This window comes from Ciconia boyciana, chromosome 3 (genome assembly GCF_034638445.1).
Source record: "Ciconia boyciana chromosome 3, ASM3463844v1, whole genome shotgun sequence".
In the NCBI taxonomy this organism is placed as follows: Eukaryota; Metazoa; Chordata; class Aves; order Ciconiiformes; family Ciconiidae; genus Ciconia; species Ciconia boyciana.
Genome location: NC_132936.1, coordinates 85,320,186 through 85,568,160, shown reverse-complemented (window position 1 = coordinate 85,568,160; position 247,975 = coordinate 85,320,186). Strand labels below are relative to the sequence as shown.

Below are 247,975 nucleotides of genomic sequence, written 5' to 3'. Positions count from 1 at the left end.
ATACATGAGCCCCATCTTTTTGACCAGAGTATGACTCACACAAATTACATACTCCTGAAAAAGGCCTCTCTCACTACGTTTAGTGGAATACATCCAAAGTAGGTTTCTCGGGGAGACTGTGCTCCCATCTGTGGTGACGTTAGCAGTAAAAAAATACCTCCTCATATGCTTGCTGCCCATTTTCTAAAATGAAACAAAACTCATTGCGTGACCAGGAAAAGAAAAGCAAGGCAACTAGCAAAAAGGCAATGCAACAGCTACATGCAGGTATGGAGCAGCAGGTTACATCCATGGGGTGAAGCAATGTGCTCTGTGGGGAAATGAAGCAATGGGGCCCACTCTGAGCCACTTGGGAACCACAACGGCCAGCAGCACCACGTCTGCCAGGTCTGCGTCTCCTGGGGCGTGCAGCGTGGCAGCAAGAAGTTCCTGCAACAGTGCTTTCACAGAGGTCCTTCTCACAAAGAAATGTACGGTGACAAGGAAAGTGATACTGGCCCTGGATACCCAGTATGCCTGGGATTTGTTTTTGCATACCATCTCAAACATACAGTGTTCAGACTGCAAAATTACATTGCAGGTAATTTAATAACACATTGAGTGTAAGTTGGAAGTATATAGTTACACAGGACTGTAACAGAGCCATTGTCACTGAAGACAGCCAATGCCATAAGGGGAAGTTAGTACAGCAGCATCCATGACGACACTGTTGCATAAATATATTTAAGCCCATTATAACAAACAAGACTTTCAGTACAAGATGAGAATTTCAGACATTGCACTGTGACAGGGGGAAGACCAAGAGACCCAAGAGGATATCAGCAATGCATTACTCCCTTAAAAAAGCAGGGAGTTTATTAATGAAAATGCTCACAGCACTGAAGAAAGTGAGATGCACTTCAGACTTTCAAGAACAGTGAAAAAGTAAAAATCCCCATCTCCTTGCCAATCAGGCCCTGGGAAGGTGAGAGGAGGTAAAGATTTTCCTTCTGATCCAGACTCTGGGTTTTTTTCAGTTTGATCCTGAATAGTCATAGAAAACTCACTGTCCAAACATCTGATGTTTCTTGATATCACCATGGGTAGTAATTCAACCTTGTCCAGCTACACATCTCTCATTTATCTAACAATGCTTTAGAGGAAGGAAATTATAGAATTAAAGTAGGGGTGTGAGAGGGAAATGTTTTCCTCATTATAGGAAAGAGACATCCACGCAACATCCAGGAACATGTATCAGGAAAGTACCAGTCCCTAGGTTTGTGCATATCCACTGCAGAGCAACAGCTCTGAGCAAGATCAGGCACATCCCTGTTATATCATTACAGCATAATTCTGATATAAGAAATGTTTCCTGAGATGCCCCAGTGAGATATGTGCTCCCTATAATAAGACAGCAACACCTTCCACTATGATTATTATTTCATCTGGAGCAAACTGCTCATCTTGGCCAATGAATAGTCATCTTACCCCCGTTTGCTGTTCATTCTATCTTTGATTTTCCTTAGAGCGCAGAAAAAATATCACACTTTCTATTATACTGTTTTGCAGAAAGACAAACAAAAACTTAAGAAAACCACACAAAAAATAGGTTTGTATTCCATGGGTTTGCACCACGGTTTTCATTGTGAGTTATGATTTGCTGTTCAACTTAGAGTTTCTAGTGTATATCCATGGGCTGGAATATAAACAGTAAATCTTCTTGGTGTCAGCCATCATGTTCTCGCATTCCTTGATTTGCCAGAGAGGAAAAACTGTCTTGTAACAAGAAAATCATTGTAAGAAACCACATATAAGAAAACATTGTAAGAAATCACTTCATGTTTGTGCCTTGTGCTTACGTTCTTATGCATGAGTGCCAATTGAAAGCAATGTATCAGTATCGTCATGTGGTCGTATTTAATAACAGTAGGCAGAGGAGTAAATGCCTTAGCTTTGTGTGTTATAGAATCTAATGCACTGAGGCCTGATCCTAGGAAAACGCTGTTCTCTGGAAGAGTTAATTCAGATACTTCAGTGCTGCCTTGCAAGTTGTGAGTAACCTCTCCTTACATAGTATTTCCCCTCAACACTGTAGTATCCAAGCATCTCTGAGATAAGCAATAAGCTCCTGACTAATATTTGTCATATTCAGTTCATTTGAGAGAATTAACTCTCCTCCTCTCTCTGTAGGACGAATAGCACATGCAATTGCTCTGAATGGGTTTGACATATTTTAAATACAAGCATTGATTTAAGGGAGTGAGTGTGCCATGCACTTGGTGTGAGAAATTATTCCTTTTATATCAGCCCCTGCCTCCTGGAAAATTCATTTCAGAGGATCAGATGTGAGCCCAGAACATCAAAGCATTTGAAAATAACACCAGTCTCTTAAGGTGCTATCCCAGGGAAAACCACTGCAAAGAACAAAATATTGGTATGAGTTAGGTAAGATTTTCAGATTTGAAAAAACAGTTTATATAGGCAATGAAATTATGTATTGCTTAACAGCCAAGCCAGGAGGAAGTTCCTTCCCCAACAAACTTTCATGCTATTAGAGTTTGCATCGTAAGAAGCAATGGTAGAGCTTGATGCTTAAGTAGTCCTTGAAGCAAAAGGTATTTGACAATGGGAAAGCATGATACTGTGTCTTGTTTGACCATTGAGTCCTACACCACATACCAAAACAGTGAGGAACAGCAGGGCTAGAGAGACACCAAAATGGTAGGAGAAATAGACATGCATAAAAGAAGGTTAGGTAATATCAACGGACAAGGAAGTCACAGAAGCTTAGATCTGAACACACATTTTGCTTGCAGAATGAGTTTCATTGTACAGATGGTTACTACTTTTTTGTCTCAAAATACAGACTTTACACTGTACATGCTGGCTTCTGCTCAACAAATACGTTCTGTTTCTTTCCTACCCCCATGAATATCTCACTTTTCTTTAATATGAATTTTAAGATGTTTGAGCTTACATAGCCCAGTCACAGATCCAAAAACTACAGCTGAAATGTAGCTCTGAGCTGTGCTCAGACCTTCCCTCAGAGAGAGCTCTGGCTAGGTAAAGAGCTATAAAATTTCCTTTAGGTGACCAGATGGCTTGTATATTTGTGTGCCTCCTGACTGCTAATATTCTCCAGACACTCATGCACGTATTTAGGGGTGGCAGTAAACATAAAACTCAAGAGCTGAAATCTAAAAATCTGCTACCCTAACTGACGGAAAGTCTCCTTCTTGGTCTGGGTCTGGTGGCTTTTCTTTCCCTTTCAGTGTTACATTAAAAAAAAAAAATCTCGTAGGTTTGATTCCATTTAGTCGTCAGCTGTAGTGGATATTTTTAGTCCAAAAATTTCAACACTATCTTGAAACAGTGTTAAGCTAAGGACAGACAGCGATGTGAAGAAGTGTAACTTGACCCTATTTTTCTAAACAATATAGATACTGAAACTACCAATCTCTCATGCTGTATCTATGTTTTCAAACCTAAAACTTTCAAGAGGAAATAAATTCTGTAAACATCTTCAAGTATACAAATACTGTCCCTGGATAATTAGAGAACAGAATCCACTGTAGAGAAGATGACAGATGACAGTTTCTTAAACATTATAAAGAAATCCAGACTTGGAAACGGATACACTGAATTATGTTCTTGTCCATGACTGCTTCTGTGTTTGTTTCAAGTAGCATTCTTCTTTTTCTCATATTCACATGCAATTTGCTAACTTTTGTTAAAAGAAAATATATTATTTCACATCGACCCTATAACAATGGAAGGACACATTTAAAAGAATCACAATAAATATGCTAATGCTATTTAGACTTTTGGCAATCTTTGTGAAGATGCCGGAATGCAGATAGCTACATCCTGTGTAACAGCGATGCCTACACAAACACTTGAATTTGTGATACAGTGATGCCTACACAAACACTTGAATTTGTGATAAAATTTAAGCCATGTAAAAAACCCACCTTAATTCTACGTCGCCCCTCCCAGTGCTGGCTGTGCCTGCCACCCCACCAGCGTGGGGCTCGGAAGGAGCTCTGCAGCCACCCAGGGCAGAGCAGCACCCTGAGAACAAGCTGCTGGAGATAAAAAGATCCTTTCTTTGTAAGAGCTCCCCAGAATCAGGTGAATGACATTTTTTCATCTTTTGTTTCTAGCCTGAGAAAGGATGAATACTGACAAAGAGCAAATTTTCATCTATTGGATATGTACTCTTTTCTTTCACTTTAATGGAAGAAAATTTAATCCGGTTAAAAGAAACCTTTGGATGCAAAGCAGCCCTAGTTCCTTCAGTAATATTATTGAGTATTTAAATAACCAGTTTATCAAGAACACAAAGGCCTAATTTCAGAACTGGATATCAGGTGGATACGCAATTAACAGCCTAAAGGAAATTAAAGTCTGAGCCTATTTAAATGACTGTTGTGATTAAGATGTTTGACTGTCCTGTTTCTTTCCTTCTTGGGCTTTTTAATAGCCCCATAATATCTCAGTGATTCTATCTAGGTAATAGGACTTTCAAAGTGTACCTTTCCACTTTCAAAATGTACCTGCTAGGGATGTCACTCTGAAATTTCATATACCTGCATAAAATTTTTACTTACATATCTTTAGTATTTTTATACCAATTACTGTTTCAGATTGCCCGTTTTGTTCTCCCACTCAATATAAATACTTATTCATTATTCCAGTTTAAATTTGGTAGAATTTTAAAGCCTATTGATTTTTAGCTTTTACCATCTTTAATTTTGTTTCTGAATGGTCAGCTGTACACATACATATTACTTCATGCTGAAAAATCCATTATTATACTTTGCTTATAGTAAGAATCGCTTCTACTTGAACAGGCATTTTTGGTGACTGGTTTCAAAATCATACTAGATGTCATCTTGATTAGAAATAGTAACTTGTCACATACTGAATCAACAACCAAGTTTCTCTAAAACTGAGAAGGTAGCTGGCTGTACATACAGCTTTGATATTAAATCCCCTCTAGTTAGCCTTCAGAGTAATTTTCCTAAACCACAGGAATACCACAGAAAGTGAAGTTTGATCAATTGCAAAATTGTACTCCACAAGCTTTCCAAAGGGGTATATGAGAAGAGGGATGCCAAGGTTCCCAGGCAGAATATTCAGCACTTTTAGCTGAATTTTCACCTCTCATTTTCTGCATTAAAAAAACAAACAAATAAACAAGCAAACACTAAAATCAGAAACATCATAGGAAGCCAGAAGACCTACTGTACTATAGATAAGTAAATAAAACAGATTAATAATATATTTTTAAGATAATAAAGCTGCAGACAGAATATTACAACTTTATTCTGTTCTGACAGTACAGGTGTAGAAAGAAACTAGTGATTTTTACAAGATTATTTTTTCGTGAATAACTGGCCAAAGTGAGGGCTCTGTGTTTGACTTACTGTTAGCCAGTTTAAATATATAGTGCTATAGGAGCAGGCTTGAACACTAAAGATGCCTAGCCTTCAAAATTTGCTAAAGACAACACAATTACGGCAATGCACTCACCAAGACAGAACTTTAGATGTGCTCAGATTTTATACCATATCTTTGCCTTTCCAACTACTGATGAATAATTGCATAGTGGAAAGCCCCTGCAAATCTAAATTCTTAAAGAAAAATCTGATTACTTTAGTTTTTAGTTCTCAAAAGTTAACTTAAGCATGTTAAGTTTTCCCTCCCAGTAAACTTATTTAAGTGAAGTCTACTTATTACTGCTTTTTCTCCTCTTATATCTTTATAAATATTATTCAGAGGTCTCAGAGTGACCCTGAACAGATTCTGATGACTGAGAAAGCTAGCAAGAAATGCCCCTAGTGTTTTTCCCTGGTCCTGCCTTCCTACCAGAGCACAACTCACAAAGAATAAGTTGCAGAACTGAATTGCAAGATTCAGGGAGGGGAAAAGTTTAGCCAGAGCTGTTCAGCTGCGTTGTTGTCTGCAAGCACATAAGAGAAATCATATTATCTATAGCTCTCTGTATTTCTGAAACAAAACCAAGCACCAACTAAAGACAGGGATTTTAATCCTACAGCCTACATGGCTTTCTAAGAAAGATGTTGTAATTTAAATAGGAGGTAAAGGTATTATGCAGAATTAACTGATAAGGTTCTACAGCCTGTAGAAGAAGTTAGAGTAGGTGGTGACTTTAATAGTCTCTTCTGAGTTTAAAAACCATGAAAGTCTTGCTCTGCTTTTCTTCCAAATTTGATCATCAAGACTGTAGTGCCTTTTGGCATTTTTGGACAAGTCCCAAGCTAATATAGATACTGCACAGATTCTCAAAACTTAGAACATTTGCTAAAACTTTTGAAAAAATAAACTCTTGAAAAGCTGGCCCCACACAAAGTTTAGGGAAAGGAATGTGTGTATTACCAAGATTTTTCATGCACACGGGTTTGTCTGTTCTTAGTGCACTTGCTATTTTGCTAACTCCTAGTGTGTCCATCACACTGGCAATGCTCATGTAAACTTGTTTTGCAGCAGCTCAGTTTTTATCTGGTCTTTGCAGCTTGGAGGACTGGGTGTGCTTCTCTATTTACTTCTCTGCTACAAAACCACAGAGTCTCTTCCAGCACACAGAAACTATTAGAATGATGAATTATCTATTCCCTCAGCTCCCAGATATAACCATCTCAGTTACATGTACGACTAAATATTTGTTGTCATCTTGCATTCGTAAGTATTCTACTGTGGCCAAAAGTGGCAAAGCAGCAACACATAAATCAAAAGTTTTAATTTTCCACTCCATACGCCACAGTCTGCTAGAAGATTCAAAACAGACTGAAGAAGCTGTAAAGGAACATAGACCCTACAGCTGCGTGTATGAGAGCAAATATAGGCATTTACCAGATCAGTTAATGTTGTGTAGACCTTTTATAACAATTATTTGCTTAGAGGTTTTAGTGTGTCATTTTTATTATGCTGAATGGAAGAGCAGTTCAGCTGCTGCCCTGAATCTCTCTCTGAGGAAAGGTTTTTCTTTCCACAGCCCATACAGGGAACCTAGCACAGCTACAATCCTAAATTAGGTGCCTGAACTTACACAACACGACTACTCTGGTGCATAGAATAGCACGCACTTACACCCACAACCAAAGCAGCCTTTTTGCCATTTGAAGCAAACAGCAGAGTGCACTCTCCCAGGCAGGCTTGTTTCATGCAGTGGCAGTGTTTTGCATTCCGTTGAAACCCGTGTGAACAACATGGATCTGCCAGAAAGTGCTCTATGGCTGTTGCCTTACATGGCCAGCTGGGAGGCCAAAAAAAATCACGCTCTCTCTCATGCTAATACAATGTCCAGGTGCTGCAGTAGGGTCGGGGAGCATCAAAGGAAGGTGCCTGCACTTACCCATTTATGCTAATGCAGACAGCTCCAGAAGAATAAAGTATGTCTGGGGTAACGTTGCTGTGCTGTAAAACCACTCTTCTCCCAGAAGAGCTGCCCAAGCTCTCAGCTCTGCCAGCAGCATGTGACGACATGCCAGGGGAAGAAAGAGCTCAGACCCAACAGCGGTATGAAAAAGGTGAAAATACAGTAAAGGGGATAGTAGGATTCAGGGCCGAGGACTGATGTTTTACAAGGGGTGTAAGAGGCTCCAGGGATCTGTTGTGCGGTACTGTATTTTAGGCAGTAGACCTGGGAGCAATTGTAAAGCTTCACTCTAGGCTCTGTTTATATTCTAACTTCAGCCCCACAGTTCTCCTTTGGTGCCTTTCTGTGGCAAGGAAACTGCTGAAAGGGAGATACCCCATGCTCCAGCCAGCCCCATGAAGCTAGGAGGAGAGCGGGATGATGGGGTGCAGAGCATGGTGATCAATCTGGGTCCAGCCCCTCTGTCACCTCCCTCTTCCCCTGAGCCTGCCTTCAGTCTCACCTCCTCAGTATCCCCTGTGCAGCCCTCTGTGCGAGGAGGAGGAGGAAGCCTTGCTCCTCGCAGGACCCAGGTAGTAAGGACACAAACCCACTGAGAACCATCCTTCTAGCCCTCAACAGCATCAGCAAGGGCAGCAAATGCTGGCTTGGGGAAGGAGGCCCCTTGCAACACCCTACATTTCCTCCACTGTCCAGGTGCAAACTAGAGCTGGCCCTCCCTGTCCTTTTAACCTCTGTCCCCTCCCTCTGAGAATTCCCATCCTTCCTACACGGTAGGTAACATTGATGGACCCCTTCTGACATATGCTGATAGGACCCTGATAGAGTAACATTTAGGCATGAACAAATTCAAATGGCCGTGGCCTGAACTCATATGAGGTTTAGTTATTTTGACTTTTTTTGTTTTGGTTTGGTTTTTTTAACCATTTGTGCCTGTCTCCCTTTCCTGCTGCTGGGGAAGAGGGTGGGGGGAAGCTGTGTGAAATTACTGGCTTTGCACTATGCTCCAAAGTACGCTATTTAGGGCTCATTCCCATTGCTTCTAGCAAGTTATTCTGCAGCTTAAACTCGTGAGATTTGTCTCCACCATAGGGAGCTTTTAGTTCACTTATGGTAAGTGAGCAGAGAGATATTTTGGGGCAGTAGTCCTTTAGCCTGGACAAAGATAAGTACTATTAAGATAAAATAAGCAAAAAAGGGAACAAGTTCTTGCCTAAAATTAGGCAAAGTGTTGACGGAGCCACCACAATGTACCATCCCAGTTACAAGTTTCAGATTTTGACATATTATCTGATTTCTCTGTAACACAACAGAGATTTCACTACGTGATTCTTGTACAGTAATTGCAGATGAAAAGATTGATATCTTTCAGCAAATTAGTTATATGTTAGAAAATCCTTGCTATTTTAGCACTTGGTGATGTGTTCATCAGGTAGTTGCCCTGACTGTGAAAAAATAAAGGTATGTCTTTCATTTCTCATTTGATCTACAGGCTCCTGCAGGCCTCGTTCTGCAAGACAGGCAGGAGGAGGTGGGTTCCTCCTTGACACAGCCTCAAGACCAACCCGAGTGCAGCCACAGTTGCACCAGGAAAGCAGCACTGGCCTTGGCATAGCTCCTCTGTGCTGTACAGAGCAATTTTATTATACTGTGGTGTAAAGCAGAGCCCCTCCGCAGCTGAGCAGGGTGGCAGGTGTTTGATTGCTCACAAAAACATGATGCAGCTATTTAAGACAAGGGCTGTGGAGTAGCGTGCTGAACATGGGAAGGATGTAGCTGTCCTCACTGAAATATGGCTGCTGTTAACATTTCTGCTCTTGTGAAAATCACTATGCTCATGCTTCCATGTGCTTCCATGACCACATTTGGGCAGGACTTCATTTTAGATCTTAGCAAGAAGTCATTTTTCCCCACAAGAAAAGATTTTGCAAAACTGTTAAGACTTCTTTCTGCATTTACTCCTTCAAATACTTCAGCAATTCTGAAGCTTTGGATTTTCAGTGCTTAGAATAAGCAGAATGCGACAAAGCTTTGAGAGCCTAAAATATTTGTTTACACAGTACTTCTTGCTGTTATACTTTATATCTCCCACAGGTGTTTTTACTATGCTTTCTAATTTACTGCAATGCTATAACTTGAAACTCAGTCCTTAGATGTCAGTGGTTCAATACTGAATAAACAAACTCAAGCAATAAGAATCAGTTTAAGTCAATTACCCTTTTAGTCAAAGAAAAGTGTATGACGGAACTGTGGACTTTTCAGCCAGATCTCATTACCACACCTTTCAGGCAAGCATTTCTGACTAGTTTAAACATCACCAGCAAACCAGGAATATGGACATGTGCAGGGTAAGTTAGGTGTCCTATCAGTAGCATTATACCTTCCAGCGTAAAAGGTGTCTGCTTCTTTTGCCCCATCTCCCTCATTCATAACCTTAACTACTTGGAGTCTGGACTGCCAGCAAACTACTTGAGCTACGCTTTAACATGTATTTAAGCTGACACTCACTCCTACCAAACGAAAGTAGTCCTCACACCCTGCCCACCTTTCTCTCCGCAGGTCTCTTGGACATTCTTAATTCACAGCAAGCAGCTGGATAGTAAAACAAACCGAGGTTACTTTTCAGCTGCTTTGGCTTCCCAGGCAGGGTGGGGAGAGGGTTAGTGCTGCAGCCACGTTAGTTCGCTGAGGCACCTCCCCGCAGCCACAAGCACTGGTGCCAGCAGGGCTGAGCGCTGAGGCTGGGGACAAGGCCAGGCAACGACAGCACCAGCTTCCAGGCACGAACACCACCAGTAGGTCACTGGCAGGCTTCCACTTCGTACAACCTGCTGTGCATTAGTGCAGTCTAAATAGGCATTTGGCAAGCCTCGCATCACCTCATACAACACCATCTCCCTCCTTAATGTCATCATTAATTCTGCACTGAACGCATCTCATTTCAAGTAGGAAACAATAATGAAAGGCAAAGTGCTGGAGGCAATGGTGCAGAGACGCCTCAAGAGTTGTGCTGCCAGTGGGTAGACCTTACCGACAACATTCCAGTGCTTTCAATAAGATTACCACAATGCGGTGAAAATCAGAAAATTGGAATTAGAAGTAGTCAAAAAAGAATATAAATCTGAACATGATCTGAGCCAACTCAATACCATGTTAGGTAGTAGAAGTAAACCAATTAATCTTGAAATTCCTAGGAGTTTGTCTTCATTACTGAACAATAAAACTGCAGGGCAATCTTTCACAGAATTCCCTTATAAGCCATGGTTGTTGCAGTAGACATGTATATGCCCAATTTTAAGAAACACAGCAAACACAAGCGATTTTAAACTGTATGCAAAGAACCTACTAAACTATTATCATAATGACACACATGGAAATTAAAATATGCAATCTCAAAAAGAGAAGGTTTGGAAACAAAGGAACTCAAATTGCATTTTCCTGAAATAACTACTAAAACAATCTAAAGGTAAAGGGGTGCAGGTAACACCGTTCAGAGGATATCTCTGGAAGTGTGTTAAAAAGATGCCTCTTTTCACAGTTTGTCTATGGATATCTCAAAACCTTTATTTCTAGTCAGCTAGAAAAAGATTCAAACTGTTTATCCAACTTCCACATGCATGGCACGTGCATTTATTTGTCTGCTTACCCTCTGATGCTGATGCTAAGCAGTTTCTCAAATGTGTACCTGACAACGTAGTGCATCCTATAAATTTGCAGTATTTATTACAACATCAAGGATGATGAAGGAAACAAAATAGAGTTGCTGTCAGTGGAAACCAAATCTTTTTGGTTGATGGATGATAAGAATTCCTCAGTAAGGATCTTGATAATTAAAGTGCCAACAAAGTTATGTTGTTCTTCCCATATGAATGACATCTCTTGTTAATTATCTATTCCTTATATAGCACTTGGATCCTTTACATAATCAAATGTGGTAAGACTAAGTTCACACTCCAGTAGAAAAGTAAATCATCCTAATTAACATTTCTGTTGCAGGAGAGGCTGGTATTCTCTATTTCACAAGCAACAAAGAATACAATCCCCCACAAAGCATGTGAAGACTTACAAACTCTGCTTCACTATACTCTAAAGGCATAGAGTGTAAGAGCTGTAAACTCTCAAGCTGAATATAGAATTCTCACTCTTTCTAAAGGATATTCATGCTGATCCACAGAAGCATTGGTGATTAACTATGCTGTGCTCCTCTAGCCCTCCTTTATGGAGCATAAGGCTGTGCTTGTAGAACGGCACACCTGCTAAATACATATTTATGGAACAAAATCCAATCTGTGCATACACAGTTCTTACCTCATCTGCTCACATAAATACTGTCCAGTTATCTTTCTGAAAGCAGGAAATATTTTATGCTTGTACACCATTTTTTTCCATCAAGAAGTTACTTCTTAAAATTAATGTGCCTTTGGAAATTTAACACGCTTGGCTATGCTTTGTGTCTAGTAATCTAACATCCACTGTTCATGCATTCAAGAATTAAAAAAAGTATGTAGCAGATTTCAACTTTTGGGATCAGCAGGAATATCTCTGGCTAATAAAACACAACCTACGGTACAGTATATCTGGCTTCTGCAGAGTAACTGTGTACCTGTGTTAAGCAATGTTTCATTTTACTGTGAAAAGGCAGTGTGGTTACTCTCTACCAACAGAGTATATTTAAAAGCCAGGCCAACCGCATTCTAAGATGGATTAGGTTTATATGACAAACTGGAGTTCAGCCAGTGTTCGACTTTTGATTAAAGGATCAAAAGATTAGAGACTACATTAGCTATGAGTATTTCATTAATGAGTCACATTCATTGGTTTTAAAAGGCCCTTTTCGGGACTTAAATTGGAACACAAATTGCAGGCTGGTAAGACATATTTCAAGTGCTCTGTCGCATGGTTATCCCGCTGCCGATTCCCCAGTCCTTTAAGTAGTGGTGTCTCTTCACACTGTGCTACACTAGTTGCTTCTGCAGGCAAAACTTTCATGATTGTTGCAGCTACTCTGCGGCAGCAGCTGGTCAGGAATCCCAAGAATCAAGAATAAAATTCACACAAGCTATTAGAAGAAAGCAATCTGCTTTTTGTGCTGACAATCTTGCATGGTAGCTTCACAGTAAATCAAAAGAGGGGTCATATGGGAACTGGATTTCACTGATCTCTAGCCATCGGACAGGATAAGTCTACATCGTACTCCAAGCGCAAACTTGGCTCTCCTCCCCATGCTTGGGCATACAGCCACGCTGAAGCTGAGTGGACCAGAAACTCTATGCATCCTGCAGTCAACATTCAGCCCGTTTCCCGTTGCAGCAGTATGACATGGCAAACACTCACCAATTCAGTCACGACAGCCCGGGCTTCAGCTGGCTCTGCAGCATGGCCGCCCGGGCATCACACATGCTGCGGCCAGCAGCACAGCCCTTGCTCAGCAGGTACCACAGGCTTTTACCTACCTCTTGATCTGCCCCTAACACTGCACTACTGAAACAGCCAAGCTCTGCAGCTGGGGTGTGGGTGTGCTTTAAACACCGTTACCGTGACTGGTAACGGGTCTGAGCCTTCATGTCCCACTGCCCTTCTGCGACACTGGCACTGTTCTGCAGCACAGCGGGGAGAAGTCACAGTGCAAACTGTTGCCATTCACAATAGGTCTCCCTCCAACCCTGATGGAGTAGCTGTATTAAACACTAGCCAGGCAGGCTGGCAGCAAAGTCTTGTGGCTTTTTTTTTTTTTCTTTTTCTTTTTTTAAATTGGTTGGAAACAGAAGTGCTGAGGTACTACCTGGCTGACTCCTGTTCTTACCTCTGCCATTGGAGTGGTTCCAAAGAATGTTTATCAATATGGTGATAGGTGCTTTATATATACAAATACTGACTCATCGTTACCAGTAGCAGACTAGGAATAATTTCTTTAAAATATTCCCATGCAAAGACAACTGTTACAGTTGCCTGTGTATTACATAGCTGCAGGTGAAGAGTGCAACAGTTCATGGAAATACTAACTGGACTCAACCATCGCAGACTAGCCTGGAAATTAGCATTTAAAGTTAGGGTTGTTTGCTGTTGGTTTTTTGTGTTGTTTTTTTTGTTTCTTTGTTTGTTTTAAATCCAAGACTCATGGCCATTTAAATATGTAGAGGTAGAGGCCCTAATGACTGCAGCCTTCCAAAACAAAACAAAACCAAACCTCTCCATCACGTTGTGCCAGAACTGGACCCAGAAAGTGGCCATTGTGGCTATGAGAATTCAGTCTTTGAAAGATGGAAATGTATCTGCCAGTCATGAATCCAGTGGCAGATTACCATTCTTAATCTGAAACATTTCCCTACTTACATGGCTGTTTCCAGGGGCTGACAAAGCAGATTATGACTGGAGGACCAGTCGGCTGTACTGGGGAGAACTAGCAGATGAGCAAAATGAGCATACTTGAATGAAGTGCCTAGAAAAATCTCACTTTTGATACTTTTGGATCAAATCTCACTTTTGATAATGTGGGACTTTCAGCCCTTGAACAGCAATCTGTGGGCAGGTACCTACTATCCTTCAGTCATAGCTGAGAAAGAATCCTGAAAAGCCACACGCCTCTTCCCAAACCACAGGAGTTAATGTCAGTGCTGCCAGGGGCCACTGCAAGGCACGTGCCTTTGAATTTTGCTTATACCAAAGGTCGGGAAGCAGGGTAGTGAAAATTCTCTCTCCTCAGCTCATACCCAGCTCCAAGCAAACCTCCAGCAAAGGCGTGCTGCTTGCCACCAAGGGGAGGGAGTGAGGCCAAACACAGTGAGTAGGCAGCATTCCCCTAACAGCTGTCATTGTAGTATTTACATAGAAATATCAAACATTAAATAATGGCTTTTGCCCAATACCCGTCAATGCAATAGGCATACACTTTACAGCAAGGAAAAAATCCTCCATCACAAATATTAAAAAGCTTGTGATGGTTGTGACATAGACATATGAAGTGCTTCAGTTTCTGCTTCAGAGGAAACAGCCATGCTGCTGCACCCACAAACCATCCTATGGAAAACTTATTTCAGAGACAAAAACACAAACACATGTTTCTTCTTAAGCTAACTGTTCTGGCTTTTCAGACTTCTTAATGTGAAGAGTTACATTTGAATTTAGCAGCAGTCCCATGTTCGATTTCCTCCAATCCTGTAATTGTTATTAGTTTTGTAGTAAATAAATAATTCTGACCTGGGAAAGGGAAAGAAAAACAGTCCATGCATTTTTAGCAATTGGCAAATGCACTGTTACAAGCTTTGGAGTATTAAGACTCCTTTCGGAAGAAGAGACCCCTATAACCCAGCCAAATAGAGATAAACATTTACATCCTTCACACATTTGCTTGGTCTCCTTCATCTTCCAGCGCCCTCAACTCCTCAGCCAGGGGAGGGGAGGATACCAGCTCTGTGCAAGAGGCCACTTTTCCAGCTGCTCCAGCAAAAGCTCCATGGGCACTGCTGCTTTTCATACCACCGCTCCAAAGGCTACAGAGGTGAAGTGTTAAGTGCCATGGCTGCCTTACAATTGCTGGCGGGGGGTAATGCATTGCTGTTTCTCATTATTTGTAGATTCCCAAATCTACAAATTTGAACTGCGAAACCAACCTGTAGCCCAGAGACAGGAATTCATTTTACTATCCTTTACCTTCACACTTCATCAAGAAAAGCAGCTGCCAATAAAGGCCAAGACATGCTGTGGGCAGATGGCTTAGAAGGATTCCCACCAACAATAAAGCCAAGTGCAAAGCATGGCCTCTTCACAACTGGAGACATTTCCAACAGAATATATCAAAATAGTAAGTCTGACTTCCAAGCCACCTGGCAAATAAGCATGAGTGGAAGAGAACTGTAACAGTCTGGAAGCTAAGTAAAAACTCCAGTGGCAAGAATGGAAGCAGCAGCAGCAAAAAATGAGTGAACCTGCCAGTTCCAAAGAATTAAGTATACAGCCATTAAAAGTAACATGAGAAAATGAAAAAACTATCAGTTTACTTACAATCAATGCATATTCTACTGACAGATCAAGAGATCACATGACAAGGTGCTTTATATAACATCAAGAATTTCACATCATTACAGACCTCATCTGAGCTACAAAAGCAAGAGATATTTGTATACTTCATGATGACATTTCTGGAGAGAAACCATAACACAATTATCAGATTTATTCAGATTGATTAGCAGTAGCCATACTGCAGCAGCTGCCTTGCCATCGCTCAGCACTTTGTGCGCAGAAACAGCATGAAAGATGTGACAGGACTGCGATTTTGCTGATATTTGTAGAATTGCATAACATGAAACATATATTTAAGGAGGAAATTTAACTAAAAGGCAGCTCTTGAAAAACGGCCAAATGAAACTCCAACAGTATATAGAAAGTTAGCACAATGTATATTCACATGACTGGCAAGGACTATAAAGCTCAAAATCTCATTAAACAGTATTTGTTTTAAAATCACAAGAGGCTTGAAATCATGAAAATGTTTTCAGAGCATTTGCCAATCCTCGTCTGCTGAATCAAGGCACCTTTACACCTTCCATCATTCAGACTGCAAAACAGAATCAATACCCATGCTGCTGGTTCTGTTTGGCAATCTCCCCCAAACGTCCCCGAGATGGACGGTTACAATCGATCACACTGACCCACAGCTGGAGAGTTCATCTGTTCCTGGCTTGATAGGGTATCACTTTCTGTCAGGTAAGTGTTTCAGAATGAGAGTAAAAATCACTTTCATAGTCCCAGCCATCTATTTCAATGAAGCTGAACCACTGAAGGAGGTTTAACAGCACATCCTGTTAGTCCTCAAGTGTTTTTGACAGGGCTTTAATACTGAATTTTCTTTCCAGATTATTGCTTAGGACTGATCAAAATTGTGTTTCGGGTAAGCAGTAATTTTTCCATAGACTTTAATAGCAGCCACATCAGACACTAGAACACCTGCTAAGAGGTGTTCTAGCTCGCTTCAGCTCCCAAGCAATAAATATGACAGCAGACAGATGTGCTAATCAAGAACGGAGAATAAAACAGTACCATAAAAACTCCTTTCACTCTTCACTCCCTCCTCCAACATACCTGGAGCTGTGAGGAAACGCAGGCTATTTGATTCAGTACACTGAGTGGTACAAAATGCATCAGTACCTGGAGACTTTTTGAGGGAAAACAAGTATTTTACAGTTCAAGAATTTGAAATGTGCATCTACAGTGTGGTGCTTTAAACTCTTTTGGAAAAATAGTTCTGGAAATGCACATCAAAATCTTCAACAAAATCCATGTCAAACGCTTCTTGTGGAATAACCAGGAATTTGGATGCAGCAGCAGGATTCAGTTGTGGGAGAAACTGACACGAAAGGAGGAGGCAAAGCATGCAGTGCAATGCCTAAAATGACATGAAATGCTGCTGATCCAACAGCTGAAAGTCTAAACTCTTCACTTAGCCTTAGCTGACTGCTGACTCCTGTCTTACAGCATCTTTACCTGATGTTTATCTGCAGAGACAAGATGATATTCAGTAAGTACCTTGTATACCTTTACATCATATTAGGTTTTGAATCTCTTGCTTTAGTGTTTCTCACCATACGTGTACAGATGGTATTATAACAATTGAATCAAAACTTTTATTCCGTTAGCTGCCCTGAGATGTGAGGAACAATATTTGGAAGAGAGTAAAAATATTAAGTGCTTACATTTATTTCCTAAATAAAGCACATAAACATGGTCATGTTTTTGTAAGTAGCAAACTTCTTAGCTAACGAGATTGGTCTACAAACCCTTGACCACATGAGTGAACTTGTTAGATCAGGTGTTGATAATAAAATCTGATTTTACAGGCCTTAGAGAAACAATGTATTTATTTGTTCTGTAATAGTATTCTGAAGAAAGCCATCTGTTTGATTACAGAAAGGTTTATGAAAGCCAAAAATACAACAGCAGATAGTTACTGCAAAGTATTCATTATAAATGCCCAACTAAGCAAAGAGGACCTTGTACAGTATTTAGCAAAGCATGAGATCTCATGAGTAGCGGTTTCCCAAAATAAGAGCAGCTGAGTACAGACGAGATTGAGACAGCAGTTGAAAATGCATCCTGACCAATGACAGTAGCTAGGGTACGCGTTGTACCAATGCATCTCTAAAGAACAGTTTGCTAAATAAGTCTTTTGGCCGTGGAGTGCAGCTTTGTAACTCTCTTACTTCCTGCACCACTGCTGCCCTAATCTACAGAAAGATACGTACATATTTGTTCTCACCAGGTCGTAACAGGAACAGAAGTGCGGAAGGAGTCCACCAACCACAGAGAACTGACACCTTTTTAGACCTCATATTTGCACTCTGCTTCTGAGCCTCAACCTAGATTTCCAACTGATGGCCAGATTAAAAGGAATAAAGTTGTCCACTTCCTGGGAAGAGGACATTTGGCAAGAACCTTGCTGAAATTCAACAAAAACCAAAATAATATGTATTTTTTTAATTAAAAAAAACCCCAAACAACATGCAGCACTCACAGGCCATTAGAGAACTCCAAGTTACATCGCCACACCTGTATTGTGGAGCAGGAAGAGGGGAAGAGAGTGCAGACCAAGTATATGAAAGAGTAAAGTAAGAACAAAACATCCAATGGAAGTTGCACTCCCACATACAGAAAAAATTGATCTTTTAAACACCTTGAGTAAGGAAAAAAAAAAATCCATTACATCTACACACCCAGTGCTATTTTATCTACTACACTGAAGTAATCCTCAGGTCAAAATTGCACTAACGTCTATGTGCAGATACAGAGCAGAATTTTAACATCTGTGGAAGTCCTGGAAAAAGCAGGATGTTTTATTTTCATGTATCACAATATTCTGCCAGAGTCAGGGAACGCCAGTGTCAACTGAAAATTCTGTCAAAAACTTTAATCAAAGTAATGATTCCAACACCTCCCAAAAGGTGGGGATTTTTTTCCACCTTTTTTCAACAGCTTGTTACTTAACCGTAGAACAAGTTCACAACCTAATTATTATTTCCTCCTCTTTCTCGCTCATAAACATGCAAATATAACTCACTAATCCCAAGCATGCATTAGATTAATGAAAGCTCTTTAAAAATTGTTCTCAAATTGCATTTCTTATACTCTGATGGTATATGTAAGGCAGAGGCTACAGCCTTTATTTTCATTTACTGCAAGACTAATATTGAGAATACCTATTTTTTTAAGAGACATATGTTTCCCATAAGTCTGTCTTAATCTTCCAGCTTCTCTCTAAAGAACTGCCTGTTTTTCTGAAATTAAGTTACCCTCCGTGAATCCCATGCCATTCCAGCTTCTTTTGTTATATGTAGGTGTCGTGGTTTAGCCCCAGCCAGCAGCTAAGGCCCACGCAGCCGCTCGCTCACTCCCCCCCGGTGGGATGGGGGAGAGAATCAGAAGAGCAAAAGTAAGAAAACTCGTGGGTTGAGATAAGAACAGTTTAATAATTGGAACAAAATAACAGTAATAATAATAATGAATTGTAATGAGAAGGAAAACAACAAGAGAGAGAGAGAGGAACAAAACCCAAGGGAGGGAAAAAGAAAAAAAGAAAATTTAAAAAAAAAATTATACAACCGCTCACCACCCGCCGACCGACAACCAGCCAGTCCCTGAGCAGCGATCGCTACCCCCCGGCCAACTCCCCCAGTTTATATACTGGGCATGACATCATATGGTATGGAATAGCCCTTTGGTCAGTTTGGATCAGCTGTCCTGGCTGTGCCCCCTCCCAGCTTCTTCTGCACCTGGCAGAGCATGGGGAGCTGAAAAGGCCTTGACCAGTGTAAACACCGCTTAGCAACAGCGAAAACATCAGTGTGTTATCAGTATTATTCTCATACTAAAATCCAAAACACAGCACTAGACCAGCTACCAGGAAGAAAATTAACTCTATCCCAGCCGAAAACAGGACAGTAGGTAATCCTACATGCATAGAAATTTCTCCAAGTAGTGCAGCAAACTTTCCAGACTCCTAACGAAATAAATTATCAGCTATTTCTAGACAGCAGTGGTAAAGCCTTTTAAAATCACATGATTAGCGTTTTGTAACCTGAGTTTGTACTCAAGATAAATTTTTCATCATAAAATAATCACCATCAACTACCTGAAGAATTTTAAAAGCATTTGTTATAACAGCAAGGCACAGATAAATTCTCTACTTCATGTTAACAATTCATACCACTAAAATACTTCAGTTGAAAATGACGTTAGTTTTATACAGTTTTATTGTTATTAGCTTTTTATTAATTGTGGGCTTAAAACAGTACACTGACAAAGGATGCAATTAATACACATTTTGGTTTTGCTATCTAGATGAAAACAACTACATAACTAAAGACGCAGTTAAGACATAAGGAATTGTTTAACAGACCTCATGGCCTTCTCCTTACTAACATACATAGTATAAGGCTCCTATAGGCAGAGCTATCAGCACCATTTGTTATTAAAGTCGTCCAACACTCGCCAGGCAAAACCTCCTCTTCCTGTAACAGCTAACTGGCTCACACTTTAGGAGAGTCTTATTGAAAACCTTCTACAATTCCATTTTGGCAGCACCTACAGAGGACCCTGACATGCAGCTAAGGGGGAGTGCTGGAGGGAAAAGGAGGAAGAGGAGGCTGATTCGACAGGGAGATGGGGTAGAAAAGACCACGAGCTAAGAACTAAGATGGGGTAAGCCTGACTTTCCACACTCCCTCCACTTATTTCATGCTCTTTCTGTAGGAAGGAATGGCAGAGACCACCCTGGCGCCACGGCAGCGAGGCAGAAGACAGATCCTTTCCTCTCTCAGTCGTCATGGCAGCTTCAGGCCAGCAAGGACAGTTACCAGCTCGCTTTTGCCATCCTGGTTCAAGCTGAATCACAAATCCAAAATGCCAAGTTTGGTAATCTCAGCTGAGTTCTACTTTGCACAGCTATTTATATCAAGCACGTGGCATGGCCAAAAATCTCAGGATATTCAGCCGTGGTGGTATTAATAGAACAAACATGGAGGCTTACCGCATTGGTTTTTCGGTTCTGCCTTTAGCTGGACAGTATACAAATGATGTGTGAAAGCAGGATAAACGTGTTTCTACTCTGTTCACAGTGTATCTTCATGTGAAAACTGGCACCTACAGAAGCCTGACAAGCAAACGAAATGACTTTGTAGAGGGGCTGAACAGGCTTTGCCATGACAAGGCTATGATAATTGAGGGCACAGGAATTATTTCTCCAGTGACTGAGAAGACGTGCTGCTGTTTCTGTATGGAACCACCCTCCTGAACTAATTAATGAAGTTATTTCTTTTCTTGCTCTTCAAACTCTTTTAAGACACTGAATCCACTTTTTCATGGCATGCTCAGGTAAATTGGCCAAAGATTTCAAAGAGCATTTCACGAAACCCAGTCACAGTTACTAGTAAACTAGCCCCTTTCTAAAAAGCAGGGCCCTCAAAGGCCTCTCACTATTCCTCTCAGTTTCTGGACATCACTTGTGTTTTAAGAAGCAGAAATTAACTGAAAGGGTGTACTGAGGTTCATGTTGTTGAACAAGGAAGCAGAGGATTCTCAAAAAAATACTCAAATCCTCGCACAAAAAAGAAATGTGAGTTTTGGGGGGGTTTTTTTGAGAAATGGCCTGACTTACGGTAGCACCCTCACCCCAAAATAAACTGCACTACAATCTTCCCAGGAGTAACAGCAGCACTGAAACAGACCTCATAAAGAAGGGGCAGGTTTAGGGCTAGTATTCCCTCCTGACGCTCAAATTAAGATACATGCCTCAAAACTTAATCTCCAGGCTGCTGGCCTGACTTATGGGGCAGGGGAAATCAGTATCTAAAGTAAATTATTCACAAGAATTAAAACAGAATTGTTTACAAAGCATTCTTAGTTTTTCATAATCTCTTACATCTTGTACCTTTGTTAGTAGTACTTAGAAAAGCACCACTAAAACTCTTTTATGCATTCTAAAATTGTCAGTCTTTCCTGGGCAGTATCCACTCCATTTCATTACTTCAAAGAGGTATATTCTTACTACGGCTTTTCAATATAGTTTCATGGAATTAAAACAGTCTTACCTGGTAGAACTATGAGACCCTTTTCCTTCAAAATTTACCTTTGTTCTGGAGAGAGGAATGAAGATTTGTCTTATTCAAAGTGTCATCTGACAATTTAAAGTAACAAACTTTTAAAGAAATTGTTCTTGGTAAAAACATTTGCATAGTAACAATGAGTAATTCTTCCAAACAGGTTCTCACAATAAGAAGTTCTGGAGGCAAAGATGAAGATTTTTCTCAGTGTATGATGCCATGTGTGAAGGGATAAAGTAATTGCACACCATTCGAAACCCTTTGCTTGTACACAAGGTAACCCCACCACCACTGTTACCCAGCAGCGCACCTACTGCTCTGTCAGTCTGATTCTGCTAAACCTGTACTCGCTGAACTATGGGCTACTGATTTCAGGAAAATAAATAAACCAAGCTGTACAAGTCAAACTTTGACCTCATTCACATGATCGAAATTTCAGACTAGTAAGGCACTCTGCTTCCAAAGGTAAGAATATGGAAGAGTGGTGGAGAGGAGATATTCCAAGCATTAAATTGATTTGCAAGAGTGCAAGTACCAAAAAGAAAGCAAAGAGGATTTCAATTTTTTACAGGCTACGTGTTTCAGGAACAAATTTTCCTTTATATTAAGAAATTTTTTTACTGTATTTTTGGCAGTCTAAAAGAGTGTTCTACTGAGGAACCGTTCCAGCAACAAGAATCAGCTGATCAACAAGGACATGTCACAAAGCCCTTAATATGGATGCGGGGAAAGGGGGGAGAGATCCATTTAGGAATTATTTTTGTAAGTCATTAAAGGATGCAACATTAAACATTAAAACATTCGGTTAAGAACACACTTACTCAACTACTTTAAAAACCCCATAGCAGCCTTTATAGTTTCAGATTCATGGTACAATGTGCATATTAATTTTGACATTATCCGTTCAGACTACTGCATACATTTTATTGTTGCCATTTAAAGGATTCTAACAGGATAACACCATTGACAGCTTAACCTTTATTAAACTGTTGATACAAGATGATTCTTTTAGCATAGTCAGATGAAGACATTACAAAAATTATATAGCTATTAATAGGTTACAGATAAACTATTTACAAGAACATTCTCTTTATAATATTGATCTTTTCTTTACAATTAGAAACCATAAAAATGAGGGGTTTCTGTCATAATATTTTACTAAATTAGCATTTAAATAATACCTGAGGCACTTTTCAGAGATTAAAAGCTATGAACAATTAGCTCACTCAGAGTTAAATCTGAAGAATAAGCCTACGGTATTAACTGTTACTTATGATAGTATTGCTACTATTTGCTTTTAAAATCCAGGTACCCGGAAGCTTAAAGAGCTGAAGTCAGCTCCAAGCTTCCTGTCTGTTTATAGTAACAATTATACTTCTCTCATATTTTTCACATACAAAAGACTGTTTAAATATGAATGAAGCATCACAACATAACTGTAAGGCAGGAAGTGCCATTACGCTTTATATAAAGCAGAAACAGATTGTGGCTTGCTGAAAGGAAGAGGAAGCATGAGGTGGACAACTCCATCGGCTCAGTCATCCCATTTCATGTTCTGTTGTAACACAGTATCTTTATTGCTCCAGCACACTGCATTATTTTGATAGTTCTAACTACAATCATAATCACAAAGTAATTTAAAATCCTGGTGTTATTCAGACAGAACAACATGCGTTCCCAATCACAAGACCTACACACGGAGCAGACAGACTTTAAAAAAAGAGATCTATTGTACTGTAGTTGTTCTTCATCACTCAGTATAAAACCTTTGCTGACTTTACAGAAAAAAATCACATCGCATTTCTGTACCTGGACTTGCCAAAACAAATTAAAATAACAGCAGTCAAATTCTGTTCTATGTATATCCACAGCCAATGGGACAGAAATTCTTGCCCCTGATTTCAAAGCCTTCCTGAGGACAGGAGAGCTTTGCAGCTTCCACATCGCACCCTACATCTAGCTGCTCAGCTAGAGTATTTGTGCAAGAAATAAAAATAAATAAAAGTATATTGCTATGACTAAGAGACCTGCAATGCATTCATGGTCCCAAGCCAAGAGCACAGAGCAGATTTGAAATATTAAGTTCCTTGATCAAAAGTTAAAAACAATCAGACAAGCTATTGGGATGGATGGAAGAAAGCTGTTCTCAGTGGGAAGGATTTTCTTGTTCCTTCTGGCAAACAGACCATCAAAAGAAAATGTTCGCTTGCAAGTGTCACAGTTATTCAGTATCATATCCCAAAATGGGTCCCAGCCATTTCTCCACCTCTGCCACAGACAAATTTTTCCTCAGTGCATAATCTTCAACCTGCAAAGGGACCATAAAACATGATGAAGACTTGGAAACTCCATCTTTTACTCTTTACAAAATTCTTTGGAACATCTGCTCACAAGGTGTTTTTGAATGCTGTGACACTACCACAATGGACAGTGCAAGTTACCTGATCTTTACATATCTTGCCAACAGCAAAATACTTGGATTTGGGACTGGAAAAGTAGAGGCCAGAAACTGCAGAAGCAGGTATCATTGCTAGTGATTCAGTTAAACCAATTCCTGGAAAAGAGAATGAGAACATTCTTATTCTCTGAATTGATAAGCATAAATTCAGAACCTTTTTTTGTTGGGCAGCTTCAAGCAAACTCAAAACCCAAGAAGCTTTCAGATGAAGTAAAACCAAAACCATTTTCCACTTGTTAACTATTAAAAAAACCCACATAGCTTTAAATATATTGCAGACTTTCATTGCAGTGTTACTGTAGAGTTTGTACTGTACAGTTTGAAGGAAAAAAAAAACTTAGACATTTTGGCAAATGAAATGGGTAACTAGAGGTTTTGAAACACAATAAGGTATTTTTGGAATTGTGGAAGTAGCAGTGAAAAGTCTGACACGTAAAATATCAGAGGAAAACAAATGGAATTCATTCCTTTAAGAGTTACCATCTCAAGGTTTCTGTGGACCAGGAAATACACTGCTGAATTGGCTTCTTTCCTGGAATGTCTTCTTGCAACCATAAGGATGCTAGAATTTTTCTCTGTGCAGCAGAACCCTGTTTGCATGCAATCTGCTAATTAGGGACATAAATCCTTCACCAAAAGCACTGGCAGTATTTTGCAAATTCTTCCTTGAATGAGGCAAAATAAAAGTGGCAATGAAAAGGGGAAGACAGCAACTCCCAGAACTGCTTCAGTTCGTGTTTTTTTATGTAGCTCTGCATCATCCAATTCACTGTTTTGTTGGCATTTCAGTCTTTCATTCACATAAAAATAGTTTAAGAATCTTAGTAAAGCAGACAGAGGTACCTGTTGTTTCCTCAATGTTTGCAAGTTTCCACATGGTGAGTTTTTCTGTATGGTCAGGCTGGCTTGGATATCCAGGGGCAGGGCGAATTCCTTCATATTTAATTCTGCGTAGGTCAGAGAGATCTAGCTGCTCAGTACTACAGTAAGCCCAGAATTCCCTTCGAACCCTTTCATGGAGCTCCTCAGCAAATGCCTTGGAATAGAATGCAAAGATTTTTTTTTTTTTTTTTTTTATTTTGTGCAGACTGATGCAATAGCTATTTGATGAAGACAAACAATGATAGAGACTTTCTCCCCATTCCCATTTTAATTTTTAAGGGAGCTCTTACCATAGGTGAGAAATCCGATAGCGTTAAAATTCACATACAATACTTATTTTGCTAATTCAAGTATTTTAGTTTTTTCTCTTATTAGTAGACAGTGGTTTTTTGGTTGACCTGCTTTAAAATCCTACATACTCGAAGAGGTAAAGATGTGGACAATTAACTGGAAAAGATGAAGTCCAGTGGTAGCGATACATCATTATAGCACTAAAGTCATTACGTCTTGACAATCTGGATATCTTGTCCAGGTCTAGCTATGGAAGGCTGCATCATTCTTGCATCCATGCTAGTATCAGAGGTAAGTAAGTGCCGCTGCTCTTTTTAGCAGAGGACCTTTCCTCTAGCTGAAAGTGGGCAACAGCTTTTCTTAACTGCTTTTACAGCTTACACTATTTTGCCAGCAATGGTTGCCTTCAGGAGAAATTTCCACTTCAGTAAATATCTTTAGATGGTATCTAATAATAATTTCTGAAACTCTGTTATAGCTTGAAATACACAACTAGAGCTAATCCTATTTGCATTACACCAAAGTTGCTGTAAGTTTTAACATGGTTACTTAGGTGTAAGCATGGGGGCAGGCAGATGGGGATAAAGGGGTAGGAGGGAAGTGGAAGCATTTTCTAAACCACTTCAGTTAGAGCTTTAAGAGCATGTCTGTCTAAGCCTAAGACGTGTTAAGTTGAAAGACTTGTACCCTGGATACTTCTGCATGGTCACCATTAAAAGCAGAAGGCATGTCTGCAATTCAAGAATATAATTGGTGGGTCACACCTGGGTCCAAACACATTCTCACGTAGATAAAACAGGATTTAAAGACAGCTCTTTTTAAACAGTCTTGTTTTAAAATCTACTAAATTCTATGAATCATCAAAACCCTCATAAAGAACTCAGAGATGCTTCTGCAGCTGGAAGATATGGACAGCAGAGTCCCCTCTGGCTCAGAAGAGGACTCTCCTCTCAAGACAATTTCAGTAGAACCAGTTCACTTTCAGATTTAATGCAGGGCATACATTACAGGCAACAGTCTAAGTATGTGCTAAAACTTGAAACAGCAACCTGTCAAGCAAATCTAGTACACAGTCAGAAAATTTGCAAGGCAACACATGATAAAACCTCATACCTCTGCCAACCGATCGCCAAGAGCCTTTACCATTATGACGTTGTATTCATCATCCTGTTTCCTAAATTCATTGCATAACTCATCTACACCAAAGCAGGCCACAGCAAACAGGCCTAAGTAGTCACAAATGCCAGAATCCAGTGGTGCTATGAAGTCAGAGAGGCAGTAATATGGATCTGTGCAGGCAGAGTCCTTTTCAGCCTAAAGTAACAAAAACAATGCACTAAGTCAGAACATTTTAAGTATTAGTGCACTACTAATCTAAAGACCAGTATTTTTAAGACTAAAGGGCTTAAGGCATTTCAGACAAATACCTATCTAGTCTTTGAGCCATGATGGCTTTCTTGTACTTGAATTAGAAGAAAAACACTTCTCTTACTCTGAGGGTGTTTAGATCACTGAAGAACAAAATGTCAAAGAAGAGAGATGCTGTGCTGAACACACATATAGAGATGTTTTGCCTCTACAGATAGTAAGATTTAACAGCTTCTTCTGCAGACAAATTATTACAAAATAAGGAAGACTCTTGTGTCAACCACTGGGTAAGAGGAGGAATCTTCCTTCTCTAGCACTCACAGATTCCACATTTGTGTGCAGAACTGATGGTTGATAGTTCGCATCCCAGTTATGCGAACTGCAGAGTTCTTCAGCAACTCCCATTTTAGAACGGCTGTGAGAGTTTATAAACACTCCTAGTTTCTTATGCTACAAACCATGTGCTCAGTAATCCAGACAAAACAGTGCCCCAGGATGTAGGTTTACACTAGCCATGTGCACATACAAACAAAATGCATCTATCACTACTGAAAAGTTGAATCCCAAGCAAAGTTCAAGTGGGTTTATGCAAGTAGGAAATATCCTGCTCACTGGATCCTTTTCCAAAATGGGAAAAAGGGAATAGAAAGAGGTGACAATGCTGGCCATAGTACCTAACAAGAAGTTTTACAGTTGAGGATCATATTAGCGTATTCATTGTGGGAACATGACTGCTATTTAAAAAAAGGCACAGCTCTTGTAAATCTACCCCACTTACAGAAAGATAAAAGTTATTTCATGGCTATCACTTCACTGAAGATTCCTCTCCAAGTTTTCTTATTCTATGACAGTATTTTAACAATGCTTTCCACCTACTCCCAACTGCAGTTTAAAAAAAAAAAATATGAATAAAACACCCCCAGCCCCAAAAAATGAAGAAAAATGGTCAGCTGTTTCCATAGTTTCTGTAACCTGCTAGGTTACAGGAAGTACCATAAAACTGTAGAAATATCCTTTTTCCACACAGGTGAAATCTATGTTAATTTTAAGGTTCTTTTGTAATGATTACAGTTAAGGAAAATACTAAATGCATCTCCAACTTTTAGATTTACGTCACATCCTTAATAGCGTCAATGTCATGGAGAGAACTCTGTACTGAAAGGAACATTTTATATAAGAAACAGGAGACAATTATTCTCTTCTACTTTGCTCTGGTGAAGCCTCTGCTGAATTACTATGTACAGCAGATTGAAAGAGATGCAGCTAAAATATGCAGAGTCCAGAAGAACAGTACCCACAATAGCACAGGGTTTCACGGCCTTAACCTTTGAGAAAAGCCTGAATAAACTGGGAATATACAAGATAAAAAGACTAAGGAGAAGAACAGTATTCCAATAGTAAAAACTGTTACAAGAACAACATCAAACCAGATATTCTCCTTGGGAGAACTCTGGAAAAAGGCAAGGAAAAGAAACTGTAGTAAACTTGGTTTACATGGGATATCAAAATGTTTAACTAGGTAGTAAGGCCCTGGAACAGCCCTCCCTGAATGCTTGTGAGAACAGTTTATATAAACATCTGCCATGGACTGTCAAGATACGCTAGATCCATCTCCATGCAACAGATAACTTAAAGTCATGTATTTCCTAGCACAGTTCTGCAATATTGGCATAGCACTGTCCTCGTAGAATACTGTACTCCAGAACTGTAGGTAGTTGTTAAATCTGCCAGGTTTGATGACTCTGAATACGTGAACTAAGAAGAAGCCAAGTCAGAAGGTAGAGAAGAAGGAGAGGCAGAATATCTGGAAAATGTTCAATCTATCAAAATAAATGCAAATCTAGGTAAGTATGATTCAAGCATGAATACTTAAAATAATGATTCTCTCAATCAGAATTAGCAGCCAACTAACTAATTCTAAACTGCCTCTTCATATGGGGAATTTTACATAAAAATTAAGACTATCAAAACCACTTATCTCCATTGAGCTTTATTTTCCAGGTATTTTAATTGTAAGTGTTTTTAACCTTTAACACATTCAGGCAGAATTTCTCATCTAAGGCAGAATCCAGGCATATTAGAGAATTAAGGTTCATTAGGTTCTAATTTAGCACACAGGATCCATGTGATGAATTTATACAGCACAGTGCTTTAGGACATCTTACATACTAAAATGAAGACAGAAAATGCACGTCATATCTGAAGATGTACGAAACGCTTTATAGATTTGACAACTACTACAATGCAAAATACTGCAAATACTACAATACAAATACCTGGGTCATCACTAACAAGATCCTGTTATTACTGAAAGAAATGGCAAGGCGACAGCTGCAGACAGATTACAACAACCATTTTCTGCACAGATTTTAATAGGGCACTTCTGTTAAATACTTGCAATTCGGGGGGGGGGGGGGGGAATCACTTTATTTAACAAATGTTCTGTCATTGTACCTGTTGCCTCAAGCCATAAAATTTTGCTATTGGTTCCGAAGATCCCAGTGCCTCTTCTACAGCATATAAATGGATATCATCTTGAACACTTTGAGCTGGCCAGAACCCAACCACACCTCTGGCTTGTAATTTCTTTTGATTAATCAACGTTTTCAGTAGATTTTGAGCATCATTGTAAACTCTCTTTGCTTCTTCACCTATCAAAAAGAAAAAAGAGAACCCTTTAGAAAAGGCATGTTTTCACAACTGGCTAAATAGGTTTAAGAATTGCTGAAGATTGGTTCCTTTTCCACATAATTCTCTGATGACTCCAACAATCTGTCAGCTACAGCAAACAGAGATAGCAGTGTGATTATGTCTATACAGTTGTAACAAGATATATCATGGAAAAAAAAAACATTTCAGCCAGCACCATTCTAGAGAGGCAGAGGATGCAGAATAAAATGAGGAACAGAGAACATATGTGCGCACCTACATTACCACAATGCAGCAGATCCAGAACATTGATTACAGTGTCACCCTTGCAGTTTCATCATGTATTTCAAGGCCTACTGAATAGTTTCAAAAGGAGATAGAGCCTTCTTGCCATTTTCACCCACAACAGGGACACAGATATATTAAGTGTTCTGCTGCCATTTTCTGTCATTAAAATACCTCCCTGTGTTTTGGCAGGTGAATTCTAAGTAAGATGATTGAGCATTTTTCCCCATTTATTTTTCAGCCTCACATGTCAACACTTGGTTCACTAAGCGTTGCTTTAAACAAATTATTTCAGTGACACTAGTTCAGTTCAGTTCACTATTTCAAAACATTCAGAACCTTAATGCAGCATGGCAGGTCTGTTAGGATTATTTACATGAAGTAAATGCAATTTCAATACTTACCTACAGTTTTATCATTAAAGACTTTAGGGAAACCCCGGTTGGGATACTTTCCCCTAAGTTGCCAGACATCAAAGAAAGCCTTCCAGTCAATGTATTCTACCAGCCTCTTCAGGTCATAATCTTCAAAGACTTTTGTGCCAATGAATTTCGGTTTAACTGTAAGAATCAGAAGTACAATCTGACATTATGAAAATAATTTAATATTGCTCTTACATGTGCAGCATAACTGATGCTCACCAGCCTCCACCACTGCAAATCACCTCTTCCAAAGTAATTGTCTTAGAATTCTCACTGTCATATCATTCCCAAGTCATGTGATTCCCCAGTTACAATGTGATTAAATAAAAAAAAAAAGCATAAAAGGCATATAAAGTTGAAATAGAAAATTTAAGGCCTTTTGTTCTTTCGTATAAATGAACACTTACTAGCTGTTGGGACTTCTGAACTTATTTCATTGGCCAAAATATTGGCCAAAACAGAAGACCAAAAAAACCCTACACAACTTACCAATACCTAACATATTTTTGGGGCATATACCTTTTCATATTTACAAATCCCGCTTTCTATAGACAGATATATCACGTGCTATGGTACTGCATAATAGTCCTGTAAATTAATATGTAATTTATAAGAACTTTTGCAACCACCACACACATGTTCAGATGCATGTGCACAAAAGAAAAAGCAAGATGGATCTATGTTATGATGTAGCCACAAGTTTTGCACTTGTTTTGTCTGTGCTGTTCAATACTTTATAATACAGCCTTTATTAAGATGAGCTATTGAAAATTAGCATCTTTTTGAGTCTTGTAAATTAAATGACAGAAAGCAGTGAAGTGTTACTGTCACTGTGGGATGCAACTTCCTGGAATGCTGTTTATACTTCTAGTATATAATTAAAAAAAAAAATCAAAACAAACTGGTACAGAAACTGACGGGGAAAGGTAGGAAAAAGTGTAAGGAGGAATGTGATATAAATGCCATGTCACAACGTGTGTTCCCTAAATATGGTATAGTAAGCTTTGCAATATAATGAGCCAGTCCAACATTATTTTGCAAAGCAGGCATTAGACTTATCTTTGATTATATGGTATTATGGGCAACTCATTGTTTTAGGATTTTTTTTTCCAATTTTTTAATTAACTATTGATTTATTTTTTAAATATACTGTGAAAATATAAAGCAGAAACAGGACACTCAAATTTATGCAAAAAAAAAATCTCTGCTCAGACAGACACCAATTTACTCAAGTTGTTACACTACTATATTCTGAAGTTTAATGAAGCATAATCTAATTTAAAAAATAGATAAAATACATAAAGGAAAGGCACAGCAACAACAACCAACAACATTTAAACTGACCTGGTTTATGGCCTGATAACCAGTCATTATGGAAACCTTTTCTTCTAGCCTGCTGTAGAGACAAGTATCTTCTTTCCTGTATGGACATAAAGGTTAATTTCACAAAGCCAGACATCTTTCAGACAGATAAAACTGTAACTGTTGACTTGGTGGTAGAGTTTTACTCAAAATGGTCTTCGGGACAAATCTGACAACAGACAATTTCAATTCCAGCAACTCCCAGTTCACAAGTGTAAGGTAAGTTTACATCACAACCATACCATTCTTTTTTCCTGGATACTTCTAATGAAACTGGCCTACAAGATTTCTAGTTCCTCTGAACTACACCAAAAGTTCATTTATTACTTCGAATTACATGAAAATACAGGTACAGCAAGATATTCTCCCACTGCCTGCAAAAAGTTTAGGATTGCAGTGACACCACCACCAGTGACTGCAGCATGCCTCTGGGCAAACTACTGGCTCTTCTGAAAGGCACAGGAAATTTATAGCAACTCCAGTAAGGCCCATGACTTCACTGCTGACCTCAGCTTAAAGGAGAGTGCTGCACTCACTGATCTCAGCGTAGTGGACTGGTTCCTTGTGCAAAGACAGTCAAATTTAGTCAAGCCAAATGTCCTCAGCAGGAGGCCTCAAGCTCTATCTTTCTTTATAGACCTGTATTTCCTGTAGACCTATATAGGTCTATATTCCTATATATAGACCAGGTAAGAGCCAGACAACTTTCAGTTTGCTTCTGTGGTTATTTACAAAGACAGCCTCAGAGGAGTCGTATGTTATTTGTTTCCTATTGTTAATTTGCACAGTCTATCTCCACATTTCATTGCTTCCTTCTCTTCACTTTCCTAAAATGGCAACCTCAGCTCTCTACTTTGAGACTGTTCAGATTCCTAACCTAAACAATATGAACACATCAGGAAAGCATGGTGTTTTAAAATACTCAGAGTGTGGCTTAGTACCAGCAAAAGCAACAAGTGCCATTTTAGTTACCCCAGTGTAGCTCTCCATTTCCAGCTACTGCTCCAGGAGAGCATCGGTCTCCTGTAGGTTGGTTAAGTTGACATGACTGCCAGCTCCATGGAGATGTCCTAGACACCACTGATTGCCCACTGAGGACAATCAAGAATTTGCTAAGCATGTGTTAGACTCATGCAGAATTTTCCCTTACAGGTTAGAAAATTTGATTTCATAAGCACTTCTGGAAGTTTTCCGTCAATCCTACTGCATATTTTAAATCAGCACAAATATACCTGAAGGTCTTCATAAGGAGCTGGAACTGAGAGTTAGTAATGAGGCAAGCACTAACCACTTCAAACAAGAAAAGAAGCTAAAGCAATTATATTTGTACCTTCAGAGACTCATAGTGTTCTTGTCTAATTTCTTCATATTCCTCTAATATTTCTTCAAAGAAATCATCCTTTACACTTTCATCTAAGAGCTGGGAGCACTGTAAAAAGTAAAGAGAAAGCACTAAGTACATACTGTAACATACTATAGTAAGGACAGAGTATGAACTTGAGACTAAGCTACCTGTCTTTCAAACTCTTGTTTCCAATTACACTTGACAACACTAAACTAAGCCTTGCAACTGATTTGCAAGCTACGTTCAAAACATATTTAAGAATATTATTATTACTGAGAGTACTGCCCTACTACACAGGTAATATTAGCAGAGCCAAGTCTGGCTCTGGAAAGACCTGAGAGAAGAACACTCCAAGACTTTAGAGACTGAATAGTCATAGAAACACCACACAGCTTGGCCTACTTCTTTCCAGCAGGTATTTGCCAGCTAAGACTTCCCATTTGTCTGATAGAGAGCATCCATCCCAGAAAACTTCAGCCAGATGTTTCATAGTACTAATGTTGCCATATCACTAACTTCAGAAATATATCCAAAATAGAGAGAATAGCAGATCACATTGAACCCCATCGCTCTTCACTATAAAACACCTCAAACCTACAGTCAAAGACTCAGAATGAATCATGTCACCCTCACTAGAGAAATGGGCATTTAAATAAAGGTATCCAGTGACAATAATTGACACAAGTCAGATGAGATAACCACGTGGCAGTAAAAAAAAAAAACCTGAAGCAATAGTAGTTTAGAAACTGGTCTCTGTCGTGGCTCTTCAATTTTCTGCCATAATGTTAAGCCTTAGAGGCACAACATGAGAGGCACAACAGAAAAACAGGGCATATATTTTTGCATGGATGAGAAACTATAATTTAGAACTTACAACCACAACACTCTTGGATGCATCCAGGACATGAATTACAGGTGCGCTATATCGTGGGGCAATTTTAACAGCTGTGTGTGTTCTTAAATGAAAAAGAAGAAGAGTGAGCATTTCACAACTGAACCAAAAAAAAAAAAGAAACCAAAAAAACCCAAAACCACCAAACAAAAAACCCCCCAAAACCAGACAAAACCCTCAGCAAAATAAATCCTGACTTAATGCATAGACCAGAACTTCAAAAGAAGAAAGCAATTCATCCATCTGCTATACATGGATGATTAACCACAGATTTTAATAATAGGTACATAAACACTTTTCTTCAAAGAGTATCAGAATGCTTCATAAATAATGTGCCAACTCACATTCCCTCACTGTCTTACCAGCTGACTGAAAATCAGCAGCTCATTAGTTTGAGTCTCAGAAAATTTTCAGTGAGAATGTTCCAAACTAAGCCCACCAAAAACTAACAGTTTTTTCTTAATCTTTTTTGCCCATCTTATATTTTTCCCTCCCACAGGCTAGTTTCCGGGTCTATGGATTAGCATTAACATATTTCAGTGACGATTATTCCATTTCTATGATGTTCTACTTCAAAACTGGAGGCACAAGCTCTCTACTTACCTGAAGAAGGAATTCTGCCAGTGATCAATAAATATTACAAACTTGCACCTGCTTGGTCAGTCAAGTCATTCACATAAAAACCTCCCAATTCATCCAATTATTTAGCATTCACTCATATTCCAGTCCTCATGGAAATACTTCAGCATATAACGAAGAATCACTTCTATATTATAGTACTTTATCGACCAAATTAAAGTTTGGATTCCTAAACTGAGGCCTAAGCTACCATGTGAAATGCAGCTGGCTACCCCTGTTGCTCCGAGTCTTGGCAAACTGTGCAAGCAAGTGCAGGAACAAAGACCTTGCAGGCCAAAGCTCAGTTTGCTTTCTTGAATGCTAAGGTCAAACACCATTTTTTAAATTAATTTAAATCAGAACCCAGGAAGCGATCTTCCACAGCAAAGATAAGATCTCCTTTTTCTTCAGGTTCTGTCAAATATTCAAAGCACTTGGCCATGGAGGTTACTGATGACTGCGCAACACAGCTGTGTAACCAACTGTCCAGGATCTTCTTAATTTGCTTCTAGGCGATGCGCTTTTGATCTTGGAAGGTCTATTTTTTAGAAAAATATAATGTATCTTCTATAGGAACAAAGTAAACAAACAGGGCATGGTCCTACAATGGCACTGTATCAACTAGTACATACTAATCTTTATATTTTAAAAAAATAAACATTACTACAACAAAACTGTCACCGTTATTCATCGGCATCTGAATTTACCAAAGCAGTATAGTAAGAATGCAAACTTCATCATTATTTTAAGTTATGAAGAAACTCTATTATGTAGATTCTGTAGACAAAATCCAGCCTCTCTCTCTTTCAAACTAACCTCACTTTCCACCCTTCCAAATGCTTATGGTCTCCTTATTCCAGTTAACGATGTCTACTTATTACAGAGAAAAAGTGCAGATGATTCTTCATTAGTAACCTCTGACATGTACACAACCTTCCAGAATGCACACATGAGGCTAAACTTAAGACTGTGGAGGTAAAATTAAATATGTATTACCAATCCAGTCTTCCATAAAGAATATGTTTACTTAACATATATTTTATAGAAATTGTATGTCTCTGGGCATATGCATAAGGATATATTTATATACAGTTCACATGAATAAAACTATTATTTATGTATACAAAATTATATATATATATTCTTCAATAATTTCCATATTCAAGGATGAAACTAGTGCTGCCTTGCTGTTGGTTACATTCATCTCTGTGAATAAATTCTACAAAATTGTTTGATGCTGGTTATTTGACATCATTTACTATGCCACAACGCCACGTGTACAAACACTAAAAAGATCTGAAGAAAGGGCTCTCCTAAGACCTTCACTTAGAATAAAGCCTTCCCCCCCCCAGCCTTTCTTTTTTTAAGAAAAAACCCTCCATGTTTGTTCTCAGTATCAAAGCCATAGGAAAAGAGATTCATATGGAGAAGGAGGAAAAGGATACATTTAACCTTGCATTATAACTACAAGACCAATAAAGACAGGTAGTGATCCTACTCTTCACTGTCTGTCAAATTATGGGACAATTTGCTAAGGCCAAAAATACAGAATACATTGAGCTAATGGTTCTGCTAGAATATGTGCTGCTCTGACAAAGAAAGCAACACTGCTAACAGCTTCTGTTTATGCAAGAAATGACCTCTGCAGTCTTCTGAGCTGTCACCTACTCAAGCATATTGTACATAAACCAGTTAGCAAAGCATGACCCAAGGCCGTCACACATGCCTAAAACACATTTGTGGTAATGTTAATACTAGGTGTCAGTGAGCTGTCAACACTGGTCTTCAGGACATCATAGCAGCTGTGTTATTTCATTTGAATGGATCTGAGAGAACAAGATCTCAACAGAAAAGCTCAGTCTATCAAAAGCAAAATGGTAACTACTTCAAGGCAAGCAGCTAGAATTTATCCCCTATCAGCCTGCTTCAACAGGACTGGGGTCTCAACCCAATCAGCACAGTGCTGAACAGTGATTCATGAAAATACATTAACTTTCTTAAAGATAACAGCTCTCTGATGTCGACATGATCATTTCTAGTCTCAAAATCCTGTATTTTCAGAATGCTTTGGTGAATCAGAACAGATCATTCAACCCCTTAGAAGAACAGAACTGTATTCATATGCATATGTGCGTGAACTTTTAGAAGGAAAGATAATACCTCCACATAAAATATACACTTGCAAAATACCTAACACTCGCAAAAATGAAGTGTTTAAGATGTCCATTATTTGTCGTGTCCCAGTTACATTTTACCTCTATATTCTAGGACTTCTGATACAAGAAATAACATTTAGTCTTAAGTACATACATACCAGTATGTGTGTTGGGGGAAAATGAGGGAAAGGGAGAGAGAAATGGCTATAAATTTTCTTTTTCCCTGATTAACACTATTTTCATACACATTCCCCATCTTCCCAACTGAGATATCTTACTTAGAAGTAGTTGCTCCTCCAATCAGCAAAGGAATCTTTATTGCCAATCTCTCCATTTCCTTGGCGACAAAAATCATTTCATCCAAAGAAGGGGTGATGAGACCAGATAGGCCAATTATATCTATTGCAAATTTACAAACACATATACACAAAAGGTTTAGCAAATCCACTCTAGAAAGACACAGAAATTATTACAGAAAGCATTTCTTTCATACATCAGATAGCTTCATGCGTCAGATAGAAAATAGTGAGCTAAAAAGCAGGGTAGTTGCTAGTCTAGAAGCGAAGTTTGACCTAATTAGAAAGTGAAAGCTTTCCAAGAATGTATGTGATTCCAAATCCCCAGTTTAGGATATTTCTCAAACAGTCTTCACAGCTGCTGAACACCTACTGCTCTAGTTTCAGCAATAAATGTACAGTACTTCTGATTAGCAAGCTTCAAACCTCAGAAGTTCAGCACTGAGGAGGGAAATAAGACAAAATAATTATAAGCTCTGCTCTTAGAAACAGCAAGTGCTTTCGAACTTCACCACCTATGTTCCAGACAATTAATCTTTTCCAAGATGCAATAGACTGTTTCACAACAACTGTAACTTGTTTTGGAAAGTTTATTATTTATTAGAACAATTCATTCCTGATTTCACACTCACTGATCTGGCAGGCTGAATGCCAAGTTCTTTTACTGATTTAAGACCCAACACGAAGTTATTTAACCTTTCCAAGTCTCCATTTATCCATCTGTAAAACAAATACTAAAACACCTCTCTTGGAGTTGTCCTTTTTATACAGGTTTTCAGTTCCTTGGGCTAAGTTTCACGGAAGTGCCAAATACTAAATAATTACTATTGTTAATGCAAAAGTTCTGATTTATCTGAAGGTAGTCTGACCAAATCATAGACAGCGTAGGAATGCAATGAGTAGCAATAAAAAAATGCGAGCGGGGTTTAAAATCAAACAATTCAGGAGTACTAACAAAATCTCTCTATACCTGCTTTGTTCTCAACAGCAGCTCTCAATATCTTATCACATGGAGTCATGACTCCTAAATCAATAACTCTGTGAAAAGAAGTGAGATGACACAAGATTCTTTAAAAAACAGGTCAAATTTCTGCTAAAGGGCAAATACATTGCTCTTACTGTAAATGACTGACCTAAAACTGAAGTTAAAATTGAGATTTTTATTTGTTTGTTTCTCTCAAGACCTCTGTTGGGAATTTTAATATAGGAAATAGCTCTGGGTGTGGCAAAATCTTCAATACATCAGAGTTCCAGATGATATAGTAGTTAAGAAAATTCAAGTGTTAGAGGCTTTTCTTTAAAAAAAAATAATAATAATTTTTTGTGGTTGTACTGAGTCTGGCTGAGATGGAGTTAATTTTCTTCATAGCAGCTGGTATGGTGCTGTGTTTTAGATCTGTGATCAAAACAATGCTGAAAACACACTAATGTTTTAACTATTGATGAACAGTGTTTGTCCAGCATCAAGACCTTCTCTGTTTCTCACTCTAACTCCCCAGGGAATAGATTGGGGGGTGCACAAGAGTTTGGGAGTAGACATAACCAGGCAAATGACCCAGACTAACCAAAGAAATATTCCATGGCATATGATGTCATGCTCAGCAATAAAAAGGGAGAGGAAGGGGTTTAGCGGGGGTTAGCCATCTTTTGCTCAGGAACTGCCTAGGCATCAGTCACACCATGGGAAGTGGTGAGTGATTGCCTTAGCATCACTTGTTTTGTTTCTTCTTTCTCTTTTCTTCCACTTCTCCTTCACTTATTAAACATTTTCTATCTCCACCCACAATTTTTCTTGCTTTTATTCTTCCTTTCCTCTTTCCCCATCCCACTGAGGTTGGCTGGGTGGAAATGAGTGAATGGCCTACCAGGCTTAACTGCCTATCACGGTTAAGCAACAGCAGTGGCATTTCTGAAGTTATTTGGACAATACAAAAAGGTTTTGTGGACATTGTATCTTATGTCGGCAACATAAAATGATTCACATCAAGGGGGTTTTTTGTCTTATTAAAGTATACATTTTATGAAATGAGACACTGCACTTCCCTTGCTAGCATTTTATTCCTATTAACCCTAGCCATTGCCAAGGTTTTTATTTTTTTCAAGTATGCCACCCCAGCCTGCTAGGTTCATTCAGCCTCACTCATACTCATGGTGACAGAAAACACTATGGCTTCAGTTCAGTAAGTCTAAATAAAGCTCAAGAAAGCCTGAAACCAATCAACAGAATTTCAAGAGATAATGAAATGGAATATACTGCATATACACAGCACTGGTACTGGCTTCAACACTCTGTGTTTTAAAATAAAGAGATAATTTTGGCTCTTTTTAGAGCAAATTACAGCCCCAAGTCAAAAACAAAACTAAAGGAATGAACAGTAAGACAGAGTTCCAAAGCAGGTTCAGCTTTGCGCAACATTTGACAGACACTTGACAAAGGGCTCTGATGGAAACGTGACCATTCATTCCAACACTGTTGCCAACCCTGCTGCATGTACACAGGCCTTGAAAGAGCTGACTTTTCTTGAAGTTCTGTCTTTTGAAGCTCAGAAACAGGATGAGAATCTCATCTCTTATTTAACAAAAACATACCCCCATGAGCTTTTAACACATCATAGTTAACAAACAGCTTGAAAAACATATTAAAAGGTTCATTTGAATCTTACAAGACTTCCTTTTTCCCAACACAGCACACAACCCACGCGTAGTCTTGCCTACTACAATTGTATCTGATTTCTTCAGACATTATACTTTTATGTTTAAGACATTATACTTAATATATTTAACTAATATAAAACAAATACAAAAACTGATGCTCTCATCTACATTTCAGTTGATGTTAAACCGTATTCACCTCAGATGTCAATTTATTAGGAAAAAAGTATTAGAGGAGGCTATACTCCCCCTTGCCTCCCCATTAGTAATAGGTGGTATGATCTGTGTTCCCAGTCACAGCTTGGGGAACAGAGGACAGTTCCCAAGAAATGCCCACCTTTTATCACCACAGCTGCAGCTAGCCCAATATTATTAGCTAGCCTTATACAGTTGTGTTCCTATATTAGTCTCTATACATGTGTTCCAATATATGTGTTCCAATATTATATGGAACCCTATATATGTGTTCCAATATTAGTCTCTTTACCTGAAGTTGTTGCAGCCCAGCACAACTCCCACAATGTTCTTGCCGATATCATGTACGTCTCCTTTCACAGTTGCTAGTACTATTGTACCATGATAGGGATCCTGAAAGTTGAACAAATAACACGAGTTAAATTACTCGGAAGCCTCAGTATGTTTGCACAGATCCTTCAACAGTGCAATCCTAATTCATGACCGAGACTCCTATTGTAGTACAAGCAATTGCAAAGCATAGTAGAGGTAACATAGTCAATATTAAAAACTATGTTAAAAGATCCAAGTAACAAAAACTTGCACACAAAATATTCTTGCAAATTGCACACAAGTTATTCAAAAATCTGTGTTTAAAAAAAACAATGCAGCAGATAAAAAATTTCAGATCTGGATAGCATTTTGTACAGTGCAATAACTGAACTCCTAAGATACCTCTGCTCCAAATATAAACCTCACCAATAAAGAGTTAGAACAAAAGCATATGAACACTCATAATTACACACCTGTTTATGCATCAAGAACAATCTTTCAATGCAATGCTGAGAAGAATGAGAGGAATTAGCAAAAGCAGAAGAGACTAATTTTTTATGCAACATGAATAGCAAGGGAGACATTTCAGTGCAGTGATCAGGCTACTTCAGACTACCAAGCTGAACAAACAGGCTGGATAAAGGATCTCCCTGAAGAAGGGAAGCCATACTGTCAGAAACTGGTCCTAGGCTAGACAGCACTCAGCCCTGACAAAGGGGTCCTACCAGCAGGGCAGCAGTGGAACTTCCTATAGCAATTCTCCACCAGGACACAGGCCTTTGCGATACATTTTTTAGTTGTATAATCAGTGTTGTCATTTGGAGCAGCTCCAGGCTATCACAGTGCCATGTTTGAGTTGGTGCAGGATCAGATGCCAGTAACAGACTACTTAAATTGCACAGAATTTAAATAAAGTGGAAACCTGAGCATATTCTATGTGAAACTACAAAATATTTTTGCAGCCAGTGTCTCATCTCCTTTGCAGATGGCAGAACTGGAGGATTAGATCCTTCTATGAAGCATGTTATATTTCTGGACGGTATCAAGTAGCTCTCTACTTCATGAACCTAAATTGCCTTCTGTAGTTGCAATTTTCTGGGGGAAAGAACTTTATATATTACCAAGAGTGATACTAGCATTTCCCATGGTCCTAATACATTTGTTGAATAAAATCCCTGGATTCCCACAATGCTGCTGTTTACTAAAATCTATTATCTCCCCAGTGCTCCTGTTTTGCAGAAGACTGGGGAACAAAGAAGGCAAAACGGAGGTCTGTAAGTCAGCCATCTCAGTACATCAATAAAAAAAACTTGCAGCTGAAAATATACTGCTGGAACATGAGAGAAAACTGGGAAAGAGTTTAATCAAGGACTGGGGGAGGAACAAGAAGTGCTGCCCACATGCATCATACCCAATAACTACTGATGATTTAACTAGTGATTGATATCCAAGAAAAAAAAAACCAAAACCTGGATTTGCACATAAGAAGGAAAATCTGTGCTGGGCAGCAAACAACATGGGCCAGAACACACGCTATTTTAAATAAACCCTATTTAGGGCACACTGTGATTTCAATTGTCTCGAGCAAGGAGGTCCTCAAGTTCTGGGCACACATCCAAAGGGCTTCTTTTTTTTTAATCTTGATAGAGATCCACAGCCACAGCTATTTATCCTCAAATGTAACTATCAACGCTTTGCATTTCCTGGCAGTCTGTGACTAAAACTGTCCTGGATGTTACAGTAGCCTGGGTAACATCAGACGGATCAGCTACCAGAGTCTGCAAATCATTTTCCTTCAAGTCAACATCTAACCTTGGAGACAGATGCAGCTGTTTTTTCCTCTGTCACCAATTCTCTATACAGTGACAACATTTTTTTGAAGAGGAAGGCACTACATCCCTTGCCCAGCAGAAGGCAGAGGAAGCAGGAGGACAGAAGCCCTACTTTTTCCATCCTGCTCTCCTCAGCCACACAGAATCTCTCACGATCTCTTCAGAGTGCTTGCTGTATTTTTATTAACCTCTCAAATTCCACTTCACTTCTTTTTAGCCAGAGAATTAAGTGCCAGAGGGTTCACAGTAGATCCTAATCCAGTGCTCATGGAAGCAATGGAGTAATGATTTTCACTGACTTCAAATAGCATCAGAACAAACCAGAAGGTGCCAAATACTGGCATTGTCAGCTGAATTAAAATAAAAAAGAACAGCATGAGCAGGACAGAGATGACACATAGAAAGGTGACTCATGACAGCCAGAGAACAGATCCACTTGAGATACTGGAGAGAAGACACCTTCTTCACATCCAGAAAGAGCATGGGAAAAGAGAGTACGCATTCTCCTTCTTCCGTTAAGATTAGTCAGGTTTGATTATCAGGTCATTTTTCTTTCTAAATTATTTGCCGTATTCATTACATTTATGCCGGACAATCACACAACAGATTCACAGCAAATGGAAAGATACAGTGTAAGAAGATTTCAAGGGAAGAATTAGGAACCATTCAAAAATCCACAGAAGGGAAACAAAAGGAAATACACAAATATCACAGTTTAGAGAAATTCTGCTATTCTTCCTTTTTATGTGTGTGTTAAATACCAGATTCTGATAATAGCCCTTGTCTCTGAGAATTCATGAAAACAAGGTAAGGTTCCACAGGGCTAAAGAAAAGTAAACGTACATCAAACCTAAATTTGATAGTCAGACTAAGACAAGAGAAAAAGAAAAATATTTAACAACCAAAACTGTAAGCACCTATCACATTATAAATATAGTAGGAAACAGCAGACATGAGTATTTAAAAGGGGATTTTGTCCAATTCATCTGAACTCTCTTTTTCTACGGAATAGAATCTTGTCAGTAAGGAGATATGAGGGACATCCTATATCTTCATCCTCCAATGCTCCTATCACATATTCCGTTAACCAAATTTGGAAGAAATTACTTCAAATATATGCATAGGTAGCTGATAAAACTATTCTCAGACATCACCAACTGTTGGCTGTGAAACAGGAAATGCCATAAAGGAAAGGCCCACAAGGATCTGAAAATCACTGGATATTTTCAATTATACATATTTTATATATTACGTAAAAAGTAGTCTCCAGAAACTGGTGGAAAAACACACATATGAAAAGACAACTACATTCAGACCCTGTTTTCATAAACACTTGTCCCCTGCAACTTGGTCATGGCTACACATGCAATGAGCATATTATTCTATCATAACAAGAGGTCTTGAAGTCACAATCTACGAAGAAAAAGGATGGAAGAATCGGGTTTGTTTAGCTGGGAGAATGGTCAGGGCTAGGGGGAAGGGAAGAGTTGAATAAAGAGAAACATGGTGACAGGCTTTGAACATGCAAAAGGGAGTTCCATAGTTCACAGAGGGCAGAAGTAGTAGAAGCAAATGGCAACATTTGCCATAAAGTTAGAAGTACCACAAATAAATAATACTAGAATTAAATGCCTACAAAAATACAAGAAATAAGTAACACCGGTGTAAAGGGCCTACAAAGGCTTATGGTATTCTTCAGGAAACTTGTGACAACAGCTTAGGCACACACCAAGCAGAGTTCCACAAAATCTGCACTTTATGAATTTCAGACCTACTTCAAATTACGCCAAGACTGTCAGTTTCCATATGACTGCATCAACCCTCCAGCATGAAAGCTGAATAAATGTCATTAGCAAAAAATAATTTCAATTTTTGTCATGGCATGCTATGAAAGAGTTACAGCACAGAGGACTGCGTCTTGCCTCTTCCTCTATGCTGCCTCGTTCGGCTCGCCTTTCCTCTCTTTCTTTTTCCATATAGGGAATAAGGTGGCCAACTGCTTTCTTCATAACTCGAGCAGACTTTATCACCTGCATAGAAACGGGGGGGGGGGGGGGGGGAAACAATAAAGATCACATATAGGAATAGCCTCAGATTTCTCATAGCTTTCTTTTATACCCATTCAAAAAATAAACAAAACTTGATTTGCAAACCCAGATTCCAGCTTTGCAGAGCATTCTGTGGTAGCAGGCTGCTGGCCCTACCGGCCTAAGGGTCTACACATGACACTTGCTTTCACAGTGCAACCTTTTGGACCACCCACAACAGAATTGGAAGGTACAAACAGGCCTAGACTTGGAAAGTGCTAAACACAGCAATATTTATTTGGATCTTTTTTCTCTCTTGCCCTTTTTCACAGGCTCAGACTTAAAACTGCATTTCAAATAAAGCAAAAACACTCAGAAAGAAAGGAAACAAACATGTAAAACTACATAAAGAAAGTCAAGTTCCAAAGTAAAGAAAAAATAGGGCTGCTTCTTAGCAGCACCTGAATTTTCACAATTCATGTGCTATATCTGAAAAAACAGCCAGCACAGAATGTTTTGGCTATAGTTTACAAAGTTAGTTTTTGCAAAATAGGAAAATATATGAAATCACTTTCCGTTACCTGAGGCAGAAACATCTTTCCAGCACCAAAAAGATCACCAACGATTTTCATGCCATTCATCAAAGGCCCTTCAATTATATTTAGAGGTCTAGGGTATTTTTCCTGATTTAATCTTGCTTCTTCTGTATCTGCAGTGACATACTTCTCAATGCCCTGGGAAAAAAAACTGAGAAGCTTTTATCTTGCTAGAAATACAGCTTTTATTTAGTTGCCTTCTCCACCCAAAAAAATCACAATGAAAGTACAAACAGATACTTTAGATACTGCTAGTCTTTAACAATACCTCGAATGTGTATTTAAAATAGGTTTTCTTAAGAAACAAAACACTGTAGTTCTTCGGCATATAAAGTTATTCAAAGCAACAGTCCCCAGTATTAACAGGTTAGTTTGGTTTTCTTAACGGTGTCATAAGAAAAACCAAACATTCAAAGACTGCTTCCTCAGCACAACTGCCACTCAGTGCAGTACTGTTAAAGGACCAAAAAAACCCCTAGAAAGTAAAAGCAGTATGTTAGAAAGTAAAAGCAGTTACGTTACTACCAATACTAGTGGAACAAAATATTAAGGGTCAAAGACTTCATCTTGTGAAGTTTAGAGACAAATCACCACAATTTTCTCTGTTATTATAGTTAATTAAATATATTTTAAATTAATAGCTTTTAAAAGAATAGCAGTTGAAGAATTTTTAAAGCCAAAGATGTCCCTTAAAGTCTGCATTGAGATCTTGTCTCTGAGACCTGGCAGGTAGGACAATTTTCTGCACAGATTCACCTTTGTGAGAGCATATTCCAGCCTTTCCTCCACAGACCTTTTCCGCCACTCATCGGTCTGTACAACTTTTCTTCCTCCTTGGGCATGATTCTGAAGAGGAAAGACATCCATAAAAGCTTGCAAGCACAGAAAGTACAACTACAGACTTTACTTGTAGAAAAGTGAGGATGATTTCAAGTACTGACCCATAAAATAATTTTAGATTATCCAAAAGGTTTTTTATATACATGCAAATCATATTGCAAACACCTGTGATGTACTGCAGACACTTAGGGGGTCTACATCCCAAAGAGTATATACCTCAATGAAGATGTAAACAAAACAAACAGAGAATAAGTTTAAAAAAAAAAAGAGGGAGAAGTTTAATAATTTTCACGCTCTTAAAAATGATGAAATGACTAATCCTAAGGGTTTTACTTCTGGGAACATAATTTAAATTGATTCCTGGCCCACACACTACACTTCATTTTAAAATGCTAATTAATTTGGCACTAATTCAGTTTCTGCTGGAATAGGTTATGTTATTCCATATCACAGATGTGTTTTCAATCAGGCGGCCTACAGAACTACTGTTTCTCATGCACATAGACCGTCCCAAACCCTCGCCTGCTCTCTTTGCCTCACACTCCCCTTTGCTATGAAGGCAAAGACCGAAAGGCCTTCACAATGCAAGAAAGCTCGTAAGCACCCACACCAGGAAGGCTCGTGGAAGAGCATGCTATCCATTACTTCAACCAGCACACTTCAGGCAAGTAATTTCTTTTCCTCTGTCAGTTATTGCACGTAATCCGACATCTTTCTGTCCTTACGAACCTCCTATACTTCTGAGTGCTCATCAGCAAGTTCTTAAAGATAGAGCCATGGGAAAAGTCATGGAAACAACATCTCACTCATGAGAACAGAAACCAGAACAAGTTTTCATTCATGTTTATATGAATGTTAGCTAACTTCACAGCTTCTTGTTGCCAAACCTTATTCCACTCATAGGTCTAGTTTGTACAAAGGGAATGAAAGGAGGAGGAAAATGTTGCCCAGAGAGGTTGTAGTCTCCATCCTTAGTTATATTAAAAACCCAACTGGACATGGCCCTGAACAACCTGCTCTTGCTGACCCTGCTCTGAGCAGGGGAGTTGTACTAGATGATCTCCAGAGGTCCCTTCCCACCTCAGCCCTTCCATGATTCAATGAAAATGTACAAAGTGCTCCTCAACCTCTGGCCAGACACTTTAGCAAGGGAACCATTCCAACCTAAAAATAAGCCATGAAGCTGTAGGGTGGGCAAGCAGGGACCACAGTGGCAAGCACTACATGCAGATCTTTAAAAACGGGATTATTATACTGCATGCTGAGGATGAAAAAAACTGTCTTTGGAAGCACAACTCCCATTGCCATAAATGGGACAAAGTTTCAGTTTGAGAACGTTGGCAGCTATACACTTTATGGAAAATGTTGCTTTAATCTCAAACTTCAAATAAAGACTGATCTCCTAAATCTGCATGGATTAAGTTCCTCATTTTTCCCCACAGGTCTAGCATTCAAACAACTGGCAAGGTACATTACTACTATTACCTGAAGGAACTAGGAGGAAACTTCACTGGCACTCTATTAGAGGTGCGATACTTGAAATGGAACTGCACATTCTATGTTCTTTGTGCAGAATAAACTGCAGTAATTGGAAATAAAAATAATATATGCACTTACTGACTGATGAGTACACTTTTGTGTTAAAAAAAACCATTAGACAAAAGAACTTAGAGCCATTCAATTCGACTATATCAGAGGAAGGTCTGAGTAAATATTTTGAAATATGCCTCAAACTCCAAAACCTCATGTAATAATCCTTCTCACTGGCTGTAAGTGACTATCTGTTTGGACTCTCACATTTGTCCAGAGCCAAGATGAAATCCAAATCAGGATGCTTACCTCCAGTGAAAACCTGAAAGTTGTAATATTGTGTTAAATTTCAATAGAGCTTTTAAAGATGTTTTGAATCAAGAGTGTCTCTCTTTTTTGCAGTTGGGGGCTGTTTTACCCCCACAATAAAACTACCACCATGACTAAGAGCAGAGATTACAACCGTGGCTTCTCAAACTTCTAGACCTAGAAGGAGTCGTCATCTGCTTCCAGTTCTACTTTTCATGCTCCATTTAAATTCACATTCTGCTTTCTGCAGAAACACTGTTTAAGCAATCCCTTTCTAATTCCCCTTCTTTTTTTTCTTCCTCTTTCTGCAACCCCAAATACCCTAATGGTAAAACTCTACTTATACAGACAAGATCAATTGCAGGTGAATTGCTTAGACACTAAGAGCACCATCTAAAATAGCCTAAGCACAAGGGATAGGGAGAGTCTTCCTGTACTGGTTTTCAACATGTTGCCATTGTTCCTAAAAAGCACACACCACCATAGGGAAAACTACAAACCAAATGAAGCTGTGCACAGAAATAATACCCCCAGGAGCATGCAAACCTTCTTGTGCACTTAAATCTAAGAGCCACCTAACCCAGAGAGATTTTTCCTCTATGTTCTGTTCAAAACAAGATTTCACCAGTCATTTTAATGGCTGATAATCTGGAAACCTTCAGGTATGTAATCTTTGTCTAATCACCACTGTCATTACAGCATCTCAAACACTAAATAGCTGATCCTCACTCTTGACATGAGTTACATGAACTGGAAGTCTATGGCACAGCCAGGAACCACAAGCAACTCCTCCACCTTTTACGTATACTCCAAGCAAACCATTACCACCAGAGAGGCAGGTTTACTCTTTTGTCTCCCACAGTGCACTTGTCAATTAAGCTGCAGCACCAAGATCTGCTTCGGTTGTGGGTTGGCCTTTTCTGTTTTTTTGTTTGTTTGTGAGGGGTTTTTTTGGTTTGGGGGGATTGGGGGGGGGAGTTTGGTTGGGAGTTTTTGTTATTGGTTTGGGGTTTGTTTTTTTTAAAAAGAATGCCTATGCAGCTTGGTCTTCTGAAGCATATGAAGAACTCTGGTGCAGGATCTTTCAAGGCGCCTATGAAACTGGAGAGGCTCAATCTATCACAGAGTTCACATTTTATTCTGTATTAATAACTGAATCACTTGTAGTATCATTAGTAACTTCTAACACCCAGTGCTAGCTTGACACATGCAGTTTATAGGCTGTTCTACCTACCATCATCAGGGAGGTGTTAAAGCCCAGGTAGTAAGCTGGCTACTATTCAAAGCTTAAAATTGGAAGTTACCTGAGCATAATGTAAAAGTTTCTCTGTTGCATCAGGATCTTTGTTCCAGATTAGATTCTCACACAGCTGTAGCAATTCCTTGTGGATATCATCATACACTGGCAGATTCCCAGCATTCACAATTCCCATGTCCATGCCATACTGAAAAAAACCCATACAGAATCCCCCAACCAGGGTTGTCAGACATAGCACTGCACATCTGCCAAGTGCAAACATATGGAAGCCAAAAGCACACGATACCTTAATTGCATGGTAAAGGAACACCCCATGCATTGCTTCTCGAATGGCATCCATTCCTCGAAAGGAGAAAGACAGATTGGAAAGACCTCCACTTATCCTGGCTCCTGGCAGTGTTTCCTATAGGAATTGCACATAGATTTTTAGAAAAGTGCTTTCCAAAAAGGAAACCCAAGCAAAGCATTCAGTCCATAAAACAGTTGGCCCCTAAGCTGCAGTGCATTGGCTATGCACCCTTTCTCTCTTCCCTGTTCCAGATCCTTCTAGTTACTCAAAATTCATAAAAAGCAATTCAAATATCTGTAGAAAAAGATACAAGTAAAAGGAAAGATCCAGCCTAGTTATGTGTAAGCAACTACCATGGTTTCCATAGTCATAGGTGCTATTCTAAACATATCAGTCCTCCCACAGCAGCATTCCAGATTTTCCCCATGCAGACCTACTTATGGCTCTTCCATCCCCCACTCCCCTGGAAACAGGAGCAGCCAACCTGCCTGCTTGCATGTCTCAGGAGCAGGCTGTAGCTGAGCACCTAACCTCTAGGGTGCACCCTCCCTTCCAGAAGCCCTGTGGTGACAAAATAGCCTGTGGGGTGTTCAAGCCCCAGACTGCTACTGACAGAGCATCTCCAGACCAATCAAGTTGCCTTGTGAAACACAACAGTGCAGCTACCTTGGCTGTATTCAGGTGATGCTCTTCACTGCTGTACTTCCTTATACACATTTTGGCTAAATAAAAAGTCAGGTTACTGCACAAATCCCTTTCACAGTTACAGAAATTTATTAATTTAAAAAGGCAGCTTTCACATACCTTCAAAGAGGTCCTTTTAGCTAGAACATGAATGTGATTGTTAACTTAATTAATATAGTATATTTACAGTAGAGATAATGGACAGAAATATATTTATAGAATTATTTGAAGTTGTTCTACTGGAAATACAACAATATTGGGGAATGGCTGCACTTCAGAGGAACAGTCCCCTTGCTAATTTAAAATGCATATCATTTTGCAGCACTGTTTTGTTGGTTTTGTTTGGGGGTGTTCTTCTGTTTTGTGGTGGTTTGGGGTTTTAAGCAACCTCAGCAAAATACTTCAAGTTAAAATAAGCTTACAACTTACTTTTATGGTTTTAGTAGCATTGATAAAATTCATGGCATACAGGTTATGTTCTTCCATTCCAGTTCCTATGGTCAAAATATTAGGGTCAAATATTATATCATTTGGATTGAAGTGCACTTTTTCCACAAGGAGGTGATAAGCTCTGGAACAGATTGCAATCTTGGTTTCTGTTTCTGTTGCCTAGTGGAGAAAAAGAATTCTGACATGAAACTTACAGACAACACAAAAAATAAACCCCCAAGAAATCATTTACAGTTCCAGTGACTCAAGACTGAGAATCTGAACATCACAAATATTAGAAAAGGATTATATAAAAGGATTTTGTATTAAAAATATCACCACACTTGTACCTGGAGTTTTGACTCAACTCATTAAAAACTAGTTTTATTCCCCAACATTTCATCATCCTATGCAAAGTTTAATATGTGGGTTTTGACATAACTAAATTAATTCACAAAGATTCCACTCTCATGCAAAACTCAGTTTCGGAACTAAAAAAAATCTTCTATGAAGGAAGGAAGAGTTCAGCGTGGCTGAATAGCAAGAGACACGCTCTTGTGCTAGCAGAGCTACACTTAGAGTAGTACTTGGATTCCTCAAATGTGAGCACCACAAGAAATGCTTACATATCAGGGTCAAAACTATTGCTAAGACTATATAAACCTCTTTGAATCACCCGTGTCAATTAAACAAAACAACTTTGTCTTGCACAAGAGTAAGAAAGCCTTGCACTCCAGAAGAAAAATATGTCTCCTTTAAAGCGACACTCACCTGCCCCATTTCATCAAAAGCCATGACAACCACAGCTGCTCCATACAGCTTAATTTTCCTTGCCTTCTCCAAAAAGTCTTCTTCGCCTTCCTTCAGACTGATGCTGTTTACAATGCATTTCCCTTGGCAACATTTCAAACCTGCTTCAATCACTGAAAAATTTGAGGAGTCAATGCATAACGGCACCTGTAAATAACAGAGAAGTAAGCCAGGGGAATACATACAAGTTATAAATTAGAGTTCCACATGCTGTTTGCCCATTTGGACATAAAAATGCACACAATATTAATCAGCATTTATGAATAAAAAGTTTCCAGATGGTATTTGTAGATTCACTTTGCTTTAAATGCAAACCTCATCAGGAATTTAACTGAAGAGCTTCTATGGCAACTACATCACATATCATACAGAAACCTCTACTTCTCCCTGTATTGTCTTGTGTTTCTAATTAGATACTCATTTTTAGAGAATGCACTTTGCAAAAGTATCTTTTAAAACCACCCTATATCCATAGCAATTTTAAGTTTTGTGAAAAGCAATACCGTTATGCACTGCCAATATATAGATTATGGCTCGTAACTGCTGCAAAAGGAACCTGCATTCGGCTTTTCTAACCAATGAAAAGGACTAGCATATATTTAGCTGAAATCAGACAGAAATTGTTAAAGCCTCTGTCTCCCCCAAAGGCCTTCCCTATAACAGTACCTTTTCGTCCTGGGGGACACCTACATCTGCTTATTAAGCACCTAAACTGGTTACTAAATAAATCAATATCAAAATTTTCTGAAAGGCAATTTCCAACTCAATAAAATGTTCCTTATTGTGCTTTGGAGTGACTCAGTTACAACCTTTGCAATATCAGGTTCTGAAGAAATCAAATTACAAAATCTGGTCATTGCAGCAGGGCCATCCAGCATCCCATCATCCATATTGATGTCAAGAACCTGGGCCCCCATCTCAACTTGCAATTTGGCTACACTCAGGGCTTCCTAAAGAAGAAAGTCAAAAACCAAAACAACAGTCAGTAGAAAAAAGCCTAGTCATTCTCAAGATAACATTTCACTTCTCCAAAATAAGCATGCAGCCAAAAATTTTAAAATTTGTAAGACATTCCATAAGAGAATAAGGAAATGGTCTGTGATGTACAACAACATACAAAAGTTGTTAGTATGGCACAACTGGTAACTAACTTGTTCACAAAAACATGACACCAGAGACCTAATGTTCTGGTAGTACCACTGATTTTAGACCGCTGGTCATATGCTTAATTGAATGATTTAAGATTTGCATAGTAACAAGGACTTCTGACTGCACAAGATTACAGGAAAACAGTCTCTGTGATGGTATGAAATAAGGGTCTTGCATCACAAGCTCTCCTGTTTTATAACACAAAGTACTTAATTTTTGGAGGTTTTTCGACATTTTTTCCAGATGCAGAATAATCACCAAGTGCTAAGAAGGAAATACTAAAGTTTTCCCTCTGGCCCACATAATTATCTGAACACCCATGTCTGTTTGCTTTCTCTTTTTTGTAACCCTGCAGACTGAGGAGACAAAAAAGAAAAAGGTTTTTAGTTGTTCACAGTCCCCAACAACCTGTGTTTAAAGCTCTCTTTATTTAATAGGTCTAACCAGCTTCACGACTTCTAGGAGCTTAAGAGTCAAACTTCCTAAAAAACAAACTAAGGCTTTAATTTTGATTGCATCAACTACAGCAGCAGAGCACACTGTGGGGCAGAGTCTCAGCTCTCCAGAAATGTCACTTGTAAATGGTTACTGTAACATTCAAACAAATAGTCACCAGTAAAGAATGAGTCCTCCAGCCTTTTCATTTCTGCCCTGCAGCTGTTTCAAGAAAGCAATTACCTTCTAAGTAACTTTTTTCTGTAGCAACTCTCATTCTGTAACAACTCTGTAGCAGGCTGAAGCCAGTGATCAAAGTATATAAAGATTAGATGCAACTGTAATGCTGACCAGGACTGGAGAAGGGAGGGAAGGACAGTGAGGGCTGCACAGTGGCACAATCTATCCCAAGTCAGATGTACCCCACATGTTGGAAGGAGGGATTACACCCCCTCTCCTTCCTCCCTCCTCCCTCCTCTATAAATCCAACCCTAGATACAGCACAACCAGGACATTTTCTAAACCATCATCAGCTGTGTAACAATTTAAAATGAAAAGTCATGTTTCCTGTAACAGTTATCAAAAAAACAAAACAAAACAAAACAAAACCCTTGTAAAACCCTTCCCACAAATTTATTAGGAGCTGGTAAGCACAGAAACAAAGGACAGTGAGAAAGTAAATTCTCCTTGTTTCCTTCTTCTTGTAACTGGTGTAGAATTGTGCTTTGTGCCAGCAAAACAAACAACCAATAACACAGTGCAATGGAGCAATGAAAAATCAGAGCATTAGCTGTAAAGATTATTGTTAAAGTATATACTTCATAGTTGCCTGCCATGATGAGTTTAGCAAACTTCCGTGATCCTGCAACATTGCAGCGTTCGCCAATGTTAACGAAGTTGGTGTATGGCCCAATCCTGAATGGCTCCAGACCTTTAAAAGATATTTTTAAACATATTTGTAAAAACAGAAAAGAAAAAACTGTGTAAAAAAGACAAAAGCCCTTTTCTAAACTGTGAAATAAGGATGTCTCTCTCTTTAAGAATAGTGATTTCTCAGCACAGCAGGATGTGCACAAATCTAATGAGTAACTAGCAAAGAAATGCAATGAAACAACTTCCAACACATATGCCAAAGGTTTCTATCCTTCCTCAATGACAGTCAATAATTTACCCAACTGACACAAAATAACAGCCAATTTGTTCAATATAAAATGACGAGAAGCTACAATTCTTTGGGCATCTCTGTGTACGCACATACACACCTCCTCTCAACTTCCAACTATGTTATCTCATGACTCTATCACCACCAGAGAAGGAGCCTACTGAATTGACTGACAAACAAGGTCAACTTTTAACCATGCACACAAGTTCAGAGAAACAAGCCAAGTGGGACCCTTGGGTAGCAGGCAACTCAGAGGCAAACAAACCTTACAGCAGAACAGAATAAGCTAATGCATGAAACCACAGGCCAACCATGATTTATTTAATTTATGCTAAACTGATTTGACTTCGAGATTAAAATACCAGCCCAAAAAGAAGGTACTGTTTTACTTGGATACATGTCCCAAAGGCTTAAAAGAAGGCCTTGGCTGAGGAACATACAGATCTAGACTTTACTAAAACAAAAGACATTCTAGACCTGGATGTATTGTTGAAACACTGTCCCAGTATGACTGGATCAACATCTGAGGCAACATAGGGCAGCTGTCTCACAGCAGGTGAACAAGGATCTCGTCCCAGCTCTGCCACCAACTGCAGTCAAATTACCTAATGTCTCTGTGCTTAACCCTCTCCTGTTGCAAAGTGAGGATAAAGATCCTCACTCACCATTACAAAGTGTCTGAGACTTGCAGAGTAAAATATGCTGGCTTGCTTATATTATACAAGATTGTAATAAAATGTTCCATTAATCCTTTGGCCAAAGCAGTAACATTTAGATCTAGTTAGACATCCACAAGCTTCCTGGATTCAGGCAGAACCAGAAACTCATACTGCCATTCTGGTCAGCAGAAAACAGCAAATAAATGTATAAAGGAAGGTAGCATGAGTTATAAAGCTCAAACTGTTACACTCCATTTTACCTGACAGCAGCATGTATCCTTGAGAGAGAGAAGGTGGAACACGAGGCTTACAGAATTTCACAGCTTCGGCAATTTTCCTGAGTTACAGGAAGAGAAAAGTAAAGAGTAAAGTTTTTGATTAAAATTAAACCACTCCAGACAAGATTCAAACAGAAAATACTAGACTTATAGGTACATCTCCAATTAAGCCCTGTAGCAGACAAGACTAATTAGCTTGTTTCACTTTGTGTGGCCAAAGGCAAAAACATACTCCCAGATGATCCATCTTTTCAGGAAACTCTAAGACAAGCCATGGAATATTGCTCCACAGAAGCAGCACTTAATTTACTTCCCAGTGCACCTAAAGTTGTAGCTCATGAGGTACCTGATATGTGCTGGTGTAGTACCACAGCAACCTCCAACTATGTTGACCAAACCATCCAAAGCAAAATTCTGTAAAAGGGAGGGAAAGATAATTTTGTTTCAAGTTAATAAATGCATCTTATATATATTGCTTTTTAGCTATATATTTACATCTATTTTTTCTCCATATGTTAAGCAATTCAGGGGAATCAGAAGAAAAAAATTAAATTAAAAAACATCAGTACTATTCCGTCTCTTTAGGATTTGTTTTGAGATGTGGATTCCCAAGGCTAACCAGCAATTTCAACACCTAATTTTAGGAAACTACATTTGAAACTGACCTATTTTATACTGAAGCCCCAGATGAAAACCTGGATGAGGACAAAAGACTAGTCATACTCTGTTATAAAAGGGAATTAACATCCAGCAGCTACTGTGTTCTTGCTGACACACTGCAGCTCCAGCCACACAGTTCTGTCTTGCACAGATCAAGTGGCACATGGAAGGACACTGTGCACTGCAACACCACCACCCATCAGCGGTTTCTATATACACAACTCTATAAAATTCTGCCAGTTCATAAAACCACTCAGCTTTTTCAACAATTCCCAAATGTAAAAGTAAGAACATAGGAATGCAAATGAGTAACATCCACAGATCAAGCTGCAGAAAAGCTACTTAGTGTAGGACACGAAAGTAATTAAGGTTTTCAGAGTTTCCTAAGTAGTTTTTCCTAACCTTGTATCTCAAAAGTACTATCATTCAGCAAATTGTCTATAAACAATCCAAGTGACATATAGAGCCATCTGAGGGGGGAGGGGGGGGAACCAAACAAAAAACCCCACCACACCACAGTACTGTAACAAATACACATAAAATACAAGCAAAGAATTCTTGGCTACTAGTATGCCAGATATGACACATTCATGAGAAGTATTTCATACCTTTATATGCTTGGCAGTCACTTCTGGAGTTTCATCATAACCACCAAAAGTATTGGGAAGACCTTGAAACATAATTTTTCTAATATTACAATTTGTTTGAAGCCTACAAGAACAGAATTAAATTCCATAAAAGACATATTTAAAGTAGCTACACTTGTATGAGGACTAAAATGCCTCATCACCCTTGCAATCATTACTCAATAGATTATTAATCATGCAAGAGAGTATTCTGGGTTCACTGTCACAGAACTAACAACAGTTACTTTCAGCATTTTAAAATATTCTTAATCTCTTTTTAATAGTAAAATCTTTTCATCTTTTCAAGCTAATTCAACTCTATTATTGCTAATGAGATGGAATGGTTTAGTTACATTTCATCTGCCTGCAAGCATAGGAACATGTGCACCAACACACCTGCGTTGGGGTAACAGATGATATAGGCTGTTGTACATTTTCCAATTGTTTCAATGAATGGTCGCATTTCAACTGCCCCTAAAGCACAATTTAAGCCGATACTGGAAAATAAATTTTCAAAAGTTATTTTGAGGTAAAAACACCTTTTGCACACAAAACAGACAAATGTTAGTGCTGGCAACTGCTAGCTCCCACAATCATCTACAACAAAACCAACCTGATCTCCAATTTCTTTAATCATCATCATCAATACAGCAAGACTGTGCAAAAGGAGAACCCTCAGGTGGAAGAAAAGCGCAAGGGAGAGGGGGACTGGACTGAATTGAACTGGGAACAGTAAATGAAGATTTCATTTCAAAATCCAGGAGGAAAGTAGCAGCATTTTGACAGCAACTGCAGCAATAGGACGACTCTGTATTGTCTAGGTGAGAGAGAGAACAAGTGGAATGAGAATGACAGACTGGAAAGGAGCCTTGTGCTACAGGAAGAAGTATGAAAAAGGTTGAAAGAGTAAGACCTGCTTCAAGCTGCTAATTCATCATTTTCTTTTAAAATTATACATAAATTATGTTGACCTTGGAAGAAATCAAGTGCCTCCCCCAAGATGCCTCGTGGCAGCACTAAGCTTGGACAACTGAATCTGCTACATCTTAGTAACCTAGACAGCACTACAGCAGAACTATTTCAGTTCTGCTTCTCAGACAATTTTACCAGTATATGAGGTACAATCATGTTTTCCTTCATTCAGTGACAGATACATAAATATGACTTGCACTCAAAATGTCTAAATCGATATTAAAAATGGAAATTTCTCTTGCAGAAAGTATATAAGAGATCTTTTACATATGTTTCCTGATCTCTCTGCACCATTCCAGGAATCACCTTATAAGCATTGCAAAACTCAAAAGGTACTCACAGTGCTGCTCTAAGAGGAAGATGTAAAAAAAAGCTTTCTCCTTTCCTGGAATAACGGTCCCAGAGAGGATGCAAGCTAACCCACTGAAACAGGAATGGCTAACAGCCACATCTCTCAGCTAACTGAGCCACAGAGGCTGCCTCAGAGGTAGCTAAGTTAACAAAGTGCACATATGCTCACTTAGTTTCCCAGAGGTCAAAAGCAACAAAGCCCTGCACAGGACCGGGAGCACAAAACAGTTTTTGACTCTTATCCTGTTTCCAAGGAGTAGGCAGGGGCTTGGTAACTGCACAGGTAGTAGCAGTAAATGCTTGCAGCCCAATTCACTTGTTGGACAGAATCACAAATCCTTGAGATCCAAGGGGCGGGGGGGCATATACGTTTGTTTTTTCAAACAGCCAGCTCTACCTTTGAAATGCTTTTTCTAATGCACCTCATATGGGCCATTCTATTTAAACAGGAAAACTTTAAAAGAACCCTTTTATTCTCATTTCTCTATTCAGTGTTTACACACATTTAAATCCTTCATACAGATCGCCTGGATACAAATGCATAATTACAGCAATGAGATTCTGGAATTTATTTCCAAGTGGTGGCTTATCTCTCAGGATTTTTGAAGCAAAGCAAGGTAAGAGTTTTGTTAACAAAACTGTCCTTATCAGATGCAGATGAATGAAGGTATTTACTACTGTTAAGTCATTCAATTTACAAGCTTCCAGCTCACACTCCCCACCCCCTGTTTTTAAGCTCTCTCCTGTATTAGGCAGCTTCATCTCTCCCTTCCACATTTAATAGCCATCTGTCTCTGGTTCTGAGTACAAACTCGCCTGTCACCCTCTTTACCTCACCTTACCAGAGAGATACTGTAAAAGCATCCACTGTACTCACCAAACAAGCACTTCTTGATGTTCTTACTTGACTTACTGGCTACTGGCCCTCCAGACCACCTGAATGATTACCCACTACAGGGGTTGCTGACAAATATATCTATAAGCATGACACCATCCAAGCATTACCCATTTCAAAACTGCCAAGTCAGACTAAGCACAGACATGAACATTCATTAGGAAACAAAAAGTAGCTTCCACGGCCAGTATCATCTCCCCACAGCACTCAACAGCATCATGAAAGAAAAGGTATAAGAAAAGCAAACCGTTAACCACGTCTTAAAAGCCAGCAGCCTTGAATCAGATTGCTGGTATGCTATCACTGCTAACCATCACACCCTCATCTTAAACATCACCTCCCTCCCTTTCTCATTTCTTCACAGCAGTCACGTATCAGCTCCTGTGAAAGCTAAGGCTGCAGAGTGCCCTTGGGACCAGAACTAACACCACGTGAGGGCCCTAAATTCAGCGTACATCTTCTTAACGCTACCACAGTAGAAACAATCACAAGAGCTGAAATAACATGACAGGAACTCATGCCACATATCTTTCAGCACTTACTAAGCACAGTTCACGCATTTCTCAGCTACTATCTATATCAACCGGACACAAAGCGCACACTTTTTAGGGAGGCTCCAAACCAAACTGACTTAAGGACAACATATCACCCTAAATAGGACATACAAAACCCAAATGGAAACATGTGAACACGTATAACATGATCACTAGGATACTACTACTAATCAGCTTTTTCACAACCCTAAAGCCACTCTGTACCAATCTGGCAACAGAAACAACATTAAATGCAATCTGCTCCCACAACTAAAACCGTTCTGCCACAGTGCTGTATAGTAGCCTTCGCATAAATAGGAAACAGACCCTAAGTATTCAGACCCATAAGATAGCTTTTATGAAATATGGTTTAATAAATCTCTGATTTCTGCTCCAGTGCCCTTCTCTTTAGAGGCAAGAGAGTTATGAGCAAGATTATGTGAGACAGACTCATGCCAAATATGGATCACTAGGCTGTGATGTTGAGAGAAGGAGTCAACTACCACCCTGTTCCAAGAGGCTCCATATGTTACTTCTGGAGCACCGTCTGGTCTGGGAAAGTGGAGCCTCAAGGGCAGTCAGGAAAGCTGTGAATGCAGTCTTCTGCTTTTGTATCACTGTGATGACAGATTGTGCGTTTTAGCTGGAATTTTGTTGTAAAAACAAACAATGGCTCATCACAATGTGCATGGCATGCACTGCTAACAGTGAATTACGTGTTCTAAGTTAGAGTATTCTAGGAAAAAACCATCTATTTCCGGTGTAAGTTTTGGTGTGAAGAACCAACCTGAGAGAAGAAATGGTAAAGAGGGAAGAGGAGGCAAGGGGGAGGTAGAATAGGGCACAGAAACACAAAAGAATAGAGAAACAGGGAATGGTATTCAAATTAACATGCAAAACCTTGCACAATTACCAAAATCTGCTATATCATGCATTTTCACAGATCTTAATCTCATTCTTATGTCAACTTTTCTGCCTGAACAGAAAAGAATGCAAGTAAATGGAGGCATCAGGAGCTCTCAAAGCAACAATGCACATCCTTGAGAAAAACACTCAGGGAATATATACATTTTTGTAAGAGTTCAGTAAAAAGAACACTGGCATGAAATCTTAAGATTTGCTCTTTCAAGCCACCCTGAAACATTCTGAGCTGGCACTGCTTCCCTCTAAGAAAGCGATGTAAGCCCTGCCCATACCAGGAATTAGCTCCTTGCACAATCTGAGACTGCAGGAGATGGCAAACTACAGTTTCAGAATTATTTTTTTTTTAATGCTTTGACCTAATTGTGATTTCAGCAGCTGTTGCAAACACAAAACCCCAGATTATTTAAAACAATGTTTTAAAAATTCCGCATTCTTTGGAAACATAATTTCTGCTGAGGGAACGATAGCAGAACATGTTAGCAATATATGTGATTAAATATGATCACAGTTAGTATAGCTTCCATTTCGCTGCAAGCAAGGGGTTAAAACAGAAAAGAATCACAATCTACAGATAACTTACTAAGACAAAGATACACTTCCTTACCAAAGTGGCTTACTGTGGGAAACACTAATGACAAATGCCTCTCCTGTCTGGCCTGAGAGGGTACGCCCACTCTTATCCACAATGGTCCCAGAAACCTAAATATCAGTTGAACACAGAGAAAGGAGAATAATTAAAATTAACAATAAAAACAAGAATTTAAATGGCTGAACTGCTAAAAGTCAAAGCAGAGGGACCTGTGCTCCACTCAAAGTGATGAGGCACAACCCAAACAGAAAAATTAAACCCTTTCCTCCCTATAAACATTTAAATATTTTAGCTAGGGGAAAGGCAAACTTTTGACCAGTCTTCTTTCTCTCTCTCTCCTTGCCTTGGGGGGAGAAAAAGAAAAAAAAGGGAGAGAAAACTACCATGAACCATTGATCAGCAAGGTAGCGTTAGTACCACAGTATCCTTCTGATGATGGCCTCTGAACCAATCTGCAGTGGTTACCTGTTTAGGCAGCTAGTCTTTACCACTAGTCTTTATCAACAGTCACAGCTCCTCTCCTATCCTCCTCACCCTCCCTACCTCCCCCTTTATTTCAGGTCTCAGGACTGCTATTAGGTTGTTTGGTGGCAGGGCTGGCCTTAAAAACAAGTTACTCCTTTTGCCACAAGGGAACATCAGATGTTGCAACTTCACAGTGGAGACAGAAGTCTTAACCTGTATAACCATACCTCTTAAGTACTGTACAGAGAGAGATGTGCAAATAATAAATAATGTCTTGACCCCAACTAACAACTACAAAGTTGAGAATTCAGGAGACATTTGAATGAGCCAGGAAAGCCTTCCCAAGCCTACAAATCTTTTTTCCAGAAGACGGAATGAGTTGGATGGATGGAGAAGACTCCATGCAAAGGTAAATCCATTATTTAATCCAAAACATGCCTTAATATTGATGCTACTGGGGGTGACCAGTGGAATTCTAGAGAGCGCCATGCTAAGGGCCGTACTTCAACATAACTGAACTGGAAAGGGAGAAGAGAATGAGGCTCACTGACCGCTCTGTTCAGGACAATGAAGACAAAAAGTCAACTCTACATAATCAGAGAACTCTCAATGCTAACTGACTTGTATGATAAAAAAGTGGAAATTCACTGCTGATGAAGTACAAAGTTGTGAACAGAGGAAACATTCTACATGACAACACCTCCAAACTAGCCTTTGCTGCTCGAGAAATTAATCTGAGTAACAAAAGAAAGTTTTATGAATGTTTCAAAGCTCACTAGCAGTAAAGTAAAACATCAGGAACTACAAAGAAAGAAATGGACAAGGCAGAGAACATCACTAGGCTATCATGCACATCCCCGATGTCTGCACTTTGACTGCTGTACGCTATTTTAATTCCTCTCTACCTCAAGGAAGTGGAAAACAAAAAGGTGACAAGAATAATGAATGAATGGTATGGAGCAGCTAAATAGACAAGGACTCTTCCAGATGAAAAAAGATGACTAAAGGATGCTCTCTCAGAGGACTATAAATGCCATGACTACGCAGCAAAGGGAATGTGGAACAGCTGCTCACTGTCACTTTCAAGAGACAAATGGCAAGACACAAAAGAAGTTATCAGGTGGAATGTCCAAGAGTAAGCAAACTTTCAAACCAGTGCATTCATAAGCTGCGAAAGTTGCTGACAGATTATTTTGTGGATGCCTGGGTCCCACACAGGTTTGAACACAGGTTCAAGGAAAAAGTAAACACATTCAACAAAAGGGTACAGATACAAACTGCAGATCAGAAAGCCTGGGCTGCAAACTGCAGAAACCAGAAGAATAAATCATAGCTTTCAAAACAAGCTTATTATTTTTCTATATTAGTTCCTATGCATTCATGACTGCCCACTGTCAGAAAAAGACAGGTCAGAGAAAGAATGTGGAGTTAGACAGACCTTTTCTCATTTCAAATGGCCACTCATATTGTACTTGAAAATACAGCAGAATTTGCTTAATTTCATCCTTGAAGCACTGGTTCTTAATACCCTTAAGACAGCAAGCCTGAAAAAAAATCATGATCAGACCTTTTCCTGTGGAAATACACAGAACACATACACACTGGAATGAAGTCATTCCTTAGTCTTCAGGTTGATAAGCTGAAGCTATCAAGAGCTACCAAGAGCTACCCAAGGCTGATGTCATAAAGCTCTTTGCACAAGTTTTTCCTTTCACAATCATGTGAAAAACGTACATTTCCAAGACACTTATTTCCTTCATTTCAAAACGCTTTAATCAACTACCATCTCAGCTAGTTCATAAATCAAGCTTAACTATATGTAAAATATTAAATAATATATACTTACAAATATGGGTCGGGGAGCATATTCTTCCTCAAACAATGTCTGGAGTGCAAAAATAGCTGCCTATAGAAAAATAAGTTGCAAAATATTAATGGACATTTCGAAAGTTCTTCAGTTTGTTGTTTTTTGTTTGGGGGGGTTGCTTTTTTTTTTTTTAAATATGTTTTTTTTATGGCTGTTTATGCAACTTGCTACCTCATATTGCCTCCGAGAACTTACTACACTCAAGAGGTTTTACCCTTAACTCCTAACATCTTCCAGATGTTCCAAAACACATTTTGGTAACAAGTAGAAAGGAAGTACCATGGGGTAACCAAATAAGACCAAGACCATTCTGAAACCCAAATCACATCAGCATCTACCTCTCCCTCATGTCCGCAGCACAATCCCCACCCCCAACATGGTTGTATGCAGTATTCTCAGTACACATTCACTGCCCTTAAATCTGTTTAGACATGCAGTTTGCAAAGGATTCTAACCACCACAAATTTTAACAGTAAAGACTGCAGTGACCCCTTGGAAGGTCCTGAAAATTTCCTGCCTCCTTAGGGTAAGAAAGTCACATGTGAACATGAGCTCAGCACAATGTTAAGCCTATAGGATCCTAGCCAAACCTCCACGATGACTGGTCAAATCTGCAAAGGGCAAGTCATGCCACTGCACGCATTAATCAGCCTGGGGCAAAAGCCTAAAGAAATGCTGTGTGCATATCCAGCCAGACTTTTCCACGTAAGATTGCAAGACAGTTTTAAGCAGCCTAACAACTCTACCACCTGCACTGAGCAGTTATTAGATAAAGAAGGAGGTGTCAAAATCACATACATTGTAGCATATATCAACATTTTATTCCTCCTATTTTACCCTTCTAATCCTCTACTCCCAGTTTTTCTTTTTTAAAGCTGGTGGCAGAGTGTCAGATTTCCCAAAAACCCCACATTTTAACAGGACTGTGTCACAAGCTTTTCCATGCCTGCAATCAGATATACTGGACATTCCCTCTCCAGTGTGCATCACAAGCATCCTTTGGACAGACATGCTTATGCTGAAAAATACAAACACCAGATGCATTTGGAGATGTTTTGCAATACAGCAGAGCTTCTGGGAATAAAAGGACAGCTGGCACAGACAGCCAGAAAGATACTAACAGCACATACTAAAAGGCAAAGGAAAAACTCTGGAAAAGGCTGTTTTATCATTAAAAACCATCTCCTTACATTCTACCTGTTTGCTAACGACTGAAGAGTCTTTTCATGTATTTACTAAGCAGTAGCTGATAGCTCTTACAAGTACCATGTTGAATTTCCTTAGGTAGTACACCAAATACTTATATTACTGAGTATTTTTTTTCCAGGAGTCTCACCTTGGCATTGGCTGTATCAAATATGGTTTCCACTAACAAGATATCAACTCCTCCGTCCAAAAGTCCTTTGGCTTGTTCCTTATAGGCTTCAACCAGTTCATCAAAAGCTGTAAAACAGGCATTATGTTAATTTCGTCTGGAGGTATCTCTTTCAAAACCATCACCTAGGTTAAATAACTTGACGGTTATAAATACTTACTTATGTTCCTGTAATCTGGTCTCTCCACAGATGGTGACACAGAGAGTGTCCTGTTTGTTGGACCCATGGCTCCAGCAACATATCTCCTAATTCCTAAACCAAGACACAGAAAAACAAACAAAAAACCCCACAAAACAATTTACTTCTGGTTTTACAATGACAGCCGTGTCAATGTAAAAAACCACCAAGACACGCATATCATTCAGGGATGAAGAACTATAAAACGGGAAACTCTTGTCTCAAATAAAGAGTTTGATCAGCATGAGATTACCCAGCACAGCTGACTTTTTTGTTTTAATCCTATCCAACAAGATGTTCAGTGTATACACACAAGACAGAAGAACATCTACGAAAAAGGCAATTGGCTCAATTAATTTTTCGTCTAAGTACCATTTGTCTCTGACACAGGAAGCTTCATTCAATTACTTTAAATACACAGAACAGAACTGTCCTAGCATTTTTCACTAGATAACCTGATTTGAATATTCTGGCATGTGTTCATAAAAAAACCCCACCTTCTTTTAAAGCATATTGCAAATCTTACATTTTTATTGCATGCTATGAATCACATCAGTAAGGTGTTATTTGGACAGCAGCAGCAGCACTGTTAGCTTGAAACACAGTTTGATGCCAGAATACAAGAGGAAATTACTGGTCTTTGAAAGACAGCATTGTCTACAGCAGTGGAAATGAGCTCACATAAAGCCCTGAAGGTAAAAGACTGCACTTTCACAGATGACGGTCACATACTAAGCACATTCCAGTAGTTGCTCAGTAAAGTCAAACCAGGAGACTCACCAGGAGTAACTGGTAATCCACATTTACCTACAATCAGCTATCCTAATTCTGCAGTACAAAGACTTGAGCTGTACAAATCTAAGTAACTTGTAACAGTCCCTGCTGAATTTGTTTTCCCCAAAATACATCTGGAAGATGTGTATTGCCTGTAGTCTAAAACAGGCAGACACAGGACAGCCATCCTGCAGAACACACTAAGGACTGGATCCTGCAAACATGCTGAAATTAGTGTGATACAAATAGAGATGTGAAATTGCTACTGTGCCTAAAATGAAGAGTGTGCATGTCTGTAAGTTATGTCCCTGTGATGTTAACCATCAAGCTATCCTCTAGTTAGCAACATTTCAAAGATTGTAGCAAGACAGTCAAAACCACAAATGAGTAAGAAATTAAAATGAATATTGCTTGCCTGTCTGAGCAGTTATATCATCTGCTGCTTTTCTGGCCACCTGTGCAGAGACTCTGTTTAACCGATATGCCTAGAACAATTACAGAAAATTACCAAGTAACCTTTAGTTCAGTACAGCATAACTCATCTTCAAAGAAGCACACTTCCATTCAGTAGCTTGCAGTACACTCTGAAGGCTCCCTAAGCCATACAAATACACATAAGCACTATTACAAAACTTCAGAAGGAATGGCTCTATGCGTCTCAGCAACAGAGTTACATGGCAGGTCTCATCCTACATATGCCCCAGCGTACAGCTGCTAATCATAAAATTTCATTCTGTAAGGTACTAATTAAATCCTACTGAAGTCAACAAGCTGAAGAACAGGACTTTGAGGACAAAATTAACCTACTTTTAAATTCACTTTTTACTCCGGTAGCATATTTCCGAGTATTTTCTTTCACATATTTCTCAAATTCTCAAAACAACACATAACACAGAAGAGGTATGACAAATGCAAGCTTGAAAGGACTTCTACATACACCAGCACAAACAACACACAAACAACACCCAGGAAAAAAGCAGTTCCATTGTGACATTTTGTAAGTTGGAAGGACAGAAGCAAAACATCCCTGTTCACAGAACTGAGACATTCTGGGAATGCTCAAACAAAATCTAGGGCAAATTATTATTGCCTGTGCCTTCATCTACAAGAGGCACACTATGACTGTCACACACAGCAAGCACAATTGTCTACAGCAGTGGAAATAAGCTACGCCATTACATGACTCTAGAGACAGCATGCAGTCAATAAACACAATACCAGTGGACTCTAGGACTAAGCTAATCTTGGCTGCTAAGACAAAAATCTTGATTAACATTTTAATGTGTAAATAGTTCAGCATTCTTACCAAATGCTCAAGGCCATAGTCAGCTTGTGCAACTCGGGTACTGCTGAAAGTGTTAGTTTCAATGATGTCAGCACCTGACAGCAAGTATTCCTGCAAGACATGAAAGAAAACAAAATGTCCAAGACCTCCAGAACTGAGACCTGGAATGAAAGCAACCCAACTATTTTGTCTCATTCAGTTGACAAAAAGTCACAAATCATCTCCTAATTCAAAGCAGATCAAACTCTGAAAGCCTTACTCAAAGGCACAGGGCCAAAACAATAGAAGTGTTCCATGTAACCAATTTTCAGACTTCTAGTGTCAGCCACACTTTCTGTTAACAGGTGACATTTATAGTCACCTCCACCATGGAGTCCAGCACCTGGAGCGCATTCTAGATTTTTGCACAGGGACATGGTGGGACGTAGTCCAATTGCCCTCAGCAAGCAAAGGCTGCTGTGGGCAGCTGCAGAAAAGGCACCAGTTAAACAACAACAGAGGATTAGAAAATTTAAACATTCTGAAGGGAGCTGTACAGCACAAGAGCATACTGAGACAGAATACAAGCTTAGGAGAATTATGTTTTGTGCAGATCACATTTACAGTTTAACTAATGTCCCAGATTCACAAAACAATTAAGCCTTCTGCTCCAGTTTGGTTGTCTAATTACCACTGAAGTAAACTGAAATCAGTGCAAACTGAAATATTTTTGCAGATTCTAGTCTGTGTTTTGATAAACTCTATCAGTTGCCCTCCTCCCTCTCTAACTCCTCTTTTTGATCAGGTTAACCCTTAGGTGACCCCTGCATATTCAAGGAAATTAAGACATTTCAAGTGCTAGTAAGTCAAAAATACTGATGTGGCCATTAAACATAAACCACTCAGATCTTCCCATAAGAAGCAACTGAGTTCAGTGGGTTCAACAGGGCAAACAAAGTCTGGATCCAAACGACAGCAGAAAAGAATTAAATTTGCTTTAAAACATGCTTTGCCACAAACTAATATGCTTTCTCTCAACTCCTCCTGGATACATATGGAAATACCTACAAATAGCTATATGAAAATATACAAGTTCTTATGTGTACAGTAATAACCAAGAAATGAAGTTTCTGAAAATCACCTAGACTAAAGAAAGATGTTAAATGTGTACAGCTTTGTACTAGCTTTTGTTTAGTGCAGATCTGTCATTTTAGCAAAAGCCCTTGAACTGTACTGTCTACCACCATAGCAGGAAATAATATGCTCAAAGCAGGAAGCTCGTTTTTGCCTTTGAAAAATACATCCCCTCTCTTACCACCGAATCTCACTTTGCCAGACAAGGTACAGCTAACATTTACTTTTCAAGTTACTGATATCTGTGAGATCTGACTCACTGGGCCATTAAAAAAAAACCAACAACCATACCTATACTGGGATTATAGTCACTTTGTAGAAATATTTTCATCTATTATTTCAGATTCTGTACAATTCTCAGAAGAAATAACCACTGGCACCTATAAAATATGAAGTCACCCATGGCTCAGAAAGCATCTGACCCAAAAGTTCCTGCAGGCATGCGGACCACCACAGACTTGTTCTTTTCTTACACTCTTCCTAAAGCAGCTACAACTGGCCGTTGGAGGAATGATAGCAGGCTACCGTTGGTTTGACTCAATACATTAATTCTCAAGCCACATCACTATTGCTCTGCTAAACCGGCAAAATTCAACTGTTAAACCAGCTTACCCTATTAAAACCACAAGCTATTATAAATTCCAAGGTTCACTTAGATTCCAATTCCAAATTCCCATGACCACTACAGCTCAGTTGATAGTCTAGGGAATGAATTCAATCTACAAATATTTCCTCCTGAAATTTTTATAGGTCTAAGACTCTGATTCTTTTTAACTTGTCATTCTTAAAATCCAAAGAATGACCGCTAGAATGTAAATATAAAAATACAGATTACATACCAAATTTAGCAAACATAAGCCCATTATGATTCTAATCAATGAAATACAGATCTTTTTAATAAATAATTGGAAAAACCCAGAAGAGATGTGAGGCTTCAACTGAATATCAGCTAGTTGCAATGCTATTCAAATGTTCCAACTATTACAGTAAGACCTACAAATACCTGCAACTCAAGAAATACAAGACTTAGGAAGTCATTTTTTAAAGTCTAACTGAAGATAAGAAAATAATAAAATCTGTTTGCAAATTCCTAATGATCAACCCTAGACTCTTTTATTCTCTGGGCCACACATTAACGTTCTAGAGAAAAACCGAGAATATGGAAGCACATATACTCATTAGGAAGCCTATATACTCATTAACTATGGAGAGGCCTGCTTCAGGCTGCCACATTTAACAGCTCTTTAATACACAATTTTAGAAACACACATCTAGACTTCAGATGTGTCCTACTTAGATGCATTTCAAGTGCTTGTTGAGGAGGAGAAAAGGAAAGAAAAATGAAATAAATCAAAATCTACAATTAATAGAAATGCATCAGGGACATAAGTCAAAAAGAGATTTAAAAACTACACTGCCTGAGTGACATCAGGAACCAAGACACGAATGCTGTGCTCACACAACCAGAACAGTCAAATCTGCTTGTTCTTTTTCGCATGGTTACCTAGCACTCTATTCCTTAGCCCCAAAAGACACAGGAGAGCCAGTAACCTGTGGCATAGAAAAGGGGAGCGCAGAGGCCAAATTCTCCTTCCTTCTCTTGTCAAAAGACAGAAATCAGAACCACCTACCTTGTGTATGTCACAGATTATATCAGGTTGAGTTATACTGAGAAGGTCATTATTGCCTTTCAAAGGCCTAGAATGATCTTTAAATTCATGCCCTCGGAAATCCTCTTCTGACAGGGCATGTTGCTGGATCATGGTACCCATGCCTCCATCCAACACCATTATCCGCTCCTGCAGAACTGATTCAATTTCATCTTCCACGCTTTTCTGGGGATCTGCTGCAAGAAAATAAATCCAGTATTTAAGCAGCTTTGAAATTCTCTATCTATACACTTGTGCAACCTGAGCTCTTCCCATTTAAGAAACAGAATAAAATAACTAATCCTCTACTGAAATCAAACAGTAATTGGTTTACTTCACCTACAGCTCCAATCACATGATGTCAGGTAACAGCTGCATCTATCTAAATAGAATTAGTCTCAATTGGTCCTTCACCTAAGTACAGTCACCTGCATACAGTCAGCTGCAGAAACAAGAGTATCAAAAGTTCACAAGGGCATACACCAAACTCTCTGCATAAACTAGTCTCCAACACTGAAAAGTGTGATAATTTCCCCTACAGCAACATTTGAACAGCAATGCAGACCCGCCTTTTGGTACCAGACACCGTACTGTGAGTAGCACACAAGTGCAAACCAGAAACCAGTAAACTTTATTTTTAAAAAAAAAATTCTACTTTAATCACCTATACCATAATGATAGAGAAAGAGAAATAAAGCAAGCAAGGAAAAACAATTCTTCGACTGAGTCCCAAATTCACCGCTTTCTAAGATTAGAATAGGAAATAACAATTTTGCATTTCTGTTAGTGAGCAAATGCCAAGATACATCTACAGATAAGAGCCAGGTTTTATTTTCTTTTGCACAAACACAAGATCTTCTCCTGCTCCACAACAATGCCAGAAGAAAACAAATCAGGCAAATCACATGCTAATTATAAGATATTGGACAGGGTAAGTCTAACAATGAATCAGAAAACTGTAGAAATTTCAAAGCCCTCGTTAGGAATGAAGATGCAGTATTGTAATGCTTTGAGATCCCAAACAAAGCCCATCCCAAATATTAAACAAAAAGACAAAACTATAATCTGAAACTTTGGAAAAAAAAACAAAACAAACTGCCAAAACCCCAACAAAAGTAATCCTGCTTTTCCTCTTTACAACATACGCAGAATCATTTCAGAACAAAGACATACTTACACGCATATAGCAAAATAATCAAACAGCCTCTACCAAAAGCCCAATTTACAAGAGTGGGACCCCACTTATCTTTCACAACCACGTAGATGAATGATGTGTTATTCTTCATCTCTCTCCTTCATTCAGCTTGGGCTTGCTCACTTTGAGTAAACACCTGTTTTGCATTTTAGTTATGCACTATCATCAAAACACTTGTAAAAAATAATTATTTCTGAAACACAAAAACATCCTTACGTCTCATTATAACTTACACACAGTAGTACTGTGCTGGTTTCGGCTAGGGTAGAGTTAATTTTCTTCACAGTAGCTAGTATGGGGCTGTGTTTTGGATTTGTGCTGAAAACAGTGTTGATATTACAGAGATGTTTTAGCTACTGCTGAGCAGTGCTTACACAGAGTCAAGGCCTTTTCTGCTTCTCACCCCACCCCACCAGCGAGGAGGCTGGGAGGGGACACAGCTGGGACAGCTGACCCCAACTGACCAAAGGGATATTCCACACCATATGACATTGTGCCCAGCATATAAGGTAGGGGAAGAAGGGGGGGGGGGGGAATGTTTGGAGTAATGATGTTTCTCTTCCCAAGTAATCATTAGGTGTGATGGAGCCCTGCTTTCCTAGAGATGGCTGCCTGCCCATGGGAAGGAGTGAATGAATTCCTTGCTTTGCTTTGCTGGCACGCATGGCTTCTGCTTTACCAATTAAACTGTCTTTACCTCAACCCACAAGTGATTTCACTTTTACTCTTCTGATTCTCTCCCCCATCCCACCAGAGGGGAGTGAGTGAGTGGCTGTGTGGTGCTTAGTTGCCAGCTGGGGTTAAATCATGACAGTCCTTTTTGGCATCCAACGAGGGGCTTGAAGGGTTTGAGATAATGAAAGGTTTGATTGGAATGTGCTAGATCAAATTTAAAGCTGTTATTGCTGTTGAGCTATTAATTGGCAGGCTCCTGTGCTTGCCATGAGGCTTGCTTGCCTTCCTGTATATTAGAGTCTAGGGCTTGTTAGTGGCTGTTTTTCGCTTTCGCTGCTTGCTGTGCTGCTAATCATCTTACTCTGCTGTGCCTGGGAACATGTTGATAACAGCAATGGCGATGTGCCTGGGCTGGCAGATGGCCAGGGCATCACTGCTGTTTCTGTGCTACTGCACTGGACAGGCTGGAACTCCAGTGTGAACTTGAGTCAAAGGGACTGTGACCTGTGGGTGAGTCCGCATGGGAGCAGGACACCCCAAAGCATCTGTGGCCATGGATAAGCCCATGCCAGAGCAGGCACATCTTGAAGCATCCATGGTTGTGTCTGTACTGCAGCAGGTACACCTCTGAAGGGATTGTGGCCCAAGGATTAAGTCCACGCTGGAGAAGGTACACCTCGAAGCATCTGTGGCTGTGCATGAGGTTATACTGGAGCACCTCAAAGCATGTGGCCATGGATAAGCCCACGACAGAGCAGGTACACCCCTGGAGGGACTGCAGCCATGGGTAAGGCCACGTTGGAACAGGTTTGCTCCTGAAGGGACTGTGGCCCATGGGTTAGGCCACGCTGGAACAGGCGCACCTCAAAGTGACTGTGGCTGTGGGTAAGTCTATGCCACAGCAGGTATACCCCTGGAGAGACTGTGGCTCATAGATAAGCCTCCACTTGGAGCAGGTATAACCTTAAGGGACTGCAGTCTGAGGATAAGTCCAAGCTGGAGCAGGGGCAAGGGGAGGAGTTCACTGTAATGTTAAACACGATGGTCTGGTCCAAAGGAGCCGGGGTGGAGATTGTCATGGAAATACCTTTAAATTGTTGTAACCCGGGATTCGAGTTGCATGTTATGGGAATTACTATAGCAGGAACCCGTTGTTGCTAGCCAGGCTAGGAGCAAGGGGAGGAGTTCATTGCAATGTTAAACCCTATAACCTGGCCCAAAGGGACCAGGGGTGGAGATCGTAATGGATATACCTTTAAATTGTTGTAACCCATGATTTAAGTGGCATGTTATGGGAATTACTACAGCAGGAACCACCTGGACCAATGGAGGACAAGCCTTACAAGAAGCAGTGCAAGTACAGCAGAGACCCGACCTGAGCTGGCTTTGGTGCCCGGTAACTCCACGCAACACATCACCTCTCCTGTCCTGAGTGACCACCATAACAGATGGAGCCCAAACTCCTGGACTAAATTAACTCAGTGGACATTTTATGGACATTTTATGGGGGTGGTCCATAGGCTAAGGGAATGATATCTGTGTATTGTATCAAAAAATGGGAAGCAGGTGGTGGTTAATGATGATGTACTGGATAGTGTGGGATCTGAGCATGACGTAAATGGTATGGATATTCCACAGGGAATGTGGAGAATGTGCTGGTTTTGGCTGGGATAGAGTTAATCTTCTTCACAGTAGCTAATATGGGGCTGTGTTTTGGATTTGTGCTGAAAACAGTGAAAACAGTGTTGATATTACAGGGATGTTTTAGCTATTGCTGAGCAGTGCTTATACAGCATCAAGGCCTTTTCTGCTTCTCACCCAACCCCACCAGCAAGTAGGCTGGGGGTGCACAAGAAATTGGGAGGGGACACAGCTGGGACAGCTGACCCCAACTGACCAAAGGGCTATTCCATACAGTATGTCATCATGCTCAGTATATAAAGCTGGGGGAAGAAGAAGGAAGGGGGGGATGTTCGGAGTAATGACGTTTCTCTTCCCAAGTAACCATTAGGTGTGATGGAGCCCTGCTTTCCTGGAGATGGCGGAACGCCTGCCTGCCCATGGGAGGTAGTGAATGAATTCCTTGCTTTGCTTTGCTTTGCTTGCGTGTGCAGCTTTTGCTTTCCCTATTAAACTGTCTTTATCTCAACCCACGAGTCTTCTCAATTTTACTCTTCTGATTCTCTCCCCCCTCCCACTGGGGGGGAGTGAGTGAGCGGCTGTGTGGGGCTTAGTTGCTGGCTGGGGTTAAACCATGACAAATACTTAAAAATCACTGGCAACTGCTAACTGATTTGAGTTTTCCTTTTGCATTCTTGCAATGCAACTTCTGTTTTGACATCAGTACTGTTAAAAAAGAATATGCTGGAGAGAAGATGAGGCCAAGAGTAAAGTATTACAAGGTTACATTTATATCAACACACTGGAAAAACAGCTCTAAATCAGATGTAGTCTCAGCAAGAAGAGAAGTCAAATAAAATTTGCTCTACAACAAGTATGAAGCATTTGAAAGGAGATTAAAACACAAAAAAGAAAGCCACCCTCATTTCAAGTTGAAAGTTTTAACACCACACAGGCAGGCTCAGCAGGTTCTTATACAAGAGCTTAAACCTACTCATGTTAAACCATCAAATTATTCATGACAATAACATCAGTCCTTGAGCTAAAGGCTTTCAGAGGCAAGACTCAAAAAATTATATCTGAAAGTACGACTGCAACGCAGACTCCCATGGAGCTTAACTCCTGTGCTTTGCAAGAGCTACAATCCAATGAGATATACACATTAGAGCTTGCTTTTGCTTTAATGTAGCGTCTAAGTCAACTCCTTGATGCAGAGAGCATGCAGCCCAGACAGCTGAGCCAGGCCATCGGAGCCCTTCCAGAACCAGTCCTCTTTTCTGTAGGCTTCTGTCCCTTTTACCTGTGTGCTTCCCAACTACCTTCTCACACACACTGGGAAGCAAAGAAACATTTACAGTCATCTATTTGGTTTTAAATCCATCTATGAGGTTTAAAAACGTCATGTAGTCTGTTATGCTTTCTCTACTGCTTGCCTTGCTGAACAGATGCCATTTCAGTGTATGCTTTTCTGCTCATAGGAGCAGAGATTTCTGCCTAATCTCTGCTCCCAGCTCTGCAGAGAGCCTTATTGTAAATAAGCTTTCAAAATCTGATGTTCTTCAGCAGCATCTCAAAAAGCTGCAGGAAATACAGTGGGAATCATGAAGGTGGCCGTCAGTGTCAGAGGTATGCAGACTCTACGTTTTACAAATGGATGGCATAGCTCCAAGCCCACCAAAACCCAATTTACCTGTCCTTGCTATTGATAACATGTGACTCTTTTTCCATTAGGAGCCTGCACTACTTGAAGCCGTGCTCTGGCACACTGACAATACAATTTTCAAGTTGGAAACAAAGTCTGCAGACAGGTCCAAAAAGACCCCAGAAATAAGTGAGGATTGATTCATAAAGGCATGCTAGAAAGTGCTGAACTCTGCCCTTGGGAGAAAAGCAGGGAGGAGGCTGGGAGTCAGCTCTGCTAAACGAGTACCATCATCTTAATTCAGCATTCAACTCACATAATTCCCCTCTCCAGCATAGACAGAGCGCAAGAGTTTGTTACAGAATAAATGAAAAAATGTTTGGAGGAATTCCTAAGCAGGGAAAAATCAGGTCAGCTTTTTTTTTTTTTTTCCCTTCTTTTTAGTTTACAAATGCTGCTCCTACTTCTGCTCAGCCAGAATTCAATAAAAATTTTTTCTTATAAAGATCACTGGTGAGCTTTGGGAAACACATTCCCTCTTCCATTCAGAAGTGTCCAGGAGAAAAACTGCCTCTATAGCTGTAACAGAAATAGTAGCAAACCAGCAGTGGTAACAGGACCCAGGACTAATTACCTTGATTTTACACTCTACTGAAACTTAAAATATAAAGCACATTACCACAGAGTGTTCTAGGGCTGTAACTAATTTAGCAGACCATACTAAGACAGAACAAAAGTGACCCAACCACACTGGCTTAAAAGCCAAAGGGATATGGAATGCAGAATAAAAAATCCTAATATCCTACTTCACTTCCCCAAGGTAAACACTCTGGCTTGAGATCACTTGAACAAGGGAATTGCTAGTCAGAAAAGGAGAAATGAAATCAGCTACAGCAACTTTTACTCCTTGTAGATGTTTCCAAGTAAGTTTGCATGGCACACAAGGTATCCCTCTGGTACAGCTGTTCACCTCTACAGTCATTCTGCCACTAACAATTATAGACTTTGCCCAACTGTAACCTAACTTTTTCACAGTGCAGCAATTAAACAGCTCAGGGGATAAGGCAAGATGATATTCCTTCATCTCCTTATCCCAACCCAACCCACACACAGGCCATATATGCAGAATTGAAGGGATAAACACATGTTCTCCAGAAGAAACAGGACTTCAAAGCTTGCAATTTGCTTAAAAACACATTTTTCTGATGCCTGCAATAATTCTCAAAAGGTGTTTTTTTATTATTTATGCACTTCTATTAAAAATTTATTCTTAGTATAAAATAGTCTGGCATACAAGTACTTGGAAAGGCATAAAAGATTACAAGTTGCTTCCAAAGCTTTTAATAAAGGATCAACCCTTTACTGTGACAGTTATTATAGTATTTTCATCATGTTTATGTGAAAGAACACAAATTGAAGAACTACAAGGAGCTATAGGCACTTACAGTACCCTCTATTTCCTAGATTGACTAGGTCCTGTCCTAACAGGCAACAGGGCCACTCTAAGTTTGCACATCCTAATTCAGCAAACCAGCATTGCCCTGCACCAGCTCCAAACACAAGTTTCTCCATCATTCAAAAAATTATTGTGCAGTACACAGAAATTACAACAATAGTAGTTAGACAGGATGCTCCTGTTATCAGCCTGCCACAGACATCTCATGACAACCTTAGCGTTACTTGCTGTTTAATTAATTAAATCTTTTTCAACTGGATGCCCTCTGGCAACATTAAGAGTTTCACGAACTGTAGCAACAGAAGGCTGATAGGTCCTCTACAAAAGTGGGCAGCAGCACCCTATTGCTAAGTTATTTGTTACCCTGCCTACCCAAAGAGAGAAGCACTGGATCTTACCACTTTGCCTTGGGTACCTATGTGCACCTTGCTGACATTTTCCATGTCGGCACTTGTCTTAAGAACCATTCAGGTCTTCCATAATAGACAGACAACACTTGTGTAACCGATGCATTTACAAAGTTAGCTTCAAAGACAAACGACAACCACAGAAGTCACTGAAGTACCAGAATAACAGAGGAGGCCTGTTAGTTGTGTCCACTGTCTAGCTAAACACAATAATCCCAGGCTCAGAAAGCTGCCTGTGTTATAACAACTGTCCACCTCCCGACATTAAACTGTTCACAACAGATTATTAGATATTCATTACAGGCAGGAACCATGGGGAAACAAACCAGCCTCCAGACCAGCACGGTCTCGCTTTGTGGCATACCCTGCCGCTGAAAGGCTAGGGAGAAGCACTTCGCTCAGCTTCCCAACAGCCTGCTCCCAAATGCAGGTCCTTCACATCACTGCCAGATGTACACACCATCATCTACTGCTTTCTGTCTGTTCAGCGGGGCTCCACAACCACCTCCAGCACGCAAATTTTGCTTTTACCTAAGGAGAACTTTTATCCAACTGCCACCACTTCTCAAACTGCTGCTGAAACACCCTCCCATGTTTCCCATTTCAGCCAAACCCATCCAGTTCTGCAGCAGCAGTACAGTCACTAGCCATGGGTTGACCTCAGGTGGCACGGGAGAAAGGGCAGGGCAGGTCAATGTCATCTTTGCCAGAGGAACCAGACCACAAAATCTGATTATGGAGTCGGTGCCGCACACAGCTCTGCAGCGAGGAGGGCTGCAGGCCTGTTTAACAAGCTGAGGGACACAAGCCCGGGCTGAAGTGCAGGCTCAGCAGCAGGCATTCCCTCAGAAATATTAAAAAGGAAAGTGCTTGGGATCTCGGCAGGTAGCAGCACCACTGAAAGCAGCCGCTGACAGAACTGTCCATTTTAAAATACCGACAATGCCAACTAGCAGCTGATTTTACTTCTCCTCCCCTTCCAACGACTTCTGTTTAACCCGCGAAATGGCACTTCTGGCTCAGAGTCCCGGAGCAGCTGGAGCACACCCAGTCCCCACCATCAAGCTGCAGCCTCTCACGCAATGGCTTTTTATTTTTCCGGCTTAACTGTGTCCGACGGGGCGGTGCGGGTGTCCCAGCGCGCTCCGCGCCCCTTCCAGCTAGAGCGAAGCCCACTGCAAGGGACCCGCTCTGCACCGGAGCGGCCGGGGGCTCTTGCCACAAGCGCCCGTATTCACTACCGCCACCAACACCGCACTCCTCGGCTCGAATAACTGACAGCCGCCCGCCAGCACCGCCCCAGGGCGCGGCCGCACCGGCGTCGAGCCGCGGGCAAACACCAGAAGCTGAAGGGAGGGCGCGCCCCCCGCCTGCTGCGCCAGGACCGCAGCGCCCGCCGCCCCCTCACACGCCGCCCGCCAGCCCCCGCCGCGCCCGGGAGAGGGGATGAGGGGATGCGGGGAAGCGGCTCCCCACCTCCCCCGCCCGTAGGCGGGAACGCCCCGGCCCGGCCCGGCCCGGCCCGCCGCTGCCGCCTGGGGAGGACGGGGGGCAGGGGGGAGGCCGCCATCTCCCCCCCCGACCCGGTGCGCGCGCGCACACCCCACCACCCCCGCCCTCGCGCCCGTTACCCGGCGGGTGGGCGCCCGCCGGCCCCGTGGGCGCCATGCTGCCGGGACGTCAGCGCCGCCGCGCCAGCCGTGAGGCGAGGACGAGCGGCAGGGCTGCCGCGTCACCCCCTGACGCGCCGGCTCCGCCCAGAGCGGGAGGAAGCGCGGGGGACCCCCGCGTGGCGCGGCCGTCGCGCGCCCTGGCCCGAGGGGGCGCGGGTGGGGAGCGGCAGCGCCCGCCGAGGCTGCCGGCCGTGGGCCGCCGCGGAGGCGGTTGGCCTTCCGTCCGCCGCCTGAGGACGGCAGCGCTCGACTGGGGGCCGGCGGGGGAAGCGGCGCCTGGTCTTCTGGCTGAGTGGCTCCTAACGTAAACGCCGGTAGCTTCAGGTGCCCTTGTAGTTGCTGTGCGGTGCTTTTGCTGCCAGGCAGGGCTAAGCAAAACGAGTTGTCCCCTCGCTGGGGGCAGGTGCGGGGGAAGGCAGGTCTTTCGAATGCCAGAAACGCTGGTATTGCAATTAAAGACTAACTTGGTGTTGAGAGGAAACGTGCCTTACATAAGTAAGCATTACTTACGTATGCCTTACATAAACTGGAAATCGGACTTGCCAGCCGTGTGTGGATGCGTGTTCCTGGCGTGTAAACCTGGAAACAAGTCTATGCTAAAGGAGTCGAGCAAATTAAGGCAGTTTGCTTGACAAGTCGGACAAAACAAATAAAATGTATCTTGTTCTGACCCAAGAGTGTCACCTCTTTTCCACAGTCCGTGATGATACGTCCTTTCACCTTACCTAAGGACTCACATTTTAAAAGAAAGAAATACCTGCCTGCTACAGCTGCAGAGCAGCCTCGCAAAGATTTCACTGTGTGCAGCGAATGCTTGCCTGCCAAGAGTCAGAATAGCTCAAGGGAGTAACGTCTGCCGCCAAAGTGTTAGTAATTCAAATGCCAGTAATAAACACGGACAGCATTGTCATTTAAACTAGTTCAGCGTTCCAAATATGAAACGAAGAAGGAAGTCTGTAAAATGGATTACTGACCAGCCTTTCCTGTTTTCCTTAGCTGGTTCAATAACTTAAGCAAGCAAAGCAAATACTGCAGGTGAAGATGCAGAGGCCGCTGGCTCTGTTACAGGAACGATCCAAGTTTGCTTCCCTCCTTCAGGCACCTGGGCCTCAGCTCTGCGCAGCAACAGTGAAGCCTTTTATCAGCTAAGAGTATCTGTTGCTACATGTACCGTACTTAATAACGGCTTCTGCATTTTCCCTGGAAAATTTTTAGGAGACTCAAAATGAGTTAAAAGCCATTAGTGTAGACGATTCCTGGAGGCTAAATGCTTACTCTTGAATTTTCTTTTGAGACACAAAACCAGTTGGTTACAAACCCTTTGAGTCTAATGTGGTCTAAGAATATAATCAACTTTTATAATCAACTGTCGCTTCCGTCTATGGTGATGCAAATACATATTAAAAATGTAGCTTTATGTTCAAATAATATAGATGTCTAATTCAGCTTCAGAAGAAATACAGGCAGCTTACTAATCAACTAGATAGTAGTCCAACTTCAGTTGTAGAGGCCGTGCTCCAGTTTTGAATGCCAGGAGCATGGCTGGAGAGCAGACCTTGCCTCTCAGCAAACCGTACCAGTGGTCAGCCCAAGCTCCCACTGCAAAAATGTGTCCCAAAATTCCAGTGTAAGATGCAATGGTTTGGAAACCCATACACTTTAAAGGCCTAACAACAGAAGTGGAATACACTAAACAGAAGCAAAAGTCAGTTACTCCTAGAGACTGCTTACCACTTTTACACATAATTTGCATATATTATAGAGATGGGCAATGTTTTGAGAACCGTTCATTAAGAGATTCTAGGGTGTGTGTTTCCTTGCTTGACTTTTGGACAACTTCCAACCTTTTTGTCATGCCACATAACACTATGAAAATTTTGTCTGGCAGCAATTCAGGTTAAAAAGCTCACTGTCTCCACAGTTGCTTTGTGGCGACAGATCTTTGTACCACAGCTCAGCACGTCCTTGCGTGTGCCGATGCAGTTGTTTGTGTAACTGCTGCAAAGTAGGTCAGTGGAAAAAAAAAAAAAAAAGCTGAAAATTTGAAGGTGCTTTTGAAAAGGATCATTTCACATATCCCATTTACTCTGCAGTTTCACAACCAGTTTGAGCCAGTTTGACTGTGCGGTACTGTGAAAAGGCGGTCCCAAATTCCACCCTGCCCCATCCTTGTATATCCACGCCGTTCCTCGTGTGGGTGCTAGCCCTCGAACACAATTCTTCCTTAAAGGTCAATTTTCGGTGAGAACAGGTCTCTGATCCAATTCAACTGCAGCTGAACAGGCTTCAGAGCTGACGTAGGAGCAGCAGCAAGAAAAGAGGGCAGCAGCCGCCCAGCCTTCTCACACTGTGCTTAATCTGCTTGCGAGACTGGAGTTGTACAGAGCGCAGCTGAGGCAAGATACACTCCAGAGGGTGAAGGGAAGAGGAAGGAGTGCTTAAGGGGAGCGATTATCAAACCAGATCGTCCAGCGAAGGAGTACCAACACAGAACTTCAGCCCTAATATGTTTTGCAATGTTAGAGGATCTCAGGTCCCTTTTCTTGGTTTAGTTTCAATGATGACAGTACTGCGCAGTGCTAAGAGTCCTGGTGCGTGTCCCTATCCTGAGGCTGCCACACCCCTGCAGTTACCAAGATTTGTGAACTATTTCTTTGAGAAGCTCTAAATACATGGTGTGTTTGCAGGAAACCTTCAAGGATTTGCAGTGAGCGTGCCCTTATGTTTGAAAAGTGCTTTTTCTTTGTCTTATGGAGCATTGTTCTTATTTTACTAAATTAGGCTGTCAAAATACTGTTCCCTGTCATACATTTAGAGTAACACCAGGAGCAGCTTAGAGTTGCTGGAGCAATGGAGTAAAGGAAAGGAGAACGCAAAGGTGCCATCATTCCCACGTCTGAGAAACCTGACCTTAACACTGGTGGGAATTAGTCCTATTTAAACATCAGTTGCAGACATAGTATCATTCCTGCAAACATTTATCATCATGCTGAGAATCCTGGTTTCTGAAGGTGGTTATAAGTGGTGCTTCAGTGAAGCTAACATCTTCATAACTGCAACAGGATTAAACTATAAATCCAAATTAATATCCTTCTGGTATTTCAGGTATATTGGAAGGTATTTTCAAACTACTGCTTTCCCCAGCTCCACCCACACCCAGCTAAACTCTCATAGATCTTTTAAAACCAGGTAGTGTTTGAAGCAAACAACGCCATCTTCATATTTGGACTTTTTTTTTTCCAGTGCCAAGGATCTGGTTCACCAGTTCGTTACTCTACTTGCACACCCGTGTATTCAAATGACATACTCACCTTATGCGTGTGTAAGATCAAACACAGGGGTTTAGCACACTCTTTTAGCTTTTGGGTATGTGTTTAGATACCTCCATAATATTCATTGCAAAAATATGCCTTTCATTCGCATATTATCTGCCTTCATTCCTGAGGATGCAGTTCCCAATGGGCTATCACATAAGTAATCCTTATTTAAACAAGAACAGTGGGATTATTCATATTATTAAAGAACAGTCGTATTTCAGAGGATTATATCCGAGTGAAGCATTCACAGCGCCATGCAAAAATCTGAAAGAGGAAACAGACTAATCTGATGTCAGAGCACAGCTCTTGGCACTCTGTTCTGTAAGGTTGCTTACCACTTGTGCTATTTCGCTGCAGCTGGATTCTTGCCCTATTTCGGATGACTAAGTTACACTACTTGTTTTTTATTTTCAGAATTTCATCTGTGCTTAAGAATTACAATTTCTATTTAATAATTCATTTTCTAGCCCCACAACTTAGAGGGTGATTTTTTGTGATCCAAATACAAATTATTTGTTCCATTTAAGTCAAATTATGATGCTAACTTTTCTATTCCAGGATCAAAATATTACCAGAAACCCAAAGAAAGCTGATTGTTTCAAGATCAATTCTAAGCACACTCCAAATGTCAAAATAGCCTATTAAATGTACGCAGCTTAGAGGAATATCAACAATTTTTTTCTACTTACCATAGAACAGATTTTGGACTTCAGTACTTGAAAAAAAGCCCAAAGTCTCCATCACAGTGAAAACAAACACACTAAAGTGAACTGAATATAACCTTTTGCATCTCTTTAGAGAATCTGTGTTGATCAAAAAGTGTATAAATGCCTAGGTGGGCTGAAACGCAGGCATGAAGAGGAGTGGGAAGTCAATAGGGGGTGTGTAGTCTTACAGCTTATCTGTACTGCTGCGCAAGGCAAACTGTGTCAACTGCTTTCAATTTATTACAGGCTTCATATGATTATGAAATTTTGCAGCATTTTTAAAACCTTCAGTATGCACCTTTCAGGCATCCACGCCAAATTCATAGAAGAGAGAGGAAGAACCACTGCAGGCTTGCCAGCTGCCCTGTGACAGCATGGGAAATGGGAAAAAAGGGCCGAGTCACATGCAGCTAAATGTGTGCACCAAGGGAAACCTGCTCAACATGGAGCTCAGAGAGTTAGAAAACATTTGGCCAGGGATGTGCATGAGATTCTCAGCTTCTTTCTCCCTGTTAGCACAGCCGAGTGAAGTCTGAGCTGCACTGCCCCTGCCCAGGGCAGGATGACATCTGCCCTGGACCAGTCCGGACTGGTTATGGAAACAGGTTTCTGAAGGTACCTTCTGGTCTCTTACTTGCTGGCAGAGCTGCTTGCCCGTGTTGCCAGATATCCACAAGCTGAGGGTGGATAGAGCAAGCCATTTATGAAGTTCTCCATTCAACAGACAGTGCCTCAAAAATCAGCCGAGGCTGCAGGGCTCACCCTGTGAAGGAGAACTGGAAGGGCTTGGTGATGGGGTAGGCGTGAGGGTGATGGCAAGGCAGGCAGGGGCAGTAACCTCAGAGGCAAGGAGGCAGTCCCACAGCACCCAAACAAGAAGAGCAGGTCCAGCAATGCTACCAGGTTCAGCCCACAGTCCAGTGATCACTAGACAATCCATAGCACGAGACAGGGCCAAGGTCAAGCCAGAAAGTCTCGTAGACAAGGCAAGACATAGTATCATACAACATAGGTCAAGCAAGGAGCAAGGATGAGGGCCTGAGTTAAATGCATCTCTGTGGCTAACGGGTGGGAGGCGCAGGGGCGGAAGTCTGATATGTAGCTGTTCAGGGCAGTTGGAGCCTGCTGGTGTTCTTAGGGCCTTACCAGTAGGTAGACTAGCTCGGAGCCACAGACACAAGAAGTTAAGGGGGACTATCGGAGCACAAGCCCTAGGCATACTTTTGCTTCCTTTGCAGTACAAATGGGATCACACTCCACCTGGCAAGCACATCAGTTTGTGTTCAACACAGCTTGAGATCTATGAAAATGTGTCTAATAAGGAGGATTGTAGAAAGGTTTGGCCAACTTGGATAGGTGGACAACACAAGAAGTACAGACATAGCCAAGTAGTGCAGCCATCTGCATCCTGGTAGTGCAGACGTAGCACAACGGGGCAGAGAAAAGGGACATGCGCAGGTCATACGTGTGAGTGGCTTCGGAGAGCTTCAAGCAGTGCTCCCAGCTGTCAGTCATGACTCCATTCCAGGGAGCGAACAGCCTCTATTAATATAGCTTTCTTTCATTGAACATCAAACCTTTTAAGATTTTCTGCAAGGGCAGAGGAAATCCTTCTGTGTAAAGTGCCTTGAAAGACCAGCACCCTACTTGGCTCTCTCTGACTTACACATACAAACAATCCTGTATGTTATCAACTGTCTGTTAGAAAAGCATGTTTTATAGGCAATTCTCTTTCCTTTAAAGGACTTTGAAACTGCACGGTTCATTCACTTTGTTTTAAAGTCTAACCCGCTAGGTTTCAACCCTTTGTGAAAACTGCTTATGATCACAGACATAGCAGTGACATTTTCTCTACCCTTTCTACAGGCAGTCACAATCTCCTGTTTCTTCAAAGTGGTTTGAGCAATGCTATCCCCTCTCATGTGTTCAAGTCATTCAAGGTAGAAGAGCAGAAACAGAGAGGGGAGCAGGAAGCTGATGAGGTCAGGAGCAAGGAGACAGGGGGCAAGGATTTGAGTCCCAGACATGAGCTAGAAAACAAGTTTAAGGAACCAGTTCCAGAAATATGAACTCTTCTAGAGAACTGCTTTTGCTGAAAATATTAACTGTGAATAAAGAAAATTGTTTTCAAATAAAAGTATTAAATGAAAGAAATATGCAAGTGGTATAATGGTATAAACTTACCAGACAGAAAAGAAACTTAATGCTGAAAGTCTTGTATATCTTAAGATATGAAGAAATACTCACAGGTGGTGTTGGTTCTAAATCTTGCCCGAGCTTCAGAAATTAAACTGTGAGGAAGAAGCAGCCTCTTGCATCTGCGGGCAGTAACCACAGCATGAACGAGAGGCACTGACAGGGAACACTGCTCTAGGGCAGAGCCCTTCTTTTGTTATCAGTAATATAAATTTACATTAAAACAAACATGCCTACAGTGTCCTCTGTCACATTAAAGGCCTAATATTTCCACCCTGTGGTTACTTTACACCAGTCAGGTGTTATTCTCTGGCTAGTTTTCAACAGGGAAGTGAAAAGTTTCTTCTGTAGCCCATAGCCTACAAGAATTCCCTTTGATTTGTTTTTTTCTTGACATCTCTTTTTGTCTTGTCAAACTAAAAGACTTACTTTTGGGCCTTAACACTTGTAAAGCCTAAAATGTATTGAGCAGTCTAAGATCTGCTGACAAGCCCTCAGAAGTCTCTATTAGCATTACTCTATTACATCCCATCTGGCATTTTCCGAGTGCATTTCCCAACTCTTCCTTAGATTAGGAGCAGTCTTATACAGTGTACAGCCCCTTGTCTAATAGAGTCTCTGTCAATGACTTGAGCGCCTCGATACCATCAGAGGGCTGCAAGAGAAAGTATATCTGAGAGTGCCCACAGTCTCCCTGTATATTCTGGCACATGAAAATACTCTGTATTATCCTCCACTTTCCTTCTCCTATTTGCACTTCTATGCCCATGCAGGGCAGGTACGTTGGGAGCTGGCAAAGCTACCAGGAGGGTATGAAGAGGGTACGAGCTGGCGGTTAGGTTAATCAGGCTTAACTTTCCCCTCTTTGCTGTGTAGAGCTAAACTCACTGCAGGAACCTGGATTTTGATGACAGAAAGTGCTGGTGGAATAATCTGTGGTTTATATCTTCATTTTCCATGTGGTACACAAATGTCTTTCCATGTACAGCTGGTGGCTGGAGAGGCATACTATCATTCCTGTCTATTGAAGAGTCTAACAAGTACTCCAGGAGTAGCAGGTAAAGCTAAAGATACTAAATAAAAACAAAGGGAATAATACTTTATTTATTGCCTTGGTACAAACCAAGAATAACTGCATTCTGATCAAGTAGAAATAAAGTGTCTCCCTTCAAAATCCAATTCAAGGGAGGCTTCATTAAACTAGATTTAACTTAACATCTCCAGTCAGGAACATTTAAGCTCTAAAGGACAGCTGTTAGAAGTGGGAAAAGGGCAGTCGCAGAAAGAGGTTGGTGACTGTGTTAGAAGGGAAAGTAGTCTGAGAAGAGACAGTAATGCTCACAGGAAGGGAGATGCCTCCTCAGAAAAGGCAAATGAGTGGCCACTGCTGACAATCCTGTCTGCAGAGTAACACTTCAATTAAATGCCACCATTATAAAAAGGGGAATGACTCTGGTCATGGCAAGGTGTTGCCATAAGGAGCTATTCCAAAAGGACTTTGGCAGAATATTTATTCCCCTATAGGTATTCCGGCCAATTGTCCCCTGCAAATAAGGCCAACTGGGCCATCTGGGTTCTTGGTCTGGCTTGAAGAAGCAATGAGTCTTAGAAAAAGTCTGTCCAAGCTCCCAGAAGAGGAAGAGTGGCAGGGCGGTCAGCTGGGGTCCATTGTAAATGAATGTTTTCAGGTTTCCTTGCTGAAATAAAATGAAAAAGCAAGTTATTCATTTTTGATGGAAGGAAGGGTTTTGCACACACATAATCGAAATATTTAATTTGGAGTGTATTGGGGCCAGTCTTCTTAAGTTTAGGTGGCTGATAGAAATGTATTGATTGTTAAGGAGAAAAATGAAAAGTATTAAAAAATGTGGGGTTTTTTTTATAAAGGTTACATTTGTGTTTTTGCCACAAGCATCGTATCAGCTTCTTACATGTGCATATGCAACTATATTCAAATGAAAAATGGGAAAAAATGAAATATAATACAATAGCTGAAGAGTGTAATGATACTTGCACATTTTTATTTACATATCAAAATATTAACATTTCAGCCCTTTTTTCCACAAGTCACTTCAGATAATGACAGTTATTATTTCTGAGTGGCAGAAGTGTTTGCTGGACAGTACAGTTGCTTGCCTGCTTGCTGTGGCAAATCAGGCTTTGTCACCTTCACTTAGCAAATAACAAAGCTAAAAGTTAGAACGGCCATGGAGTGTTGTCTGTAGACGATGCACAGGTAGCAGCAAGACTGTTATTGAACATGCTGCACAATATTAAATTCTGTGTCTTTGGTTTAACCACAACGTCAGTAGATAGGACCTCAGGGATGTAGTGTCCGACAGCATTGTATCTGCCATACATATTCATCATGCTCACCCGGGCATCCACCAAACGTTACTGGGTGTCTGAATTTCATTTAAATAATCAGATTTGCTAAAGAGTTTGTTAAAACTGTGACTGTTTTTTTATCTCCCAGGAGGCAGGATTTCCTCTGTCTTGGATTGCCTGCGTTTTGCAAGCATCCTTCAGAAAGCTGGCATCATGTCCACATGAGGAAAATAGGATTATAAATTCTGGCAGGTTAAGTGTAAACAGATAATACGGGAATCCAAAAAGACTTTGAGGAACAGTTTGCAAAAGATAAAAGAACAAACAGCAGACCTTTTTTTCAAGCATATCCAATAGCCTGCTGGAGAATTTATAGGAACAGTAGGTCCCACTGAGAGGAATACAAAAAGAGCTTTCAGAGAAGATACTGCTTTAGCAGAAAAACAGACTAAAATTTTTGGCATTGGTGCGCAGTGTTCCACAAGTTCCTGACCCACAAATTACTGGTGGCTCAGACACTCTTCTGGGCACACGTGGCCACATGCTGCTTCGCTTTTACACTTTCCCATTGTGCCTGCTATTGGTAACTGTCAGAACCAAGATACAAGTCCGAAAAAGATGTTTGATACAGCCATTTTATGTTTTTCTGTGGTGTTTTGTTTTAAATTATTTTAATTTGGTGTGCCTATATTGACAGTTCAGTCCCAATCAAGGCACGACTTCCTGGCAATTTACGCGAACATTTCTTTTCCTTCACTCTTGACAGCAGACTAGCTAAGCCTGAAACAGGACGCTCTGTGCTTGTGGTCAGGCACTAGACCTCTTCTATACCTGAGCTTCTCACACAAGTAGCCACTATGCAGTGGGAAGGCTCCAGCTCAGGAGAGCACATATGATAACCACTCCTCAGGACAGCGCTTGAAGGCATTTTTCACTTAAAGCATTAACAGGGATCTCGAAGGGAAGAAAGTTTCCATGAACTGCGGCCAAATAAACCAGCCAGGTTTTGAAACAGAACAGTGAGGAGCAAGTAGATGAGGGATGGATGGGTGTTAAAATAGCATCAGGACATTTATCCCCTCAGGACATTCATCCAATATATTATATGCTGATAATCAAATTTGTGCAAAGCGGTATTACAAATGCTAATGAAATTTCCCAAAACATAGCAGATTGGCAGAGGAATTTCTTTTGAAGCTTAGAACTTGAAATCCTAGTCAAGCTCACATACGGAAAAGACTGGGCTTGTCGCCTAATGTAGCGCTCTTACATTATGAGGGAAATGAGTCGAATTCCTAGCACTGGCTCAAGGTTTGTTGTCCACACTTAAATGTTCTTTTGTTGTAAATAATAAAGGACTTCTAGTGAAAGTGCGTGGTTGGGTCCCTAATTCCACAGTTATACAATCATTTTAAGATGATGTTGGAAGGGATAATCTACCCTTCTTAGCATCCTGGATACGTATTCCCAGCCAGCATGGTAACCAGACCAGGGAACTGTTCTATTTATAAATAAATGCGATAATGGAAAAAGTGGAGATAGACTTGTCCTTTGTGGTGGCAGTCCACACCTTGGCTTAAAATTAGAAAGGAGTCGCAGATTTTAAAATAGATTAATATAAAATACAATCCAGTTTAGAACAGTCAGTTTTCCTATATAAAAATATTTGGTCTGAAACAAGTAGAATCTTGTGAAACAAGTGAAGCAGCTCCTTAGATAAAATGCCCTCTGAACACAACCAGAAGGTAAACTGATGGACAAGCAAATAAGCGCACAGGTTGTTAACCATAAAACTTGGGAAAGAGGGACATGGGGAATGAGCAGGTATTTAAGTTATTCTGAAACCTTGTTGATACTTACCAAGAGAGAAAAACCTTAGTGACCAGTGAGATTGAAGCCACACTAGCAATGGTCATCTGTATAATTGAAGTAGGTATCGCATATTTGAGCATTTTTGGCATCTCAGGGGATGTTTGGATGTTTTTCTGATTCTGAAAAGAGCCTTTGGGGTGCTTTTCGTGTAATGCACTGAAATGTTCCCACCACAAGAGCACCACCTCCTCTAGTGCTCGGTCTCCAGAAGTACGGAAGATTTTTCAGACATAAATCCTGACATAATACAATAATTCAAAGACTGCTGAGCAGTTTTCCCTGGTAAGAAATAAGTTAGTCAGGAATCCAAAGCATGGGCATATTGTGCTAAACTTTCACTGTGGTAAACTTACAGCTGCTTTAATGTAATTTTCTAGTGTAACACAAGTGGAGAGCCAGATCTAATAGTTTCACTTTGTGCTCAAGATACGGAAATGATGCGCATGCTTTCTTGTTTGACTGATCTGATCCTTCTTTATAAGTAATTTTCATACAGATTATTCCCTGATTTCTTTGTTTATGTCAGACTTTCACTGACTTCGTTCCTTATTTCTTTTGAAGAATGACCTTAGGCTTGTTCCTCTTATAAGTCTAGAACTCCATATGACACCAAGAGGCACAGTCCCACTGAAGAAGATGAGGACCAAGGACTTGGAGTTGGCAAAATTAAGTGATGAATGTTCTTCAGAGAAGTGTCACCTCTTATCTAAGTATTATTTTCTCATCTAAATATTACTGGAACTGTTTGTAGAAGCACAGCAAAAAATACTGACACCATTACCAATGCTGGAGGCATGCTCCAAAGGGCCTGCTCATATACTAGCAACGATCAAACAATTACTTCCTTACAGAATTACTTTCAACCATAAGCCATTTAAATCAAAAAAGGAAACTGCTAAGGACAGAAAGGACTGTCCAAATCCAGCTGCTAACAGGAACTATTTTCCTCCGTCATTGAGACCACTTGTGTCTGGGATAACCTCTACAGACACCAGGAACTACCTGATGTCTGAGAGACAGACATCTGAGACTGAGAGACAGACCTGCAAAAGAGCATGGTCTCCTCCAACAAGTGGGCAAACTGAACAATAGGATGTTCTAATGAAAATACAAGCCACTAGGAGCGGCTCTGATCCAAGCCTTTTGTGGCTAGTAGGTAAGAAAAGAAGTGCTGGAAACTCTATATATGAAGAAAGGAGGTATGAAGGTAGCACAGAACTGACAACACCATTTTCTACCTGCATCAGCGCCTTTCTGAAGATCAGTGACTGAAAATGATTACTACAAAATCAAGATTATCTTGGCAGGAAGTTTTTCAAAGAATTGGTGTATCCATGTAAAGTCACAGAAGACATCTGTACTACAGTCATTAAAGCAGCTTAAGACCTGAATTTGAATTTATTCTATAACCTTCATTCACATGATCATCAAAATAAGGCTGTACCTTCACCTGTTGAATCTTGATTTGGCCCCTGTGATTGGTACATTCATTACCTTGGGCTCACTTACTGTGCCTTTTTTATAGTAAAACTAGTTTGCTGCCAGAATTGTGTAGACAAAATGCCACTGAAGCCATTGATTCCCAGTGTGAACAAAGTGATTCTACAGAAAAATACAAATGCCACCTACTAAAAATGGAGTCTTAGAGGAAAAGGAAATCTCTCTGTTAAACCCATTGCCCTGGAACTTGACCACAGAATATTTTAAAAAACCCTGAATTTTACCCACTTCAGGGTAAAATAACACAGCTTACTTATTTAATCTAGTTACCCTAAAAATTATTGATGTTGGGAGAAATAACTTTATGATACTTTTTTTTTTACATGGAAGACATATTAAAGTAATAAATATGACACAACATTTTTAGGCCAGTACGGATGGGTAATTAATCCTTGCAGCTCTCTGCCACTGGTTCTGTTCACTCTACTTTAGAAATTAGAAACCTGATATGGGAATGAAAGAATTACTTTGCAAAAGTCTTTTTCTCTTGCTGCTGATAACGTTATCTCTCACATGTTTTGATCAATAGAACATTTAGCTAAAGGAGGAGTCTCTTCCATACTATTAAAAATAGGAAGAATATCACAATATAAAAATTAGCAGGTAGAGAACATGAATGACACCCAATAGAAGTGTCAGATACAAACTGTCTCTGTGCCAATTTTTAGCATAATCCTGCCTGTAGCACTGAGATTTTGCTTTTGTGCCATGTTTGGAAGCTCAATGTTTTATTCTTCCAGTTGCATTAAACTGTGACAATGAGAGATATACAGATTTATTTTTTAATAGGATTCAGCCTGCCCAGCAGTCATTTAGCTGGAAATGCCATTGCATGAAGGCAGAGCTTCCCAACTTAGTTTGTACGAGCACTGTCCTCACAAAAAGAGATGGCACTGCACCATGTCTGTATCAGCAGTGGCAGTAGCAGCTTCTGGCTGTGTGCAAGGCCGCACATGCACTGTAGGAGATGTGATTCTAGCCCTAGTATTTCTCTAAGTCCTCTACTGGCCTTTGTACAGAAGATGGGGGAGGAAGAGGTATTTGGTCATCGCCTTTCTCCTCTGGGATTGTTTTGAAATTGCTCCCACCACATGCACCTTACCTGCAGGGTGCCTGCTTTAGGGTTGAATTTGAATCATTCATAGATTTCAAAGCAAAGGCCAATGAAAGCATCATTATATACTTAACATCTGCACATGAGGAAAAAGAGAGATAGAGAAAAGTTAAGGCCAACATCTTCAAAAGCATTAGTGCCTAAGTCTCACTGAAATCAATCTAAGCTAAGAGTCTAACAAGCTATGAACATCTGTGCTCAGGTGACTTAAATGGAAAGTCTGTCCCACTCATTCTGAGCTCCATCTCACTTCCTGAGGCCATACCTGTCCCTCCAGCATGTAGCAGCGACTGTTGTTGTTGCACAGTGTATAGAAATGCATGACATACTTTTTGAACTTTTACTTTTAGCAGACTGAAACCTCCTTTAATGTTCAGAAATATTTTCAGTTTTTAGAGAGAACCACTAGATGATTGCCAATGACAGAGTCTCATAAGGTTTTGAAAAGCAGACTTTATTTAATAGGCACATCATTGCTTTAATAGCACTGGGCTGCACAGCTCACTTCACCATTTGTAAATGGTTTTGTTTGATTACATTGCATTTCCTCAGTGTCGGTAGGATTCAAGTAAAAAAGTTACTGCTTTTACTTCTCTATCATTTCTCAAGATGGAAAAAAAAACAGTACAACAACTAGTGCACAGGAGCATAATACAGATAGAACTGCCTGCGATCCAGTAGAAGTCAAGACAAACTCTAATATGAGCACTGAACAGTTAAAGCTGCAAGACAACCACGCTACAGTTGCTCAGATGGGATTTTGCATTATGCAGGATAGAGACAAATGTTGCCCACTAATACAACAAGGGACTGGCTTGCTTATACTGAGAAACAAAGACTGTCCAACAAAGACAAGAATGAGGGTTTCAAAACAAAACAGCTCACATGAAATCAGATTCCTTTTTATTTCTGATTATAAAAGTTGTACTCCCTCAGCTGTAAAAGTTAAAGGCTTAAAAGAAAATTACTGCTTACAGAACTCTAAACCTGCAATTTAATCAGCTTTTCCCCCCTATATTACAACTCTTTGTGATATGAGAAAACCATCTTTAAGAGACAAAAACATAGTATTCTGGATTATTTTCATAATTAAGTAGTTTACTTGGTTGATATTTTTTTTCCCTGAAAAACTGCATTTTAATATTTAATTAAATTCCACCAGTAGAAGCATACAAAATCAGAAATCATTAGAGGAAAATAATATTGCTCTATGAAAGAAAAAAGCATGACTTCTAACATAGTTTTATGAACATCGTAGAAGAAGCACATATGGCATTGAAACATTTTGAAAATGGAGAAATATTTTGTGAGTTTCAATGTTCTTAGGTTTTACATTCTATTTTCTGAATGAATATTTCCAAAGTTAATATCTTGCAGGGTTTTTTATATATTTTCTAGCATTGTATAGGACAGACAACCTAAAACCAACAATGCAGAAATCTAGCGTGCTGCACACTTTAATATACACTAGTTACTTTAGTTGCTAGCACTTTACACTGACGGTACCTACTGTATTTGTAAAACTCATTTTTAAATCAGCTTGTCAAAGCTTTTGAGAAGCAATCTGGGCAATAAGGTGGGTATTTTTAATGTCTACCATGAATACGGCCAATTACAGAATCAGAGGTCGCTCTCTCCATACAGTGCTGACGAAAAAGAGGTGTAATCCAGAGCCCCAGGAACAGAACCTGGGCCGGTGTACGGAGGCATTCTCTTGATGCAGTACTGAGCCTGCTCAGGAGGCAGCTCTCGACGTAACTCATCTGCCAGGATATAAGGCTGGGAGGGGGGAAAGGATTGACAAATTCAGTATGTATTCTTCAAAGACACAAAATATATTTATTGTCTGTAGCTGTGATTAAAAAACTTGGACATCCTGCCTATTTTCCTGAGACCAAATATTTTCTTTGGTAAATTCCATCCCTAATGATGAGTTGAAGGGGACAATCCTACCAACAAACTGATTAGGTCAAAATCCAGTCTCAGGACATGTGACTCTGTATGTTAGCTACCAAGCACTGTGCAGCCATGCGTAGACTGCTACTGATACAGCTCATCCATGGATAGGTAGTCAGTCTCTCTAAAGTGCACTGCTGCCCCTTCCGCAGTGACAGAACAGACACACTTTCAGTTAGAGCCTGTTAGTTTCAAGGTCCTAATATATTTGTAATGAAAGATGCATTATTGCTCTTAATGGTTTGCATTTATGCTATGAAGGATACCCTCTGTTAACAGACTTGACATTATTTAAAATAGCAACATAATGAAAACCATTTTTTCCTGAGACCTTGGCTTTCATCTTCCACATGAATTCCTACTGAGAACATGTCTGGAATTCAAAATGTGGTCCACAGTAACTGAGATCACAAAATCAATACAAACAGCCAGAATGAGAAAATCAATAGAGCGAGCTTGGGCAAATAGACCTGTACTGCTGTGATCTCATCTTTCTCCATAGCACAGGATTGGTTCCTGGCAGCACTGTTTATGGCCCTGACTCCTCCAGAAGCTCTTGTGTTGCCATTATCCTCCCTTTCATCTTCATAGACCACTCACTTGCCAGTGGATCTGGCTGCGGGGAGGAAAGTATGCCAAATTCAGGAGCTTCCTCCACGTACCCAGTAACTAGAGGAGGCCTCCTCCTCCTGCTCCTCCTAGGATAGGGATACACCACATTGCATCGCCCTGTTGAATGAGCTGTCAGGTCACAACTTGGCTCACAATTAGGTATAGTCTTGTGCAACTGACCCAGGCTATGTTCCAGAGGGCCAAACTCTGCATTGAAACATCCAGACAACAGCATGAAAGGCAGAATGAGTTCCGTTCTAATCAAGGCTGTTGTGTGGAAATAACCTGATGTACAATATATCCATTATACAGACGAACTGTCTAAGTCTTGTCTAAGATGTCTAATTTTATGTTGGCTCTTTGTGATACGAGGGTATACAGACCAAGCCTTGAATTCTGCACCCATTTCAGCTAAGAGTCTTCGTTCCAAACAAGAAGAAAAGGCAAATGCCTTCTCTGAAGTCTTAAAAACTGAAAACAAAGCTTCACTATTACTAAAAGGTTTGTATAAGACTTTCAGCAAAGAAGGGCTAAATAGGAGAGCTACTGAATCCTTACAGGCAGCAGCATGATGACTGACCTTATCTGAAGCCAGGATTCTGAAGGAAGCTATCACTTGCTCAGCTGTGTCTGTGTCTGCCGTTTCTCTGGTCATGAAGTCAATGAAGGACTGGAAAGTGACGGTTCCTTGCCCATTGGGGTCAACCAGAGACATGATTCGGGCAAACTCAGCTTCACCCTTTCACAGAATCCAAAACAAAAAAATGGTCACCGTAATATCAGTCGCCAACAGCCTGTGTCTCTCGTGAACCAGTAGGGACCAGTGGTTACAAAGTCTTTAAAGCATCTTCCTGACTTAGGAACATAAACACCAGAGTTGATAAAATCTGGGATCTTAAATGCCCACCCCTCTTTTGAAAAAAGGGCTCGGTGCTTTTGAAAAATGTATTCTTTGTCCTAAACACATAGTAAGTACCTTTTAGTTATCTTTCTGCAACTTCTCCCCCCTCCCACCCTCCCTCAATGCTTGTTTAACTTGTTTTAACTTAATACTTCATTTTCCATCCCATCCTAAAACTACTGCAATTTAGGTACTGCACAGGGAGGTGACACAATAGCCCAAGAAGCAGTGTACTGGCAGACCCACTGAACTAAGAAGTAAGGAAACAATTCTGAAAATTTCATGCCAAATATAGAACAGTTCAACTAAGGCTAATCCTTTTTTCCACTAAAAAGGGTGAATCTGGGGGGAAATTTTTAGAACAAATAAGTGAAGGAAAGCAAATGCAACCCTCAAAGCTAGTTTATGAGAATTAAACAGCATCAAACTCATTCATCCTCATGCAGATAAAAAAGGAGAAAGAAAAAAAAAATTAATAACTGTTAATTTCAACTTTTTAAAGTTTCCTTAATTCAAAGAGCAATGCAGTGGACCATAGAATATGGTTTTCAAGTGTCTAGTTTTACTTGTAACTTCCTTTTTAACCATTTGAAAATAGAGAAAAAGTAAAGAAACAAGAAACTAGTATCTCTACTGTAAATTATATTATTAGTATTCTGTCAGTTTAGATAAGCTTTAGTGTTGCTGTGGTTAATGTTATAAGCTGTAAGCAGAATCAGTTGCCATTGTTTCTTAAAAGTCATACCAAATCATAACCCATTGAAATTAAGCAAGCTCTGAAATCGTCGTGGTCCATCAATCCATTCTTCCTCTATTGACCAAAACAATGTAAGGAATATAGAAGGGAAGATTTGAAGAATCCAAGGTAATTTCCAGAGAGATGATGAGTTTAGACCATTGGCATATTGGATCCAGTGTATGAACAGTATTCATTGATATTGCCCAAGCAGGTCACCAGAATCATCATCAGTTTTAAAGGAGGAAGAAGTAACTAACATATTACACACAGGAAACAGACATTTTCACCACAAGAAGTAACATCAGGAAAGGTCAGGGGAGAAATAAGGGAGAAGAGGAGGTGAATGAGACAAGAATACAGAGAACACAACCAGAGAAAACAAAGAGAAGGGCAAGGAGAAAAGTTTGTTACTAAACCAGTCAAACTCAGGAGATGCTCAAGCTGCCTCCCTGATATGAAATGTCTGAAAGGTTCTGCATGGCATGCTGTAGTGACTAAAAGTATAGTTGAAAACAGTCTGAAAATAGTGTATCACTGACTATTTCAAATACTCCACTCTAAGGCTAAGGTAGGTACACTATGAGAGCTGTCTGCTGACATAAGGGAAATAAGCGCAGGGATTTTCCTTCTGACTGCAGGCTGTTGAGACCTGGACTACAGCAGAGAGATGTGCATACTGACTTAAAGGATGAGCCTTGCAAGACTTAGAAGGAGGTCAGTTGAAGACCTTGTATAAAAGGAGGTTGCTCATTTTCCAGGCAATAACATATATGTGTCATTCCTGGCTCAGAGCTGAGTAAACATTAAATGGCACGATAGCAAGAAGGTAAATAAACATTTCCTCTGTGCTGTGATACAGTGTAGCGGTTTGGAGAGAACTGTCTCATCCTAAATCAGGAGAGAGCAGTAGAGAGCTTGTGTTGAGTCCAAGGAAAGGAAAATTAGCAAAACTCTGAGTGCAAAAAGCATAGGAGCTCCCCACAGTTACCTAGTAGAGTCCAAATAAAACATCTCGAACCAAGTAAAAGAAACAACTTGAAAAATCTTTGGAAAATGCACAGGAAAATAGGGCTCCAAGCGATGCTGACGGTCGATCTAACCCAGTTGTCTCCCCAGAGGCAGGTTCTTTTCAAAGCATTTTGACCAGTACATTGGATTTTAAACCCACAATCTCTTTGGCTATTATTATATTGACCTATCTGAAAACAGAACAATATCAGTTTCTTCTACCTGCAGGTCATTTCCAACCTGTCCTAGACTGATGAGGCAGGCTTTAAATTCATCAGAATGTAGATTGTCAGATTCATCCTAGTATCCCATCACAGGTCATGCATTTGTGAAGGTGAAAGGAAAGAAAGAAAAATCACAGATCAGGTTAGTTGGTTAGTAAAGAACATTCTACTCTTGTATTAATAACCAAGTTTTTACAGAACTTCATAGAAATGTAACATCAGCATATTGCAATGAATTACCTAAAAAGTGTACAACTTTTGCAGTTTCATGCTTTAGGTTTTTTCTTAGTGGAAGAGGGTCCTTACTTCAACTACAGAGTTAAAACTGTGCTTCCTTTACAGGTGCTTTTTTAACATTTTTGCTGATAAGGCAGGTTTTATTCTATTGAACTGCCATTTGCTTCCTTCATTTTCTATTGTCATACAGTGTATGTGAGATGCAGTTAAAAGATCACTGAACTTGGGCGAAACATTTTTCCCCACTCAATTACTGTTACTTCACTCTTGATCTGATAATATTACTTAGCAACTGAATACGCATATCTTAAAAGAGAGTAGAAGTACAAAACAGTTGATTTCTTGTCTAGATCCAAAATAAATTTATAACTGACATAATTTATTTTCAGTTATCTGTCTTCTTTAATAATCTATACAGTAAGGTTTTGCTTTGAAAACTGACTTTAAAAGAGCCCCATTGAATTCCAGGTTAAATGGCTCCTAGTAACACCAGATCAAACTGGATCATTGTTTTGAACCAACATTTTTATCCATTTTGCAGGTCAAGAAATTCACACTAACTTCTTAAAAACAGACTGGCTCATCTTTTTCTTCCTGTTCATACAAAATGTGTCCTATTGGAGGTGTACTTCAGATTGAGTTAACATGTATACAACTAAAGAGATGTTCTAAGATGAAAAATGATTATGCTTATTGATTTTACACACTGACAGTTTGGAGAAGATCCAAGGTTTTCTTTCTGCTACATATTTGCCTGCTGGATCAATAATTTATTTTTGAAAATTTCTATGTAGTTATGCATAACTAAAATTATAGGAGTTTTAACAAATGCACTGGATTTATTTAATATACTAATAGGATAAAGTGGTGCTTTATTAAGTTCATAACACCATGCATTTTTCACATACCATGCTGTTATTATATTGACTCCCTCTGCATCAACCTCCACCAGCTCCATAAAGGGAAGATGAAAAATAACAGTGGGAAGTCAATGACGAGAGATAAAGCAAAGCTGCAAATCTGGAGCAGCATTTAGTTAGAAGCCATAATCACAATGAAGTTTTTTTCCTTTAACATTTCTATTTTGTAGGATAATTTCTGCTATAAAGCATTCAAAATGGTTTATTTTATCATTCTGAAAATGTTAATCTGGGCTGGCTTGAAACTCTCCAAAACCATCCTGGAGACAGGCTACGGCAGGTCACAGCAGGAGTGAAGTCAGCTCATTTTCCCTTATTGCTAAAGCCGAAGATATTACTGTGTGACTGCAAACAAAATGACATAAAAATGGGAGCTAATAGCCAAATCCTGTCCCTCCACCTCCTCTACCAGGTGTTGGTAGAGGACTATTACCTACTTGACTACACCGGGGGGGTGGGTGGTCAGCATGTGCATGAGCTCCCTAACCAGGCACATATGGCAGCGGTAGTTGTGCAACAGGTAGTGAAGGGCACACGGGAGTGAGAAAGGCCAGCACATCTACCAAGAAACCATTTTCTTTAGGAGAGGAGCGCAATGGTTGTGCTGGAGCTCACAACTGTCATCTGGTTAAGTGGGACTCCCCAGTGAGGGTCCAAGTAGTTGTGTCATGTGCTATAGCAGGTTCTCACATTCTCATAGTAAATTTTTTTAATCTGCATCATATATGGCCTAAAAAGGCATCTTTGCCTTGCAGTATATCAGAGTTTCATGGGATACAGTGGTATTTTGCAATTAATGCATAGATCAAGCCCATGCAAGGGCTTTCTCAATGGGAAATGGTTCTTTGTATTTATTTTTATTGTTTGCAGATCAACATTAAGCACTGAAATTAGGTTTTTAAAGCATATAAAAATCTTTGCCTTGTTCATCTTTTCCTGCCAATATGAAGTAAAACACTGAAATCGTCCTCCATGTTACATTATTAGTCCCCAGAAATCTTTTCCTTCCCCTTTGTGATTTATATGTGGCCTTATAAAACAAGTGAGCTTCTGAGTCAAAGTAATCCATTCTTAAATGTGTCCTTCAGTTTCCTGAATGCTAATTGACCTGCATAAGCCTGATCATGTGGTTCCTTTAATAGGAAGCTGTTGTTTTTCTGTTAGTAAAATATAGGGTGGCATGATGCTATTGTTCTACGTGCAGAGCTCCTACTTAAAATCTGTAGTTTGCACAAAAATCAATAGTAGAGTATGTTAATAGCCATTAGAATGTTACATGCAGAGCAGCTGCAGATATTTTATCACATACTTTGCAATCTCTTTTAGAATTTACTAAATATACTGAATCTGAAAAAGGAATCCCTGCATAAAAAGACTTCAAAACCAGTGACTGACAACATATCTGTGTTGGTGTCCCAATTTGTCTGCATACCATAATTCAGCTATGCACCATTTTGAACACTTCTAAACTGCTTCTGTGATTCAGACATTGTGTCCCACTTTCTCTTTTTTTCTCTATGCAGTCACATTAGGGAAGGAAATATACCAGCGTTTCTAAAGATTTATATTTATACCTACAGCTAGACTGTGCCTTCAGGCACAGCCTCCAGCAAGGAGTAGTGGGTAAGCAGCAGCATCCTCAAGAATAAACTTTGGGGTACCAGCGTGCGTACTACATGCCTATTGGAAACACAAGAGTCTAGAGGGCTGCCCCCTTGCCCCAAGGAAGGTAGTATATTTACCACTTGCCTTTAACAAGGATGATTTGTAACGCTTTCTGGGCTAGCACATCTCTGCTGGTGGATGCACTGAAAGAAGCACAACTCTTCCTGCCCTTCTAATTCTTATATGCATGGTGCCCACTTACTCCCTGCAGTTTGAGAATCAGGGGCATGTAGCCCCCCAAAAAAATCCTTGTAAAATACCAAATAGTTTTCTTTCAAATATTCAAGATATAGAAGCTATTTAAAACAATTCACCCAATTATTTAGCTCTCTTTCAAAGGATTAACAACTGCAGAATTAAGCTCCATAATGGATTATGAACTGTAAGATTTTCATTTTTTTATATATTCTTGCTGGGGAGGAAGATAGGGGTTCCTTCCTCAGACTTATAAGCAAAGGAAGTTGTTTCTAGAAGCACTCTATAAAAAGTTGTTAGGTTTATGTGTACCAAAATACATTCTTTAAAATGGAGAAGGGAGCTACTCTGCATATTAGTAATTTGCTGACATCCTCAACACACACTGAGAGTCAAACATTAAGATATGTCTTACATTGAAAAATGCCACAGAAATAAAAGCTATAGCATGCATAAATGATTCTGTTGTGCTTAGGTATTTAAAGCCTACTCGTCAGGGACAATATTCATTTTGGGGATCTTTTCTGGCTATTCATCATTGTGAATAGCAGTCCAATTCTTTCAGTGTATTTTTGAAACTATGTCAGGCACTCAGAAATGCTGCTAAGCGCAACAAAATTATTACATATACTGCTAATTCCATCTGACATGGAGAAGCCAGTATTCTTCATGTTAGTGCTTACGTTCAGATGATCCAGTTTCATCTTCATTTCTATTTGAGGTAATCAAGACCATAGAAGAATCCGTTACTGCCTTCTCTACCTAAATTCCAGGTTTAGAGTCTTCATTATTTTATGTACCCTGAAGTAACTCTGAAGCACCCTGGGTTTCCTTTATTCACCAACACTAAATATTCAAGTATGCAAGGACACAGGAAGGATAAAAAAAAGAAAAACAAGCCTGTCTCTCTCAAACACATTTGTTCAATGTCTCCTTCTGGCCTGGATAGATTGAGTCGCATCTGCCCATTAAATTACAGTGTAATTTAATCAGTATAAGCTTCTCTTTTATCAGTGTTTCTACTATCTGTCCTCTGCAGAAAGCCTGGCTTGATGGCTGAGTGGTTTTAGATCTTACCTTCTTCCTTTCTTTAACTTGCATTATGCTACTAAGAACATAATTGTTGCACTGTGTCAGTGCAAAAGTCCTGCTAGACCAATTTCCCATGTCTGATGCTAAGGGAAGGAGTATACTAAAGGGGGCGTATGCAAAATGGTCCTTCTCTTAACGTGATCCTTCCAAGCCTCTTTTTTAAGGCCTTTGGATTATATATGTCATGGGGGAAGGTAAGGTCTGCAGCTCAACTTGCAGTCCAGGCCCAGGTTGTTGAGGCCATAGAAACTGATGAAGCATCTATCTCCTTCTGCTTCTGACCCGGCCACTCAGGCTTCTTGCAACAGAAGCAAGGGCAGAAGGGACACTGCCTGAAACCATGACTCATTATAGCCTGAAGAAAGGAGACAGCCAGGGATAGGCAATGATCTAGGAGCTGGGAAGCACATCTGTGTTGCACATTATTGTCGTAGCCCACCTCCAGCCTGCCTGCAGCTATGTGACATGAGCACCCTCTTCCAGGCCATACAGCCTTTCCTAAGGCCTTGCTCTATTGTATCCTTTGGGATCTCAAAGTCTTACTACATCTGCAAAGCCTAAAGATCCATAACAATCTGGATCTGGCTGGTTGGTGTAGGATTTAGCTTCTCCCTTCAAGACCTTCTAAGGCACCAAGAAATGCCTGTAATATCGCCTCAGCCACTGAACCAGCCTTGCTGCGAGGGTGGCAGAGAACTCATCTATGAACTACAAAGACACAGGGATGCTAGAAATGGCCATCTGGTGTAAGATATACTAGGATTCAGCCACCTTGCGTCCTTTTCTTCAGGGAGCTGTCAAATCTTTGCACAAAGTCTCTGGTTTCCCTTAATAGGGTCTCTCAAATACTGGCATGTAATTTATCCAGGCCTGGTACTCTGTCTGCTTTTAATAGCTCTAATTGCTCAGTTATCTGCTCCAGTGCATTGGGAAAGCCATTTAGTACGCTACTTCCTTCCACCCCAGGAAATTTATCTCTGCTTCTGTGATGTTATCTTCTTCTTCCTTAGAAAACACAAAAAGGAATTATGCTGCACTAGAATCACATTAAGATTTTCCATAAAATCTGTTCCTGGTTCCTGTGTAGCTAACCTTTCCTATGCTTGTGTGTTTCTTCAGAAAGCAGAGATTTGGCAATTCTGCTTTTCTTTCTAAACAAGTAAGGATATTCTAAAGAATATTTAGCAAACTATGACTGTCAGCATCCAATGCACATCAAGTATAGGTCCAGGTATGGGTAACCATTTTGAGTAGAGCTGGACAAACAGGATGTCAGTGAAAAGAAAGTGGCATTTTGCTATAGCCTGAAATGATTTGAAGGAGCCAACTCATGTGATAACAGAATATAAGTCAGAGGTTAAGCACAGTCTGCTAACTACAGGAATCTGTACTGGGAAAAAGACAACACACTGGTGCTGCATTATGGTAATCTTTTTTTCAGTATTTGAAATGTGAACTTGGTCTTGAAGGTGGGTTCATGTAAGCACAGAGCCAGCAGAGCTAACTCATGTACAGATTGCTCTCCAACTGGGAATGTCAGATCCCTGTCTGTATGTATTTTGCTATTGCGTCTATTAATAGCTATCTTTTTAAGCCTCTATCCATGAATACTGCATAACTCACAGAAGGAGTGAGTTAAGTTTCTTCACAATAGTGTTTTCATTCCTACTTTTTTATTCATCCATGATTAGATAACTGAAAAAAACAGCTTCGTATTTCCCACATACAGCCAGAAAAATAAATTATTTTCCTTGACAGCTATCAGTGCCCTAGCTATATTCCCTACAAATCTATTTCTAGGGGGACAAGTTGTGATTAAAAGAAAAAAAACCCTGTAATCCAGATTACAGCTAAATTTAATGAGATGGAAGCCGCTGGCAAGTATGCAGAACATGCTGCACTGCCTTAAAATAAGGGGCATGTTATTTTCCAAAACACACAGATTTATCCAGTTCTGCCTGTTATTTGAACAAATACTCAACCATATTAGCAGATCTATAAGTTTGAATTACATTTAAAGAGTAAAAATTAATCTTTAATGTATCTGTACAATGCTATGATTTCATAAGGCTGTAAATTCTTTGTTAATTGATCTTTTTTGCTTTTTTAAAAAGAGCCCATTGCTACTGCATTTGTAGTTTTTTAAAAGGCTTACATTTGGAATGAAAAGTAACTTGCTTTTTGGAACAATAAATATTGCTAGTTGAGAAAAAGCAGTACTGTACCCTGTCAAAATGATTGAATGATGCTCTGAAGTCATTCATTTGTTCCTGGGTGATACCCTTGGCATCTCTTGTGAGGATCTGAGTCTCAACCTCATTGATAGTTCGAGCAATGGTGGTAAGTAGGAGCTCCCACCCAACACGGATGTGCTATGAGAGAGAAAATACTGATTTATTAAAGAATCAAATATATTCTTCTTAGAGTATAAAAGGTACAGTAAGCAAAAAATCAGCTCTAAATATTTACATGATATATTTTCCATACCACTAACTCTATATTATGACCATTAAAAATAAAAATGGCCTTCAGAAAAATATGGAACTAGTTTCTGAATGGGTACTTCTTCACTAAAAGTAAAAATAAATGAAAATAAAACAAGTCTTATGAGATTGTCAGAAAGTCTGCCAAATTCCATCCTCTGTTGCAGTCTCTTCATATCAGGGAAGGTAGTTCTATGGCAGAAGAGGGCAGAATAAACTAACAAGTACAAAAGGGAGTAAATGGCTACCTCCATAGTATAGTTGGTGTGCTTGTTGTCAAACACCAGGGCTTCTTGTATAAGCTGATGATCTCCTTCCAGTTTGTCAATGTTGTGTTTATAATTAATGATATTGTGCTCATATTGCTTCAGCTGATTCATCTGGTCCTCCAAAGGCCCTGTCATTTCAATAGAGCTGCGGGCAATTTCCTGTCAAAAGAAACAAAGGCACCCCCCGCAAAATTTAAGCTTCAGATTCGCTAATCTGACCAACGTTCACATAAATATGTAATATTTGCATACTAAGAAGCAATAGTAATAAAACCTTCATACAGTGGAGAAGATAAATTTTACTGTAGAAAACACATTTCAAAAGAAATGTAGCACATTTCTTTCTGGAATTAGTATTGAGACCCCAGTCATCCTCATATCTTTCCTTTACAGAAAGCAAAAACTAAATAGTAATTGTTTAGTGATTGATTTTTCAAAGCTACATCTCCTGCTCACCATCACGGTACCACTTGTACAAGCTTCTACAGTTTTAAAAATCATCTTAACAGGTGCTAAATACTTCAGGATCAAACAGCTGGTGAACTATCATGGAGATTGCTGTTGTCCTGTATATAAAGCAGAGATAAAAAATTATAAACCACTTTGTTCGTCAGCTTCTGCATGAGGGTCTGACACTCACCTCCATCTTGGTCTGGATCCATGGCCCAATGACATTGGCCTGAGCAGCAAACTGGCGACGCAGGCGCTCGTTGGCGTGCTGGCGGGCTAGTTCCTCCTGCAAGGATTGATCCCTCTGAGGCACCAGCTGCTTCACCTGTTACAGTGGGAAAGCACTAAGTGTGAGTAGGCACAACTGAATAGTTTAAAAACAAATGGAACAAATAAGTCTGCAGTTACTAATTTTTCTTGTTGGTCTGAAGGCTGATATCAGAAGGACAAGCCAGAAACATGATCACTATTTTATTTACTAACTCTGTGCTAACATAAGAAACTGCTAACATTGTCTTGGGCAGCCTGGCCAGAGACACTGACATGGAAAAAGAAATTCGCACCTCTGGCTGGATTCAAGTTCAAGACGATTATTTAACTTGAACTTCTATTAGAGAAGTTACTTTGTTTTTCTTTTGAAACACAGGTGAGTTTTCAATCTCTAAGTAATTGTTCTAAGAACAGTCGGTGCAAAACATTTTATTCGAGCACAACCATTACGATAGGATAACATGAGACACATTCTGTCCATCATGTATATCTGAAGGTCTCTAATACATTGCAAATGCTTTTTTTGGCTTACCCTTCTCGATTGCCCTGGGAGATTGTGAATTTAGTCCTTATTTGTTGGTTTTTATAACCCATTGAGGGTGTGTTCTCATCTGTAAGTTTATGTATTTGGTAAATTCATACATTCTACACAATCATTTACTTTCAGCATATTATCTGTCTTGGTTCCTAATGAAATAAAGTTTGTGTGATTGCTCTAGGAGCCTCTCTTTAATCCCTCCCCAGTAATTTTTTAAGGTAATTGCCAATTTCAATCTAATTGGACAGAAAATCAATGGTCCCAAAGATGCTAATTTTTTACAACATTTGTGAAAAGCAGCAACTGGGTAGAAGAGACACACGAACTACTGTTTATACTGAGAGAAAGAATACAATCATTTTCTGTTCTTTTGACAGCACTCCCTGGCCCATCTGCTGTCCAGCCACCAGCTCTGCACTAGCCCCAACACATCCTTCTCTTGCCCTGCCAGAAAGGACATAGGTAATATTGAGTGATGGGAGCAAGGGATATTGCGAAGTCATCCTAGCAAACATAAGGGAGAGCATAAGATACTGTAGAAAGTTCATTCTGGCATCTGATGATCTAGAATAATTTACAGATTTATTGTAAAGTTCTCTGAATATTCTCAGTATTCCTAAACTAGAATACTATGTTACAATGTCCTTTATATATTTAGCATACATTACCTTTTCCCACTTGCTACGAATCTCTTCCACAGTAACAGTGCTGTAAGGATTGCTTGCGCTTATTCTCATGCTGTAACTCTGAATAACTTTTTCAACTTCATTCTGGATTGACAGTATGGCCTGCCTTTCACCATCTGCCTCTGGCAAAGTAGCTTTAAATTGATCATGTGCAGAGATTAAACTCTAAAATCAGAAACAGAGAGGGAAAGCATGAAAACTTTAATATTTCTTCCAACATCTGGAAGATCTGCTGTAAATAAGCACAGCTCCTGTCTCAGCCTCTCAAACACCCTGTCTACATGTATCTGTAGATACAGGAAATAAAACATGTAGATACATTCATGAAGCAGCCCTCATTGAGTTTACCAGGACCATTGCTTCTTCCACGATCTCTGGAATGTGCTTTCACACCAATGAAGAACCCTATTTATAACAGAGCAGACATTGCCTATCACAAAGAAAATGTCAAGACAGGTATGGTTTTTTTTTTCTTACACATGTTCTACTCTCCAAGAATGAAAAGCTTCCTTTCTTGTTTTCCCTATGACTGTAAGTCAAAAAATAGACAACCATTTACCTGAATTTCCTCTATGCTATGAACAATAAACATGTCCTGTAGGTCTTCCATAGCACCTTCCATCCAGTTGTTGAAAGGCGCAGCTCTTTTGGCAAACTCCAGGTGAAGCTGATCAATTGTTTCAAGCAATTTCTCCGTCCTCTGTACAGGTTGGGAAAGGTACATTCCTTTGTTACTAGGGCAAGACCTAGCTCCACACACACACCCACCCATGCACAAAGTCATGCCTTATCTTTTCAAAAGCAGTTGATTGTATTGTTGAGTGATTTCACCACCTGCTTTAAGGATTCTCACTCAAGGCAATAGGACTAATAGTAAAGATACTCTCATATCCAACATGTTAAAAGGGGTGAATGCCTTTGAAAGATAACAGGTGAAACTACTGTTTCATTACTGATATTTTAAGTATTTTTGTTATTGTGATCTATCTGCAAATAGATCAGGAAGAGTTACACGTATGTTTTCCACCTTGGCATACATGTGTGTGACTTCCTCTTTTCTTAAGGAACATGGTTTTGGAAAGTATCTCAGTGCTTTGGAATACTCACTACCAAAAAATTAACTCAGTGCTGGCCATTATCCTGTACCTCACCTGGTTAAGCACAAAGTATGAAAAGGTAAGCACCTAATGGCTTTTGTTATCCTTGCTGGACATCAAATTCCCAGAGTGGTGCTATAAACCGCATGCCATTTGTTGCTGCTTTAGAACTGTCCTTGGCAGCTGAGCACTGTCAAGTCTGCTGTGAGCAATTCAATCTGTTTGCAGATGAAACCGTAGCAAAATGAAATAGAGACCTGAGGAAAGGGTTTATTGCTGTTTGGATTCCAAAGTGGATGCTCAATGGCACTGTTTCCAGATCTGAAACAACTGGTTTATTCCCCCCTCCCTGCCTCAGCTGAGCTGCTGATCATTGTTATATGGCTTACCTCCAGTGCCTCTCTCCTTTTCTGAGTAAGTGTTCCCAGGCTGTCCCATTGGTCACATATCTTTTGGCATCTGTCATTCACACTTGCAGCATCATGGTAGTCCAGTTCACTAAGAAAGAGTGAAGACAAAAATCTGTCTGACTTTCTGAAAGACAGGAGCGGCTGCATTGTCCACACTTTTCCACTGTCTCACACTCTTCCACTGGCCCTCAGTAATTCTTCCCCTCCTTTTTGCAATATTTCTTCTCCAGGTAAGCAAGTGTTGCAGTATAGACATGTGTGATCTAGACATTCAGCATTTCAAGAAGCGCAGCACAGGAACAGGATCAACCTCCTCTGCTGTGAGAAGAATCAAGTATCCATTCATCCAATCCAGGTAAGTAAGGCGTAATCCAAGACAAGTAAGGCATCTAACCATCTTTGTCTCAGCTATTCCTGTGGCACAAGCAATTTGATCTCTTTTGAAGACCAGAATGCTTCAGTCTGGGACTTTATCAAGTTTCTGAAGATTGGTACACTTTTAAATTAATTGGCCTGAAATATATGTTTTGTTTTAAATAATCCAATGATCCTTTCCAGCCTCATATGCTCTGAAATTATTTAACTGAGAAACAGACCTCAGGCTGCATTCAAAGCATAATCTCTCTCTCACAGGCCTGGCAATACTAATAGGGCTGTCTAGATCTGGGGCACAGAGAACAATTTTCATCTTCCTCTCCAGGAACTCCTCACAGAGCTACACCCTAGAACTGGCTGGTTCAGAGAACAGGAATCTCTAGACCCACGTATGCTACCAGCATGAACAGTGCACCCACAAAGGATGTAGCAGTTAGCACTGCTTTTTCACCTGCTTAATAGGCTTATATTACCCTGACAGAAAGCAACTTGCTATTCTGCCTAAACTTTTTAAGGCTCTGTCCTGAGATTCTGCACTGAGTCTGTCTCAAATTGAATTTCTGAATTTTTGCAGGTAATCCCCTTGGTTCTGCTGCAGCCATCATGACCATAATAAAATACATGTGTTTGGCACTTTGGAAGCTCACTTTTATTGGTGTATCATCATCCACTGAATTTAGCTCTTGGCTGCTCCTTGAGGACGCTTTGCCCAGTACTAAATGTTGCAGAGATTGTGATTATGTGACAGCATGGCAATATGAAGCTAAGATTTACTTTAAGGCTTGAACAAGACATTAAATGCAGACAGAATTTGTTCCCTTCTTTTGAACATTCTTCTCTAGGCAATTGGCAAGAGGGATGTACAGATCACTTCCACCAGTAACTCAGAGAATCACAGAGGACAAAATGAGAATAGAGGTAGCTTTTGACCGTGAAGCTACACTGTAGGCAGTGTTCATGCTTCCTCCTCTAAGCTCAGTCAGAGCAATCTGGTTTGGGGTAAAGTTCAGAAGTATGTGAACCATTCTGTTTAACAGAAGCTTCAGGTGTGCTGCAATCAATCAACTGTCGAAAGTGAAAAATGGTAAAACAAGTAAAAATAAAATGCCATAACAATTTTAAAAAATAATAAAACCAACCCAAAATTGTGAAGGTAGACTTGTTACACGTAAGGAGAAAGCTGCCAGCAAGTCATACTATACCAGGGCTCCTTAACTCGAAAACTTGTTTCCTCCTACAGAGCAAGCCTTTTTGTTAGCCTTCAAGGAATGCCACAAAAGCCATCTATCTGTTAAGAAATTTTAAGTCAGAAGCATGGAGTTTTGGATGACACAGGCTAAGATATATTTTGCTGCTATGAGTTTTTGGCTAAAAGTTGTTTTTTCTCATTATAGCATATTGAGATTATTAGATGATGTTCCTGTGTGAGCTGCGAGCTCACTAAGTGGATAGGATGTGGAGATTTGTATTCTGGTCTCTTTTTGCATACCACATCTAATATACCAGAATATGGACAAGGTATTTTTCCAGATACTCCAGGTCACATCCTTGAAAGTACGGCAAATTTTATTTTTGCTTCAATGGATCACTTATCTCCTTTTGTCGATTAGGATAAGGGCAGGTGTCCTTCCATGAAAGTGAGGGACTGATTGTACCAGCTCTGGTCAAAGTCCTGGAAGATAATGTGCAATGTTCCTCCACCAGCTCTGCCAGGGAGGTTCAGTCATTCCCCATAAGATCTCTGCTATCCTATTTCTTCCAGGGATATGTGCTCTTGGACAAATAGGTAGGAGAATAATATTATCAAAACAACTTTTAAAAAGGGCATCCGTAGGTCAAAAGTCATAAGTTAGATCACCAAGTGGCATTAAACAGTGTACCTCCACTGCCTTTCTGGGCCAGCTGTAGTTTAATTCAAATAAGTGTATTATATGTGTGAAAGAACATTTTTCTGCTCAAAGCAGGAGAAGAAGAAGAAATAACAACTCATAGGAGATTATTTACTTGGAAATAAAGCACAGGTTTACATTCCTTGTCCTATTGTATCTCTCTCAACATTGAAGCTGTGAAGAGACTAGACTTCACATTTTGTAAAGAAGTTTTGCTTATCATGCATACACAAAGTACTGCTGCACATGCGTTACAGAGCTTCCAAGAGAACAGTCATTTCTATTTGTTTGGTTATTTGAAATCTACAGCCTTTGGAATTTAAAAATCATTAAGCTATTCTTCTTGGTCTTAGAATCATAGAATCATAGAATCGTTTAGGTTGGAAAAGACCTTTAAGATCATCAAGTCCAACTGTTAACCTAGCACTGCCAAGTCTACCACTAAACCATGTCCCTAAGCACACAGAAGTAACTCAATCTTATCTGTAAAGAATTAAAAATTTAGTCAAATTTTGTCCTGATCCAGAGAAGCACTTAAGTATGAGATCACTTCAGGAACAGTGATAGTGTCACGAAAATAACCTGCTGAGCAACATGCTTTAGCACTGCTTCAGAACCAGGCTCATGTTAATCATGCACGTAAGCACAATTTGAGCCCAGGTTTCCAGAAGTAAAAAGACTCTCCAAATCAGTGCTACAGATAGTGGTCTTTGGCTGAAAATAAGTTGCTATACTAGAAGTGACAGATATGCAAGAAACTACATTCCAAAAATTTTATCTATCTCCATGATCGAAAACATTGAAATGAGCACACAAGACCATAAATTAATATGGCGCTTCATAGTACAGCCCACTCAATTTCTATTTAGCATTTGCTATGTCATAAATGGCAATTCCCATTTTATAAATCCCTGAGTTTTTCCAGCTTTGTGCATAGCCCTATCCAAGCCTTGTCATGCCTCATTGCCGAGGATTTCTAAATCTATACAGGCTGCAACACAACAGTCTTATAGCAGCATCCTGGCTGGAATCACCTGCTTGCACACACACACGAATTCTTTATCTAAACAGCACCAGTCAACAAGCTTTTAGCAACTTTAACCTTAAGCACACAGTGGACTGAGCTGCTGCAGCAGAAAATATCAGAACAGACAGGAAACTGTAACTGATAGAGTTCAAGGTCACACAACAATTGTTCTCCTTTGAATAGCAACATTAGGCAGGCAAGAGATTGACTAAAACAAAACATGGAGGTGTACTGACTTGGAATTTAGACACAGATGATGACGATTTCTGTAACGGCCTGATCCAGCGGCAAAAAAAACCAAGAAAAAAAATACCCACATTGACTTCAATAGGCTTTGGATCAGGTGCCAATGCACATTTCTTAGCATTCAGACGTTAGTCAATCCTTCTTTAAAAAATATGAATGGAGAAAGAAATTAGCATTTTCATTGTGTGAGGAATTATGTATAAATTATTAAAATCAATATTTAAATAGAAGCTGCCCATTTGCTTGCAGCTAATAATAAAACTTGATCTTTATGACCTTTCATTCAGTGTTCTCCAAGGGCATCAAGCCTAACTGAGCTACTGAGTCCCAGTGAAAGATGAGGCACTGATAGCCCCATTGTATGGAGAAACAGAGAAGTCAAAGTACAGCATCTCTAAAAGCAGTGGGTTTTCAGCACCTTTGCAGCGCATGCCACAAATAACTTGTTTAACTTCACACAGCAAATTACTGAAACAACTGAGAAGAGACAATCCTAAAATAGACAGGATACAGTGTTCACTGGCCTCACCAGAGGTAAAGGACACAGGGTTCAAAACGCTGGTAAGCAGATGCTGTGCTATGTATACTACATTCCCAAAGTTTCTCATCACTTGTAAAGCTGAAGCTGAATTAACAATGATCAGGCATTTCAGAAACTTTCTTTAGTATAAAGAGGAACAAATAACTCCACAACAGAGATCAAGGCGTGACAGAAGGTGTTTCATAAGCTTACATACTCAGTGAAATCTCCATCCTCTGTGTTTTTCATACTTCTTTCACACTAAGAACCAATACTTACTCTGCCTACTGTGCTTTACTTTTCCTCCTTTAAATAATCTTGAAAAATAGGATTTTTCTTCTAAATCCATTTGAATTACACAATTACTGTAAGTGCTGCTGCTATCAGGTTTGAACTACATCTTTAGAGAATTCTCTGATTTTTAAATTGTTAATGAATGCGGAGCTGTTTATGAGTCATGGTCCTTCACAAAGTGAAAGGAGGGCATATTTTTAACACTTGATTTTTGAGCAGTAACTGTTTTGCCTATTCAAGAAGGTGAGAAACTGAAACTTGGAGAGTTGAAGCCAAGGGCAGGAATCTGAGAATTTTGATGTTGGCTCCTGTTTCGACCACTACCGCACATTTGTTCCTGTTGGCTTTACATATTTATACTGAGGGTGAGCAATGAATTTAAGTATGTGCCAAATTGCTAAGATCAGGAGTAGCACCACTGATTTACAGTACAAAACCACTGCAATTAACTGCATAAGATTATAAAATCAAATGTGCTTAGCTTGGTGTACAGACCAAGATGACTTTACCAGAATAGGGACCATCAGTATGTAACAGTACAGTTCTGTCAGTATGGACAGAGCTTTGCTGACAAAACTGTGCTTCACACAGGTGAATTAACAGAATTCCCACAAACAAAAGCAAGCTCCACTGATAAAGACAGAGTTTAGCCAGAGTAACTGCATCAACACGCAGGACTTCTGCTGCCATAAGGGTGTCTGTGAGTCACAGGCCTTGACTTTTCACGTCCCTGACTTATGTAGCTAATCTCAACAATACAGATGTAGCCTAAATGTGTTGTAGAATTGTTCTCAGCTTTGGCTGTGTTTTCTCTGGGCATAGTATGCTGAGTGAGCAAGTGTTGGTCCTGTGGCTAAGTTGATGGAACTGTGGGTGAAAAGTCCTGCTCTCCTATAGGAGAGCTTGTGTGCTTGATTGCTTGTGTGACCCTGAGCAAGTGATTTAGTTTCCATATGCCCCACTGCCCTTTCTGTAAAAGAGAGACAACGGCGCTTCCAAATATAATAAAAAGAAAATAAGTATACTAGAGACAATTAAATCTTCAGAAAAGTCAGTGCGTGACCCACTACTATAGAGATAATTTAAGGATGTGAAGCCTTTGAAAGGAAGAATATACTTGTGGGAAAATACTTGATTTTAAAGTGAAGATGCTCAATCTGTAATTTGTGTAAGTGACATTATTTTCCAAGTTAAACAACTTATAGCCAGTACCTCTCAGCAGACCATATGAACTGAGAAATAAACACCTCCAGCATTCTCCTCAACACACAACGGACTCATCAGTAGAGCTAATGCTAAAAGCTTACTGTTAAGTCAATTTTAAATTTTTCTTTTCAAATAATTTTGGTCAGTTGAATATCTATATTTGGTTGGGGGTAAGGGGGAGATGAGGGAAAGGTCTCAGTGACCAGCTCAGATAATATACTTATGAAGCTATCTCTGGAATTCTTACGTTGGTACCTATGACACTATCAAATTCATTGGAAAGAGTTTATCGCAAAGTTAAATGTCAGCAGCTGCAAGCCTTTAAATGGAACATACTTCAGCTCCTGGGCAATGGCAGCGATCTGTTCCACCCTGTCCTGGTGAGCAGCCAAATCGCTCTCAAAAGCTTCATGTTTCCTTAACATGGCGCGGACTTCTGTCAGAGAAGCAGATTCATAATCCTTCTGAAGTAAGATCTGCTCTTTGCCTGAAAGAGGAAATTAAAATATTAGTAATTTTTTACTAATTTTTTTGTTAGAACAATTCCAAATTTAGTCAACTTTTTAAACTGAGGCACAGTGAAAATTACATGTATGAGATGAAGTCCCACCCCCACTGAAATCAGTGGCAAATTGTCAGCACAATTTTTAATTGTTAATTAGAATATATTTTTAAAGATCTCTCAGTAATTCCTTGTTTCTTGCATAGGCTGTTTATACTGGTCTAAAAGAGCAAGTATTACATTCCTTGAGAAATTGGCATAAAAATGGTATATTGGCAAAAACCGGGGCTCGAAACTATTGTGGTAAGTCTTTTGTAGTGTAGACTTACGAAACCAGAAATCACACTGCTAAGCTCAGTTTCACTCTTACTAATGATCTGTTATTCTTTTTCATGTTCTGCCTTCAATTCATTATTCATTTCAGCACTTCCAAAAAAAAAAAAAAAAGATTGATACGTGTGGCTGCCTGTTGTATCAAACACTGAATTTTAAGTGGAAAATGCCAACCTATTTACAAAAAGCTAGAGAAGCAAAAAGCAAATCAGAAACTGAAAGATTACTCCTCAGTAGCTCCTGTGTTGGACAACTGCATCTATACAGACAGCCCCTACAACTGCAGCTCACCACATGGCATTACACAGCTCTGTGAATTATAGAGCCAGAAGGGACTATTGTTTCACTTGCTATGTACCAGCTTATGTGAAGTTTTCCCTACATAACAGCCGTAACATGTCACCATGAGTAATTTATGCTCAGAAAATAGGCTCTCAGGGCTGAAAAACACTGTAGTTTCCCTTCTAGTATCTGCTTGGCAGCCATTTACAGCCTCATATGCTTCCAGCAATTGTGTTATGGGATGGACTCTGGTTTACTTTCACAGTGTGAAAAGATTCTAGCTGGAAACAGCCAGAAGCATGGCAGAAGCAGGAAGACTGTTGTCAGGACAAACAATAGGATGATAGAGCAGATCTATGTTTAATGGTCCCCAACAAAACTGTATGCCAGTGTATGGTCCTATAGCTGTTACAACTACACGTAAGGTTAGGTTACCCTTAAAAAACAGAACTATAAATGGGGTGTAATCCAGGGTATGGAGCAAAGCAGAAATGAGTCTGTTATCATGTAGTTTATGTGGACTATTCAAAACATCATGATGACCAAATGATAATCAACTCAGAATAACGCTGTTAATAATTTCACACTTAACCACTGGTGTCACTGCGTTCCTGTTTGGATTGCCGGTGTACAAATACATAGGAATCCATTAGCAGTAATGGCCTCTATTCAAATCCTGAATATTCCTATTAAGTTTCACTCACTACCTCAAGAGTATGATTTTTACAGTTACATTTCATTAGCAACATGCCTACGAGTTAGGATCATGACTACAGTCAAGAAAACCTGCAATTTTATCTGTTATTATTTTACGTTTCTAAAACTGCCCAAGCTACTTATGAGTGAGTTTCTGGCTGGCAAATATTCAGCGCTGACAGTTCAACTTTGAACATTAAAACATTAAAAATGTTAAAAGCCATCTCTGCTCACCATATGCCCACTGTTCATGAGTGGAAGCCTTCTGCCTAAATTTCTCAGCCAAGTGTTCAAGTCTTTCCAGTCTTCGTATTTCATTCAGCAGCCACTCTTCATAGCCTTTCTCAGCTTGTTCAAGTCTCTGCCAAGCGCCGGCAATATCCTGTGAAGAGAATACATGGGAGACAGGGGATGAAACGATAATCTCTTTTTATCCAAATTTGCAGATTTCCCATTCATTCACAATTTTGCTCCAAAAAGGGAAGTTTTTATGTCCAGATTTTGTAAAATCACAGAATCATAGAAAGTGTTGTCAGCCAGCTCAGGAAGTCTTGTAGTCCAGACATCTAATAGTGTGTCCTATTCAGGTGGGTTCATGAAAGGAACCCCTATACAAATGGCTTCCAAGCATAGCTGCTTCAGTGTCTTCATGACATATTGCTTTTACCTCCCATTCTACCATGTGCATGTTCTTTTGTGACATACCTATCTGTTATCAGAATAAAAGTGCTTTGCTCGCAGAAGTTGACAATAGCAAAATACTTAGTATCAAGAGGATTTGGTGCGTATTTTATCTGGAATACAAATTCATTTCACTTTCTGTGGTGCATAAAGTTTTGTGAGCTTCCTTGGAAACTCAAAGGCATGAGTAGGAAACTGAAGTAAGAGGGCCCTTATTTGCTGCATATGGGGAGTGGACAATGGCCCTTTTCAGATAGTGCAATCGTCTGTTTATCAAATCTGAACAAACAAAACACAATGACAGAACAGAGTACAGAAACAGGTTTGCTATATTCCACAGGAAATGTTTTCACCCACAGTCAACTTACAATACTTATCAGCAGGTGAGAATTCTTGGTACTGACTATTCTTACCTTCACAGACATAAGAAAAAAACAAAATTTAATTTTAAAAAGTAGAAAATCAGAAACATATATTGAGCAATGTCTGTTTCTGTAAGTCTGATGACCAAAATGTCAGTGAAACCACTGTGAGTTTTGCTTTAATAAACAATATTTGGCCTCACTGATAGAGAAGTATTGATAACACTCCCAGAGGAAGCCCTGTATTGTATCACGTCTCAAGACAATTTGCTCTTGGGGAAAGCATTCAAAGAGGTGGGAACATGCTTAAGAGAAAGCAAGTGGTTTGATATCAATAAAGTGCAGCAAACTGAAGTTTCTGAGGATGACTTAAAATGGCAATTCAATCCTTCATGTTGAAATTTTTGTGAGAACATTGATAAAAAGGAGAACGGACCATTGATGCTTCCTTTACTTACTGAAACCATTTTTCCCTCTGATGGCATGAAAGCTGGCCGATTGCTGATTCTCAGTTTTGTCTGCAGGGTGTTGAAATTGATCTCCAGTTGACATTTCTCTTGGACTTTGGGAGGTTTGTGTTTGCGGCGGTAGTCCCGGAAATCCTCTAATTTCTTCTGCATAGCCTGCATTGTTTTTTCTGGGGTCCTGTTTTCCAGCCAAGGAATTGTCCGGCGAATCCATTCTAAAAGCTTTCAAACCAACACAAACAATTGAAATAAATGCAATGGAAAAGCAACCAAAAATTATCATATTGAATGCACAAATCCTAATCAAGTTTGCTCCATTTTTATATTATTGACTTCAGTTGGTATCAGTACCATAATGGCAAGTAAGCACAAGATTTTCAAAGCTGAAGTATACTTTTTTAAACTATTTTTCCCAGATATGCTAGGTATTTCCAGAAATACCCTGATTTTCAGAAAGATGAACACACATGTAAGGTGTCTCTAGCTAATTACTCAAGACCTGATTTACCCAAAATCGCTTGCCACTTTCAAAAGTATTGGTCTTGATGTCTCAAGTAGTCATAGTTATGAGATCAGGACAGACACCAGCCAAGTAACTCAGGTCATATGAAAATCTTCACTCAGAAGTCCATTACTACCAATGTAGCACTACTGTCTTTGTGTCTATGATCTCAGTATGTTTTTGCAGGTTATGCTTTAAAGACAAGGGAGCTCTCACTTGTGCACTACACATCTGTAGTCCTGGCTCCACAAATTTGCCATTTACCAAGAAAGGACAGGAGGAGCACAATGTGCCCCCTTCTTCATTTACTTGCTGCCTATGTTCACAGCTGCATTGTGAACACCCTAAAAGACCCTGTCCAGGTGTGCTTTGCAGTACACAGAGCCAATGGGCTTGCTTAGAGTAACAGGATCCTGTATGTTGCACATGTGGTCAAGGATGGCTGTCTTTGGAGATTACAGAGACAGCAAGCTTGGTCTTGGGGCAGACCGATGACAGTGCTCAAAACACCCTTTTTGGCACGTTAATGAGACTGAGCGACTTGCTGGAGGTCACACAGGAAGTCTGTGGCAAAGGAGTCACCTGAACCTTGACATCTTGGTCAACAGAGCTTTGTACCCTACCACTGTGAGATTTACCCTCATAGTGTCTTCACTTTGCTGTCTTGCAGAAAGTGCATGAATCTTTCAGCTTTCAGTATTTTATGAACATAATTATCACCACATTAAAGATACAGCTGTCTTTACCTCACTTGCTAGTCTCTCATACTCTTCCATCAACCTCTCATTTTCCTGATTCACAGCAAGCACCTTACAGATCCGGTTAGCTGCAGTCTCAGCCTGTAAAACACAGCAAATAAACAGGACATATTCATAAACACATTCTGAGAAAGGTACAGGCTTGGAGAAAGAGAGAGAATGTGGCTGCTGCAAATAAAAATCACATTGTTTTATAGTTGTTGATTTGTGCTCCTAGGTTACTTAGATATATATTTACAGTCTGTAAATATGTAGTCACAGATCCCAATGGCCTGAAAAAGGCACAGATCAGCACAGAAGTCACCTTGTTGTACAATGAAGACTTATTATACAAGGCGGAATTTCACACTGCCATTATAGTTGTCTAATAAATCTTTTATTTTCAAAGAGGACTTAGGCCATTCTTAAAGTTATCCTATTAGGTTATTTTTTTTAAATCACACCAAGAAAGTATCAGATTTGTTAGCCACACTGGAAAGACACCGGATGTGATTCAGGAGTCCCAGACCACTCTATACCTGCACATCATATGTACATATACCCTTGACCTGCCCATATGGGCAGCTCAACCACTGACAGCAAATCTTTCCATGCCCCCTGCCAAATTTATTTGTGAAGGCACTGTGTAGCTCTGCCATATTTAAAATTTACATTTGTAGTTTGACATCACAGATCTATACTTTCACACAACTGTGAGTCTGGAGTATATCTAATCAAATATCTGTGTAGACTCCTGTGTTACAGAGTATTTGGAATCCCCCTTTTGCATGAATAGCAAACCCTTCATACCCAGAAGCAAGAGGGCGCAACAGCATAGCTGTGCTAAGGTGTAGGGGGCCTACCAGACAGGAAGGGAAATTAAATCCTGAGGATGAAGGAAAAATATCAACTACTTTAAGGGTTCTTTATTATTTTTTGTCACATAAGTTGGGTTATGTCCATTTGTAGGCTAGAAATGCATGAAGCAGAACAGTGGGAAATGCCATATTTGTAAGTGAGAATCCCATCCTGTATGACAGATCTGCTGCTGATGTTCTTGCCTTTTATACTAGTACTTTGATCCACAAATAATTCAGTTGGCTTCAGTGGGAACCAGACACAAATACTGTGTTGGATGTCTTCTGTGCCTTTCTGCATCTTTAGGCTTCTTTGAAAATCCAGCCCTAAATTACTACTCAACATGAGTAAGTCTAGAATAGTCTCAATCTCCAAAAGTCAAACATTCTTTTACACAGCAAACACATATGTTGATGTAGCAACAAACAACAACTCAATTTCACAGTATCTGCAAATACAATTTTTCTGAAATAGTCTTTATAATCACCAAATAAAGACCCAATATTAGAAACAGAAATGTCCATTGGAATTAAAGAAGTTCAACTTGCTACACAACATTTAACTAAAACAGGTTCAAGTGTTGGTTAAAAACAAGTATTAGTGCTCAAGTAATACTTGCAATTGTTAATTAAAACCACAAAGTACTAAATTATTTTTTTTAATAAACTAGTGGAAATGTGAAACAACCAATCAAAAACACAGCAACCTGAAGGGACAGTTGATTAATACCTGCTCTGCTCCAGCAAAAGCATGGTAGAAGCAGGACACATATGTCATGATAGCTCTCTCATCGGGTTTGGGAGTGTTCACAATATCTACAAGAGGGGGGGAGAAATTAAAACAAAACAAAAAAAAAGACTAGAGGAGTAGAAAACAGGATGAATAAATAAAAGCATAACATAGTGTCATTCTGATTGTTTTCTTGTCCATAGCTCTGTACTCTAGAAACTCTACAAAACTGTAATAAGTTTAGTGTTAGATTGACGGGTGCTGACAGAATAAAACGTACACTAGAAATTCAACATAAGCTCTTACAAAGAGGTGGAATTTTTTTTAATAAGCTTGATTCTGCAGTATTGTCACAGGGGGAGTGACCTTAATTTTACCAGGACTATCTCCTTAAGAACTGGCACGCATGTCTGGTGACTTAGAATGACTAAGACACAGGAAAGACAGACTACATTTTGATCGGAGGAGATGTGCTCTGGAAGTTGCATGTGGATTAGTTATAATCTTAGCATTATATATCATTATCGTATCTTTTCTTTATATTACTAATACCTGAAGTATGTCCCACTTGGAACTGTCTTGCTTTTAAAAATTTTCCTTCTTTTCATTAGGACATGATTCCAGAGGTCTTCTGAGATGTCTGTGTATGTTTCTGTGTCTATTTTGCATAGTAGCAACATTTTATGCTGCCGTTTGTACTTACCGTTAAGCATTTAACATTTTAAAAACAATCCTGAAAGCATAAGAGAAGGGTTTATTTTCTGAGCATCTGTTATGATGATTTTGACATCTGTAGCAGGAATAATATCCAGCAGGAAGAAAAAAGATGTCATTCTACTACTGAAATTGTTTTTTCACAATGAGCTTATTTTCATCTTGCATTTTTAAAGGTGCTTCAAATGAATGCACACAATTCAATTAAAGAGAATGATGTCCCCTATCCCATTCAGTAATCAGCTGTCAAAAACCTACTGGATATTATTAGTAAATATACAGAAAGCTAAGACAGGAAGGTTTGTTTCTATGGAACAAATGGATAGACTACTACTGGCTCTACCAAGACAGTGGCTCACAGAGAAAAATCAGGCAACAGGAAATGAGCTCAGCTCTAAGATGCTGTCCTAGTAACTGCTGAGGAAAAGATCAGAAGAGGAAAAATTGCTGAAAGAAACAAGACAGAAGGTGAAGGATGAGATCTGATCCATCTTCTACAATCTCACCTTCTGAGCACCAGCAAATGCATGGTAGTAACAGGAAACATAAGTCATAATGGCTCTTTCATCAGGTCTGGCAGTGTTTACTACATCTGTGTAGAGAGAAGAGGGTTAACTGCTCAGAAATTCTCACAAGGTACTTCCATCAGATTATGCTGATGATGCCCACCTCAGTGCTGTAAGGATTCAAAATAAATACACAATTATTCAGGTTGCATCTGTTTACTGATATCAATGCAAAGCTACCTGAGCTTTAGGAATCAGTAAATGGAAAAGATATAAGTCTCCCTGAAATGGCAAAACATCTGAAGGCTGAGACTGTGCAGAAAGGTATTGCTACCTTCTGGTTTGTGGAAACTTCCAAGCAGATGGCATGGCTGGCAGATCTACTGGGTTCAGCTTCACTGTCGCTCCAAAGCAACTTCATCTAAATCACTAGGATTATTCCAGAGTTAAACACAGCCACTGACAGTCACAAAATAGGAGTGAGTACAGTGTATATTAGGTCCCCATGACTGACAGGGTATTGACATACATTGGAAACCTGTAGAACTCCTGCAGTCCAGAAATACATTTTGTGCTAAGAAAAGGTTGGAGAGTAACAGTTTTGCAATCCCTGCACCAGTCTGTCTTTTAAGTTAATAGCATAAATCACAGAAGAGTTTGGTTTGGCTGGCTGATAGCTTTGTCCCTATTATGTCAGGAAAGAGTAAAAGTATAGAGAGGGTGCAATCAAGGTGTGGGTACATTGGTAAAAATGGACCTTTTCAACACTTAACAAAGGCAGAAAATGGTGGGTTTACACCAGTTACGGCTGAGTGATGAATGATGGTAGTGCAAGGATTCCTGCCAATGTAAGGAGCGGGAAGATACTGGTGTGAAAAGACCAAGGAATTAGGTGACAATTTCTAATATTAACAGTGAGATTTCTAAGTTCAGGACCAACATGTTTACTGATTTTGCATCCACTTCACATAGTTGTGAACAAAACTTTGCAAAGTTTCCACTGAGAACACAGTGGTAGTAAAGAGAGTAAAAAGTGATGGTGAATACTTAGAGGGTGTTAGAAGAAGCATGATTTCATTTCCCCCTCCCCTGCCAAGAAAGAGAATAGTAAAATAAGGGCTAGAACGTGCAGAAAATCTGGTGAGGAAAGAAAAAGGTTTCTTACATTGTATGTGAAGAGAAAAAATGAGGAAAGGAGAATGATAGTGGGAGGTGTTCAGTCATAAGGAGTTAGCACTTCTGTTTATTCCTTGCACAGTATTTCAGAGTAAAATAATTAAGTGGTGCTTGAAAGGGGAATTGCAATTCAAAAAATGAAAACAATTAGTTTTTAAGCATGAAGGTGAAACCAAGAAACCTCTTCAATGAAGAGGTTACAACCTGGATTTTCCAAATCATCCTGTATTGGCCTAACTTTCCTACCAAAGACTTCAAGGGGAGCAGACACAGGGAGTTTGAGTGCTTTGGATAATTCCCATGTTATCACTGCTCTACTGACAAGCCACCAGAGCAGAGTCTGCATACTTGGAAAAGAATGCTTTGAACTAGTGTAGGCAAATTCCAGTATTTTGGCACCATTTTTTGCCTGGCATACAAAAGTTTGGTTATCTTGAAGAAATTCAGGAAACTTTAATAAATATTTCCTTGTTACTTGTCAACAAACTCTAAAGATTATAGGAGAAACCAAACATTAAACTATTTGTTAAAACTATCACTGCAAAAGGTTTACAATTAAAATAAACCCCCAAAATGCTTCCCTCAACCTAGCTCCCTTTCATAGGAGGCATGTTGTTAGTATATTTTGAAAATTCTGTACTTCTATTTCTATTTCTGGCCCCTTCACTTAAACATTTTAAAAAGTGAATATGCTTTAAGCTGCTAACAGTTGTATTTCCCTTTATTAGACTCAGATTTTCATTTCTTAAAGGCAAGGATTATCTTTTGATCCTGCATTTTACCTCATTTATCACACTGGGGCCACGTGCTGAGGTTAGGGCCCAACGTACTATAATAAATACAAACAGTAACAAACAATAAGGAATGAAGCAAAAACTGAGTGAAATTATCCAATACATGGGGAACAAGAAGGAAAACATTGTTTGAAAAAAACAGCAGGTCGCTCCATTATGATTCACATGGAAGGAATGTTGAAAATTTGCTAGATAGAAAACAAAAGAAGTTCTACTGTCTCCTGCTTGTGAGTAACACAAACTTCAGTAAGATATAACTCTCACCTTCTGCATCCAACATCTTAGGGATATCCAAATGCTTTTCAGCAATTTCCATGGCAAGGTTGATATTTCCTATGGGGTCATCCTGCATTAAAGAAGAAAATACAACTAGTCAAAGACAGAAGTTTTTCCTTGAAGCAAGACTACAGTAGGTACACTGAAACGTACTCTGTTTTTCCAAACTGTAAACTGGAATCACAACTATTGTTCTTCAAAAAGCAGACTATAGGTATATGAACTTTTGGACTGTCTACTGCTGTACTTTCAAAAGAAAACAGTAATAAGCTGTTATGTACCACTAGGACTCTGCTGCAAATATATTCTGGAGGGGAACATAGATAACGTATGCAGTCTACACTCATAATTCTGAACTAATTCTGAACAAAGCACAGCAGTAATACATACAGTCAAGGCCATTGGGCCAGTAGGCTATACTACACCGTTCATCACAAAGTTAGTCCTGCATGTTTTTATACCTACTACACGTTATATTACAGTGATACGAATTCTACTCAGTTCTCTGTTGGTCAGGTGCATGCATGAGAAGCAGCAAGCACAGACAGAACAGTTCTCCAGAAGGAGCAAAACTTCCCAGTTTTGGCTTGGACAGACAAATCTGTAATGCCTCTATAAATTGAATTTTAGAGCTATGGAAATTCGAGAACTTCCTCTGGTTTTGAGATGTTGATTTTGGTTTTTGAAGGAAAGAGAAAGGAAGCAGTGAGCACAGTTCAGATAAACAGCACACATTTCATGCCTTACACTACAGACAGCTATTGCTGACAATGGAGGAGCGTGTCAGATTAGGGCTGCTCTTAAAGCAGCCTGCCTGTATCAGCTTGGAGAGAAAACACCCTATGTGAAATGGCAGTTCATGCCATTAATGCTATTATTATTTTCACATATTCACAAACTGCTAAATGATCATAGCCACTCTGAACAATGCCGATGTCTACAGGGAGAGGTTGGGAAAACAGGACACAGAAGAGCAAAGTTAGAGATGCTGCAGAGCACTGAAAAAATGTTAACAGTTTTCTGTCAGGAATTGCCAGGGCTTCCATTTGAATATAAACACATTCTGTAAAGGGATCTAGTCTCAAGCATGCTTCTTTTGTTACTTTGAAATGAACTTAGTAAGATTATTTACTATGGAATCACAGCAATTTAAGTTTCACAGAAGTCTGTTCCTCATGCACATACATATGCCAGGCATCTTAAGTAGTAATGGCCATGTCATGTCTTTCTGTAAACATATACTAGATAGCCTTTGCTTTAAAAGCTGCATGTTCAATAAAATGTGTTGTGAAGAAGAGTTTACATTCTGAAACCTAACAATTTGGGTATAATAGAATACAAAGCCTCTAATAGTAAGTTCTCATTCTATCATCATTTAGCAGTTTTGTACATCATTAACATTAAGAGGAACTTAAAATGTGGACAATATTTTAAAACCATGAACTTATTTTTGCTATTACACAGGACACCATGTGCAATACAACATTTACTAAATGTGTATACAAAAACTCTTACTGAAATTAAATGGGACAAAAATACACTAAATCTAAGTGAGACCTATTGACTAGGTTAAAACACTTTGCTTATGGATGAGTGATGAGCACCTCCTATTTGTGCGCTTGGTACTAAGTCCATGAGTAAATAGTGTTCCACTGGTAAAGGATTTGTTTAAAATCACAACAACTTCTGAATAATTGGAAGAGATCTCCATCAGCCATCCTTTTAAACAAAACTACAAGCCAAAGTAACTAAAAATCTCTGCTACAGCTAAAGAAATACCTCCTCTAACTTGTCATAGTCAAGAAGATCAGGCCTGTGTCTATGGATAAGGGCGTTGAAAGCAAGGCCATCTTTCCAGCTACAAGTTCACACAAAACACATTGGTGAGAAAAGGAAAGGACAGCATGCAGGAGATAAGAAACCAAGAAACAAGACACCAAGACAGCTGTTAATGTAACCAAAATGAGCAGTCAATCAAACACAGCCAGGTCAGAAAAGCAAGATCTATTTTAGGATTTTTCTGCATGTGCTTTACGTGCCATAGCTCGGCCTCAGTTTGAAACCTGACCTGTTCCTATTTTGGAAACCTCTAAGAGGGAAATAGTAATGCTGAAGCAGGTCTGCTTATGTTCTATTCCCTTTTCTCAGCACTTATATATAGGATGGTTATACTGTGAAGTTTTTTAGTACTGTATACCACTTTTCAAAGCACAAACTCAACCAAACTAACTTCTGTTTGTACCATGCTTAAGCACATGTACACAGAGACAGGTAGCTTAGTCATTCCATGAATCTGTTTATCGGTAGGGAAGGTTGTACATAGAATTAATCGGTAGGAAAGTTTGTACGTAGAATTAGAGAACAAGCTGGTGTTGATGTCTAATATTTTGCCCTTTGGTTCAGAGCTGCAGTTGCCTTAACAACTGCCTAAATTAAAACCTTATGTGTTTAGGAATACGTTAATTTAATTTTCATCACTGCTCACCTTGGGGACCTCAGCATGAATTTAACATATATATAAAGCAGACTAAGTTTTCAAATAATTTCATTTCATTCATTTATCTTTCCCCTCATCAAAGGCTTTCTGGTAACAATTGAGTCCACTAGTAAAATCAATTTGTAATTGAAGGGCATGGAATGGAAAATATAGTCTACAATTTACCAGTCTCTCTCATCAATGAAAAGTTGCACTCAACAAATTAAAACCATGATTAAGTTTTCTGTTTATTGGTGTTTACGTCAGACCTCAAGATGAATTCATTCCAGAGAGCAGAAAATGGTACACATGCATTGAGAGGTAACATGAAACAACAACATTCCAGTTTCTTTGTAGGTTTTATTCTTCAGTAATGATACCCAGAAATTCTGACATTATTACTTGCTCCTAATTCCTCCCTCTCAAACCAAAGTGGCTGGTATCTGTTAGAAAACACGCATTTTGCCATGATTGGCACACTGTAATAAAATAGTTTTGTAGTCCCTCTAAGGTACTACCTAAGGAAGTTAGGATATCAGTTTTGTTTCCACTTTTCTGGAAGTATAGGTAGAAGTATAATCTAAGAATTGGTGATTATTTTCTATGTAAGACTAGTAACTTATTGCGTACTCCTGATTACCAAGGGTAGTGTTTGTTCTAAGGAATCTTAGGATTAATCATCATCTCATTGTTTACTGCTCTGCAATCTACAGTCATTTACACCAGATACAAAACAAGATGGACTGTACAATACTATCAGTGTTGAATGGAGAACTCCAATGTATTTGATTTAACCTCCATATTGGGAGGTTAAAAGCATAAAAGACAGCATAAAAGACTTCATCAACTGCCTAGCAGCTGAGGACCAGATTATTTGCAATTAACTGCTGAAGTCATTGTAATGGGAAGGAAAGAAGGACACAGGACAGTCACGGGGTCCTTTCCTCCATGTCACTGGGTTTTTTGGAGGGAGCTTAAAAAGCCAGTCAGGATTAGTATGCACTCCTCAGCTTGTGTTTTAGAAAACATGCTAAGCAAACCAGAAGTGAGCCAAATCACTGCAGGACAGCATGCTGTACCACCCAGACTGATGACCTTATTTAGCTTGGAGTAGTCAATAAGATCAGGTCGGTGTCTGTGGATAAGTGCACATAATCCAAGGCCATCTTTCCAGCTTTATGACAAAAAATAGAATGGAAAAAAAAAGTTAATAAAGTCATGGCATTTTACAGTTTGATCCTTGCTCAAGGCTTAAAATCAAGCAGGAACTCTCCTGTCAAATCCTGACACTTATGTTCTGTCAACTCTCATCCCTCTGAGCTTTTCTATTACTGTACTCTTTTTCCTGTAGTACATATCTTACTCTACAGTCCATACAAACTCCATAATACTTTCTAGGCAGTGTACATCATGTGCAACAGTCCCTGATTTCAATTGCTTAATTTGTGCAGTGTTCCAGGATAGCTCAGAGTACACATGCATCAATGAAAGTGCATAATGTCCTATTACACTTACAGCACATTTGCGAAAAAATAAAAAGAGAGCAAACCTGCAATTAGTTGAATTTGCTGAAGCAGTTGGCTTTTTCTGTGTCAGTTATTTCAGACAATTTTAATGGCACAACCATGTTGTGCTCATAGAAGTAAGAAGTCATAAATCAGCTTAGTTTATTTAAAACACTTCAGATTGTGAGAGGTTCCTTTCAGCCAGAAGCAATTATTCTGAAAGATACTTTATATAAACACTTTACACAATCACTGGGACTGTGGGTTTGAGGTCTTATCCTGTGCAGTAATTGTGTGATACTAAACATGTTAAGACTGTTGGAATCCCTGTCACTGAGATGTCTGGGTAGATCCTTCAAATAACAGAACCATCTCCAATAAAAATGTAATACAATTAAGCAGAATATACATACATAGTATAATATAAATTCATCCAGAAGGTAAAACTGAGTCAAAATGAGCACCAAACTGACAAAAAGCTTTTTTCCAAAACGTATACACTAAAATGGTCTGGATGGCCCATTGTAAAGTAGTTCTGCAAGAGCTGATCAACCCAAACGTTAACCAAGGTACCTCCATTCAAGATGTTTTCCCCATACCATGTATCAGACCAGCATATGTATATACACACTAAGATTCTGATACTGTAACTTGCAGTATACCCTGCATCCCTGTAAAGCTCTACTGAAATATACCTCTGTATATTCAAGGAAAATAACACATAACAAATTTCAGATCTCTAACAGGTAATACAGGGACTGTAAATCAAACACGTTCTTTTTATCTGTGGATGCATGAACTGTATCTTCTCTATCACTACATGTGCTTTAGGTGCTGCACATTAAGAATTAATTCAAAACACCAAAACACTCTAATACAGAGCTCTTGTTGTAAGTACTCTAAGGGTTTCAGAGAAGGCAAGATCACATGGTTACGCAGTACAAATGGCAAGTCATGTAGTTTAATGAGGTGGGTCACCAGCTGAGCTACAGGAATTAGCCCAGTGAAATCCCAAAAACAAGCAGCCTGCCTATGGCCTGGAACTCCCTTTCTAGCCCTTAATGAAAACACAGAACCACAAGGCTGGAGCTTCACTAAATTTTCCAACTTAAGTAATGATCCTGATTCTGAAAACAAACATGTTTAAAGTGCTGCTGTTGTGTACTGAGTGCAATTTTGGTTCCTTATTTATAGTTATGTTACAAAATAATAAAGACTGATTCATCATAATGAGATATTTGCATGCTCAACACATTGGTATTTTTGCCAAGAACAGTCTATACCTACAGTGGCTCTCATTTGAAAGCTGTCATTTGCCAAGTCACTATGCTGCGGTACTCAGATATTGCCATATACCAAGGACCTCTAATAACGTAATATAGTCATTCTGTATGTAGTAGGGATTTTTTTCTTTTAAATAGTAACTAAGGAAGCCATGGTAAATAATGCCAAAGGCTAACCAAAATAAGACTCTAAAGACAGAGCATGAGAATTTGAAAGAAGTCTAGATAACAGTGAAGAGTGAAATTCTCCTGTCAAATATATACCTACACAACTGTGGGAAAAATTTGACCTAAAATATTTTAAACTGCTTCTTCCCCTTGAAATAATGGAAGTTTACCTAAGATGGAAGTTCTGAATGTTCACATTTCTGTAAGGAGCAGTTTTTCTTTGACACCACAGCAGCAGCCCTTCTTTGGCAGAGGTCTCTGTAAAAGACACCAGGCAGTAAAAAAGGAAAAATGTAAAAAGTGCTCAAGTAATTAATTTCTTGTCATCTTAAATGTGGTCAGTCACCTGAAACTGGTTGGCATAAGCCAACATTTAATCCTAAAAGGTACTCGTACAAATGGACTAATGGGGCTCCATTAGAATACAGAGGTCAGCTCAATTGGAACAACTCAGACTAGAGTCTCAGCCTGCACAATAATTCTGGGATATTAGAAGTTTAAGAAATTGTATTGGTTGGACAGCAGAATGTACATTTGGAGAAAAACCCAATACAAATATAAGAGAACTAGACATAAAAGATTGTGTTGGTGCCTACATGAAATATGCCTGTAGTCTCAGTCCATTTGCTTATGGAGAGGTATAAGTGCTGAAGAAATACCTTCACTATCTGAACCCTATGGGCATCTGCAGGCATAAGTAAAGGACAGAAAAGATCAAATAGACCATTAGGTCCACATTTAGCGTCCCACAAATTATGGGCAGGACAGCATGCAGAGCTTGAATTGACTCTACTTTTGTTGAAAATTGAGATTAGTTTCTAGAATTCTAGACTTTTCACAGCATAGACTTGATTTAAAGAGTATTGTAACTACAACACACTTTTTGGAGCCAGTTACCAAGTGAAAGTTAAGAAAAAAAATCCTGAAGCAGTGGGGGGAAAAAAAGCGATAGAAAGAAGAGGCATATAATCAGGTAATATTTGCAAAGAATGTAAGAAATGGACAGGACTGAAAAAGTATGTTGGAAGTAGGACCACCCTACAGGGTACAGAATAGTTTCAGGCCGCTGAAGCTCAGAAACACAGGCATGTTTCTACTTCTATAACTGAGAGACATGCCCAGAACTTCTGCATTTAGAAAGCTGGCTCGAGGTCTCTGTCAGGATAAGGGGAGTAATTACTTTTTCCCTCCAGAAATCAATTTTGTCACCAGGTAGGGAACTTGCAGTATCATTTTCTGTTAAAAAATAATTCATTTTTAAAACACTCATCTCACTTGTGGACAATTAATATAAAAATGTCTTTTAAAAAATTTCCTAATTATTTAACATAGTTGCATTACTATTACCTTCCACTGAAATATCCTGAATAGCAAAGCGAAGGATGATAGTCCAGATCATACCCAGCGTCATTTTCACATTGCCGTCAACAATTTCTAAGGTGAAAAAAGAGATAGTAGTAGTATTTAGAATGTTTTCAATTTTCTCTTATTTTAATCATGTATTTCTATAAATAATATATTGTATCTAATAAATTCATTATATTTCTACCATAATTTTTTATCTACACAGAGTTCATCTGGGTTCATTTTTCAACAAACTAATGCTTGTCCTACTCTGGCAGTAGGACTGAAGATTACTGAGGTTAACGTCACTTCAGCCCTTCCATGCTAAAAGGCTTCTCTCCAGGTGAATCTGCAAATCTTTACCTTTTAGGCTGACTTTCTTAGAGAGGGCCTGAGGGGAAATACTTATTTAAAGTTTGAACAATATCAGCCCTACTGTTTTCAAATACAAAGGAACTGAAAAAAATATGTCTTACCCCAAATTTTAAGAAACTACAGGACATTAACAGTATTATTTTTTAATAAAATGGTACTCAGAAATTCCCCTATACTATTTAGACCTTTTTGAGAATTTTACCTATACTGCCAGCACAGACTAGATATGAAGAGCCAAGCTCAAGAGACACAGCACCTCCCGAGACTAAGCTACATAGCTTCCTGTCAAGCAGTTCAGAAACATGGCCACGAGGTTGTAATGTCTTACTGCTCTGATGCCTATGTACATTTATGTATCTTTAATATAAAATGTGATTTTTTACCTCTGGGGTTTCAATTTGTTTCCAGACTGCTTGAGTCTACCTACAACACAGGGCACTAGGAAGGTGCTTTCTCCAACCCTTCTCACACATATATGGGAGTCCCTTCCACAAGCCAAGTCAGAATCCAGTGTTCCTACATTGTAATATGAACAGTAAAACCACTTAAATTTCTCAACACCAAAAAGTGTACTGCCAGATGACTTAAGTGTGGTGATAATGTTAAAGCAATCTGAAAAGTATGGTGAGAGACTCAGAAGAACATAGTGAGACTATAAGGAGGGTCCAGCACTGGAAGGGGAGGAGGTGGGACAACGAGAGAGGGGAACCGCAGACTGCCTTTCCAGTCACCTCACACCGAAAGTGCAGTGGAGTGGGGAAGGCACCAGCTGCTCCCCTACTTGAAAGTCACCTCCAGCCTTCCTCAAGAAGTGGAGCAGCTGTGGCTGCCTGGGGGCCCACTGGTGTTCTGGGGAAGGAGCAGGAGGAACTTGCAGCAGGAGGAATTTCCTCAATTTAATATCAAATACCAATAGAGGTGCCAGCAGAAAATGCAGTCACTCTGCTACTTAGAAGTTGCCTGAATCCAGGGGCAACTTTTACAGAACAAAGCAGCTGCTAGCTCCAAGACTTGAGATACATGTTAAATTGCAGTAGTATGTGACACAAGCTGTCATTTGAACCTATGGAATTAACAAATGTGGTAGGAGCTTTGTCACCCATCACTAGTCTATACTTACTTTGCTAGTGTGATAATTCAAGTTTATATATGAATGCCTATTTTTCTGCTTTCCCCTTTGGGGTCTACACTAATTTTCCAGAATTCTTACCTCACTTTGCCTGCCTTCCATGCATTATTACTATCTTTTTGGCCCTGGAAGACCTCAAGACTATTCAAATCTCAAAACTAAATTCTTTCAGCCAAAAAAGACCAAATGGCAGTTAGGTCATGTAGCTACTTGTCTCTTCTCCCCCCTCCTTGATCAAGTATTTAATTGTATTTTGATCAGATGTCTGATATGTATATACAGTATAGAAGAATTTCTTCAAATGTAAAATAAATGAATTTAAATACTCAGGAGGCATTGCTGATTGTCAGGCAATCAATTCATGGATTTGCATAATCACTACATCGTTGTTTTGATTTACATATCCGTATGTACACACAGACAGAATGAAACAGCAAGAAAGGGAATTTTCTATGTTGTGCCTCAGGAGAATTTTCAAGCAATTTGCCAGCTTTAGTTTCTCATTATCTACTGCTAACATAAAACACAAAAAAGACGTATAAAAGACAAGGAAAACATCTAAAAAGAAGGAAAACCAAGTTGCTAAATGCTGAAAAGTATCAGTGATTAAAAAATACTGATCCATTCCTATCATTTTCCTCTACAGGTCAATAGAAGACTTCATTATTTTGTTCATACTGCCTGTTTGCTCTGGGAGGAATATAGTTCCTACACCTCACATATGGAAAGCTACAGCTTTCTGGGGAAAAAGGTCTTGCTGACCTATGAAGGAAAGGAGAGAAGGGAAAGGGAAAAAATAAAAACTGCCTAGGGAAAAAGCTAAGCAAAGCAGCATGGCAAGTTCTCAAAGGTTTTAGTTTCATTTTTTAATTCTGCTTTGGCTTTTTTTTTTAATTCTAACCTTCTTTCAGCAGATTCACAGATCATTTGATCTTTAATATTTCTCCTGCTCCCCAGAAAAGCAATACAGAAGTGTTTCCTATTAACAGGATACTTATCTTTTGTGGTTCTCTATATCTCAGTTCATTTCATTCAGGATGCAATTACCTTGCAAATGGAGTTATTGCACTTTTTTAAAACTTAAGGGAAATCTTCTAACTCCTGGACTGTGAATAGCTCATAAGGACTACTCTCACAGCTTTTGCTTTAGCTTCTTGACTCTCTAGTCTCATTTCATCACCAATGGAGAGAAAGACTCTTCCCCAAGACAGATCAGAGTAGCTAAATTGGGCTTCTGCTCAGCATCACAGGTAAAGGTGATCACCTCTCTTTCCTCTCCATAGACAGCCCAAGGAAATCAGCCTCAGAACAGTAATGATGGCTTTAAAGAATATGCCTCACCCCTTAAAAATACTGAATCGAACTTTGTACTGATGTCCCACAGGAATTGCAGTTTAATCTTTGTTTTGAGGCCCCATTTTAAATGCCAGTTGGTCCCCTTGGGCCTACATGCTCTTCACCACTCAGCATGTCAGATAATAAAACATGATCCTCAGCAGACTTAGATACAAAACTTTCATGCTTTGGAAATTAAAAAGTATTCCAAGCATCCATGTAACTCAGAGAATGCCAAAACAGATGGGTGCAGACAAGCCCATATGCTCATGCTCATACATAGGGGCAGTGAGTTAAGGGGTTAAGGACTTTGATAACAATACAAGCTTAAGGAGCCTGTGCTCTGCCTCCTTGCTGGCATTTGTTCCATCTTCATACTATAATGACTGCCCAGTCAACAATGTTGAAAAATGCAACAAAAGAAAAAAAAGAGGTGAAGCGTGTTTTAAAACGAGATCAGATTGCTGATCCAGTCTCCAGCATAGCTACAGAAACAGTTGTCAGCCCGAGTGATAGGGTAGGGCTGTGAAGTGTGGGAGCAAGTATGCAGGACAAGGGGGCACAGGGACTCTTTAAACACGTACTGGTGCCAGAGGTCCCACACTGTGAAACTATACCCAGTCAGATGTGATACTGCATTGCTGCATCAGCACGGCACTGTGCCTTAGATAACAAATTTAGTAGAGGGGATGTGGTAAACTTAACAGGGCAGTAAGCATGTCTGGGCCAGAGCTGGCTTTGTGTTCAGCCTGTTTAGAGTAGGAGTGGAAGGCACACAAATCTATCTGCTCCTGCCCACATGGATGTAATCTAATGTGTGTTAGTAGCCATACTTGACATAGTGCAATGTCTTACAATGACAGGTTCCTCTCTGTGTCTAAGCTATGACAGTAGCAGTGGATTTTTCTCCTGTGCTTCCATCCAAGAATTTAAAATGTTTTTTTTTAATGCTAATGAATGAATTTTTGCTTCTAATACCTCAATTTTACAGATCAAGAATTCCAGAAACAGGTAATAAAAACCTGCAGCACAGCCAAGAACATCACCTTAATCTCCTGGCTTACTATGGCCTGCTGTTACATGCAGGAAGAAATATTGAGTGCATGGACAGACATCACTTTGCAGCAACTAGCTGAGAAGCTGGAAGAGGTTACTGCCTCTTGTTCCTACCTCCCTCCCAGAGGGAACTACCTATTGTCACAGAGCATCTAAGCTCATGCCAGTTGCTGTCAAGCAGAACAGCAGGGTTAGTTTAAATAGTTTTAATGGCTGATCTGAGCTATCCCAGATGCTTTTTCTTCAGGTGATATAGAAAGTGCTCAAGCACTGCTCCCTAGTCTGAGCACCCTGGCAGTAACGAGCAGCAATAAGCAGGGCAAAACGAGGGAGATGGGATGCAGAGGGCTGGCCTGCTCCTTTCAGGAGCAGATATGAGCTGATGTATCTCAGTTTAAATACTCCAGCCTTGCTTGAAGAACCTAGGTGTGAAAACATTAGTACCTTGTGCAAATTGTGATCAGAGAGAATGACCGTTCTGTCACACAAGATAGTCCTTTTGCTACACTCTTGTTTTCGGTCAGGAAGCCTCAGCGTCCCAGCATGACATGACAGAAACTACCATTCATTTGCTCCTCACTCTGTACTCTCAGTATTTCTGCACCAGCTATCAAGCAGTCTTCTGTATTCTTAATTTTCATTTCCACACATAAATTGTCTCTCCAGTACCCTCTGCTGTCCGTTCAATGCCATGTCGCTCTCAGAATAACCTTCACTACAGAGGTTTAGGGTAGTGGCATATTTTTCCATCCCACTTCATTTAATTGAGCAAAGGGCCCAGCTGCCCCTGACTGCCTGTACAACTGATGGAGGGAGTCAGGCTCCTCTGAAATGCAGTAGAGCTCTTCTGAGATCTGAAGTGCCTTTGGGAATTGCCCGTTTCGCCCCATTGATGAGATATTCCCCAAAAAAGGTCTCTGTTATGTGCCTAAAGATAGATGGTATGGATTTGGACTCAGATGACCCACCCATTTCAGTCTCAAATGAATAAAGGGTCAGTTCAAACAAATTCTCTGCCCAGAGAACACCCATTTCTTGGGATTTTGGAGTTCTAGATCTAGAAACTGAACACATTTGGTGAACGATACTTGAGGAACCAAGCAGGCTAGGTCAAACCGTTGTGGAACCAATGAATGCTGACAGATCTCTCCATTACTTCTACAGATGCCCCTACCCCACGTAATGAACCTTCCTGCTCCAGCCACAATTACAGTAAGCTCCCTGAGATCAAGGTTTGGAAGCCAGAATAAGGACATGTATAAGCCTGGAGAAATCAAAAAACAGAAAGAGAAGGCTCATAAATCAACCTAAAAAGGCCTAGCAATGTGAATAGAATATAGCTAGTGCTTCTCACCATGATACTGAGGTTACAGCCAGAGTTTTGCTCTAAGGACATGTTAGAGGCTGTTCCCAGAATGGACAGCACATCATTGAGGCTATGGAATCAAAAGCAGTTGGATATCATGCTAGCCACATCACTCCTTTGCATGGTAATGGCTATGCAAAGCATTATGCAAATATTCCATGGAGCAGCTAGTTCTAGACAGATCTTTGTCCTTTTTAAACAACTAATTGAATCTCATAGGAGGCATAGGTTCACTTGCAGTGAAAACCTGCCTTCTTTTGCTCAGTTTACAGCTATCAGCATTTCACTAGCCAACTGGATGTTTTCATTTAACTACCTGAACAACAGAACAATAACAAAGTAATAACTTTAGTAAATAACATCCCGACCCACTTTCTTCATATGTTCAGTCTCTCCCCAGCTACCATAATTTCTCCTGATCACTCCCTTAACTCTACATCTGAATTTTAGGAACACAGTTGCCATCCAGTCAGTCTCATAATAAAATGGGAGTAGGTCCCAGCCACCTGGTAGTGATGTCAGCTTTTGTCTTGTCTGAATAATATCTCCTAAAGATAAAAAAAGATCCCAGATTGGATAAAGCACACCCTAGAATCCAACCTGATTTCTAAAGGAGTTCCTTATTTTTAATAATGTATAGGAAAAACGTAATGCTCTGAAAGAAGAAATCATTATCTGAACACCCACTGAAACACAGACAATTCAATTTAACCTTGGAGATAAACTAATGTTAGAGCCCATTTATACCCCTATCCCTCTCCACCTCTTGTCCTTTCACAGATACAGGTCAGCAATCAATATTAAGGGATTTTTGAGGCACCCATATATAGAGAACAGCCCGCGCAATTTGGCCAAGGGTGTCTGTCAGACTTCTTTGCAATGTGAATGCCTAGGATCTAAGTAAGGTGCATTGTCAAGCTCTGTCACATACCTTCTGCACCAATTGACACAAGTTTCACTCCTTTGCTGGCGATATAATCCAGAGCTTTGTTGACATTAGCAATTTTATGGAAGCGCATCTTCCCTCTGTCTGGTTTCGGTAGTCTTTCCCCTGCAGAATAATAAATTTAATGTGTTATTGTTACATTCACCTGGCTACAGACACCCAAGTGATTAGAACTCAAGAGTGAATGTGCCCTGAACACTGTCTAAAAGTTAGCAGTTATTTTAACAGGTATTTTTCTGAAAGAATGTCAAATGGCTTTGAACAAAACCCTGAAGAGAAATTCAAACATTGAAACATCTGACTTAGATCTTTCTGATATAGCAGTAAAACCAGAGTAAAATCTTTATGTTTGCCCTAAACATCTGGAAGATATGTGAGTGCTTCCTGCCACTCAACTTCTGGTTCATTGCTACTGTCTGTGTTAGGGTAGCTCAATATTGAGAAGGCAGGACGTTCTCAGAGCTCATTACCCTTACCTGCTTGACTGTAAAGAGAGGCTGGACTCTATCCAGCAGATTAGCCATGGCATCCTTCCACATCTGACCAAGAACAATGGCTTTTAACAACCTCACCCAGTACAGCAGAGCAGCTAATTTCAGAGCATAGGCTGATGTGTTTAAATGAATTTATCTTTTCAAATGATCACAAAGAAGAGTAATCTCTGAAAATATGACTCTCCATTTCATGAAGAGTGATCATTTGAAGATCTTCTTTCCCCACTGAAATCTCCAGCAAAAATGTAAACTGTCTTTTACATAAAGACATCTTAAAAATCTTCTTTTTCACCTTTATTGTGTGTCTGTAACTTGAACTATTCCCTTCCCATTCAGGGGCATTCTGGGTGTACCTTGGGGACTGCCCTTCTGAATAACACATAAAATGGGTGACATAGTGAGTTTACATCAGTTAGTCAAAAGGAGTTCTTGGATGTTCCACTCTTCTGAAAAATGAGACCTTTTACTTGTGACTAAATATTGATCTAGTTTTACTTTAGGCACTGACTTTTGAAAGCATTGCTCCATCCAATAAAGTCATTAAAAGCAAAGCAAAAGTTTTATACTAAAAGTGGAATAAAATGAATTTGTAACCTAAGTGTAAAGGCTTTTTAATTGTTAGGGGCTAAAACCAGGTCCTCAATGTTTGTCGTTTGTCCAACAACACTGTGATGTCAGTGATACCGTGGTGCACTGTGATATCCTGGAGTACACAGAAACAGAAGATTTTGGAGATAAGGAAAAAGCAGAGGTTTTTTTCCCTCCCTTTTGTTTTACAGTGTGTTTCATCTCTCACTTTTCAGCCTGCTTAGAGTTTGTGTTCACTGCTTTGAATTGTTAACAATTTTTGTTCTTTTAAGAGTGTTTCAGTTAGCATGCTGTAAATGCATAGCAAACTTTATTTTAGCCAACCTGAGATAACTTCCAAGAGGAGCATCAGTTTGAGGCCGTTTCTGAAGTCCTCCTCAATGTTCTCAATCTGCGTGCCTGCTTTCCTGAGGTGGGAATTGCACCAGGCTGTAAATGTCTGTAACAGTAATTAAAAAAAATTATTACCGACAAGGTATTTTCCAAAACAACTGCTAAGCCATCTGAGTAAACACTGCATCTGAGATTTTCACTACTGCTTTAGAAATTTGGATGTCCAACTCCCATTTGTTTTATACCTGTCACTGAGTTCAAAATTCTTATCCTAGATGTTCATGAAGATGCAAAGAACTGCTTGATTAGAAGCAATAGTGCTAGATTCTGCTTGTAAATGCATCCCAAAAAAAGATCTAAACATAAAGGCAAAATTTTTCTAATAGTTATTACTACACTTAATATTTTTATGAGCACATAATTTTATGATGAGACTTATCTGTTACACATTCCTTCGGAAAAGAAGGATCGATATGGTATAAAGGAAGCTGTGTGACAGTAAAATGTAGGCAATACCAAGCACAGAAGCAAAAACTTCTACTACTTGAATTCATGCCATGATAAACAGTTCTTATGCAGGTTATCTATGCCAGGGACAAGTAACATGCATTTCTCACAGGCAGGAAGTTGTAAGAACACTCTTCAGGATGAAGTAACTGAAGAGAGAGTTTATACAGCAAGGATACCCGCAAAATTGCACCTGCTCCTACTTGTAACTACAGTGAGAAACAGAATGCCTTTTGAAAACATAGACAATTAGGATGGATTTTGAAAGTTTACAATAATTCAAGCAGAGAAGTTTCACATTCAGACCCTGCAGATATGGCCTGCCTTACCAAGGGTTTTATTTTTAAACTGTATTATATAATTTTCAGAAAACTACCACAATTTCATGAAACACACAAATGCAGATACTTAAGTTTGCAGGGCACAAATGGTCACAAAAGCAACCGTGAGCATTTCTCTCTCCATGGAGAATAACCACGTCTGCTTTTACTTGCAGAGATGAAAAGCAGAACTAACTCTATTGATGTACAGAGGTCATATAGACATTACCTTTTGTATGAATGAAATCAAAACACGGGCTACTATAAAATTTAGTAGTTAAAATTAGTCTATTTTCAAATATCCATTAATTCTCAGCCTTCTGACAAATTCTCCTTGCTTTTCAGTGTCTGTTAAAATATATAAAGCAAGTTTGTATTTACTAGGTATTTCAACAGTTATTTAACTCTAGGTATATAACAAGGCCATACATTTTGGTAAGTTAGACTTCAGCTACTTAAAACTGTCAGATATTGGGAATTCCCCTTCTTTTGCTATTTCAAATTACCATAGTTTTTCAAACATTTAATGTAAACAGTTTAAAAAATAAAATATATCCTAAATCCCCATTATCAATATTAAATTTTCGTTGGCCTTCTTTTTTCTTGCCTGTTTTTTTTTGACTATTTGATTCCTGATCTCTCAGAAACAGAATAAGAAAGGCCAGTAGATGAAGGCAAAAACTTTCCCTGGAACTGAATCTTGTAAATTCTAGACAGATTTCATACCTTAAGAAGACATGGATTGAATTTTCAAAAATGGTCTATTCTTAAAAATGCAACTTTCTGTTAAAGAGTAACATTTTGATTGTTGTTGGGTTTGACTCAATTTATGTGAAGAATTTATGCACAGCTTGCTGGGCTCTTTTCTCAGAGCTCCTACAGTGACAAGGAGCAGCCTGCTAAACTTTAGTTTTATCAACTTCTCCTTTCCAATTGAAAGGAAGAAGCAAGAAGTGCTATGGATATGGGGGAGCTGTGCAGCAAAATCCCTTATTCTAGATACCCAGAGAAAGGAGAAAGAAGACAGTATTGGAAGTGGTTCTGCGCATGGGTCCTGTTGACCTGCAGAGGATGACTTGCAGGTAGAGGCATAAGAAAGGCGTTCTGTGTGCAGGTGGAGATAAGTAGGGCTGCAGCTGAAGCATCTCTGCAAATACATCTATTTTAATAAATGGATGTTAGCTTGAAAAGCAGTCATTCAGGAAGGTAAAACTTTTCTCATTTTAAGGTAACTAGCTTTACTGAGCTCATGGGAGACCTGAAACCAGAGTGTATCAAACATCACAACAGAGATACTAGGCACCTCTACCCTCAGGGCTCAACATGATGGAGTCTTAGGATGGTATTTAGTTTGGATCATTATAGGGTTAGGATCTAGTTTATAAGACTAATTTGTCTGCCTCAAGCAGTATCTTGTTCTAGGGTTATGTACCTAAAAAGGCTTAGCACCCCATTAAGTCATTTGCAAATACTAAAAATTATAACAAGCATCCTTGGAAGGAACAATATTATGGTAATACAGAAAAAACAGCTGAAAGCACGCGAGGGTGAATGCACATGAACCTTGCATAGCAATTTGGCAATAAATATTAGAAAGCTGAACCAGTAAATGAATGAGCCTTTCATGAATTAAGTAATGGATGTGTGCTTATCTGCAGATGCTATTGCAGTTTGTAGAATTTTTCCAAGCACACCATGCTAAACTCAAAGAGGAATTTGGAGAAAAACCTCAGCCATTTCCATCTCTTCTTTTAGACATTTATGGTGAATGTTCTGATCTTGTACCACTCAAGTAAATGAGTTTTCCCCATTTTTCATTTAATTAAGAGTTTAATGACAGTGACCCCACCAGTCAAGCAGTCTTAAAATACGAATCTGATTCCTACTGTGAAGAAAGTTACTTCTCACTTAGTTTCTTAAGAAGAAATGGAACCTGGCACTTCGTAGCTCATATATGCATATATAAATATATATATATAAAAGCAAATTATAATTTTGTCCGCCTCTAATCTCACTGAGGTCCTCTACTTCACCTCTACAACAGCTGATTCAACTTACTCGATGCACTCAACTTACACTGATAGACACAAAACATAAGTTTTATCCAAAGATCCCAAAGTTTTCAAATAATTTGTCTCTCTTGAAATTTGTTAGTTTCTCTTGAAAACAGACATTTTTATGGCACTGATTTTGCTGAGAGACAAACTCTCTTCTCAATCTTGTTTGTTTTAAGAAGACACTAAGCAGCCAATGTTGCTATGATATAAACAAGGAAAAGATGCTATTACTGCTGACTCAAGCTGTTTTCAATAAATAGTTTTATGACAGTCACTGTTTTTATGGGCTGCCTTTTTATATCTGTAGGTTATTTAAGATTCTTTCCAGTAGTATTGGGGTTTGTCGTCAACATTGTAGTATTCTGAAGGATAAACTTGGAATTACCTACAAAGCCTCCATTCATGAGATAACAAGTTCTGCTGAAGCACTCTACTGTGCAGGGATTCTTTATTTAGACTATCTGTACCTAGATAGTTTAGATTATCTTCTTTATCTAGAATAAGAGATTTAGATCTTTTATCGAAACTACAGTTTCTCAGAGCTTTCTGTTTTCCCAGTGCACCAGGTCATGAAATGGTGCTATCCCCTTATGACAGTTGTCTTGTGCCTCATGGAAAGGGTCTCTGCAGTACATTATAGCAGACTCTCAACATGTGGCTTCATAGCCTGGTGCCTTCCAAACTGGCTTATTTTCCTAGGACTAAACATGGTTATAGGAATGCTACTTAAGGAAGTGTTTACTATGGTTCAGTGATGCAATCCATAAGTGACTGTATTAAAGCTACTGCAAAACTTAGCTCGCAAATTTTAAGTTTCCACAATCCACATTTGATTTAACCCTTGTCCTTCTATTCTTATTGTGATACCACTTGTTCTCACTGCTTTGGCTTTAACTAAGAGTTCTATTCATAGTTATTAAGAAACAATTCAAAGCACGTTTATGTCCTGGAGATCAAGATACAGCCAGCATATAGTACCCTGCAAATTTGTAATCCACTGGGATTTAAAAGCTATTAAATGACTTAGACAAAGCAAATTCCTTTTTCTGCTGAGCTGTACAGCACATTTCAGAGTATCAGATTGCCCAGAGAAACAAGGCAAGACTAAAGGCACCAAGCGAATACCAGGAGGGATACAAATAAGTGCCTAGAAAGCTAGACATTTCTTTTTAGAATTTATTTAACGTAGGTGGCTCTACAAATTTAAAAAATAAATAAATAAAAATTTATTCTTTTCAAAGTTGTTACTACAAAAGAAACTTTGCTGACATTCTTAGATGAGAGACCACAGAAGAGGGCATGCAGGGCAGGAAGCCAAACAATTTGCAGTCCTACAGGTAAACGTTCTCTTAATGCACTATCAATTGTCTACTGATGTCACAGGCCTATTTTGGAAAAGCTAACTCCAGAAAAGGGAGTGCAGTTTATGTTCTATGCCCATTTAGCCTCATTGTGAAGATTGCCAATAGCATATTCTCCATAATTTGGATTCATAGATCTGTGATGGCAAAGTGTGTACCTGTGAAAAAAAAACCTTACCTGGTAATTTACTCAGGCCACTTAATTTTACAAGCCCTTGACAAGTAGAATTGCAACCAAGGGGCAGAAAAAGGAGACATCCCTAATCAATTATCAATCAACTGCAGCTAATGCCAAAAAATAATAGGGTATGCCTGCTCTGTGCAAATATTTTTACACATGCGCAATGAAGGACATGCTTTGATGGAAAAAGTGGTATCTCTCAGAGCTGAATTGTCCTACACTCCTGAGAAAGTTCGCATGTCCTTTTTATGTGAGTGTAATGATAACTTACTTTTGATAGTGCTTCAAAGCCAGAAAACTATATATAGTGCTATAATAAAATTATATAAAGTGCTATAATAACAAGTTTCATATGTGCATATGATAACAGGGATAAAGAGAATTGAGAAAGCACCAGTTACCACCCTCTCCAATGCTGTTACCCATCGGTGGGTCACAAGACAACTTGTTCCACCTGCTGAAGATACAGGGTAAATTTCTAGTTTCGCACTGACAGTGAGTCCAAAATGTACATCACCAAAACAGCAGCATAACTTGCATGGGGACATGTACAGGGGATACACTCCACAACTACAGGAAGGTTTATTTACTTGTACTCAGAACTGATATTGAGAAGTGGATCCAGCCCAATAAAGGATTGGAGACCCATATCCTATTTAGTATGTATATCTCATAACAAAGATTTAGACTGCCTTTCACTCTCTCCAACTCAAATCCATTTCTGTCTGCTATAATATTTATAGGTTTTAAAAACTAATATTGATTTTAAAAGGCATGTGTCTGCTTGTCTGTACCCCTACCAGAAAGACTACTGACCCACAAGTCATTTGTTTGAGTTTCTAGCCTTTTTGTAACATTTATATAAGAAAATACAGACAAAATCCAGTTTTAACCAATGAGTTATGAAAAATATTGCATTAATAGGAAACTTAATACTTCCTGTGTCTGCTAAGTAAAGCAGAAGCACAACTCATTTCAAGTGGACCTTAAATTCTAATACCCAGAGCACGAGAACACACCTGAAGAAAATTAACTTCAAATATAGACATTCAACATATTTGTTTATATACATATGTGTTATTTATCCCTAATTATCTCAGTCTGATAGAGTTGTTTCTTAAAACCCTGCTTTATAGCCCTTCTTCTAAAGTATGTTTCTTCTCTACTTGTGCTAGCTGAGGGTCTTCATTACTTCTAGGCTAAATGGGATGCAGTGATTCACTCTGTAGTTATATGGAACATTACTGGGCTCTGAGCACATGGCAAGGGTGTTACAGAAAGAGCTCTGCCAGAACATTCCCACTAGGCCAGACTGAGGTTTCCCCTTGAAGAATTTCCCATCTGTCTGTTATCCATGTTTTAAAATATAAGCTGTGAACCTGCAACATGATCTCCTAGCTCCTGTGTCCATGTAGTGTTCTAATGACTGCCGGATCAGGGCTTTTCTCTGGGCTTGGGATACAGTCTGTGTTGGCCCTCTTTCTCTTAACTATTTAATTCTGCTCCCAAAAGAAGGGGCATGAAGGTGAAACACAGCAGAAAACTGCACAGCCTTTATAAACTACCTTGATGTGAACCAATGACTGCACATGGCATCTTTTAGATGTTCCTAGAACATCTAGATCAGCTGTACTTTTAGTATATTAGGCGCATGCGTATATTTTTATTAATTGAAAATAAATAAAATCTTACATCTTACTTGTTGCTTTGAATTATTATTAACTGTCCCCTTGCTCTTATTTCCCCTTGCAGTGGAAGCCTAAATGCATTAGTACATGTTAGTAAAACAACTAGAGTAACTATAACAGGAGAGGTGGTTCACCAGTACAACTCAATCATGCCAAAACACTTCATAGGCAAAGTGGGATTTTAACACTAAACACACCAGAGCACAGCAACAACTCAAATGAAGCACAGTGAAAGCATAGTGAAGGATGCCATGAAGGCTGAGGTAGGGGAAACGTTTAGCGTGTTCCAAAAGGTCATTAAAAGGAAACCCTCAAATCACAGGCAGTATGCCAAAGCCAAATTCCTGGGAACAACAGAAAGGATAGCATAGAACTGTCTCACAAAGGAAGTTAGCAGAAGCTCCATCACAAGGTCCCCAAATCCAAAGTTGGGGAAAGCCCTCCCTGCTCCAGCACATCCATCCATATAGCTGAACAGATGGTGTCAGAGATGATATGCTAGCATACTCCGCACTGTCAGCAGATCTGCTCTAGTAACTAAGGGAACTTCACCCCAGTTCCTTAATTTTATCATTCACAGGAAACGTCACCAAAGGGATGCATTCACCACACAGGACATTGCACATGTCTTGCCGGCATTCTGCATTTTGCTTGCATGGAAGAGCCTGGGGAGACCTCAGTCCTTACAAAGCAGGTGGCCTAATCCTATGTGAGTCTAGGGTTTCCTGTAAAACATGCAACCCCCTCCCAGCACTGAATAATTGCACGTCTGTTTTACAGTGCTCACTATTAACAAAAAAATCAGAGCATTTAAATATCTCTTCAAGAATAATTTGGCAAGGCTGAACCCTGAGAAATGTCAAGAAGATTATTGAGCCTTTTGTTACAAAGTGAGTGACATTAGTTCTTTCTTTCAGAGGAGACAACAGAGAAAGGTTATGTTGTCCCATTGGTCTAAAATGGAAGAAAACTCAGGATGCAGCAAGATGTATGGGAAATTCAGTATGGGTCACTGCATGCACTGTCCTCACCTCAGCCTTTTTCTCTTAAGAGAAGAACAGGAAGGAAAGGAAGGAAAATAAGAGGTTTCACAAGGTCTTTGGAGGGGTTAAAACAGTTAAAATATTGCAAAGTTTATTAGGAACAGGCAGATAATATCTTTATTGGATCACCCAAGATAGCTGGAAATGACAGAGAAGTTTTCAGGCACATAAGCCCATCTTTACATGTAAGAGAGAAGCATCAGTCTTAAGCATGAAAATTTAGGTAAGTCTCCAGACAACTCAGGACTTTGATGGACCATCGATATAATGCTACAACAGCTCTATTCCCTGAAGGAAGCTCCTTCTTTTTTCTTTACTGTTGATGACACCCATTTATGAAAGTTTTATAGCAGCAGGCATCTCTAGGATTCAAATGTGTGAATTCTCAAAATACATGTAGTGCCATAGGGTTGTCCGCTTGTGTATTTTTATCAGTTTAAAATAATTCTGCCTATTTTAAATGCATTTTCAATCAGAAACATTGCTATTTTAGAAGTAGGAGCATGTGCAATGTTTAAAATCCCATTTGAAACTAAAAAGTGTTCAGGATCTATAGCACAATTCTGGTCTAAATGTACTTTTCATTTTTGGAATTTCAAGAATCACTCAAATAAGAGAACCCTGCTCAGAAAAATAATGCAGAAATAAAAGAGGCAAGAGTCCAATGAAAATCTTTAGTAAAAGCATGGGCATGGTTTTACCTTGCATTATAAAAACTGCAAGATATCTTTGCCCATTCTTATCTTTACAATATAACTGCAACCTACCCAATTTGTTAAGGTGAAGGAATTAGAAAGACAAAGGAACTGTCAGGAAAAAAAAACCTACTGTCTACTTCTGGTGTTCTTTTAATTCTGAATATTTTTTAACACATTCCTATCACTAAGCAGACCAGAGCGGTCTGTGGTAAATTTACATGGGATAAATTTAATAATAAAGGGAGAAACACAGTCTTATAGGTGATAAAAGTTTTGGCCTATTTTATTTACGCAGAAGTGGGAAACTTCACTAGACAAGTAGCATCAACTTTTGCAGAATCCAATCTTATATTTAAAAAATTAAAATTCCAAGGACAGGCAAGCAAAAACTTATGTTGTGCTACCTTTCTAAGCCTGCATTTAGGTACATGCATACCCTCCCCTCATGATTTTGCCTATCTAAACTCTAGCTATTCGTCCTAGTTCCACTAGTTAAGCTAGAGTATTTTAAAGGTCCCCCCACCAGGAATCTACAGAAGCAGATCTCTTTATGTCACGTACCTAAGCTGGTTGCAACAGTGGAGAGCTATTTATCTAAGAGGAAAACTAAACACAAAAGCATATAAGAAAAAAAAAAGAGTGTTTAGCAAGTCAGAGAGTTTATTCCTACTAATGGCGAGTAATGGCTCACTATTAAGCGGAAGGGCTTATTAGGTATACTTCTGGAGGAATCTGCCCTGAACCATTTCCTGTACTACACTTTACTTACTAATTTAGATGACAGAACAGAGTGTATGCTTATAACATTTCAATATGACAGCAAAATGATGGGTCTGTAAGCATGTTTCATGACAGAGCTACAATTCAAACTAATCTTGCCAAATCAGTGAAATAACTTGAAGAAAGCTGGATGCAGATGAGCAAGAAGTCTGAAGTACTGCCCTCCTCCAGTAATAAATAACTGCAAAAACACAAGATGGAGAACTACTGGCAGGGCAGTAGTGCTGAAGAAGTGGATCACAACCTAACCTGATTAAAAAATGTTGTGCTGTTATAAAAGGCAAATACAATACTGAATGTCTAAGCAGAAGAATGGTGTATCAATATCTGAAGTATTTCTTCCAATCTCCTCAGTGCTGGAAACAGATTAGCTGTAATACTGTCCCCTCTTTTGGGCATAAAATCCAAGAAGAATATGGACCAGTTGGAGAGAATCGACGAAACAGCCATGAAAAGAATAAAATTTTAGAAAACATCTATGAAAAATATAGAACCATTGGGTGGGTTTAATCATGAGAATTTTGAAAAGAGAGTAATACTTGTCTCAACCATTTAAGAAGTCACAACAGAGAAGAGAATAAATCAGTTCTCTGTATTCACTGAAGGTAGAGCTTAAGACAAATAGTCATGAGCTTAAACAACAACGAGGAAGATTTAGATTAATTTTTAACTCTAGAAGCAGTGAAGCACTGGAAGAGATTGGCTGGGTATATGTGGAATCCTTCTTCTTGGACATCATCAACAACAAGTTGGATAAATGTGCTGAGAACAGCATGAGCATATTTGCTTCTGCCCAAAAGTAGGGGAATGGACTAAACGCTTTCCCAGATTCTCCCAGTCATACTTTCTATGATGTTCATGGAAGATTCCCATCCTAATTGACATCTACACTGCAGCCTTGAAATGGGAGAATAGGCAGGAAGACCCTTTTTCCTTCCAGATTCTGTGGCTGGGAAGCCCTAAAACTTAGCTGTATATTTCATCCAAAGACTACAAAATAAGAAGTCATTCAGCAGAAAACAGCTCCCTTTTAGGAATCCAAGCACTTGGCATGCAACAGATAGCTGTAAATTTTGTTTCTGTCAGGGTGTTCTTTCTGTGGTGATCCCCATTTCCCTCTCCTACTTTCAAATTACCCCCTAATTTCCCTTAGCAAAAATAAATATAATATTGGAGGAGATTTGTCAGGGATATTGGGGAAAATAAAGTAGAAGGGTGAAGACAGAGAATAATAAAGAAACAAAGCTGAAGAAATGTAACAGGACAGAGGGAAAGAAGATTCAAAGTCAATAGGCAGAATAGTGTTCACGGAAAGTTAAACATAAACCAAATTAAAATGGAAGTGGATTCAATGATCCATTCTATGGGTACATACATTTCCCGAGGTCTGTAGTATGACCCTGGAGAAGAAATCCTGACACTTGTGCATTCTCCCCAACTTTGTGACAGTCTTTAAGTAATTTAAGACAGGAATTTTAAAAATGTTTTTATTGTCCTAAAGGCTGAGCATTTTATGACCCATGATTCCTCATATGGGACTATAAGCCTTTTAACGACAATAGGAGCACGTTAGCCATAGCGGATTACTTTTAAGTGTCCCACTTCTGTATTCAAGGATAATGACAATAATATACCCTCCATATCCCACAGCACTATTGTGGGGGAAAATTCAGTGATGCTTTTGAGGTGCTCAAACACTATCCTGTAAAAAAGCCCAATAAAGAAATAGTAGCATGAAAGATTAGAAAGCTGACAGAACTATAAATACCTTGTAAATAACAAACTGTAAAATTAATCAAAAAGAGAAGCTACTGTGAACAGATGGAAAACAACACATAAGAATTACCAACACCTTCAGCATCTGTTCTCAGTCATCCAAAGTTAATTCTACATTTAAAAATCAAAGCTAGCTGTTTAGCATACACCAGTTACTTACTACTGTAAATCTAGTTGCATACTAGTTATCCTTCCCTCCTTAAACTCTTACTGAATTATGAAATGTGCCAGCCACTTAGGTATGGAGAAAGAAGTCACTCAGGGAACTGTTAAGAATAGCAATGACTGTGAGTAACCCCACAGATGCAATCTGAGAAAGCATTTTCCCATACAGAAATTGTTTTAGCTTTCACCTCTAGGACTAAAAGTCACTGTCCCTACCTCTCACTAATAAGGTCAGTTTTGGGCACCTCCAATGAAGTTGCCATTTCTGGTGGTTTAAATGATGGGGACACCTGTCCCCCCAAGAGCTAAACTGAGAGTATAACTCACCTCAAAGACATTACCAAACAGCCTGCATGTGCTAGCAACCTTGTCACTCATTCACCTGGCCTGGGTTCAAAACCCTGACCTAAAAGTGAAAGGTTCCCCCCAGCCACACATTCCCAACCAATAAATTAAAAGTCCATCTTCAGTACAAGGTTATCTTTCATCATGAGTTGGGGTGTAAGAGCGATTAGATTATTCCACTCAGAAGGCTTTGCAATACTGAGTCTTTTAATTAATATTGTCACCACCTTGCTAAGCAGTGACAAAGGTCAGGGTTTTGCAAGTCAGCTTTCTCTTGGATGTGAATGACTATTTTTGCAGTATAGTTTGTTTATTCGCATCATATGCACGAATCCTTAAAAGAAGATGGTCACAAACAGCATCCAGGCAATACTCTTTGAGAACCCTTTGTCCAAATGGCAATGTCTGGCTGTCTTACAGCAGCCCTGGATAATTCATTCTAGCTAGATGGAGTAATGGGGAACAATCCCTTGCTGTTTGCAATGGTCTTACCTCTTCATTTTCTCTCCTATTTCAGTAACAATGTGCATGACATCATTTACAGTTATACACTACCTTTCTGATGACTCTACTCTCTTTGCCTTTTATGTAAAACAACAGGTATGTTAATACCTTATCATAGCAGAATTAATACCTCTGAATTTTTTGGATTACATGCTATTATTCAATGCATTAAAATGCTGAAGATACAAGATTAGCACTACAGAATGGTAAACAAATGGTATAATCTGTGAAGTAAACATAAAGTTCTCAAATTACTAACAAATTTCTGAGTTATAATAGCCCCCATATTAAATTGCTTTCTCTAATGAGAGTGAAAAGACAGACAGTGAGTAAAGACTCAGCATTTGAGTCCTTGCTCTTCCACGGCTTTTTGTACAACTTCTTTCAAGTAGTAAAACTTCTTTACACATCTGTCCAAAATCTTTACCCCACAGTAGAGGTGAAATGTAAATATGCCCCATGGACTGAGAGTTCTAAATGCAGAATTAGGAGGGCTCTGTTCATCTCTAAAATTGAATGATTGTGCAGTATTTTACAGTCTCACATACGTTTTGCAAATATAAAATGCTGTAGCACATGAAAGAACTTTTATTTCACAAGCCTCAAAAAACAAATATTGGTGATAAAAGTATCCGTGAATCAACCATATTCAGAACACAGTTCTTAAATGGGAGTAAAGCTTTAAAAACATAACAAAAACAAACAAAAAAGGGACTAATGGAACAATACAAATTTTGCATAATGTATTTTTCGTCAATGGCTTTTGTTTTCTTTTATTTTCAGATGTTGATTTTGTATTTCCCTCGAAGGAAAAGTTTACGGACTTGTTGATCTCTTTCAATAGGCCATATTGTTTCTAGCATTTAATAATTTAACTATTAACAGATCATGGTAGATTTTTTTTTTTTTACATGCAACACTGCCAAATTTTGCCCTTCAAAATGTCTCGTACTGAAATCTGCAGAAATAGAGAAGCATCGCCCACAAGGACCTGTGCCTTTTTGATAGAGACACAGTACTCCCACACAGCATGACTGGGAGTGTACAACATCCAGACTGAACCTCTGAGGACTGCCAACTATTTGCATGGCACAACAGTATTTTCCTCTAATAGGGTAACCTAACTTTAGAGCATACTAACCAAATATTCTCTGTTCCAATACACTGCACATTGCAGAGCTTGAATTTATACTATAAAAACAAGTAATTCTGACATTGCAACCCGAAGTAGTATGGCTATAGCAACTAATATCTTACACAGCATTCCTGATCACTTTACACCACAAAACTTTACAGCACATACCTACAAATAAATCAGTTCACACCCAGTTGTCAGAGCATTAAAATAGATTTGCCACTACACTGCACAAAGTTGAGTGCAGCAAAGAAATGTTGTACACATTTTTATAAAAGCTTTAATGGACTCTATCACCCATGCAATAAAGACTGCATCTTTGCATTTATATAGAAATATATATTCATAAGTGCTGTCCAAAAGATACCTCTCCCCAGCCAATCAGGTAGGACACTAGGGACGTAAGCAGAGAGCTTGCAGAGCGTGAAGTGTGTAGGTTCTGTTAAAAACTCCAATGTACTGATACATGCTCCCAAACATCTCTCTCTCATGCACCCTCTCTCTCTCTTGCTCTCTACAAGTTTTTAGATACAGATCTCGGGTGAACAAAATCAAGACAACTCCTGATACTTTTGAAGGCATACTCAATTAATGGAACAGTGAGCTATTTGCATTCTGGTGCTTTCTGGATCACTTTTGAGCAAAGTGATATTTGAGAGGTCTCACTGTAAGCACTAGTTAGACAAAGAGCTATATTTAAGGCACACTTTTTGGATCTAACTACTGAAAAACTAAGAAACACAAGGATGGAAAAGGTATTTAGTATGTCATGGGACCAAAATATCCAATGAAAAGTTGAACTATTATAGGGTCAAAAGAAATTCACTCATTTCTACATGGCTCAGGAGTTAATTCTGGAGCACCACCTTCCATGCTCAGCTTTTCTACTTCACGAGAGTATCAACAAACTAGAAGGCATCTTCAGAAAAGAATTCACAGTAAAAATGCCAACAGGTTTGGAGGGAACTGTTTCAGCAACAATAAAAGGTTTGAGACCAGCCATTTTTCTAGTTTTTCTCTCCCTCTATATTCTTTTCCAACTTGCCACTTCTTCACTATCACAGAACAAAAGCATAATCTCTGTTACATTTGACTCTCCCTGTGGAGAGTTAAAAACAAAATATAGGTAATCCAAAAAGGGTCTTGAATACTATGGTGGATCCACAAGGGACAAATCTGCAGGTGTGCTTTAAAGGTGAAGCCTATGCCCTTTATACTGCCTGGGGCTTTCTCTCAAGTATATTAAACAAAGAACATGCATTACCACTACCCTATCAGTGCCAAATGAACCTTCTTTTAAGGAGATCGTATCTCCTGTTCTCCTTTCCAGTCTCGGGTCCTTCTTCCACCAGCTGTGCCCTACAGTGCTTCCTCCTGGTTTCCCAAGAGCTCCTGAACTATCACAGATAGTGCTGGCTAACATTTTTGTTTCAGCAGATACATATTTAAATGACCAAATACTATTTAGGATGAGATGAAAGAAACATTCACACATTATAGTATGGAAGGAACTAAAGGCATGCCCTCTGGAAATAGAAGGATTAATTAAAGTAGGCTAATCCAGGATTTAGTTGACTGGATTTCCAAATGTCTTTCCCTTGCTTTCTCTGTTGATTTTCTTCACCATGCTATCTTTATCCAGTAATTATCTACTACATTGCCAGGTGAGTAAGTAAATCCATTATAAATTGGTCAATACAGTCAATCAGAGTGGGATAAAAGTATGTTCCTATCCAATTTATCAACATTCTTTAAAACACTTCCAAAATCAGAAAAGCATGTCTTCTGACTGATAAAGCTAAAACAGATTTTGAAAGTTCTTTCGATTCCACACACACATCTTTTAAGTCCCTGACACCAATAAATGATGGGAAAAGTATGTCAATAGTCAGACCCCAAGATACTTACACAGTAAATGTCGTCTTTGCACTCTGTTATGTAGTACATTTGAAGATCAACAAATCTGGTTTCACTTGTAACCTAAACTGAGGTTTCAGTTGAGATTCTTATAGAGGAAGGAAAACCTCATGCATTAAATCCCAATTATGCAACAAAAAGCTCCTCTGTGGCATCTATGCCAGGTTACTCAATGAAATATTTCTCAGTGCACAAAGCATATAATCTGTCCATTACTATCGTAACTGATGATAAAAAAAAAAATTCCATTTTGATTTCATGCTTGTTTTAAGAATCTGGTTTTTTGAAGAATTTGCTAGCTTCTGCTGTTAAAGATACTACTTTAACGTATTGGGTTGATTTTTTTAAGCTCTTTTTTTTTTTTTTATGAGGCATTAGCTATAGATTAACATTTTCTAAAACATTTAAAATATTCTGTAAGCCAGCAGACTTTCAGAAAAATTCCGGAGTTCCTAAATAATTTTTAGTGAGGGTCACGTTCCTAAATTACTGAGCTTTTCTTAAAAACAGAAAAAAAAGCAAAACATTACTTGGGATCTTTGGATGGCTTGACTATATATGAATATGAAATTTAACTAAGTAACATGTTCTCAAGCACTTAGCTTAGATGGGTAAATAACAAACAATGATGGCTGTAACTGCTGAAAGCATAAACACCTATGTTTTAGACAGTACAGTGTTTGTGATAAGCAAACTGCTTTGTCAATTAAACACACAGTTCTTTGTTTATAGCATATCTGTTCTTAACAGGAGCCGTGCTGGGGCCTGCGCTTGGTCATGGAAATGAAAGCCATAGACAAAAGGAAAGCAAGCAAACTTCAGCCTCATGTATGGTGTTTTGTTTGTGTTTTAATATTAATGCCAGATGGATGATAAGTGCGTTATACATAATATGTACATGTACAGATATAGCTGCTTGTGCGGCTGCACTGCAGACTACATTACTGAAATTACTTGGGATTAAGAAGTGGTAGGAATAGGGAGGGTTGCTTCAAATTTCTTCAATGATCTGGTATATAGCAGAAGATTATTGTATCAGCAAATGAAGGGGACTGGAAGTCTATGGATAGGAGTAGAGTCAAAGGTGGTCAGCTGCTCTGCCAAAGAAAACGCGTGGTGGAACTACACTCCAGAGTACAGCTGGAGATGAACTTGGACTATAGAGGTCCTCCATAGCCTAAAGAAATAGGCTAGGAAATTCACCTATTCCCCTAGGTGAAATAATACCTCAGAGCTGCACAATCATTTATGTATTTTTTTATTTGTATTTAGTGCAGCTGGGTACCAGTTTTCTTCTTATTAAAGAGTGCAATGTCTGAAGTCTTGCAGCAGTGAAAAGCTACACTGGTGCCAAAATTAAACATAAAACGGAGTTAAAAAAAAATATCACTTAATGCTAGATGGTGAAGCCTTTCTGTGAGTGCCAAAATAGCAGGCTGATTTTCAGAGGTGCAAAATAGACAGAAGTTCCTCCTGACGTCAGTGGAAATGCCTGGGTGTTCAACGCCTATAAAAAATATGAGCATTTCCTTAGACACTTAAGGAATAATCACAGATGCTAATTTTAGACTAGGGTAGTCACCTTCTGCGGACTCCTGCTATGGTAGTGGGGGTGAGCAAGGCTTTTCTAGGGGGCAGTTCAGAGTAGAGGCCATCTGCTCTAAATTAGGTTCTGCTAGTTATCAAAGTAAGGGATAGCTGGACTGATTTTGTGTACAGGTTTTTGAAGAGAAATAAGAACAAGCATCAGATTTCAAGTTGAAGGGATTCGGACAGTTAAGAGCAGTTGGGAGGAAGCATTTGAAGTAAATGGAAAATCTTACTCATACCAAGTACAGTAAACACCTTCATCTGTAAAGCCAGCACATAGGTATTACAACCACTATTTTGGAGATGAAGAGATGGACAAAGTGATATGTCCTTATAACTCAAAAGCAGGGAAAACTGGGACCAGACATAGGAGCAGCAGCGCCCATTCTTGCACTTAGGACACAAATTCAGAACTAATTTTCTCACCTGTGTGCCCACATGGAAATTTAAGGTCCAAATATAGAAACTAACTAAACATTAGCCAAACAACTGTCAGCTTCTGCTTCCCTGGACAGGCCTTCTAAAGAATGAAGTGTATTTCTACAAGCTACCATTTCAAGTGGGACACCTTCCTAAAAGGAGAACATTGCCTTTCAAAGTCTTCTACCTCTATCTCTGCAGATACTCTGTTCCTGCAGAGCAGTAACACCTGCCCTGTAATCCTTTCACACCAGTAGTTTGAGGATTACTAGGACCATGCTATCTTGATCTGTATTGAAGAGTTACTTGTACTGCCAGCAGGAAGAGCTATTATAGAATATGTACAGAAACAGTCACAGAGGGTGATCATAACATTGTGTTTGCTGGTTAAATGATGTGGAAAGAGACATGTTCTATCTTTAAATACATGCCCAATTTTATCAGGTAGAAAAAGAGCATTGTATAGCACCTGTATAGTTATGATCAGCTTTATGCATCAAGTCTCTCAACATGAGGCATATTTAAAACCAACAAATCCAGTGATATTATAAGAACAAATGTCACACACCCTTATCACAGCATTTTATGAAATTATGTTCTTCAAACACTGAAGACTTGAAAATCACCCCAAACTACTAGGAATGAAATTTAATTTAGGAGGAAATAGAGTGCTCGATGTGAATACATTCTGCTTCTGCTATCAGCTGAGAGTAAAGAATGCATAGCCATAAAAGACATATTCACTCAGAGTCAGCAACCTTTCACTGCTCGCAGTAGAGGAATACCACATCAGTTACACATTGTTTATCCTGACAATTAGGGCTCAGAAGAAATTCTGCTTGGCAGTAAAGCCATCCAAAACAACTCAACTTTGCCAACTGTGTAAGCATTTTCATATCTGTTTGTTTGCAAGGATATAAAATAACACGCAGGAGGGACGTCTTTTGACTTGGGACAAAGCTAAGCAGCACAAATTCCCATCTAATTCTGTTTCACTGACATGCTTCTTCCTGCATCAAGTCCACCTGCATTCCAGATACAAATCCAATGCATTTTTCTGTAAGCAGGCTCTGCAGTACAACTTCTAAAATACTACCAATATCTATATCATATTCACCATTCACAACTAAAGAAAATCCTAATGCTCAGTCTCACTGAAATTAATTCAATAGAACTATACAGTGCAATACAGAAATTACTACCCGAATGAAACATCATTAAATGGATCAGAATTTATGCAACAGTGATTAAATTTATGTTAGGCATTCGGTATCCAATTTTTCCATCATAATGATGAAACCCCTTTTGTCTTATTTGTATGAGGATGGAAGGGCTTTGGTGGACGATTTGGAAGTGTGTTACCCCATTGGCAAAAAGCAGTCAAAATTCAGCTTGCAGAGCTGTCTTAGTTTGATTTGGAAATTGGTGACGTAATCACAGTATTTTCTTACTGGGATTCATTAGTTCACAGAATATACCTGAGCCCTGCTTTTGCTTGCACAGGGCTACAAATTGTATGAACATGGATTCCCCGTTCACTGCAGTCTCAGGGCTGAAGATCCTCAGTGCTCTTCCAAGGAAACACCTCCCATGCCTCTCTCTCTTCAGCTCTCCAGTGACCCAGACACAGATCCACAGCAAGATGCAGACCTCCCACCCCCAAGAGATTATAGCAAAGTCCACTGCTTAACACACAGCTTTTCTCTAGCTCTTAAGCACCTTGGTTGCAGCTTATGGAAACCCACTTAGATCCATACTTTCTTCCAGTCCTTATTGTCTTACTAATTGGATCAGCGTATCTGCAGACATTTTACTATACAAATTTCTGGGAAGGCTGTGGTGTGTATCTGTAAGTGCAGGTAGGAGGTAGCCTTTGCTTCCCATTATAAAATTGTTCTCACAATTTCTTTTCATAACCATACAGTTCTGTTGCTGGCAGATATTTGGGGGTTAGTGGCAATTAACAGCTGAATTGGGACTGTAGGAATTATCCTTTTGACAACACTAACAAAAGCATGCAGAGCCTGGAATGGGTCAACATTGAGAGGGCCATTTGAGTTTAAATAGAAAATATAATATTGAGTAATATATTGATTCTTCAAACTTAGTATTGATAAAGAAAACCTTCCCGTTTGAAAAAACTACCTCCGTAAACATTTCTAGTTAAGTGAATTTCATAATAGCTTTCTTTGAATTTTCCCTCATACACCAGCACCACAGTATTCACGGCCCTCTTTAGCTGCACACCTTATTGACAGTTTCCAAGACAGAATATGAAGCACACTGACAAAATATGATCGTTCCACTATCCTTTCAGCATGCTCCTCTCAAGCACCATTCCATGCAAGTAACATCAGCAAGAGGAATTTAACATGTTACTATTTTAACAAGTACTAATCTCTAAGAGGCCAATCATACAGAACAAGCCATAAATACATCCCGTATTTCTATACAGAGTCCCTCTACCCTCATGGCAACTCTTCATAGGACTAGAAAAACTGCAACTCCATGTCCCTTTGTTGCATCAGTGTCTAATATTTGAGACAGTTATAGTATATGCTGAAAAATCAAGACATGCTGTGGCAGAAAAAAATGAAGTCTGTCCATTGACTAAGTTCTGAGTCAGACCCTATACGGGGCCATCTACCACTGAGAAGGTCACTTAAAGAGCACCCAATTTAAAAGGAAACGAGATATGTTTTTTGTGTGTGTTCTTAATGCTAGAGGTTTTGGCATCCACTGTTTGAAAAGCAAATTCTTGATGCACTTGGAGGAGAAGCATTTGGCCTTTGAGTTCTGAAACTTCATGTTACCATAAGGCGCACCCTGCATCTATAGTGGCATAAATCATTTGGCAAGACCTTGTTCTTCTATAGAAGGCAGTCACAGTACTGGCTGAATACTAGGAAAAAAAAAAAAGTCTAAAAAGGTGAAACTCTTTGCTTTTCTAACTATTAGTAGTAATAGAAAATCCTGCATTTCAGCTTACAGAATTCCCAAGACACCTACGTCATCCTAATGCTGTGCATAAAAGGTAACGGAGGCAGAGAATTGCAGTGTATGACTCGGTATAGCACATGATTTTCCCACTATCATTCTGCTTTCAACTCTGGAGGATTTTCCTCCTAACAAATTAAATCCCCTCCTGAAATTAGTCCTAAAGCTACTCAACCCAAGACCCCCATCTTTATAAGAAATATCCAACTGTTAACAGGTAACTACTAGGAATAAGTAATGAGAAGGCTGATACTCTCTTAGAAAGGAGCGTACCTTTTGCCTCCCTCACACCTCCTACATTCAGTGCTGGTTCTCATCCAGACCCTGTTCATGTCGCTCACTTGCACAGGGGAATCTCTGTGCCTTCTCAACAATCCCACTGGTATTCCACATGGGTAAAAAGTGTCACCTCATTAAAAATCCTCAAGAGATGGATGGTTTCTCTGTGTGCTACGGGAGCATAACCCCAAGGCTGATTATTCAAGGAAAGAATTTTGCACGGTCAAAAAAAAAAAAATTCCAAACAAAAAACCCCCCAAACACTGCCCCCCCAAACCCACACCCAAAACGCCAACTTTTATTATTTCCAGATAACCTCAGTAAAACAGCAAGACCTAGGCTGGAATGCCCTGTACACACTGTAGATATTGCTATATTCTCCATGACAATGATTTCAATCCGGAGCCTGTAAGTCCATGAGGGGTGGTTCTACAGTACTGAATTTTGCTGGTGGTATCCAGCCTCTCCTGCCAACGTTTTTCTGCCTTACATTTATTTTTCATTCATTCAGGCTTGCTTATTTCTCTCCTCCTCTTCCTGGTTGAAGAATGAAGCTCTTTCCTTCCTACTTCATCTGTCTTCTCACTCACCAGTAGACTTCTTCCAGGAAGAGTTTTCTGATAAGAAATCAATTTAGATTTGATCCATAGAAGACCACACAAACTTCAGAGTGAATATGGGACAGTGACTGTAACTTTATTGATAGACACTGAAGTCAGACTGAACGCAAGGTCAATTTCTCTTTCAGGCTGCAATTAACTGCTCAAATCTGCTGAACTTAATGAAGTTGCAGCAACACTAGAAAAAGAAGGATGTTGTCCGTAATTCATAGTCCTGGTAGCTTCTTCCAAATAATTTGACATACATGTGGCTTCCAAATGCATTTTTCTTATTTGCAAGGACAACAGGAGGACTCCAGCCAAAGGAGGTAACGCAGATAAATCCTTATAGGTCACACTGAAAATGTAATCTGATATGCACTGCTGAAGACTGGAAAGCCACAGCTTCTTTCCTAAAGAACCTTTTCCAAAGTCCCCACTCATGCATGGCATTCAGTGTTATCAAGATTTGCATTCACAAAGAGTGCGATATCAAGGTAAATAAATATTCTGAGTCTTATTGTTTATTCTATACCAGTGTAAAAAATCATGAAAATGGTCAGAAATTGCATTGACACCTACATTAAAGCCCTTCTGCATTAACAAAGCAGTGGTATCAGGGCCATACAGCAAGCTAGAATAAGATCATTCATCTATAATAATACCAGCAAGGCAAGGAGTATGTTTCCAGTTCTTTCCTTATGTGTTAGTGCAACAGTGTCAGAAACATGTCTGAATGACTGGAGTAGGCCCATATGAAATATGTGGAACCAGTTTAGTGCTTTACAATACAATACAACTGTCCTGAAGAAGGGATCACACCTGTTTCACAACCTTCAGCTCTTTATTCTGAAGGCTTAAGACTTCCTTGAAGAACTAACAAACCACATTTAATGTCAAAGTTTAAAAAAGCACACTGCTACAATAAAGTATTTATAGCAAAAGTTACAAATAAGAAAGAGCACTGTTTAACACACAGCTCACTAAGTAGTGTTGGCAGTTCAAACACATTGCCAATAAAACATTAGCATTTTGAGTAGCATTGCTGTGCTTGGTTTCCTAAGCTAAGGGACACTGCATTTTCCTGTGTTCCTTTTAGTTAAATTGAGATATAGGCTAGTGAAAACTAAAAGGTTTGTGGAGTTTGTTGAACTTTTTTTGAAAACTTAAGAAATAAATGAATCATGGAGAGAAGAGAAATCAGGTTTTAAGTCTTCCACTATGAGCTAGTATGATTTTTACTTCCACTCCAGTCCAGCAGGGTAGAGACTGAAAGACAGCTCATCACTAGTCCGACATACCATAGAACCAACCACTTTTATCAGTTGTTACAAATATCACTGCTGTCCTCTTTTTACCAGTGGGAAAACTGAGGTCTAAGGTGAGTTGACCTTGCCTAAGTTTACAGAGCAGAGTAAAGAAGAGAATCCCACCCCCTCTGGCCAGACTGTTTGATTTCCAATACTTTGCTATTTCCGTGTAGTACTGAAGAAACAACAGGCCACTTTCATAGATCTTTCAACTACTGTTTAAGCGCATGTGGCCAATGAAAGTGTACTGGGTCAAGGAGCAGATTTCAGAAGTTTCCAATCTCATGGTTCGCATCTACATGTTCAAAAGGCACCAATGCTGTAGTTCTCTAATTAGTTCCTACTGAAGACAGCATGTCCATCCAAAATACATTTTTTTTGTTATTTAGTCTTTCTTTAAAGTTGCTGCCTGAAATTTCCAACCATATGATCCTCTTTAAATTTTTACCAATAGCATCTAATGCAGCAAATGGTCAAATGGTTGTATTTTCTTGATTTCTTGATTTGACACAGGCTAAATGTCACCTCAACTAAAGCATTTAAATTGTTGTTCACGTTCAAAGAGACGAGGTGAGCTACAACTCAGCTTCCTTTCCTATAGTGTACTTCATATTTATTCTGACATCTGCAACCACCAAGTAGCTGGATTACAGCAGATCTTAATACTCCATGAACCATGGTTATAATTAGGCGTCACATCCATTGTAATCCTATGGACGTCATCATGTGTTACCAGCATCTGTTGACAGATCTCATACCAAGCATATCACTGAAATGGCAAGTCTGGAGAGGGCAGCCCACAATAGAAACAATGGCATTTATTTTTGGTTTGTTCCAAGACTGCCTAATAGAAAATATATGCTGCCAACTGCCAGGGCTCCACTGAGATCACTTTTCAATATAATATTACCAGTTAGAACAAAGATCCGTGCCCATGTATCTGCAATCTTCTCCTTATAAATAAGGAAATAAAGAAAGCATTTTCTGTGGCTTTTAGCACCACTTAGAAAAAGATGGAAACCTTGAAATTTTATAAAGTTTTATCAGGCCCTTTATCATGAGAGTACTTATTTTTCATGTAATAATAAATTCAGACTCCTTTCCAAGACAAGGAATGAGGATCCCCCCTCCTAAATTTTATTTAAATGTGGTATCACTTTAATATTAAAAGTAAGCCCTGGAACTGGCAACATAAAGTAGCAAAGCTACAATCTCTCTACTCTATGGAAGTAAAGCAGACTCTGCTTTAATTTACTAATGTGGAAACCTGACTTTCTGCTGAAGCGCTGTCTGTTTGGAGGAATGGAAACAAAAAATTTGCTATGGGGTCTTATACTTATCCCTGCTCTTCTGTAAAAGTCAAGAGACTTACTGTAAACATAAGAAAGCCTACAGAATCCAAATTATCTTCATTTTTTATCATTTATCTGCATTGTAGGAAAACTGCATTAGAGTGCTGACTATCTAGTAACCTGTCCATTATGTCTTTATTTTGAAAACAGCATTCTCTGAAATGCTGGACAATTGAATCCTAATCAGATGTAACCACGACCTGTTTCGGCTGAGCAGTTTCAAATCACTGAAGCACTTAAGCACTAAGATAATTTCCATTCTCATTATAAAACATAAAAGAATAGTTCACTATCTAAAGATCGTCAAATTAAAACAAATATCAGTGTTGATGAGTACAGCTTAATAATTGGTTAGGAGTTGCAGCAGCTGGTAGATCAAGAAAAGTGAACTTCAACCTAGCCCAGAACTTCTCCCACTATACGCGTACAGCAGGATCCAAACAGGTGTGAATGTAGGAAAATGAATAAAACCAGCTAAAACTCACAGAAGGAGGAAGGCTACAGGTAAAAAGTGAGAGGAAAATATTGGCTTTACCGATTTTAATGGAAAAGCAAACCCATTGGCCCCAACAATTCTAACAGCTCTTACTTTTATAGCTATACTTTTATAGTTTTTATAGCTGCTGTGACTGTGACAGTGGGCTAGATTCTGTCTTCAGATATAAGTTGGCAACTTTTACTTAAGTTTTTGAAGTGAGCTGCTCACCTATACCAAAAAGCATATTCAACCTTATTGTCTAGAGCACCGTTTCTCTCTCTCCCCCCCTTTTTTTTTTTTCATTCTTGTAACCAGCAGATAACCTTTTAATCCCAGATCTGTCATCTGTGACTTCATCACCTTTTACATTAGGAAGTAGCAAATCTTTTACAATATTTCATGGCTCTCTTTTCCATATGCTGCTTAAAACTCGGTGTTCTGAAATTAGATACTGCAAATATTATTAAAGTACCAAACCATTGACAAGACTGCTGATGAGGTTATAAACTCTGCCTATGTTCAGAAAAAGAGCATGGGCAGTACTTGCTGGCATCATAGTTTTCTTACACCTAAAAGGCAAGAAGCATTTCCTCTACAATGGTATATGCCAAGTTTACAGACGCGTTTTTTCCCAGACAGTGAATTGGCATGTGGGAACCTAATCATGAAATACAGTTTTCTAAATCTAGTCTGGATATATTTCTAGTCAATATTTTCCTTGTCAGATCATTCAGTCAGAATTAAGAGTAAATTCTAATAAGAGCTGACACACAAGATGACAATTTCAAAAGCAATTTCTCAGTCTGCTCTCAGAAATATTGCAAACTTTTTTTGCGTACCAATTTTGAACCATATCATTTGTCTCCCTGTTTATAATTGCAATTTACTGTTTTTGAAAAGCAAACAGGCACACACGTCAATTCAGAGTCTGCTTTCTGAAAGGAAGACCCAGGAAGTGAAGTTAAAAATTACTGAAATACTAATATATAAATCTAGAGGTACTGACAGAATATTTCCAGTGCAATATAAAAAGAAACTCCTGACTCTCATAAATTAGTTTCATTTTACACAGGTTTCACTTAAGAATCCAAAAAGTGAATGCTTTATCCTCAAAATATGGCATAGCTAATATATATTATAGAGATGCTTTATACGATGTAAAACATATTCTCTTACAAAATTAGAACCCCTTACTGCACAGCCCTGGCAATTCCAGATGCAGCATGGCACTGGGAGAGGACATCATCCCACACAGAAGCACATACACAGGCACACATCACTTTATTTCCAGACCTTCCTTTGCTGTTTCTCCCATGCTGGGTCCAGGAGCAGGTCCCTGTCCCATTCTTCTTCTTGGGTCATGTACTCATCTTCTTCGTAGTTGTAGGTGTACTGCATGTTTGTTTCTATCTGGTTCATGCTGTTCATGCTACCCGGGGATCAGCTTCAGCTGCTGTGGCTTCTACTACGTTTAAATATATGTGTGTTTAGCTTATTTACTTGCTGATGGGTTGTAGGTAGCAGTGTCTTTTTTCTTTCTTTTTTTCTTTTTCCAAGGTGACAGGGAGTGAATATTGATGAGTCTTGCTGAGAGCAGAGGCTGAAACTGTCAGGTGGGTGCTGACCTGTGGTGACCTTCCTTCCCTCTCTCTCCTGCCCTCCTTCCCTTTCTCTCTCTCGCTGCTGCTGCTGCTGCTGCTGCTGCTGCAGGTCCCTGCGGCTGACCCTCCGGAGAAGCCCAGCGCGGCTCATTGCAGCGGCTTATTATCCCCGCCGGGCTGTCACGTGGGGCGGCGGCGGCTCCAGCCCCGCTCCAGGCGGCGAGGCGCCCGCAGTCGGGCCGGGGCCGCCAGCCCCGCGGGCGGGGCAGGCCGGGCAGAGCCGGGCAGGAGCTCCGCGCCCGCGGGCGGCGCTGGCGCCGCCGCACCCACAGCTGCGCTGTTCCTGTACAGGGCAGCGAGACTGCCTGCAAGAGGGGAAGGCTGACCGGGGGAACTCTGGCCCCAAATTACTGTCTACTCGTCTGTGTGTCTGTCCTTCCTTCCAATTTGATGAAATACCCGTCTTTTTTTTTTTTTTCTTCCTACTGACATCTATTTCTACTTCTCAAGACCCGTCTGTGATTTGCTGATGTAGTTTGACATTGTTCAGCATCAGTCCAAAGCCTGTGTGGACCCTTGAGTCACTTCACACTTTCCTTTTCAGATTAAGGATCACAAGAGCCAGCGCAGACAAGGACACCCAAGAGATAAAACGATTTCCAGTGGAGATCAGGCCTGGAGTTAAACCAGAAAGTATGGAAGCACAACTTAGAAAAGCAACATATATCTTTTTTGTCCAGGAAACACGTTCAATAGACCTCAAAGGCAGGCACCAAGAAGCACATACAAAGGCCTGTAGAACCAGTAACTTTATCAATGTGTGACAGGAACCATTTACCCATGCTTGCTACAGGGTAAAATCTGAAAAGACAGCACTGAGATCAAGCATCCTGGCAAGCGTGTCCCCTACCTCCTCTGTCACATCATTTCAGTTGCCCTGGTGACAATGTTTCTTCTGGGAATCGGCAAGTTTACTATGTTCTTCATGTAGCCAGTCATTAATGCCTGCACCTATCATCGGCCAAGGTCATCCTCTCTAGCAGTGTCCACACTGGATGCAATTCGAACCTTAGTTAGAAAAAGAAAATGCTCACCAAAGCTGAGCTTTTGGAAGCCATAAAAGACAAAGTCAGATATAAGGGAGAACTACGTTCAGTAAAGGCAACCATAGATCTCTAAGGCAATGTGAGTGAATAACCAGAATAATTAACAGCTAGACAGCATATGTCCTCCACTTCGTATTGCTAACTAAAGCTCTGCTTTCTGCCAAGTCGCCTTCTATCCCATAAGTCTATGCAATTTAGAAGAACATGCATACATGCACAGCTAATAACTACCCATCAGCTCAAAAAAACTTCATAAATGCAGCACAAAGTTTGCAAATAGGAATTCAGAAGAGGATTGCAACATTTCATGCAATCTTTGGAAGTTCAGATTGCTTTGACTGATTTAGATACTGCAAGATAAACAGTCTAAAAATCAAATTCCAAATCTAAGCAGCAAAGTCAGAACCACATGCTTTTCATCTGCTCAATGCAAATAGTCTCAAGGTTGCCACATTTCCACCTATACAATGAAGCAAATGTTGATGAATGCTATGCCTAGGATTTTTGTTCAAGTGCAGATGAGCATTCTCTTAGGATACTCTCAGACAATATGAAACAGCAATTACAAAACAGAATATTTCATTTATGTACACATTATGTGTATGCTGGTGTAATTTGTGTGGTTTATTTTTATAGCTGGGTAGTCATCTGTGGGTTGTGATACATGTCCAATTTCAATCACCTAAATGACTATTTAAGCCTTTCAGGTCAGTAAAACCACTTCTTCTTATTCACTATACACAGCACAGGAGAATTTTCTAGAGGAAAAGCAGGAAGAAGACAGAAACGTCCCAGAAGTATACATGTAAAGCTGTAATGCTCTGAACCAGAGCTGTCTCCTGTGCAAAGAGCTTTCCTGCACTGACAAGACCTGTGACCTTTTATGCACTACCTCATTAGAGGTGAGCCATTGCAAACAGCTTCGCGCCTTTCCTCTGCACTGCCTTGTCTCGGGATCTACGTGGATGAAGTCAGATGGTACCACACCACTCCCTGCTGCGCAGTATACATGAGCCTTACAGGTACCGATGGCTTCATACAGGCAGGTACTAGTTAAAAGCCACATTCTATTTGTTGGCCCTCGTCCTATAACACGGGCCAGAGTGCCTGTGTCATGAAATAAAAACTGAGGCGTTATGACGACAAAGAGTATCCGATCACACTGTGGATTAGGACTGGAGTCAGATCCATGCTTAGATTTCTGGAAATCAAAGGGAAATCTACCCAGATTTTCTAGAATTCTGGAAGAAGTTTATTAAGTTTTTTCATAAAATAACTGGATTTGCTCAAAACATAGCTAGCCACTGCTGCAAAGGTACTGTTCATTTTTTCATGTTTACTTGGTACGTAGGTAAACTTAGTACTTTCATAACAAAACAAATAAAGCAAAAATGTCATCATTGTTCCAAGGAACCAACAGCTAGAACCATACTATCTCTCAGCTAGTCTGAGAGATCAAAAAAATTCAAGTTAATTCCAAATAGGAATAAACCCACATTTTTCTATAAGGGGCAAGTATTTTGAAATCCACTTTGGATAGGTTATGGTAGTTCATTTTGGATGAAAAAAATATTTCAGAATGAAAAATCTAACTTTTTAATTCTGAAAATGTCAAAATAGGGGTCTTCAACTTCGTCAGTGTGCATTTTGAGAAAGTTGGGCTTTTTACCTAGGAAACAGGAAGCTAAACAGAATATCCCCATTTTAAAAAAACTGCCTATCTTGATGGAATCTGACCTGTTTTAGGTTCTCTAAATAACTGCTTACTACCCCTTAATCAGACAGCATGAGTAGGCAGGGGAGATATTTATAGATGGAGCTTTAGGAGGAGTATCTGGTATTTTGTTTACTACTTTAATTTAATTTTATAAACGAACTGTGTGTATGGTAATGAGAAGCATATGAATGAAGGTCCGTAGTGGAAAGAGAGCCAAAATGGAACTCTGACGTCAAACTTGAAGTGGAAAGGGAGCTGCCTCTTCCAGCTCACCTAGAGAAAAGGAAAGCTGTGCCCAGCAGAGCAGTATGAATAAAGCAGTGTGCTTCAATCAGCTTATTCCCACATCAGAGGTAGGTTAGGACTATCCCCACTAGAGCTGGCAGAGTCACACAGCTACAAACTATGTGTGCCTAAGCAGAAAGAAAATCAAATCAAAACAGAAATAAGCAAGCTGAGCAGGAAAGAAAGGACAAAAGTCCCAAGTAGAGAAAGAGGGAGAAGCACAGTGAACCATATAGATATGGAATTTTAAGCTGACATGGCAAGATACATGAGAGCCAGCAGGTATATTTGAGGTAGAAATGACACAGATTGCTTACAATGTGGTAAGACAAAAAGAATAATCATGATTGCGAAACAGATTAAAAGAAATAAGGTGGCACAGGGAGATCAGAAATGCAGGTGGCAGAGCTGAATTGTCAATCTTTTATTTGGCAAAAGGTGTGCAGTTGCAGTTCATGCTAACATAAATGCTAGGTAAGGGCCTACTCAGGAGAATGCCTTTACCCCAGGAGAACACTGTGGCAACAAGGTATCATTTCCCATGCACCAGGTGCACCAAGAAGTCCAGAACTTTCCTAACAGGAGCAGCAGGTCTGTGGGTAAACTCACTCAGTATTTCTTTTCCACTTAGGAAGGATCTTTGAATCGAATACCACCTAAGCGAAAACCTCCTGGCACACATTGCATTAAGATCCTTGAGAATCAAAGGGCTTTTCTAACTAAAGGAAGCACAGTTTTCACCTCCTGTGTCAACCTTTATCTTTTTTTTTTTTTGATGAAATGGAAATTGTTTCGCACAGTTTATATTTAACATCCATTTGCTCCCCAAAAGCCATCATATCGTTCTTTCAAGAACTCACTCCTCCGTATTTTCACTGTTCATCAGACTTTCAATCCCTTCAGCCTCCTTCTTATTCTTCCCTCTCACAAAATCTTAGAATGAGTATAAAACCCCAACTTTTTAATAAAACTTCAAAAATGCTGAACACTGCAACAATGTTTCCCCAGATCATTCTATTTGAACTTATTGAAATTTAGAATAGGAAATTAGCCAGCTTTCTCTACTTAAATAATCACCTGTGAAACAATCAACTAATGTGAAAATGAGCACCATTAGTTTTCAGTTGTAACACTTCTGTGTAGGAACACAATGGTTCACACCTGCCAAAACTGTCTCAGAAAGGCCACAGGAAGATAAAAACCTTATGAAAGCTCAGTAAGCCGGTGAGTCTTTAAGCAATCATCTTTCCTTAGGCACAGCCTGTTTCTTTGTGAAAAAGAACAGCAGGATGGTTTCTCAAGAAAGAAGTCAATGAAAGATAAAAGAAAATAAATTCAAAGTGATTGTTCTCTTGTGTAAACTGTTAACAGAATCTTAAAAAAGGGATCAAAAAGCCCTTTTATTCTCAAAGCATGTCAACTGTTGCTTAAAATGTACTTCTGCTTGTAGCAAATATCCACTAGTTTAAAGCTTAACCAACAAAAGTTTGAATTATTTAAAGAAGACATTGATAATTTAGATTGAGCCAAAATGTTGGATTCTATTAAAAATTATGCATAAATTTCCCGAACAAAGCTAAGCAGAAAGGTGGGGTGTGTTATAAAATGTATTTATTTTTTATTAGAGTTTGGGAGAAATAACCCTTTTTTTTTTTTCCCCAATACGATAAACACAACCCACCTTGTTTAATGTAAGAAACACACTATTTTGTAAGTTCAGAAAAAAACTAAGGAATTACATTCAATATGTAGAGATAATAAACATTAAACTCAATTCATGTTCCTGAAATGAACACATACAGAAGGCAGGCAGAAAGAGAGCAGAGAAGAGAAGCATACATCTGGGAACAAAAATTCTGATTTTGTCTGAGCTAAAGAAAAGCACTGTGGGCACTGAGCATATTAGCCCTCCCACATCTAGCAGCAAGAGGCACAAACTTGGACTCTGAAAAATCCCCATGCTACTCATGCGTGGTGATATTAACTATACAGAAGCTAAGTATACATTATAATTATTTTTTTTAAAGTATACTATTTCAAACTACAGGTTTGGAAACAAAAATGGAGAAAGAGCTGAAAAAATGCATTGTTGGCTTCACAGTAACAACTGACATTGTCAGAAGATCCCAAAGTGTTTCATCAGCTATATATAGAGACGACTTACTCTGTCCCTGAAATTCAGCCATGGATGAAGTGTAGCAAGAAACATTTATAGGACAGACAAATACAACCAAAGCATAGCTTGGGCTTCAGGAGTATGGAGAAAATCCCGACTGTGCTGAGATCACTGGCTTTTGCCAACCCTTTGTGCAGAAGGAAAATCACGGGGCTGAGACAAGGGGTGATCCATACCAGCTTAAGATGCCCTATGTGACCTTGAGCAAGTCAATTCAGGTAAAATTTTCCCAAAAAGCTAAGTGTTGGCCTACTCTCACTGAAAAAGAAACAAGCTTGTTGTGCTGCACTCTCCCGTCTCTAAAATAGTGTCAGGAATGCTTCCTTTGGTCCTTAATGTCCACCTAGAACACAAATTCTCTGGAGAAGAAGATTTTTCTGTCTAGAAGCCCTGAGGAGCCTACAGAACCATTATGATTACAGTGCGCTTTACCTACCGTACACCCTTCACCTCCACGTTTGTCTCTCAGATCTGTGTATAGCCTGCACCCAAAAATGCCTTAGCATTGTTCTAGTATGTCAGGCTTGCTCAGGCATTCAGGGTGCCTTATACTCTGGAAGGGATATCCTTGCTCTTTGAAGGGCCACACTTGCAGCCCTGTAGCCTGCACAGCAGATGGTCCTGGTTCTCAGAGAGGCTTCACGGCAGATATTAGTAGGAAACATTCAACATACGGTCTCTGCCACAGTATCGCTAGGCAGTACTGTGATACAGAATAACAATCACAAACTGCAGTGTGAGTGCTGAAAGATGTCATGTAGCAGAGGGCAAACCCTCTAGTGATGGAGACTGCCGGGCAGCGCTACACAAGATCACACCTTTCGTGAATGAGAAGAGCCCTCAGACCTCACATTCTGACACATCTCTATTAAATAGTTCAGAAGAAACCATGATACCTGAACTCCCTTATCCCTTGAGCTAGCCTCTTGAGGGTGCCTTTTTTGTTTAATGGTTCTTGTCTGGGTAGATGCAATGCACAAAGACAGATTAAATCATGAACTAAATAATATCAGAAGCTTCAATAGATGCTTTGCATAGATTAGAAATGTAACAGCAAAGGAAGAACTGGGAAGTGTATATGGTAATTTATATACAACACTGCAGTCAGCCTGTTGGCGCACTGAAGTTGTAGAGCAATATGCAGACAGTTATAACGTAATACACACAGTAACAGGTGGGGAAACTACAAATAGTGCTGGCATAAGATCGGAAAAAATGGTGAGACAGATCCAGGATTTTAAAAATGGTTCACTGATGAGAATGCAAGGGGCAGGACTAGGGGTATAGCATGGCCTATTACAAACTGAAGGTTTCTGAAGAAACCTTCACACCATCATGTGTTCTCAGAATCCTGGCTGTGTTCCTGTTTTATGTTGGCTTAGCCTTATCACACAAAGATACTAAGCAAGGAAGAAACTGTGTGACTAGGGCAATGCGAAAGCCTGCAACTGACTATACAATTTGTACTTCATGAATACCACCAGTTAAAAAAATCCCTTAGTGAGCCAGCCTGTGACCCATAACTGATTTACCTGAGACTATTTTTCTAAAAAAGCACATTATTCAGCAATAGTTTTGGTCACACTGAGAAAAGAGGAGAGAGGTGTGTGTGTGTGAGATAAGGAATGCATAGACAACGTGCCTTTATTTATCTAGAAACAAATATCGTCAACTAAGTCAGAGTTTCCAGACAATAATTATCTAAGGGGCACAGATGAGACCTGGCAAGTTTTAAATCACTGAAGTATGAGGTAGAGATTATGGGCACAGGATACGGGCACTGGATATCAGACATTGCTGTGTTCTAAACTCAGCATTTGTACAGATTGACTGAATGACCTTAGACAAGTTGCAGCCTCAACGCCCTCATTTCTCTTTCCAGATACACCAATGTAATTTCACTAACATCAATGAAATGAAAGTTATACACTCAAGAAGGCAACCTGGTTGAACGAATTGCCAGTCTGTAAAAATGAATACTAGCTACTTACTATTCATTCCACAGGAGCGATACAAAGATTAGTAAAAGGGGCAAATTCATCCCTGTATAAGGCAGCATTAGGCGCAACCTGAATTACTGCCAAACAGGGATAACATGTTCTTTTTGTAACATGTATAGTGCAAGTTTTCCTTTTCCAGAACTGTTGTCCTTACATCCTGTCCAACAAAGCTTTACTCTGACACTCAGCTGTATTAAGAATCAGCACTGAGAAAATGAGCAATGTTCCTGCCATGCCTGACATGAAAGCAGCAAGGCCTGAATTTTCCAGTTCCTGTTCTGAAGACAGTTGTTCCCTGTCCAGCTACGATCTCTCTCACTAACTTCAGCCGTATTCTCATCTCAGAAGCAATGGGTATCAGTTTTGCACAACATAATTTCCAGTATGAGATTGGTTGTTCTTGAGATCTACCAGCAATAACCTACTCATGGTGAAGTCTCTTGTATATTCTCAGTCCCTCTGAATGTGCCTTGAAGTCCCTCTGAAGTCCTTTGTTTCTTAATTGGCTCACCTCTCTCCGGCGTGAGTCCAGTTCAGCACATGCAAAGGAGAAGAGGAGAGTATTTGCATGTTTCTTCACTTTGAAACCAGTTTGTCTATAGGATAAATGCAGTGGAGTTATGCTAACGTGCAGTCTAAATCTCTTGTTGTGTCCCATAGTTAAATTGGGAATAGCTGTAATCTTCCAGAATTTCATAACTGAACCAAATTCAAGAGGGTTTTTTTTTCAAGCCAGATGCTGTTCTAGGTATTTTTCCAGTTCATATGGACAATAGTTACTGGAGGTGGAGTCAGCAACTAGGACAAAGGTAAGCCTACCCTTATAGGCTCTAAGGCTCCACATGTATTTACAGCAAACTCCGGTATTAATTTTTTAGTTGAGATAGTCTGAACGCATCTTTCCCTGGCTTCTTTTCCCATGATAAAAGCATTTAGCAGAAAACTTATTCTGCAGTTCAAATGGATGGATTCAAATATATCTTGGACTTCTCAGGGGAGACTATTCAGTTATGAATGCGCTTCTAGAACACCAAGACACTTTTTAGTTTATTCCCCATGGCTCAGCAATCCCCCTTGTATCTCCTTCATAGGTAACCCTGGCACACAGATGACCTATGGAAAATTAGGCTGATCAGGCCCTAAATTTGTAGGGCCTGATTTTTTACTGTTAAAGTACCAGTGGTGGAAGTCAGGAGGGTCATAGACTGCACTTTCAATTGCAGGAGAGAATGTTTAAAACAATGCATGATGGAAACACCAGACAAATACAGGATTCTCCTGGGTCTAAAGGTTCAAACCACCAGGCCTACTCAGTGGGCAAAAAGACAGTATGTAATTGTACTCTGTAAAGCACTTTAGGGAAGAGACAAATTCCATAGTACCAGCATTCATTATCCTAAAACTATCCACTGGATGGGAAAATGGAACTATGGACAGTTTGGAGCATGTGCCTCAGTTTTCTTTCTGTAGACCAGGAATAATACTAATGCTGTGACGTATAAGGAAGTATGTGAAAATCAAATACCCAACAGATTTGGAATACTTGAAGACAAGTATAAATACTGTGATGTCCAGAGCTGAAAATCATAAATTAGGTATTTGGGAACATGCTTCAACTGAGTGCAACAGACCTGCACTGAATAAAAGAGGGAAATCATAATGCTGTAGAGCACTGCTTACGCAATACATCGAACAAAGCAGGATTTCTGGAGAAAAAGTAGTTTGTGACTATGCAATTAAAGTCTGCATTGTGATACATACAAAGCAGGTGAATTAAGATTGCTTGGAAAACTTAACTCTGGCATAGTCCACCATTAATTGACTTGTGATCTTCATGTTCTTTTAAGATACCTGCTCTACAACCAGTTATAAATACATTATAAATTAAGTAATTATAAATGAGTTCTGAATTGGAAGACAGTTCATACAAAATGTTAAGGAAGGCACTAAAGGTTTCCAGTGCAGCCTAACAGTTACATAACTACTACAGCTTCTGCTCAGGAAAGAAAATCACATTTTGCATCTCAGATCTGTCTGTTGTAGTTCACACAAAAGAGTCTTTAAATGTGTTACAGTGACACAGACAGACTAGGCACATTTTAAAGATTAAATGAGTCATAAATTGTTTAAAATATTTTGTTCCCCCTCTACAGACTAAAACAAGGCACATACATCACCACACTGTTAAGAATCAGCAGGTATTGCAAACCAAAGGGATCCTACCACAAGTAAAGAGAGAAAGATTTTGAAGTGTAACCTCTCCTGTGCAGTATTTGAGAGCATTCAAGCAGGAACTGCTTTGTCTCTGACCACTAAGCTTATTTAAAAGAGGTGTACCACCATCAGTGGCAGAATCACCTGATTCTTAGTGCCACACACTCCCCTTCACTACATGTTCAAGGCCAGGCTGCCTTCCTACCCACTATACTAAGTGCCTGTCAAGCCTTCTGCAGAAATAGCACCCTCCTCTCAGTGTGTCCAAGGAATTGCCTCTGATGTCACTGGGCCTCTAAGTCTCTCTCAAGTAGTTTCTCTGCAGAGAACTCTCTTAAGTCACTGGCATACACAATGCATGCAGAATGACAGAGAATGAGAAATGCATTGGAGTAAACATTGACATATACTTTTGTCAGTAAGAGTTATTAGCTGGTGTCAAGAACATTTCCAGTTGTCATGACTGTTTTATGAAAGGCAGCATAGAGTCTTTACAGCATCTCAAGACAGCAGGGCCACTACTTTAACTCTGAAAACATGGTACTTCTAGTAAATCAGTAAATCTGGAGATCTAGGTTTATCAGTAAATCTCAGTTGCATGCCCTCACCATCTAAATCAAACACACTATTTCTTCTAATAACAGGGGTTCTTCCCCAAGAATTCCCAAGATACATAATAGCATGAACAGTTTCCAATGTACAATGAAAGCAAATACAAAAGCCAAACATTTTTTAAAACTGCACTGAAATGCAGAGAAAAGTTTAGGAGTTTTTTATGATTGCAGATATTTCGTATAATTCAGTATCACAGAAATGCACTCTCTTTCTAATACTTTTTAAATATTATAGTATTAATCTCTCATATATATATGAATACTTATATAAGTTTAAAAATGTTCAGTTGTTCGTAGTGTTCACAGTGCCACTGTGCTAGGCATTACATGAATGCATAACTCATTCCTACAAAAAATATGTAAAATAAACAAACTTTAGAAAGTGGATAAGTAAAACTAGGTAACTTAATATAACTGAACAGCAATACCAGCAGATATATTTTCTCCTCTCTGCTACTGAATGTGGATCATACTGTTTTCAGGCATTATTATATAAAGTTGTGAGCTCATTCTAGTTCAAACCACATATTCACCAGGTATGGAAAAGGCCCATGGACTGGCAGTGACTGGGACAAATGGAGAAACAACAGTAGCACTGGCTTCAATGGCCAGCCTGGGAAAAGGCTGAAATTTGTATTTAGTGCATCCGGATAGGAATGACACTGTTTCTCCTTCAGGGAAAGAGCTGTGATTCATCTCAGCATTTCAAAAAAACCCCAGCAAATGGCTGGCTGACAAGCAAATAGAGGTTCGAACAGCTGCAGGTCAGGAATGGGTAGTTGCACCATATGAGCTCTACTGCTATTCCAACGCCTGTCAGTTGCTGATATAAGAGGCAATTGGGGGAGGCGATAGCAAGACGGTATACTGCAGTAAGAAAAGCATGCTGTGTTAAGCATGTTCCTTACTGATGACTTTTTCCTTCTCCCCATCCTTCAGTTTATTGTCTCTTTTACTGCTTACAGCCCTGCTATGAAAGATGAGATATGTCTAGCATACAACACTCTCCTTATTGCTTATTACATCCAAGTCCCTAATGGCCATGTTGCTATGCTCCGATTACCAAGTTCTCCCAATGCATTAAACAATGTGACTCACAACCACCACACAGTAGATCTATGACACCTACTCTCTCAGTAGATTGTCTGGCACAGGTACCTTTTCATAACAATGAACAGCTAACATACACACAGAGTATCATACTTCCCAGCCTAATAAATATCAAATCATGACAAAGGACTATCACAATCACAGCAATCATGAGAGACATTTCCTATTTTTCATTGCAACAACTGTGCAGCCATTAAAATCCAACCTTCTAGTTGACTTTTTACACAATAAACAAACAAACAAAAAATCACAATTTATCAAGTAGCTCAGCACTGAAAAGACTGCTTTTTTCTTCCATTTTTTACCATCTCCATTTGTCTTCCTTACTCTCCCTGATGCTTTTGGGACAAACTAGACCTACCTCAAGTGGATACAAACGGAGTTACAAAGATTACTATTGCCTACCCTTTTCAAGCCAACGCTTTCTCTGCATGTGCCCAGCTGAAGGCAGTTTGTTTATTTGGGGTTTATTTCTCCTTATCTAGACTACATATTTAAAAGCGTCCTTTACAACAATTTTGATTCAAAAGCGCTCAGATTATACTACCATATCAGAAAGCCTTTAATACAGTAAAATCCCCAAAATAGCTTCCCATCACCCCATCCAGAGGGTTTCTATTTATTATTAGATCTGGAATGCAGCTACATATGAGAATTCATGGCTGGGGGAAGCTGCAATAGATTTTCCAAGAAAAGCTACGGAAACATGATACTGCCTGCCACAGTGGTCAGTAAGTCGATGACGTGCTTGATACACTGCCTAGCAAGGAAGCTTCTTCCTTCAGTTCAATTGAAGAATTATTCTCCCTTCAGTCCTGTTCCAGCAATGAGAACTGCAATTCTCTGTAACGTCAACCACCATCAAATTATGCTTGATGGGTTCTGCTTCCAGTTACATCAGCTGCACACTCATACAACTTCACTGACCTCATCAGAATTACTCCTGAGTTTCACTAATGTAAGCATAGAAAGATCAAGCTCTTAGGGGAGGAAGAGTAGATAGGGAAAACAAGTCTTAACTCTCTCCTTTTACATATTTGTGTTGCTACATGATACAATGGCTCCAATCTCTTTGCTTCTAACAAAATCTTAGCCAAGGGAATAATGGCCTCATGGCCTTATCAATGTATACACTGCAGAAGCGTACTGTCTCATCATTTCACAATGTCCAGCGATGAAGGGTGACTGCTGCATTGTCACAGAGAGCAGAAAGAACTGAAAACAGAGAAAAATACATTACTGCAGCCTTAAAGTACACAATAAAGCACTGTTCTTCCTGATAATTTCAGTAACTCTATAAATTCAGAGACCACGGATGTATTCTTAGAAATTATAAACTTCCAAGAGGGAGAAGATATGTACACAAATTAAGAACAAAGGACACAGACTAGCTCAGAGGAGCAGATTTAACTGCACAGCCTCCAAAGCTACAAAACTTTTGCATGCCTCCTACAACCAATAGCAAAACAAAATATATCCCTTGCCAATAAGATTACCTTGGCTTACAAGATGCTCAAGCCACTGCCCCAGAACACAGATTAGTTTACAGGTCAGTTAGCATACATATACCCACATTAAACACACATATCTGTTAACACCTACTTTTGCTTAAAAAGTTAGAGAACTTGATACACTCTAAGGAAGTTACGGTCTCCTTTGCATATCCTAGAAAGGTCTTAATATTACTTCATTACGTTGCAATCGGATCATATTTTAGATGTCAGGCACTGTCACATTCCCTATTAGAAATGGCAAGGGGAAATGTCAGGGAACATACCAAGATTATTAGCAAGCGATGGTGAAGCACACAGAAGGTGGCTCTCCATCTCCTTCAGAACTGTTTTAGCAATCCAAAATCATGGTGGCTCACTACATTACAGGAGGTGGTGCAAGAAGGAAAAAGAAGCATCATCTTAGCAAATGAATTCATAAGCTTTTGAGAGTATTCAAGAGTACTTAATACAAACGCTCTTTAACTTTGTATGTAAACAGTAAATTGTATAGGTAGTACTCAATTCCTTACCTTCATTTTGATATATTACAATTGAATGCTACTGAACACTCCTTTTTTGTATCAGAAGTGATTCCCTTTTCCTCCTTAAATGAAATTCCTCCCCATCTGTTGCTTACATATGAAACCAAACCAGAAGATTCTTTCTGGGAACACACCTAATGGGAATTTGGTCTACAGGGCAGAATAATACCTAGTCTGCATAAAACCTCTGAAATGCACACAGTGTGACAAGGGCTCCTCAGCACCACTTCATTCTACAAATTTCCTCCTACTGGGTTGCATTACTTACCAAGGCAGATATAGCTCTATATATGCACAGCTGGTGAGGTGAGTTGGAAGGAAAGGAATAGAAAGACTAGATCTTTATCTATATAAAAACATCAATTATATTTGGTCCAGCGGTAGCACAAATTTACCCAGACATAAAGAACATTAAAAGTTTAATAGTGTTTGCATTTCTGAATCAAATCTTTTCAAACACACTACAAATCTTTTCAAACTACAGGTGAATAGGCTTACAGAAAACGCTTGAGACAGATCACTATTTTCCAAATAAAAATGAGCATATGACAATTTATGTTCTAAGACTTCAAGATTTTTTTAACAGCCAATCTAATCTGTCAAATGCAGTTTAATAGCAGCCATCACCAGAAGTGATCTCAGCTGTAATACGAGAATTCCATCCATACAGACTAGCTATGTGATGATGCAGGAACTGAGAAGCTAAAGGGACTGGTTGGATTGGAGTTCAGAAAGTTCTGGAGTTCTGGACTTGGATTTAAGTTCAGAAAAGCATCTCTTTGTCCAGCATGGAGCAAATCTCCATGATATTCAGCTTCATCACTGGGGAATTACAAACTCAACTAAGCATACTGCCTAATAGAATTTCTGGTTTTATATTTTTCCCAGGAAACACTTTTTGAGAATTAAATCAAGAACAAATATTTTTCCCTCTGCAGAAGGTGTCTCTGTTCCTCCAATTAACCTCTAAAGGGAATTCCAGGTTTACTCTGAAACCAAACAAGGATGGAACAGAAAGCATAAAGGCATAAAACCTCTATCTTGCAGCCCTCCACAGGAAAGAATAGAGTAGGACAGGAGTACTGGGAAACCTGAACACATTTCAGCATTTACAACTTCTAGTTTATCTTTCTCACTAGAATATTCAAATAACGAACCACATTGCTAAAAAATGACTAGTTTTCTATTTTAGAAACAGCTTTCTGTACTTTGCAAAGTCTACATATTTTAATGTTTAGTATTTTTAGACATGGAAACATGCATATTTATGCAGGTTTAAACTATGCTAAAAATAAGGTCACATGAAGGCTTCCTAAAGGAAAAAGATGCACAGAAGCCACAGGGAATGTGAAAAAGTGCAATAAATTGTCCTCTTGGTTTGTACCACCCCTAGCCAGCTCATTTGCTAGATGATCAGAATCTCAGTGTTACAACAATCAGAAAAACAATAGCAATCCCGTTAAATCAGTAATATCTTCCAAACACCTTAACACTGTTGTAACTGCAATGGTAGCAAACCCTAACAGCTCAGCAATTGCTGTCATTACATTCAGATAATACCATGTCAGAAGTAACAGAATATATAGCTAATACATGCTCTCTGACAAGGCACCAGCAAATATAATCAGGCACAAAGTCAGACATCCAGCTTCATTTCTTCTCTCTGCTCCCACTCCTGCAAAGGTTTAACTTAATACAAAAAAAGTCTCGTTGAAATCAGTGGATATTCCTAACAGATAAAATTAAGCATTTAAACAATTCTCTGCAACCCTAAAATTTTATCAGCTTTTTGTATTTCCACTGTATGCTAAATGATTGCCAAATAAGGCAGCTTTACTATGCAAACAAATTTGTTATTTCTGCCATAGCTATACAGCTTCTCAACAATATATGGAAATAATTTTACAGATCTCATTCTGGAATTTTTATATTTGGCATCATTTTGTCCATCTGCTGACATCAACTGAAATCCATTTTATTTCTGCTGTTTTTTTTCCAGGCTTCTCCTGGTTTGTCACAAGCCATGTTCCCTTTCTGGCTTTGTGCACCAACTTCCAGGTGAAGAACTCTGCAGCCTTGAATGCAAACTGGTGGGAGCCATCATGGTTTTTAATATTAGGAATTTCTTTTTAATCTGATGGCACCCAAACCTTGGATGAGAGGCTCAGTGAAGCTGTGGAATTTCCATCCTTGGAGATACTCCAAATGCAACTGGACAAAACTCTGAGCAACTTGCTCTAAGCTGGCCCTGCTCTGGGGCTAGATCAGATGACTTTTACAGGACTCTTCCAACCTACATAGTTCTGCAGTTCCACAACTGGGATCTAGCCCATACACATGACAGTAGCTTTCAAGACCTTTTTGCTCATGGGCGTCCAGCACTTCCCCTAGCATCACTCACTCCAGATATGAAAAAATCCTAAGGTGGCACAACTCCAGGTGTGTGTGCCCTTACTACTAAGACATGCTGACCCTGTTTAGTGGATCCCCACTCACAGCCCGGGCTGCTGCCTTGCTGGGCTCAGCACAAAGCCAGCAGCACGCCTTGCCACAGACACCTCACTGAGGCTTCCCCATCTACCCGCTGGCGCTGCGGGCCTCCACACCTCGACTGGTCGCCTGGACCGGCTGCTTCCCCAGCACAGGCAGCCTGACCCCCGCCCCACACCTGCACGAAGCCTCCACACGGACGCTGAGCTCCGAGGCACCCGTCCGGAGGCGCAAAACCACGGACAACGGCCACAACGGCCGCCCCCCTCGCGGAGGGCAGCCACGCGCAAGCACCACAGCCCCCGGAAGCGGCGCATGCTCCGTGGCGCTCCTGCCCGCCGCCCCGAGGAGGGGGGAGAAGGGCGGCTCTCTACCGGGCGGGGGCGGGAGCTTCCCGTTCCGTTCCGCTGGACCCGCTGCTTCCGGGTTAGCGGCGCGCGCAGCCCACGTGGGGCCCGGGACGGAGCGGCGGGGAGCCAGGTTGGTGTCGGGGACCGCGACCGCGACCGCGACCGGGGGATGTGTCACCGCCTGCCGCTGTCCCTCTTCTTCCCCGGCTTGGCTGGGCCTAGCCCATCCCCACGTGTGTGCACCCCCGCCCGAGGGGTAGCTGGCAGTGGGGCCTGCACCGGGAGGCGGGGGGGGAGAGACGGCCTGTCTCCATGCGACTGCGTTACCCGCGGGCCTGCTTTGGTTTTCTTTCATTAGGTTTCTCTGGAGGCTCCTTTCCTCGAAACGCGAAGCTATGACGTCCCTGGCGGAGCAGCTGAAGCGTCTGGCGCTTCCCCAGAATGACCCCAGCCTCCTAAACCGCAGTGAAGTAGCATCTCTGCTGTTCAGTTGCAAGGAAGCTGCTAGTATTGACCGGGACACGTTCTTTGCAATCGGTGAGTTTGGCTGTTTAGATGCCGGTGATTTTAAAGATCATCTATCCAAAAAAACAGCTGGAGAAGGATAAATGGGAAAGGCAAACCCATATTCAAAAAAGGCCAAAAGGATAATTCAGGAAGCTACAGGCTAGTCAGCATCGCTCCAGTCCATGGGAAAATCATGGAGCAGGTCCTCTTGGAGCACATTTCTGGGCACGTGAAGGGTAAGGTGATTGGGAAGAGTTGGGGGCCCCAAGGTGGTCAAGGGCTGGAGAATTTGTCCTGTAAGGGGAGGCTAGTGGGAGGAACATGTCTGGTCTCTCTCAGTCTGGAGAAGAGAAGGCTTTGAGGGATCTAATAGCAGCCTGCCAATACCTATGAGGAGGTTTCAAGAAGGTGGGCCAGGCTGTCCAGACGAATGCGTGGCTGGAGGACGGGAGACAATGGGCATAATTTGGAACAAGAGAGGTTTAAACTGGATATAAGGAAAAGCTTTTTCACTGTGAGGACAGTCAAGCTGTTGAACAGGTTGTCCAGGGAGGTTGTGCTCTCCATCCTTTTGAAAACCCCAACTGGATAATGCCCTGAGCAACCTGGTTTCAGGGCTAACCATGCTTTGAGCAGGACCTTGGACTATGGATCTCCCAAGGCCCCTTCCAACCTGAATTCTGTGATTTCATGGCTCTTTGGTAACATTATAGCCACAAATAATGTGAAGTGGCAGAAGCCATTGCTGTGTTTGCACACTTGAAATCCTTTGTGCTTATCTCTTTCCATTTTTGTATAGAACTTTACCGAGGAATGTGATACTTCTTGAATAAGAAAGCTGTTTCCTAAACCCAGAAAGATTGATATAATATATGGATTTTAAGTAACAAGATTGTAGGTATATATGTCTTTGATCCAACACAGAGTATTTTTTAGTTTCTTAAATAGTTACTATAGAGCTGCTGTATATAATCATTTATTTCTTCCATATTTCAGCCAGCTGCCTGGTTTCTTTATTTCAGCTGAAGTTGTCTGCTTTGTGCTTAGCCATTAATACTTACAAGCTTGTGTAAAATAGATAAATAATTCCAATGGTTCTCCAGTGGTGTACATGGAATATTGTATTTTAATTTATTCAAAGAGTTACCTTTGCTTGCTTCATCTGTATAAAATCATAGAATAATTTTGGCTGGAAGGGACCTCTGAAGGTCATTTGGTACTAGCCCAACTGAACACAGGGCTCGTTAGAGCAGGTTGCTCAGGCCTGCATTCAGCTGAGTTTCAGGATGGAGGTTTTACGGTCTCTGATCCAATATTGGGCCTCTGATCCAGCATTTGACCACACCAGCATTTGAAAAAAAAAATAATCCACATATTGACTCAGAATTTCCTATGTTCCAGCTTGCATTTGTTGCCTCTCATCCTTCCGTTGTGCGTCTCTGAGAAGAGTCCAGCTCCATCTTCTTGATAACCTACACTATATTCCATTAAGTAGTTGCAGACAGCAGGAAGATTTCCTTTTTTGACTCTCTTCTCCAGGCTGAACAAACCCAGTTCCTCCTTTTCCTTGTATGTTATTTTCCAGTCCCCTGACCACCTTAGTGTTCCTCTGCTGGACTCACACCCATATGGCAATGTTTTTCTTCCACTGATGAGCTCAAAATTGTACACAGTACTCCAGATGCCATCTCACAAATGGAGGGGACGGTTCACCTCCCTCAGCCTGCTGGCTACGCTCTCACTAATACAGCCCAGGATGCTGCTGGCCTTCATTACAAGAGTGTACTGCTGATACTTGCTAATGTTCTTTTTCTTCATCAGTTAAGAAATACTTTAAGTGTAGCAAAAGTTTTGGTCTTAGATCTGTTTACTATTTGGTTTAGTTTGCTTAGTGAGGATGACATATACCAGTATAGCAAAGAAGTTGGATATGCCAGTGGGGAAGTAGGTGGGTAGGACTGGTGAATAAAACTGTTGCGTTTAAAGCATTCTTCCATTTTTTTTCCACAGGATGCACTGGCTTAGAAGAGCTGATGGGAATTGATCCTTCATTTGAAGTGTTCCAGTCCAGTTTGTTTAGTTCCACGTCCAAAGGCCTGGAACGTAGTGTTCAGTCTAAAGCAGTAAATCAGCAGCTGAATAAGACTATTTCATTGTTCCTGATTCACCTGTCCCCTTACTTTATGCTTAAGCCAGCCCAGAAGTGCCTTGAATGGCTGATTCACAGGTAATCCACTGAATATCCTACATGTCAATAGATAAGGCTACTAGAAATGCCAGGGTTTTTTTCCCTGATGAGAAAAATTTTGAATAATTCTACTTTAGTTTTCTGAAAATACAGCTTAAAATGTTAAAAATACCCATTTGGGCTTAGTCTTTATGGGGCCAGATGTTCTTCTTTGCCAATTAGATATTTCTCTTTTGATAAATTTCTGTGAAAATTTTGATCTGTCATGTTATTCTGTATAAAAGCAATTATTTCTTTGCCTGGCTTTCACCAAATTTGCCCATCTCTAGCCATCTTACAGAGGACCTAGAGAGGCATTTATGTAATATGCTTTTAGAAATGGGCTGTGTAAAATAGCTAATTTTCAATATTAACTGTGAAGCATGAATAGCATGCCCTTGTATTACAACATGAGCTAAGTATTCTTATTTCAAGATTATGTAGGAAGGTGTGAAGAAAAAACAAACCAAGTATTTTGTGAAGTGATGATGTATTTATTTATATAAATTAACCTATCCAGATGCAGAAAGTGTAGTATTTCATGTGATGAAAGAGTGGGTGATTTTGTTGATACAACCTTTGAATCACAATTTTTTTTAATGTGGTATGTATTATACTGAAATTCATACTAGATTATTGTAATGTCTGGTTTAATATTGAAATCTATGCAGAAGAAACTAAGGTAATCTTAAGTCCTATAGGGACCTAAAATTATTGAGAGTGAGGAAAAAAAATTGCTAGGTTTCTTTCCTCTAGCACATACAGGCTAGTGGCCAGCTTGGGATTCTGGACTGTAGGTGGACCATATGTCTGAGTCAGTATGACAATCATTTCTCATCTTGCTTAAAACCAGGTGTTCTGAGAAGAACATGGCTGGGTCTTTTTTTGGGACTTCCAGATAATTTTTAACTGTATATATATGTTTTTTCCTTAGATTTCACATCCATCTCTACAATCAAGATAGTTTGATTGGTTGTGTGCTGCCATATCATGAGACTAAACTATTTGTGAGAGTTATTCAACTTTTAAATATAAAAAGCCCAACTCATAAATGGCATTGGATGGATCCAATAAGGGTAAAGTATTTCACAGATGCAAGTTGGGAGAAACATGAGGGACTTTATTAATAATATCTTGACTCTTGTTACTAGGTTTATGAATATGGTCCACCTGTTCATGTGGTTAGCTGTAGAACTGTACTGAAAGATTTAACTGCAGGGATGGAGCCTGGATGCCCACCTGTTGTTTCTGCTATCTTTCTTTAAATATAAAGTTAATTATAAAAAGCTTTGATTGTAATTACTCTTTGTTTTGGCAAAGTTAAAGAAGGCTTTTAAGGTGCAAGTATTTGCTAGTGCTAGGAATATATATCAATTACTAAAATATATGTTTATTTGAATATAGATTATGTGTAATGCTCTTCATCACCTGTCTTAATGTAGATACAAAACATTCCAGAGAGATGTGTGGGTTTCCGTTACTTATTTCAATTTAAATGGTGTTAACTGATCAGTAGGATTAATTTAGAGATTATATTAATTTTTACTTCGGGTGCTTCACTTTACCCTTGAGTGTTCTAATTTTACTTTTTTCATTATGTAAAGAAACCTGGAGTCCCACTGGCAAGGGGTACTCTCATTACACACTGCTACAAAGACCTGGATTTCATGGATTTCATCTGCAGGCTGGTGGCAAAATCTGTGAAGGTTGTTCATTTATTCTAGAACATTATTTGTTTGTTGTCACTTGGTTTTCCCCATCTTTGTATTTGTATAGTATTATGCTATTTGCTAATATTTTTAATTACATCTCAAATAGTAAAAGGAGTCATTTATTAGTAAACAATATGAAAATTTCTTTTCTTATTTGTATAGATGACAGTCTATCAGAAATTCTTGTAAGGAAGTGGCTGAGAACCAGTGAGCCGTGACAAAACAATTTGGCAATACTGTATTATTTAAAGATACTGTATTTCTTCAAGTACTTAATTGTCTTAATTTCTTTTATGAAGTCATTCCTGCTATTAGTTTGTAACTGTGCTTTGAATTTGGGTATCTCTTTTGGGGGTTGTCATGGGTGTTTTAAACGTACATCTTCAAATATTAAGGAGAACTTAAAATTGAGAATGTCAGAAGATGACCGGATTTATTTGTTTTTTCAGTTAATGTCAAATAGAGAACTAGTTTTATAGTCTCAGAAGGGTAGGATGTACGACAATTCCAATTATTTAGAGAACTGGAATGCATGTACTGTCAAACTAAGCAAAGCACACACTATAACAGGGTTTGTTCACAGATGTAGTAGGGGGTGTTAAACATACACCAGTCAGCTTCTTGGCTGTCCGGTTCTCAGTCTTGAGCATTACACCAAAATCACAAGTGATTTAGGTTATCTTATTATGATTAACTATGGTAGCTGAGGAATAGCACCCATTTCCTTCTACCTTGTCTGCAAGGGGGAGCAGTAACCTCTTGTGGGGGTTAATGCTAGGAGGATGTGATGACTTAAGTTGTGCCAGCCGGAGCTGGTAGAGCTTACATGCTGGAGTTCTGAGGTATTGCTGGTTTGGGGGGAAGCTGTATGTGCATTTCCACTTTTCCTGATGTCTGAACAACTGATTTTTCTGTGGTCCAGGTCTTTTCAGAGTGTCCTGGTAACTCAGCTCAATTGAGAGTTCTTCTTGTGTTTTATGCCTCCACCATTGTATCAGCTCTTGGAGCCGCAGAGAAGATAACAGACACTATAGTCTCTATGCTGTTGCCTTACATCCAAAAGGTACATGAAGCTTTGTTTTCCTTCCTGTGTGATGAAGAGTACTGTGTTGTGCCGACATGCTTTCTGCAGATAACATTTCAGAGGGACATGCTGTGTGAAATGTATCGTATCACTATTAGCCTGCTTTGAAACATCAGGCAGGTGAAGGTCTGTGAATAATAATGTTTTTTCACACCTCAGATGAGCAGTTTAAGAACTCTGTTTCCTACTCTGCATGAGGAGTGGAGCTGTGAGAAATGGATACACAGTTTGAATGAACCTCTTTGCCTTAGAGACTTATCGTGCTAAACAATGAGGAAATGGAGTCAGGGTGCACAGCCTGCTTTAATATCCTCTTTCCTCCAGGACTGTTGCTCTGTTAATGAACAGAGCAGCAGTTAATGAATGTGTCTTCTGTATGTGTGCACCCTGCATGACAGCTTTTTCTTCTTGAAAGTTGAGTTTCTGGATCCCCCAAAAGTTAACATATGGAGAAGAAGGTAGTGTGATTCCATGGACGTCAGAATGAAAATGATTTTTATGTTAATGTACTTTTTTTAAAATTTGTGTGTGTTAAAAATCCACCTTTATCTCTTTTCCTAGGGCTTGAAATCTTCTATACAGGATTACAGAGCTGCAACATACATGATAATCTGCCAGGTGACAGTGAAAGTGACAGTGGAGACTTCCTTGGTACATTCCTTGATGTTGCAGATAAGCAAGACATTATCGAAAGTGCCCTCATTAGTCAGGGATGGGGTGGCGTGCTTGAACCTACTTCTACAAACTCAGAAAGGAGATAAACTTGGGAAAAAGTAAGTCTATGTGAATTGAGTTTTCCCACTTTTTAAAAGTTCAGACTGCACTTTGATAATTTGAATTTTTTTATCCTCCTCATTAAAGGGATACTTTCCTATCAGAAATTTTGGTAGTTGACATTTCAAAGGGCTCAGAATTTTCTTTGGCTTACTTTGAAAATTTGTATGCTCGCTACAGCTAAGGAGTCTCAGTGGTGTGACTTTGTCATCCTTTGGTCCCTCTCCTGCCACTTCCCTTAGTAAAGGGTTGCTGTCAATGTGCAAAACTGAACCCTGCCAGTAGGAGGTTTTCTTCAAAGTGGGAATCCTGGAAGAGAAGCCAGCATAATAATGGGAGTGCAAATCTGAGGTTATTTGAATAGCTTGGAAAAAAGAAATTCTGTCCCTTCAATGGAAGGGCTTTGAGTTCATATAGTTTATAACATCTGAAGTGTAAGTCCTTCTGTACCATGACTTCTTTGGTCCCACAAGTTAGGTGTTCTTCTGGAAATACGTGTAGTATTTCATTCCCATCAATCTGTCTGCCCTGCCCTGATACAGTTAGCTAGTGCTGTTAATGTGCAGTTGAACATGGTGATGGAAGTCCTGCATGCTACAGGGAGTTTGTATGCTGGCAGAGAGGTTAGCGTGAGTATTCCAATAGAACAAATCTTTGCTGGGATAAATACGGTGATTACCTTCCAGGTACTTGAACGCAGTCATAGAAGAGGAAAATGGGTTAAAAGCTAAGGTGTGGGGAACTAAGGGCAGGCATGCTTGATGCATTATGCAGCATCCAGCCAGGTGCTTATAAAAGGAGACGAGAGACACTTTTTTTAGCAGGAAGGGAAATTCCTTCTGCTCTCTTTGAGGATCTCCTGTCATTGAGCTATTACTTCTCATCCCTTCCTTTGCTGCCTCAGGGTAATAGATAGATCCTTGCAGTGTGAGGATATCTCTTGATGCAATTCATACAAGTATTTTTTCTTGTACTACCAACTTCGCAAAAACATAGGTATGTTCACTGTGCCATTGCAGCAGCTGTGCTCAACATGACTGGCAGTACCCTGTTTTCTTCTTGGATATTAAATGCACCAATAAACCTCTGGCAATAAGGAAGTGGAACCCTTTGAATCTTTTCAGCATTTGTTTACAATGAGGCTGTTACCTGATGCTGAAAATTGAACCCTTAGGAAGTCTGCATGGTTTGAAAGTGTTGGTAACCCAGATGAGCATACATACTTTTTTTTTTTATTTCCCTGTTCCGTTGTGCAGGCCGTTTAATTATCTGTGCAAAACCCCAGAACTGGTAACGCTTTTGCAAGGCCTTTCAGCAAGCTATGATATCTCTCCTCTTCTGCATTACCTGTTGCCTCACCTTGTTTGCACTGTCATGAAAAGTGATACGGGTAAGTTAGCATACATTTTTACAATTTTGTTGAGTCTTATGGACAGATGGCTGTGGTCAATGTCGTAGCTGTGTAATTTTAGTTGCTTCTGACATTAAAACTGCACCAATACATGTGAAGACCTGATTGAGCTTTTGTGTGTGTGTTGCTTTTTGTTCTTCCAGGTCCTATAGAGGGGGGTATTTTAGGCATTATATCTATATTGCTTTGATTTTAGATGTTGATTTGCAGTATTTCAGCAGTAACTTAATTTTAATGTATGAAATTTCTGACTCTCAGAGATGTATTGTGGTACTGCGAAATAATTTTTAGGTAGATTACATGTAGTCCATATGTAGTTTGAGATCTGTGTTTACCTGGTGACTTAAACGTGCCTGGCAATGGTCCAGGACAGCGAGGCTGACTGGCATGCAATAGTAGCCTGTGTCTGCACTAGTAAGTCTGTTTGCACTGTGGACTTGTAACTGCCAAATTATGGTTAGGAAAGCTCTTTTGTCGAAAAGGGCCAGATTCATGCCAGGTAATGCGGTAGGGAGTTGCTGTAGGGAGTTGCACAGGTTGTGGTAGCTGGTCTGGAACATTCCAAAGCATACTTGAATTTATTGATAGCAATACAGCCTTTGGCATTTTAATGATATTGGTATAAAGCATTGGTAGCAGCGTACGGAGAGTTAGTGCTAGTAATCAATGAACATTGTGGTCTTCAAGTTGTGTGCTTGGTTCACCAGGTGATAATGCCCGTACAAGCTATTAACTTTTATTAGTATGAGGGGGTTATTCTTAAACTCCTGTTCCTCTTTTATGATTCCATGTTGTCCTTAGAGGAACAAGAAGAATCTGAGGAGACAGAGAACCACATTTACATCAGACATCTTGAAGCTATTCTTCAGAGTATACCACTGGAAAAGGATTTAGATCACCTGTTGGCTTCGTGAGTTAACTTTGATTATTTTTCTTCTGCAGTACTACAGTCATTTCTGGTTTAATAACAACTAATTCCTGACAATGGCGTTAGCATTATACAAGCATGTTTTTCTGAGTTCGTAAGTTAACTCCAACCCTGGATTTTGAAACTGAAACATTCAGTAGTCCAGAAGAGCCATGCTTTTAGCACTTGTGGGAGTCCTTGTGGGACAGAGTGAAACTTCAGGCAGGGAGCAAATCTGTACTTGCAATAAGTAATGCATATTAATCCAAACCTGTTTAGCAGTGTGATTTATAACATTAATGAAAACTGTACTATCCGAAAAGTGGTGGCTTTTTCTTTTGTTTCTAATTTTAGCAAGTTTCTTGAAGAGTTTATCTCCTATGGTACAGAGATTGAATCTAATCCCACCAAAATGGCTGCACTCAATCAAAAGATGCTTCCTCTTATCAGACTTCTTGAGAGAAAGTAAGTTCCATTTTTCTATGACAGACCCACAGTCTGTAGAGTGGTGATGTCAGCTATGATCTTGGCTTATTGGGTGTAGTAAGCACAATATTCTTGCCCAAATAAATACAGTAAAAATAACTGACTCCTAATCTTTGTCCAAATTTTATTTTACTGATCTGTCCTTATATATTTTGTTATCACTGTAATACATGGACACAGACCTACTGGCTTTGTACAGCTGTTTGCTGTGTAGCATGACCTTTTCTGCTCATTATTTATCCTAGTGGTCTGCATATCTTTCATCTGTTTTAAGACATAATGGTTGATTGCCTTTGCAAAGCTACTTAAAATAGCTGGTTCAGATGAGTGCGTGTGCATTCAGCTTCCTTGTATTTCCCTGTATTTCTCTAGTAAATACATTGTCTTCTGTAATTCTCTGTGGAAAATGTTGGGGGTTTTGTCTGTTGGCAGGTATCCTAAAGCCTTAGACTCTGTGTTGGAGAAGCATCTGGAAGATTGCACAGATGAGGCTGACCAAAATCTTTTTCACCAGTTTATTTCTCTTTCATTAAGCTGTGGCAAATACAAGGTAGGTAGAAGCTCAGTTCATGACCCTAGCTCTTATCTGGTTATACTGTCAGAAGGCTGATATTTTGGCAAAGTTCTGGTCTCTCTTCCTCTTTCTAAACAAAATCTCTACCATTCCCACCAGGAAAAAAACAAACAAACAAAACAAAAAAAAAAAACCAACCAAAAAACCCCCAACTTACTTAAATGTGATTTGGGGGGGGACGACACACACTTGATCAAAACTGTGGTAAAAATCAAAAGCTATCAGATCTTCTAATTTCGTGTTTCTCATGAACAGTCATGAGTGTGGGCGTTCTTTAATGGTTAAAATTTATACATTTCCACCTGCCCCGATTGCTATCAATAATTTTTTTCCTTAGGAACATGGCCACTACATATACTGTAGTGGTTGATAATGACAACGTGGTGGTGCCAGCAAAGCCTCATCTTACTTAAAGATTTTGTCAATGTCAGAGCTGTCTGTTTTGGGGAAGCTGACAAACAGCTTTATCGCTGTTGAGAGAAGGTGGCTCGGTCCTTTTTGTTGCAATGATTTTATGAATGTTTACAGTCACTAACATGGAAGATCAGAGTGACTACAGAGTTCTTCCTGTGCTGTTTTGGAAGAGCAATTGAAACTCAGCCTAACACAGAATAACCATGAGTGCAACAGATCTGTCCAAGGAATTTATTAATAAGAGATGGTTAGTATTATGACTCTTGTTTGCAATGATTGAAAGACTGAAAGCACTTAGGAAAAGATTATAAACTACATAAAAAAGAGCTTCATGTATTTTTGCACTGATTTAACAAAGACACAGATTCTGTGACTGAATAACAAGTGGATTAACAGAAAAACAAGGCATGCAGAACAAAGGCATGTGACTCTCTTCTAGCCTTTAAGGTTCCTGAGATAAGTGCACACAATTGGACTGGCAGGGATGCCTTTTTAACAGCTTCTATCTGTGTTCTGTCACACTGACATTGTCACTGGAGCTTTCTCAGAATGCTTAGATAAGCGTAGTGCTTTTCTAGGACAAAAAGGTGTCTGTGGCTTACTGTACTTTTCAAGCTATATTCCAAAAACTGTCTGCCAAAGTGAAGAAGACCAAATTTGAAACAGTTATACAACATTATTGTTCGGTTATTGATGCTTTTTGGGTCTGAATTATGCAGGTTTTCTTCTGGTACAAAAAATTGCTGAAAGAATTTCTCCTGTTATCCTTATATATACTTAAAGTATTTTTAACATGCAGTGAGTCACTCTGAAATCTGTATTTCAGTTTCTGGAAGACTCTGATACCTCCCTTCTGCTTAGTTTGAATCATCCTCAGCCAGCTGTGCGGGTTCTGGCTCTTCAGCATTTGAAAGATGTTATTGAAACATCAAAGGTTTGTGTCCTGAATCTCTCACTTACAGAACTGACTTAACATAAAATATCTTCAAAAAGCTGTTTGACAGACATATCAGTTGAAGATGAGTGGTACATTAAACTATTCATATGTCATCCTCACTGTTTTTCATGGTGTTTTCAGTAGGCTTCTGTCACCCTTTGCCCCTATTCTGGAGTCTGGATGTAGTTCTTGTTTATTAAGCTGCTTGTAGTCTAAGATAAAATCTAAGTTAATGGATAGTTCTGTTTTTCTTTCTTTTGTTGTTGAAATTTAGTCTGCCTGTTATTTGAGGTTTAATGTAGATGATGTTACCGCTTTTCTTGTACTAGGATTCAGATATTTCTTTAAAAGCCTGTAAATTGTGCTACCAACAAATTATTTTTTTTTCTTTTGGCTCTTTTTTTACCTTTATTTTTTCAGGAAGGCTTTGATCAGTCTTTCATAGAAGAAGCAATTTTTGGTCGGCTCAAGGATGACAACAGAGATGTTGTAATGTCTGCTCTCGGTTCTTTGGAGGTAAGCATGTATCTTTTGATATGTCAGGTGAGATTTTAGCTGGTCTTGAATATGTGTGGCTGGAATGTATTCTTTGCCCTTCTTCTACTCATGTCCTTAGTGTACGGCTTTTGTCCTTTAACAGGATGAAGCAGCACAAATTTAGGAGGCTTGTGTTGTTTGCCTCCTCACATTCCCCCCCAAATTTCTGCTTCCTAATCTTTCCCAAAGTGTTTGCAGTTCACCTGAATTTATTGATTTTTTTTAATGTAGCTGCTAAAGCATATTTTAATCTTTGATTATTATTTGAAGTGTGCTTCCTGCTTATCCTGTACATTTTTCTATGAAAACGCAAGCCATGTCATCTGCCTTTTGGATGGAAAATGGTGCCGTGACAAGTCATTACGCTAGTGAGAAGTGCTTAGTTGAGTTTTTCCACATGAGAGTCATTTGATCAGTTGATAGTGGCAAAGTACTAAACTCCAGCTCAGGTTTACTGGATAGGACTCTGGTATGCATTGTACTGATTGTTTCCAGCTGGAGTAACAGTCTTCTTTACTGCTTCTGCTAGTAGTAGTGGAGAATATTATTAGCAGTAGTATAATTGGTCTTGTGTGTTCATTCATTCTCAATCACTAAAAAATAGGAATTAGAAGCACGAGTGCTTCTTTAAACTTCAGTATTTTTTGTTAATGTGCCTTATATTTTTGTCATACAGATGCTACGTAAAGTAGAAGCAATTCTTATTTAATTATGAAGTGTTTGCTTATTGTTTATCAATTTTACCAAACATTTCTGCATTCGATAAAGTCTCCGTACTTTAGCATATCAAGAGGGCATACTGGGCAGCCTTATAACTTCCGTTTACCCTGATAATACTTTTTTACATGATCATCAGTAGGAATGCGATTAGTGATGTTTGATCCCTGTTTCCACTTGGTATAGCAGATGCATTTTCCATTATGATATGGTAAATTATTTTGTGTTTTCTTATACTTTCATTTCTTTTTCTTGATTACTTTTCAGATTTTCCGGAAACAAGTCAATCCAGAAGTAGTAGTATCAAGTCTTTTGAACATCTTCCATGGAGCTGATCTTTCAAAGGATGGGAAGTGGTATGTTTGTGCCTTTTTTTAGTCTACATTCTTTCTGTATAAATTAAATTTTAAAAATGTAACTCTAAAGAATACTTTAAAAGCTGTTTTTCACTTCAAATACTTTTTGTTATGCTATATCTATGCTGAGTTACAAGGCAAATGTTCAATTATTTGCATACCATTCCCCACAAATTCCTTGTTTGTTTTCACTGCTGTCTGGATTCAGAAGATTGCCATGGAAAATGGAGAACAAATCAAATAAATGTTGCTAGTATGATTGAGCAATGGGTTGTGAACATCACTTGTTCTCTTTTAGGTACAAGGTTCTGGAGCGAGCAATAAAAATTTTAGTCAAAGAGGAGATTTTGAAAGAGAAAAAAGAACTACTAGATGAAGCTGTAATGCGGTTGTTACCTTTTATGGTAATCACTAATGCAAATTCAAAATCTTCAGATTGGAAAATGGCTGTTTGTCTGTCAGAATCTGATCTCTGCTCTTTACACCCTTTACTGAAAGGTTGGCCAGAAGGTAAAGCATTAATTGTAACTAATTTGGTAAAAGAAAAATTGTGACAATTTAAGATGTCTTGCTTATTGAACCTAAACACTAATTGAAGGAGACTGGCTGTCACTGGCAAGCTATCATGCTGTGAGTGTGAATAGAGTTCTTTAAAAAGCTCTTTGAAAAGATGGAGAAATTGTCTAGTATGTTTCTGACTGTTTCTAAATATTGTTGAGCCACCAATGTTTTAATATGTGATTTTTATACCTAGATTGTCTGATTATTATTTTTTTCCTTGGAATAGCTCTTGAAGAGGCAATTAAATCTAGCGAGTCTGAAGAGTTGATTGGAGAGGCCAACAAGAAAATGATTCTGCTGTTTTCTAAAAACATGACTTCAGGGGACCCTTCCTTACTATTGCAAATGGTATGTGTACCATGTTACCCTAACCTTAAGAGATCTTACTTTCCAGGTGGTCACTGTAGTAGAACAAATGTGATACAGAAGAACTTTGTATGTGCATTTCTTAGCATTAATATGCCATCATCAAGCTGCTAGGCAAATATATATATGTATTGAATAACAAACCCCAATACAGTCTAGATAAAGCAGATTTCTACCTTAACATAAGGAAAAGAAGAAGCAAAGCTATTACCTATTTGACAAATTATTACTGTAACTAAATTCCAGGAATTTTTAGTTTCCTGAAAAAAAATTCTAGAGAATAAACAAGTATACTTGTGGGTAGATCATAGAAACAGATGCTTGTGCATTCCCAGGTTCCGAAGAGTACCATTACAGCAGACAGTAATTTGTTACCAATGATACAAGGTAACAAGGATTTAATTTGACTTGCAAATGAAACATAGTGTAAAGTCATAGTGAAGTCCCACTGTCTTAAAGACTTGTTGTTGTTGTTTTTCCTCCACTCCCTTTTCTAAGGTTGATGATCTGATACTCGTTGCTGAAACAGAATCTGACAGCGTGAGACAGAAAGTAACGACTCATATAATTGGTTCAGTGCTTGTTCAGTGCTGCTGCAATACACAGATGAAGGAAAGTTATTTTTCAGTGGCTATCAGAGTCTTCCGTTTCTTGGATAAAAAAATAAAAAATCTCAGAGCTTGTGATCCTACAGAGGTAAGATGTCAACAGTTTGGAGAGGGCATTTTCTTTGTAATGGAGAAATCTTTTTGTACTGGAGGTTCAGAGACCTTGAGGACTGAAAATCTTGCCTTAATTTCTTTTCAAAGCAAAAACACACACTTGGCAGCAGTACTAGAAGCTGCCATTACATTTTACCACTCTAGTGAGTCTGCATTAAAAAATGCTCTTACATTTTACCACTCCAGTTAGAGTCTGCATTTAAAAAATTAAGAATCTCAGAGCTTTAGGCTAGCATCCCACCAGCTGATTAAATGTTTCAGTGCTGTGGGCTTGGCACAAAGTTTGGGGTGTTTCTGCCAGCTGTCCTGTGGCATCATGTGGTGTCATTGTTTGGCTTAGGAATATCAAGGGTTTTAGTCACTGAGTAAAGGTTTTGCTGGCTTGTTCAATAGGGGAAAGAAGGAAATGCGGCTGAGTACGAAAAAGAGCTTATGCTAAGAACAGTTCCAGAGGAGGGCTACAAAAATGATCAGAGGGCTGGAACACCTCTCCTATGAAGAAAGGCTGAGTTGAGGTTGTTCAACCTGGAGAAGAGAAGGCTCTGGAGAGACCTTACTGCAGCCTTTCAATACTTACAGGGGGCTTATAAGAAAGATGGAGAGGGACTTTTTACCAGGGCGTGTAGTGACAGGACAAGGGCCAATGGTTTTAAGCTAAAAGAGGGTAGATTTAGCTTGGATATAAGGAAGAAATTCTTCACTATGAGAGTGGTGAGGGACTGGAACAGGTTGCCCAGAGAAGTTGTGGATGCCTCATCCCTGGAAGTGTTCATGGTCAGGTTGAGTGGGGCTTTGAGCAACCTGATCTAGTGAAAGATGTCTCTGTCCTTAGCAGGGGGGTTGGACTAGATGATCTTTGGAGATCCCTTCCAACCCAAACTATTCTGTGATTCTATGATTCTATGAATTGCAACCTCAAGCAAGTCCTTGCAACAATATTGGAAGTGTTTTTCCTGAATTTGTTGGGTTTTGGTTTATTGTGCAGCTTCCTAAGCAGTTGTATTGACACTTGTTGGGAGGTAACCTGGAGGCAAAAGCAGAAGCCATCAGAAGGGCAAGAACAATGTTCAGAAAGAGTATTTCTGCATCTTTCTGCTACCTTTCTTTGCCTTATTTTTATGTATCTTTCCCATTGATTTTTTTTGTTGTTGAAACAGTTTGGAGGCTTTTTCTTGTGTAAGAAACCCATGTGAGCAGGGCTGTGTTTTTGTGTGTGCACCCCCTCACACACACACAAAGCAATACATGGTAATTAGTTTTTCTGACCTCAGATTATTCCATTAAAGAGGTTTTATACAAACAAATATCTGAAAGATATGGATTGTGTTGCTAGAACAGAGCTAGTTGAAGGGATGAAACTGAATGTCCACAAAATGCTGTGAGTAACTCCTAATGCCTTTGAAAAGGTATTTTAGAGAGATTGGTATTTTACTCTTGTGTTACCTCACTTATGTATGCTGTTAATTATGGTAGTAAGAGCTGGCATAGGTTTTAAAACTGCAGATGCAAGTTTAAATGTAAAATCAGAGATGTAATTCACTTCATAAGGATATCTTTTTTGAGGTTGGAAATGAAATATTGCTGAATTTTAGTGCTAAATTTCTGTCTTCTGTTGGACGAAATCATGACAGTGTACACTAAAATGAATTTTCATTCACAGGAAACTCCCCTAAATTGGTCTGTTGAAACAATAGAGGAAACTTTGGTGCCTAAGGACTTATTAGCTGCCTATATAGAAAAGCTCAATAGTGATCAGACTGCTCATGCAGAGGAATCAGCTATGTTCCTGTTCTTATTGAAAAACTTCATTAATGGCCTAAAACCGCCTCTGTCCTTTCCAAAAGGTAGGTGGTAAGGTTTTGACTGTCTTTTATATCATTGAAGTGAAGAAGGAAGGTTAACATTTTTGTCTTCAGAAGTTGTTGGAAACAAGCAAGCCTTGCTTCCCTAACCTTCTTCATTTGTTGTTACTGAGATCTGTAAAGATTATTTATTTGTGAAAATGAAATCAGCCAAATGTATTGTCGTCTTTTAACTAGAGGTGTCTGTTTTCTCTTGGTTTCTGAAGGTGTTCATATGCATCCACTTGTGTCTTATCTATAACCTGTATTTTTTAGAGGAAACTTGGTGGAATCCCGAATCTCTGAATCAAGATAGCCAAGACTACCTGCACCTCCTGTTGGGGCTATTTGACCTACTTGTCTGTGGAGCTAGTGAGGGAAGCAATGCTGTCCAGTACAGAGCGTTGATGAATCTCTTACTCAAGGTATTATTTTTGCATTTGTTGCTCTGAATTATTAATCATCAACTATTATGCAGTTACATAATTTTAAGAAAAACTGAGAAAAATGGAGAACTGGTCATGCAACACTGCTTGTGGCATGCTAGTACTGTGAGCAGATGAAAGTCTAAGCTTCAGCTGATTAGTTAACCTTAATTAAATGTAATAATAGAAAACTAAAGTAAAAAAACAATAAATGGACCACTTGAGACAAAGGTGAAAACATAACACTGATTTGCAGGACAAGGGCAAGAGTTTGAAGTTTGAGCTAAAAGTTTTGGACCTATCTGGGAGCAAAGCAAACAGTTGCTCTGTAAAATTTGTTAGTTTTTAAATACAAAAATGGAAAGGCAAACTTTTAGAAGACATTGTATGTTTCCTTATAACATCATCTCATTTTTTCTCACCCACATTGAGTGCTACATTTTTGTGAAGAGAATAAGGGATTTTGGCAGCCTGGATTTTATATGACAGAGAGTAATAACTGTACATTCTGAGGAAAAGAGAAGCAAGTAATTGACACAAAGCCACTGTTGTGGGAATTTGATGCTGTCTCATCAAGAACAGCACATGACAAACACAAACAGAGGAAGGAAAGAATAGCAACTATTTCATAACAAAACTTGTTTCTGATGTTAATTCTTGTATATAACTGTCTAATTATAAGTCACTCCAAGATCTAGTGAAATTGTAGTGACTCTGAGCTGTTAAAGAGAGTGATTCAGTGCCTGGGTAGTTAAAGGCTGTCAGCAGGGAAGCAAGGATGTTATTTTGGTGGGATTTTTGACTGCGCAAGCTGGTTACACAGAAGAAGAGAAGGAGGGAGGAGGGACTATAGAAGGTTTGTGGAACAGGGTTAGTAATGTCCTAGGACCTAGTGAAGGCAACAGCTGCAGTAATAATTTGCTTCTTTCACTTGTGAAGTATTGCTGATTTTGAGGGTGTTTAATGTGAAAGGGACAAGAAAGAGATTTTTGCCCACTCCAGAACACTTACTATAACTAGAACCTAGATCTTGGTGGACTTGTGGAAAAGAGAATAGGCAAGAGTATGTCAGAAACTGTATCAGTTGTTCTGGGCAAGCTGTGTTCAGTCTGCGGGACATTGAGTGGGCACTCCTGTTTGATGAATGAAGAGCTCTTAGGATTCCAGAAAGCATCTTGCAGACAGAAAGCATGCTAGCTGTTGCCAGACCATGTAGTAAGCAAGAAGTTTAAATTGATTTGGGATACTATTAGAAGACAAGGTAACTGCTTCAAAATCAGAAGCTATCCTCATTAAATTTTGACAGAAAGGTCCTAAAGGAAAGTTAAGGTAATTGGGTGTAGATGTGTGAAAACTGAATTGAATCTTCTTGGAGCAGCTATTACTGTTGGGGAGGGGGGAAGGAGAAGGCACTCTGACCTGTGTCTGCAATGGTCAGTGATACATTTATGATTCAGAGTTTGTTAATTTTGGTCCATGCTCTATTATTATAAAGCCTATACAGCCAATCCAGGACAAATTCTAAGAATAAAGTTCAGCGTGAATATTCAGCACAGAAAGCTGTGCTGTACAAGGAAATTGGATGACCAGCTCTTCTGAGACGCTAGTTTATAGACTTCTGAAAATCACTTTGTATGACTGATGAAAAAGTCAGGGATTACTTAGAGCACTTTTAATATTAAGATTACTGCTGCGCAAAACAGGAAATAGAAGTTCTTTATTTTGCATATAACAATTTTCTTGCGCAGTTTACACACTATACAAGTGTTCATATGGATGTGTTTTCAGTCTGTTATGATAAAAAAAAATCCCTTGTATTTACATACCTGTAGACTACAAGTTATCTATTAAACTAAATAAGCCAGCTGTTAAGCAACATGTGGACTTGTATACACATGCAAGTACTGTTTACCCAAAAGCATCTACTCAATAACTTTTTCTTCTCAAAAGACACTGTCTCTTACTCTTTGGTTATCTTTCTGTGTACACCTTTGATTTGGGTGGTTTATCAGATGTTGTGAGTAGTAGTTTGCCAAATAAATTAAAGTTATTAAACAAGTGCTTTTCTCTTTTTTCTTTTTTTCTTTTGGTTAAATTTAAGGTACATCTAAAAGATTCAGAGGTTCTCTTCAAATTCCTTTCAATTTTATGGACTTACAGTTACAGCCTTTCAAACCATCTGAACTGTGAAGTCAATGCAATGCTACAGACTCAAGCTCTATATATTGGCTATGCACTGCTTGAATCACAGACATACCAAAAAAAGAAACAGCTGCTATCGCCATCATCTCCAGGTAAAGTAAAATAGTATCTATGTCTCATCTTAAGACTTAATCACAGTATTTTTTAATTTTGTGCAATATTACTGTATTTTATACCATGATGAAGGGTAGCTATAGTTATTTGTGTTCAGCTGCACGAGGCTGGGACAGCTCTCTTCCTTGCTGATTCAGTGCTGCAGTTACTAGCCCAAGCTTGGAAGTAGGTGAAACCACTTTTTTTAATCTTAAAAGTTTAAAGAAACATGCGTCTATGCTGAACAAGTCACTTACAGCACCTTACTTTCTGTGCAGTATAAGGATGTGGCAGTCAGAAGCAATAGATGAACTCTCTGAGTTTAAACATGAATATAAGGACTGTGATGAAGAAGTTCAGAGCCATGGATCTGTGAGATTCATGTTGGTTTTGTGTAGTCTAGAGGTTTATAGTGAAAAGAGATGACTTCGTAATTCAAAAGTAATGTTGATGCCTCTTCAGGGACAGATACAGTAAAATCCTGACCACTCACTCTATTCTGTTGTCTTTTCCTCCTTCCTTCCCTCACTCTTTCGGCAGTGGTGATATCTTTGCTAATTAACTTGGGTAGTCCTGTGAGCGAAGTTCGAAGGGCTGCTCTCAACTGCCTCCATTCGTTGAGGGGGATAAAGGAGTCTCTATTTCATCCTGTTCTTCAGCATTTGGAGCAAAAGACAGAAGAGATCATATCTGACCCTACATACATAACACAGGTATTTTTGTTATTAAGGTATACATTAATACAAGTTTTGTCTGCTGCTGGGAGCTCCCATCTTTTCTAAAAGAAATCAAGTTAACTGGGAAAGTTCATTGTATATGTAGTAGACCGATCTTTTTATTTTTTTTTAAAGGACCATAAAAGCATTCAAGTGATTTATTACATACAGAGAATTGAGAATATCAGTCAAATAAGAGGTATTAACTTGTGGTTTATTTACAGATGAAGAATTGTTTTTATCTAGATTGCATTATTACAAAAGCATTGAATGAACATTGTTTTAAGGCATTTTTATTGCAGGGAAATAACTTAATTTTCACTTTGTTAATGAACTAGATTATGGAAACTCTATTTGAGGAGCTTGAGGCACAACCAAAACAGAAATCCCAGAAGAAAAAATTGTTGGAAGCTTTGGAAAGCATAGTTGATTGTGTACAGAACCCTATTTTCCCATCATATATTGCAAGAAACGTAATGAAAATTCTTCATGAAGTCCACGGTGAGGTAAGTGCTGCCTTTCTAGTTGTTTTATGGGTTCTGCACTTGATTGAAATGCTGAAATCAAATTTCATTTAGTAATAATGCTGTTAAATAACTTCATAATGCGTTAGACTATTAGGCATTGACACCTCTGATGATATGCAGTAGTGCTGCAAAGTATGATTTAATGAAACAAAAAAGATTTGCATGCTCCATCCAGGAATGCAAGGGCTGCAGAATTTTGCACTGGAGTTCTTAAGGAAAGAATGTTGTTACTGATGTTACTGAAAACGACTGTTTCAGAAGAAGATTCTTCCAGAAGAAATTTATTACCTTGGTTAGATATCAGTGAATATAGAGTTTTCTGTACAGAATTGTAATGTATTAGGTAGTACTATCAATTTTATTTGTATGTATTGACCTTCTCTGATCTAGTATATTCAGAATTCTCTAAGTGCTGGAAAATACATGAGTTCAATATGCAAAAAATGAATTAAATTGTGAATTTTTATGCTCTGTTCAGTTGTGTGTGTCTTGAAAGGATTGTGAACTGCATAGAGAATGAGCGTTCTTGTCTCACATTTTGGTTTTGTAGGACATAGCAATCATAAATTGGTGAAAAAAATTGCCTTGTTTCTGTACTTTAAAAATATTAAATACTACCTGCAAAGGAGAACAGCAAAGCAGATGAGCGTGTACTTGTGGTAATCTCACAATAAGTCTTGTATTTTTCCTCTTGAATAGCTGTTGCATAAAATACTGTATGCAGTGTGTTACCAGAGAGGGGATGTTGCAGTAAAATGAACCTGTGCTATTGGAAGTTTGTTAAAATGAGAATGGATAATAACTTCTGTTATAAATTTCCTTTGTTTGCAGATGATTCTTTCTCACCTCTTGCCTGCACTAGACCGGTTGCTAGAGAAGGTCTTTAAGAAACCTGAGGCAATGTTGAAAGACGAAGTTGTTCTCCTGCATCTCATCCTTGGAAAGTTTAATGAATATTCAGCAACCCTCTTGTGCAAGAATCAGCAGAGTCTGGATTTATTTATCAAAAGTCTGCACGCTGCCAAGAAAATCTATGAAGAAATTCCACCATTTCAGATCACAGCACTTGGGCAGGTATGGCTTTATGAAAGATCTTTAATTTATTTTTATGCTTAAAGCAAATAGCAGTGGATTTACAAGGACTCCTTCTGTGTTAAGGAGTCCATAGCTTTTGACCTGTCTTTCTTTTAGTGCCAGTTTTCAGGGTCTCCATAGTGTCTTTGAAACATCTAAACAGGCTGCAAAACTTTCTCTCTTAAGCTTACCAGAAGGAGAAATTGCTGCTTGCTTTATTTTTGCATTTTGACGAGTACAGAATAGAAATACAATTGTATTTGCATGCAGATGCATACCTGTATCATTGCCTGCAGATACTACTGTTCCACTGTCCTTAGTTTTTGTCAGTCAGGCAGGAGCTTTCCTTCATGGTTTTCTTCTGAGGAAAAATTGTCAAGAAAATACAGTAGGTGAGAAAGTCTCATCTGAAGGAGAGTACAAATTCAGGCCTTCTATTAGCCAGGTATTAACGTATACTTACCAAAGGCTGGCAACAGCAAATTTGTTCCCCCCCACCAGGCACGCTGTGTGAAAAATTTCAGGAATTAGTATGTCTGATGAATATTTCAGAAGTATGTGCTTTGTATCTAAGGGTTCCTGGATATATACAAATACATAGTTAATATGCATATTTTTACGATACATGTTCATGCTAACATGTGTGTGTGATTGGGTGTGTCATACATAATCTAACATACCTGAGTGCCATAGCTTGTGATTTTGTTACCCTCGTACAGTAAAGCTCTCTGCATCCTTTCTTGTTTCCCTTTTGTAGATTACTAAACCATTCTTTGCAGCTGTGTCAGATGGGATGGTGCAACAGAAGCTATTGAAAGTATTGTTTGACTTACTGTTAAACTGTAAGAACCCGCTTTGTGCCCAGACAATTAGCAGTGTGTTTAAAGGGGTAAGTGGCAAACTCCAGAACACAGAAATATGTGTGTGCGGTGGTTCTGTGTTGCTACATTAAGTAACACTGGTTGTTTATATAATTCATAGCATGAAAGGGATCGGAAACTCTTTGTCACATAATATAATTGTGTTAATGGCATGAAAAGTTTGTTAAATGACTGCTTTTAGAAGGTATTTCTTTAAAAGCCATGCATCAGTCATTTACTATACTATGTGAATTAATTCAGCAGAAGTCACTTCTTTCTGCTGCACTGATTTTCATTTTCTGAGATATGACTTGAATATGTGGATTATATACCCATATGTGCATGAAAGGGATGTGTTTTAAAAAAAAAGGAGGGGGCGTAGATGTGATATGACACATTGTTCATTGGTACTTGCATTGTTGTTCTTTGTTTCAGATTTCAGTGTGTGCTGAGCAGATTGTCAGAGAACTGGAGCCTCCTGAGAAAACCAAAAGTCTGGCCACTGTTCAGCAAACTAGAAGGCAGAAAATGCAGCAACAGAGGTAAAATAACTAGAAACCCAAAAATAGTATCTGTACAGTTCGAAAACGCCACGTGTTTTACTGCATTGCATAGTTTGCATTGAAAGCATAAGCATCTATTTCTTCTTTTCCCCTGCACGGTAAAATAACACTGAGCTACTTTTGGCAGGAGAAAACCAGCTCATGTTGCTGTTTGAGAACTGATGGAACTATAGTCAAAATTTAAAAAAAAAAAAAAAAAATCCAGTAGTTTTAATGTTGACATTTGCTCTTATAGAATCTAGCTTGTCACAGTTGAACAAGATTAATTTTTGTAGGTATTAAATTTGTTTAGTAATAAAGATGTATGGACAAATTACATACACATGGCTGAAGCCTACAGATGCTCATCAAAATGTTCCTGTTAGTTGGCTGAAAACCAGTATTTTCTTTCAGTTAAAATGTTAATATAATCATTAATTTTTAGATCTTTTCATCTCATTTCTCTTCTCCATTCTCACAAGGAAGGAGCTGTTTTGTCCACTGTACTTACTCTCTTCTTTAAGCGTTGGCTGTCAGCCCTTGTTGAAATAGGATGTTGAGTTGGTTTTCTTGGATTGACCTAGAATAGCTGTTCTTATTTTCCTTCACTTGACCTTCTTTAAAGATCATCACCCATTAGATTGATCCATCTGTAAACTGTGTCTGTCAGAGTTTATAAACACACATGCTTGCACACACACCCATTGCCTGCCTAGTCAGCGGTTAGACACTAGTAGTTCTGAAGATGCAAGTTTCCTGGATGGCAAGCAGATCAGCATTTGGACAGTTATTTGGTAACAGATTTTATTTTTTTTCCACAGAAGTCTGCTTCATTGTGTAGAATTTTTGTATACACAGAAGGCATGCTATACTTGTTTGTTTTTTCAAGTTTGGTCTGGATTTTCTGTTGATTGTTTAAAATGTGTTGCTGCTTCAATCAAAAGCCCCCACATTGCCACCTCTCCCAGGAGAAGCAGTAAAGGATATGACTATGTGAAAGAAAAATTCCCTTTTTTTACTTATGCATGTGTTTGTTCCCTGAAACACTGTACTATTTTGTTTGCAAATGTATATCCTGATTTTTTGTCTTATCTTTTTAGAAAGCCTCAAGATGCAGAATTGGCACCAGAAACAAACCACTTCAGCTGGCAGAGGGTTATGCTTATTCTGGAATTACTGCAGCATAAGAAGAAACTTAGACGTCCCCAAGCATTGCTACCTGCGCTTTTTAACCTGCTGAGCCGGTAATCATGCCTCCATAACACGAGTCCTTGAGCTTTCTCTTCTGCAGCAGACACTGTAAAGCGTTGAAATATGGGCTACTTTCTCTCTGCTTTGTTGTGACGTTTTGTAGCTTAGCTTGCCTTTTTGACTTGAACTTCTTTTAGGTAAATCAGATGAGGGGAATGGGAAGTTTTTACAACTTTTTTGCCCTTTAACCAATGTGATGGGCTTTTATTTAAGATTTTTACCTGATGCATAGCTTCTTATGTGAAGACTTTGTTTCTCAGGTGGGGGGCTTGGGATTGCTAAGAAGGATGACACCTGTGCTAAAACTGGCACAATTGACAGGACTTGTGTCTTTTGCAGACCTATTACAGTAATACTCTAAGCTTTAAAATTCCTCCCAAAACATTGTGGAACAGCCTTCATCCAGTGCAACCTAAGAAAACTATCGCTTTTCCTGCCAGCCCAATCTCCAGGCACTTAGGGAAGTTTACATAGAGATTGGGTATTTATCTTTTTTCCTTATGACTTGCCTTTACATAGACTGGCAATCATATTTCAGGTAATCATCTTATACGCTTGGCAGTGCTTTGATAAATGTCTTTTATTAGACCAGTTGATCTATTTGAAAACAAAAAAGAAGAGATACTTTTTGGCAAACGCTTTTTAGAAGCCTCAATTTAGAACTTCTGTAGAATGAAGATTGCAGTTTCTTATTTGTGTCTTAATATGCAGTTTGGTCACTTACTTTTCTGTCTCCTTTTTCAATCTCTAACTTTTTTCCTGAATGTATAGGTGTCTGGAACCTATGGCATCAGAAGAAGAAAATATGGAATATACAAAGCAGCTAATCCTCAGCTGCCTGCTAAACATCTGTCAGAAATTGTCTTCAGATGGTAGCAAGATCCCAGCAGGTAAAAATTGCCGGACTCCTTTCTTAGTACTTCTCTCACCAGTACAGCGTTAAAACAATGGCCTCTAACTTTTTTCTTCTCTCAGTTTACGCTGTATTGTTGAGGAGAGATGGGTTCCTCTATAGGGTATGCAAGTTTGCCTTCTTAAATCATTTTTTGTAGATCCCTTAGGTATGGTTTGCAAATTGAAACCAGTGCTTCAGCGTACTGTTTATTCGTAAATGGTTGACCACTGAAGTGTTAATCAGCAAATCTTTTTTACTTGCAGATATCCTTGACAAAGAAAAATTCAACGTGGAAGTGATAGTTCAGTGCATCAGGATTTCTAAAATGCCCCAGACACACCACCATGCACTGCTTCTCCTTGGTGCTGTGGCTGGCATGTTTCCCGTAAGTAGTACCTGAAATTTAGGTGTCGGATCTTCTCTTCAGGTTCCAAATAATTGGGAAGACTGGAGAACATATAGAGGTGTTCTATGGGGAAAAACTTTCTGAAAGGAGCAAGAGGCAAGATTTACAGGTTCCCTGCTCTTTTAGGACTTTCTATTCCATTTTACTTGAAAACAAACCTCTGTCTTCATGCTTTGGTCACTAGGCGTTTATGACTTGCAGTGAAGCGAATTAGAAGTGGAAGAAGCTGTCTGACAACAGCCCTGCCTCACCTTCCCACTGTGGTCAAAGATCTCGTGCATTGTTTCTTCTTTCCCCTGTTTTTTTATATACAAGAGAGGAAACATCTAGCCCGATAGCACATGTATTCTTACAAGTTCCTATCTTGTACAACACTGAGAAACGTAGTTGTAGTTGATGATAAAAACAGGTTGGTCTGATTTTAATTGGCCGAGAAACAGGCCTTTTCTTCTGTGGATTGAAATTTGACTGTACACTCACTCTTCTAAGTAAGATTCTTTTGCTTTGAAACTATAAAAGCAGCAAATTGTATTCAAATGTATCAAACTCAGTTTGCATCTTTCTCTTTACCAGAGTACTTTCTCCACGAATTTAGAAAGAAGGTGCTTTTCCCAAAAGGCAAAACTGGAATGTTTTTGACAAATTTGTGGAGGATTTGGCTTTTTTATTGTTGGGGTTGTTTTTCTTTGTCACCATCTTACTGCCATCACCTGCTATAGAACCAAGCTTTTATTCTACATTAATATTGGCTCTTACAAGATTTTCAAGGTCAGAATACAAGGAAATACTTTGTATGAGTCTCATCTCTCTTTTTAAATCTAAAACACTCCTTCAGTTCACTAAAACTGAATGAAAAATGTGCCCATAACTTCTTGCTCTAAGTTCCAGAAAAATCTAGGAAACTAACTCTTGAGCTAGGTGACACCTTTAACCTAGCCCTCTTAAAATTAATTACTGTGATTACGGTCTAGCCCCCCAAAAAGCCAAAAATTAAAATGAGTATGGTTGGTTTCCATTGTATGATTGTAGATATTGCAGATGTTTTACAGGTATAAAAGCAGTGGGTGGGAAAGGTATAAAAATCACTGGAATCTGTGCCACACTCACATTTGTGCTTCTGCAAGTCTCCCATAGCTGATTTTGCTTGTCATACTACCATGGCACTGAGTTGAAGAATACAAGGTATTTCATTAGACTAAATTCTGTTTCCACTCTTTAATTACTTGCTTAGAAGTATATCTTGGTTTCTAAGTAATAGAACTCTTAACAATCACATAGTAGGTAGCTTTAAGGGACACTATACATTTAAAATTATTTTAGTGGAGATTTTGGAAGGCACTAATGATTCTCATTTCCTTTTTTAGGAATGTAGTGGCATTTGTGGGAAGAAGAAATGCCTTAAGGTATAATATGCAGAGCAGCACAGTTCAAAAAACAAACTAATCTCATCTGTCGTCTTTTCCAGGATAAAGTTCTCCATAACATTATGCCCATTTTTACATTCATGGGAGCAAATGTCTTGCGTCTGGATGATACTTACACGTTCCAAGTAATTAATAAGACGGTGCAGATGGTTATTCCTGCTCTTATACAGGTAAATTTGTCTACTTAATGGAAAGGAGTAGAAAAAAGTGAACAATAAGATTATTAATTGAGTAAATGGTTTAGAATATCAGTGGTAGAATAAGTTGTAGCCTATTCTAGGATTATTTTTAGATGGATATTAAGTTATATAAAATAACTATGTTAACAGACTACTCCTCATCTGACCAACTCTGAGTTCATCAGACTACTGCTTTTTAATCTTATGAGCCCCTGCACTTTATAAATGGTTTAGCCAAAACAGTATCACAACTAAAGAGGACCTGAAACATACTTTAAGTTCCAGTTTTTCATCATAAAAATACCAGGCCAGTTCAGTAGAGGATCCATTGGAAATAAGAAGGTTATTAGCCCTGTAATGATATGTCATGGTCATATCAATTGTAGTCGTGGTCTGAAGGAAGTAGAAAGGTAAAATATTTGACAAATGCTTTTATGCTTCCAGCTGGTGTTTGTGTGCATTTTCTTGGTTTTGGCTGGACATCTTAGATAAATGGTTATAAACCAAACAAAAATACATCATTGTTTTTCAAAGGGGACACTTTTTCTTCAGTCAGATTTCACTTGCACCTAATAAATCTTATTTCTAGAGTCATTCATAGATTTAAACATGAAAACTGCCATATAAATTTCTTAGGTAAATATGAATTGGGCAGAAAAAAATTCTTCTTCTAACAATGGGCTGGTGATTTTCTGGTTTATTTTTTAATGATATGTATGCACATATTGCATCCTCTTGCAGATCTCTGTTAGAGGCATCAAGTTGCTCTCTCTCTCTCTCTTTTTTTTTAAATTCTTTTATTTAAAACCTTACGTAGCAGCCATCACAAGTTTCTGTGACAAATTATTTATGGCACACACAATTATTACATGTGGGGAGAGCCTAATGTTACTTACCTGAGATCATGTAGCCTCCTTGTATTATTTTTACTAGACCCTTGAATCGAAGACCCTAACTATCAGGCTTACAGGCAAAGTTTTCAGAAGGATGTGGCATTGCTTTCCCTTGAAAAGGTCCTGCTTGTTTCAGCTGATGCCGAGTAACTTTTTTTTTTCTCTTTTTCCCCCCCCTCTTTTTCCCCCCCCCTCTTTTTCCCCCCCTCTTTCCCCCCCTCTTTCCCCCCCTCTTTTCCCCCCCTCTTTCCCCCCTCTTTTCCCCCCCTCTTTCCCCCCCTCTTTTCCCCCCTCTTTCCCCCCCTCTTCCCCCCCTCTTTTCCCCCCTCTTTTCCCCCCCCTCTTTTCCCCCCCTCTTTCCCCCCTCTTTTCCCCCCCTCTTTTCCCCCCTCTTTTCCCCCCCTCTTTCCCCCCTCTTTTCCCCCCCCTCTTTTCCCCCCCTCTTTACCCCCCTCTTTTTCACCCCCTCTTTTTCACCCCCTCTTCCCCCCCTCTTCCCCCCCCCTTTCTTTCCCCCCCTCTTTTTTTTTTTTTCTTTTATTTGAGGCATCTTCCTTAAACACTGAGAAAGAACTGTGTGACTGAAAACTGGTTTTTTTGGAGCACTTAGATTTTCCTTGAGATTATGCTTTTGGTAATGCTGTTATCAGGCATGTAGTGCTTTCTCTCATTTTCTGAATTTACAAGAACGAACTTGTACCTGTCTGCAATAATCTGTTTGAACTGCTGTACCCATTTGTACATAGGCTGAAGACAGTGATTTGTCAGAGTCCTCGGGAAGTGTGGAAGAGGTGGTGATAAAGATCATTCGTGTGTTTGTGGATGCCTTGCCCCATGTGCCAGAGCACCGACGCCTGCCAATCCTGGCCCAGCTGATCACTACGGTCGGAGGAGACAAGTTCCTCTGGGTTCTCCTGGTGCTGCTGTTTGAGCAGTATGTGACCAAAACGGTGACTGCGACATCAAGCACAGACAAGGTTAGAAGACTAGTGGGGTTAACTTTTTCCTCAAGAGACTGATCTCCCCCTTTCTGTTCATGGTCTTGCCTTTAAGATGGTGCAAGATAAGCCCCTAGGTTATGCTAAAATAAGTAGTGAGCTCTGAGCTTGTGCTATAGCAGAACCTGATGGTGATGTGATGTTGACTACGATTTGTGTTGCAGATACAACATTGTTTTGTCCTGGAGCCTGAACAATAAATCAGATCATATTGTACAGCAATCCTTGACCTGAAGAGCTGATAATCTAATTATGAAGTGCTTCAATATTTTTAAATTTGTTTTTTTTTCTTTAACTGTGTTTGTGAAATGTGATACTGGTCTTCCTGTACAGACCAAGATAAAAACCCTATTATGTTTTTGTGTAGGCAGGCCCTCGGATTAGGTGAAAGCATAGTTTATTGGGAAAACTAAAAGAACTATTAAATGAACATTGGTGAGAAGATACAGTCTTTGCTGTAGCAATTTAATCTCTTTCTACACCCTCTGGAACTATGTTGTCTCCAAGAGCTTGCTGTTGTTACCCTTGGTGTTAATCCTGGCAGTATCCAGCTCACCATAGCATTTTCACAAACTGAGGAGGTTTTGAGTCTTTTTATCATTATTAGCAATATATTTTTTTTTAATTCTTGATTTATTTTTTTTTAATTATTTCTAAACCATAAACAGGATGCTGTTCTGGAAACAGACACTGAATTTTGGATTTCCATCTGTTGCGAATTTAATGTACGTTCTCAGTTCCAGAGCATGATGAAAATAATCCAGTACTTGACAGAGCTGCCAGAGAACAAAGAAGGTAACCACAAAATAGAGCCAGCAAACACATGTAAATCTTCCTATTACAAGGGACAAGGGGTAATGGTTTTAAACTAAAAGAGGGTAGATTTAGACTAGATAGAAGGAAGAAATTTTTTACGATGAGGGTGGTGAAACACTGGAGCGGGTTGCCCAGAGAGGTGGTGGATGCCCCATCCCTGGAAATACTCAAGGTCAGGTTGGAAGGGGCTCTGAGCAACCTGACCTAGTTGAAGATGTCCCTGCTGATAGCAGGGGGTTGGACTGGATGTCCTTTAAAGGTCCCTTTCAACCCAAACTATTCTATGATTCTATTACTCCTCTACACAGAAGACTAAGGGATACAGAATTACTCTAATGACTTTTTTTTTTTAATAAAATGGCTAAGATATGTGATTACTCTTTTTTAAAAATCCTTTTAATGATAGACTAATTTGAGCACTTAGAATCAAACAGTAGTCCTCATTTAGAACGTACAGTAAATCATTTAGTTGAAATAAAAAGCTATTATTCACAGCAGACAAGATCACAGGGACTACCAGTCATTTCTGGGTTTTTTTTAAGGTTTCATTTCTTTCTACTACAATATAGTGGAGCAATAATTAAACAATATGTTTTAATACTTTTCCAGTCCGTTATTTCAAAGAGCATTGGGAAGGTGGGTGAGGGTTGTTTGTTTCTTTTTAAGTTAGGACTTGCCATATTTGTTGGTTCAATACATTTTCTCAGCCAGGAAGGACCAGGTAATGACACTGAAAGCAGTTTTTCCAAATATGTGACACACAGTGTATGTGGTCCTGCCTCAAAAGTCTCTCATGTTTGTAGCCAGTGTACCATAGCTTAAGCACCAAGAAAAAAGAAGATTCTTCACATGAAAATGATCAGATGGAATGGCAGTGAAATGGCACTACTACTTTTGAAGCTGTTGAAATGAAAAATTTCTCTCCTGTGGTATTTCAGAGCATCTTTTTTGGAACTTTGACGTGATTTTGGATACTGCAGAATGACTATCCTTGATAGGCATCTGACTGTAATTTCACTTCGTTTCTGTAATCAGAAATCAAATGTCTTTTTCTCTTGGCTGCAAATTTGTTTTGTGAATGTTTTCAACAGATGATCCTGGGCCAAAAAAGTCAAGAACATGCAAGACAAAGCTAAAAAATCAGGATGGGCAGCTCTTTAATGTGGAGTCTCACTCAGACAAACAACTTCGGCATTTCAAATTCTTGTCAGTCTCCTTCATGTCACAACTTTTATCCTCTCAGAGTTTTGTGAAAAAGGTAATAATGGCAGATTGCTTTTAAATGGATCACATTAAGTAATTGTGCTATACTGTAATAGGTGAGGTTTAATTTGCTTTTTAGTATGGCTTTATATTCAAAGGGGATGAAAGAATACACTGCCCAGTGTATCTTGCTGACACCTTTATTGACACGGTTTTGAAACCTCTCAGTAATGTTAATTATTTTTTAATAAGGCTCTTCCAGACAGACTCCATTTGTGTGACTGATGAATAGGTAACTGTTGTGGTTTAACCCCAGTCAGCAGCTAAGCACCATGCAGCTGCTCGCTCACCCTCCCCCCTCACAGTGGGATGGGATGGGGGAGAGAATCGAAACAGCACAAGTAAGAAAACTTGTGGGCTGAGATAAGAACAGTTTAATAATTGGGATAAAATATAATAATAATCATAATAATAATGTAATGAAAAGGAAGATAATGAGAGAGAGAGGAACAAAACCGGGGGAGGGGGGCCAAACAAAAAGCCCCCAAATGATGCAACCGCTCACCACCCACCAGCTGATGCCCAGCCAGTCCCTGAGCAGTGATCACTCCCCCCCGGCCAACTCCCCCCAGTTTCTATACGGAGCATGACGCCATACGGTATGGAATAGCCCTTTGGCCGTTTTGGATCAACGCTCTTGGCTGTGCCCCCTCCCAGCTTCTTGTGCACCTGGCAGAGCATGGGAAGCTGAAAAGGCCTTGACTAGTGTAAGCACTACTCAGAAACAACTAAAACATCAGTGTGTTATCAACATTATTCTCATCCTAAATCCAAAACACAGCACTATAGCAGCTACTAGGAAGGGAATTAACTCTATCCCAGCTGAACCAGTACAGTAACAAAGTGAAGTTCTGGTCCCAGTAGATTCCCACTGGCTTTATGGAGTCTGGGATTTCACTCACAGTCTGTATAACTCCACATCTGGTGTGGGATTCATACTATTAACTCTGAAAAGACAAAATAAATGTTACAAATTTTAGGCTGCTGCTCTAGCTGGAAGTAGTTCCCAGTTTTTCAACTGAACATCATCCACTAGCATGAAATGTATTTGCTACTATAACTGCATTGCCTAAGATTCTCAGATTTTCTTCTAGAATGATGGCTTAAGTGCAAATGTGGGGAACTCATAATTACCATGTTAGTGGACATTTCATTCAGAACAAACAAATTTGCTTATACTGGGATATTAACTTAATGAGGGGATGTAAGTTTCACACTTAGCATTTTCATTCTTCCTTTTTAAACCAGATAGTTGAATGTGAAGAAACAGAAGAGCTGCAGAAGTTGGAACAGAGGTACGCTTTACATCTGCTCCACTCCTCCTATTTCTAGCTTTTACTGCAACCTGGGAATATTTTTTAAGTGTAGTCCCATTAGAATATTTTTTCCCCAAGGATACTTTTAATGTTGTCCTTGGCAACAAGCAGTATTTATTATATGCAAGTTATTTGGTGGGTTTTGGTTTTTTTTTTTTGTTTTTTTTTAATATGATGTGGAGTTTTTTATTTCTGAAAGATTGCTCTACCCAGTATCCACTCTTTCTGTGTTTCTGATAGTGCTTATTTACGTACTTGGCCATAACTATTATGCTATTGATGATGGAGTCTCTAAAAGAATTCCAGATTCTTAGCAAAACATATTGCTTCATTCGTAGGAAAAAAAATCATTATTCACAGGTGCCCCTATACTGGTGTAAGAAAATTACCAGTAAGCACAGATCACAGTTGTAGTCATTGGGCTATAACAGCCAATGATGCAAAATTGAGGGTTTCTTTTGCCGGAGGCTTAACTTTTATGTTTGTTCTAAGTGAAGAAGGGTGTAGGATTTATTTTAAAGGCTGCATTCCTTAAATGCTCATTTTTAAACATCTATATCCTCCCAGATTGTTTTTGTTTTAAAGTAGAGTTCCTAAGTAGAACAACTGTTGTATGTAGATGCTAATTCGGGGGTTCCAGGTAGACTTCTTTAATGTGTGCATGATTGTCCTTATTGCCATAGCTTTTTGTTAATATGTAGATGTGATCTGTCTAATATGTAGATATCTCTCCATTAGGTGTTTCATTTTCTTTTATTGTTGCTGTTTTGTGAAATTTCATGCTTTCCAGTAATAAAGTGGACTTCTTTAGTGTCCTTGTTACTTACTAAAAGAGGCTTCCTTTCCATCTAGGCTATTAGAAGAAGTTCTTCGCTATATAAACACTGTGGCATCTTCAGTGGAAGGAAATGTGGACAAGCCAACAGCGAAATTTTGGAGGGTTCTGCTTAACAAGTCCTATGATATGCTGGATAAAGTATGTCTCATTAGCCATCATGTTAGCAGAGGGACATTTGTGCTTTTGCTTATTAATATGATTATAACCTTTGTAGGATTTCTTGTTGGATTGGTAGCAGTCTTTATTGGATGATCTGCAACCTGGTGCATCATTGTTTAAACTCATCTAACAACTTTAATAACTACAGCTAACAGCTTAGACAGAGCAACCAGGAAAAAAAATCAGGAATGCTTATTTCCTCTAGTTAGTATTGTACTGGCTGGAAGCAGTCATTTCACTATCTGTCTGGTGGAGGGGAATGGCTTTTGGCAGCATTTCTCACTGTTAACACATAAAATGGTTTAACTAATGCTAATGGAATGGTTGTATATTTCTACGTGGAATTTAAATGGAGAAAAAAAAATCCTTGTGCTTTTCTTTCTAATCTTTCTCTGATCAGAAGTATATTTGTAGAATTGGACTGGCTATCTCGTTGCATGCTGTGGAGCACAGGTCTTTTCACAGCTTGGATTTTTCTTTTTTTGCCTGTGAAGCATATTCCAGTTTTCGTGATGTATGTGCACAGTGCACTACCAGAACTATTTTAGGGTAAGGAGGGATGGCTCACCAGTGTAGACAAAAGGAATTGCTGAGGAAATCTCAGAGCTAGTAGATAATGGCTGGTTAGCAGCCAGTGAACATACATTAAGTACTGTAACTGGAACCTGCTTTGTTCTTTTGCTTGCCTCAGATACAGCGTTGCTACCCTGTCCTCTCTTCTTTGATCCTGAAAGCCATGTGGGAAGTTGAAGACAGTTTGCCTGTCTTATTTGGAGGCTACTATGTCACAGTGCATGGAAGAGCGTTTATGGTATTATTGTTTTGTTTGTGTTTTCTTGTAGGTCAATGCCTTATTGCCAACAGAAACCTTCATCCCTGTAATTAGGGGACTAATGATGAATCAGCTCCCATCTGTGAGACGTAAGGCAATGGACCTTTTGAACAATAAGGTGCAGCAGCGCACAAGGTGGCAGAAGAGCCAGGTGAGGCGCAGTGGTTAAACTCAGTTCCTTTAGCAGAAGTACCCAGAGAGAGATTGATGTAGAAGTGGTTGCTCTATGTAAAGATGTCAAATACCAGTGCCAAGTCCGGCAGGCAGCTCTTGACTAGTGAGACGTAGGCTACCTGCCCATAGTTACCTTGCAGGTTCTGAGTTTCTAATTGTAAGTCTAACGTGTGTGTTCTCTTGTCCTCTTAGATCCTGCAGCTCTTAGAGCTAGTTCCTGAGCTCATTGCTATTGTGCAGTGTAAAAGAAAGGAGGAAGAGGAGGAGCAAGCCATCAACAGGCAGACTGCTTTGTTCAGCCTCAAGCTACTCTGCAAAGGTTTTGGCACAGAAAATCCAGTGCCATTTGTACCTGTTCTGAAAACTGCCATTGATCTAATTTCTTCAGAGAAGGAGGAAAAGAATGTGATGGGAAGTGCTTTGCTCTGTATAGCTGAGGTCACCTGTACACTGAAAGCCCAAGCAATACCTCAGCTTCCAAGGTACTGTTGGGTTCTTTTTAACACAACCAACTGCAGCAGGAATTAGTTATACTAAAATGCATTACTGAAGGAATGCTGATGAAGGCCCAGTGGCAGTCTGCCCATGTGTGTGTTTTGTGTAGATAAGAATAAAGGTATTCATAGTGCTTGAAAGTGCTTCCTGGTCATAGAACTAAGAAGCTAGTGGGGAAACTGTAAGAGTTCTATAATCAGTGGAGTTCCTTATGGAGTCTGCTACTGTGAACAGAGAGGCAATCTATATGGCTTTAGAAAAGTCAGACCATATTCTGTATTTTTACTGTAAAACAGATTGCATTTAAAAACATGAGAACCAGTACAGTTGGAAACCCAGCATGTTACATTATTTTATTCTCCCTATTCAAGAAGAATTCAGGCATCTAACTTGTTGCTTTTAAGACTGTTTTAGCTCCTTACAAATAGAAGTTTCTTATTGTCATAAATCTTTAAACTAAAGATGGGGCTTTGAGCAACCTGATCTAGTGAAAGATGTCCCTGCCTATGGCAGGGGGGCTGGACTAGATGATCTTTAAAGATCCCTTCTGACCCAAGCCATTCTATGATTCTGTATTCTAAACCTAATATCTTTCATTAGCTTTGAAAAAATGAAATATAGCAGAAGAGCCCAGAATACTGAGTTTTCTCAAATATGCATGTGAAAATTGTCCCTGCAGGCTTAACAGATGGATTTATGTGCTTGGAAATGTGCCTCCAAATGGTCAGTGGTTTCACCTTTCTCTATTTATGCTTGGTTATTCACAGGCTGATGCCGGCACTGTTGAAAACTTTAAAAAATAAGAAGGAGCTGGTCTCCAATGAGATTTACTTGCTGAGTGCTGTCACTGCTCTGCTGAAGGTTGCAGAAACATTACCACACTTCCTTAGTCCTTATCTTTTGGATTGCTTGCTGCAGGTGAGCCATCTGACTTCTACAGATTTGTAAAGGGGGACAAGATCTGCCCAGTTCCTAGAAGAAACTACAGAGATTACTTTTTTCTCTCTGAAACTGAAGTAGGACCGTGTGCCAACGATGTGGAAGGTCATAGCTTATTACTCTTCTACTTGCCTTCTTATGCAGATAACTAAGATACAGAATGTAAGAGTGGCTCCTACTCCTCCCTCTGATAGGTTGTAGTTTGACTCTTTGGAAAGGGAGATGAATTCTGAAGGATCATTCTGTAATATCCATGATCTCATCAAATGTGTGTATCTTAACAGCTCTAGTAGGGTAATTCTGACCCCCTGCTGCTGACATGCACATTTTTTCAGTGTTTGTCTTCTGAAGACAGCAAAGCTCTGTACACAGGCGTCCTAATGTAAGGTGCTCCAGGTGGTGCAAACAGCAAAATTCCCGTCTGACACATGCAACAGATGGGTACTGTAAAATAAGTTTTTGAGTTGTTTTAAGTATGCTTAACTTCTGTTGGATTTCCTGATAGGTTGTCCGCTTGGAAAAGATTGCGGTCGAGTTTGGTCCTTCTTCCCAGATAAGCTTACGCGTAACATCATTGAAAACTATCCTAGCTACAAGGCTTGCTCCCCGAATACTCTTGCCTGCAGTTACGAAGTGTTACAGTGAAGTGGCAAATACCCGGAAGGTGAGGATTTTTTTCATTCTTTTGAATTGTGATTAAAAAGAAAGAAAGAAAAAAAAAAAAACAAACAGGCAGTGCAAAATTTGGTTCAACTGTCCCGGCTGTGTCCCCTCCCAACCTTTTGCCCACCACCGGCCTACTCAACTGGGGCAGCAGCGTGGGAAACAAAGAAAGTCTTAACACTGTGCAAGCGCTGTTCAGCAATAGCTAAAACACCGATGTGTTATCAGTATCGTTTTGGTCACAAATCTAAAACGCAGCACTGTATGAGCTGCTATGAAGAAAATTAACTCCATCCCAGCCAAAACCTAGCACAGTCTTTATATTATCTCTGTTTTCTTTTGTACCGCAGTGGTGATTCAGGAAAGTTAGACCTGGGAGAAATGCACCAGTTTAATGTCCTTAGCATGTTAGATGATGAATGCTTAAGAGATCATCCCATTCATAAAGGCCTTGATTTATCTGCTAGGAACACGAGCCGAGTCATAATTTTCATCTGTGCTTTGCTGTTGTCTCATAGATGCAAACCTTTCAGACTTAACTGGTATCTCCAGTATTGGAGAGGGGAGACCAAACTCTTTTCAGGAATCCTACTAACTTAAGCTCCCAAAAAGTACAGGAAAAAGTTTGTTTATTTTATTGATAGTATTTTAATGAGTAAATGCGTGAAGTGCAAATATTCAGTTCCCTTGTTATGTTTCTTGGTTACTGTCGGTATCACAGCTGCCTTTGCATTGCTTTGCTTTTGTTTTGGCAGAACTGCCTGGGTCCCCTTATGAACATTTTGAAGGAGCACATTGTTGGTATGGAGAAGGAGCACCTGATCTCCCATCAGTCTGAGCTGACGGCATTTTTCATGAAAGCCCTGGAATTCCGAACAGAGCATGCCCAGGTGGCTTGTTTAGGGGGATGAACAGCAGCAGCTCAACCTCTACATGCTAATTCTCTCTGTTGTTTTAAAAAATATTAGTAGCTTCCATTGCATGTGTGCTTTGAAATTCTGGGTATCAAATATTCTGTTGTGGAATTGTCCTTGGGGTAGAAAACATTATGGTTAGGTATTTAGTCTGAAACAGACAAAATTAGAACGTGCTTTGGAAGCTCAAATTCTTACATTTCAAACTTGTAATTATGTTTTCTAATTTTTCTAGGATGATTTGGAGGAAGTTGGTAAGACAGAGGCTTACATTATTGATTGCCTAATAAGTATGGTTATGAAACTTTCCGAGGCTTCTTTCAGACCCCTTTTCTTCAAGGTAAGAAGTTTAAATATAATTCATCTGCATCAGCATATTTGTATTTTCCAGTGCACAGGCACAGGAAAGAGCTAATCTGTCTTTCACTTTCAGCTCTTTGACTGGTCCAAAACAGAGTCTACCCTAAAAGACAGACTGCTGACATTCCACCGAATAGCAGATTGCATAGCAGACAAGCTCAAGGGTCTCTTCACCCTGTTTGCTGGTCATTTAGTGAAGCCATTTGCTGAGACCCTGAACCAGGTCAACATTTCGAAAACTGGTAAGTTTTCAGTTACTAACTACAGAGAGGCATTGGCAGGCTAACTAATTGCTGAAAGAGGGTAATTATAATTGCTGAAAGTTTAGTCTTACAGGATTTACTTCACAGCACATACCTCTCATTTCTCTCTCTCTTCTTTCTTTCATAAATAAGGCATCTTTCTTATTCTGATGGAACCAAAGGACATTTTTCATCCATGGGCTCTGGGCTGCCAGTACAAAGTTGAGACCACATGAAAATTTTCAATGTCAGTCCTAGTGAGTTCCATGAGAATGAAATTGTGTGGAAAGAGGGTGACTTGTTTCTGTTTGGGTTTTTTTCTTTTTTTTTTTTTTTCATTCATTGACTTCTCTTATATGCTACGTGGTGTTTTCAGACTCCTCTGCTTTCTTGGCAAAAATAGATATTACATTTTTGTATGGGAAACTATTTGCCCATCCCATTTGTAGTGGCCTAAAGAAATTCTCCATATTCACAGGTATGGCCAAGCACTTTTCCTATAGCCTGTGGCTATTCTTTTATCCCCAGCTGACTGTGAACAGCAGTGTCAGACCTGCTAGGGCATTAGCTAAAAGCCAGATAACATATTGCATCCACTTTACTGTTCTGAGTGATGAGTACATAATTGCTATGTAGTACATCCTTTAGCTCTGTTCACAAACTAACAATGTTTCTGTCTTGTGAGGAAGTTTTGTATTTTCATTTTTTTTGATGATTTTTTTTTTCTTCTCCTTGACTGATGTGTAGATGAAGCTTTCTTTGACTCTGAGAATAGCACAGAAAAGAGCTGTCTACTGTTGCAGTTCACCATGGACTGTCTGCACAAGCTCTTCCTGTTTGACACCCAGAAGTTCCTGAGTAAGGAAAGAGCAGAAACCTTGATGATGCCTCTGGTCGATCAGGTATTGACAAACACAAAAAAACCAATTCATAGCTCATTTTCCCCCCCCGCCCATCTGAAAGATTTTTTTTTTTTAACTATCAGGCCTCAATCCTCTCCCTTCACAAAAAGGGAGGAATTAATTCTTTGCGTTTGGGCTACAGACAGTATTAACTGCTTTGCCTAAGGCTCTGAATTACTAATTTTTTATCCTCTTTCTAAACATCTTCATTCCGTAGGGCTCATGCATGTTGTTGAGTTCTTGCAGATGAGTGCACTCCCACCGATGCTCTTTGACATAACTCTTGAGTACCTGAAAGCCAAAGCTAGAAGTGCTTTTGGCTGGGTTTATGAGCCTGGATCTGTTTGACAAGCTTTTTACTTCCACAGCTAGAAAATATGCTTGGAGGAGATGAGAAGTTCCAGGAAAGAGTGACTGCACACCTGATACCCTGCATAGCTCAGTTTTCAGTGGCAATGGCAGACGATTCTCTTTGGAAACCACTGAACTACCACATCCTGCTGAAAATGAGGCACACCTCTCCTAAGGTTGGGAGCTATCAGAATTTGAATTCGTTTTCTTTGTTGCATTAGAAAATGGGAACACTTTCCTAAAAACCAGAAGTGGATTAGCCAACTCATATATTGTGCTATGCTACTCCCAAGTTCTAGAGAGATGTATACAACATGGCCTTCTGCTCTTACTGTAAGCAGTCAACATACCACGTGTGGATGTCTTCCATACTGTGTGGTTTGGGTTTTTTAAAGATTTGGTAGCTGTTAGAATAAGAGCTAACCTGTTCATGTATGAAGACAGGGGCACTTTAGAGGGGGAACTGGAGGACAGTTATTTATCAACCTTCAGACCTGTTTATTATATAGAGTTTTGTCAAGACTCTGCTATTTGACAGGTTATATGTATTCAGGGGGAGTACTTGGTTTGTCATTGTACTGAGCTAAGTCCTTCTGATACAGTGGAACAGAGTGGCATCGTACAGGAAGTTAAAGACTGTTGTATCAAATAACTTCCTGCAACATACCTGTTTCTTGCAACCTATTTTTCCTTTGGCATTATCTTAACCCAGATGTTGAGATTTAAATTAGCTTAAAACTAGTTCCCTTCAGTAAGGAAAGCTAGTTTACAAACTTATATGGAAAGAAGGGGGGGAGAAAACAGGGAACTATACTGTAACATTTGTTTCCTTACAAAGATTATTGTTTCGTTTTAGGTCCGATTTGCTGCTCTGCTTGCTTTGGTAGAAGTTGCACAAAAACTGAAGGAGAACTACCTGGTCCTGCTACCAGAATCTATTCCATTCTTAGCTGAGCTCATGGAAGGTAATGTTCTAAAGTGGCATTAGTGAAGGCAGACAACTGGCCCATGACCAAAAAAGAATAAGGGCCACTTATTTCCAAGATTCAGACAGGATGCTATAATTGCTATAAATCTTACGAATTGGTATATGGTAGCTTAAACTGTGCGGGATGCAAACCACAATGGTATCCAACACACTCCTGAAGTTCAGTTAAATTATGGTAGTTCCTGTGCACATCTCCCCAGCTGCATGTTTTAGATCAGTGTTACAGTAGAAATAATTTGCCTAAATAAGTCCTGCATCAGTGCCAAAATATTTTTGAATAATTATTTCATACCTGGTGTTTGAGGACAGTTCTAGCCTTGACGAGTGATGAAGCCTTCCTTAGGGTAGCTTTGTAATCACTATTCTACTTAATTCCTGCTTTATTTCTTTTTCTAGATGAATGTGAAGAAGTTGAACAGCAGTGTCAGAAGACAATTCAACAACTGGAAGTCATTTTGGGAGAACCACTCCAAAGCTACTTCTAGGTTTATCCCCTTTGTTTTCAGATTTTGTCTGAATTAGCTCCACACATGCAAGTGTTACAGGCAAACTATCATACTAATTTTTATCAGAGCTAAGATCTTAACTTTTTAATAAAATATTGTAAGAATCTGGCTTTATAATTTCTGGATGGCCTGGGGCCTTTTCGTATGACTTTTCCTTAACTGCTCTTTTCTTAACAGTGGGAAACTGGAGCAAGCTATAAGCATATTCTGATAGCTGGGCACAGAGTGACATGTGAGACTCACTGAATTCCATTGTGCTTTGGGTATGCAGTGACTGTCCCTGGGGAGGGGCTGTCATGCTACAACGTAAGCATGGTACTCACTGGACCCACGCACTGCAATCCTAAGAATCTGCTTTTCTGTCATTTTTAGGGAAGTTAAAAGTAAACCCACGGAAGATACTGGAAAGGAAGTTACAAGAAACTAAGATTTATATAGGAGCTAAAGCTGCTTTTTTAGTCTTTAAAGACTGCTACTGATTAGTGTCTTATTCACCTTAAGATCAAGAATAAATTGCTTGCTATGTTAATGAATTTACCAAAAACTCACCACCTGTTTTGCACCAGGAGGTACTGGTTCATTGCACTGCTAGTAAGAAAGGCACTCAGACTCTGTAAAGTACGGTTTAAAATGCAACTGCTTAGAACTAACGCTATAAAGAGGATATCTAACATCCCCTTGGACACTGGGAATGGGCCTCTGTTCAGGGTGCAGCATGCCATACAGATCCCATCTGTGGAACGGTTACCCCATCGTGTTCATTTGTGCTCTTATAGGATCTTCTTAAAAGAAAACAACTATTAATCATGTCTGCTGTCAAACAAAAAGGATTTCAGATGAGAGCTTCCTGCTGAATTCTTAGATAAAGGCAAGGACACACAAGTGGTGTAATTGCCACTACCATGTGGGAGCCACCTACCAGCTCCTCTGTTACAATCAGCCAGCTAAGTTTATCCTGCGGCCAAGGGGTATGTACAGCACAACACTGTCCTGAAGGCCACACCAGCACAGCCAAGGCCTACTCAGGTTAACTGGTCTGTGGAATGCTAACTCCTCAATGTGGAAATGGTCCTCCAGTCAGGATCACTATGCCACCTTGGAGATACTGGCAAGATAATAAGCAAAACAACACAAAATATAGTCCAAAAAGGGATCATAGCTACTTAGCTACACTTGGAGAAAAGCAGAGTTCACAAATGTTTTTATTTATGTTTTTTTATACATTAAATCTGGTAATTTATCTTAAACAGTCTTTTAGGGTACATCTTATTCTTGAAATTGCTTCACTCTTTTAGCAGCTGTTAAGATAAATAGGAACATCTCTCAGGCATGTACCGACAGCCAGTAGCAACTTATTTTAAAAAATGAGTATAAAAATTAAGACTGACATTTGTATGGAAAACTGATTAAATAGGAACAGCTTGTTTCAGATGATAGTATTTTAATACAAGACTGAAAAAGGATTCATTCTCTATTCCACTGATGAGGAGGGAACCTCATAACCATGAGTGTCAGAGAAAGTACTACTGCAGCAGCAGACCAAAAAGATGAAATTCCTCCTTGCTTTTTGCTAGAACTCATGCTTAATCCAGCCTCAGGAAAAAGGCTATAGTTGCTAACATAAACTAAAAAGCAGAAGAGTATATTTCATAATTCTGTTTTAAATGACTCATCAATGTCCCTTTTGGGGTGGATAACCATACCTTCATATCCCATTTCAGTCTCATTTTTCCTTCACAATATTGAATGTGAAGTAAAAAGGAATGCCAAGTAGTAGTTTAACTTAATCATACCGAGTGCACTGACACAGTATGATGCAGCATTTTCGTATTGCTAGGTTCAGTAATACAGGAGGTTTATCTGAGCAAACACTTACTTCGCTTGCCAGGATGCTGTAAACTAGAGGAGGATTTAATCTCGCAGTTAGCAGTTCTGGTACACACCTAACTCAGAGAGGCCGACGCAGAAGCCTAGATAGATAAAGGCAGGCTCAGCGTGAGTCAGCACCTGTTTGTACTTGACAAGGAGGCACTGTCATTAGAAGAGGTTTAATTCTTCTAGTACTGATTGGAAAGAACTACCAGCTCCTCACATCTAACAGCTGAACATCTCCCATGATTTCCACTACATTGATCTTTTCAAGTTGTTTAAAACGATGCTTGTACTCCAGAGTGTGAACACCATTAACAGCAACTTTGAACTGGTGGGCATCACAGAAAACGATCAGCTAAAAAGCAAGAAGAGAAACAGTTAAGTTTTAAGCTCAGGTAAGACATGAAAAACAACCTGATGATCTAGCCTAGACTTGGGCAAGCCCTGCTTCTGTTACAAAGAATGTTTCATGCAAAAGAAACATTTAAAGAAGTGGAACTTCAATAAAATTCATAGAATCCTAGAATAACTCAAGTTGGAAGGGACCCATAAGGATCATCAAGTCCAACTCAATTCAGTTAATATTTGTTCTGAGCACAGGCTGAATACTTGCAACTATTTAAAAAGAAAACTGTCATTAAAACCAAGTCAAATCTCTGCTCCCTATGGTCCCATTTAGTCCTCCTAAATAGTGTCAAGACATTGAAATGCAGGAATGGCAGTTTTATTTAAATCTGTATTAGTGACCTGACATTTTACCACCACTGCTAATCCTTTTGGCAGAATTACCAGTTTGATGCTACGTTTCTGTTAATCTTACCTCAAAGTACATCCCTGGACTGAAAGGGAAGTTGGCAATTTCCTTTTCTTCTTCTCCCCAGCTGTCATGAAGGTATGAGTTTCTTACAAAAACTTTATTTTTCAGTCGGGGATTCAGATGTAATGCAATGTCCTTTGAGTCACTTGATTTCAGATTTATTGCAAAGCTGGAAGATATTTTTTAAAAGTTTACTATACCAAGGGTTTATAAACATGATGCAGTACTCCACACTATTTACCAAGCCCTTAGGCAATACCCAGAACTGTTCTGGAGCCAGGGCTGTGATTCACCTGAAGAACCAAGCAGGCAGTTAACATGCATTTGTCTCCTTCACACAGAAACCTTTGCTGGAGGCAGCAAATGTAGGACATGACATGACTCTCCTAGATTGGCTTCATCACTTACAGCTTTCTGTTCATGTCTCAGCAAGGAGGTATTGAGCCAAGTGCTGCTACCCTACAGCACTAGGAAGCAGCGTTCTCACAGAAACATACAATGCTACTTGCTCCACCATCTCTTTCTCTTAACTCGGGCAGTGGAGAGTGGGAGGCTTTGTTTTACCTAAAGACATTATATTCTTTCTGCCAACAAACTGGTTAGACTCTAAGGAAAAGTTTGAGGATTCTCTCCGTATACTTAAGATTGGTGGGACACCATACATACAAAGTGTAGGCAGCGTAGCTCTGCCCAGGCTGAATGAATACTCTGCAGTCTCAGACACATCCACAACACAGGGCTCCTAAAGGGGAGCTCTGGAGAAGAGTGATCCAAATTCAAATTAATGCTTCAACCTGTGGCAAAGACCTCACTGCATTTGCAGAAGAAATACTCCTCCCCCAAAATTAGCTCCAGCTGTCAGGTTATTTCCCTCCTTTGAGAAGCCTAGAATTGCTTAGTCCAGATACAAAATATAGCAGCAGCCACACTTCCAAGCTGTGAAGTCCTCTTTTTCACCAAGAAAAAGGAACATCTACAACTGTGTGAACTGAGTGAAAGACATTAAATAACTTACAAACTCTATAAAAATCTATACGTTTAAAATCACAAAGAGCAGACAGCCTGCAATGCTTTAACTAATGCCCAAAAGCCTCTTCACACTTATAAGCAGTACATTCAGCACTTGCAATGTACTAATAAGCTTTTCAAGCCAAAAGAAGGAAAGCAAATGCTACTATCTAAGTATTAATTATCCATTTAAAGTCCAAAGAACAAATTTAAAGTTCATTCAAACTTTGTTGATGAGATTTCTAGACCTTGGGTTCCAGTATTAATATGAACTCTGAGTGCTGTTCACCTGCAGGGAAGATAAGTGCTCTGAGGAAGGAGGAGTGCAATGTATACACACAGCATAAAAAGCAAGCATCTCATCATTTGCACTAATTGCTTCATTTTTAGGCATGTTTCTGCAGAGCCAAAACCACCCTTCAAGCAAAGGGCATGCTGAAACACAGACATTTCCTCAGCTCCATTTTGACTGTGTTGCACTCCCCTTCCCCACCACCCCGCTTAAATCATGTTAGGAAAATGTTTTCTTTGCAACCCATTGTTCCTAATTTGCTATCAAAATTATAGCTCACACTCCCCTACCAGCTTTCATCACTCAGTTCTTGTCAGTTAGGCACCTTCATGCTTGTACAGTCCCCGAGGAGGCCATCCAAGAAGTATTCACGGAAACGTTGTAACATGCAGCATTTGACCACACCAGCAACTCATCTAACGAACTCATTTTCCATTTACTTCTGCCAGTTCCCTTACTCTTGGATCTCTTTAGAATAAAAGCTGTCTTTGTAGGATATGTGTGCTCACATGCCTTGCACAATGGAAACCCTGAACAAACACACAATCTTGTGAATGATGCAGATTTATAGGCAAGACACTCAGGTTTTACCTTCACTTTTCACAATGGAGCTGCTCTTTTAAGTCCTCTCTAAAGCAGTATCCCGCAGGTTTCTGAGAAAACTGCACTGTAGTTTCAGATGATTCCAGATGCAAAGTTGCAAGTGAGTAAGGATATACTGAGGCAATGGAAAAGCCTACTTATTCTCAAGAGTAGCTCAGTTAAATAGCAGAAAAATTCAGTAACACTTGCCTCTTTGGGTTTTTATTCACTTCTCCTTTAATGGCAACTGTGCATCCTGGACGAAGTGCAGTATCAAGTTTCCCAACGTAAGGAACTCCCTGGAAGAACACCACAGTAAAAATTTTGACTGTGACTTTTACTTTTTTCAACATACAAGCTGAGCTTTACTATGGCAGGAAGAAATCTGGCCTACGACTGCAAATCTGCACTTATAGCTGAAGTTATTCCTACCAACATGTTCTGGAATACTAATACTATAGTCGAAAAGTTACACTGAGATAAATATATCAATGTGTTTGTTAGGTTTTTTCTTTAGACTACCACCTTGGCTTCAAAATAAACATTATTTACAACTACTTCTGCCACCACTAATGGTGGAAGGAGGGGAAGGGGCGGGGGAAATGTAAGCATGAAACTCCCTGCACTAATTTAAATTTGTATCACATAATTGTTCAGATACAGACAACCCAACCTCTCCTCTCTGAAAGCTTCAGTTATGCTTTAAAGAATAAGACTCATGCTACATGTTGTAGTCCCACAGCTGCGTAAGTACTAGAAGTAGGGTCACTGAGTATTCTGTCCCCCTGGCACCAGTTCATAATGATAGATAGTGCAAGTATTTTATTTGCCTTTTGTTTTTGTTGTGTTACAAGTTATTTTCATCAGGGAAAAGGATTGAACAGATAAGTACTTTGCCTTTTTTTTTTTTTTTAAGTCCACCACTTGCAAATGACAATATTGCATGTTATTTCGTTTTGAAAAGAAGATTGAAGAAGGCAGACTGTCAAGTGACAAGGCAACTAAAATCACAGCACTCACTGCAACTTCACCTTCTCTACAAATTCAATTTGTATATATTCCTGGCTTCCAACCCCTTTTCAGTTTGAGCGTGGTCCTTACTCCAGTCTGGATACTGTCCACCTGTACAGCTTTTTCCAAAAAGATGGGCACTGACTCTGTCTATGCTCCATGCTAGCTGGGTGCAAGTTCCAACCCTCAGGTGCCATGCTTGCATCCAGCCACCTGAAGTGTATACAGGGTAAGTATGGATCTGTCAGCAAGAGGAAGATGTAGCCAGACAGGTTCTGAGATATGCACATTAACATAAGGCCATTTGGCATAATATGACTGCAGAATACTTTTGCAGGTATTCCTTAAGGCAGAGAAAACTAAGTATGCTTATTTGAAAAAAGTTTTTAATGTGATTTGGTCCTTTAAAACTTCAGGTACCTCACTTTTTATTTCCCCATTTACGGCTGTGGATGCTGCATTTGAGTTGTCTGTATGATTCAACAGATAGCCTCACTTTTACTAGCAGCAGCAAAGAGGATTTCTCTCTACAAAACCTCACTGATGATCGTCTCCTAGTAGGTTCTCGATTCCCTTGTTCTGTGCCTGTTTTTTCATGAATAACTGAGATGTTTTTATTTTGATTTTTTTTCTCTTCACATTTGCCACAAGTCTACATGAAACACTTACAAATTGTGAACCATCCGGCATTTCCCCCTACGAGAGAAAACAAACAACATTAACTAGCTTATCAGACAACAGGGAGATTCATTCAACCTTTTACAAACATACGTACATTTTCTGTGTTTATCTTTGTTATTCCTAGAGATGATGGCTGAGAGCCTTGTAAAGACTGCAGAGAGAGAGATATTTAGATGTCATTGCTAACATCACAGAACTTTAACATGAAGTTCTTTTAGAACCGTATATGGATCTGTGCTGCTTCAAAGGGTGAACTGTTAACATGAAAACCTAGGTCTATGGTAAAGAGAAAGATAGCCAAACCCCTGCAAACCAAGGAAAAGTCCTGAAGATCAATTGGCTGAAGCCAAATTGAGATTTCTAAAGACCACCTCATTACAGTTTGGATACTTATTTAACAGTCAAAGCACTGTTAACCCCTTAGCATCTGAGGGTACCCACTGAGCTTTCCCTACTGGGGCAGGAATACCAGCAGGGCAGGTCCATGCAGGGGACCCTGGGATTCTAAGTAGCCCCCTGTCCCTTCCCATGGGAAGGGCATATGAGCAACATGGCCATGCAGAGATACAGTTCCAGCCTAGCCCTGGCAGATTGTATCTTCAGCTTGTTTATTTCAATACAAGCCTCCCTCTTCCTCCTCAGAAGAGTATATTAGCAGCAAAGACAAAAAGGAAACAATTACCCTTCTCTGTTCCTTTCTTTGCCAAAGGATACAGCATCAGCAACCACAGACTAAAGCAACTCTGCTTTGTTTTGTGCTTGGGACAGAAACCAACCTACAGCACCTGCTTGCCCCCAAGCTCTTCTCGGAGTCAGTCCTCCAAAACCAGGACTAAGACAGCTTTGAAACGCCATTATTCTGGCAACATGGCCAAGTGATCGGGCCCATAAAAGTCGGTGCATAGGCTTTGCAAATGGTCAGTGAGTAGACATATCTTTAAAGTTTAGACCCCATTTCATTCAGGCCCAAATCTCCACCTTCCATCAACACAGTTATCAGTCTACTGTCCTGAGTTAGACCTGACGTTAGGCAGCAAGAGACCCAAGCTTGCCCACAGGGTAGTGATGATGGGGCAGAAGAGACCCAGAATATTACACAGGAGTAGGTAGGCCACCTTAGTGCGTGGCAGGAAGAAAGGGAAAAGGCATTCACCTTCTGTATCTCCCTGGACTTTATCACCTTCCATTTCTGCTCTAAAAGTCTCACCCTTCCAGAGCAGAAGGATCTCTCCTTCTGCACAGGGGAAAACATTGTTTAACTCCTCCCTGTCAGTTTACTTTCTCTAGCAGAGCTGGCAGCTGAGAGGAAGCACAGCACTGCCTGCACTTTAAATTCACTGCAGTTTGGTCCAAGTGCAAGTCAAGCCACAAAGTCTTCGAGAAAGAAGACCTCTTCTCATCCCCTAGAAATAAATGTACACTCCTACTCACCACTTCATTCAACAATTCAGTCATTTTAGCAGGAAAACCAGGGTTATGTGCACAAGCAGTTCCAGCTATGGCTGAACTTGTCACTTAGAAGCAGTGAATACTGAGAGTTCATTTTGGAGCTCCTGCGATATTTGAAAAGTCTAATCCATTCCTAGATCCAGTATCCAAACAATTCTTATACCATCTGTCCTGTGAACTTTGTAAGCTGTAAACTTTGTCACCCTTTTGCCCCTAACCTCAAGACTAAAACAGGAAGACAGAGATCTTCACATGAGACTCACATGTTGAAATGCGGGGAAAAAAATTCTTGTTACTGATGTTAGACTGTGTAGCTGCTTTTCTTTACTTCCTTTTCATCGTAAATCCTACTCTGTAGTTTAGCAAGACAGAGAAAAGGAATTGAACAAGTCAGCTGTCTACATAACTTACATTACAAACAAAATCTATGGTTTTGATCTGCACTTTGCCATATATTCCAAGAGTATCTATTCTTTCAAGGCTAATTCTGTGGTTGTAGAGCAGCAAGTGCTTCTTGTTTACAGTCACCTAGAGAGACAAGAAACAAAATAGGAAAATTGTATTAAACATACATTACACCAGCCATGTATCAAATTCTATGCATGTATCTCTGGTATTACGCTGGTTTGGTACAGAAGCAGAGAGTGTCCTAGAAATTTCAGAGCAACTAAGTTCAGTTCAGGCTCATCCATGATTGAGTCTCTCTTTCCATCACTACGAAGGAGATTTATTTGCTTACACTAAAATTTGCATTCCACACCTTTTGTTTCTATCACTTGATCATTTACCAATGTGGTATTACCAATCTAATAGAATCTATTATTGCAGTCTAACAGAGCAAGACAAATACATTTCACATGTTTCCTCCAAGAGGACTGTCCTACACTAGTCACAAAACAGGTTTAACCTAAGGTCAGCCCTTTGCACATAAGAAGGGAAGGGTGGAGTAGCCATTAGCCACAGCAGGAAGTTACTTGCCTACTCATCCCACTTAGAGGGAAGCAATACAAAATTAAAGGTCTGAATTACTTAGCACCTCTTTAAAGAAAAGCTTCTAAACTTTTCTGTAGTTAGACTATACCTAGGTAACAGAGAAACCAAGGCTTCCAACTATTTCTTGTAAGTATACAAAATACCTCTCTTTTACTGGCCTGACAACTGGCTACAGATAAAGAATCGACCCAGACTCACCTGGAATTTATCCTTTAAAATCATGATGACAATCTCAAATGACTTCCCTTTTTGAAAGGGCATCTCGTAAGTGATCTCCTCCCAGCCCCATTTTTCCCTCTCCAGTGTGTTGCAAACAATGCAGCCAGACCTTTTGAAGCGGGGGTTGAAATGAAATGCCACATCAGCTCGAGGCTTTATGCTGCTTCCACACTGTAAATCCACTTGGAACCTAATCATAAAAATAAGACAAACCACATTCAGCTTAGTCTGTCAAGAAATCACCTAGAAGTTCGATACACTTGTGTTTTACTGTGGAGCCTCAGAACAGACAGACACAATGAGTGTTGTTGGATAAGGAGAAAAACCCAAACATATATTTGTCCAACTGCTACACATTTGTGAAAGATTCTCCCATGATTTATTACAATGAATTAAAATATTTAAGTATTTATTTAATGGTCATCATTCATGTCATGTAAGCTCCTCACTTACTGTGTTCACTACCTTCCCTCCCATCATCTTCAGTAGAATAACTTGCCTACTCATCCAACTTAGAGGGAAGCAATACAAAATTAAAGGTCTGATTTGCTTAGCATCTCTTTAAAGAAAAGCTGCTAAACTTTTCTGTAGTTAGACTATACCTAGGTAACAGAGAAGCCCAGGCTTCCAACTGTTGAACCCTGGGCAAAGTCAGGGAACAGAACCCCCATACTGGGCACATGCACTAGTTCATACCTCCTTATCCCAGTTTAAGTTAATTCCTTCACACAACACATTCAGTTATCAATTTTGTTAGTCTCAGATAACCTCTTTAGACAAGCAGACATATGCTATGACAGGGAAAAAAAATTGTCAAAGCAGGCAAAAGCAAAAAGAGAGAAGAGAGGATGAGCAGAAAGCAAAAAATCAGTTCATCCTCCACTTCTCATCACAAAGCTTTCATTAACCAGTTAAGCCTGTATTCACACTGACGCTATCACGAGGATTTAGATCAAGCCTTTGTGTGCCATCATAAGTAGGACCTCTGGAAATATTTTATACATTGCATTCTTGTTTACATGGTGACACTGCAAAAAGTTACACCGTAGCCACTACCTGTCTGCATCATCAGGAACAGTCCCATGTATCACAATCAGCTCTCCAGGAACAAGACCTCCAAGTATTGTCCCAACATATGGAATGATCTAGAAGGGGGGCAGGGGGGGAGAAAAAAATTCAAATAACATTTTGTGATGGAGGCAAAAAAACCCACAATAGTTTTAAAAATAATATTCTAATACTTAATTATGTGATGCTCTAGCACATTAAAAAAAACACAACTAGCATTTCATTTAAAAGAAACAGGAGAAAAGCACTAAATACTCAACACAATGGGAAGGGAAAACCCAGCAGATTTTCACCTATGAAAATCAAGCTTCTCAGATAAAATTAAAACTAAAATTTCCAGCCTCCATTCCTAGCTCTCAGATGAAGAGTGGTAATATTTTATTGCCTCACTTTTAATAGAGTATAAAGAGGATTCACTTCAAATTAGGTCACTGCCAAGGACTGACTATTATCAGCCCTTTGCTGGTAGCAGCAGGCACCTTCCACAACCCTTCTGACCCCAGACTGCAGCAGGTGCCTTTTTGCTTGTTCTTGCTCCATTTTGGAAAACAATGATGGAAAAAGAAGAGACTATGTCACAGAGTGTCTTCTTAGTAAAATCTATACAACAAACACAACAAAATACCTCACCCTAATGAGCTAAGAACTGCAAGGTGCACTGAAATAGCCCTGTTCAGGGGTCTCTGTCTTTATGGTATCTATGGTATGCAGCCTGGCTCAAAGCCTATTTTTTCTTCCACATCAATAGCTGGAGAAGGTAACACAGGCACATTATGCTAAACTGAAATGGCAACATGGTAGGAGTTGTTAAGCCATATGAGGGGACATCTCAGCTAAAATAAAAACCCCAAACACCCCAGAACAGCTCTCTGAAAAAGGCTCAGACATGCTGAAAGAAGTCCTACCTTGACCATCAGCTGGTGCACCCAGAATTTCAGGGAGGGAGGGGGAGCATCTTAACAGAAAATTGTGCAAGTTCACAGGAGACTGATATGAAAGCAAAGGTGTAAGTCTGCATCTCATCACATGTGCTTTAGATTGAAAAAGGAAGTAAATGGCAGCAAATGTTGCATTTGCTCTGGTTAACAGGCAAAAATTTCTGTCAAGGTTGTTTTTTGGGTTATTTTTCCCCAAAAACTCCTGATCTATGGAACAGTGTATAAGATTTTAGGACACCTTTGAAATTAAACATCAATTGCAAACAAGAGTTCCAGTAATTTAACAACAAAAAATTAACAAGACTGGAAATACTACTCTTGAATGGAATATTGGACCATAAAAGGACAAGTTGAGATTTTTATTTTTTAAATAAATATATATCATCATGCAAAACAGGAAGATATGAAAAGGGGATGTTTGCTGACACCTATTCTTGTGAATTTGTGAGGCGGGAAGGGGGAATGACAGCAAAAATTGTCTAAATCCAGAATATTGATCATTTCTGCCAGTAGACACACATCCTTTTCTGCCCTCTCTCCACTTCCCTTCTCCACTACCCACACGCTGCACAAAACTTAATTTGCAGTTGTCTTCTGAGGAGGAATTAGGCATTGCGGGAGTGAAAGGGTTAACAAGATTGAAGTACTGAGGGTCCGGGTCATGTCCGAAAAAAGGAGACGGTGGGTCTGGAACCCCTTCGTTGTGGGGGCACGAACTGCCGCGTTGCAGGGAGATAGCCGATGGTATTAGCTGAAGGGACCGTGGGGGGCGCGTGGACAAGACATGTAGACCAATAGGAGTTCTCTCGGTAGCGTGTGTGTAAACAATTAGAAAGGATGTAGGCCATGGAATACTTCAATAAAGGGTCTTCCATTTAGCCCTCTGGCAGAGTCCGCGCATCAGTCCCCTACAAATGGCGCCCGAACAGGGACATGAAGTCTGTGGCACAGGGACTTGAAATCTGCGGGACAGTATCGCAGTAAAGAGCGACCGGTAGCGGAGCCTGGCTGAATGTATAATTAGCGGTTGGAGAGCGGAAAAGTCCGGACAAAATAATCACCTAGACCAGGTGAGCACCCAGGAACAATGGGGGCAACAATGTCTGCAGAAGAAAAATTGGTGCTAACTGTGTTTAAGAAGGTATTAGAAAAGCACAGCATTCAGTATGATGAGACGCAACTGCGCATGCTGCTCGCCTGGCTTAAAAGCCGAGGTGTAGCTCCAGAATTGACTGAGGTATTTGAAATATGCACAGGGGAAACAGCTGGACGGGTTTTATGGGACGCGGCTACCAGGGGGGATCCCAGTGCCACAGGCTTGTTAACAATGTGGCGCTCAGTTACAGACTCGTTAAAGCAACTAAAGGCAGAATGGCAGGGGTTGCCGTTTGGACTAGTGAGAGAACTGCGAAAAAACGTTATGGATTATGGTCTTGGGTCCCTATATGTACAGAGTTTATTGAACGTGTTTTTTAATTATGATCTGACCCCGTATGACATTAAACAGATATCCATGTTAATATGTACACCTACACAAAAGGTAATGTTTGACGCACAGTGGCGGGCTGCGTGCCAGATGGCCGCCATAACTAATTGTGAGCGGCCGGAGGGCGACCCCTTGCGGGGCGCAGGAACACCCCGCTGATGGGGGAAGCACCAGGACAGGCGCCGCTATTACAAGCTAGACTGAACCCTGCTATTCTGCAGCAGTCTCACCAGTTGGCATACCAAGCTCTGCTGAAAACTCCCGATACAGGGAAGGCTACTCAATCATTTGTCTCTATAAAGCAGGGGATAGCTGAATCATTTATGTCATTTATGGATAAGCTGAAAGAAGCAATAGAGAAACAAGTTGAAAACGAAGCAGCAAGGGAGGTGTTGTTAATGAAGCTAGCTGTAGAAAATGCAAATGTAGATTGTAAAAGGGTGTTACAGACCTTACGCAATCCCAACTTGGTAGAAATGATGGAGGCCTGTCAAAAGGTTGGGTCATTCGAACATCAGGCTCAAGCCACGGCCTCCGCATTCGCAGCCTTGAGATTTGATAATAGAGCCTGTTTTAGGTGTGGGAAGACAGGACGTTTTAAGCGCAATTGCCCAAACGTAAACCAAATTCAAAACTCAGGACCTGGAGTTTGCCCACGATGTGGGAAGGGGCGTCACTATGCTAATCAGTGCCGTTCCAAATGGGGTAAAGACGGCAAACCGATTCAGGGAGACTTCCGAACCAGCGCGAGCCGGCGGCGCGCACAGACACAAGTGCCTTGGCAAGCCATGACAACAGCAATGGCCTCCGAGGCCGAACCGCAGGAAGTGCTGGAATGGATGTCACCACAGATGCTGAAATAATAATAGAAGACCAGACCGTGCACCAAGTGCCATTGAATGCAAGGGGACCCCTGGGGGGCGGTTTAAGTGCCTTGTTATTGGGACGTTCTAGTGTGACTTTGAAAGGAGCTCTTTGTGCTCCCTGGAGTTGTCGATGCAGATTATGAGGGCCAGATACAGGCAATGATATGGACTCCCTTTCCTCCAGTTGTTATTCCAAAAGGCAGCCGGATAGCACAGCTTGTACCATTTAGAAGTCAAGTTCCAGTGACAGAGTCAGTTAAAAGAGGAAAAGGTGGCTTTGGCTCCACAGGAACGCCCTTGATCTTATGGGCCCAAACAGTACAGTCACAACGACCTATGTTAACATGTACTTTAAGTAATAGCCAAGGGACACCTAGAACTATCAAACTACAGGGCACGATAGATACCGGAGCGGATGTTACAGTAATTTCAAAAGCAAAATGGCCCCAAGGATGGCCAATAAAAGAAGTTGCCTCTGCCCTATCTGGTATTGGAGGGACCACCATTTCATATCAAAGCATATATATGATACAAGTCATTGGGCCTGAAGGCCAGGTCTCAACTACTCGCCCTTTTGTTGTTGCCGTACCGCTGATTCCTTGGGGGCGAGATGTTCTCAGCTCCTGGGGAGTCACTGTCGGTACACAAAATTTTTAAGGGGGGTCACTGAAGCGTGGCCTACCATTCCACTACAATGGCTCACTAACAAGCCTGTCTGGGTGGATCAGTGGCCCCTCACAAACGAAAAGATCCGCGCTCTGAAGGATTTAGTGGAAGAACAGTTACAACAAGGTCACATTGTTCCAACTACAAGTTCATGGAATACCCCTGTGTTTGTTATAAAGAAAAAAAGCGGTAAATGGCGATTGTTACATGACTTGAGGCAAATCAATGCAGGATCGAAAGCATGGGGGCTTTGCAGCCGGGACTCCCTTCTCCTACTGTGATTCCTGCGAATTGGCCAATAATAGTGATGGACTTGAAGGATTGCTTTTTTACAATTCCTTTAGCGGCCCAAGACTGCCCTCGATTTGCTTTTTCGGTTCCCTCAATTAACAACAGCAAACCCATGCAACGATATCACTGGACGGTCTTGCCTCAAGGCATGAAAAATAGTCCCACGATATGTCAAATACATGTCGCAAGAGCACTCTCTGGGGTTTGAGAACAATACCCACAAATACTAATATATCATTATATGGATGATATACTCATCGCTGGAGCTTCTGTAGACAATATACAGTTAGTAGTAAAAGACAGTTCAAACATTACAGAAATTTGGATTACAAGTGGCACCTGAGAAGGTGCAAAAGGAACTCCCCTGGCGTTACTTAGGGTGGAAAATCATGGAATACGCTGTTGAACCTCAGAGAGTGGCCTTGAAGTGGGAAGTCAGCACTCTAAACGATGTGAAAAGAATACCTGGCGCCATTAATTGGGTTCGACCCTTGCTGGGAATCACAAATGATACACTACAACCTCTCTTTGATTTATTAAGAGGTGATCCCGCACTAGATTCCAAACATATACTGACTCCCGAAGCGAAGGAGGCCTTGGCTCACATCGAACAAGCAATACAGTCATGACAAGCCCGTCGCATGCATGACGGATACAGCCTCCAGCTCTATATCATTAACACTATTACCCAGCTGTTAGCTCTACGGGGGCAACAGGTAGCAACCAATAATGATCCTTTGCTTTTGACAGAATGGGTGTTTTTGCCATATCAGCCTGTGAAAACTATTACTACCAGAGTGGAAATGTTTGCGATGTTAATCCGTGAAGGGCGGAAACGTGCTGTACAGTTATGAGGTGAAGAAGTGCATACGATTTACATTCCATTGGCGAAAGAACATTTGGACTGGAGCTTAGCTAATAGCATACCGTTACAAACTGCTTTGCTAGGCTATGCGGGAACACTTAGCATCCACATGCCAGCTCATAAATTATTTATGGCATTTAAAGACATTGAAATAGTTGCTCGACCCAGATGCAGCCCTGTACCAGTCTCTGGAATTACTGTGTTTACTGATGGGTCAGGAAAAACGGGCTGAGCAGTCATAGTTTGGAAAGAAGAGGGACATTGGAAGGAAGAGATCCATGTGGTCCAAGGCACTCCTCAAATAGTGGAATTAGTAGCAGTCATAAAAGCATTCCAAAGATGGAGTGAACCATTTCACAATACCTATGTGGGGTAGTCCAACGATTAGAGAAAGCATGGTTAAAACATGTTAATAATGAACAGCTGTTCTCTTTATTTAAACAATTATGGTATGAGTTAAATCGCAGGCAAAACGATTTTTATGTACTACACACCAGGAGCCATACAAATCTACCAGGTTTTATCGCGGAAGGTAACCGTAGAGCAGATCGCTTGACCACTCCAGTTTGGGCAACCCCAGTACTACAAACTATAAAACAAGCCCAGCTATCCCATGAGTTTTTTCACCAGTCAGCTAAAGCACTAAGAAAACAATTCAGCCTCTCTTGGGATACAGCCCGCGCCACTGTACATGCGTGCTCTGATTGTCAACCTTTTGCTGCCGTCCACCAAATGGGTAAATCCGCGAGGTCTCTACGCATTACAATTATGGCAGACAGATGTCACTCATATAGCTGAATTTGGGAGACAAAAATGGGTGCATGTTTCTATCGATACTTATTCAGGCGCTTTATGGGCAACTGCAGAATCTGGAGAAAAAGCAAAAGATGTCATTTGACACTGGACTGCAGCTTTCGCAGCCCTGGGGGTGCCATCTGCTATCAAAACAGATAACGGGCCCAGGTACATTAGCCAGAAAACCCAACGCTTTTTACAGCTATGGGGTGTAGTACATGTAACAGGCATTCCACATTCCCCACAAGGCCAGGCTATTGTTGAACACAGTCACCAAACCCTAAAACATATGCTTGAAAAACAAAAAGGGGGAATGGTGGGAGAAAGCCCCCAAGTACGGTTATGGAAAACAGTTTATACCTTAAATTATTTAGATATTAGGGAGGCCGCAGTGGAATAGCGACCACCAATTGTTCAACATTTTTTAAGTTTTGGTTCGACCGATAGGATAGATGTATCTAGCAAGGATGTTAAAGTGTGGGTACGGTCTCTACAATCAGGACAATGGGAAGGACCTTATACATTAATAACATGGGGTCGAGGATATGCTTGTGTCTCCACAGAGCAAGGACCACGCTGGATCCCCACTCGATGTGTAAGACCGGCCCTTGAAAAAGCGAATCATGAAGACACCGACAAGCCTGCCCTTGCTAATGACATGGGGACTGCTGACACTGACGACCATAACAGCAGCGAACCCCATGTCAACAATAACCTGGAACAGTAGCAACATATGGGTGTCTTTAGCATGAACGCTGAATCAAACTGCTTTTTGTGTATCCATGGAACAACCGGAACAACCATTCCATACATGCCTTGTAGGATTGCCTATAGACGAGGTAGGGTTAATACAAAAAGAAGCAAGTGGAGTGCTAGCTGCAGGTAAATGTAATTCTACCACCAGTAATGTTAGTGCCTGCTTTGAGGATTGGGAGAAGTGGGTGGCTTAAATCATTATTAAAAACTGGGTTATTGGTTATCGGTATATTTTTATGTATCTTGCTGGTTTTACCTTGCTTGTTGTCATGTGTCCAAGGAATGTTGCAGAAAATGGTGCAAAAAATATATGTTGTTGAAAAACAAAAAGGGGGAATTGAGGAGGAATTAGGCATTGCGGGAGTGAAAGGGTTAACAAGATTGAAGTACTGAGGGTCCGGGTCATGTCCGAAAAAAGGAGAAGGAGACAGTGCGTCTGGAACACTTTTGTTGTGGGGGCAGGAACTGCCGGGTTGCAGGGAGATAGCCAATCCTATTAGCTGAAGGGACGCATGTGGGACGTGTGGACAAGACATGTAGACCAATAGGAGTTCTCTCAGTAGTGCATGTGTAAACAATTAGAAAGGATGTAGGCCATGGAATATTTCAAGGGTCTTCCATTTACCCCTCTATCGGAGTCTGTGCATCAATCCGCTACAGTCTCCTATATCAGGAAAAACAGACTTAAAGAACATGCTTCTCAAGCATAAGCTCACAAATGGTCAGGTTGTTTTAAGTCTCGTGTATTTTTATTGGCTTAAGCAGATGCAGTAGAGGAGAACCAAAATGTGAAATTATGTGTTAAAAGTGGAAGAATAAATAGTCTGAAATCCCTTTGCTTACTGGTAGTAGCTTGGTTCCTCAATATACAAGCTGTACACAAGAGGCTCATTTTTATTCAAAGAATAAGAACAATAATAATAAATAAGAAAAAAAAAAAATATCTTGATTATTTTAGTTTAACACACTGCTCTTGAGGGCTAGTAGCTCTGAGTAATGCAGTAGAGTAATAAATTACTGGTTCAGTCTCCAAAGATGAACCAGAGAAACATACAGACACAGGCCAGGGATGCTGGGACTTAACCACTCTAGTGAATCAGTTATTTACTCCCAGAAGAGAAGCTGTGGCAAAAAACCTACTTTACATTGAACATGATGCATTTATTTAAGGAAAAAGAAGCTTGGCCCATGAACTCTTCAGAAGCTCAAACATGGAATCTGCAAAGCCCTAACAGAGCATTTCCTGGGTGCAATACTACGGACTTAATGAGGTTTTGTCATCACAGAATGTGCCTGTAATTTCCTCACATCTCAAGACTTTCTTCTACTAATTTTTTCTCATTAAGAGTAATGCTTGTGATATCACAAAATCTACCAGCATCCCAGCTCTCTTCCAGACCTCCAAAAATTACCTCTGAAGCCAATTGGTCAATGTCAACTGAGTTTGAGACGTCTTGAAGATCAAGTTCTTTCTAATATCTGCCAGTTTTCATAAAACAAGAGGACAGATTATGCTCTTACAGAGGAAAGGACTGCGATAACACAGCTTTCATCCAGCTTGCTGGGTAGCGGACAGCTGCCCCATCAGATGTGGCATGACAACATTTCTTGCCAGATGGGTGGAGTAAAGGGCATAAAGAGGAAAGCAGGATTTTCTGGATGATTCAGAACAGTACAGTAGTGAAGAAATAAGTCTTAGACTCAAACCTGTAATAAAGCTCTTAAGTTTTGCTGCTCATGGAACAATTCACTGAAACAGTGAAATCTTCATAGCTTCCCCTCCTCCTTCCCTACTAAGTTCATCTTGTGGTATCACACAGGTGACAGAATCACAGAAGAGCTGAGGCTGGAAGACACAACTGGTGTCAATGCCTTGCTCAAAGCAAGGTCAGATAGAGCAGGTTGCACATGGCCTTGTCTGGAGGCTGTCCTGAGGTTATCGGCACAATCTTTCCTAACTCTGTCTCCACATTCCAATCCCAAATACTTCCCACCTTAGACTCTCGACGCCAAAGCCCTAGTTTACCCCTTTATATTCTCCAGCCTGGTCTTGTCACCCATCATACCCATCAGTCCCCTTGCAGCCATCCAATTTTGCTGAACTCTTACTCTCTCCCTTACACAGATTATTTGTCCTAAACACCTCCTAATCCTCCTCTCCCACCAAAATCCCCACCTACCAACTTTCATCCTCCCTTTCCTTTTGCAGTTCAATCCTTCCACCTTCTAGTAAATCTCCACACAGCTTTCCTTCGTCTCCCAGCTGGGTTCTTTGAAGAAGGTTGAAGCTATTCCCCCGTCATCCCTAACTCTATCCACTTTGCAAGCAGTGAACATATAGTGGGACTGAACAATCAGATTCACTGAGGGGACAGGTGTGTATCAGTGCAAAGCTGCAATAGATAAGGAATTCCTGTGCACATCTGCACTACTGTACACTCTACATAGATACTCTACAGACTTTAATATTTTTTAAGAGTTTTAGCACAGAATGTTAAAAATACTCTTTCCTGCAGGCTCAAAGGAACTACCTTTTTAAAGATACAATGAAAAGCACAGCTCCAGCCCACCCCTCTAGCCACATGCCATTGTCAGGCTGCTGTCCCAGATCATGAGAATACTAGAGCTTTTTAGAGAAAGTCTCCAGACTCTAAGCTAGGCAAACAACATTCCATCAAATCCACTCTCTGCAATGGCTGAATCATGTTAGCTCAAGTATCCCTTACTAAACAGGATTTATTGTAAGGTAAGATATCAACTATCAAAAAAGATTCCAAGTTTAATTGTTCAGACTGAAGTTACAAGCACCACAAAAAAAAAACATTTCACGAGGGCTGCCAGGCACCACCCATGTTTACAGGGAATTAGGAGTGAAAACACTGCTTATCATATTTTCACTTTCAATCTAGCACATTCTGCAGAAATGCCAGACTTCCAATAAGCTGTGTATGAAAAAGGATTACCCTCCAAGGCCGACAGAAGTTCCTTCCTGTTTTGGAAGTCCTGTGCATTAAGTGTCCATTTGTTTACAGCACAATTTCTAAACACCATCAGCTCCTAGTGTCACCTGTGACATTCTTCCTCCAATACCTGAGCAATGCAAAGAGTTCTCAGTAACACCCCTCACTGTGCAAAACAGCACGAGTACTAACTATTGACATAAAACAGCAAAGTCCCATTTCCCAAGGGAGAAGTTGTTGACATGACAGGGGAGTTACCGGGTTACTGATTGTCTTCTGCGGTCCATCCAAGGACATCATCTTCCCTCCTCCAGTTTAAGTTTGTCAGTTCTGTGTGACCACTGCTGGAGCGTATTTAAAATACTCACTGGTCAGGCAGCACCAAAGGAGGGATTCCCTTTGAAAAAACAAAACTTGTAATTAGAAAGAAACAAAGTGACACTACATGAAGTGAAACCCTCCAAGGTATAACTTTAAACAGCACAAGAAATTATGCAAACATCTTTCCAATAAATTTGCTGGTGTTTTGAAATACAAAAATTAAAGGTTTGCTTAAAGAAATAAGGTGACACCCTAAGAAGGGACAGTGCACACAGGTACACAATGTCATCAGCAGCTTCCTGAGATTATGTATACAGAGACAGAATCCCACATAAAAATCATCATTGTACTGGGGAACACTGATAACTCAGTGCCCCTCAGCTGGGCCCTAACAGCTCTCCGTTTGCAGCTGACCCCTGCCTGCAGACAGGAAAAAGATGCACAGTACAAAAGCAGTTTTTCCAAGAAAAAGAACCAACCATTTCTGTTTCCTTTAACACTTTCTGTGCTATCCCCAGATTTCCCAAGGCAGACAAGCCCTAGGGACTGAACTTGCTTTTTCCAGTTTTATCTTACATAGTTAAGAGATACTAGGCAAAGACATAGCAGGGAAGCAAAGGGTATTTTATGTTTCTTCCTCCAACACATACAATCTCTGAACTCCACAAATAACTACAGGAGTTTGTAAAACTTGCATTAAATGCACAGCATTAATAAGAAATGAAACAACAGCTTGTGAGTATGCCCAGCTACACTGTGATTTCTTTAGCAAATCTTCTAATGAAGTGACCAAAATTCAGGGCCCAACTGAAACTAGTAAGTAATTATTTCTTGCACATTCTGGAGCAGTAACTTAAGGTAGCAGGCAAACTGTGTGGTGATGACAGGCAGACAGGGAAAAAGTCAAAGGTGAGGGTTCTAGCATCATTACTGTGTGACAACTGCTAGCAACATTAAAAGAAAAAACAAAAAAGAACAACAACAAAAAAAACCCACCACCAAACCAAAAACCCAATGTCTGTGACCTGCTCCACAGGGCCCTGGGGTTAATCTTCTGCAATGATTCAACAACAGAGTGGCCCATTACAACATATGGCTTATCTTGTGGGAGATTTGGGCCAGAAGGGTCTTAATTCTCCTACTTAAGACCAGTGTCTAGAATGCAATTGAGAGAACATAACGTGCCTATGCTGCATAACTGTTTTGCCCCTTTGATCTAATTATGGGATACTACCATCAATTCACAACAGGAATGCGCAAAGGCAGGCAAATTTATTATTTTCATTTTAAAAAGGAGGAAATCAAGGCCAAAGCAAACAATAATTCTGACTTTAGCATCGGAAAGTCCAATAGCGGACCCAAAAAAATGAAACCCACGCCTACAACAGCGTCCAGCAGCCTGCTAACTGAACTTCCCTAGGTGTGCAACAGCAAGCCAGACCCTGCTGAAAGAGGATCCTGGAGCAGAACTGACCGCCAGTCATGGCAGGCCAGGTGGCAAAGCGATGGGTGGAGGTGTTTTTTGTTTGTTTATTAGGTTTTTATCGAAAAGGTCACAACAACGAGGGAAAGCTGCAGTTCAGGCTCTGTTTGACAAAACAGGAGATGGGCATGCAACTGCAAGGTTCTCCTGTAACCTTCTATCAGAGGAACAACTGTCAGTACATGTTAAACCAAATCTTAAGTCTGCAACACTGTAAGTTATGGTTTCCTGACTATACTTTTATAACTGAAAATGATATGTATGTTTTCCTGTTATCTCACATACTGCAAAGCAGCTGAAAACCTCTTCAATAAAAAAACAGGAAAGCAGAAAGGCCAACAACCAGCTATTATGCTGTCCCTCTATGACATGCAGAAAATATCTTTCACGAGGGTAACTCAGGTTAGACTTTATCATCACAGCTCGACTTTACACCCAGAAAAACAAGGCTTCCGCAAAGAGAATAAGCGAGATACTTCGGGGATACTTGCAGGCAATTAAAGTACAAAACGCCCCCCGCCCCGGCTACAAACCCAACACTACGACACGCTGGAAGGACACAGGACCCGGCCACTTCAGCCTTAGCGCCCTCCGAGGAAGCCCCGGCTCCACAGAGCGCCTCACTTCAGCCGGGCCCGCCTCGGCCCCGCCAGGGAGCAGCCCCTTCTCCCCCACAGGCAGCCACACGCGGGGCGGTGTCACTACTTTTACCCTCCGGTTCCCCCCTAACGGGAAGCTCCTTCTTTAATCTGCACAACGTACCACCGTGACTAGCAGCGCCTGGAGACCCGCGGGATGAGGCCGGCCGGCGCTGCCATCGTCCCCCGCCGCCACCAGCTCCCCCCCGCCGCGCCCGGCTTGGCCCCGCCCAACAGCTTCCGACCGCCTCAACGTCACCGCGCACGGCGAGCCCCGCGCGCCGTCCCGCGGCCCGGTTCTGCTCCAGGCCTGGCCGTACCGGCAGCCGCGGCGGAGGCGGCGGCCCCTCCCCAGCTCTGCAGCGGCTCCCCGCCGCCGTGCCCGGCCCCGGCCGGGGACAGCCAGCCTCCGCCGGGGGGTGGGGAGTGCTCCGCTGCCCGGGAGGGCGCCTGGCACCGCGGGGGTGTTTGACGTGAGCCGCGGAGGAAGGCTGCGCGGGGACCGCACCGTTTCGAAGAAACGCGTGTCCAGAGAAGGGCAACGAAGCTGGTGAAGGGTCTAGAGCACAAGTCTGATGAGGAGCGGCTGAGGGAACTGGGGTTGTTTAGCCTGGAGAAGAGGAGGCTGAGGGGAGACATCGCTCTCTACAACTGCCTGAAAGGAGGTTGTAGCGAGGTGGGGGTCGGTCTCTTCTCCCAGGTAACAAGTGATAGGACGAGAGGAAATGGCCTCAAGTTGCGCCAGGGGAGGTTCAGACTGGATATTAGGAAATTTTACTTCACTGAAAGGGTTGTCAAGCATTGGAAGAGGCTGCCCAGGGAAGTGGTTGAGTCACCCTCCCTGCAAGTATTTAAAAGCCGTTTGGATGAGGTGCTTAGGGACATGGTATAGTGGCGGTCTTGGTAGTGTTAGGTTTATGGTTGGACTTGATCTTAAAGGTCTTTTCCAACTTATACGATTCTGTGATTCTGTTTCTCGGCCTGCATCAGCTGCTGCAGCATGCCCAGGACTTGTCAGAGAGTGCTGCTGGGCACAGGCCAAGCCATGCCGCAGGCCCCTGAGCCACTGCTCCGGCACGTGCCCTGTGGGCTTTGATTTGCAAGAGCCAAAGTAAGTGCTACCACAGGCTTCCCCTGCAAACCCTTCACTTCCTCTGTGCTTTGTGTTTCCTCTCCAGGTCCCTTGTTACAGCCTAACTCCGTCTCCTCCTAGCAAGACACATCTCCTGTGACCAGACCCAGATGCAGTTTTCCAAGCCAGCTGGGTCATTTGTTGCTCCAGGACGGTGGCGTTTCTGAAACCTGGAAATCTTACACCCACCCCCAATCTTATACCCACAGCCCCAAGGCTGTGCTTTTAGCCACCCGTTCCCTCACAGGCTTCACTAAGCATGGTTTTGGCTGTTTCAGTCTAGTAAGCAGACAGAGCAATGAAGTCCCTAGTAATTTTAAAGCTCGTGATATGTAGCAACAAGCTCTTCAGAGAAGCACTACTTCAAGCTCCCCCTGTTCGTATGCTGGATGGGGGGAAAGATGAGCACAAAAATAAAGGTTGCAATAGAAAAGCCCCACAAAATTAAATGACCATGTCCTATTCAGTTACAGGCATTCAGTATTTCTTTGCCTTGCAGGAAGCAGTGCACATGGTGTAGAATGGTATTTAGCCATCCTTGTCACAAAGACCATTTCAATATCTTTAGCTAGATAACATCCAGTCTTCTATTCTACAATTAACCAGCACAAAAAAACCCCATACCAAATCATACCTACTTGCTAGAGTTCTGCTAATAATTGTAGGATTACTGCTTTAAAGGGTACATCAGCTTAGCTATACTAGAGTTGGAGGATTCATTCACAGAAAGGTATGATAACATTTCTTTTGAGGAGAACTGCAGAAATGAGCTATTCAGATTAAAGAGCAGCAAAGCAGATCGCTTGGGGCAAGATACCTTAGAATCATGCATGGTTTTGAGAGAGGACCGAGAACTATTGTCTGTTGGGTGATAGCAAAAAGCCTGCTATTCAACTGTTCTGCAAAATTCCACTGCACTTTTTAAAAAGACAATAAAGAAAAGGTTCTAGAGCCTGAACGACCACTTAGTTTTCCTTTGAAGCTATTGTTCCAGGCATTCTAGTTTAGAGGTTTGAAGTTTTTAGAAGTTTTTAGAAGCTGAACTTTTTACAAGTTTTGATAAAACGAGCCTGACAGAAGTACATGAAATGCCTTCACTTCTCAGTATTAGAAAGCAACCTCAAAGCAGGTTTGAATGTTCAGGTCAAACAACAGGGACAGAAAAGATGCTGAAGGGCTAGAATAAAAAGGTAGCGATGCTGAAAGGAGGAGCAGTAAATGGAAGTGTTTCTAGAAGAACCACAGAAAATAAAGTTTTACTACTTACTACTACTTCTGGCTCAGAGCTCTTCTGCTTTTGGGAGGAAGCAATCCAGAGGAAATACAGTGATTTAAAGTATGCACCAGTTCTTTACTGAAGCAGAACAGCTGTTTGATTAACATGCTGATCACCTCTTTGAAGGCTGAGTCATAGGCAGTTTATGAAATTTGCAGGAAAATCCCTATTTCAGCTCCCAAACCTAATGCACCATTGACAATGAGTCAGTTGGGTTACAGCTTGAGTAGTCTTGCGCTACACTGCAGTTGTTTTGCTCATAGACTGTAATTTTCCTGCGGATTTCTTGTGACTGCTATTTTTAGCAGTCATGACGGCAAATAACAAAATCTTCCCTTATTTCCACAGCCCAAGTCCCAGTTCAGGCTTTTGCTTTTAAAGCTACAATTCGACGTGTGCACAACCGTTGCTGGGGCTGTGTGTCATCCTGTCAGCATAGTCTGACTTCCCATGTTCCAGCAGAATTTTGCTTGCTGGGGAAACTGAAGTGCTTTGTCAAGACAGAGGCAGACAATTTCAGCTGAAGCAAATTTAGCAGCTCTTCTTGGCCAAAAGGTAGCATTTGAGGGAGGACTCTCTTACCCCTAAGAAATTTTACCTGCCTTTCCTGCCCCAGCTACAAGAACTGGGAGAGGAATATAATCACAAGACACCAGCAGTGCAGGAGCTGCTACCGCACGTCAGCTGCTACCATACCCAACCAGTACTACCGAGTACAGCCTTTATGAAGTTCCTGCTTATTTTCAGTGATAATTAGGTGATCTCCAAATCTTACATATTCCCTCTTGGGTACCGAGATCTGCTTTGATTAATCTCATTAAAAACTGAAACGTTATCTTTTCCAGATTTAGCTTTCCATTCTGTTTTCCCTTTCCACTTTGGAGAAGTGGCAGACTTAACACTTGAGCAGCAGTGTCAGACCACAACCTACTAATTAGGACAGACTGATGGTGTCTAACACCGTTTTACACAGAGCTTTTGGATCTATGTGACTAAGTCTAATAATAGTGACAACGAATTTTTAGTTCAGATAAATATTGTGCTTGCTGAATCTGTTGTCAGCAAAACTGGATTTGATAGTTTGTTACAGTCACCTGTATAATTGTAGCATGCTTCAGTGTAAGCTTCTGACAGCAACGCAGGCCATGCTAATAACCGTTAAAGCCCACTCAGAAATCTGGGAAAATTGAACTAAACTGATGACCAGGCACTTTTTTTAACCCCTTCTCACATACTCAGTCAGGTGGCTTCACAAACACCACTTCACTGGATAGAAAAAGAAGAGTACAACCACAGACTATTTTGAGCCCTCCTGTAATTTCTTGGTAAAGGAGCTGCTACGTTTGCTCCTTTCTTCCTGCAGTAAACACCTCATCTTACATCTGCACTTCTCCAAAGCAGAGGCTGGTGCCTTCCCTGCTGGGCAGCAGGGCTGCATCCAAACTGCACCAGACCCAGCAGCATTACAAGCTGCTCTGTCCTTTGTGAGTCACTCCAGCAGTGCTCTGGCTCTGTTAGCTGCCTTAGCCTTCTGCTGCCATTCGGCTATCTGCTCCTGCTCTCCAGTTCCTCCCACTTTTCAGCAGAGTGCCACAAAGTACATGATTACATGCTATCCTACTTCCTCAAAGGAAACGTCTTAAGCAGACCCCCTGTCCTTGCTTCCCAGCCTATAACCTGTACCTCTCAGGGCAGCAAGTCATTGCCTAAAGTTAGGGTAACAACATACATGGTCATACTTACTTGGCCCAATATTTTATACACAGTTCCGATTATAAAATTTCCACCAATTAATGGTGAACTACTTAAAAAGGAGAAGTCCCTAGACTTGACACAAATAAACACATTTCAAAACCACTCACGGGTCCCTTTTTGTTCAACTCCTCCTCTCCACAGCTCAAAACACCATTCTTCCCTCTGCTTAAGAGGCTGCTTTTCCTTTTTAGGCTATCCAGCACTTTCTGTAACAGGTTACTTGCGGTTTCTCAATGGTCAGATATGCTTATTTACTTTACTTCCTAGCCTACGTACCAAAGCCCAAAGTTGTGCTGACTTTAGTCTAGGGGTAGGGTTGGCTGCCCCACTGGCTACATTTGTCCTTTTTCTGATGCATACAGCACCATAACAGCTTCCTATGTACTGCTGTTCTTTTGAGGTTGGTACAAGACAGCTATGGTCTGGTAGAGACAAAACTGGCTGTACCACATCAAGTCAAAGGGTCACGTACCCACGACCATTACAGATAGTGGCCATCACGAGCTGCCTGGAGGAGCAGAGTGAGAACCGAGGCAAGCACACAGTACAACACACTCAGCTTCTGCCCATCAGCTGTTTTGGACTTTGAGCCAGAGGTTACAATTGCACCATCTTACTGAATAAGCAGACCATGAATTTGCCCAATTTATTTTTAGGTCAATGACACCACTTTTGGGCCTCCACAACACGGTCCATGGCAGCATGTAGTATATATTAATGAATCACTGTCTGAATATCCTGGAAGAAAAATCCTGTCCAGAACCAGAAGCTTCTCCCCACTGTACATACCGCTTATATGGTAATGCACCACTGTGACCATTCAGTATTAATAACCTCAATGGCTCTCTGCAAGTCTCATCAAGAGACCTTAACAGGCTGGTAACAGATCAAAAATATGGGTTATGACAAGTTTGTTTGTCCTCACCCGAAGCTGATGGATATACGTGTTATCTAGCTTTACAGTGAGGCAATCAAGGTAGGCTACTAGTCCCCATTAAGAAACCTGCCCCGTGGCAGTTCCTCTCAGCTAGTCTTTTTTATATTGTTGTGTGGTACCGGAATAACTGTAATTTATTCCCCTAGTTAATACAGTGCTACAGGCCACAGAAGTAAAGCCTCTAGCACACTGTACTGTTCAGCAGTTTATGTGTAAGGACTTCATATGATCTCAAATGCTTGACATTGTTGTGTCTTCATGGCTTTAGTGGAGCTGTTTGTGCATTACAGCATTTTCTGATGGAAGTTATTCCCCTTGCTTCTTTGAAAGGCTTTAGATTCGAAGTGGACATGAGTCACCACTTTTTGGTACACTAACATTAAAATTTCAGTTGACAGCCTAGCTGGTTCAGCTCTTATTAGTTACAAGTTGATCACTGGCCTTCCATAACTCTTCCTTGATATGTCAATACTTAGCTTCAGTGACCATTCAGATCTTTCAGTTTTCAGTTTAAAGCCTAAATGCACAAATCTTACAAACCACAGGGAACAAAATAAAAAGGTTTTTTTTTAACGGGCTTACCCATTCAAAAGCTTAAAATGCTGCTGCTACTTCAGAAACTAGTAAGTAGTTTATTTTTTGTTGCAATGCCTGCTTTTTAAAGCAAAAGGTTGAAGCATAAGAGCAAACAAGATACAGATTAGGTATGAGGGCCAAAGGACAAACAAGTTAGAGAGAAGTCACTGGTCCTTTTGAAAACCAATTATATATATGAAAACCTACACCTTCACGCCTTAGCTACACCATCATCCTCATTGCAGTTGCCTTTGGATCTCCCTGTTGGGTCTACAGTTACAGATGGGCTTACTTGCCCTCAGCGTTGCCGCATTTTCAAGGGAGAAATGAGAGGGCTGTAGTATCGCCTCTCACCACGAGATGGTAGGTGTTTTCTGATGATTAGAGGGGAATAGGCTTTTAATAGACCTTTGAGTTGGTGAACTCCTCAGCTTCAGAGAAAGTAGAGACAAAAGTACATTAGGACAAAAAAATCTAATAAACTATTTATGGGATCATGAATGAACTGAAGCTTGAGAGGAGTGGGGGAAGCTCACGTATATTGGGCACAAACGTGAAGAAAACCCCTCAGCTTAGACTCAAGATATTATTGCTAGTGTAAGGGTTTGGGTGCCCCTTTCTTATTCTTATCCTGGCTCTTCCTGTTAAGAAACTTTTTAGTTGTGTAAATGTGGTTTATGTCATCAACAACATGAAACTTTGGTTATTTTTGGAGATAAAAAGCATTCCCAAACTAAATACTGGGTAATTTAAAATGAGGGACCCCCCATTTAATTTAAATGGGCCCTTCACTACAAGAGAGACATTGAGGTGCTGGAGCATGTCCAGAGAAGGGCAACGAAGCTGGTGAAGGGTCTAGAGCAGAAGTCTTATGAGGGGCGGCTGAGGGAACTGGGGTTGTTTAGTCTGGAGTAAAGGAGGCTGAGGGGAGACCTTATCGCTCTCTACGACTGCCTGAAAGGAGGTTGTAGAGAGGTGGGGGTTGGTCTCTTCTCCCAGGTAACGAGCGACAGGACGAGAGGAAATGGCCTCAAGTTGCACCAGGGGAGGTTTAGCCTGGATCTTAGGAAATTTTACTTCACTGAAAGGGTTGTCAAGCATTGGAAGAGGCTGCCCAGGGAAGTGGTTGAGTCACCATGCCTGGAGGTATTTAAAAGACGTTTGGATGAGGTGCTTAGGGACATGGTGTAGTGGTGGTCTTGGTAGTGTTAAGTTTACAGTTGGACTCGATGATCTTAAAGGTCTTTTCCAACTTATACGATTCTGTGATTCTGTAATTTTGAAGCAAACTCATAATAAAAAAAGCACCTTTATGTTGATACATAAAGTTGCATATCTATCTCATGCTGTACACAGAACACATTTATTCTCAAAGTTACACATTTGGCCTTGTTTCTGGAATTTTCTCAAAAAAACTTGAAAGATGCAGCTGTAAATAACTAAGATTTTCAGTCAAGGAAACTATTTCTGTACATACATCAGAGGAAAGAGAAAATTAACACCATAGACATTACTTCTCACTAATTGTTTCTGACAGAAGCTACTTCTTTCTCATCTCTTCTCCAGTTTTAATCCTCATCTTCACAGCACTGTGAAGGCCAGTAAGCAAAGCCTGAACAAACGCAACACACCAATACTCTTTCATGTCGGAGTTCAAAAAGGCCAAAGCCAACCTTGCTGATCCCATCCTAACAAGACTTGCCCTGCTTTATATTCCTCACATTTCAGGTTCTCATGTGACTCTCATTACTACAGTAACAAATATACATTTACCCCAACAACCTGCCTTTGAAATCAAGAATCACCCTTTTACAAAGGTAAAATACAGAGATCAAACCAACTAGTAGGTCTGCCCAGCTGTTTAATTGCCCCCACCCCAACAAAGAGTACAGGCAAGCCTTTCCCATGTCTGTCAACTCCTCTTTGCCATCAGTTTCTTGTAAGATGGAGTCAGTCCCAGTCCTTGGCCAAGGTACAGGCTTACAAATACTACAGACTCCACCTTTCCAAATAAATTCTTCTTAGTGCTCCTCATATTCAACCTGTCTGACCAGTAGATCCATACCTTCCCTACCCAGCTAAGGCTAACAACTGACCATAGCCATGCCATCAGGACTAGCTGAGCTTAGGGGCAAGGAAAAGCACTTTGTCAAAACAGGCAACAAGCCCAAGTCCTCATTTAATGGCGCTCTGCCCTACTGTCCAAAACTGATCCAAAACGTAAGACTTACAGATATATTGAAATCAGTTATGAATAACTAATTGCTTTTCCTTCATGGACAGAACACATGATATGCAAAAATTAGAGAAGTAGGCTCTTTACATTCTTATAAATGCCATGCACTTTCTTTGACCTTGTTTAAACAATTCTGCTGTGTGACAATTTCCAACTATGTCTGGCCACAAGTCAACAGTGTTACCCTAACTTAAACCACTATAAGGCAGAATTTACATTTTTTTCCACTTGCTAACAGCTTGACTTGGAACTGTAGGAGGCTGTCAGTTTGAGACAGTGAAAAATATGCAGTCTCTTGCATGAAGCGTTGCCCAGACTGAGCTGCAGCTCTCCATTATTCAGTAGTGATTCAGGAAGAAGTATGGTTTACAGTTTCTGTACAACTTACTTCCAAGCAAGCACCTGGGGCCATGCTGACTACCCTATCCTTTATGGTAGGCTTCCAAAGGACAGCCCCAAATCCATTTTGCATTCCTCCCCAGATCAAAGGGAAGTGTATGGAGCTAGTAAGGCAACTGGATACTGTCAACATTTCATTGGGGATGCCCCATTGTGCTGGTTTTGGCTGGGATAGAGTTAATTTTGTTTATAGTAGCTAGTATGGGGCTGTGTTTTGGATTTGTGCTGAAAACAGTGCTGATAATATGGAGATGTCTTAGTTGTTGCTAAGTCATGCTTATACTAAATCAAGGGCTTTTCAGCTTCCCATGCTCTGCCAGGTGCACAAGAAGCTGGGAGGGGACACAGCTGGGACAGCTGACCCCAACTGACCAAAGGGATATCCCATACCGTATGGCGTCATGCTCAGCATATAAAGCTGGGGGAAGAAGAAGGAAGGGGGGCATGTTCAGAGTGATGGTGTTTCTCTTCCCAAGTAACCGTTACATGTGATGGAGCCCTGCTTTCCTGGAGATGGCTGAACACCTGCCTGCCCATGGGAAGGAGTGAATGAATTCCTTGTTTTGCTTTCCTGGCGTGCACAGCTTCTGCTTTCCCTATTAAACTGTCTTTATCTCAACCCATGAGTCTTCTCACTTTTACTCTTCTGCTTCTCTCCCGCATACCACTGCCGGGGAGTGAGCAAGCAGCTGTGTGGTGCTTAGTTGCTGGCCGGGGTTAAACCATGACACCCATAGTTGACCTCACAGCAAAACTAGGGGCTCCTGGAGCATAGGACTGTACCTTTGCTGTTGAAGAACAGTTATTAGG

The 247,975-nt window shown here is 39.9% G+C and overlaps 4 protein-coding genes and 1 long non-coding RNA gene across 25 annotated transcripts; 2 read left to right on the top strand and 3 right to left on the bottom strand.

Annotated features, from left to right (window-relative positions):
- Positions 1-22,289: 22,289 nt before the first annotated feature.
- MTR (5-methyltetrahydrofolate-homocysteine methyltransferase) lies at positions 22,290-77,063 on the bottom strand. 9 transcript variants are annotated; one of them, XM_072856445.1, is made up of 33 exons: positions 76,824-77,059; positions 68,180-68,394; positions 65,457-65,546; positions 64,566-64,635; positions 63,359-63,451; positions 63,160-63,266; positions 61,803-61,862; positions 59,507-59,601; positions 55,624-55,724; positions 55,210-55,271; positions 54,288-54,355; positions 53,924-54,000; positions 52,661-52,773; positions 51,068-51,208; positions 50,220-50,405; positions 49,449-49,628; positions 48,333-48,449; positions 48,093-48,233; positions 44,866-44,955; positions 44,095-44,247; positions 43,409-43,516; positions 39,635-39,735; positions 37,466-37,533; positions 36,478-36,598; positions 33,408-33,489; positions 32,519-32,617; positions 31,171-31,246; positions 29,809-29,964; positions 28,925-29,121; positions 26,216-26,416; positions 24,773-24,965; positions 23,913-24,025; positions 22,290-23,779 (listed from the first exon to the last, which is right to left on the bottom strand). In XM_072856445.1, the coding sequence occupies exons 1-33, from the start codon at positions 76,858-76,860 to the stop codon at positions 23,693-23,695; spliced, it is 3,798 nt and encodes a 1,265-aa protein (XP_072712546.1). In that variant the 5' UTR covers positions 76,861-77,059; the 3' UTR covers positions 22,290-23,692. The 9 variants fall into 9 exon arrangements, 6 of the variants coding, with proteins under 6 accessions (XP_072712546.1, XP_072712547.1, XP_072712548.1 ...); XM_072856446.1 differs by having other exon boundaries at positions 68,180-68,391; XM_072856447.1 differs by lacking the exon at positions 43,409-43,516 and having other exon boundaries at positions 76,824-77,060.
- Positions 77,064-90,351: 13,288 nt separating this feature from the next.
- Positions 90,352-176,854, bottom strand: ACTN2 (actinin alpha 2). Of its 8 annotated transcripts, XM_072856438.1 has the most exons (21): positions 160,017-161,006; positions 135,213-135,327; positions 133,792-133,911; positions 127,603-127,689; positions 126,426-126,513; positions 124,395-124,473; positions 120,812-120,893; positions 118,578-118,663; positions 115,780-115,872; positions 114,523-114,753; positions 113,256-113,403; positions 111,545-111,695; positions 105,631-105,739; positions 104,704-104,844; positions 104,127-104,309; positions 102,841-102,975; positions 102,180-102,359; positions 101,674-101,820; positions 95,338-95,415; positions 93,048-93,206; positions 90,352-91,678 (listed from the first exon to the last, which is right to left on the bottom strand). In XM_072856438.1, exons 1-21 carry the CDS (start codon positions 160,149-160,151, stop codon positions 91,520-91,522), a joined length of 2,706 nt encoding a protein of 901 aa, XP_072712539.1. In that variant the 5' UTR covers positions 160,152-161,006; the 3' UTR covers positions 90,352-91,519. The 8 variants fall into 8 exon arrangements, with proteins under 8 accessions (XP_072712539.1, XP_072712531.1, XP_072712533.1 ...); XM_072856430.1 differs by lacking the exons at positions 95,338-95,415; positions 160,017-161,006 and adding an exon at positions 176,749-176,854; XM_072856432.1 differs by lacking the exons at positions 95,338-95,415; positions 160,017-161,006 and adding an exon at positions 176,250-176,436.
- Positions 176,417-217,229, top strand: HEATR1 (HEAT repeat containing 1). Its single transcript, XM_072856429.1, has 45 exons — positions 176,417-176,551; positions 176,780-176,958; positions 178,939-179,155; positions 180,090-180,231; positions 180,760-180,861; positions 181,790-181,930; positions 182,513-182,724; positions 183,982-184,115; positions 184,938-185,046; positions 185,398-185,508; positions 185,962-186,079; positions 187,344-187,451; positions 187,875-187,970; positions 188,976-189,064; positions 189,363-189,574; positions 189,852-189,973; positions 190,490-190,687; positions 192,374-192,557; positions 192,831-192,979; positions 195,081-195,273; positions 195,815-195,987; positions 196,329-196,496; positions 197,349-197,591; positions 198,349-198,480; positions 198,887-198,993; positions 200,094-200,237; positions 201,016-201,134; positions 201,403-201,524; positions 203,011-203,139; positions 204,788-205,018; positions 205,708-205,834; positions 206,947-207,113; positions 208,367-208,413; positions 209,287-209,410; positions 210,274-210,414; positions 210,630-210,919; positions 211,700-211,850; positions 212,377-212,535; positions 213,290-213,424; positions 213,684-213,788; positions 213,882-214,050; positions 214,798-214,952; positions 215,321-215,479; positions 216,160-216,268; positions 216,688-217,229. The coding sequence occupies exons 2-45, from the start codon at positions 176,817-176,819 to the stop codon at positions 216,774-216,776; spliced, it is 6,474 nt and encodes a 2,157-aa protein (XP_072712530.1). The 5' UTR covers positions 176,417-176,551; positions 176,780-176,816; the 3' UTR covers positions 216,777-217,229.
- A 752-nt stretch (positions 217,230-217,981) lies between these two features.
- Positions 217,982-241,334, bottom strand: LGALS8 (galectin 8). 5 transcript variants are annotated; one of them, XM_072856440.1, is made up of 10 exons: positions 241,254-241,272; positions 236,671-236,809; positions 226,778-226,866; positions 225,701-225,911; positions 224,921-225,037; positions 223,155-223,211; positions 223,049-223,075; positions 221,579-221,667; positions 219,490-219,655; positions 217,982-219,024 (listed from the first exon to the last, which is right to left on the bottom strand). In XM_072856440.1, exons 2-10 carry the CDS (start codon positions 236,710-236,712, stop codon positions 218,875-218,877), a joined length of 948 nt encoding a protein of 315 aa, XP_072712541.1. In that variant the 5' UTR covers positions 236,713-236,809; positions 241,254-241,272; the 3' UTR covers positions 217,982-218,874. The 5 variants fall into 5 exon arrangements, with proteins under 5 accessions (XP_072712541.1, XP_072712540.1, XP_072712544.1 ...); XM_072856439.1 differs by lacking the exon at positions 241,254-241,272 and adding an exon at positions 238,979-239,082; XM_072856443.1 differs by lacking the exon at positions 226,778-226,866 and having other exon boundaries at positions 241,254-241,334.
- On the top strand, positions 218,916-233,867 carry LOC140649361 (uncharacterized). 2 transcript variants are annotated; one of them, XR_012041594.1, is made up of 3 exons: positions 218,916-219,064; positions 228,607-228,797; positions 233,260-233,867. It is a non-coding gene; the product is annotated as an uncharacterized lncRNA (long non-coding RNA). The 2 variants fall into 2 exon arrangements; XR_012041595.1 differs by lacking the exon at positions 218,916-219,064 and adding an exon at positions 222,478-222,608.
- Positions 241,335-247,975: the final 6,641 nt, after the last annotated feature.

Excerpts from the sequence above, each read along its gene's own strand:
- LGALS8 (XM_072856440.1), bottom strand. The coding sequence starts at position 236,712 with ATGATGTCCTTGGATGGACCGCAGAAGACAATCAGTAACCCG. Across the intron at positions 226,867-236,670 it reads AGAAGACAATCAGTAACCCG|ATCATTCCATATGTTGGGAC; the intron begins GTAACTCCCCTG and ends CCCCCCTTCTAG. Across the intron at positions 221,668-223,048 it reads TGCCGGATGGTTCACAATTT|GGAGTTCCTTACGTTGGGAA; the intron begins GTAAGTGTTTCA and ends GTGTTCTTCCAG.
- ACTN2 (XM_072856438.1), bottom strand. The coding sequence starts at position 160,151 with ATGAACAGCATGAACCAGATAGAAACAAACATGCAGTACACCTACAAC. Across the intron at positions 135,328-160,016 it reads GGGAGAAACAGCAAAGGAAG|ACATTTACAGCCTGGTGCAA; the intron begins GTCTGGAAATAA and ends TTACTGTTACAG. Across the intron at positions 105,740-111,544 it reads GCCATTGCCCAGGAGCTGAA|TGAACTGGACTACCATGATG; the intron begins GTATGTTCCATT and ends ACTCTTTCTTAG.
- MTR (XM_072856445.1), bottom strand. The coding sequence starts at position 76,860 with ATGGCGCCCACGGGGCCGGCGGGCGCCCACCCGCCGG. Across the intron at positions 48,234-48,332 it reads TCCTTTACCATGCAATTAAG|TATGGCATGGACATGGGAAT; the intron begins GTATCGTGTGCT and ends GGTTTTTTTCAG. Across the intron at positions 37,534-39,634 it reads CTGGGCTGCAACAACTTCAG|AGTTATTGATTTAGGAGTCA; the intron begins GTAAAGAGACTA and ends TTCTTTTCACAG.
- HEATR1 (XM_072856429.1), top strand. The coding sequence starts at position 176,817 with ATGACGTCCCTGGCGGAGCAGCTGAAGCGTCTGGCGCTTCCCCAGAAT. Across the intron at positions 207,114-208,366 it reads CTCAGAGTTTTGTGAAAAAG|ATAGTTGAATGTGAAGAAAC; the intron begins GTAATAATGGCA and ends TTTTTAAACCAG. Across the intron at positions 210,920-211,699 it reads GCAATACCTCAGCTTCCAAG|GCTGATGCCGGCACTGTTGA; the intron begins GTACTGTTGGGT and ends GGTTATTCACAG.